This window comes from Choloepus didactylus, chromosome X (genome assembly GCF_015220235.1).
Source record: "Choloepus didactylus isolate mChoDid1 chromosome X, mChoDid1.pri, whole genome shotgun sequence".
In the NCBI taxonomy this organism is placed as follows: Eukaryota; Metazoa; Chordata; class Mammalia; order Pilosa; family Megalonychidae; genus Choloepus; species Choloepus didactylus.
Window position 1 is genome coordinate 63,686,910 of NC_051334.1, and position 288,358 is coordinate 63,975,267.

A 288,358-nucleotide genomic window follows, 5' to 3' on the forward strand; every position below is an offset into this window, starting at 1 on the left:
GATTACCTCACCTCTTCCTGCACCTGATTCTTGCTCTGGATAGGTGGCACAATTTTTAATATTGCCTTTATGTGCAATAGTTTCATATCTAGGAGGAAACTTCCTTTTGTCCATTTCTTTTCCTGGAATCCTAATCTGTTCTGTTTTTGTGCAGAATTTTCTCCCCATATCCTATGGCTTGTTTAACTTCTCTTCCTAATTCAGTGTCCCATTTTTATTACACTTTTCAGTTCTGGGACCAGTCCTGCCTTACAGGCCGGTCAGATTTCTCTTTTTTATCCTTGAGATTTTTCTGACTCCTGTTACTTCCCCAATAGGGCAACCCACCCCAGGAAGCCAAATGTACTCAATGCTCAAAAAGACCCAATTTATTGTTTACGTGGTCCAGCAATCAGAGACTCTGTGTACCTCTTGCCAGGAGTTCTGCCATGGTCTCTTTTATTTCCTGAGGGTCTTTCTGCATGTATGCACTACTCAGCCACTTGTGTTCTACCCTTAGTTCTGCAGACTTTGGTCCCTCTGCCTGGATATGTGTAGTTTTCTAACTCACTGCTGTGACTGGCTTTAAGGTCTGCATCTGTGAGAGGCAGTAACTGGGCTGTGCTGGCTCAGTTTCATTTTTAATCTGCATGGGACAGAGTAACAGAAGTTGTCCAGATGGGTAGATCTGGGTCATAGGTGCCTACCCTTTTCTTTTCATTTTCTCAGTGTTTTTCCAGTCCTCCAGTTTCTATCAACCTCCAGAGTTTCAAGGAAGAGAGATTTATACTTTATTAGTTGTTTCTGAGAAGAGGCATTTCCAGGTAATATCTTACATTGCCAAATTGCTTATGTCACTCTTCCCTTAGTTACCATTTATCTTGATTGTCCTAATGTCTTCCTCATTTTGAAAAGACTGGTTCACCAGAAATAAAATTCTTCCATGGCATTTTGGTTTCCTAGGCTGCTCAAGAAAATTTGAGTTAAACAATGGGAATTTACTTGCTCACCATTTTGATGCTGAAAGAAAGTTCAAATCAAAGCATCATCAAGGCAATTTTTTTCTTCCTAAAGACTGGCATTCTAGGGATGACCACTGGTGATCCTGCCTGAGATTTTTGTCACATGGCAATGAACATGGCAGCTGTTCCTGGCCTCTTCTTTCTCTTCTGGGTTATTTTGATGTTCAGTAATTGGCTGCTTTCTCTGTGGCTTTTTTCGCTCTGCCTAAATTTCATTCCAGTTTTAAAGGACTCAAGTAATAGGATTAAGACCCATCTTGATTGTGCTGGAACATAGCACAATCAAGGTAACATCTTCAGAAGGTCTTACTTAAAATAGTTTCACACACAAAAAGGAATGGATTAGAATTAAGAGCATTTTTTTTCTGGGGGGTACATAGAGCTTCACACAATCACAGGTGGCAGAGATTATCTTTAAGCACTTTAAATATATAATCCCACTGCCTTCTTGCCTTCACAGTCTCTTATGAGACTTGGAACTTAATCTTATTGAGGCTTCCTTGTAAATGATTCATTGGTAATCTCTTGTAACTTTTGGTATTTTCTCTGCCTTTGGCATTCAGGAATTGGATTATATTGTCTATTGGTGTGAAACTGTGTTGTGCTTTTGGAATGTGAATATTCATGAATTTTAGTAAATTTGGGAAAATTTCTGCCATTAGTTCTTTGAATATTCCTTCTTCCCCTTTCTCTCTTTCTTTTCCTTCTGGGACTGCAATAATGTGTTTATTGGTGTATTTGGTGGTATCCCAGAGGTATCAGTATCTCTTTACTTTTCATTCGTTTTTCTTTCTGCTCCTTATACTGAAAAAATTGCAAATATCTTATCTTTGAGTTCGGTTATTATTTCTTCTGTCAACTCCAATCTGCTGTTGATTCCCTATAAGGAATTTTTTATTTAAGTTACAGTGTTCTTCAACTCCAGTATTTGTTATACTCCTTTTTCTAATTCCTGTCTCCTTACTAAAATTCTCACTTTGTTCACATATCATTTTCCTGATATATTTATTTGCTTCTACATACTTTCCTTTAGCTTTTACAGGCATATTCAAGACCATTTTTTAAAATGTCTTTGTCAGGCTTATGCCATATTTGCTCTTCTCTGTTGATATTTCTGGTGGTTTCTCTTATTCTTTGTATGGGCTGTATTTCCTGTTTATTTGTATGCCCTATAGTTTTTTCCCACATTGTACTTTTATTTTTTTAAACAAATTTATTCACACACCATACAGTCCATCCTAAGCGTACAAAGGTTCTTGGTATAATCACATAGTTATGCATTGATCACCAAAGCAACATGAGAACATTCTCATTTCTTCTGAGGAAAAAAATCTCATACCTTTATATTTCCCTATTATTGATATTTAGCTTTGGTATATTACCTTTGTTACAATTACTGGAAGAACATTACAGTGTTACTGCTAATTATAGACCATAGTTTGTATTAATTCTATTTCCCCATATACCACCTATTATTAACACCTTGTAATAGTGACATGCATTATTCTGGTTCATGTAAGAACTTTCTTATATTTGTATAATTAACCATCATTATCATCCACTCTAGGTTTCTCTAAGTTATACATTCTGAGATTTTATGTCTAGCTTCCTTCTAGTGACATACAGGACCTTAGTCTTCCTGTTTCAGCCATACCCACATTCTGTTTTGTTAATACCACCTACAGTATTGTGCTACCATCACACAATATTGTGATATCCATTTATGAGCATTTTCAATCAACCTTTTAAACCTCATGTACTCCTTAAGCATCAAGTGTCCAATATCTACCCATTTTTTATCTTCTGATAACTTATTCTCTTGAATTTAACTACCAGATTTGGCTCATTATAATTAGTTCATATTAGTGAGACCATAAAATATGTTTTCTTTTGTTTTCTGGCTTATTTCACTGAACCTAATGTCCTTAAGGTTCATTCACATTTTTGCATGAATCATGAATTAATTCCTTTTTACAGCTGCATAATATTCTATTGCATATATATATATATATATATATATATATATATATATATATATTACAGTTTATCCATTCATCAGATGATGTACTTTTGGACAATTTCCATCTATTGGCAATCACAAATTATGCTGCTATAAACATTGGCAGGCAAATGTCTATTCATTTTCCTGCTTTTAGTTCTTCTTAGTATATACCTAGTTATGGGATTTCTAGATCATATGTCACTTCTATACTTAACTTCCTGAGGAACCACCAAACTGCCTTCCAGAGTAGCTGCACCACTCTACATTCCCAAAAACAGTAAAATAAATATACCTCTTTCTTCACTTCCCTCTCCAGCACTTGTAGTTTTCTGTTTTTTTGATAATGGACATTCTAGTAGATGTGAATTGTATCTCATTGTGATTTTGATTCACATTTCCTTAATAACTAGTGAAGCTGAGAGTCTTTTCATATGCTTTTTAGCCATTTTTGTTTCCTCTTTGGAAAAATGTCTATTCCTGCCTTTGCCCATTTTTTGATTGAGTTGTTTGCCATTTTGTTGAATTTTAAGATTTCTTTATATATTCTGGATTTTTAACTCTTATTGGCTATATGTTTCCAAATATTTTCTCCCATTGATTAGCCTGGTGTTTACATTCTTAAAAAGTCCTTTGACTTATTCAAAAAGTATTCAATTTCAAGGAGATCTCATTAATCTACTTCTTTTGTTGCTTGTGCTTTGGGTGTAAGGTCCAGGAAACCACCTTCTACCACAATATCTTTAAGATATTTCCCTATGGCTTTCATGAAAACAGCACTGAAAGTGAAGAAGGAAGCCCCTGCCCCTCCCAAAACCAAAGCCAAAGCAAAGGCTTGGAAAGCCAAGAAGGCAGTACTGAAAGGTGTCCACAGCCACAAGAAAAAGAAGATCTGCACTGCAACTACATTCTGGTGGCCCAAGATGCTGCATCTCAGAAGACAGCCCAAATACTCTTGGAAGAGAGCCCCCAGGAGAAACAAGTGTGACCACTATGCCATCATCAACTGAGTCAGCCATGATGAAAATTGAAGACACCAACACACTTGTGTTCATTGTGGATGTCAAGGTCAACAAGCACCAGATCAAACAGGCTGTGAAGAAGCTCTATGACATTGATGTGGCAAAGGTCAACACCCTGATCAGGCCTGATGGAGAGAAGAAGGCATATGCTCAACTGGCTCCTGACTATGATGCTTTGGATGTTGCCAGCAAAATTGGGATCATCTAAACTGAGTCCAGCTGGAAAATTCTAAATATAAGTTTTTTGACCATTAAAAAAGAGACTTCCCTACATTTTTGTCTGAGAATTTTACTGTCTTAGCACTAATGTTTATGTCTTTCATCCATTTTGAGTTAATTTTTGTATAAATTTTTTGTTATAGGGGACCTATATCATTCTTTTGGATGTGGATATCCAATTCCCCAAGTACCCTTTCTTGAAGAGGCTGTTCTCTTCCAGTTGAGTGGATTTGGCAGCCTTGCCAAAAGTCAATTGGATGTAGATGAAAGGGTATATTTGTGAACTCTCAATTCAATTCCATTGGATAGTATATCTATCCTTATGCCAGTATCATGCTGTTTTGACCACAGTAGCTCTGTAATAATCCGTAAAGTCAGGAATTTTGAGACCCCCACATTGCCCTTTCAAATAAATTTGATTGTTTTTATTATTTCTGCAAAGAAAGCTGTTGGGATTTGATTGGAATTGCATTGAATCTGTAAATAATTTGGGTAGAATTTGCATCCCAACTGTATTTAGTCTTCCAATCCATGAACATGATATATCCTTCTATCTATTTAGGTTTTCCTTGATTCCTTTTAGCAATACTTTTTAGTTTCCCTGCATATATCCTTTACATTCTCAGTTAAATTTTTTACTAGATATTTTATTCTTTGGTTGCTATTGTAAATGATTTTTCCTTGATTTCCTCCTCATATTTTCCTTAATAGTGTACAGAAACATTATTGATTTTTGCAAGTTGATCTTGTATCCTGCCTCTTTGATGAACTTGTTTATTAGTTCTAGCAGATTTGTTGTGAATTTTTCAGGACTTTCGATAGGATCATGTCATCTGCAAACAGTGAATGGTTTAATTCTTCCTTTCCAATTTGGATGACTTTCATTTCTTTTCCTTGCCTAGTTTCTCTAGCTAATACTTCCAGTATGATGTTAAATAACAATGGTGAGAGTGGGCATCCTTGTCTTGTTACAGATATTAGAGGGAAGGTTTTCAGTTTTCCACATTGATTATGATATCTGTGGGCTTTTCACATATGCCCTTTGTCTTGTTGAGGAAGTATCCTTCTATTCTCAGTGTTCTAAGGGTTTTTATCAAGAAAATATGTCAGATTTTATCAAATGCTTTTACTGAATCAACCAAGATGATAATGTGGTTTCCCCCTACAGTTTGTTAACATGTCATTTACATTAATTGATTTACTAGTGTTGAACCACCTTTGTATCCTTGGAGTAAAACTCAATTGATCATGGTGTATAAATATTTTAATGTGCTGCTGGATTCTATCTGAAAATATTTTGTTGAGGGTTTTTGCATCTGTATTTGGTAGATAGATTGATCTGTAATTTTGTTTTCTTGTAGCATCTTTGGCTTTGGTATTAGGGTGATGTTGGCTTAATAGACTGTTTAGGTAGAACTCCCTTCTCTATTTTTTGGAAGAGTTTGAGTAGATTTTGTACTAATTCTTCTTGGAATGTTTGTTAGAATTCATCTGTGAGACCATCTGGTCCTAGACTTTTTCTTATTAAGGAGGTTTCTGATGACTGATTCAATCTTCTATTTGTGATTGATTTCTTGAGATCTCCTATTTCTTCTACATAGTGTAGTCTTCATGCATTCCTAGGATGTTTGTCTCTTTCATCTAGTTTTTCTAATTTGGTGGCACGAGTTGCAAATATTATCCTCATATGATCTCTTTGTCTTGTGCTAGTAGTAATGTCCCCCCATCCCATTTCTGATTTTATTTATTTGCATCCTCTCTCTTTTCTTCTTTGTCAGTGTAGCAAGGGATCCATCAGTTTTAACTGATTTATCAAGAACCAACATCTGGTTTTGTTGATTTTCTGTAATGTTTTTTGTTCTCAATTTCATTATTTCTGCTCTAATCTTAGTTATTTCTTTCCTGCTGCTTGCTTTGGGGTTAGTTGGATGCTCTTTATAAAATGTCTGTTAAATTTATGTCTTTGACCTTAGCGCTTTCTCAGTTTTCAATATAAGCATTTAGAGCAATAAATTTCCCTCTCAGCACTGCCCTCACTTTATCCCATAAGTTTTGATATAATGTGTTCTCATTTACATTTGCCTCAAGATATTTACTGATTTCTCTCATAATTTCTACTTTGAGCCACTGGTTGCTTAAGAGTTTGTGGTTTAGCTTACATAAATTTGTGACTTTTGCCATCCTCCACCTGCTATTGATGTCCAGCTTCATTCCATTATGATCAGAGAAAGTGCTTTGCATAATTTCCGTTTATTTAAATGAAACTTGATTTTTGACTCAACATATGTTCTATCCTGGAGAATGACCCATGAGCACTTGAGAAGAATGTATGTCCTGCTGTTGTGTGGTGCAATGTTTTGTAAATGTCTGTTAAATATAATTCATTTATCACATAATTCAAGTTCTCTATCTCCTTATTGATCCTATGTCTAGATGTTCTATCCATTAATGAGAGTGGTTTATTGAAGTCTCCAACTATTATTTTAGAGATGTCTATTTCTCCCTTCAGTATTTCCAGTGTTTGCATCCTGTATTTTGGAGTACCCCTGGCTTGGGTTGTATAAATATTTATGATTATTTTTTCTTCTTGGTGAATTTCCACTTTTATTAATATACAGTGTCCTTCTTTGTATCTTGTAAACAGTTTTGCATTTAATGATTATTTTTTCACATATTATTATAGCTACCCTCCACTCCTTTCTGGTGCTGTCTTCCTGAAGTATCTTTTTCCAACTTTTCACTGTCAACCTACTTGTGTCCTTGAGTCTAAAGTGAATCTCTTGTAGACAGCATATAGATGGACTTTGTTATTTTATTTCATTCCAACCAATATATGTCCTTGGATTGAGGAGTTTAATCCATTAACATTAAAAGTTCTTACTGTAAATGCAAGTACTTTCTTCAACCATTTTATCCTTTAGAATTTATATGTCATATCTACTTTTTTCTCTTTTTACACTTTAAGTTAACCTTATGTGTATTCTGTATTTCTACACTCTTCTCCAAACCTCTCTCTCCTGCCTTTTCTAGCCTGTGGCACTCCCTTTAGCATTTCTTGTAAAGTAGGTCTTTTGTTATGAACACCATCAATTTCTGTTTATGTGTGAGTATTTTAAACTCTCCCTCACTATTGAAGTACATTTTGTTTGTACATAGAATTCTTGGTGAGAAAGTTTTCTCTTTTCAGTATTTTAAATATATTGTACCACTGCCTTCTCACCTCCATACTTTCTGATGAGAAATCCACTTAGTCTTATCAAGCTTCATTATATGTGTTTGGTTTTCTCTTTCTGCTTTCAGAATTCTCTCTTACTCTTTGAAATTCGACAACCTGATTTCTAAGTGTCCTGAAGTAGGTCTATTTAGATGTATTCTATATTTGGTTAATTGCACTTATGGACCTGTAATTTGATGTATTTCATAAGAATTGGGAAAATTTTAGCTATTATTTCCTCATTATTCTTTTCTGCCTATTTTTGCCTATCTTCTCCTTCTGGGACATCCATGACATGTATATTTGTGTACTTTGTGCTGTCATTCAATTCTCTGTGACTCTCCTCAAATTTTTTTTATTCTTTTCCCTATCTGTTCTTTAGAGGGTAAGATTGGATGTCCTATCCTCTAGTCCTTGATCCTTTATTTCTGCCTCATGAAATACACTGATTTATGTCTAGATTGTATTTTAATCTCTTCTATTGTGCCTTTAATTCCCATATATTATGAGACTTTTTTCATGCTTCCAAGTTCTTCTTTAGGCTTACCCATTGCCTTCTTTATATCCTTCATCTCTTTACCACATTTCCTTCATCTTATTGAACTGCTTTTGTGGATTTGTTTGAACATCCTTAATTAGTTGTTTCAACTCCTGTATCTCATCTGAAATTCCAGGTTTTCCTATTACTGGGCCATATATTTGCATTTCTCAGTGTGATGTGATTTTTTTGCTGATGTGTAGCACCATGTGGTTTCCTAGTCTTTATTAATGCAATTTTGAGATATGTTCACACACCAAATAATCCATCCAATGTATGTAATCAATAGCTCACCATATGATCATATTGTGCATACATCACAATGAATTTTGAACATCTTCATTACTCCCCCCAAAACAAAAAAAAATAAAAAAATAAAAATAAAATTAATAAAAAGAAAAAAGAACAGCCAAAAGATTCCATACCCCTTAACTGCCTTATTACTTACATATTTTTTGTATTATTTTAGTACACATATGCCCATACAGTGGATCCAGGGAATGTCAGTCACAAGGTTTTCACAATCACACAGTCAAACACAATAAAAGCTATATAGTTATAGAATCATCATCAAGAATCAAGGTTACTGGATTACAGCTCAACAGTTTCAGGTATTTCCTTCTAGCTATTCTAATAGACTAGACAATAAAAAGGAATATCTATATAATGCATAAGAATATCCTCCAGAAAGAACTCTTGATTTTATTTGAAACATCATAGCCATGGAAACTTTATTTTGTTACATTTCTCTTCCCCCTTTTGATCAAGAAGTTATTCTCAATCCCACAATGCCAGAGCCAGTCTCATGCCTTGGAGTCATATTCCATGTTGCCAGGGAGAATTACAACCATGGGATTTATGTCCCACATAGAGGGGAGAATAGTGAATTAATTTGCAGAGTTCGCTTAGACATACAGACCACATCTGAGAACAAAATAGGTTCTCTGGGGGTGACTCAGGCAGAGTTATAAGTAGGCTTATCTTCACTGCTTGGGAGATATGTTTCATAAGGGCAAGCCTCTAGATTGAGGGCTTGGCTTATTAAATTGGGAGCCCCTATTGCATAAGAAAATAGCAGGAATTCCCCAGGTGGTGAAGTTTAATAGTTCCACAATTTCCCCAAATCACTCAAGAGGACTTTGCAAATACATTTTTATTTTCTGCCCCAAATATTCTGGGAAGTATTGGGTTATTACATTAGACTGTACAGAATAATAAGAACTCATTCCTATTCTAGGTTCCATGTAATTATGATGTTTAAATAAATGGACCAGACAGGTTAAATTAGTGTGCTATGGAAAATATAAATTTTGTACCAAATAAACATCATTTTGTTTATTCTCAAAGAGAAGTTGCAGTTTTAAAATACACTCAAATTCAACCTTTAACCTGTATTCTAATTTATCTTAGTCCTAACCAAGTCCATTTCATTCATATCTCTAATTGTAGCCTGATTTCTTTTTTAGCTTCTATAACAGTTGCCATATGGGGTAATGCTGACTTTCAGAGCTGCCAAACTCTAACTCTGAATCTCAGGTGTCACACAGATACCTAAATTTCCAGGGAAATACCAGGATATACACAAGGAGCTCAGCATCCTCAAATTTAGAAATAACAGTTTTAACTGAGAAATAGATGTGACTGCTGTAAGAGTTTGCAATCTAGGAACCTTTGCAATAAGCTTTATTGAAGGTTCTGTACTCCTTAATCATTGATTGCCCTATCTCTGATCCCTTCCTATCCTGAGATAACCTATGCTCTCAAATTCAATTCTCAGGGTTTGCTCATTATAGTTATTTATATTGGTGAGGACTTACAATATTTGTCCCTCCATTTTTTGGCTAATTTCACTCAACATGATGTCCCCAAGATTCATTCACCTGGTTGTATGCCTCACAACTTCAGTCCTTCTTGCAACCACTCAGTATTCTGTTGTATGTATGCATACAAGTTTGCCCATCCATACAAACATCAATGTACCCTTAGGCCATGCCCATCCATTGCAAATTGTGAATAATGCCACCATAAACATCAGTATGCAAATGTCTATTTGTCTACTTGCTTTCAGTTTTTCCAAGTATACACCACATAATAATGTTGCACAATCATATGGCAGCCCTACACCAAACCTCCTGTGGAACCATCACAGTGATGCAACTTTCTACTTTCCTACAACCAGTGAATAGGTATATCTCTCCACATCTTGTCAAGCAATTGTATGTTTCTGTTCATTTTTTAACAGTTTTGTTCACACACCATACAATCCATGCTAAGTGAACTATCAATGGCACTCAGTATAGTCACATAGTTATGCATTCACCTCAAGAACCTATATGAGAACCTTATAATGCCTTCCACAAAGATAGAAGAGGAAAAAAATAAAAATACAGAATATAAAAAATAAAGGGAGAGACAAACAGAATAACAGCAAGGACCCATACCCCTTGTGCTGGTTTGGATGTAGTGTGTCTCCCAAAACACCATGTTCTTTAATGCAGCCTTGTGAGCCCAGAGGTATTGGTGTTGATTAGGTTGAACTACTTTGATTGAATGTTTCCATGGAGATGTGACTTGATCAACTGTGGATGAGATCTTTGATTGGATAATTTCCATGGAGGTGTTACTCTGCCCAATCAGAGTGGTCTTAATTGAATCACTGGAGTCCTATAAAAGTATTCACAGAGAGAAGGTGGTGCTGCAGCCAAGAGAGACACTTTGAAGAATGCACATGAGCTGAGAGTGGAGCTGGAACACAACATAGGATCAGGAGATGCCAGCCACATGCCTTCCCAGTTAACAGATATTTCTGGATACCATTGGCCTTCCTTCAGTGAAGGTACACTTGTGTTGATGCCTTCATTAGGACATTTTCATGGCCTTCAGACTGTAACTTTGAAACCAAATAAACACCCTTTATAAAAGCCAATCCATTTCTGATATTTTGCATAATGGCAACATTAGCAACCTGGGACAGATTTTGGTACCAGAGAATTGGGGTGCTGCTGAGTTTGCAAATACCAAACTTGTTGGAGTGGCTTTTTAAATGGATAAGGGGAAGATTCTGGAAGAATTGTGAGGAGCTTGGTAGAAAAGGCCTAGACAGATTTGAAGAGACTGTTGGCAGAAATATGGACTCTAAAGATACTTTTGATGAGGCCTTGAACAGAAATGTTGAATATGTCATTGCCAACTGGAAGAAAGGTGATCCTTGTTTTAAAGTGGCAGAGAATTTGGAAAAAATTGAGTCATGGTTTTGGATGGAAGGCAGAATTTGAAAGTGACAACCTAGAATACCTAGCTGAGGAGATCTCCAGACTACATGTGGAGGATATATCCTGGCTTCTCTTTGCAGCTTATAGTAAAATGCAACAGGACAGAGATAAGATGAGAAATGACCTCTTGGGCACAAAGAAACTAGAAATTGATGATTTGAAAGACGTCAAGCTTCCAGAAAATGAGACCCTAGAGAATAGTGCCCCATACAAGAATTTAAAGAAGACTGGAAACAGCCAGCCATTTCAGTACAAGCCAGGATTGGAGGGAGTTATCCAGAAAGGATTTATGGAAAAGTCCTATTGTCTGACAGTTTTGACCCTTGTATGCTTCATGCCAAGCCAATGAGATTTTTGTGAGATTTGTATAGATACAGTCACTGCTGGTCTGGACTGGAAGGGACAGAGAAGGGACAAATTGAAGAAAATTTCTTCAGAGTAAGAACCATGGAACTTGATGTCTGGAATCAATAATCTCAAGCAAGAAGAACAGAGCAACCCATTCACATGGAAATCATGAGTTTGCCACAGAGGCAGAGGGTGTGCTTTTCAACTCTATGCCCAGGAAGATTGCTGCCACCCCAGGACTCAGAGCATGGAGCACATTCCCTGGGGATTGGGGACAGCCTGGTCATCATTCCACTGTTCAGAGAGGGGAGAGCACTTGCAGCAGAGAAGCAGAGTCTGGGTGGCACCCTGGTATTTGAGGAGGGTGGGGCTGAGAAGAAGGTGGTCTCCCCCAATGTGAGGATATGTTGGAGCCCTCACCCCAACATTGGAGAGAAAAGGGCTGCCACAAAGGCTTTCAGAAGTGGTCGGACTCCTGCTCCAAAGATAAAACCTCATTCTATAAATGACTCTCCAACTTTGAAATGTAATGAAGTTTTCCTTGCAGGTTTTAGGAATTGTTTTCATCCTGTTAACCCTGTTTTCCTTTCAGTTTCTTCTTATTGCAATGGGAATGTTTATCCTATGACTGTCCCTCCTTTGTATGTTGGAAGTAGATAACTTGTTCTAAGTTTCATAGGTCCACAACCAGAGGGGAATTTTGCATTAGGACAAGACCACACTCATAACTGATTTGATAGGATCTTGTACTTACTTATTGTTACTGAAATGATTTAAGTTTTTGTGATATTGTGATGGGATGAATGTATTTTGTATATGGAAAGATCATGTCATTTTGGGGTCCAGGGGATGGAATGTGCTGGTTTGGATGTATTGTGCCCCCCAAAATGCCATGTTCTTTAATGCCATTTTGTGGGGCCAGAGGTATTAGTGTTGATTAGGTTGGAATACTTTCAGTCTTTCCATGGAGATGTGACTCGATCAACTGTGGGCAAGAATTTGATTGGGTAATTTCCATGGTGGTGTTATGCTGCCCATTCAGGGTGTGTCTTAATTGAATCATTGGAGTCCTATAAAAGTGTTCACAGACAGAAGGAGGTGCTGCAGCCAAGAGAGACACTTTGAAGAATGCACAGGAGCTGAGAGTGGAGCTGGAACACAACCTGGGATCAGCAGACGCCAGCCAAATGCCTTCCCAGTTAACAGAGGTTTTCCAAGTGCCATTGGCCTTCCTTTGGTGAAGATATACTTGTGTTGATGCCTTCACTTGGACATTTTCATGGCCTTCAGACTGTAACTTTCTAACAAAAAAAACCCCTTTATAAAAGCCAAACCACTTCTGCTAATTTGCATAAGGGCAGCATTAGCAAACTGGAACACCCCTCCAGTGTATCTCCTTCTTATTGACATCTAACTTTTCTATATTGCATTTGTTATAATTAATGGAAGAAAAGTACACTTTTACTGTTAATTATAGACCTCAGTTTACATTGATTCAATTTTTTTCCATATACTATGCCATTTTCAATACCTTGCAATGGTGACATTTATTTATTCTCCCTAATGTAAAAATATTCTTACATTTGTACACTTAATCAACATTTTCCACACTCAATTTGAGATATAGTCACATAACATACAATCCTCCAACATGTACAACATGTACAATCATTTGTTCAGAGTACCACCATATAGTTGTGCCATTTTCATTACTTCAAAAAGTAAAATAAAAATAAATATAAAAATGGACACTCAAAGCATTCCATTCCCTTCCTCCCCACATTGTTCATTTACTTGTTTGCTTTTTTAACACACAGCCATTTTTTAACTTTATCAAAAATTAAAAAACACACAATAAAAAACATTTCAAACAAAACCAAAACATAAGAATAAGAAAAAACAACCTAATATAACTACATCGCTTCAAACATGTTCCTACCATACCCCAAGAGAATTAACAAACTATAACCAAAAAAAGGAATAAGAAAAACAAATATCCTAAAATAACTACATTGCTTCCAACATGTTCCTAACTTACCCCAAGAAAATAAACTATAACCAAAGAAATAAGAAAAAACAAATAACCTAAAATAACTACATTGCTGCCAACTTGTTCCTATCATACACCCCCAAAATTAACAAATCATAGTCATTCCTGAGCTTTCCCATAACATTAAGTTTACCCTCCATAACTTATCTGTTCTTATTAGATTATCATTGCCCCTTCACTGTTTTCTATAGCTAGGTTCCCTACATTCTGCAGCATAAACAATTTATTTTACATTTTTCACAGAGTTCACGTTAGTGGTAACATACAATATCTCTCTTTTTGTACCTGGCTCATTTCACTCAGCATTATGTCTTCAAAGTTCATCCATGTTGTCATATGTTTCATGACCTTGTTTCTTCTTCCTGCCACATAGTATTCCATCATGTGTATATGACAAATTTTCTTTATCCACTCATCTGTTGAAGGACATTTGGATTGTTTCCATCTCTTCACAATTGTGAATAATACTGCTATGATCATCGGTGTGCAGATATCATTTCATGTCAGTTTTTTCAGATCTTCCAGGTATATACTGAGAAGTGAAATTGCTGGATCAAAGGGTAACCCTATATCTAGTTTTCTAAGGAACCACTAGATTGTCTTCCAAAGTGGCTGTACCACTGTTTTCAGATCTTCTGGGTATATATGGAGAAGTGAAATTGCTGGATCATAGGGTAACTCAATATCTTGGTTTCCGAGGAACCACCAAACTCTCCTCCAGATTTGCTATACCATTATATAGTCTCAACATCAAAGAATAAGGGTTCCAATTTCTCCACATCCTCTCCAGCATTTGTAGCTTCCTATTTTTTTAACAGCAGCCACTCTAATTGGTGTGAGATGATATCTTGTGCTGTTGATTTGCATCTCCCTAGCAAGTGAATATGAACATTTTTTCATGTGTTTTTGGCCATTTGTATTTACTATTCAGAGAACTGTCTTTTCATATCTATTGCCCATTTTATAATTGGGCTGCCTGAACTATTATCATTGAGTTGTAGGATTTCTTTATATCTGCAAGATAGCAGACTTTTGTCTGACACATGGCTCCAAATAGTTTTTCCCTTTGACTTAGCTGCCTCTTCACCTTTTGGACAAATTCCTTTGAAGTGCAAAAGCCTTTAAGTTTGAGGAGTTACTATTTATCTATTTTTTTCTTTTATTGCTTGTGCTTTGGTAGTAAGGTCTAATAAGTTATCTCCTAATAAAAGAACTTGAAGATGTGTCTCTGCATTATCTTCTAGGAGTTTTATGGTACTGTCTCTTATATTGAGGTCTTTAAACCATTTTGAGTTAATTTTTGTGTAGGGTGTGAGGTCTAGGTCCTCTTTCATTCTTTTGGGTATGGATATCCAGTTCTCCCAGCCCCATTTGTTGAACAGACAGTTATGTCCCAGTTCAGTGGTTTTTGGGGCCTTGTCAAAGATCAGTCAACCATAGTTCTGGAGGTCTATCTCTGAATTCTCAATTTGATTCCATTGATCAATATGTCTATCATTGTGCCAGTAGCATGCCATTTTGACTACTGTGGTTTTACAATAAACTTCAAAGTCAGGGAGTGTAAGTCCTCCCTCTTCATATTTCTTTTTTAGAATGTTTTTAGCAATTTGAGGCATCTTTCCCTTCCAAATACATATGATAACTAGCTTTTCCATGTCTGTGAAGCAGGTTATTGGAATTTTGATGGGAATTGCATTGAATCTGTAGACAAGTTTGGGTAGAATTGACATCTTAATGAAATTTAGCCTTCCTATACATGAACATGGAATATTTTTCCATCTTTTTAGATCCCCATCTATTTCTTTTAGTAAAGTTATGTAGTTTTCTATGTATAAGGCTTTTACATCCTTGGTTAAATTTAGTCCTAGGTACCTGATTTTTTTAGTTGCTATTGAGAATAGTGTCTTTTTCTTGAGTGTCTCTTCAGTTAGGTCATTTCTGGTGTATGGGAACATTACTGACTTATGTGCAATAATCTTGTATCCTGCTACTTTGCTAAATTTGCTTATTAGCTCAAGTAACTGTGTCATCAATTTCTCAGGGTTCTCCAAATCTAAGATCATATCATCTGCAAATAATGACCGTTTTCCTTCTTCCTTTCCAACTTGGATGCCTTTTCTTTCTTGTCTTGCTGGATTGCTCTGGCTAGCACAATGCTTGTCTTGCTTGTCTTGCTGGATTGCTTGTCTTGCTGGATTGCTGGATTGCTCTGGCTAGCACAATGTTGAATAACAGTGGTGACAGAGGGCATTCTTGTCTCAGTCCTGATCTTAGAGGGAAGGCTTTCAGTCTCTTGCCATTGAGTACTATGCCAGCTGTGGGTTTTTCATATATGCCCTTTATGATATTGAGGAAGTTTCCTTCAATTCCTACCTTTTGAAGGGTTTTTATCAAAAAAAAGGATGCTGGATTTTGTCAAATGCTTTTTCAGCATCTATTGAGATAATCATTTGATTTTTCCCTTTTGATTTGTTAATGTGTTGTGTAACATTGATTGATTTTCTTATTTTGAACCATCCTTGCATGCCTGGAATGAACTCCACTTGGTCATGGTGTATGATTTTTTTAATGTGTCTTTGGATTCAATTTGCAAGTATTTTGTTGAGAATTTTTGCATCTATATTCATAAGGTAGACTGGCCTGTAGTTTTCCTTTCTTCTAGCATCTTTACCTGGTTTTGGTATTAGAGTGATGTTAGCTTCATAAAATGAGTTAGGTAGTGTTACACTTTCTTCAATGTTTTGAAAGAATTTCAATAAGATTGGTGTCAGTTCCTTTTGGATATTTGGTAGAATTCCCCATGTGAAGCCATCTGGCCCTGGGCATTTATTTGTGGGAAACTTTTTTTACATCATTCATTCATTTTTTGGTATTCATGGGTTGATCCTTTACTACATGCTAGGTACTGGGCACAGGAATTTGAATATTTTATATAATTGAATACTCAAAGATAACTTCTAAAGGAGAAGTTATCAGAGCTTTGCCAGTAATTTAACAGAGGTATATAAATTTAAATAATCTGCTCAAAATCTCTAAGCAGTGACTGAATCACAATTTAAATTAATTCTTCCTGAACTCTATCCCCTTATCTTTGACTATCCATATTATATGATTTTTTAAATTAAATTCAGTTTTAATAACATATATTCACATACAATGGTGTACAATCAACTGTTCATAGTATCATCATATAGTTATGAATTCATCTCCCCAATCTATTTTGAACATTTACCTTACATCAGAAAGAATAAGAATAAGATTAAAAAATAAATGTAAGAAAGAGCACCCAAATCACCCCCCACTCCCAGCCTATTTTTCATTTAGTTTTTTCCCCATTTTTCTATTCACCCATCCACACTCTGGCTAAAGGGATTGTGGTCCACAAGGTTTTCACAATCACACTGTCACCCATTATAAGCTACATTGTTATACAATCATCTTCAAGAGTAAAGGTTGCTGGGTTGGAGTTTGATAGTTTCAGGTATTTACTTCTAGCTATTGCAATACATTAAAACCTAAAAAAGGGTTATCTATATAGTGTGTAAGAATGTCCACCAGAGTGACTTCATGACTCCATTTGAAATCTCTCAGCCAATGAAACTTTATTTTGTTTCATTTTTCATCCCCCTTCTGATCAAGAAGTTGTACTCAATTCCACATTGCCAGGTCCAGATTCATCCCCAGGAGTCATATCCTGAATTGCCAGGGAGATTTACATCCCTGGGAGTTAGGTCTGTAGGAAGCTTTTTGAAGACTGATTGGATCTCTTTGCTTGTGATTGGTTTGTTAAGGTCTTCTACTTCTCTGGTCAGTCTAGGTTATTCATTTGTTTCCAGGAAATTGTGCATTTCTTCTACATTATGTTTTTTGTTGCTGTACAGTTGTTCATAGTATCCTCATATAATTTTTTAATTTCTTTCGGATCTGCAGTAATGTCACCTCTCTCATTATTTTGTTTATTTGGGTCTTCTTTCTTTTTGATGTTGTCAGTCTAGCTAAGGGCTTTTTTTTTTTAATCCATTTGGCCAATCTGTGTCTTTTGCTTGGAGATTTTAGTCAATTAACATTTAATGTTATTACTGTGAAAGCAGTAATTTCTTCAACCATTTTGTCTTTTGAATTTCATATGTCATATTGTGTTTATTCTCTCTTTTTACACTATTTGTAACCCTCACTACTAATCTTCATTTTGACATCTTCTCCAAACTTCTCTCTACTGTCTTTCCCTATCTGACCATGGTGCTCCCTTTATTATTTCTTGTAGAGGAGGTTTCCTGTTCACAAACTCCCTTGGTGTCTATTTATCTGTAAATATTTTAAGTTCTCCCTCATTAATATATATATATATATATATATATATATATATATATATATATATATATTTACTGAGATTGTTCACATACCATATACAACTATCCAAAGATCCAAAGTGTACAATCAATTGTCATGGTACCAACATACAGCTGTGCATCCATCAGCACAACTATTTTTTCAATTTTTAGAACATTCTCATTACTCAAGAAAAGAAAGACAAAAAAAGGAACTCAGATCCTCCCATACCCCTAACCATGCTGCCCATCCATTATTGATTCATAGTTTTGGTATAGTACATTTGTTACTGTTGATGAAATAATGTTAAAATACTACTAACCATAATATATAGTTTGCAATAGGTACATATTTTGCCCTATATGCCTCTCCATTGTTAACTTCTAATTATAGTATCATACATTTGTTCTAGTTTGTGAGAGAGATTTCTAATATTTGTATAATTAATCACAGATATTGCCCACCGCAAGAGTCACTGTTTTATACATTCCCATCTTTAACCTCCAACTTTCCTTCTGGTAATGTATGTGACTCTTTCCACGACCTTCACACACATTTCAGCACTGTTAGTTATTCTCACAACATGCTACCATCACCCTTGTCCATTTCCAAACATTTAAGTTCACCCTAGTTGAACATTCTGCTCGTAATAAGCAACTGCTCCCCATTTCTTAGCCTCAATCTATATCCTGGTAACTTATATTTCATGTCTATGAGTTTACATGTTATAATTCATTCATATCAGTGAGAACCTACAATATTTGGCTTTATGTTTCTTTCTTATTTCACTCAATCTAGTGCCCTCAAGGTTTCTTCATCAACCCTTTTCTTTTAAGATGGTTTTGTTCACGCACCATACATTCTGTCCTAAGTAAACAATCATTGGTTCCATGTATAGTCATGTATTTATGTATTCAGCACCATCACCACTATCTATATAAGGACATCTCCATTTCTTCCACAAAGACAGAGGAAGAGGTAAAGAAGGCAGAGAAGCAAAAGAAAAAGAAAAGAGAAAGAGAGATAAAAACACAAACAAATATCCAAAAATTGATAGACAGAAAGTCACAAAAGGAAAGAAAGCATTAAACTAAAGTAGAATTAAGAGTCAGACAACACCACAATTACCAGAAGTCCCATACCATTCCCATATTCTACAACCCCCATATGTATTTATATTGCCTTTGATATAATAAAGGAAGCATAATAAAATATTTCTGTTAATTATTGTCTGTAGTTTGCATTGATTGTATTTTCCCCTCAATCCCACCCGATTTTTAACACCTTGCAATGTTGACATTCATTTGTTCTACCTCATGTAAAAACATATTTGTACCTTTTATTACAATCATTGAGCACCCTACATTTCCCTGAGTTGCACAGTCATAGTCTTTATCATTTGTCTTTTGTTCTGGTGTCCCACAAGTTCCCAGCCTTCCTCTTTCAACCATATTCACAGTCATCTTTGTTCAGTGTACTTACATTGCTGTGCTACTATCTCCCAAAATTGTTTTCCAAACCTCTCACTCCTGTCTTTTCCTTTCTGTCTGCAGTGCTTCCTTTAGTGTTTCCTCTAGAGCAGGTATCTTGTTCACAAACTCGGTCATTGTCTGTTTGTCAGAGAATATTTTAAGCTCTCCTTCACATTTGAAGTGTAATTTTTCTGGATATAGGATTCTTGGTGGTTTTTCTCTATCAGTATCTTAAATATATCACCCCACTTCCTTCTTGCCTCCATGGTTTCTATTGAGAAGTCCACACATAGTCCTATCAGGCTTCCTTTTTATGTGATGGACCACTTTTCTTTTGCTCCTTTCAGGATTCACTCTTTATCTTTGAAGTTTGATAATCTGATTATTAAGCATTTTGGCATAGGCCTATTCAGATCTATTCTGTTTGGAATATGCTGTGATTCTTGGATCTCTAATTTTATATCTTTCATAAGAGATAGGAAATTTTCATTATTTCCTCTATTATTCTTTCTGCCCCTTTTCCCTTTGCTTCTCCTTCTGGGACACCAATGACACATGCATTCTTGCTTTTCATTTTGTCCTTAAATTCCCAGAGATTTTGCTCATATTTTTCCCTTCTTTTCTGTATCTGTTCTTTTGTGTGTAGGCTTTCAGCTGCCTTGTTCTCCAGTTCCTGAGTGTTTTCTTCTGCCTCCTAAGATCTGCTGTTGTATGTTTCCATTGTGTCTTTCATCTCTTGTGTTGTGCCTTTCATTTCCATAGATTCTGCCAGTTGGTTTTTCGAACTTTCAATTAGTACCTTATGTAATCCAGTGTTTTCTTTATATGGTTCTGTTCTTTTGCCATTTCTTCCCTAAAATTTTAATTGACTATTAGTTGTTTCAATTCCTGTATCTCAGTTGAAGTGTAAGTTTGTTCCTTTGGGCCATAACTTCCTTTTTCTTAGTGTATGTTGTAGTTTTCTGTTGTCTAGGCATCTGATTTCCTTGGTTACCCCAATCAGGTTTTCCAAGACCAGAACAGGATCTGGTCTCAGAAGGAATAAATAATCATTATCTGGTTTCCCTGAGGGTGTGTCTTAGAAAATTGGTACACCCTATGATGCCTCAGGTCACTGTGCTTTTCTGCTCAGCAGGTGGCACCTGTCAGCCTGTAATTCCAGACTCATGTAAGGAGGTGTGTCCCATGGCTGTTTTACCCCAGGCTCTCGGGTCTGGTTCTGAATGGAAGGCAGGAAGTAGAGCTGGGCCCCACCCCTTTCCTCTTAGAGAAATAGACCTGCTAGTGAGACATCATTAGCACTTCAATGGTCTCTCTCTGCCTGTGCTATCTCCACCCTTGTCTGGATCAGAGCACTGGGAACTGAAAATGGCTGAGTCTTTCTCCACTGAGCTGAAACAAGGACAGAAATCCCCTTCAGGGCAACTCTGTGGCCACCCTCTGGCTCTCCAAGGTCAGTCATCACCCAAAGCCTCTGTCAGCTTGTTAGGGATTTGTAGCTCTTAGTGAGCAGTTCACACTCACTAATTAAAAACCCAGTTGGAGCACAGCTGAGATATATTTGCTTGCTGAGAGAGAGCTTCTCTCTAGCACCATGAGGCTTTGCAGCTTGGGCTGTGGGGGGAGGGGAATCCCTGCTTGGATCTGCAGTTTTTACCTACAGATTTGAAGCTGTGATCATGGGCATTCCTCCGAATTCAGGTTGGTGTATGATGAGTGGATGTTTGTCCCCCACCAGTTATTCCAGATTATTTACCAGTTCCTGTTCTTTTGTTAGTTGTTCCAGGGGCACTAACTAGCTTCCACTACTCTCTATGATGCCATCTTAGATACTCTCTCTCCCTCATTTGTGAAGGACAGTATTGCTGGATATAGAATTGTTGGTTTTCAGTTTTTCTCATTCAGTTTCTTATGTGTATCATGCCACTGCCTTCTTATCACCATGGTTTCTGCTGAGCAATCCAGTTAGTCTTATTAAGTTTCCCTTTTATGTGATGGATTGCTTTTCTCTTGCTTCTTTCATAATTCTCTCTTTGTCTTTAACATCATTTGATAATCTGATTATTAAGTGTCTTGGAGTATGTCTATTTGGATCTATTCTGTTTGTGGTATGTTGTGCTTCTTGGATCTGTAATTTTATGTCTTTCATAAGGGTGGGAAATGTTCAGTGATTATTTTCTCCTTTATTCTTTCTGACTCTTTCCCCTTCTCTTCTCCTTCTGGAATGCCCATAACATGTATACTCATGTACTTCATGTTGTCATACATTTCACTGAGACCCTGCTCATATTTTCAATTCTTTTTCCTATCTGTTCTTTTCTGTGTAGGATTTCAAATGCTCTGACTTTTAGTTCACTAATCATTTCCACTGACTCTTCAAATCTGATGATGTATATATCCATTGAGATTTCCATCTATTCTATTGTGATTTTCATTCCAAGAAGTTCTGCCATTTTTTTCATGCTTTCAATTTATTTTATGTGAACACTCTGTATTTTCTTTTCATGCTTCATCTCTTTTGCCACATTTTCCTTCAACTTATAGATTTTATTTAAAATATTTATTTGGTGGGGTGGGGCAAGATGGCAGAGTGGTGAGGTGTAGGTTTTAGTTACTCCTCCAGGGCAGTAGTAGAAAGCCAGGAACTGTGTGGATCAGACACTGGAAAGCAATCTGACTTTGGGCATACTTCATACAACACTCATGAATACATGGAACAGCTGAGATCAGCATAATCTGTAAGTTCTTCTGGCCAGGGGACCTGCACCCCTCCCTGCCAGGCTCAGTCCCATGTGAGGAGGGGCCATCAGTGATGGGAAAAAGGAAGGAGAACTGCAGTTGTGGCACTTATTGAAACCTCAGTCTGCTGATCAAAACTCCAAATATAGATAGACTGAGATCAGATAACAGAGAATCCAGGAGCAGTCAACCCAGTGGAGAGGAGATGATAGGGTTAGCAAAACAGCAACAAAAAAACCCAAAAATTAAAACAGAGATTTTTTTGGAGTTCTAGTGAACATAGAACAGAGAACAGCAGGGCTCAAATTGAGTCAGGCTCATATGCAATCCAGAAGGTGAGTTTCCTTGTTGGAAGAGATGAAGAGCTGGCTTCTCTGGTTTCTTGATTGTTCCTTAATTGCCCTAATCCCATTGTCTCTTAGCATTTAAATAGCCCATTAGATCTGGAAGAGGGTCCTTTCTTTTTTTTTTTTATCTTTTTCTCTTTTCTCTCTTTTTTTATCTTTACTATAGGAAGCCCATTACAGAAAGCCTCAAAGATTTGCAATTTGGGCCCAGACAAGAGCAGAGCCAAGAGAGCTCTGAGACACAAGGAAATAAGTCTAGTGGCTGAGAAAATTTGCTAAACACCACAACTTCCCAAGAAAAGGGGGCATCCCCTTACAACCATCTTCCCAGTGGGCTGGAAACACTCCTGCCCAGCACCAGCACCACAGCCTAGAGCTTCCCAATGTAATGGGAAGTATTTCCAACAACACACACACACAGCACAGTACTGGGCATGGACTATAGCCTTTCCCACACCCTCAGCTAATTATCCCATAGCTGGGAAGGTAGAGCTCTGTGAAAAGGGGGACATTAACATGCCCCATTCAGACATCATTTCAGCAGACTGGGAATGCCCATACACACCCCTGCAGCCCAGAACCTCCCTTGGGGGACAGAGTTCACCTGTGACATAGCACAGTTGTCCCTCAGCAGATGACCTGGGAGTGCAAGGCATGGAAGAGAGACCCACTTGCAAGTCTCAGGGGCCATACACCAATACCAAGGACTTCTGGGTCAGTGGCAGAGACAAACTGTGGCAAGACTGAACTGAAGGATCAGACTATTGCAACAGCTTTAAATCTCCAGGAACACCTGGGAGATTTGATTATCAAAGCTGTCCCTTCCCTAACCACTTAGACACATGCCCCGTATGCAGGGCTGGCAGCAACACTACAAATGCAAGCTTGGTGCACCAATTGAACCCCATGACACACACACCCACAAACTAAAAAGACAAAGTGGGGGATAACTGGCTGGAGGGGAACAGGTGGCTCATGCATACCACCTGCTGGTTAGTTAGAAAAAGTGTACTCCACGAATCTGTAGATCTGACAAATCAGAGATAAGGATTTGAATCAGTCTACATATCCTAACAAAAATCTATCAAGTTAAGCAAGTGCCAAGAAGCCAAAAATAACAGAAAATTTTAAAGCATATGAAAAAAACAGACAATATGGATAACTGAATCCAAAACACCCAAATCAAAAGATCAGAGAGACAATGTATTTGGAGCAATTAATCAAGGAACTAAAGATGAACAATGAAAGCATGGCACAGGATATAAAGGACATGAAGAAGAGCCTAGAAGAGCATAAAGAAGAAATTGGAAGAGTAAATAAAAAAATAGATGATCTTATGGAAATAAAAGAAACTATTGATCAAATTAGAAAGATTCTGTATATTCAGAGTACAAGACTAGAGAAAGCTGAACAGCAAATACTTGACCTGGAAGATGATAGAACAGAAAAGGAAAGAACAAAAGAAAGAATGGGGGAAAAATTGAAAAAATCAAAATGGACATCAGGGATAGGACAGATTATATAGAACAGCCAAATATAAGACTCATTGGTGTCCCAGAAGGGGAAGAGAAGGCTAAAGGTCTAGGAAGAGTATTCAAAGAAATTGTTGGGGAAAACTTCCCAAATCTTCTAAACAACATAAATACACAAATAATAAATGCTGAGAGAACTCAAAATACAATAAATCCAAATAAACCAACTCTGAGACATATTCTGATCACACTGTCAAATACAGAAGAGAAGGAGCAAGTTCTGAAAGCAGCAAGAGAAAAGCAATTCACCACATACGAAGGAAACAGCATAAGACTAAGTAGTGACTACACAGCAGCCACCATGGAGGTGAGAAGGCAGTGGCATGACATATTTAAAATTCTGAGAGAGAAAAATTTCCAACCAAGAATTCTTTATCCAGCAAAGCTCTCCCTCAAATTTGATGGAGAGCTTAAAATCATCACAGACAAACAAATTGTGAGAGAATTTGCTAGCAAGAGACCTGCCCTACTTGAGATACTAAAGAGCCCTACTGACAGAGAAACAAAGACAGGAGAGAGAGAGATGGAGAAAGGTTCAGTACTAAAGAGATTCAGTATGGGTGCATTAAAGGACATTAAGAGAGAGAGGGAAAAATATATCTGAAAAACATAAACCAAAGGATAAGATGTCTGATTCAAGAAATGTGTTCACAGTAATAACATTGAATGTAAATGGATTAAACTCCCCAATCAAAAGATATAGATTGGCAGAATGGATCTGAAAAAAATGAACCATCAACATGTTGCATACAAGAGACTCATCTTAGACACAGCAACACAAAGAAAGTGAAAGTGAAAGGATGGAAAAAATAGTTCATGAAAGCTACAGCCAAAAGAAATCAGGAATAGCAATACTGATCTCAGAAAAAATAGACTTTGAATGCAAGGATTTCATGGGAGTCAAAGAAGGCCACTACATACTAATAACAGGAACAATACAACAAGAAGAAATAACAATCATAAATGCTTATTCACCCAATCAAGGGGCCACAAAATACATGAGACAAACACTGACAAAACTAAAGGAAGCAATGGATGTTTCCACAATAATTGTGGGAGACTTCAACACATCACTCTCTCCTATAGATAGATCAACCAGACAGAAGACCAATAAGGAAATTGAAAACCTAAACAATCTGATAAACAAATTGGTTTTAAAAGACTTATATAGAACATGCCTCCCAAATCACCAGGATACACATTCTTCTCTAGTGCTCACGGAACTTTCTCCAGAATAGATCATATGCTGGGACAGAAAACAAGCCTCAATTAATTTAAAAAATTGAAATCATTCAAAGCACATTCTCTGACCACAATGGAATAAAATTAGAAGTCAATAACCATCAGAGACTTAGAAAATTCACAAATACCTGCAGGTTAAACAACACACTTCTAAACAATCAGTGGGTTAAAGAAGAACTAGCAAGAGAAATTGTTAAATATATAGAGATGAATGAAAAATGAGAACACAACATACCAAAACATATGGGATGCAGCAGAAGCAGTACTGAGGGGGAAATTTATGGCACTAAATGCATACATTAAAAAGGAAGAAAAAGCCAAAATCAAAGAACTAATGGATCAACTGAAGAAGCTATAAAATGAACAGCAAACCAATTCAAACCAAGTAGAAGAAAAGAAATAACAAGGATTAAAGCAGAAATAAATGACATAGAGAACAAAAAAACAATAGAGAGAATAAATAACACCAAAAGTTGGTTCTTTGAGAAGATCAACAAGATTGACAAGCCCCTAGCTAGACTGAGAAAACCAAAAAGTGAGAAGACGCATATAAACAAAATAATGAGTTATAAAGGTGACATTACCATGGATCCTGAAGAAATTAAAAAAAATATGAGTATATTATGAACAACTGTATGCCAACAAACTGGATAATGTAGCAGAAATGGACAATTTCCTGGAAACCTATGAACAACCTAGACAGACCAGAGAAGAAATAGAAGACTTCAACAAACCAATCACAAGCATAATATCCAACTGGTCATCAAAAAGCTTACCACAAATAAATGCCCATGGACAGATTGCTTCAAAGGGGAACTCTACCAAACTTTCCAAAAAGAACTGATACCAATCTTACTTAAACACTTTCAAAACATTGAAGAAAATGGAACACTCCGTAACTCATTTTATGAAGCTAACATCAATCTAATACCAAAACCAGGCAAAGATGCTACAAAAAAAGGAAAACTACAGGCATATCTTCCTAATGAATATAGATGCAAAAATTCACAACAAAATACTTGCAAATCAAATACAAACACACATTAAAAAAGTCACACACCATGACCAAGTGGGGTTCATTCCAGGCATGCAAAGATGGTTCAACATAAGAAAATCAATCAATGTATTACAACACAGTAACAAACCAAAAGAGAAAAATCAAATGATCATTTCAATAGACGCTGAAAAAGCATTTGACAAAATCCAACTTCCTTTTTTGATAAAAACACTTCAAAAGTTAGGAATTGAAGGAAACTTCCTCAATATGATAAAGAGCATATATGAAAAACCCACAGCCAGCATAGTACTCAATGGTGAGAGACTGAAAGCCTTCCCTCTAAGATCAGGAACAAGACAAGGATGCCCTCCATCACCACTGTTATTCAACATTGTGCTGGTAGTGCCAGCCAGGGCAATCTGGCAAGACAAAGATATAAAAGGCATCCAAATTGGAAGAGAAGTAAAACTGTCATTGTTTGCAAATGATGTGATCTTATATCTGGAAAACCCTGAGAAATTGATGATAAAGCTACTAGAGCTAATAAATTTAGCAAAATAGCAAGATACAAGATTAATGCACATAAGTCAGTAATGTTTCTATATGCTAGAAATGAACAAATTGAAGAGACACTCAAGAAAAAGATACCGTTTTTGATAGCAACTAAAAAAACCAAGTACCTAGGAATAAACTTAACCAAAGATGTAAAAGACCTATACAAAAAAACAAAATAACTCTACTAAAAGAAACAGAAGTGGGCCTTAAAAGATGGAAAAATATTCCATGTTCATGGATAGGAAGGCCAAATGTCATTAAGATGTCAATTCTACCCAAACTCATCTACAGATTCAGTGCAATCTCAATCAACATTCCAACAACCTAATTTGCAGACTTCCAAAAGCTAGTTATCAAATTTATTTGGAAAGGGAAGATGCCTCAAATTGCTAAAGATACCCTTGAAAAGAAAAAAGAAGTGGGAGGACTTACACTCCCTGACTTTGAAGCTTATTATAAAGCCACAGTTGTCAAAACAGCATGGTACTGGCACAAAAATAGACATATTGATTAACGGAATTGAACTGAGAATTCAGAGATAGACCGCCAGATCTATGGCTAACTGATCTTTGATAAGGTCCAAAAAAAACCATTGAACTGGGACATAACAGTATTTTCAACAAATGTGGCTGGGAAAGTTGGATATCAATATCCAAAAGAATGAAAGAGGACCCCTATCTCACACCCTACACAAAAATTAACTCAAAATGGATCAAAGATCTCAATATAAAAGACAGTACCATAAAACTCCTAGAAGATAATGTAGGGAAACATCTTCAAGACCTTGTATTAGGTGGCCACTTCCTAGACTTTACACCCAAAGCACAAGCAACAAAAGAAAAGATAGATAAATGGGAACTCCTCAAGCTTAGAAGTTTCTGTACCTCAAAGGAATTTGTCAAAAAGCTGAAGAGGCAGCCAACTCAATAGGAAAGATTTTTGGAAACCATGTGTCTAACAAAAGACTGATATCTTGCATATATAAAGAAATCCTACAACTCAATGACAATAGTACAGACAGCCCAATTTTAAAATGGGCAAAAGATATGAAAAGATAGTCCTCTGAAGAATAAATACAAATGGCCAAGAAACACATGAAAAAATGTTCCACTTCACTAGCTATTAGAGAGATGCAAATTAAGACCACAATCAGATACCGTCTCACACCAATAAGAATGGCTGCCATTAAACAAACAGGAAACTACAAATGCTGGAGAGGATGTGGATAAATTGGAACTCTTATTCATTGTTGGTTACTCTGGAAGTCAGTCTGGCACTTCCTTAGAAAACTAGATATAGAGTTACCCTTTGATCCAGTGATTGCACTTCTTGGTATCTACCTGGAGATCTCAAAGCAATGACATGAACAAATATCTGAACACCAATGTTCATAGCGGCATTATTCACAATTTCCAAGAGATGGAAACAACCCAAATGTCCTTCAACAGATGAGTGCATAAATAATGTGGTATATACACATGCTGAAATACTACGTGGCTGCAAGAAGATATGATGTCATGAAACGTGACAACATGGATGAACCTTGAAGACATAATGCTGAGCGAAATAAGCCAGGCACAAAAAAGAGAAATATTATATGCTATCACCAATGTGAACATTGAAAAACGTATAATAAGTGGTTTATAATGTAGAATGTAGGGGAGCTAGTGATAGAGAGCAATTAAGGAAGAGGGAATGATAACCCAATAAGTACAGATAAGCTATCACGGGTAAATTTAATGTTCTGGGAATGCCCAGGAATGACTATGGTCTGTTAATTTCTGGTGGGTGTTGTAGGAACAAGTTCACAGAAATGTTGCTATATTAGGTTATTTTCTTGGGGTAGAGTAGGAACATGTTGGAAGAAAAGTAGTTATTTTAGGTTAGTTGTCTGTTTCTTACTCCCTTGTTATGGTTTGTTTGAAATGTTTTTTATTGTATGTTTGTAAATTTTTTTGATATATTTGATTTAAACAAAAGACTTCATTTTAAAAAAACAATGAAAACATATGCAGGGCCCCCTTGAGGAGCTGATGCAGAATGCAGGGGTGTTGGGCTTCCCCACCTGGAAGGTTGCTGATGTGCTCACAGACATAGGGGACTGGTGGTTTGGTGGGATGAGCCCTCTACCACAGGACTTGCCCTTGGGAAGACTGTTGCTGCAAAGAAGAGGCTAGGCCTCCCTATAATTGTGCCAAAGTTTCTCCTCCAGAATACCTCTTTGTTGCTCAGATGTGGCCCTCTCTCTCTAGCTAAGCCAAATTGGCACGTGAAATCACTGCCCTCCCCCTACATGGGATCTGACACCTAGGGGAGTGAATCTCCTTGGCAATGTGGAATATGATTCCCAGGGGGGAAGCTAGACCCAGCATGGTGGAATGGAGAACATCTTCTTGACCAAAATGGGGATGTGAAAGGAAATGAAATAAGCTTCAATGGCAGCGAGATTCCAAAAGGAGCTGAGAGGTCACTCTGGTGGGCACTCTTATGCACAATATAGACAACCCTGCTTAGGTTGTAATGGATTGGAATAGCTAGCAGTAAATACCTGAAAGTATCAAACTACAATGCAAAACCCATGAATCTTGAAGACAATTGTATAAAACTGTAGCTTATGAGGGGTGACAATGTGGTTGGGAAAGCCATATAGACCACACTCTCCTTTGTCTAGTTTATGGATGGATGAGTAGAAAAATGGGGGAAGAAAATAAAAGGCACCCAGTGTTCTTTTTCACTTTAATTGTTCTTTTCCACTCTAATTTTTATTCTAATTATTTTTGTGTGTGTGGCAATGAAAATGTCAAAAATTAATTTTGGTGATGAATGCACAACTATATAGTGGTACTGTATACAATTAAATGTATGCTTTGTTTTGTATGACTTCATGGTATATGAATATATCTCAATAAAGTGAATTAAAAAAATGTTCCCAGGACTTAGACATGTCTGACACGAATTGTCAATAAATTGTGTTTTTGAACATTGAAAAAAAAGATTTGTTTGAACATCTTTAATTAGTTGTCTCAACTCCTGTGTCTCAATTGAGGTGTCTGGCTTTTCCTTTGTCTAGGCAGAATCTTTGTTGATCCTGGAATGAGTTGTGGTTTTTGCTGTTGTCTAGGCATCTGTTTTTCTTGATTAATTTACTGTGGATATCAGGTTTTCTCTTTTGCCTATGGTTTTCTTGTTGTTTGGCTTTGTTCTCTATCTGTTCTTTTTCTCTCTTGCTGGCCAGTTTTCAGTTTGGCTATGTCCCCAATCTACCCCAAACCCAGGCTCCCACAGCAGCCTTCCTATGTGTGGGTAAATAGTCTGCTGGCTCCCAGTGGTGCTGTGCTTTTTTTTTCCAATCAGCAAGACATGGGTTTCTTTTAGGGCATGGCTTTAATAGTTGAGTCATCCTTATTCACAAGCCAAAACAAGGGCATGTTCCCCTGCCAGTGATCTAGACTAGCTCCAGTGGGACTGAAATAGCTTCTGGTTAGTCTATGAAGAGCTCTTAAATTTCCTTGCATGTTCTTGTCTGCCCACCAGATGGTGGTGTTTGGTAACTTAATTGCCCTCAGAAGCAGTTTGCATTGGCTTCCAGGCTGCCTTTGACTTTGCAGGCTGAATTTGCAGGATTTCTGTTCCCTCAGATTGTTGGCTAAAATCTTGTCCCTTGTGGGGCTGTGTCCCCCATTTTATTCATGGCAGAGAACTTCCAGCTGTACCAGTTTTCAGCCATGACACAGGCAAAGATCTGGCCACCCACTGCTTTTCCCCCCAGCAGTGTGGGAAGGGCTTCCAGACCTAGCACTGGAAAATGTCTCTTTGAGACTCTTTTTCCCTCACTGATCTGGACCTTGAAATGTAATCCCTTGCTCCCTGGGTTTCCAAGGGGTAGGATCTGTGTCACTGCTGTCAGAGAATTTATATTATGTTTCCCCAGTGTGAGGGATCCCAGCTACCATGAGAGATTAAGTGAGGAGGAGGGGAGTGTACTGACCAATCTGGGATGGGATTTTCAGACCTGATATTTATCTCTGTCTTCAATTCAGCAATTGTAGGGACCTTCTCCAGTATATATCTTCCTCCAGAGTTCTGAGCAATTCAGAGTTGTCCTTTTTATTTTGTTGATTTTCTGGGGATAGATGTACAGTAGCTCTTCACATTGCTACACTGATGACATTACCTCATATTCTTTTACTGTGAAGGCATTTATTAAATCAGCCATCCTATCCTTTGGTTTATGTTTGTCAGATATATTTTTCCCTCTCTCTTTTAATGTCCTTTACTGTATCCATACTGAATCTCTTTAGTACTGAACCTTTCTCCATCTCTCCCTCTCTTTTCTTTGTTTCTCTGTTAGTAGGGCTCCTTTAGTATCTCAAGTAGGGCAGGTCTCTTGTTAGCAAATTCTCTCACAATTTGTTTGTCTGTGATGATTTTAAGCTCTCCATCAAATTTGAGGGAGAGCTTTGCTGGATAAAGAATTCTTGGTTGGAAATTTTTCTCTCTCAGAATTTTAAATATGTCATGCCACTGCCTTCTCACCTCCATGGTGGCTGCTGTGTAGTCACTACTTAGTCTTATGCTGTTTCCTTCGTATGTGGTGAATTGCTTTTCTCTTGCTGCTTTCAGAACATGCTCCTCTTCTGTATTTGACAGTGTGATCAGAAAATGTCTCAGAGTTGGTTTATTTGGATTTATTGTATTTTGAGTTCTCTGGGCATTTATGATTTGTGTATTTATGGTGTTTAGAAGATTTGGGAAGTTTCCCCAACAATTTCTTTGGATACTCTTCCTAGACCTTTATCCTTCTCTTCCCCTTCTGGAACACCAATGAGTCTTATATTTGGATGTTTTATATTATCTCTCATATCCCTGAGGTTCATTTTGATTTTTTCAATTTTTCCCCCATTCTTTCTTTTGTTCTTTCATTTTCTGTTCTGTCATCCTCCAGGTCACTGATTTACTGTACAGCTTCCTTTCACCTTGTACTCTGAGTATACAGAGTCTTTTTAATTTGGTCAGCAGTTTCTTTTATTTCCATAAGATCATCTATTTTTTTTATTTACTCTTGCAATTTCTTCTTTATGCTCTTCTAGGTTCTTCTTCATGTCCTTTATATCCTGTGCCATGCTTTCATTTTTCATCTTTAGTTCTTTGATTAATTGCTCCAAGTACTGTGTCTCCTGTGATCTTTCAATTTGGGTGTTTGGGTTTGGGTTATCCATATCATCTGGTTTTTTCATATGCTTTAAAATTTTCTGTTGTTTTTGGTCTCTTGGCATTTGCTTAACTTGATAGGGTTCTTTTAGGATATGCTGGCTGATTCAAACATTTATCTCCAATTTGTCAGATCTACAGGTTGGTGGAGTACACTTTAACTAATGAGCAGGTTGTGTCTGTGAGCCACCCATTCCCCTCAAGTCAATTCTCCCTAACTTTGTCTTTTTGGTGAGTGGGGGTGTGAGTCTTGTGGGGTCCTATTGGTGCACCAAGTTTGCATGTGTAGTTGGTGCTTCCTGCCCTGAATATGGGGTGTGTGTCTGAGTGGTTAGGGAGGGAGGGCAGCTTTAATAATCAAATGTCCCAGGTGTTCTTGGACATTTAAAGCTGTTGCAATAGTCTAATCATTCAGTTCAGTCTCCCCACAGTTTGTTTCTGCTGCTGACCCAGAAGTCCTTGGTGTTGGTGTATGGTCCCTGTGACTTGCAAGTGGGTCCCTCTTCCGAGTTGTGCCCTACTATATCTCCTGCTGAGGGAAGACTGTACTACATCACAGGTGAGCACCATCCCTCAAAGGAAGTTCTGGGCTGCAGGGCTGTGTAAGGGTGTTCCCAGTCTGCTGAAAGGATGGCTGAATGGTGCATGTTAATTTCCCCCTTTTCACACAGCTCTGCCTTCCAGGCTCTGGGACAATTAGCTGTGGGTGCATGAAAGGCTATTGTCCATTTCCTATGTTGTGGTGTGTGCCTGTGTTGTTGGAAACACTTCCCATAACACTGGGTTGTTTCAGAGCAGCTGGGGAGTTGTGGTGTTTAGCAAATTTTCTCATTCCTAGACTTATTTCTTTGTCTCTCAGAGCTATCTTAGCTCTGCTCTTGCCTGGACCCAAATTGCAAGTCTTTGAGTCTTTCTGTAATTGGCTTTTTAGAGTAATTGTTTTAGAAAAAGAGAAAAAAAATAAAAAAGGAAGGGCCCTCCTTGCAGATCTAATGGGCCATTGAAATGCTAAGAGACAAGGAGATTAGGGCCATTAAGGAACAATCAAGAAAGAAGAGAATCTGGATCTTTTGCTCTTCAGACCAGGGACCTTGCCCTCTAGATTTGCATATGAGACTGACTCTGCCTGAGCCCTGCCCTTCTCCATTTTATGTTAACCAGAACTCCAAAAAGTCTCTGTTTTTATTTTTATTATTTTTTTTTTTTTTGCTATTTTTGCTAGCCCTATCTCCTCCCCACTAGGTTGACTGCTCCTGGATTCTCTGGTGTCTGGTTTCATTCTATCTATGTTTGGAGTTTTGATCAGCAGCCTGAGTTTTCAATCAGAGCCACAACTGCAGTTGTTCCTCCTTATTCCCAGCACAGATGACCCCTCCTCCCATGGGACTGAGCTTGGCAGGGAGGGGTGAAGTTCCCCTGGCCACAAGAACTTACAGATTTCACTGATCTCAGCTGTTCCATGCATTCATGAGTGTTGTATGAAGGATGCCTAAAGTCAAATTGCTCTGTGGTGACCAGTCCACACAGTTCCTGGCTTTCTACCTACTTCCTTGGTGGAGTAACTAAAACCTACACCTCACCACTCCACCATCTTGCCCCACCTCCCACCTCATATTATTTTAATGTGACTTTTTTAATTTGCCCAGGAAGTGCAACACTTTAACTATTTTTGGAGCTCTAAGAAAAATGGTTTTTCCAGTAATGGTAGTTGTTCAACTGTGTTGTTGGAGAATATTGGAACATCTCAATTCCCCTTTATGGTGTATCAGTTGTCCATCTCATTCAATTTTTTATTAGAAATTGTGGGTTTACTGAATGCTTTCATCTGCTAAAAGTGGAAAAATTCAATACACCACAAATGGATTGGTTTTTACCAATGGAGATATATTAGCTGACAAATTTACATTCTGAGGCCATCAAAAAATCCCAATTAAGAATCAACACCATGATACCTTCTCTAAAGACTGGTTACCAGTGAGCCTAGTCACCTCCACCAGATAGCTAGGCACATGGTGATGTCTGCTTTCCCTTCTCTCCTGGGTTTCATGGTTTCCAGCATCTGGATAGAGGCATCCTCTCTCATTGTCTTTGGGAACATTACTGTGATTTTCTCTTAATTTCATCTCTTAGCTTCTGTCTCTCCTTCTGTCTTTTATACTCTTATAAAGAACTACAGTAAGAGGATTAAGACCCACATTGAATGATATGTATCACATATCAATTTAAATAACCTAATCGAAAGGTCCCACTGGAGTGAAGGAAGAAGATGGTGGCATAGAGAGGAGTGGAAGCTAGTTTGTCCCCCTGGAACAATTAATAAACAACCAGGAACAACTAGTAAATAATCTGGAATAACTGCAGGAAGACAAACGTGACTGGCCTTTCATCATACACCAACCAGAACTTGGAATGCCTGAGATTGCAGCACAAAATCTACAAGTAAAACTGTGGATCCAAGCCAGGATCCCCCTCCCCCATGGCCCAAACTGCAAAGCCTCACAGTGCTAGAGAGCAGCACTCTCTGAGCAAGTGAATATATATCAGCTGAGCTCCAGCTGGGGTTTTAATTAACAAATGTAGACTGCTAAATACAAGCTATGGATCTCCAACAAGCAGACAGAGGCTTTTGGTGACAACTGGCTTTGCAGAGCCTGAGGGTGGCTGTAGACTGGCCCTGAAGAGGGTTTTCTGTCCCTTTTTTGGCTCAGTGGAGAGAGCCACAATCATTTTCAGTTCCCAGTGCACTGATACAGACAAGGAAGGAGATAGCACAGGCAGAGAGATTATTCAAATATAAATGACCTCTCCCTAGGGGGTGTATTTTCCCTTAAAGGAAGAAGGTGGTGCCAAGCTCTGCTACCCACAGTCCATTCAGAACCAGACCCCAGAGCCTGGGGGAAAATAGCAATGGGTCACACCTCCTTACACTAGTCTGGAGCTACAGGCTGACAGCCACCACCTGCTGAGCAGAAAAGCATAGTGACTTGAGGCCTCACAGGGTGTACCAATTTTCTAAGACACACCATCAGAGAGATGTGATACTATTACTGCCTTCTGAGACCTGAGCCTGTTCTGGTCTCGGAAAACCTATTGGGGTAACCAAGGACATCAGGTGCCTAGGCAACAGAAAACTACAACCTACACTAAGAACAAGATAGTTATGGCCCAGTCAAAGGAACAAACTTACACTTCAACTGAGATACAGGAATTTAAACAAGTAATGCTAAATCAATTCAAAAAGTTTAGAGAAGTTATGGCAAAAGAGATGAAGTGTAAAATGAAAACACTGGGTGTACATAAGTTAGAAATAGAAAGCTTGAAAAACCAACTGGCAGAATCTATGGACATGAAAGGCACAACACAAGAGATGAAAGACACAATGGAAACATACAACAGCAGATCTCAAAAGACAGAAGAAAACACTCAGGAACTGGAGAACAAGGCACCTGAAAGCCTACAGACAAAAGAACATGTAGTGAAAAGAATGGAAAAATATGAGCAACATCTATGGGAACTTAAGGACAAAATGAAAAGCAAGAATGTACATGTCATTGGTGTCCCAGAAGGAGAAGAGAAGGGAAAAGGGGCAGAAGCAATAATAGAGGAAATAATCAACAAAAATTCCCCATCTCTTATGAAAGAAAAGTTATGGATCCAAGAAGCACAGCATACTCCAAAGAAAATAGTTCTGAATAGGCCTATGCCAGGACACTTAATAATCTGATTATCAAACTTCAAAGATAAAGAGAGAATCCTGAAAGCAGGAAGAGGAAAGTAATCCATCATCTACAAAGGAAGATTGATAAGCCTGCATGCAGATTTCTCAATAGAAACCAGGGAGGCAAGAAGGAAGTGGTGTGATATATTTAAGATACTAATAGAGGAAAACCACCAACAAAAATCCTATATCAAGCAAAACTACCCTTCAAAGATGAGGGAGGGGGGAGAACCTAAGATGGAAGCTAGGTGAAACAGGGCAAAAAACACCTCCAAGAAAAATACTAGATAAAAACCAGAAAGTGTCCCAGAACACCACTTCCAGAGTAGCACCAGCCAGATAAGGTCTGATAAGTCTACAGGGACTGTGCATTTGGTGAAACCAGGAGTCTGCATTCTGAAATGAGTGAGTGAGTCAGCTGAAAGTCCCTCAGCAATACTGTGGTGTGGGGAAATGGTGAGTTGGCATTTGGAGATGGACTAGTTCTTTAAAAAAAAAAGCCTGGGAGCAGCTGCAGATATGATGGGAGTGGGCTGGGCTAATGCCTCAGTGACTGGCATGGAGGATACCCCTTCCCACACCCACTGCTGATTGTCTTGGGCCCAGGAGAGCAAAGGGGAGCCAAAAGGAGAAAAAAATGCATGACTTGCAGCCATCTCCCTGGCAGGCAGTGACACCCATGCCCGGGGCCAAACCCACAGCACAGAGCCATGACAAGAAACCAGTGTGACAGGGAGTCTTTCCCACAGCACTGTGCACACACCACAATATCCACTGTGAACAGTGGCCTTTAATACACCCATGGCTGATTGTCCCGGAGCTGGGAGGGAGGAGCTGTGTGGAAAGGGGGAAGTTAACACATCCCATTCAACCATCTTTGAAGCAGACTGGGAATGCCCCTGCATGGCCTGGCATCCCAGGGCTTCCCTGGAGGCTGGCACACAATTGTGATGTGGCACGGCCCTCCCTCCCTCAGCAGAGGTCCTGGAAGAGCACAGCAGGGAAGGGGGAACCACTCAGAAATCCCAGGGAACCTATGCCAATACCAAGGACTTTTGGGTCAGTGGCACAGAACAGCCTTAAATCTCTGGCAACACCTGGGAGGTTTGATTATTAAAGCTGCTCTTCCTCCCTAACTGCTCAGACGCATGCCCCTCATTCAGGGCAGACAGCACCAACAACACACCCAAATTAAGTGCACCAATTGGACCCCACAAGAGTCAAATCCCCACACACCACAAAGACAAAGTTGGGGAGAACTGACTTTAGGGGAATAGATGACTCACGGATGCCATCTGCTGGTTAGTTAGAGAAAGTGTACACCACCAAGCTGCAATTCAGACAAATTAAAGATCAAGTAAAGCAAATGCCAAGAGGCCAAAAACAACAGAAAATCTTAAAGCATATGATAAAACCGAGATGATATTGTTCTAGTTTGCTAATGCTGCAGAATGTAAAACACCAGAGATGGATTGGCTTTTATAAAAAGGGGGTTTATTTGGCTACACAGTTACAGTCTTAAGGCCATAAAGTGTCCAAGGTAACACATCAGTAATCTGGTACCTTCACTGGAGGATGGCTAATGGTGTCCGGAAAACCTCTGTTAGCTGGGAAGGCACGTGGCTGGCATCTGCTCCAAAGTTCTGGTTTCAAAATGGCTTTCTCCCAGGACATTCCTCTCTAGCAAGCTTGCTCCTCTGGCTAAATGTCACTCACAGCTGCACTGAGTTCCTTCTCTTTGAGTCAGCTCATTTATATGGCTCCACTGATCAAGGCCCACCCTGACTGGGTGGGGCCATGCCTCCATGGAACTATCTCATCAGAGTTATCACCCACAGCTGCGTGGGGCACATTCCAAGCAAATCTAATCAGCACCAAAATGTCTGCTCTACAAGACTACATCAAAGATAATGGCGTTTGGGGGACACAATATATTCAAACTGGCACATTCCACCCCCTGGACCCCAAAATGACATTATCTTTACAAGTACGAAATACATTCATTCCATCACAATATCACAAAAACTTAAATCATTTCAGTAACAAAAGTTAAGTACAAGATCCTATCAAAATCAATTACAGGTGTGGTGGGTCCTAAGGCATAATTCTCCTTTAGCTTTGGGTCTGTGGACTTAGAACAAGTTATATGCTTCCAATATACAAAGGAGGGACATTCATAGGATAAACATTCCCATTGCCATAAGGAGAAAGAGTAAGGAAAACAGGGTTAACAGGGCCAAAACAGTTCCTAAAACCTGCAGGACAAACTCCATTAGATTTCAAAGTCTGAGAGTCATTTACAGAACAATGTTGCATCCTTGGGGCTTGAGAGAGTGGGAGTCCAACACTTCCTAAGGGCCTTTGTGGAAGCCCTTTCCTCTCCAAACACTTGGGTGAGTGTTCCAACATATCCACACATTGGGGAGACCACCTACTCAGCCCCATCCTCCTCAAACATCGGGGCAGCTCCCAGATTCCCTTCCATCTCCAGGGCACATGCTCAACCCCTTCAGAACAGTGTGGTGGCAGCCAGGGTCTCCCCAATTCCCTGGAAATGTGCTCCACAATCTTTAGGACCTGAGGTGGCAAAGCATTCCCTGAGCAATGAGGCAGAAGGCCCACCCTCGACCTCCAGGGCAAACTCACCCTTTCCATGCATGTGGGCTGCTCTGCTGTCCCAGCCCAAGACCTCTTGACTCCAGACCTCAACCTCCATGGCTCTGTCTTTGAAGAAATTTTTCCTTCAATTTTTTCCTTGTCTGTCTCCTCCGGTCCAGACCAGCAATGGCTCTCTCTATAAAGAACTCACAAAAATTCTGTTGGCTTTGCATGAAGCACACGGGTCAAAGACATCAGACAATAGGACTTTCCACAAATCCTTTCTGGATAACTCCATCTCCAGTCTTGGCTTGTACTGAAATGGTGGCTGGGTTCCAAATTTACTTAAATCCTCATGTTTGGCTATAGCTTCTGGGGATCCACCCCCTGGTGTTACGGTGCCCGCAAGTTAAAGTACGAGACAGCCAAACAGAATTTAAAGAGCCTTTATTAGCCAGCCAGCGACTGCTCACCATCACTCCATGCAGGGAGTTCGGTAAGCAGCCCCGGCCTGTGTGTGCTGGTGCCTTATATAGACAGAAACCACATCCTGGAAACGCAAGCAAGCTATTTTAACAGAAGCAGACTTGGCAGTTAGCTATTGGTTACAAAAGACAATTTAGCAAGGTTGGCATTTAGAAATCTTACAAAAAGTTTCACTTGGTTACAAAAAGTTTTACTTGGAAACGGTGTAATTGTTGATTGTTATAATGGTTATGCTTGGCTAATGCGTACAACCGCAAGTTTCACTCCCTAAAACGGTACAGTTTCACTTCCTTCTTCTCAGGGCTTAATGCTTACACAACATTTTTTACTTTGCAGTCATTGCCGGTTGAGGGGGAGGGGTCCCTCCTGTTACAGATTAAGGGGAGGGGGCCCACTTCACCTGGAAGCCTGGAATTTTCCAAACCATCAGTTTCTGGTTTCTTTGAAGCCAAGAGTTCAGTTCTAAATTTATCTCTCTCTGCTCGCATTTTACTATAAGCTGCAAGAAGAAGCCAGGTTACCTCCTCCATATGTAGTCTGGAGATCTCCTCAGCTAAGTATTCCAGGTTGTCACTTTCAAATTCTTCCTTCCATCTGACATAAGGACTCAATTTTGCCAAATTCTCTGCCACTTTAAAACAAGGATCGCCTTTCTTCCAGTTTGCAACAACACATTCATCATTTCTGCTCAAGTCCTCATAAACAGTCTCTTTAAAGCAGTTTTGGCCTTTTCTATCAAGCTCCTCACAAGTCTTCCAGAATCTTCCCCTTATCCATTTGAAAAGCCATTCCAACATGTTTGGTACTTGCAGACTCAGCAGCAACAGCACCCCACTTCTCTGGTACCAAAATCTGTTCCAGTTTGCTAATGCTGCAGATTGCAAAACACCAGAGAAGAATGGCTTTTATAAAAAGGGAGTTTATTTAGCTACACAGTTACAGTCTTAAGGCCATAAAGTGTCCAAGATAACATATCAGTAATCGGGTACCTTCACTGGAGAATGGCCAATGGCATCCGGAAAACCTCTGTTAGCTGGGAAGGCACGTGGCTGGTGTCTGCTCCAAAGTTCTGGTTTCAAAATGGCTTTCTCCCAGGACGTTCCTCTCTAGCAAGCTTGCTCCTCTGGCTAAACATCACTCACAGCTGCACTGAGTTCCTTCTCTTTGAGTCAGCTCATTTATATGGCTCCACTGATCAAGGCCCACCCTGACTGGGTGGAGCCATGCCTCCATGGGAATATCTCATCAGAGTTATCACCCACAGCTGGGTGGGACACATTCCAAGCAAATCTAATCAGCACCAAAATGTCTGCTCTACAAGACTACATCAAAGATAATGGTGTTTGGGGGACACAATATATTCAAACTGGCCCAGATATGGAGAACCCAAACCCAAACACCCAAATCAAAAGATCAGAGGACACACAGCACTTGATGTAATTAATCAAAGAACTACAGACAGGCAACAAGAACATGGCATAGGATATAAAGGACATGAAGAAGAGCATGGCATAGGATATAAAAGACATAAAGAAGACCCTAGAAGAGCACAAAGAAGGTACTGAAAGAGTAAATAAAAAATAGATCTTATGGAAATTAAGGAAACTGTAGGCCAAATTAAAAAGACTCTGCCTTGTATTGTAATCATAATACAAGAATAAAAGAAGTTGAACAACTCAGCCTACTTGAGGACCACAGAACAGAAAATGAAAGAACAAAAGAAAGAATGGGAAATAATCAAAAAAATCAAAATGATCTCAGGGATATGATAGATAAAATAAAACATCCAAATTTAAGACTCATTGGTTTCCCAGAAGGGGAAGAGAAGGGTAAAGGTCTAGAAAGAGTATTCAAAGAAATTTTTGGGGAAAATTTCCCAAACCTTCTAAACACCATAAATACACAAATCATAAATGCCCAGCAAAGTCCAAATAGAATAAATCCAAATAAACCCACTCCAGGACATATTCTGATCAGACAGTCAAATACTGAAGAGAAGGAGCAAGTTCTGAAAGCAGCAAGAGAAAAGCAATTCACCACATACAAAGGAAATAACATAAGACTAAGTAGTGACTACTCAGTGGCCACCATGGAGGTGAGAAGGCAGTGGCATGACATATTTAAAATTCTGAGAGAGAAAAATTTCCAGCCAAGAATACTTTATCCAGCAAAACTCTCCTTCAAATTTGAGGGTGAGCTTAAATTTTTCACAAACAAATGCTGAGAGATTTTGCTAATAAAAGACCTTTCTTACTTCAGATACTAAAGGGAGACCTACCAACAGAGAAACAAAGAAAGGAGAGATATAGAGAATTTTAACAGACATATATAGAATATTACATCCCAGGTAACCAGGACACACATTCTTCTCTAGTGATCACAGATCTTTCTCCTGAATGGACTGTATGCTGGGACATAAAAACAAACCTCAAGAAAATAAAAAAAATGAATTTGGTCAAAGCACATTCTCTGACCACAATGGAATACAAATAGAAGCCAATAACCATCAGAGACTTGGAGAATTCACAAACACCTGGAGAATAAAAATGAGGGGAGATGAAAACATTCATGGATAATCAAAAGCTGAGGGACTTCATCACCAGTAATTAGTCCTATAAGAAATGCTAAAGGGAGTTGAGCAGGCTGAAAGGAAGGGACACTAAACAAATGACTGAAACTACATGAAGAAATAAAGAGTTCCAGTAAAGATCACATGGCAAATATAAATAGCAATACTACTGTATTTTTTACTTATAACTCCACTATTTACTTCCTACAGGATCTAAAATACATAAACTGTAATGATAAATCAGTGGTTTTGGACTCAATGTGAAATATGTAATTTTTCACAAGAACTACATAAAGCTGAGGGAATGATGGAGTATAGGAACATAGTTTATGTGTCATATTGAAGTTAAGTTGGTATCAAAGAAAAACAAGATTGTTATAGATTTAAGATGTAAAATTTAAGCCCCACGGTAAACACAAAGAAAGTATCAGAGAATATGACCATAGAGATGAAAAGTAGAGTAGGGGTTCTGAGAAGTGGGGGAAAGGGCAATGGGGAGTTAAGAAATGAGAGTAGGGTTTCAGTTTGGGGTGAAGGGAAACTTCTAGAAATGGATGGTGGGAAGGCGATAGCATTGCAACATTCTAAATGTGATTAATCCCACTAATGGAATGCTATGGAGGGGGTGGAATAGGAAGATTTAGGCTGTATATATATGTTTCCACAATTGAACAAAAAAAAGACAGTCTAAATAGATGACAATTAAATGCCAAGGATGATCCTGGATGGGATCTGAGGATGGAGGAGAGGAGGCTCAAAGGGACACAGATGGAACACAAGAAAAAAAAAGGAAATATAGAATGTAAGCTTTATATCAGTGTTGAATTTCTTGAACTTCTTAGCTGCACTTAATGAGATTGTCCAAAAGAATGTTCTTGTCCATGGGAAAGGTATATGTGAATTATATTGTTTGTTCAAAGATATGTGCAGCTTGCTCTCATATGTTCAGAGGACAGCGCAATAGATGATGGATGATAGGGAGGGAGGGAGGGAGAGAGGAAGGGAAAGAAAGAAACGGTGGTGTGACAAGATGTTAAACTTGGTGGATCAGGGTATTGGGGAAGGGGATTCGGGGTATGATGGAGTTCTATATATGGGGTTTGTACTGTTTTTGCAACTGTTCCTGTAAGATTGAATTTATTTCAAAATAAAATTTATTAAATTAAAAAAAAATGAGGGACAGCCTAAAATATTCTCACAAACAGACAATGACAGAGTTTGTGAAAAAGATAACTGATTCACAGGAAACACTAAAGGAAGCACTCCAAACAGAAAGGAAAAGACAGGAGTAAGAAGTTTGGAAAACAATTTGGGAGATAGCACAGCAATGTATGTGCACTGAACAAAGATGACCGTGAGCATGGTTGAAAGAGGAAGGGTAGGAACATGTGGGACACAAGAATAAAAGAGGAAAGATAAAGACTGGGACTGTATAACTCAGTGAAGCCTAGGGTGCTCAATGATTGTAATAAAAGGTACAAATATGTTTTTACATGAGGTAGAACAAATGAATGTAAACATTGCAAGGTGTTAAAAATAGGGTGGAATTGGAGGGAAAATGCAATCAATGCAAACTAGAGACTATAATTAACAGAAATATTGTATTATGCTTCATTTAATGAAACGAAGGCAATATAACAAAGCTAAACGCATATGAGGGTAGACATAGGGGAAGGGTATGGGTGTCCTTGCATTGGTGATGTTGTCTGACACTATTCTACTTTAGTTTAATGCTATCTTTCCTTTTGTTGCTGTCATGTTTTTTCTCTCTCCTTTTTTCTTTTCCTTTTGTCTCTCTACCTTCCTTGACTCTTCCTCCTTCTTTGTGCAAAAAATGGAGATGCCCTTATAAAAATAGTGGTGATGGTTCTGAATACATAAATATGTGACCATATGGGGAAACAATGATTTTTCTTACGATGGTATGTATGGTGTGTGAACAAAACTGTCTTAAAAATTGGTTGATGAAGAAAACTTGAGGGCACTATATTGACTGAAATAAGACAGAGACATAAAGGCAAATATTCCAGGGTCTCACTGATATGAACTAATTATAATATGTAAACTCATAGACATGAAATATAAGTTACCAGGATATAGAATGATGCAAAAAATGGGGAGTGGTTGCTTATCATGAGCAGAATGTTCAACTAAGGTGAACTTAAATGTATGGAAGTGGACAGGGGTGAATGTAGCATGTTGTGAGAATAACTATCAGTGCTGAAATGTGTATGAAGGTGGTGGAAATGGTAAACTTAGAGTCACATATGTCACCAGAAGGAAAGTTGGAGGTTAAAAGATGAGAATGTATAAAACAGTGAATCTTGTGGTGGACAATGTCTGTGATTAACTGTACAGGTATTAGAAATCCCTCTCATGAACTAGAACAAATGCATGACACCATAATTAGAAGTTAATAATAGAGGGATGTATAGGAAAAAATTTGTACCTATTGCAAACTATATACTACAGTTCATAATATTTTAGCATTCTTTCATGAACACTAACAAATGTACCATACCAAATCTGTGAATCAGTAATGGATGGGGGGTGGTTAGGGGTATGGGAGGATTGGAGTTTTCTTTTTTTGTCTTTATTTCTTTTCTGGAGTAATGAAAATGTTCTAAGTATTGAAAAAAATTAATTATGGTGATGGATGCACAGCTGTGTGATGGTACACTTTGGATCTTTGGATAGTTGTATGGTATGTGAACAATTTCAATAAAAAGTAATATATAAAAGTGATTAAAAAAATTTCCACCTACAATAGTTCTGCACTCTCTGGAATGGATTATAAGAATATGGCATTTTCTGGGGTACATAACTGCTTCAAGCTACCACACAGAACAACCATGCATAAAAATAATTAATGTTTCATGAATTTTCATGTCATCTTTTCAGTGGCCATGTTTATCTTTTGTGTATCATTCCAATTTTAGTATAGTGCTGCTGAAGCAAACATTCTCCCTTTAATTTTTGAAGTGTTTTTAGAATATATAATTGTTTGACTTTCTTCTTCATTCAGCTCCTTAAACACATCATCCCTTTAGCCTCCTGGTTTCTGATGAGAAATATGTTGTTAATCTTATTGAAGATCACTTTTACTTATTAATCATTTCTCTGCTGCTGTCAAGGATCTCAGACTTTGTCCTTAAATTGTGTGATTATAATGTGTTTTGGTGTTGATCTCTTTTAGTTTACTGTACTTGAATTTTTTCAGCTTCTGGAATGTGTATAGTTATAACTTTCATCAAATTTGGGATTTTTTGGCCATTATATTTTCGAATTTTCTTTCTGTCCCTGTCACTCTCTCTCCTACTGGGAATCCCAAAATATGTACATTGGTATACTTAATGGTGTCCCACATTTTGCTTAAGTTCTTTGTATTTTACCTCATTGGTTTTTTTTCTGCTGAAGGTGAAAAATACATTTCACTGACCTAACTTTTTATTTAGTTGAATAAACATAGAATACCAAGCTTATAAAATGTCTATGGCAATTAGTGTACTACCTGTATTATATAAAACCTAAAACAGGAGAAAGCAAAAAAAATATTTTTTCAAGGTATGCAGTGTACTACAGGTTATTTAAACCAGTGGTCATTATCCTGTACTACAAGAATATAATATATTTATATGCTAAAGTATTTACATATGACATGAATTACTCTCACTGGCACTATAGTCTGTATGCATATACAAAGCTACAAAATATTTCAGACCTTTATGCTCATTGACCTCTAAAGCTGGAATTGCTCACTCTGCCATGAGAGATGGGAGGGAAAGGAGGATGAACAGATGGACAGAATTCTCTATTATTTGCTCTACTGGCAGCTGTTCAATGAGTGGTAGTACACCAATAAAGCACTCAGAAGACTTCTGCCTCCAACTTCTTTTAATAAAAATAAATGAGACTGAAGCAAGCACAAGCTTTTGGAGCTCTTTTGTAGAACATTTCAACAGTAGGCCAGCAAGTGTATGGGTTGATCTGAAATGGTGCTTTACATGTTGTAACAGCCCCATGATCATAGTGGCTCTTGTCTCCCATTCCCAGGTCCCTGCACTGCACTCTTTTTCTGGATATTTTTCATGAAAAATTATCTTGCTTAGACAACCTTAAGAGCTTCTTAGTCCCATTGTTCCATTTAAAGTAATGAAATTAGTGCTGTTCCATTTTACAAGTGGGGACTTTATGATTCTCTTATATTTGGGGAAATAAATGTTTATGAACTTCCTTTTACATTCCATGAGTTTGCAGCACATATCATTAATAGTATTTGTCATGCATCACCATTTCAAGGGTTTGATTTCAGGTCCCCACTCCTGTCCCAGGCAGAAACCAGGCACAGAGGGGAAGACAGAAATGACAATGATAACTTATTCATTGCACCAGGTGAGTAATTTTGGACAGGGGGTAAAAATTTTCTTCTTCATAGGAAATTTGAAATTGCCACCTCATGTAGTGCATTGGGGTCTTATTAAATTTTATCTGGAAAGACAGGGAATAAAACTGTGGTAAGAGGCATGTCTCCAAAATAAAATGATGTAAGTCTCTCTAGTAGAGTATTTGGGGTAATTTCTGCTTTAGAGATGCTGCTTTTAAATGTCCTATTTCCAAGGGATCATCCTTGGAGGTTAATGAAGAGTTTGCAATGATGGCTTAATGGTGATCCAAAGGTAGAAACTTTTGCTTTGAAAGAGGCCTAGTATTCAATATTGAAGAAGGAGGATTGTTGTCACATGGAGGAATAGGTTTTCACACCAACACTGACTGCAGTGGGAATCCAGATCCATAATTGTGTCTCAATTATAGTTTTATCATTACTAAAAAGGGATACAAATCAGAAAAAGCCAAAAGAGATGCAAAGGGTGAGGTCTGGGAGGGCCTCAAATGTAAAGCTTCCAGAGTCCTATCTATTGGAATCAGAATGCATCACTCTCCATGCACATTCATGTATATTATGGAAGCTCTCTGGCTTCAGCTTTCCTGAGTTTTTATGGGATTTCATAGGTAGGATTGATGAAATCAATGCCCCTGTGGTTGAATTCAATTTTCCACCCCATCTTCCTTCCCCTACAGGTCTTCTCCCCTCATTAAATTTTATTTCTTGCCATCTGACTAGATAATTTTAATTTCCCTATCTTTAAGTTCACTGATTCTTTCTTCTGCCTATTTAAATCTGCTGTTGAACCTCTCTAGAGAGATTTTTTTTTCATTTCAGATATTTTACTTTATAACTCTAATATTTCTATTTGGTTCCCTTTAATAATTTCTATCTCTTTATTGATATTCTCTATTTGTTCATACATAATATTCTTGGTTTCCTTTAGTTTTTTTGGTCCATGATTACTATTAGCATTTTATGTATATTTAAGAAAGTTTGTTTAGTTTTTGTCTTGTAAGTCCAATGTCTGTGTTTCCTCAGGGTTGGTTTCTGTAAATTTATATGTTTATTGCCCTTCATAGGTCATATTTCCCTGTTTCTTGTATGTCTTTTAACTTTTGTTGAAAACTGAGCATTTTGAATATTACAATGTGGAACTCTGGATATCAGATTCTCTGTCCCCCCCAGGAATTGCTGTTCATTGTTTTGGTCATCATCACTTTGTTGAGTACATTTTCCATAACATTTTAGCAAAGACTCTATTACTTGTCATGTGTTTTCCGTGTCAAACTGATTTTTGACAAATGCAGAGAACCATTCAGTGGATTTAAGATAGTGTTTTCAATAATGGTGTTGTAGCAATTACATATTGTCATATTTGAGATTTTTGCATGGTAGAGTCCCCGGGGCAATGTTTCCACTTGGTTCAGTATGCATCAAAGATGAGCCTTAGGCACCATCTGATGCTTAAGGAGGTTTATTCAAGCATCCCTCTTACAAGAGTGACAGTGGGAGTATGCCAGTGTTGTGGGTACCTTACAGTCAAGAGGTTGTGCAATTGACTCACTGGGAGGGTCTCCATCTGGAGACACTTTCAAAATTAGGGAAGTCAACTTATGTTTCAAGTCCTTTCTGTGATTTCTGTATGTGGGCTAGGTGTATGAATGTGCAAGATACCTTTGGATATGTGACTTCTAGACAGAAATGGCAGTTGGAATTCATGTTCCCTTATAGAGGATAAAGAAAACAGAGTACAGAGCTTGAGGACTCACTCCTCCTCCCCAAACAGCTAGCAGACAAGCAGAAACAGTTGGAAACAACTGTTCTGGGGCTCTGGGGCCCAGAAGAATCCAGGGAAGAGTGGGATAAAGAGACATAAACTGTGGTAAAAAAAAAATTGTGAGTAACACACCCATACTGCAGCAGCTTCCAACACTTACTCCTGAGGCAAGCTGCCTTGATTCTGGTCCAAGTTTAGCCATTACAGGTGGAGAAGGATGTGGAAGCCTGCTTCCCCAAGGGTTGGGGCACAGATGAGTACTGTTCATGGCTTTTGACTGGTGAATTTAGATTGCTGGGTCATGGCTCTGCACCAGTGTTTTAGTTCATCATGGATATTGACAGCTGCGTCAATAATTTAATTTCAACTCCCCCAACAGAGGAAAAGGCAGTGGATATTTAAAGACACAGGGTCTCCTGAGGCATGCAGAAAACAGTTTGCTGACAAGCACCATCAGCTTGGCAGGCCAGTAATGTGAAACTTAGGGGAGCCATCAAAATGGCTTTTTGGCATATTTCCTTAACCTCTTCCCTGGGCTCTTTGAAACTGGTCTGTGCCCCCTTCATGGGTCCCTGACCCTGTTCTGGCTTGGAAACATTGAGTTGTGGAAGTATTCTCCAGGGTAACCCTTCTTCCAAAATTTACCTTACAGGGAAAAGAAGCTAGAGGCAATGAAATGAAGATTTTGGAAAAACAGAACAGATCAATTTCTGGAGAAGAAGCAGAGGAAAAGAAGCTTTCTTCTGAGTGTGAAATAATTGTACAAATAGTGCTGTCTTAAAAAATTGTTCCATATACACTGGGTAAGAGTCATATAAAAAAGAGCTGAATAAATCTGATCAGTTAAACATGGGCAGTTGTAAAGGTCTAGAATAAGTTAAACCAAGTGTAAAGGAACCTTAACACAAAACCAGTCAACACAAAAGCTCTAGGAAACAGAGAGAGAAACTGACCTTCAGAGTAATCTCCAAGAAAGACATTAACAAACTACATTGACACTAAAATAAATAGAAGACCTCAACAGACCAATTGCAAGTAAAGAGATTGAATCAGTCATAAAAAAATGACCCAACAAAGAAAAATCGAGGACCAGATGGCTTCACAGGTGAATTCTACCAATCATTCCAAGAATTTAACACTAATCATGCTCAAACTGTTCCAAAATTTTGAAGAGGAGGGAGCACAACCCAACTCATTCTATGAGGCCAACATCACAATAATATGAAAGCCAGATAATGATACTACAAGAAAAGAAAATACTGTTCCAGTTTGCTAGAGCTGCCATTAAGCAAAATAACAGAAATGGATTGACTTTTATAAAAGGTGTTTATTAGTTTACAAATTTACAGTTCTGAGGCCATAAAAGTGTTCAAACTAAGGCATAAACATGAAGATACCTTCACTGAAGAATGGCTAATGGTGTCCAGAACACTTCTGTCAGCTGGGAAGGCACATGGCTGGCATATGCTCATCCTTTTTCCCTGGATTCTACTTTCAAAACAGCATTCTCCAAAATGTCTCTGGGCTTTTGTTTTAGCTCCTCTCTCACAGCTCCTGTGTGACATTGCTTCTTTCACCCGGGGTGTTTCTCTCTAAGTGTCTTGGGGTCTTCTCTTATCTTCTTCAGGGAAAGCTATGGGCTTCATTTATTACTTAGCATCTCCAAATGTCCTTCAGTCTGCATCTCCAAACATCTGCAAGCATCAGCAAGCATCTGGGTCTGTGTTGGCTCTTAGATTCTCTCTTAAAGACTCCAGTGAACTGATCAAGGCCCACCCTAAATGGGCAGGGCCATTCCTCCATGGAAATAGTCTAATCAAAAGCATCACCCACAGTTGGGTGAGTTGCATCAGCATGGAAACACTCAATCAAAAGGTTCCACATTAATCAAAAGACTAATAAATCTTTCCCCACAAGATTGCATTAAAGAACATGGCTTTTCTGGAGGACATTATATATTCAAACCAGCAGAAATACCATTATGAATATAGATGCAAAAACCATCAGCAACATACTTGAAAATTGTATCCCACAGCACATCAAAAGAATTATACACCATGATAAAATGGGTTTTATCACAGGTAAGTAAGGGTGGCTCAACACAAGAAAATCAATTAATATAATATACAACAGAAAAACCTTTACTTTTACTGTATTCACCATACATAACTCTACTCTTAATTTTCTATAAGAGATAGAATACAAATGAATAAGAAAATGTCATATTTTCTGATATGGACATTGTGCTGGTTTGTACATATTATGACCCCCAGAAAAAACCATATTCTTTAATGCATTCTTGTGGGGGCAGATGTATTAGTGTGGATTGGGTTGGAACCTATTGGTTCAGTGTCCATGGAGATGTGACCCACCCAACTGTAGGCAATAACTCTGGATAATTTCCATGGAGGCATGGCCCCACCCATTCAGCATGGGCCTTGTTTATTTACTGGAGCTACAGCCCAGAGGGACACTTTGAAGAATGCACAGGAGCTGAGAGAGGAGCTGAGACAGACATTTTGAAGATGGCTATTGGAAGCTAATGCAGACAGTTTGGAGACTGCCATTTTGGAATACAACCTGGGAGCAAGCATATGTCAGCAACATGCCTTCTCAGCTAACAGATGCTTTCCAGACACCATTGGCCATCCTCCAGTGAAGGTACCTGATTGTCAATGCATTACCCTGGACACTTTTATGACTTTAAGACTGTAACTGTGTAACCAAATAAACTTCCTTTTATAAAAGCCAATCCTTTTATGGTGTTTTGCATCCCAGCAGCATTAGCAAACCAGAACAGACACCAAATTATAGAGAGGTAATTTGGAAAAAAACAAGAGAGCAAACAGAGGGATATTGGAATAGAGAATGTATATGATAAAATAAGCTGGTATCTTTTCAAATTAGTTGGTCATAGAGTTAGGTTATATTATACAAACCCCATATTAACCACAAATAATTCATTTTGTGAATATACAGAAAATGAATTGAGAAAGGGTTCAGTTAGAGCCATTACAAAAGATCAACTATATAGAACAGTACGCTGTGATAAAGGAAAAGATTAACAAAAATGTATGACATAGAAAACAAAAGACAAAATTGTTGAAGTAAATACTGTGTTGAAAGTCATAACACTGAATGGTAATGGATTAATCTCCACCATCAAAAGACATTTTTTCAGAATAGAAATCAAAGCATGATCCACCTATATGTTGTTTACAAGAGACAACTTAGATCCAAAGACACAGTAAATGGAAAGTAAAAGGATGGGAAAATATAGTCCATGGAAATTGTTACCAAAAGAGAGCTGGGGTAGCTATCCCAATATTGGACAAAATAGAATTTAAGTCAAGAGCTATTAGAGACAAAGTAAGACACTATATATTAACAAGAGGTCCAATCCATCTAGAATAAATACCAATCACATATGTATGCACCTAATAATGTTGCCCCAAAATACATGAGTCAAATCTTGGCAAAGCTGAGTCTCCAATAAGAGTTAGAGATTTCAATATGCCACTTTCATCAATAGATAGAACTCCTAGACAGAAGTTCAATAAGGAGACAGAGAACTTGAATAGTATGACAAATGAACTAGACCTAGTTGACTTTTGGGCATCAAAAGATCTGATGATAATGAAAGTGAAAGTACAACCTACTCAATGGGAGAAAGTGTTTGGAAACCACATATCCAATATGTATTTAATATATGTAATATATTAAGAAATCCTTCAACATAATAGCAAAAAGAGGCAAAAATCCCAATTTAAAAATGGGCAAAAGACTTGAATAGACATATCTCCAAAGATATACAAATGGCCATAAATCAGATGAAAAGGTGCTTAACATTTTCAATTTGCAGGGAAATGCAAATTGAAACCAAAATTTGATACCATTTCATACCCATTAGAATGACTACAACTAAAAAAAATGGAAACTAAGAAGTGCTGGAGAGGAGCCAGGGAAATAAGACCTCATTCATTGCTTGTGGCAATGTAAAATGATGCAGCCTCTATAGAAGAGTTTGGCATGTCCTCAGAAAGCCAATTAGAGGACCAGCATATGGCCTGGAAAGCCTGCTTCTAGGTATATGGTCCAGTTTGCCAATGCTGCTATTAAGGAAAATACCAGAAATGGATTGGCTTTTATAAAGGGGGGTCATTTGGTTACAAAGTTACAGTCTTAAGACCATAAAGTGTCCAAGGTAAGGAATACCTTCACTGAAGGATGACTAATGGCATCCGGAAAACCTCTGTTAGCTGTGAAGGCACATGGCTGGTATCTGCTCCCAAGTTCTAGTTTCAAAATGGCTTTCTCCCAGGATGTTCCTCTCTAGGCTGCAAGTCTTCAAAAATGCCACTCTTAGTTTCTCTTGGGGCATTTGTCCTCTCTTAGCTTCTCTGTAGCAAAAGTCTGCTTTCAAAGACCATCTCCAAAATGTCTCTGTAAGCTGCAGCTTCTATCTCAGCCCCTGTGCTTTCTACAAAAAGTGTCCCTCTTGGCTGTAGCAAGCCTGCTCCTTCTGTCTGAGCTTATATAGTGTTCTAATAAACTAATCAAGGCCCATGCTGAATGGGCAGGGCCACATCTCCATGGAATTATCTAATCAGAGTTATCACCTACACTTGGGTGGGTTGCATCTCCATGGAAACACACAATCAAAGAATTACAATGTAATCAACACTAATACATCTGCCCACACAAGATTGCATCAAAGATAATGACATTTTGGGGGACATAATACATTCAAACTGGCACAGTATATAACCAAAAGAATTGAAAGCAGGGACTCAAACATATATTTGCCCACTGTTGTTCATAATGGCATTATTCATTATTCATTATTGCCAAAAGATGGAAGCAACATGTGTTCATCAACTGATAATGGATAAATAAATTGCAATATATACACACAATGGAGTATTGTCTAGCCATAAACAAGAATGAAATTCTTATACTTGTGAAAACATGGATGAATTTTTAACACATGATGTTTAGTGGAATAAGCCATACAGAAAAGAACAAATATTGTGTCATGTCACTGTTATGAAACAATTAGAATAAGAAAACTCATAGAATCAGGGTGTAGGTTACCAGGGGTCAGGTTGGAAATAGCAAATGTGAAGTTAATGCTATAACTGTACAGAGTTTCTATTTAGATTGATTATAAACTTTTGGTAATGGATGGTGGTGATTGTAGCATAAGATTGTGAATGTAATTACAGATCTGAATTATATATGTTAATCTGGTTGAAATGGGAAATTTTAGGTTGTATATATGTTACTAAAATGGAAATTAAAACAAGAAACATGAGACTGTACTACACAGGCAGTGAACCCTATTTTAAATGATGGATTATTGTTAATAGTACAGTTATAAAGATGTTCTTTCATGAAGTGTAATGGATGTGCCACACTGGTGCAAGGTTTTGATGATGGGGAGGGAATATGTTAACTTTGTATTGTTTGTATTTCATGCATGATTTTTCTATAAGCCTACAACTCTCCCCCAAAGTATAAAGCAATGGTGATTGGGCAATTTATAGATCTAAATGATTAATAAAAAGAAGAAATATCTCAAATCATTGACCTATCCTCACACTTGAAGGAAATATAAATGAAGAGCAAAGGAAACCAAAATTGAGCAGAAGGAAGGGAAAAAAGTATTAGAATGCAGATAAATATAATAGAGAATAGAAAAACAATAGAGATAATTAAGGAAAGCAATTAAGGAAACAAAAATGGGTTCTTTGAGAAGATCATGAAAATTGACAACTCTTTGGCTGGACTGACAAAGGAAAAAACAGAGGATGTAAATAATAAAAATCACAAATGAGTACAGGGACATCATTTCCAACCCCACAGTAATAAAAAAAAAAAGATTATAAGAGTGTTCTTTGAAAAATTGTATATCAAAACAAATGGATAATCTGGATATAATGGGAAAATTCCTAGAAACACACAACTTACCTGAAATGAATCAAGAAGATATAGAAGATATCAACAGAACAGTAACAACTGAAGAGATTAAATTCAAAATATAAAACCTCACAAAAAAGTAAACGCCAGGGACATATGGCTTCACTGTTGAATTTTACCAAACAGTCCCAGAAGAATTAACACTAATACTTCTCAAATACTTCCAAAACATTGAAGAGGAGGGAAGACTTCCTAACTCATTCAATGAGGGTAGAATCACCCTAATACCAAAGACAGATAAAGATATCACAAGAGAGGAAAATGTAAGACCAACAACTCTTATTAATAGTGATGCATAGAGGAGCTAAGATGGTGGCATAGAGAGGAGTGGAAGACTGTTAGTGTCCCCTGGAACAATTCATAAATGACCAAAAAACTAGTAAATAACCTGGAATAACTGTGGGGAGACAAACATGACTGTCCACTCATCATCCACCAACCTCAATTGGGAGGAATGTCAAAGATCACAGCATAAAATCTGTAAGTAAAAACTGCAGACCTGCGCTGAGAGCCAAGAGCTGAGAGCCCCTCCCTCACAGAAGCCTTGTGGTGCTAGAGAAGCACTCTCCAAACAAGCTAGTGTACCTCAGCCCAGATCCAACTGGGGTTTTAATGTCAACTGCTCAATACAGACAGTGAATCCCCAAAACTCAGACTGAGGCTTTTGGTGACAACTAACCTTGGAAGGGTTGGGGCACATATCTGTCTCAGGATGGGGAGCCCAGAGGATCAGGTGCTATCTCACTGACAGGTGAATCTGGGAGCTTTCTGTCCCTTTCTCTCTCTGTGGAGAAAGCCTCAGCAGTTTTCAGCCTGCAGCACATTGCAGTAAAGAAAGCCTCAGCCATTTTAAAATCAAAGCACTTTGACCAGCAGAGTCAGAGAAACAAAGAACTTATTGATATGCAGTTGACCTCTCTGGAGGGGGCACAGCTTCCCAAGATGAAAGGGAGGGGCCTGGCTCTACTGCCTGCCTTACCAGAACCAGACCCCAAAGCCTGGGGGAGGAGAGCCACAGGCCACACCCTCTTACACCAGCCAGTGACAGGCTGACAGGTGCACATGCCAGGCAGAAAAGCACAGGTGTGTCAATCTTCTAAGAAAAACCATCAGGGAAACCAGATACTGAATATTTCCTCCTTCTGTGATCTGAGCCTCTTCTCATCTGGGAAAACATGATTGGGGTGGCCTAGGAAGTCAGATGCCTAGACAACATAAAACTACAACCTACACCAAGAAAAACAAAGTTATGGCCCAGCCAAAGGAACAAATGTACACTTCAACTGAGATACAGGAATTTAAACAACTAATGCTAAATCAATTCAAAAAGTTTAGAGAAGTTTTGGCAAAAGAGACAGAGGCTGTAAAGCAAACACTGGACATACATAAGGTAGAAATGAAAAGTTCAAAAAAACAACCAGCAGAATCTATGGAAATGAAAGGCACAACACAAGAGACAAAATACACAATGGAAACATACAACAGCAGATCTCAAGAGGCAGAAGAAAATGCTCAGGAACTGGAGAACAAAACACCTGAAAGCCTACACGTAAAGGAGCAGATGGAGAAAAGAACAGAAAAACATGAGTAATGCTTCTGGGAACTTAAGGATGAAACAAAGTACAATAATGTACATATCATTGGTGTCCCAGAAGGAGAAGAGAAGTGAAAAGGGGCAGAAGCAATAACAGAGGAAATAATGAAAATTTCCCATCTCTTATGAAAGACATAAAATTGCAGATCAAAGAAATGCAGCATACTCCAAACAGAATAGATCTGAATAGGCCTATGCCAAGACACTTAATGATCAGATTATCAAATGTCAAAGACAAAAAGAGAATCCTGAAAGCAGCAAGAGAAAAGCAATCCATCATATACAAAGGAAGCTTAATAAGACTATGTGCAGACCTCTCAGCAAAAACCACGGAGGCAAGAAGGAAATGGTGTGATATATTTAAGATACTGAAAGAGAAAAACTGCCAACCAAGAATCCTATATCCAGCAAAGCTGTCCTTCAAATATGAGGGAGAGCTCAAAATATTTTCTGACAAACAGACAATGAGAGACTTTGTGAACAAGACACCCACCTTACGGGAAATACCAAAGAGAGCACTACAGAGTGATAGGAGAAGACAGGAGTACGTGGTTTGGAACACAATTTTGGGAGATGGTAGCACAGCAATGGAAGTACACTGAAAAAAGATAACTATGAATATGCTTGAGAGAGGAAGGTTGGGAGCATGTGTGACACCAGAAGAAAGGAGGAAAGATAAAGACTGGGACTGTGTAACTTGGTGAAATCTAGAGTGTTCAACAATTGTGAAAAATGTACAAATATGTTCTTTTATGAGGAAGAACAAGCAAATGTCAACTTTGCAAGGTGTTAAAAATGGGGAGACATTGGGGGAGGGATGCAATCAACATAAACTAGAGGCTGTAACTAACAGAATCATTGTATTATGCTTCCTTTAATGTAACAAAGGTGATATACCAAGGTAAATGCAGATAAGAGGAGGGGTAGGGGAGGCATGTTAGACACTTGACATTGGTGGTGTTGTCTGAAATGAACAGAGGTGTCAGTAGCAAGATGTGAGAATAACTAACAGTGCCAAATGGTGTGTGAATGAGGTGGAAAGGGGAAGCTCAGAGTCATATATGTCACCAGAAGGAAAGTTGGAGGTCAAAAGATGGGAATGTATAAAACTGAATCCTATGGTGGGCAATGTCCATGATTAACTGTACAAATATTAGAAATCTCTTCCATGAAACAGAATGTAATGTAATGACAATACAATTAGAAGTTAATAATAGATGGGCATATAGGGAAGAAATATATACCTATTGCAAACTATATACACAGTAGTGTTTCAATGTTCTTTCATAAAAGTAACAAATGTACTACATCAACACTATGAGTCAACAATTGAGTGGGGTTGGTTAGGGATATGGGAGGATTCGAGTTTCCTTTTCTTTCTTTTTTCTTTTTTCATCTTTCACTTTATTTCTTGTCTGGAGTAATGAAAAGTTTCTAAAAATTAATCAAAAATTAAGTGTGGTGATGGATGCACAGCTGTATGAGGGTACCAGGGGCAACTGATTGTACACTTTGGATCTTTGGTAATTGTATGGTATCTGAACAATCTCAATAAAAATTAGAAAAAATAGTGATGCATAAGTCTTTAACAAAATACTAGGAAACCAAATACAACAGCACATTAATAGTATTGCACACAATCAAGTGGGATTTATCCCAAGTATGCAAGGGTTGTTCAACATAAGAAAATCTATCATCAAATACATCACATTAGTAGATTGAAGGAAAAACTATGTAATCATCTCAAATGATGCATAGAAGTCATGGCAATTAACAAATTCCAGCAAATCTTCTTCATAAAAACCCTCAGATAATTGGGAATAGAGTGAAACTTTCTAAAGAAGATAAAAGGTATACATCATAAATGCATAACTAACATCATACTCCACATATAATGACTGTAAGTTTTACCTCTGAGATCAGGAATGGGAAATGAATGCTCAGTTTTATCACTATTATATAACATTATATTGGAAGCAATCAGACAGTTAAAAGAAATAAATGACATCCAAATAGAAAGGATGAAATAAACTTTCCCTTCTTGCATATGACATGATTGTGTATATAGAAAATCCCAAAAAGTTAACAACAAAGCTATTAGAGCCAACAAATGAATTCAGCAAAGTGGCAGCATAAAAGATTCAAACCCAGAAATCAGTGATGTTTCTATAAAATAGTAAGGAAAAATCTGAAAAGGAAATGAAGAAAAATTGCATTTACAATAGCAGCTAAAAATAATTAAATATCTAGGAATAAATTTAACCAAGGAAGTAAAGGACATGTACACAGAAAACTGAAAAACATTGCTGAAAAGACTAAAGAGGACCTTAATATGTCGAACAATATTCCACTTTCATGCACTGGAAGACTAATTACTGTTAAGATGTCAATTTACCCAAAGTGATTTACAAATTTAATGCAATCTCAATCAAAATCTCAACAGCCCTCTTTGCAGAAATGAAAAGAAAATCATGAAATTAATATAGAGGGGGAAGAGCCCCAAATAGCCAAAAACATTTAGTTAAATTTATATTATGTGAATTTCACGTCAGGAACAAAATATGGGTCTTGATATAAAAAACTTGGATGGTGGTGGTGGAGCAAGATGGTGGCATAGAGAGGTGTGGAATTTAGTTAGTCCTCTAGAGCAATGAGTAAATAACTAGGAACAACTAGTAAATAATCTGGAACAACTGTTGGAAGACATCTGTAAATGGACATACATCATACACTAACCTGGAATGGGTGGAACAGCTGAGATCACAGCACAGAATTGTAAGTAAAGCTGCCCAAACTCAGAGCTGGTGCCCCTCACCCACAGGAAGGGCAGGCAGAGCTGAAACACTTCTGCATGAAAAAAAAACAGGTTACAGGGAAAGTAACTCAACCAAGCTCCAACTGTGGTTTTAATTAACAAATTTGGACTGCTGAATACAAGCTACAAAGACAGATAATCCTGGACAAAGCAGAAAAGGATACTGAGTTTCCTCCCAGCAGAGAGGAGGCAGGGCTGATGGAAAACAATACATAAATAAATAAAAAACAGAGGCTTTTGGAGACAGCTGAGCCCAGAACACTGGAAAATGACTGTGTCTGAAGAAAAGGGGTGCAGAGAACTGGGTACCAACACAGGTTTACCAGTGAAATTGAGGAACTGGGGACTGGCTCTGAGAAGGTGCTTTCTCTCCTTTTCCCTTTTTATTCTCTCACTCTAAATGAGAATAACTTAGAGTTATTCTCTAAGAGAAAGCCCATTAGAGAACGCCTCAGGCATTTTCAATTGTCAGGACTGACCCAGGTAAGGGTGGAGGTAACAGAGTCAGAGAGACAAAAGAGGAATTCAAGTGGAGAAGTTAATCCCCTAAAGGTGTAACTTCCCAAAGAAAAGGGAGCAGGGCCCATGTCAAGAGGCTGCCTTCCCTTGGAGAAATCAGACCCTAGGGCCTGAGGGAGGGAAAAAACAGAAACAACTTAAGCTTAGCTCCAGACACCTTCAGCCCCTGTCCAGGACACTGTCTGCTGATAATTAAAGGGACCATTCCTCTTTACAAAAGTGGGGAGCTGTGGCCTGATAAGCACCATATGCTGGGCAGGATAGGAAAAGCACAGAGTCTAGAGGCCTCATGGTAAAGTCTCACAATCTGCTGAGTCTCACCCTCAGGGAAACCTGATACTGGATAAAACCTCATCCTGAGACCTGAGCCCTTCTGATCTGGGAAAATCTGATTGGTGTAATCAAGGAAATAAGATGCATAGACAACAAAATATTATGAGTCACATTAGGAAAAATGAACAAACTTACATTTTAACTGAGATACAAGGATTGAAACAACTAATTAAAGATCTTCAAACAAATATGCTAAACCAATTCAAAACTCAATTCAATGAGTTGAGGGAAGATATGGCAAAAGAGATGAAGGATATAAAGAAGAAGACATTGGGTAAACATAAGGAAGAACTCAAAAGTTTGAAGAAACATTTGGCAGGACACAATACAATAGATGAAAAACACAATAGAGACAACAGCAGATTTTGAAGAGGCAGAAGAAAAGATTCGTGAACTGGACAAAAGGAAATCTGAAATTCTATACACAAAACAACAGATAGGGAAAGAATGGAAAAATATGAGCAACCTCTCAGGGAATTGAATGACAACATGAAGCATATGAAGGCACATGTCACGGATGCTCCGGAAGGACAAGAGAAGTTGGAAAATGGGCAGAAGCAATAATGGAGGAAATAATCACTGAAAATTTCCCATCTCTTATGAAAGACATAAAATTACAGATCCAAGAAGTGCAGTGTACCCCAAACAGAATAGATCTTAATAGACCTATGCTAAGACACTTAATAATCAGATTATCAAATGTCAAAAACAAAGAGAATTCTGGAAACAAGAGAAAAGCAATCCATCACATACAAGGGAAGCTCAATAAGACTATATGCAGATTTCTCATTAGAAACCATAGAAGCAAGAGAGCAGTGGTATGATATATTTAAGATAATGAAAGAGAAAAACTGCCAATCAATAATTCTATATCTGGCAAAACTCTCCTTCAAATATGAGGAAAAGTTTAAAACATTCTCAAACAGCCAATGAGAGAGTTTGTGAACAAGACATCTGCTCTACAGTAAATACTAAAGGGGGCACTAGAAACAGGTAAGAAAAGACAGGGAGAGAGAGGTTTTTAGCAAAATTTTGGGTGTTGGTAGCACAATAATGTAAGTACTCTGAACAAAGATGACTGTGAATACAGTTGAAAGAGGAAGGTTAGGGCATGTAGCACACCAGAAGGAAAGATAGAAGATAAACACTGGGACTGTATAACTTAGTGAAACCTAGAGTATTCAATGATTGTGATAAAATGCACAAATATGTTTTTACATGAGGGAGAACAAATGAATTTCAACCTTGGAAGGTGTTAAAAATAGGATGGTATTGGGGAAAATTCAATCAATGCAAACTAGAGTCTATAGTAAACAGTAACACTGTAATGTGCTTCCTTTAATTGTAACAAAGACAATATACCAAGTTAAATGCCTATAAGATGGGGATATAAGGGAGGCATATGGGATCCTTGGCATTGGTTTTGTTGTCTGACTTTTTAATTGTAATTTATTTTAATTTCATCTTTTCTTCTGTTTTCTTAGTTGTCATTTTTCTTTCTTCTTTTTCTTTTTCTTTTGTCTTTTTACTTTTTTCACCTCTTCTTTCTTTGTGGAAGAAATGGAATTGTCCTTATATAGATAGTGGTGGTGAATGCATAACTATGTGATTATACTGGGAACTATTGATTTTTTACTTAGGATGGAATGTATGGTGCATGAGTAAAACCATCTAAAAAATAAACTGAGGGATATATGTGCTGGAGAAAATGTGGAGAAAGATATGTACCTAACCACCATCGGTGGGGAAGTATAATGGTGCAGCCCATCTGGAGGGTAGTGTGGTGGTTCCACAGGAAGCTAAGCATGGGGTTCCCATATAGTCCCGCAACCCGGTTATTGGGTATATACTTGGAAGAACTGAAAAGAGGGCATGAATGGACATTTACACAGTGGGGTTTATGGTGTCCATATTCATAATTTGCAGTGGATGGTCGTGGCCTAAGGGTACACCAACTGATGAACAGAATGGTGAACTGTTATGTATACATACAATGGAGTATTGAGCTGCTACAAGAAGGACTGTAGTTGTGAGGTGAGTGGAAATTGAGGGCAGCATCTTGGGTGAAATAAACCAGAAATGAAAGAAAAACATGATAATGCCTCACTAATATGGACTAACTATAATGTGCAAACTCTAAGCCCTGATCCTGAGAGCATAGTTTATCAGGGGAAGGCTTATTGTAAAGGTTCCTAGAGTGTAAGCTCTTAGAGAAGTTACATCTATTCCTGAGTTGTAATGGTTATTTCTAAATTCTGAGATGCTGAGCTCTTTGTGTATAAGCTGGCTGGTCCCTGAAACTTTGGGTATCTGTGTGGAACCTGAGACTAAGAGCCAGAATCTGACAGCTTGAATGTCAGCATTACCCCATACAGCAAATATTAGAGTCTGAACAAAGAGTTCAGACTTCATTTAAAGATATGAATGAAATGGACTTGGTTAGGACTGAGGTGTATCAGACTAAAGAGTAAAGGACAATATTGACAGTGTTTTTAAAACTTTGGCTTCCATGTGAGACCAAAGGAAGAGATGTTTACTAGGTGCAAAATCTATATTGCTTGTAACACACTGGATGATTCAACTTGCATGGTCAGTTTATTCAAACAACATAATTATATGGAGCATTGAATGGGGAGTGAAATGTAGTTGATTTGTACAGGCTAGTGTGAAGCCAAAATGCATCCCAGAGTAATTTGGGCAGAGAATAAAAATGTACTTGAAAAGCCCTCTTGAGGAACTGATGGAAAATGTAAAAATATTGAATTTCCCCACCTGGGGATTTGATGATATTGTCACAAGCATTGGGGACTGCCAACTTAGACAGCTGAGACCTTGATAATGGGGCTTGCCCTAATGAAGTTTGTTGCTGCAAGGGGGAAGCTAAGCCTACTTAAAATTTTGCCTAAGAGAACCTCTTTTGTTGCTCAGATGTGGCCTCTCTCTCTAAGCCAACTCTGCAGGTAAACTCACTGCACTACCCCCTGCATAGGACATGACTCCCAGGGGTGTGAATTTCCCTGGCAATGTGGGATATGATTCATGGGGATGGGCTTGGCCCTGGCATGGGTGGGATTGAGAAAGCCTTCTTGAACCAAAAGGGGGAAGAGAAATGAAATAAAGTTTTGGTGGCTGAGAGATCTCAAACAGAGTTGAAAAGTCATTCTTGAGGTTATTCTTATGCATTATATAGTTATCCCTTTTTAGTTTTTGGTGTATTGGAATAGCTGGAGGGAAATACCTGCAACTGTTGAACTGCAACCCAGTAGCTTTATTCTTGAAGTTGCCTGTATAACTATATCTTACACTGCATGACTGTGTGATTGTGAAAACTTTGTGACTCCCACTCCCTTTATACACTGCATGGACAGATGAATAGATAAATGAGGACATGAAGTAAATGAATAATAGGGAGGGATGGGGGTATGGGATGTTTTGGGTGTTACCTTTTACTTTAACTTTAATTCTTATTCTTTTTTGAGTGTGGTAATGAAAGTGTTAAAAAATTGATTGTGGTGATGAATGCACAACTATATAATGGTATTGTGAACAATTGATTATACACCATGGATGATTGCATGGGATGTGAAAATATCTCAAAATTGAATTAAAAAACAGTTGGATGTATATGTTTGGGCCTATTTCTGGGCTGTCTATTCTGTTCTGCTGACCCAAGGGTCTATCCCATCAATATCGCATTTTCTTGGATTCTTAGATATATAGTTTGCCTTAATATTGAATAAAGTGACTTCTCCACTTTATTCTTCTTGACATGATTGTTTTAATTATCCTATGGCCTGTGCCTTGCCATATAAATCTTAGAATCAACTTGTTTATGTCTGCAAGAAACTTTCCTGGGATTTTGATATGAAATGTCTTAAACCTATAGGTAAAATTGGGAGAATTGACATCTTTATCATGTTGATTCTTACAATTCTTGAACACCACCTGTGCATTTGTCTTCTTTACATAATCTGCATTTTGTCACTTTCCTCATACAGACTTAACAGTTCATGTTTTGTTAAGTTTATATATGTCTGTAATTTCCTCTGAAGCCATTGTAAATTGTATTGCATTTTCAATTTTGGTGTCCTCATGTTCATTTTTAAAGCTAGATTTTTTTTTTGCGTGGTGATCTTGTATTTTGTGACTTTATTTGTTCTAGGTGTATTTGTAGATGCAGTGGGATTTTCTAAGCAGAACTCATGTCATGCAAACAAGGAAAGTTTTACTTCTTCCTTTCCAATTGTATGCTTTTTAATTTTTTTATTGTCTTATGGTATTGGCTAGCACTAACAGTGCTATGTTTAGTAAAAGTGGTGTGATCAGAGTTCCTTGTCTTGATCCATATCTTAGGGGGAAACATTTAGTCTTTCATCATTATGTTTGATGTGAGCCAATCCATTTTTTTGTAGATGCTCTTTATCACACTATTCCTGGTCTGTTGAGTGTTTATCTTGAATGGGTATTAGATTTTGTCAAATTCTCTTTCTGAGACTATTGGTATGACAATAGATTTTTGTTCTTCAACTTGTTTATATGACGGATTTTTCTGACTTACTTTTGAATATTGAACCAGTCTTATATACTTGAAATAAATTCAACTTGGTCATGGTGTACAATTATTTTTATAAACTGCTGAATTTAATATGTTACTATTGTATTTTTATGATGTTTCCATCTAGTTCATGAAAGGTATTGATTTTTTAATGTCTTAGTATCAGGCTAATACTAGGATTGCAACATTTTACTTTCTTTTTTAATTTTCTGGAAGAGATTGCATAAAATTGATGTTAATTCTTCTTTAAACTTTTGATATAATTCTCCTGTGAAGTCATCTACGACTGGATGTTTTCTTGTGAGCTTTTAAATTACAAAGTCAATTTATTTAATGACTATAGAATTATTTGCTTTATCTAGATCATCATGGTTGAGTTTCAGTACCTTTGGTTTTTGAGGAAATTATCCATTTCTTCTAAGTTGTTATATATAAGCATAAAATCTTTCATAATATTCCATTATTAATATTTGAATTTTAATGGCTGCAAAATTTATAGCCATTTCCCTTTTTCAATTCTGATATTGGTGATTTGTTTCTTCTCTTCTTTTATATGTCTCAGACTTGCTAGAGATTTATCAATTTTATTTATTTAAGAAGAAACAGATTTTTATCCATTGATTTTCTCTGTTGTTTTCCTGATTGTAATTTCATGGGCTTCTACTATCTATAATTTTTCTTGCCTTCTTCTTCTTTGATTTTTTTTCTCTTCTTTTTCTAGTTAATACTGGTAGGAACTTAGATTACTGACTGACTTCACTCCTTTCCTCTTTTCTAATATGAGCATTTAATGCTATTAATATCCCTGTGAATACTATTTTATCTGATTCCACACAATTTAATATGCTCTGTTGTGATTTTCTGTAAGATCTATGTATTTTCTGTTTATTTTATTTCTTATTTTTCTTAAAACAGATTTATTCATACACCATACAATCCATCTAAAGTCTACAATGAATGGCTCTCAGTAGAGTTATAGAGTTGTGCATTCATCACCACAATCAATTTGAGAAACTTCTCATTGCTCAGAAAAAATACCATACCTCTTATACCCCCCTATTGTTGAAACTTAGCATGGGTATAGTAACTTCATTATAATTTTATGCAAGAATATTGCAATATTACTGTTAGCTATAGTCCATAGTTTGCATTAGTTGTATTTTCCTCATATACTACCCTATTATTAACACCTTGTAATAGTTACATACATTTGTTCTAGTTCATGTTAGAACATTCCTATATTTGTACAATTATATGACAGTCATCATCCACAAGAGTTCACTATGTTATAGAGTCCCATGTTTTATCCTCTAGCTTTTCTAGTGACATACACAACACAAAACTTCCCCTTTCAAATATAATCACACCCATATTTCAGTGCTGTTATTTACCATTACAGTAACGTCTGTCACCTCTAACCATTCTCAAATGTGTACAATCAACCTTACAAAAAATTCTCTTTAAATTAAGCTTTGGCTCCCCATTCTCTGCCTTCTTTCTATCTCCTGGTAACCTATACCCCAGATTTTAGCTTCAAGAGATTGTTAATTATAATTAGTTCATATTAGTGATGCCATACAATATTTCCCCTTTTGTGTTCTGGCTTATTTCACTCAGCATAGTGTATAAAATTTCATCCATGTTGTCACATGCATCAGGAACTCATTTCCTCTTACAACTGAATAATATTCCATTGTATGTATGTACCACATTTTGTTTATCCATTCATCAGTTGATGAACACTTCGGATATTTCCATCTTTTGGCAATTGTGAATAATACCACTGTGAACATAAGTATACAAATGTCTGTTCATGCCCCTGCTTTCAGTTCTTCTGAATATATACCTAGTTAGAGGGATTACCAAATCATATGGCAAATCTCCATTTAGCTTCCTGAGGAACCACCAAACTGTCCCACAATGGCTGCCCCAATTTTCATTTCCACCAGCAGTAAATAAGTGTTCCTATTTCTCCACACCCTCTCCAACACCTGTCAATTTCTGTGTTTTTTTAATAGTGGTCATTCTAGCAGGTGGGAAATATTGTGGTTTTGATTTGCATTTCCTGAACAGCTAGTGATTTTGAGTTTTTCTTGTGCTTTTTAGCTGTTTGCATTTCCTCTTTGGAAAAGTATCTATTCAAGTTTTTTGCCCATTTTTAATCATTGCTTGTATTTTTATTGTTGGGTTGTAGGATTTCTTTATATATTCTGGATATTAAATGATCATCAGATATATGATTTCCAAATATTTTCTCTCATAGACTAGGCTGCCTTTTCAATTTCTTGGCAAAGTCCTTTGAAGCCCAAAAGTATCTTATTTTTAGGAGACCCACTTATTTTGACAACTAATGTCTAAGGAACCACCTCCTACCACCATATCTTGAAGGTTCTTCCTTACATTTTCTTCTAGGAGTTTTATGGTCCTAGCTCATATACTCAGGTCTTTGATCCACTTTGAGCTAATTTTTGTATAAGGTGTGAGATATGATTCCTCTGTCACTCTTTTGATATTGCTATACAATTCCCCTAGCACCATTTTAGAAGAGACTCTTCTGCCCCAGTTGAGTGGCATTGGAAGCCTTGTCAAAATTCAGTTGACCACAGATGTTAGGGTCTATTTCTGAACTCTCAATTTTATTATATTTTCAACATATCTATCTTTATGCTAGAACCATGCTCTTTTGACCATTTTAGCTTTGTGGACTCCCACTTCATTTTTATTTCTCAAGATATGTATGGCTATTTGGAGCCTCTTGCCCTACCAAATATATTTGATGATTGACTTTTACATTTCTACAAATTAGACTTGGCATTTTGATTGGGATTTTATTGTGTGTGTAAATTGATTTGGGTAGAATTGACATCTTAATGATATTTAGTCTTCCAATCCATGAACAAGGATCATCCTTCCATTTATTTAGGTCTTCTTTGATTTCTTTTAGCCATGTTTTGTAATTTTCTGTGTATAAGTACCTTACATCCTCAGTTAAACGTATTCTTAGATATTTGATTCTTTTAGCTGTAAATGGAAATTTTTCCTACATTTCCTCCTCAGACTTTTTACTATTAGTGTGTAGAAACACTACTATTTTTGAGTGTTGATCTTGTATCTTGCAACTTTGATAAAATTGTGTACTAGCTCTAGTAGCTTTGTTGTAGATTTTTGGGACTTCTGAGATATAGGATCAGGTCATCTGCAAATAGTGAATGGGTTACTTCTTGTTTCCAATTTGGATGCTTTTTATTTCTTTTTGTTGCCTATTTCCTCTAGCTAGAACTTCTATCACAAGGTTGAATAACAGTAGCGAAAGTGCACATCCTTGTCATGTTCCAGATCTTAGAGGAAAATCTTTGTTTTTCCTCACTGAGTATGATGTTAGCTGTGGGTTTTTCATATATGCCCCTTTTTATGTTGAGGAAGTTTCCCTCTATTCCTTTCTTTCAAAGTGTTTTATAATCCAGAAAGGATATTGGATTATATCAAATGACTTTTCTGCATCAATCAAGATGATATGTGGTTTTTCCCCTTTGATCGTTAATGTAGTGTATTACATTAATTGATTTTCTTGTGTTGAGTCACTCTTGCATACCTGGTATAAAACAAATTTGATTATGGTGTATAATTCTTTTAATGTGCTGTGGGATTCAATTTGCTAGTATTGCATTGAGGATTTTTCTTCTATATTCATTAGAGGAAATGGTATGTGATTTTCTTTTCTTGTAGCATTTTTATCTGGCTTTGGTGTTAGGCTGATAGCTTAATAGAATGAGTTAGGTATTGTTCCCTCCTCTTCAATTTTTTGGAATAGTTTGAGCAGGACTGGCATTTATTGTCCTTGGAATGATTGGTGGTATTCACGTGTGAACCCATCAGGTCTTGGGATTTTATTTTTTGGGAGGTTTTTGATGACTGATTCAATCTATTTACTTCTAATTGGTCTTATTCAGGATTCTATTTCTTCTAGAATCAGTGTTGGTTTTTCAGGAATTATTAAGAATTGGTCCATTCCATCAAAAGCTGCAAACAGTGCTGGGCCTTGTCTCCCCCTTTCTTGGGGTGGAGCCACCCTTTGACAAACTGTTCCCTGCAGTCCCATGAAGACACCATGATTCTCAATCAGCTCTGATTCTGTCTTTGCCTGGGATATGATTGAAACAGACATTTCTGGGTGCTTTCTGTCTTAGGAGGTTTGAAAATCTATCTCTCCTTGGAGATGAAATACAGCAATCCAAATTTGCTAATCAAAACCCATAGTCAGTGTCCAGGCATGACCCACCCATTTCTTGTGGAATAGTCAACCTTCAGTCAATTGTTCCCCACCACCAAAAGAAGTTATTGCATCTCCAAATTGACCCCACTTCCTCCCCTTCCTGGGGCTGAGTTGAAACAGAAAGCGCTGGCTGCTTAATGTCCTGGGTGAATTGAAATATTAGCCGCCTTGGAGCTGGAACACAGCAATTTGTATTTGCTAATCAAAAGCTGCAATCATTTCCTGGCTGTACTTCACCAACCCTGTTCTTGTGAAAGAATACTTGTATATTCATCCAGGTAGTGGCTCCTGAAGTGGCCTGCTATGCCAGTGGGGAATGGAAACCAGCCTCCACAGCATGGAGAAATCTACTCACAGCCCTTCAACTCAGTCTATTCCTTCTGCTCTTCCCAGCATGGTGTATCATGTCCTGGTCTCCAGAGCCCCCAAAAGAGTAGTTTCAGATAGTTTCTCATTTTCTTGCTGCCCTGGAGGACAAACTGAATCCTAGTGTTCCCTATTCAGTCATCTTGGGAAAAAAAGAAAAAAAAAATTGTTTATTTTGAGACATAATCTGACCCATTGATTCTTTTTTTTTTAAATTCAGTTTTAATGAAATATATTCACATACCATACAATCATTCATGGTATACAATCAACTGTTCACAGTATGATCATATAATTATGCATTCATCACAATCTATTTCTGAACATTTTCCTTACATCAAAAAGAATCAGAATAAGAATAAAAAATAAAAGTAAAAAAAGAATACCCAAACCATCCCCCCATCCCACCCTATTTGTCATTTCGTTTTCATCCCCATTTTTCTACTCATCCATCCATACACTAGATAAAGGTTTTCATGATCACACTGTCACCCCTTGTAATCTAAATTATTATATAATCAACTTCAGGAGTCCAGACTACTGGGTTGGAGTTTGGTACTTTCAGGTATTTACTTCTAGCTATTCTAATACATTAAAACCTCAGAGGTGTTATCTATATAGTGCATAAGAATGTCCTCCAGAGTGACCTCTCGACTCCATTTGAAATCTCTCAGCCACTGAAACTATTTCATCTCATTTTGCATTGACCCATTGATTCTTTAAAAGTGTGTTGCTTAATTTCCAAGTGTTTGGTGATTTTCATGTTGTCTATTTGTTATTGTTATCTAGTCTGATACAATATGGTCAGAGAAAATATGTATAATTTCAATTATTTTAAATTTGTTGAGGCTTGCTTTAAGAAAAAAGGATATGGCCTCAAGGAATGTTCCATAGTCCCTTGAAAATAATTTATATTCTGCTGTTTTTGAATGGAGTTTGTTCCTAATTTCCCATGATATCTTCTTAGTTGATTATGTTATTTAGTTCTATATTCATTTTGATTTAATTTTTTGTAGATCTATTAATTGTTGGAAGTGGAGTGCTGAAGTCACCAACTGTAACTGTGGAATTTTCTGCTTCCTCTTTCAGCTATTTCAGCTTTTGATTCATGTATTTTGAGGCTTGGTTGCTTGGTGATTATACATTTAAAATTTTTATGTTTTCCTCGGGGATTGATCTTCTAATCATTACATAATGTCCTCCTTTGTCCTACTAAATTTCATTACTATAATATCTACTTTTTTGGACATTAATATAGCAACTTCAGTTTTTTTAATTATTTTTTGTTGGTATATGTTTTTACATCTATTTACTTAACATATGTTTTACATAACAGAAAATTACCCATTTAAAATGTACAATTCAGTGGCATTTAGTATATACAAAACATACAACCATCACCTCTACCCAGTTTCAAAACATTTTCATCATCCCCAAAGAAAACTCCATTCCCAAAAAGCAGACATCTCAATTTGCTTTACCCCAACCCCTGGCATTCAACAATTGGTTTTCTCTTTATGTATTTACCAATTCTGGATATTTGAAATAAGTGGATCATGCAATATGCTAACTTCTGTGTCTGGTGTCTTTCAGTTAGCATAATATTTTCAAGATTCATCCATGCTGCAGCATGTACAAGTACTTCCTTCCTTTTAATTTGTTTCTAATATTCCATTGTATGTGTATACCACATTTTGTTAATCCATTCATCACTGATGGACATTTGGGTTTTAAACTTTTGGAATTGTGTTTAGTGCTGCAATGAACATTTATGTACTATATACATAGGAGAGTAATTGTGCAGTCATATTGGTGATTCTATGTTTAACATTTGAGGAAAAACCTAAATGCTTTCAACAGTGACTGCATCATTTTACTTTCCCACCAGAACAGTACAAATATTCTAACTTACTCCTATCCTCATCAACACTTAGAATTTCTGTTTTATTTCACTGTAACCATCCATATGGGTGTGATGTGGTATCTATTTGTGGTATTATTTATATTTCTCTGATGGCTAGTGATGTGGAACATCTTTTCATGTGCTTGTTGGTCATTTGTATATCTTCTTTGGAGAAATGTATTCAAGTCATTTGCCCATTTTTAATTTGATTATTTGTATTTTTGTTAATGAGTTAAAACAGTTCTTCATATATTAACAATTGTAGACCATTATTACATATGTTATTTCCAAATAGTTTCTCATATTCTGTAGATTTTCTTTTCATGCTCTTGATAATATCCTTTGATGAACAAGAGTTATTTAATTTTGAGAACATCCAGTTTATTATTTCCTTTTTTGTTCATGCTGTGACATGGCTAAGAATCCACTGCCATTTCCATGGACATAAAGATTTTCCACCAGGTTATCTTTAAAGATTTTTATGCATTTAGATATATTTAGGTCATTTTCAAATTTAGAGTTAACTTTTGTATATAATATGAGATAGGGTCTAACATCATACTTTTGCATGTGGATATCCAATTTTCCCAGTGCCATTGGTTGAAAAGACTTTCCTACCATTACATGTACTCTGCACCCTTGTCAAACATCAATTGTGAGTCCTCTGGGGAAGATGGCTAATTAGAGAGCTTTAGGACTCAGTGTTCTCATCAAAAATACAATTAAGAGTGGGGCAAGATGGCAGAGTGGTGAGGTGTGGAATTTAGTCACTCCTCTAGGGCAGCTTGTAATTAGACAAGAACTGTATGAAACAGCATTTTGGGGGTCTCCAGTGACCAGCCATGCATTGTACACTAGCGTGGAATGGGTGGAACAGCTTAGGTCACAGCAAAACCTGTAAGTTTTTCCAGCCAAGGATCTGGAACCCCTCCATGCCCAGACCTGGTGGACTGTCTAACAGCTGGCTCCCTAAGGGAAAAACACACAATCTTCTGGGAGCAAGAAGGGGGGCTCAACCAAGCCTCAATTGTAGAATTAATTCACAAATCAATTATTTAACTTTTGGAGTTGGGGGTGTTCAGGGTGCTCAAGAAGGGCAGGGATCAGGAAAGGGGAGGCATATAGAAACAGGCACACATTTGGTGGCTCCACAAAGGCTTGGCTTTTTCCCTACATTTGTCCTCTTGCTTTTCTTGCTCTATGACTCCTTAGCATTTTTCACTTCAATAGCCCCATGTCAAGAGCAGAATTAAAGCTGTTGGAGAGTAACAATCAAGGTGAAAGACACAATAGCCTAAAATACATACATTTACATACCTTATACTGAGACTGACAAAACTTGGGGACTGTGTAAAGGCCTTTAAAAGGGATTTCTGTTTTTCATTTTCTGTTTAAAATATCTATTCCAAGTAGCTCTTTACAGAAAGTCTCAGATATTTGCAACTGGCCTCTGGACCCAGGCAATGGAGAGCTGAGATAGGTCTGACAAAGCAATGAACCCAGTGGGGGAAACAATTCCCTAAAGGCCATAAATTCCCCAAGAAAAGGGGGGCATGATCCAGCTCAAGTGCAAGACCTCCTCCAAGGAACTCAGACCCCAGGGGCTGGAAATCAGAAACCAGCTTCAGTCATCCATGCCACTGACAGGGACAGTGTCTGAAGAAAACTAAAAGCACCACACCTCTTTACACTGGAGGGGAGTTGCAAGCTGACAAGTACCACCTGCTGGATAGGACATGAAAAGCACAGATTCTAGAGGTCTTGCAGGAGGGTCTCATTCTCAGGGAAACTCCATGTCCTCCTCCTGAGACCTGGGCCTCTCTGGACTGGGAAAACCTGATGAAGGTTGACCATATCTGAGAAGACCCTCCCACAAAAAGCTACATAGAGGCAGGGCAAGAAACAGAAAAACAAGAGGTGAAAAATTCTGATCAACTAAATAGAAGCTAAGTTACAGGTCTAGAAAAAGTTGAACTGAACACCAAAGGGAAGAGAACAAAGCCAACCAACCAGAAAACCTTAGGTAAAAAGTGAAAATGAGCTCCAGAATAAAATAATCAAGAAAATCAGATGCTTAGACAGCTAAGAAAACATGAAAATATGGACCATCCAGAGGAACAACTAATAGTTCAACTGAGATACATGAGTTGAGACAACTAATTAAAGATATTCAAAAAAGTCCCCTAAATCAATTAAAAGATCAATTCAATGAAATGATGGGAGATATGGCAAAAGAGATGCATGATATAAAGAAGAGACTGGATGACCCTAAAGAATTCAGGAGGTAGAGCAAGAAGGTGACACAGAGAAGTGTGGAATTAAGTTTGTCCTCTACAGCAACTAGTAAATAACCAGGAACAACTAGTATATAATCTGGAATAACTGTTTGGAGACAGCCATGAATAGACACACATTGTACACCAGCCTGGAATGAGTGGAGCAGCTGAGATTGTAGCACAGAATCATAAGTAAATCTCCAGAAACCCAGAACCAGCACCCCTCCCCCCTCAGACAGGGCAGGTCAAGCGGAAACACTGCCATGTGGGATAAAAGAAACAGGTTACAGAGAAAGTAACTTAACCAAGCTCTAATTGTGGTTTTAATTAACAAATTTGGACTACTGAATACAAGCTACAAGCACAGATAATCATACAGAGCAGGAAGGGAAGCAGGCTCCTTCCAAACAGGGAGGAGGTAGGGCTGATGGGGAAAAATACATAAATAAATAAAAAACAGAGACTTTTGGAGATGGCTGGGCTCAGAATACAAGATGGCTGTGTCCCAAGAAAAGGGGCATGGATAATTGGGTACCAACTCCAGTAGACCCCCAAAATTGAGGGGCAAGGGACTGGCTCTGAAAAGGGGCTTTTGCTCTTTTTCCATTTTTTACTTCACATTCTAAGCATCCCATTAGAGAAAGCCACAGGCATTTTCAATTCCATGATGACCCAGGCAAGGGTGGAGATAACAGGGCCAGAAAGACAAAGGAGGAATTCAAGTGGAGAAGATAAATACCTAGGGGGTATATCTTTGCTAAGACAAGGGGGTTGGGACCTGCACAAATGTCTGCCCTCTCTCAGAGAATTCAGACCTGGGGGAAAAGAAACAAACCAGAAACAACTTAAGTTTGACTTCTGACACCCTTGTCCCTTGCCAGCTCAGGGCCCACTGTGAATTAAATGGACTGCACCTCTTTACACCAGTGGGGAGTTGCAGGCTGCCAAGTGCCACCTGCTGGGCTGGATAGGGAAATCACAGAGTCTAGAGACCTCATGGGAAAGTCTGTCAATCATCTAGGACTCACCCTCAGGGAAAAATAATACTGAATACAGAGTCTCCTCCTGAGACCTGAACCCATTCTGCTCTGGGAAAATCTGACTGGGGCAATCAAGGAAACCAGATGACTGAAAACAGTAAATGAAATATCACACTAGGAAAAACAAAGATATGACTCAGTCAAAGGAACAAGCTTACACTTCAACTGAGATATAGGAATTGAAACAACTAATTATTAATCAAACAAATATCATAAATAAGTTAAAAAAATCAATCCAAGAATCAATTCAATGAGTTGAGGGAAGATACGGCAAAAGAGATGGACATAAAGAAGAGATTGTGCAAACACAAAGAAGAAATCAAAAGCTTGAAAAAGCAATGGGTGGAAATTATGTGAATGAAAAGCAAAACACAAGAAATGGACACAATGTTGACATTCAGCAGCAGATTTGAAGAGAAGAAAAGATTCATGAACTGGAGAACAGGACGTCTGAATCCTTATACACAAAAGAACAGAAGGGGAAAAGAATGGAGAAATATGAGTGACATATCGGGGAACTGAGTGACAACATGAAGCACATGAATGTATGTGTCATGTGTTTCCTGGAAGGGAAGGAGAAGGGAAAAGGGACAGATGCAATAATGGAGGAAATAGTCACTGAAAATTTCCCATCTCCTATGAAAGACATAAAATTACAGATGCAAGAATTGCAATGAATTCCAAAAAGAATAGATCTAAATAGGCTTACATCAAGACACTTAATAATGAGATTATCAAATGTCAAAGACAAAGAGAATTCTGGAGGCAGCAAGAGAAAAGTGATCCATTACATACAAGGGAAGCTCCATAAGACTATGTGCAGATTTCTCAGTAGAAACCATGGGGGCAAGAAGGCAAAGGTATGATATGTTTAAGATACTGAAAGAAAAATCAACAATCAAGAACTTTATATCTGGCAAACTGTCCTTTAAAATGAGGGAGACTTTAAAATATTCTCAAACAGAGAATGAAAGAGTTTATGAACAAGGTACCTGCTCTACAGGAAATGAATGTCAACTTTTCAAGATGTTAAGATGTGGGTGGTATTGGGGGAAAATACAGTCAATGCAACCTAGACTCTATAGTTACCAGTAACATTGCAATAGGCTTTCTTTAATTGCAAAAAAGGAAATACACAAAAGCTAAATGCCTATAGGAGGGTGCATTGGGGAGGGCTATGGGATTCTGGGAATTAGTGGTGTTGTCTGACTTTTTAATGGTATTTTATTTTATTTTTACCTTTTCCTTTGTGTTTATTTAGTTGCCATTTCTTTCTTTCTTTTTCTATTTTCTTTTACTTTTTTTGCTTTTTCCTTTTCCTTTGTGGTGGTATTTTGCCTTATTTTTACTTTTCCTTTTTTATTATTTCATTTCAATTCTTTCTCAGATTAATAAACATATATAAGCACTAATTTTGGTGATTAATGCCCAACTATATGATGATACTGTAAATGATTGCAAACTGTAGATTATTTTATGGTATTTGAGTATATCCCTATAAAATTGCAGGGAAAAAATAAAGAGAGGGACACAAGTGCTGGAAAGAACTTGCAGAGAGATATGTATGTATTCACTGTTGGTGGGAAGCAGAATGGTGTAGCCTATCTGGAGGAGAATGTGGTGGTTCCACAAGAAGCTAGGCATGTGGGGGTCACAAGGTGCTGCAAACCCACAATTGGGTATATATTTGAAAGACCTGAGCACAAGGACATGAATGGACATTTACACACTGGTGTTTATGGTGCCAGTATTCACAATTTGCAATGCAAGGGCATCATCTAAGGGTACATTGACTGATGAACACAATGGTGAATTGTGGCATATGCATGCAATAGAATATTGAGCAGCTACAAGAAGAAATGAAGCTGGGAGGCATGCAACTAGGTGAATGGTTCTTGTGTACAGCATTTTGAATGAAGTGTGCCAGTAGCAAGAAAACAAACATTATAATGCCTCACTAATATGGACTAACTATAATGTGTAACTTTTAGAGCTGAATCTTAGGGCACAGCTTATCAGGGAAATGCTTCTTGTAGTGGTCCTTAGATTGTAAGCCCTTACAGCAGTCACCTCTATTCCTGATTTGTAATGGTTCTCTAAATCCTGAGATGCTGACCTGGTTGGTCTCTGGAACTTTGGGTATCTGTGTGACACATGAGACTCGGAGCTAGAAATTAGCAGCTATGAATGCCAGTATTACCCCATACAGCAACTGTTGAAAGAGCTGAAAAAGAATTTGGACTTTAATTAGAAATATGAAAAAAGAGAATCTCATTAGGACTAAGGCAAATCAGGCATAAGGGTAACGGACAATACTGACTGGGGTTTTTTTTTCTGAAATAAATTCAAAGTTACAGGAACAGTTGCAAGAACAATACTAACCCCATACACAGAATTCCATCATACCCTGACCCCACTCCCCCGACAGCTCAACCCACCAACTTTAACATGCTGTCACATCGCTATTTCTTTCCCTCACTCCCTCCCTCCCTCCCTATCATCCATCTTCTATTGCTCTGTCTTCTGAACATATGAGAGCTAGCTGCACATATCCTTGAACATACACTATAATTCACGTATACACTTCCCATGAACCAGAACATTCTTTTATGCAATACCATTAAGCACAGCTAAGAAGTACAAGAGATTCAACAATGATACAAAGCTTACATTCTATATTTCCTCTTCCTTATGTCTCAACTGTGTCCCTTTGAGCCACCTGTCCTCCATCCTCCAATCCCATCCAAGTTCATCCTTAGCATTCAATTGTCATCTATTTAGAATGCCTTTTTTTTCAGTTGTGGAAACATACATACAGACTAAATCTTCCCATTCCACCCGCTACCTAGCCTTCCATTAGTGGGATTAATCACATTTAGAATGTTGTAATGCTCTTTCCCACCATCCATTACTAGAAATTTCCCTTCTCCTCAAACTGCAACCGTACACTCATTTCTTAACTCCCCATTGCCCAATCCCCCATTTCTCTTAACCCATACTCTACTTTTCATCTCTATGGTTATATTCTCCAATAATTTCTTTGTGTTTACTGTGGGGCTTAAATTTAACCTCTTAAATCCATAACAATCTTGTTTTTCTTTGATACCACCTTCACTTCAATAGGGCACATAAACTATGTTCCTATACTCCTCCATTCCCCCACCTTTATACAGTTGTCTAAAATTACATATTTTACATTGAGTTCAAAACCACTGATTTGTCGTTAGAGTTTGTGTATTTTATATCATGTAGGAAGTAAATAGTGGAGTTACAGTCCAAAAATTATTGACTTCTATTTGTATTCCATTGTGGTTGGAGAATGTGTTTTGAGTATATTCAATTTTTTTTTTTAATTTCTTGAGGCTTGTTTTATGTCCCAGTTTATGGTCCCTTCTGGAGAAAAATCCATGATCACTAGAGAAAAATGAGTGTCCTGGTGATTTGGGATGTAAGGTACTATATATTTCTGTTAAAATTCTCTATATTTCTTTCTCCTTTCTTTGTTTCTCTTTTGGTAGGGCTCCCTTTAGAATATGAAGTAGGGCAAGTCTTTTATTGGCAAAGTCTCTCAGCATTTGTCTGTGAAAAATTTAAGCTCTCCCTCAAATTTGAAGGAGAATTTTGCTGGATAAAGTATTCTTGGTTGGAAATTTTTCTCTCTCAGAATTTGAAATATGTCATGCCACTGCCTTCTCACCTCCATGGTGGCCGCTGAGTAGTCACAACTTAGTCTTATGTTGTTTCCTTTGTATGTGGTGAATTGCTTTTCTCTTGCTGCTTTCAGAACTTGCTTCTTCTCTTCAGTATTTGACAGTCTGATCAGAATATGTCTTGGAGTGGGTTTATTTGGATTTATTCTATTTGGAGTTTGCTGGGCATTTATGCTTTGTGTATTTTTATTGTGTAGAAGGTTGGGGATGTTTTCCCCCAACAATTTCTTTGAATACTCTTTCTAGATCTTTACCCTTCTCTTCCCCTTCTGGGACACCAATGAGTCTTAAGTTTGGATGTTTTATTTTATCTATTGTTTCCCTGAGATCCATTTCAATTTTTTCAATTTTTTTATCCATTCTTTCTTTTGTTCTTTCATTTTCTGTTCTGTGGACTTCTAGGACATTGAGACATTGTTCAGCTTCCTCTAGTCTTGTATTGTGAATATCCAGAGTCTTTTTAATTTGGCCAACAGTTTCTTTTATTTCCATAAGATCTTCTAGTTTTTTATTTACTCTTGCAATGTCTTCTTTATGCTCTTCTAGGGTCTTTATGTCACTCATATCCTGGGCCATGGTCTTCTTGATGTCCTTTAAATCCTTTGTCATGTTTTTGTTCCTCAATTGTAGTTCTTTGATTAATTTTGCCAGGTACTGTGTCTCTTCAGATATCTTGATTTGTGTGTTTGGAGTTGGATTCTCCATATCATCTGGTTTTATCATATGTATTAATATTTTCTGTTGTTTTTGGCCTTGGGATTTGCTTTGCTTGATAGGGTTCTTTCAAGTTGTAAAAAAAAAATTACCAATCTAATTTTTCAGAAACACTGTTTGGTGGCATACACTTTCTCTAACTAACCAGCAGATGGCGTCTGTGAGTCACCTATAACCCTCAATTCAGTTCTCCACCTTGTCCCTGCAGTGTGTGGGGAAATGATTCTTGTGGGGTTCAGTTGGAGAACTCAGTTTGGGTGTGTACCTGGAGCTACCTGCCCTGAATGTGGGGCATGTGTATGGGTGGCCAAGGAGGAATGGCAGCTTTAATATTCAAATCCCCCAGGTTCCCAGAGATTCAAGGCCACCACAAGAGTCTAAGCCTTCATTTCATTTCAGCCCCAGGCCCTCTCTCTCACTGTCCCACAAACCACCAGACTTGGCATAGTGTCCCTGGGTTCTCTGAGTGGGTCCCCCCTCCCAGCCATGATCCTCCAGGGCCTCTGCTGAGAGAATGCCATGCTACATCACCAGTGTGTGCTGTCCCTCTAGGGAAGCCCCAGGCCACTGGACTGTGGAGGGGTGCTTTCAGCCTGATGCAAAGATGGCCAAATGGGGCATCTCAGCACCCCCCTCCTTGCACAGTTCCTCCTTCCCAGCTCCAGGACAACTGGTGGGGCTCTGGGCTGTGGGCATGGCCCTGGGCAGGAGTTTATCCAGCCCTCTGGGGAGCCAGCTGCTAGCCACGGGGTTTCTTCCTGCTTCTGGCTCTCCCCTCTGTTTCCCTGGCCCAAGGGTATCTGCAGCAGGCTATCTTCCAGGCCAGACACCGAAAGGCTGGCCCAGCCCCTCTTTCTGTGTTTTACTGGGTGGTTCCCACTATTGCAACTGTAGCTGCTCCTGGGTTTTTCCCTTTTTTTTTAAAAGAGCCTGTAGGTCTCCAAATGCCTAACCCTGGCTTCCCCAGACTGCCATGTGGCTATGGGTCTTCCAGCCAGCTTTCTCACTCGTTTCTGAATGCAGACTTCCGGTTTTACCAAGTCTATGGCTGCTCTGGAACTAGGAGACCTTGTCCAGATGGCGCATCGCTGTAACCAGTATTCTGGGTCACTTTCTGGTTTTTATCTAGTGTTTTTCAAGGAGGTGTTTTTTTGCCCTGTCTCACCTAGCTGCCATCTTAGTCCCCCCCCCCCGACTGGGTTTTAAAACTACAACTTATGTGTGAGACTATGGGAGGAGATGTTTATCTGCTGCAGGATCTATACTTTCTGTAACACATTAGATTATTTAACTTGCATGATCAGTTTGTTTGAACACCATAGGTACAGAGAGTGGTGAATGGGATGTGGAATTCGGTGAGTTTGTACAGGCTGGGGCAAAATCCTAACACATCCCAGACTGATATGGGCAGAGAGTATAAGTGTATTTGCAGGGTCCCCAAGGAGCTAAGGAGAAATGCAGAAGTGTTGGACATCCCCACCTGGGCTATTGCTGATTTTCCTGCAACATTGAGGACTGCCAATTTAGTGGGCCAAGCCCTTGATTTGGAGGCTTACCTCTGTGAAACTAGTTGTTGCCATGGAGAGGCTAAGCCCACTTATAATTTTGCCTAGGAGTCCCCCCAGAGAGCCTCTTTTTTGCTCAGATGTCACCCCCTCTCTCTCTAAACCCACTTGGCAGGTGAACTCAGTGCCCTCCCCCCTACATGGGACATTACTCCCGGGTGTATAAATGCCCCTGATGATGTGGAAAATGACTCCTGGAAATGAGACTGAACCAAGTACTGTGTGATTGAGAGGATCCTCTTGAACAAAAGGGGGAAGATAGATGAAGCAAAATAATGTTCCAATGCCTGAGAGATTTCAAATGGAGTTGAGAGATCACTCTGGAGGGTATTTTTATGCACTATATGGATATCACCTTTTGGTCTTTAGTGTGTTGAAATGGCTAGAGGGAAATCCCTGAAGCTGTCAAACTGCAACACAGTGATCTTGATTCTTGAAGATGAATATATCACTATGTATGTTACAAAATATGATTGTGTTACTGTGAAAACTTTGTCACTTCACTCCCTTTATCCAGTGTGAGTACAGAATAGTGGAAAAATTGTGACAAAAATTACATGAAGAATAGGGTGGGATGGAGGGGATGGAAAGATTTAAGCATCTTTTTGCATTTGTTTTTATTTTGGAGTAAGAATAAGGTTCAAAATTTGATTCTGGTGATGAATGCACAATTCTATGATGGTGCTGTGAATAACTGATTGTACACAGTGAAAGACTGTGGGGTGAGTGACTATATCTCAATTAAACTGTAATAAAAAATGAGCAATGGGGGGTGGAGGGGAATGGGATGCTTTGGAAGTTTTCTTATTTTAATTTTCATTTTATTTTTTGGAGTAATGAAATGTTCAAAGTTTGATTGTGGTGATGAAAGCACAAGCATATGATGATACTGTGAACAACTGATGGTACACTTTGAATGATTGTAACTATGTGATTATATCTCAATAAAATTGTATAAAAAAGAATTCATAAGCTTGAAAAAATGAATGACAGTACTTATGGGAATCAAGGGCACAATAGAAGAGATGAAAAACACAATGGAAGGATACAACAGTAGATTTGAACTGGCAGAAGAAAGGATCAGTGAACTGGAAGATGTCATTTGAATTCATAAGCACAAAAGAACAGATAGGAAAAGAATGGAAAAATAAGAGCAGGGTTTCAGAAGCTGAATGACAACATGAAGCATATGAATAGACATGTTATGGGTGTCCCAGAAGGAAAAGAGAAGAGAAAAGGGGAAGAAAGAATAGTAGAAGAAGTATTCACTGAAAATTTCCCAAATATTATGAAAGATGAAAAATTACAGATTCAAGAAGTATAGCATACCGCAAACAGAATAGATCCCAATAGACCTACTCAAAGACACTTACTGATCAGATTGTCCAATGTCAAAGAGAAAGAGAGAATACTGAAAGCAGCAAGAGAAAAGCAATCCATCACCTACAAGGGAAGCTTGATAAGATTATATGCAGGGTTTTCCACAGGAACTATTGATACAAGAAGGCTGTGGTATGATATATTTAACATTCTGAAAGAAAAAAACTGCCAACCAAGAATTCTGTATCTGGTAAAACTGACCTTCACAAAGGAGAGAGAGATTAAAATATTTTCAGAGAAACATACACTGAAAGAGTGTGTGAATAAGAGACCACTGCTACAGGAAATACTAAATGGAGTGGTACAGGATGACAGGAGAAGACAGGAGAGAGATGTTTGGAGAAGACTGTAGAGATGAAGACTATCAGGAAGGGTAAAAAGAGAGAGAGAAGAAACAATACTTGACATATAAAATCCAAAAGACAAAATGGTAGAAGAAAATAATGCCCTTAGAATAATAACACTAAATGTTAATGGATTAAATTCCCCACCCAAAAAAACAGGACCCATCTATATGTTCTCTACAAAAAACTCATGTTAGACACAAGGACAAAAATAGGCTGACAGGGAAAGTTTGGAAAAAGATTTCACACAAACATCAACCAGAAAAAAGCAGGAGTAGCTATATTAATATCAGACAAATTGCACTTCAAAAGTAAAACAATCAACAAAGACAAAGAAGGATGCTATATGTTAATAAATCAGTCAATTCATAAAGAAAACATAACAATCCTAAGTATTATTCACCAAGAAAGAGTACCCCAAAATACATGTGACAAACATTGACAAAACTGAAAGGAGACATAGATACCTCTACAATAATATTTGGAGGCTTCAATACACCATTCTCATCAATGGATAGAACATCTAGACAGAGAATCAGTAAGGAAACAGAGGTGTTGAATTGTACAATAAATGAACTAGACTTGACAGATATTTATAGAACACCCCCAAACATTAAGATACACATTTTTCTCCAGTGCTCATGGAACATTCTGTAGTATAGAACAGATTTTGGGTTAAAAAAACAAGTCTCAACAAATTTAAAATATTAATATTATACAAAACACTTTCTCAGAATAAAATGGAATGAAATCGGAAATAAATTACAGGCAGAACATCATAAAATTCACTAATATATGGAAGCTAAACAACACACTCTTAGAAAACCAATGGGTAAAGGAAGAAATTACAAGAGAAATTGGTAAATACCTCGAGGAAAATGACAATGAAAACACAACATATCAAAACTTATGGGATGCAGCAGAGTTGGTGCTGAGAGGGAAATTTATTGCCCTGAATGCCTATATTAAAAGAGAAAAGAGAGCAAAAATTGAGGAATTAACTGTTCACCTCAAGGAACTAGAGAAAGAACAGCAAACTAACCCCAAAGCAACACTGGAAAGTATGAGCAAAGATTAGAGCAGAAATAAATGAAATTGAGAACAGGATCAATGGTGAGAATCAACAAAACCAGAAGTTTGTTCTTTGAGAAAATCAACTAAATTGATGGACTTGTAACTGGGCTAAGAGAAGATCATTTAAAAAAGAAAGTGGATGCAAATAAATATAATCAGAAATGGGAAAGGAGACATAACTACTGACCCTGCAGAAATAAAAGAGATGAGAAGGTACTATGAGCAACTATATGCTGGTAACCTAGACAACTTAGACAAAATGGGCAAGTTCCTAGACAAGCATAAACAACCAACATTGACTCGAGAATAGACAACCTCAACAAACCAATCACAAGTAAAGAGATTGAGTCAGTCATCAAAAATCTCCAAAAAAGAAAAGCCCAGGGACAGATGGCTTCACATGTGAATTCTACCAAGCATTCAAGAAGGAATTAGTACCAATCCTTCTCAAACACTTCAAAATATTGAAGAGGAGAGAAAGCTACCCAACTCATTCTAGGAAGCCAACATCACCCTAATACCAAAGTCAGACAAAGACACTATGAACAAAATTATAGACCAATCTCTTTAATGAATGTAGATGCAAAAATCCTGAAGAAAATACTCACAAATCGAATCCAGCAGCACATTAAAAGAATTGTACAGCATGACCAGGTAGGATTTATTCCAGGTATAAAAGGCTGATTCACACAAGAAAATCAATTAATATAATACACCACAACAATAAATCAAAGCAGAAGAACCACATGATCATCTCCATCAATGCAGAAAAGGCATTTGATGACATTCATCACCTTTCTTGATGAAAACACTTCAAATGATAGGAATAGAAGGAAACTTTCTCAATATGATAAAGGCAGTATATGACAAACCCACAGCCAACAGCATGCTCAGTGGGGAGAGACTGAAAGCTTTACCTCTTAGATCAAGAAGAAGACTGGGATGCCCACTGGCACCATATTTGTTCAGCATTGTGCTGGAAGTTCCAGCTAGAGTAATTGCACCTGAAAAATAAATAAAACTCATCCAAATCAGAGAGGGAGAAATAACTCTCATGGTTTGCAGATGACATGTTTCTATATGTAGAAAATCCAGAAAAACCTACAACAAAGCTGCTAGAATTAATCAATGAATACTTCAAAGTGGCAAGCTATACGAACAACACCCCAAATCAGTAGTGTCCCTATACACAATTAATGTGCAACAAGAGGAGGAAATCAAGAAAAAAATTCCATTTACAAAAGCAACCAGAAGAATCAAGTATTTAGGAATAAACTTAACCAAGGCCACAAAAGACCAATACAAAGAAAACTACAAGAAACTGTTAAAAAAATTGAACACAACCAAAAAAATGGAAGAACATAGCATGTTCATGGATTGGAAGACTAAATATAGTAATGATGGCAATTCTACCTGAACTGGTTTATAGATTCAATGCAATTAAAATCCCATCAACATATGTTGCAGAAATAGAGAAACAAATAACCAAATTTATTTGGAAGGGCAAGGTGCCCCAAATAGCCAAAAATATGTTGAGAAAGAGGAACAAAGTGGGAGGTCTCATGCTACATGACTTTGAAATATATTACATAGCTACAGTGGTTAAAACAGCATGGTATTGGCATAAGGATAGATATACTGACTCTGCTGGTCTGGATGTATTATTTTTCCCAAAATTTGATGTTCTTTGATGCAGTCTTGTGGGGAAAGATATATTAGTGTTGATTAGGTTGAGATCTTTGGATTGGCTTGTTTCCATGGAGATCTGACCCACCCAACTGTGGGTAATATATTTGATTGGATTTCCATGGACTTGTGGACCCCCCATTGAGCATGGGTCTTGATTAATTTACCAGAGTCCTCTATGAGCTCAGAAATAAGGACCTCAGATGTTTGATGCAGATGAGACATTTTAAAGGTGGCCATTGAAAGCTGACATTTTGGAGAACATCATTTTGAAATGCAACCTAGGAGCAAGCAGAAGCTAGGCGTGTGTCTTTTCAGCTAAAAGAGGTTTTCTGGATACCAATGGCCTTTCTCCAGTGAAGGTACCCTATTGTTGATGCCTTACCTGGGACACTTTATGACCTTAAGACTCTAACTTTGCAACCAAATAAACCCACTTTTTATAAAAGCCATTTTATAAAAACACCATTTCTGGTGTTTGCATAATGGCAGCATTAGCAAACCAGAACAGATTTTGGTACCAGAGAAGTGGGGTGCTGCTTCTGCTGCTGAGTTTGCAAATACCAAACATGTTGGAATGGCTTTTTAAATGGATAAGGGAAAGATTCTCGAAGAATTGTGAAGAGCTTGATAGAAAAGTCATAAGTTGCTTTGAAGAGACTGTGGAAATATGGACTCTAAAGATACTTCTGATGAGGCCTTGAGAAGAAATGATGGATGTGTCATTTCAAACTGGAATAAAGATGATCCTTCTTTTAAAGTGGCAGAGAATATGACAAAATTGTGTCCTGGTGTCAGATGGAAGACAGAATTTGAAAGCAATGTGCTGGGATACTTAGCTGAGGAGATCTCCAGATGACATGTGGAGGAAGTAGCCTGGCCTCTCCTTGCAGCTTATAGTAAAATGTGACAGGAAACAGAGATAAGCTGAGAATTGAACTCTTGGGTACAAAGAAACCAGAAACTCATAGTTTGGAAAACTCTGGGCTTCCAGAAAGTGAGACCCCAGAAGCTACAGCCCCATATAAGGACTTAAGCAAATGTGGCACCTGACAGCCATTTCAGTCAAGCCAGGATTGGACATGGAGTTATCCAGAAAATATTGGTGGAAATTCATATTGTCTGATGGTTTTGACCACTGTAAACTGCATGCCAAGCCTAAAGAATTTTTGTAAAATCTGTACAAATGGAATCATTTCTGGTCTGGACTGAAGCAAATGAAGAAGAAAAAAATTGAAAGAACAATTTCTTCAGACAGAACCATGAAAGTTGAGGTCTGGAGTCAAGGGGTTTCAGGCTGGGAGAGCAGAGAAGCCCATGCATGTGGAAAGGGTGAGTTTGCCCCAGAGGCATAGGGTGGGCTTTCCACATCAATGTTCAGGAAGAGTGCTGCAATCCCATGCCTCAGAGAGAGTAGAGCAAATTCCCTGAGGATTGGGGAAAGCCTGGCTGCTACCTCAGTTTTCAGAGAGGGGAGAGACTTTGCCCCAGAGAGGCAGAGTCTGTGTGGAACCCTGATGTTTGAGGGGGGTGGGGTTGAGAAACAGTTAGTTACCTCAATGTGTGGATATGTTGAAGCACTTACCCCAGCATTTGGAGAGAAAAAAGTCTGCTGTATAAGTCTTTGGAAGGCATTGGACTCCTGCTAACTCAAGCACAAAGCATAAAATGTCATTTCATAAATGACTCAAAGACTTTGAAACCTAATGGAGTTTTCTCTGAGGGTTTTAGGAATTGTTTTGGTCCTGTGAAACCTGTTTCCCTTTCAATTTCTTCCTATAGCAATGGGAATATTTATCTTATGACTGTTCCTCCTTTGTATATTGGAAGAAGATAATTTCCAATGTCATTTTGGGGTATGGGGTGGAATGTGCTGGTTTGGATGTATTATATCCCCCAAAACATCATGTTCTTTGATGCAATCTTGTGGGGGCAGACATATTAGTGTTGATTAGGTTGGGATCTTTGGATTGGGTTGTTTCCATGGAGATCTGACCACAAAACTGTGGGTAAAATCTTTGGATTATTTTCATGGATTTGTGGCCCCTCCCATTCAGCATGGTTTTGATTAGTTTACTATAGCCCTATAAAAGCTCACACTGAAGGAGATAAGGTACATGGTGCAGTTGAGAGACATTTTGAAGATGGCCACTGAAAGCTGATATCTTAGAGAATGCCATTTTGAAACACAACTTGGGGGCAAGCAGATGCCAGCCACCTGCCATCCCAGCTAACAGAGGTTTTCTGGGTGCAAATGGCCTTTCTCCAGTGAAGGTACCCTATTGTAGATGCCTCACCTTGGACAATTTATGACCTTAAGATGGTAACTTTGTAACCAAATAAATCCCCGTATCCATTTCTGGTATTTTGCATAACAGCAGCATTAGCAAATAACACTGACCAATGGAATCAAATTGAGTTTTCAGAAATAAACTCTTCCATCTGCAGAAAATTGATCTTTGATAAGGCAGTCAAGCCAAAGGAACTGGAACAGAGCAGCCTCTTCAATAAATAGTTTTTGGAAAACTGGATATCCATTTCCAAAAGAATGAAAGACTCCTATCTCACACCTGATACAAAAATTAACTCAAATGGATCAAAGATTTAAACACTGGTGCTAAAGCATAAGACTCTTAGAAGAAAAGGTAGGGAGAGGCAGGGCAAGATGGCACAGTGGTGATGTGTGGGTTTTGGTTACTTCTCCAGGGCGGTAGGTAGAAAGCCAGGAACTGCATGGACCAGACACCACAGAAAAATTTGACTTTGGACATACTTCCTAAAACACTCATGTATGCATGGAACTGCTGAGATCAGTGAAATCTTAAGTTCTCATGGCCAGGGACATGTGCCCCTCCCTGCCAGGCTCAGTCCCATGGGAGGAGGGGCCATGGGTGCTGGGAATGAGGAGGAAGAACTGCAGTTGCAGCGCTGATTGAAAACTCAGACTCCTGATCAAAACTCCAAACATAGACTGAGACCAGACACCAGAGAATCCAGGAGCAGTCAGCCCAGCAGAGAGGAGATAGGGCTAGCAAAAACAGCAAAAAAACACCCCAAAATATAAAAGACTTTTTGGAGTTCCAGTGAACATAAAATGCAGAAGGGAAGGGCTCAAACAGAATGAGGCATGTATGCATATCCAGAGAGTGAGGACCCTTGTCTGAAGAGCCAGTTTCTCTGCTTTCTTGATTGTTCCTTAATTGCCCTAATCTCCTTGTATCTTAGAATTTCAATAGCCCATTAGATATGCAAGGAGGGCCCCTTTTTTCTTTTTCTTTTTTTAAATCTTTTTTCACTTTTTGTAAAACAATTACTCTAAAAAGCCCATTACAGAAAGCTCCAAAGACCTGCAATTTTGGCCCAGACAAGGGGAGAGCTAAGATAGCTCTGAGAGACAAAGCAATAAGTCTAGTGGTAGAGAAATTTCAGTAAACACCATAACTTCCCAAGTAAAGGGTAGTGTCACCTTACAGGCATCTTCCCGGCAGGCTGGAAATGATCCTGCCTGGCTGGTAACAGCGCCACAGCCCAAAGCTGCCCCAAACAACCCACTGTGATGGGAAGTGTTTCCAACAACACACACACATGCCCCAATATCTGGCATGGACAATAGCCTTTGGCCCACTCCCAACTAATTGTCCTGGAGCTGGGAAGTCGGAGCTGTGTGAAAAGGGGAATTAACCTGTCCATTCAGCCCTCTTTTCAGAAGGCTGAGAATGCTCATACACAGACCTGTGGCCCAGAACATCCCTTGGGGGCAGGCACTCACCTGTGACATAGCACAGTTTTCCATCATCAGAGGCCCTAGTAGGGCAAGACTTGCAAGAGGGACCCAAGGACGTGTGGGTCAGTGGCAGAGACTAACCGTGGTGACACTGAACTGAAAGATTACATTATTGCAACAGCTTTTAAGCCCCAGGAACACCTAGGAGATATTATTTTTAAAGCCACCCTCCTCCCTAAACACTCAGACACATGCCACACATTCAGGGTGAGCAGCAAAAACTACACAGGCAAATTTGGGGCAACAAGTGGACCAATGAAAGACTCACACCCCTACTCACCACAAAGACAAAGTTGGGGAGAACTGGCTTGAGGGGAATAGGTGGCTTGCTGATGCCACTTGCTGGTTAGTTTGAGAGAGTCAACTCCACAAAGCTGTAGATCTGACAAATTAGAGATAAATGTTTGAATCAGTCTACATATCCTAAAGGAACACTATCAAATTAAGCAAATGCCAAGAGGCTAAAAGCAATGGAAAATTTTATAGCATCTGAAAAAAATAGATGATATGGTAACACAAACCCAAACACCCAAATCAAAAGAAGAGAGGAGACACAATACTTGGAGCAATTAATAAAAGAACTAGACAAACAATGAGAGAATGACACAGGATATAAAGAACATGAGGAAGACCCTAGAATAGCATAAAGAAGAAATTGCAAGAGTAATTTAAAAAATACATGATCTTATGGAAATAAAATAAACTGTCAACCAAATTAAAAAGATTCTGGATACTCATAGTACAAAAATAGAGGAAGTTGAACAGCAAATCAGTGACCTCGAGGAAGACAGAATGGAAAAATGAAAGAACAAAAGAAACAATGGGGAAAAATAGAGAAAATCAAAATGAAACTAAAGGATTTGATAATATAAAACATCCAAATATAAGAGTCACTGGTGTTCCAAAAGGTGAAGAGAAGGGTAAAGGTCTAGGAAGAGTATTCAAAGAAATTGTTAGGGAAAACTTCCCAGATTTTCTAAACACCATAAATACACAATTCATAAAAGCCCAGTGAACTCCAAATAGAAAAATTCCAAATAAACCTACTCTGAGACATATTCTGATCAGATTGTCAAATACTAAAGAAAAGGAGCAAGCTCTGAAAGTATCAAGAGAAAATCAATTCACCACATACAAAGGAAATAGCATAAGAATAAGTAGAGACTATTCAGCGGCCACCATGGAGGTGAGAAGGCAGTGGCATGACACATTTAAAATTCTGAGAGAGAAAAATTGCCAACCAAGAATCCTTCATCCAGCAAAGCTCTCCTTCAAATTTGAGGGAGAGCTTAAATTTTTCACAAACAAATGCTGAGAGAATTTGCTAACAAGACACCTGCCCTATTTGAAATACTAAAGGGAGCCCCACCAACAGAGAAACAAATAAAGGAGAGAGAGATGAGAGAAATGTTTTGTACTAAAGAGATTCAGTATGGGTACATTAAAGGACATTAAGAGAGACAGGGGAAAATATATCTGACAAACATAAACCAAAGGATAGGATGGCTGATTCAAGAAATGCCTTCACAGTAATAACATTGAATGTAAATGGATTAAATTCTCAAATTAAAAGATATAGATTGGCAGAAAGGATCAAACAAATATGAAACATCAATATGCTGCATACAAAAGACTCATCTTAGACACAGGGACAAAAAGAAATTGAAAGTAAAAGCCTGGAAAAATATTTCATGCAACCTGCAGTCAAAATAAAGCAGGAGTAGCAATATTAATCTCAGATAAAATAGATGTTAAATGCAAGGATGTTATGAGAGACAAAGAAGGCCACTACATACTAATTAAAGGGGGAATTCAACAAGAAGAAATAACACTCATAAATGTTTAGGCACCCAATCAAGTTGCCACAAAATGCATGAGACAAACAGTCACAAAACTAAAGGGAGCAATTGATGATTCCACAAAAATTGTGGGAGATTCCAACGCATCACCCTCTCCTATAGATAGATCAACCAGAGAGAAGACCAATAAGGAAATTGAAAACTTAAACAATCTGATAAATGAATTTGATTTAATAGACATATATAGAAAATTACATCCCAAATCACCAGGACACACATTCTTCTCTAGAGCTCATGGAACTTTCTCCAGAATAGATCATTTGCTGGGATACAAAGCAAGCCTCAAAAAATTTTAAAAATTTGAAATTATTCAAAGAACATTCTCTGACCACAATGGAATAAAATTAGAAGTCAATAACCATCAGACACTTAGAAAATTCATGAATACGTGGAGGTTAAAGAACACACTTGGAAACAAACAGTGGGTTAAAGACGAAATAGCAAGAGAAATGGCTAAATATATAGAGATGAATGAAAATGAGAACACAACATATCAAAACCTATGCAATTCAGCAAAAGTGGTACTGAGGGGAAATTTATAGCACTAAACACACATATCAAAAAGGAAGAAACAGCTAAAATCAAAGAACAAATGGAGCAACTGAAGAAGCTAGAAAGCGAACAGCAAACCAGTCCTAAACCAAGTAGAAGAAAAGAAATAACAAGGATTAAAGCAGAAATAAATGACATAGAGAACAAAAAAACAATAGAATAAATAACACCAAAAGTTTGTTCCTTGAGAAGGAACCAGACTGACAAAATCAAAAAGAGAGAATACCCATATAAACAAAATAATGAATGAGAAAGGTGACATTACTGCAATCCCCCCAATTTTTTTTTAAAAATTATGAGGATACTATGAACAACTGTATGCCAACAAACCCGATAATACAGAGGAAATGGACAATTTCTTGGAAACATATGAACAACCTAGACTGACCAGAGAAGAAACAGAAGACCTCAACCAAGAATCTCAAGCAAAAAGATCCAATCAGTCATCAAAAAGCTTGCCACAAATAAATGCCTAGGGCCCGATGGCTTCACAGGGGAATTCTACCAAACTTTCCAAAGAGAACTGACACCATTCTTACTTAAACTCTTTCAAAACATCAAAGAAAATGGAATACTACCTAACACATTTTATGAAGCTAACATCAATCTAATATCAAAACCAGGCAAAGATGCTATAGAAAAAAGAAGACTATAGGCCAGTCTCCCTAATGAACATAGATGCAAAAATTCGCAACAAAATACTTGCAAATTGAATCCAAAGGCTCATAAAAAAATCATACACCATGACCAAATGGGGTTCATTCCAGGTATGCAGGGAAGTTTCAATATAAGAAAAACAGTCAATGTATTACAACACATTAAGAAATCAAAAGAGAAATATCAAATGATGGTCTCAATAGAAGCTGGAAAGGCATTCAACAAAATCCAACAACCCTCTTTGACAAAAACCCTTCAAAAGGTAGGAATTGAAAAAACTTCCTCAATATAATAAAGAGCATATATGAGAAACCCTCAGTCAGCATAGTACTCAATGGTGAGAGACTGAAAGCCTTCCCTCTAATATGAGGAATGAGACAAGGATGCCCACTGTCATCACTGTGATTCAATATTGTGCTAGAAGTGCTATCCTGGGCAATCCAGCAAGACAAAGAAATAAAAGGCATCCAAATTGGAAAGGAAGAAGTAAAACTGTCATTATTTGTAGATGATATTATCTTATATCTGGAAAACCCTGAGAAATCAATGATAGAGCTACTAGAGGTAATAAGCAAATTTAGCAATGTAGTGGGACACAAGATTAATGCACATAATCAGTAATGTTTCTATATGCTAGAAATGAACAAAGTGAAGAGACACTCATGAAAAAGTTACCACTTTCAATAGAAACTAAAAAAAAACAAGTACTTAGGAATAAACTTAACCAAGGATGTAAAAGACCCATGCAAAGAAAACTACATAACTCTACTAAAAGAAATAGAAATGGAGCTTAAAAGATGTAAAAATATTCCATGTTCATGGATAGAAAGGCTAAATGTCATTAAGATGTCAGTTCTACCCAAACTCATCTACAGATTCAATGCAATCCCAATCAAAATTCCAACAACCTACATTGCAGGCTTGGAAAAGCTAGATACCAAATTTATTTGGAAGGGGAATATGCCTCAAATTGCTAAAAACACTCTAAAAAAAGAAAAAAGAAGTGGGAGGACTTACACTTCCTGGCTTTGAACCTTATTATAAAGCCACAGTATTCAAAACAGCATGGTACTGGCACAAAGATACACATATTAATCAATGGAATCAAACTGAGAATTCAGAGATAGACCCCCAGATCGATAGCCGACTGATCTTTGATAAGGCCACCAAAGCCACTGAACTGGAACATAACAGTCTTTTCAACAAATAGGGCTGGGAAAGTTGGATATCCATATCCAACAGAATAAAAGAGGACCCCTACATCATACCCTACACAAAAATTAACTCAAAGTGGATCAAAGATCTCAATATAAAACACTGTGCCATAAAACTCCTACAAGATAATGTAGAGAAACATCTTCATGATCTTGTATTAGGCGGCCACTTCCTAGACCTTACACCCAAAGCACAAGCAACAAAAGAAAAAATAGATAAATGGGAACTCCTCAAGCTTAGAAGTTTCTTTACCTCAAAGGAATTTGTCAAAAAGGTGAAGAGGCAGCCAACTCTTCCAAAACGTTTTGGAAACCATGTATCTGATGAAAGACTGATATCTTGCATATATAAAGAAATCCTACAATGCAATGATAATAGTACAGACAACCCAATTATAAAATGAGCAAAAGATATGAAAAGACATTTCCTTGAACAGATGGCCAATAAACACATGAAAAAAATGTTTAGCTTCACTAGCTATTAGAGAGATGCAAATTAAGACCACAACGAGATATCATCTCACACCAATTAGAATGGCTGTCATTAAACAAGCAGGAAACTACAAATGCTGGAGAGGATGTGGATAAATTGGAACTCTTATTCATTGTTGGTGGGACTGTATAATGGTCCCACCACTCTGGAAGTCAGTCTGGCAGTTCCTTAGAAAACTACATACAGAGTTACCCTTTGATCCAGCTATTGCTCTTCTTGGTATATACCCGGAAGTTCTGAAAGCAGTGACATGAACAGATATCTGAACACCAATGTTCATAGATGCATAATTCAGATTTGCCAAGAGATAAAAACAACCCAGGTATCCTTCAACAGATGAGTGGATAAATATAACGTGGTATATATGCACAATGGAATACTATGCAGCAGTAAGAAGGAACGATGTCATGAAATATATGACAACATGGATGAACCTTGAAGATGTAATGCTGGGTGAAATAAGCCAGCCACAAGAAGAGAAATATTGTATGCTGCCACTAATGTGAACATTGAAAAATGTAAAATAAATGGTTTACAGTGTAGAATGTAGGGGAACTAGCGATAGAGAGCTATTAATGTAGGGGGAATGATAACCCAGTTAAGAACAGATAAGCTATCATAGGTAAATGTAATGTTCTGGGAACACCCAGGAATGACAATGGTTTGTTAATTTCTTGTTGGTATGGTGGGAACAAGTTCACAGAAATGTTGCTATATTAGGTTATTTTCTTGGGGTAGAGTAGGAACATGTTGGAAGTAAAGTAGTTATTTTAGGTTAGTTGTCTTTTTCTTACTCACTTGTTATGGTTTGTGGGAAATGATTTTTTATTGTATGTTTTTTTAATTTTTTTGATATAGTTAATTTCAAAAAAAAGAGTTAATTAAAAAAAAAACAAAAGCAATGAAAAAAATATGCAGAGCCCCCCTGAGGAGCTGGTGGAGAATGCAGGGGTTTTGGGCTTCCCCACCTCGATGGCTGCTGATGTGCTCACGGACATTGGGGACTGGTGGTTTGATGGGCTGAGCCCTCTACCATGGGACCTGCCCTTGGCAAGACTGTTGCTGCAAAGGAGAGGCTAGGCCTGACTATAACTGTGCCCAAGAGCCTCCTCCTGAATGCCTCTTTGTTGCTCAGATGTAGCCTTCTCTCTCTAGCTAAGCCAACTTGGCAGGTGAAATAACTGCCTCCCGCCTACATTGGATTTGACACCCAGGGGAGTAAATCTCCCTGGCAACGTGGATTATGACTCTCAGGGAGGAATCTAGACCTGGCATCATGGGATGGGGTGTGTCTTCTTGGCCAAAAGGGGGACATGAAAGGAAATGAAATAAGCTTCAGTGGCAGAGAGATTCCAAAAGGAGCCGAGAGGTCACTCTGGTGGGCACTCTTACTCAGAATATAGACAACCCTTTTTAGTTTCTAGTGACTTGTAATAGCTAGCAGTAAATACCTGAAACTATCAAACTACATTCCAGAACCCTTGAATCTTGAAGATAATTGTATAAAAATGCAGCTTATGAGGGGTGACAATGTGATTGGGAAAGCCATATGGACCACACTCCCCTTTGTCAAGTGTATGGATGGATGAGTCAAAAAATGGGGGCAAAAAAACCAAAAGGCACACAGTGTTCTTTTTTACTTTAATTGTTGCTTTTCACTTTAATTTTTATTCTTGTTATTTGTGTGTGTGTGGTAATGAAATTGTTCAAAAATTAATTTTGGTGCTGAACGCACAACTATATAATGGTACTGTGTACAACTGAATGTATACTTTGTGTGACTGCATGGTATGTGAATATATCTCAATATTATTGAATTTAAAAAAAGAAGAAAATGTAGGGCATATCTTAAAGATCTTGTGATATGAGGTGGTTTCCTAGACCTTACCTCCAAAGTGTGAGCAACCAAAGAAAATATAGAAAAATGGGATCTCCTCCAAATTAAACACTTGTACATCAAATAATTTTGTCAGAAAAGTGAAAAGTCAGCCTACACATTTGGAGACAATATTTTGAAACCATACCTCAGATAAGGGTTTAATATCCCAAATATGTAAAGGGTTCCTACAACTCAACAACAGAAAGACAAACAACCCAATTAAAATTGGGCAAAAGACATGGACAGACACTTTTCTGAAGAGGAAATACAAGTAGCTCAGAAACATATGAAAAATGTTCAACTCTACTGGATATTAGGGAAATGCAATTCGATATCGCAATAAGATATCTCACTCCTACCAGAATGGCCATTATCTGAAAAAAAAATTACAAGTGCTGGAGAGGATGTGGAGAAACAGTCACACTTATTCACTGTTGGAATGTAGAATTGTGGAAACACTCTGGAAGGCAGTGTGCTGGTTCCTCAGGTATCTAGGTATAGATTTGCCATATGACCCAGCTATTCCATTACAAATTATATACTCAGAGGAAGTGAAAGTTAAGACATGAATGGACATTTGTAAACCTGTATTTATAGTGGCATTATTCATAATTGCAAGAGATGGAAACAGCCCAAATGCACATCAATGGATGAGTGGATAAACAGTGGTATATACACATGATGGAATATTACACAGCTGCAAGACAGAAGAAAGTCACAGAACATATAAAAGTGTGGATGAACCTTGAGAACATTATGTTGAGCAAAGTTAGCCAGAAACAAAAGGATAACTGCTGTATATTCTCAATAATATGAACTAACATTAATGAGGAAACTTTGATAGTTAAAATCTGATAACACAGCCTAGGAGATGGAAAGAAGGTAGAAACAAGCCATTTGATGCTGAAGGACTACAGAATGTTCAGCTCAATTGAATGTATAGATCCAGTGATAGATAACATAATACAGTACTGTAGGATATTAGCACCATATTGTAAGTACACTGAGCAAAGATGTCTGTGAGTAAAGCTGAAAGAGGAGGGCTAGGGGCATCCATGACACCAGAGGTAAAGATAAATTATAAAGACTGGGACTGTATAACTTAGCAAAACTGAAGTCAATGATTGTTACCAAATGTGCAAATATAAAAATGATTTTACATGTGGGAGAATAAATGAATGTCAACCATGCAAAGTGTTAAAGTGACTGATATTGGAAAAAAGTATAGTCAAAGAAAACTGGAGTATATGGTCAACAGTAACATTGTAATATACTTCCATTAAATGTAACAAAGGCAATATACCAAAGCTAAATGTGTATGAGATGTGGATATAAGGGAGGGATATGGGAATCTTGGTAGTGGGTTGTTGTCTGACCTTACTATTATATTGTATTGTATGATATTTTATTTTTCTTTTTATTATCTTTTTTAGCATTCTTAAAACAATTTCTTCATAGTAATGAATATGTTCAAGTGCTGACTGTGGTGATAAATGCACAACTATATGATGACACCATGAACAATTGATTCTACACTGTGGATAATTGTATGGTATGTGAATATATCTCTATAAAATCATAAGAAAAAAATGTAAATAAGGATAAAAGTGTTGGAGAAAACATGCAGAGAGTGATGTACCTATTTACTCTTGGTTTGGAGACAGAATGGTGTAGCCTATCTGGAGTACAGTGTGGTGGTTCCACAAGAAGCTAAGCATGTGGGTGCCAGCAACTTCATTATGGGGTATATACATGGAGGATTTGAGAACAGGGACATGAATGGACATTTACACAAATGGACATTTACACAAAACATTGGTGTTTATGGAGGCAGTACTCATGATTTGCAATGGGTGGAGGCGTCCTAAGGGTACATTAACTGAGGAACAGAATGGTGAACTGTGGTATGTGTATACAATGGAATATTTAGGAACTGCGATTAGTGAAGCTTTGAGACAGTCAATGAAGTAAATGGATCCTGTAAACAGCATTTTGAGTGAAGTATGCCAGAAACAACATGAGAAACAAAGACAAACATACTGCCTCACCAATATTAACCAACTACAATGTGTAAACTCAGAATTGGATTATAGATCATAGCTTATCAGGGAATGTTTATTGTAATGGTTCCTAGATCATAAGCTATTATAGCAGTCACAACTATTCCTGAATAGCTATCTCCAAGTTCTGAGATACTGATCCCTTTGTATATAACCTGATCAGTCTGTGAAACTTTGGGTATCGGTGTAACACCTGAAACTCAGAGTTAGAACTCAGTAGTTATGAATGTCACTATTAGCACATACAACTGTTAATAAAGCTGAAAAACAGTCCAGACTTCAATTAGAGATATGAATGAAGCAGAGGTCATTAGGACTAGGGCAAATTGGGCCAAAGGGTAAAGAACAATACTGACTGTGTTTTAAAACTTCAACTTACATGTGAGACCAAGGAAAGTGATGTTTATTGGTACAGGATCTATATTTTCTTAACAATTTAACTGTACAGCCAGTTTGTTCAAACACCATAATTACATGGAACTTTGAATAGGAAGTGAGATTTTGTAGGTTTGTACAGGTTAGGGTCAAATAGTGACACATCCCAAAATAATTTGGGCAGAGAATAAAAATATATATGCAGGGCTCCCCTGAGGACCTTAGGCAAAATGCAGAGGTGTTGGATTTTTTCAATTAGGTTGTTGCTGAGGTACTCACAAACATTGTGGACTGACAGTTTGGTATGCCAAGTCCTCTATCTTGGGGCTTGCCTTTCTGAAGCTCATTACTGTTATGGGGAGGCTAAGCCTGTTTATAATTGTGCCTATGAGTTTCCCCTGAGTACCTCTTTGTTGCTCAAATGCTGCCCTCTCTCTCTAACTAAGCCATCTCAGTAGGTGAACTCACTGCTCTCCTCTCTAAGTTGGACCTGACTCCCAGGTGTACAAATCTTCCTGTTAACACAAGATATGAATCCTGGGAATGAATCTGGGCCCAGCATCATGGGAATGAGAGCATATTCTTGACCAAAGGGGAAAGTGAAATGAAACAAAATAAAGTTTCAGTGGCTGAGAGATTTCAGAGTCAACAGGTCACTCTGTTGGACATTCTAATTCACTATATAGATATCCATTTTTAGGTTTTAGTGTATTGGAATAGCTAGAAAGAAATACCTGAAACTACCAAACTCCAACCCAGTAGCCTTGACTCTTGAAGATGATTGTATAACTGTGTAGTTTACAAGGGGTGACAGTGTGATTGTGAAATCCTTGTGGATCATACTCCCTTTACCCAGTGTATGGATGGATGAGTAGAAAAATGAGGACAAAAACTAAAAGAAAAACAGGATAGGATTGGAGGGGATGATCTGGGTGTTCTTTTTTTACTTTTATTTTTATTCTTATTTTTATTCTTCTGGTGTAAGGAAAATGTTCAAAAATAGATTGGGGTGATGAATGCACAACTATATGATGTTACTGTAAACAGTTGATTGTACACCATGGATAATTGTATGGTATGTGAATGTATCTCAATAAAACTGATTTAAAAATTTTTAAAAAGCATGTTAAATGAGAAATATAAAATCTCAGTTGCAAGATACATAACTTCTCAACATTGACATTGAAGTTGAAATTCCAATGTGTTAAAAAATAAAAAAAAGACTTTTTACTTCATAGATATACCACACAAATGAGAGTATTAAACACATGTTATTCTTGCACAGGAGAAGACACTCTGGCATGATAGGAAATAAAGAGACTTGTCACTTTACAACTTCAAAAAAAAAAACATAATTAAGCAGGCAGGAGCTGTCTGTAACCATTATTTTGAAACACTAGAGAGGCCAGAATAATAAGCCAGAGAGGAGCAGGAGGAAGAGGCTGATAAATCATGGTAAAGAACAGTAAATTGCTGTCTCTTCCTTGTGGCTACCAACACCCATCCCCCATTCTTGCAGCAGGCCACTGGGGATTCTCATCCATGGCTACCTGCTGGTGACAGATAGGGACATAAACCCCTTTTTCCCAGGACCAGAGTTGGGTTCAATTGATCACTTATCACAGCTTTTGACAGGCAAGACATGATCACTGGTTCTGGCTCTAAGGGCAGTTATTGTTTCAACCAGGCCTTGACAAAGGCAGTGACAGAGATTTTTTCAACCATCCCAAGACAGGGGCAGAGGTGGTGGGGATTTAAAGATGCAGTACTTCCTCAGGGTTGCAGGGGACAGTTATCTGAAGGGCTGCATTTGCTGCACAGTCCAGGAAACTCAGCTTTGAGAAGACATCAGAGAAATGCTTAGTATCCTTGCTGACAAACTACAGGACAATTTGGATCTGGTCTTCACCCCCTTTGTGGGATGTTAGCCTTATCTCTACATAGATGAGAAATACTTACTTGGGAAAGCCCTCTCCAGGTGACCCTCTTCCAAGAATTTGGTCTACAGGCAAAATTGGTTTGGGAAAATGAATGGAGTGCAAAATATTATAGAGGCAGACAGTCTGGGACAAAGTCAGTGTAGTTTCAAGTACCTGGGAAAGGGAGGTCTTTCTACTGGGAAACAAAGGGGAAAAACAAATTTCTGTAAACAGGGGAACTACAAAACAATTAACAAGCAAAATTCCAGGACAAGGCACAGATGCACAAAGACAGAGGAAATCCTGCATGTGGCATTTGCTTTTGGCAGACCTTCCAGAAAGCAGGGCTGAAGCTCAGGAATATCTCTGTCTTAACATCAGCTGTTTACAAAACTGAGAAACAGAAATCCCAGGGAATACATCCCAGTGTTAACATTTTAAAATACTAAAATATACAGTGTGCAACAAAAGAGTACAAGAAAAACAAAGGAACAGGGAATGATGGCCTATGCAAAGGAAGAAGAGAAAAATACAGATAACACCAATGAGAAAGATGAGAATGTGGGTAAACTGAGCAAAGCCTTTAAAAATGATCATAAAACTACTTAAGGGGATGCAGAGAAGTATGCAAAAAAGAACTAAAGGATAACAGGAAAACAATGAATAAACAATATGAGAGTCTAAGTAAAGAGAGAGAAATTATAAAAAGGAATCAAAAGAAATACTGGGGTTGAAGATGACAATAACTGAAATGAAAAATTCCCAGGAGGGTGCTCACTTCAGCAGCACATATACTAAAATTGGAATGATACAGAGAAGATTAGCATGGCCCCTGCACAAGGATGACATACAAATTCATGAAGTGTTCCATATTTTTCTACAAGTGTTGGAAAGGATGTGGAGGAATAGGAATTCCTACTGCTGGTGGGAATGTAAAAATGATACAGCCACTGTGTAAGATAGTCTGGTGGTTTCTCAAGAAGCTATCTAAGGATAGAGTTGCCTTATAAACTGGAAATGTCACTACTCAGGATATACTCAGAAGATCTGGGAGCAGGGATATGAACAGACATCTGCACACCAATGTTCATCATGGCATTATTCACAATTGCCAAATGATGGAAACAACACAAGTGTGCATTAATGGATGAATGGATAAACACAATGTGGTACATACATATGATGGAATATTATTCAGCAGTAAGAAAGAATGAAGTCCTGAAGCATGCAACAACCTGGATGAACCTTGAGGATACTATGTTGGTGAAATAAGTCAGACACAAAAGTACAAATATTGTATGATCTCAATGATATGAAGTAATTATAATATGTAATCTCATAGACATAAAATATTGAATAAAGGTTACCAGGATTTAGAATTACGCTAAAGAATGGGGAGACTTTGCTTAATATGTGTATAATGTGTTTAACTAGGTTGAAATTAAAAGTTTGGAAATGGACAGAGGTGACAGTAGCATATTAGTGTGAGAATAATTAATGGTGCTGAATGTTGGGTGAATGTAGTGGAAAGCGGAAGTTTAGAGTAATGTACATCACCAGAAGGAAAGTTGGAGGTTAAAACATGGGAATGTATAAAAGAGGGAATCTTGTGGTGGACAATGTCTGTGGTTAACTGCACAAATATTAAAAATATTAAAAAGTTCTTTCATGAACCAGACAATATGCCCTCAAGGAGTTAATAATAGAGGAGTATAAGGAAAATGTACCTCTTGCAAACAATGGACTATAGTTAACAACATTTAATACTATTTCACTAACAGTAAAAAATAGAATACAACAATGTTATAGATCAATAATAGGCACAGAAGAGGGGTATGGGAGGATTTGAGTTTCCTTTTAAATTTTTATTTCTTTTCTGGACTAATGAAAATGTTCTAAAATTGAGCATGAGGTTGTATGCACAAGTATGTGATGATACTGTGAGCTAGTGATTGTACATTTCAGATGTTTTGTATGGTGTGTGAATATATCTCAATAAAACTTCATTAAAAATACAAAAGTATGGTTGTACTTGATAACTCTACAAATAGTGAACACTAATGTAAACTGTGTGCTATAGTTAATATAATTGTAGTAATATTGTTTCATCAACTGTAACAGAGGCTGCACACTAATGCAAAGTGTTAATAGGAAAAATTGGTTGTAAGGGGAGGGTATATGGAAACTGTATTTTCTACATGATTTTTATGTAATCTACAGCTTCTCCAAAAAAAAAAGATGCTGGGAAAATGCCCAGGAGGGGTTCAAGAGCAGATTGTAGCAGGCAGTATAAAAGAATCAGTGAATGTGAAAACAAGACACTTGAAAAGATTCAGACTGAAGAGTAGAAAGCAAAAGGAAATATTAAAAGGGAAAATAGCTTGACAGCTATGGGAAACTAATAAATGCTTTACAAAAGTCACAGAAGGAGGAGAAAGAAGAAAGGGGCATGTTCCAGTTTGCTAAAGCTGCCATTATGAAAAATACCAGAAATGGGTTGGCTTTTATAAAGGGGATTTACTACATTACAACTTTACTGTTCCAGGGCCATAAAAGTGTCCAAACTAAGGCATCAACAAGAGGATACCTTCACTGAAGAAAAGCTGATAGCATCCAGAACACTTCTGCCAGCTGGGAAGGCACATTGCTGGCAACTGCTGGCACTTTGCTCCCGGGATCTGGTTTCAAAATGGCTTTCTCCAAACTCTCTGGGCTTCTGTCTCTTTTAGATTCTGTCTCTCAGTTTCTGGGCATCATTGCTTTTTCTCCCAGGGCATTCCTTTCTAAGTATCTGGGGATCTTCTCTTAGCTTCTCCAAGGCAAATTCTGGGCTTCATCTCTTAGCTTAGTATCTCCAAAACATCTTTTGTTCTGCATCATCAAGCATCTCAGTCTGTGTCAGCTCTTAGCTTCTCACAGGGCATACTCGGGATTATGTATCTTAGCTTCTCTGCAAAATGTCTCTCTCAGCTTCTCTGAGTTCCTTCTCTCCATGAGTTGTCTTAAGGAACTCCAGTAAACTAATCAAGATCCACCCTGAATTGGTAGGGTCACTGTTCTAGTTTGCTAATGCTGCAGAATGCAAAACACCAGAGATGGATAGGCTTTTATAAAACGGGGGTTTATTTCGCTACACAGTTACAGTCTTAAGGCCACAAAGCGTCCAAGGCAACACATCAGCAACCGGGCACCTTCACCTGAGGATGGCCAATGGCATCCGGAAAACCTCTGCTAGCTGGGAAGGCAGCTGGCGTCTGCTCCAAAGCTCTGGCCTCAAAACGGCTTTCTCCCAGGACGCTCCTCTCTAGCAAGCTTGCTCCTCTTCAAAACATCACTCCCAGCTGCACTCCATGAGTTTCCTCTCTCTGAGTCAGCTCATTTATATAGCTCCACTGATCAAGGCCCACCCCGAATGGGCGGGGCCACGCCTCCATGGGAACATCTCATCAGAATCATATCCCACAGCTGGGTGGGGCACATTCCAAGCAAATCCAACCAGCACCAAAAACTTCTGCCCCACAAAACTACAAAGATAATGGCATTTGGGGGACACAATACATTCAAACCAGCACATTCCACCCCCTGGACCCCAAAATGACATTATCTTTCCAGATACAAAATACATTCATTCCACAATACCACAGAAACTTAAATCATTTCAGTAACAAAAATTAAGTACAAGATCCCATCAAAATCAATTTAGGCATGGTCAGTCCTAAGGCATAATTCCCCTCTAGCTGTGGATCTGTGAACTTAGAACAAGTTATATGCTTCCAATATACAAAGGAGAGACATTCACAGGATAAACATTTCCATTGCCATAAGGAGAAACAGTAAGGAAAACAGGGTTAACAGGAGCAAAACAGTTCCTAAAACCCGCAGGACAAACTCCATTAGATTTCAAAGTCTGAGAGTCATTAACAGAACAATGTTGCATCCTTGGGGCTTGAGAGAGCAGAGCGGGAGCCTAACCCTTCCCAAGGGCCTTTTTGGCAGCTGTTTCCTCTCCAAATGCTTGGGTGAGTGCTCCAACATTTCCACACATTGGGGAGACCACCTTCTCGGCCCCACCCTCCTCAAACATCGGGGCAGCTCCCGGATTCCCTTCCATCTCCGGGGCACACGCTCAACCCCTTCAGAACAGTGTGGTGGCAGCCAGGCTCTCCTCAATTCCCTGGAAATGTACTCCACCCTCTTTGGGACCTGAGGTGGCAAAACTCTTCCAGAGCATCGAGGCAGAAAGCCCGCCCTCGACCTCCAGGGCAAACTCACCCATTCCATGCATGTGGGCTACTCCGCTCTCCCAGCCCTCTTGACTCCAGACCTCAACCTCCATGGCTCTGTCTTTGAAGAGATTTTTCCTTTAATTTTTTCCTTGTCTGTCTCTTCCAGTCCAGACTGGCAATGGCTCTGTCTATAAAGATCTCGCAAAAATTCTGTTGGCTTTGCATGAAGCACACAGGGGTCAAAGCCATCAGACAATAGGACTTTCCACAAATCCTTTCTGGATAATTCCATCTCCAATTTTGGCTTGTACTGAAATGGCGGCTGGGTTCCATGTTTGGTTACATCCTCACGTTGGGCTGTAGCTTCTGGGATTCCACCCCCTGGAAGCTCGTAATTTTCCAAGCGATCAACTTCTGGTTTCTTTGAACCCAAGAGTTCAGTTCTAAGTTTATCTCTCTCTGCTCGCATTTTACTATAAGCTGCAAGGAGAAGCCAGGATACATCCTCCACATGTAGTCTGGAGATCTCCTCAGCTAAGTATTCCAGGTTGTTGCTTTTAAATTCCTCCTTCCATCTGACACCAGGACTCAATTTTGCCAAATTCTCTGCCACTTTAAAACAAGGATCACCTTTCTTCCTGTTTACAACAACACATTCATCATTTCTGCTCAAGTCCTCATCAGAAGTATCTTTAGAGTCCATATTTCCATGAACAGTCTCTTTAAAGCAGTTTTGGCCTTTTCTATCAAGCTCCTCACAATTCTTCCAGAATCTTCCCCTTATCCATTTGAAAAGCCATTCCAACATGTTTGGTATTTGCAAACTCAGCAGCAAAAGCACCCCACTTCTCTGGTACCAAAATCTGTTCTAGTTTGCTAATGCTGCAGAATGCAAAACACCAGAGATGGATAGGCTTTTATAAAACGGGGGTTTATTTCACTACACAGTTACAGTCTTAAGGCCACAAAGCATCCAAGGCAACACATCATCAACTGGGCACCTTCACCTGAGGATGGCCAATGGCATCCGGAAAACCTCTGCTAGCTGGGAAGGCAGCCGGCATCTGCTCCAAAGCTCTGGCCTCAAAACGGCTTTCTCCCAGGACGCTCCTCTCTAGCAAGCTTACTCCTCTTCAAAACATCACTCCCAGCTGCACTCCATGAGTTTCTTCTCTCTGAGTCAGCTCATTTATATAGCTCCACTGATCAAGGCCCACCCCGAATGGGCGGGGCCACACCTCCATGGGAACATCTCATCAGAATCATCTCCCACAGCTGGGTGGGGCACATTCCAAGCAAATCCAACCAGCACCAAAAACTTCTGCCCCACAAAACTACAAAGATAATGGCATTTGGGGGACACAATACATTCAAACCGGCACAGTCACACTTCCATGGAAATGGTCTAATCAACAGCTCTTACCCTCATTTGGGTGGGCCACACCTGCATGGAAACAACATAATCAAAATTCACACCCACAATGTATCTGTCACACAAGATTGGATTGAAAGAACATAGCCTTTCCTGGGGGTGCATAACATTATCAAACTGGCACAGGGAAGAAGGAATATTCAAAGAAATAATGAAAGGAAACTTCCTAAAGTTACCAAAGTTGTGAATATGAACATCCAAGCATCTCCGGGAACACCAAGGAAGATAAACATGAAGAATACACCCCATCATACACTGATCACACAATCAAATGCAAAGGACAAGAAAAGGGTTATGAAAGCTGCAAGAGGCAAGCGATGTGTTATACAAAAGGAAGTCCCAATAAGATTGAGTGTTGACAGTTTCATCAGAAATAATGGATGCAAAAAATGAAGGGTGATGAAGACATTCCCAGATAAACTAAAGTTGAGGGAGATCATGACCACTAGACATGCCATACAAGCAATGCTGAAGGAAGTTCTTTGGACTGAAAGGAAAGGACATTAGGCAGTGGATCAAAAAAACAAAGACCTGTAGTAAAGGTAACCATGTGGGTAATTATAAATAGCAGCATTATTGTATTGACTTGTTTGGTATTTAACTCCACTTCTTACTTCCTACAGGTGATAAAATGCAAATGCTTAAAAAGTAATAACAAATATATGGTTTCAGACATAATGTACAAAGAAATAAGTGGTAATGAGTAAAAAAAATGGTGGGGTGACAGTGGGTATAGGGAAAGTATGAGTTCATGTTATTGAAGTTAAGTTGGTATCAAACCAAACACGATTATTATATATTTTGGATGCAATATTTCAACTACATCATAACCTGAAACAAAATAGATGAAAAATATATCCAGATAGAAATGAGAAGTCACTGAATATGGTTGTTTTGTTTTGCTAATGCTGCCAGAATTCAAAACACCAGAAATGGATTGGCTTTTATAAAAGGGGGTTTATTTGGTTATACAGTTACAGTCTTAAGGTCATAAAGTGTCCAAGCTAACACATCAACAATTGGGTACCTTCACTGGAGGATGGCCAATAGTGTCTGGAAAACCTATATTAGCTGGGAAGGCACATGGCTGGCATCTTATTCCTTTGCTACTGAAGCTAAGATGGTATCTTTTCAAATAGTTGGATACAGATGTAGGTTGTGTTTTATAAACCACAGGGAAACTACAAGGAAAGTATTTGAAAAATATACACAGACAGAAATGAGAAAGGGATCAGTCAGTCTGTTACATCATAAAAGACCAACCATACAGAAAAGGGGATTGAAATAAAAGAAAAGAGAGACAAAAAAGATATATACAAAAACCAAAGTACAAAATGGCTGGAGTAAGGACTGCCTTTACAATAATAACAAATGTTAATGGATTAAACTATCAAATCAAAAGACAAAGATTAGAAGAATAGATAAAAACCTGATGCACCCATAATTTATTTACAAGAGACTCACCTTAGACCCAAAGACACAAATAGGTCAAAACGTTGGGAAAAGATACTCTGTACAAATAGTAACTCAAAAAAGAGTTGGGGTAGATATACTAACATTTAGCAAAATAGACTTTAAGTCAAAAGCTGTTACAATAGCCAAAGAAGGATAATATACATTAATGAAATGGGAAATCCACAAAGAAATAATAACAGTCATAAACATTTTTGAACCTAACACAGGTGCCCCAAAACACATGAGGCAAACACTGGAAAAACTGAAGGGAGAAATAGGCACATCAGCAATAATAGTTGGAGAATAGAAACACCACCCTAAACAATAGGTAGAACATCTAGATAGAAGATAATTAAAGAAACAGAGACCTTGAATATTATGATAAATGAACTAGAGCTAAGATACATAGAGAACATTGCATCCCAAAACAACAGTATATACATTCTTCTCCTGTGCACATGGATCATACTCCAGGATAGATCACATGTTGGGTCACAAAAGAAGTCTCAATAAAATTTAAAAGAGCAAAACTATAAAACTATCTTTTATGAACATAATGGGAATGAAGTTAGAAATCAATAATAGGCAGAGAATGGAAAAATCCACACATATATGGAAGTTAAATCATACACTCCTGAAAATAATCAATGCATCAAGAAGAAACCACAAGGGAAATCAGTAAATATCTTGAGATGAATGAAAATAAGAATTCAAGATATCAAAAGTTATGGCATGCAATGAAGGCAGTGCTGAGAGGGAAATTTATCATCCTAAATGCCCACATTAAAAAGGAAGTGCAAAAACCAAAGACCTAACTGAAGAACTGGAGAAACTAGATAAAAGACAGCAAACTATTCCCAAAACATGCCAAAGGAAATAAAAATGAATAGAGCAGAAATAAATGAAATGGGAAAAAAGAACTTTAGAGAGAATCAATAAAATTAAAAGTAAGTACTTTCAGAAAATTAATAAAATCAACAAAACTTTATACTGACAAAGACAAAAAGAGAGAGGATGCAAATAAACAAAATCAGAAATGAGAGGGGACTCATTACAATGTACCCAAAAGCAATAAAAAAATCATAAGGGGATACTATGAACAACTGTATGTCAACAAAATAGACAACTTAGATGAAATGGACATTTCCTAGAATCACACAAACAACCTACACTAACTCAAGAAGACATAGAAGACTTCAACAAACCAGTCACAAGTAAAGAAATTGAATCAGACATCAAAAATCTACCCACAAAGAAAAGCCATGCCCAGATTACTTCACAGATTTTTACCAAGCATTCCTAGAAGAATTAATACCAATCCTGTTCAAACTATTCTAAAAAACTGAAGAAGAGGGAAAACTACCTGACTCATTCTATGAAGCCAACACCACCCTAATACCAAAACCTGATAAAGATACTACAAGAAAAGAAATTGATGCACCAATCTCTACTGAATATAGATGCAAAAATCCTCAGCAAAATCCTTGCAAATTGAATCCAACATTTTAAAAGAATTATACATCATGATCAAGTGGGTTTTATTTCAGGTATTCAAGGGTGGTATAATGCAACAAGAACAATTCCTGTAATACACCACATCAACAAATCAAAAGGGAAGAACTTCACAATCATCTTGATTGATGCAGAAAAAAAGCATTTGACAAAATCCAGCCTCCTTTTTTTATAAAAACACTTTGAAAGGCAGGAATCAAAGGAAACTTCTTAAACATGGTAAAGGGCATATAAGAAAAACCCACAGCTAACATCATACTCAATGGAAAGAGATTGAAAGCTTTCCCTCTTAGATCAGGAACAAGACAAGTATACTCCCTGTCACCATTGTTATCCAACAGTGTCTTGGAAGTTATAGCCAGAGCAATTAGGCAAGAAAAAGAAATAAAAGTCATCCAAATCAGAAAGTAAGAAGCAAAACTTTTACTATTTGCAGGCAATATGATCCTATATTTAGAAAACACAGAAAAAAACTATAACAAAGTTACTTGAGCTAATAAAAAAGTTCAGCAAACTGGTGGGATACAAGAGCAACATGCCAAAATCAGTAGGGTTTCAATAGAATAGTAATGATTAAACTGAGGAGGGAAACAAGAAAAATTCCATTTACAATAACAACTAAAAAATTAAATATCTAGGAATAAACTTAACTAAGGATGTGAAGTTTCAGTACACTGAAAACTACAAAACATTGCTAAAAGAAATCAAAGAAGAGGTAAATAAGTGAAAAGACATCCAGTGTTCATGGATTGGAAGGCAAAATCATTAAAATGTCAACTATACCCAAATTGATCCACAAATTCAATTCAATACCAATCAAAATTCCAACAGCCTACCTTACAGCAATGAAAAACCTATTTGGAAGGATGAGGTTCCTCAAATAGCCAAAAACATTTTGAAAACAAAGAATGAAGTGGGAAAGCTCAAGCTTCCTGACTTTAAAGCATATTATAAAGCCACAGAGGTCAAAAGTGCAAGGAACTGGCATAGAGACATACTGCTCAATGGAATCAAATTGAGTGTTCCAAAATAGATCCTTATATCTATGATCAATTGATTTTTTTCTCATTTTCCCTTTTATTGAGATAGATTCACATACCATGCAATCACCCAAAGTGTACAATTCATCACAGTACTATAATACAGTTGTGCATTCATCACCACAATATTTGAACATTTTCATTACTCCCCCAAAATAAAAATAAGAATAAAAATTAAACACAATGCCAAAAAACAGCCATCCCCATCCTCTACATATTCATTAAATTTTTATCCCCATTTTTCTACTCATCTGTCCATATACTGGATAAACAGAGTGTGAGTCACAAGGTTTTCACCATAACATAGTCAAACCATATAAACTATATAGTTACACAATTGTCCTCAAGAATCAAAGCTACTGGGTTGCAGTTTGACAGTTTCAGGTATTTCCTTGTAGCTATTCCAATATATTAAAAATTAAAAAGGCATATCTATATAAGGCATATGAATAACCTCTAGAATGATTTACCTCTCAAATCCATTCAAAATCTCTCAGCCACTGAAACTTTATTTTGCTTCATTTCTCTTCCTCTTTTGGTCAAGAAGTCTTTCTAAATCCCATGATGCCAGGATCAGGCTCATCCCTGGGAGTCATGTACCACATTTCCAGGATGATTTACACCTCTGGGAATCATGTGCTACATAGAGGGGAGGGCAGCATGTTTACATGCTGTGCCAGTTTCAATGTATTGTGTCCCCCAATGCCATTATGTTTGATGTAATCTTGTGTGGGCAGACGTTACCAGTGTTGATTAGATTGTAATTCTTTGAGTGTTTTTGTGGAGATGCACCCCACCCAGCTGTGGGTGATGACTCAGATTGGATAATTTCCATGGAGGTGTTGCTCCACCCATTTGGAGTGGGCCTTGATCAGTGGAGCCATATAAATGGGCTGACAAACAGAAGGAACTCAGCGCAGCTGTAAGTAACAATTTGAAGAGGAGCTACAGCCAAAAGGGACACATTGAAGAAAGCACAGGGGCTTCAGACAAGAGAGTTTGAAGACAGCTGTTGAAAGCAGACTCTTGCTCTGGAGAAGCTAAGAGAGGACAAATAACCCAAGTGCAACTAAAAGTGACATTTTTGAGGAACTGCAGACAAGAGAGAAATGTCCTGGGAGAAAGCTATTTTGAAACCAGAACTTTGGAGCAGACGCCAGCCACGTGCCTTCCCAGCTAACAGAGGTTTTCCAGACACCATTGACCATCCTCCAGTGAAGGTTCCCAATTGCTGGTGTGTTACCTTGGACACCTTATGGCCTTAAGAGTGTAAATGTGTAACCAAATAAACCCCCTTTTATAAAAGCCAATCCATCTCTGGTGTTTTGCATTCCAGTAGCATTAACAAACTAGAACAGATTTTGGTACCAGGAGTGGGGTGCTTTTGCTACTGAGTTTGCAAATACCAAACATGTTGGAATGGCTTTTTAAGTGGATAAGGGGAAGATTCTGGAAGAATTGTGAGGATCTTGATAGAAAAGGCCTAAACTGCTTTGAAGAGACTGTGGAAATATGGACTCTAAAGATACTTCTGATGAGGACTTGAACAGAAATGATGAATGTGTTTTTGCAAACTGGAAGAGAGGTGATCCTTGTTTTAAAGTGGTGGAGAATTTGGAAAAAATGATTCCTCATGTCAGATGGAAGGAAGAATTTGAAAGTGACAACCTGGAATACTTAGCTGAGATCTCCAGACTACATGTAGGGGATGTGACCTGGCTTCTCCTTGCAGCTTATAGTAAAGCGAGCTGAGACAGATAAACTTAGAATTTAACTCCTGGCTTCAAAGAAACCAGAAGCTGATGGCTTGGAAAATTACCAGCTTCCAAGGAGTGAAATCCCAGAAGCTACAGCCCAAAGTGAGGATGTAACCAAACATGGAACCCAGCTGCCATTTCAGTACAAGCCAAGATTGGAGAAGGAGTTAAGCATAAAGGATTTGTGGAAAGTCCTATTGTCTGATGGCTTTGACACCTGTGTGCTTCATGTGAAGCCAACAAAAATTTTGTGAGCTCTTTACAGACAGAGCCACTGCTGGTCTGGACTGGAGGAGACAGACAAGGAACAAATTGAAGGAAAAATGCCTTCAAAGGCAGATGCATGGAGGTTGAGGTCTGGAATCAAGAGATCTCAGGCTGGGAGAGCAGAGCAGCCCACACCCATGGAAAGGGTGAGTTTGACCTGGAGGTTGAGGGTGGGCCTTCTGCCAAGATGCTCAGGAAATGTTCTGCCACTCCAAGCCCCAAAGAGGGTGGAGCACATTCCCAGGGAATTGTGGAGAGCCTGGCTGCCACCACACTGTTCTGAAGGGGTTGAGCATGTGCCCCAGTGATGGAAGGGAATCCAGGTGCTGTCCCAATGTTTGAGGAGGGTGGGGCTGAGAAGGTGGTCTCCCCAATGTGTGGATATGTTGGAGCATTCACCCAGGTGTTTGGAGAGGAAAGGACTACCACAAAGGCCCTTATGAAGGGTTAGACTCCCACTCTCTCAAGCCCCAAGGATGCAACGTTGTTCTGTAAATGACTCTCAGACTTTGAAATCTAATGGAGTCTGTCCTGCAGGTTTTAGGAACTGTTTTGGTCCTGTTAACCCTATTTTCCTTACTCTTTCTCCTTGTGGCAATGGGAATGTTTATCCTATGGATGTCCCTCCTTTGTGTATTGGAAACACATAACTTGTTCTAAGTTCACAGATCCACAGCTAAAGAAAATTACACCTTAGGACTGACCATGCCTATAATTGATTTTGATGGAATCTTGTACTTAACTATTGTTACTGAAATGATTTAAGTTTCTGTGATATTGTTGTGGGATGAATGCATTTTGTATATGGAAAGATAATGTCATTTTGTGGTCCAGGGGGTAGAATGTGCCAGTTTGAATGCATTGAGTCCCCCAATGCCATTACCTTTGCTGTAATCTTGTGTGGGCAGATGTTACCAGCGTGATTAGATTGTAATTCTTTGAGTGTTTCTGTGGAGATGCACCCCACCCAGCTGTGGGTGATGACTCTTATTGGATAATTTCCATGGAAGTGTTGCTCCACACATTCGGGGTTTGCCTTGATCAGTGAAGCCATATAAATGGGCTGACATAACAGAAGGAACTCATTGCAGCTGTGAGTAACATTTTGAAGAGGAGGCTACAGTCAAGAGGGACACTTTGAAGAAAGCACAGGAGCTGCAGATGAGAGACAGTTTGAAGACAGCCATTGAAAGCAGACACTTGTTCCGGAGAAGTTAAGAGAGGACAAATAACCCAAGTGCAATTAAGAGTGACATTTTTGAGGAACTGCAGCCTAGAGAGGAACATCCTGGGAGAAAGCCATTTTGAAACCAGAACTTTGGAGGAGTCACCAGCCATGTGCCTTCCCAGCTAACAGAGGTTTTCCGGACACCATTGGCCATCCTCCAGTGAAGGTACCCAATTGCTGTTGTGTTACCTTGGACACCTTATGGTCTTAAGACTGTTACTGTGTAACCAAATAAACCCCCTTTTATAAAAGCCAATCCATCTCTGATGTTTTGCATTCCAGCAGCATTAGCAAACTAGAACACATGCAGAGATGGCTTACAGAGAGAAGCCACATCTGAGCAACAAAAGAGGTTCTTTGGGGGTGAAACTTAGGCACAATTATAAGTAGCCTTAGGTGCTCCTTTTCAGTAACAAGCTTCATAAGTGCAAGCCTCAAGATCAAGGGCTCAGCCTTCTAAGTTGGTAGTCCCCAGTGCCTATGAGAATATCAGTAATTCCCTAGCTGTGAAAGTTTATTTCCACATTTTCCCTAGTCCATCAATGAGGCATTGCAAATATGTTTTTATTCTCTGCCCAAATTTCTCTGGGATGTATTGGGGCATAAGACTAACCTGTACACCAACAAGATCTCACTCCCTATTCAAGGTTCCATGTAATTATGGTGTTCAAATAAACTGACCATATAAATTAAATTAGTGTGCTACAGAAAATATAAATTTTGCGCTAAATAAACATCTCTTCCTTTGGTCTCACACAGAAGTTAAAGTTTTTTATTAACTTTTTTAATCAAAAATATTAAAAAAACATTTCAAACTAAAAAAAGCAAAGGCATAAGAAAATCAAATTTCCTAAAGTAACTTCACTGTTTTCAATATGTCCATACCATACCACAAGAAAATTAAGTTGAAGCTTTGAAACACCATCAGTATCACACTTTACACTTCAGTCTGGTTTGCCTTACTCCTAGCCAATTCCTTTTAAATCATATCTCTAATTGAAGTCTGATCTATTTTCAGCCTATTTAACATTTGGTGTATGGGGTGATGCTGTCATTAATTGCTGCTGAATTCTGGTTCTGAGTGTTAGGTGTCACAAATATACCCAAAGTTTAAGGAATTGACCAGTTTATACAAAACGAGCTCAGCTTCTCAAAATTTAGAAATAACCATTACAACTCAGGAATAGATGCAACTACTGTAAGAGTTTACAATCCATGAACATTTACAGTAAGCCTTCCCCTGATAATCTATGATCTCAGATTCAATTACCTGAGTTGCACGTTATAGTTAGTCCATATTAGTGAGGCATTATAATATTTGCTTTTTCATTTCTGGTTTATTTCATTTGAAAAACTGTCCCCAAAGTCCATTCACCTAGTTGTATAACCCGCAATTTCATTCCTTTGTTGCTGCTTAATATTCATTATATGGATGCACCACTGTTCACCATTCCCATCATCAGTGTACCGTAAGCCCTTCTCCATCCATTGTCAATTGTGAATACCACTACCATAAACACCAGTGTGCAAATGTCCATTCATTTCCCTGTTCTCAGTTCTTCCAAGTATATATCCAATAACGGGGGTGCAGGAAGTTATGACAACCCTTTACTTAGCTTCCTTTGGAACCACCACACCACCCTCCAGATGGGATGTACCATTCTATTTTGTCACCAACAGTGAATATGTACATCCCTTGCACCACATTTTCTCCAGCACTTGTATCCCTCTGTTTATGTTATAAACAGTTTTGCTCACAAATGATATATTCCTTCCTAAGTAATCAAGCAATGGTGTCTGATATAATCACATAGTTATGAATTCAACACCACAATATATATGAGGACATTACCATTTCTAACACAAAGAAAGAGGAATAGGAGGGAAAAAAATAAAAAAGGAAAATAAAATGAAAAATATTATGAGTGAAAAATTATACAATAAATAGTTCAGAAAACAACAACATTCAATTATCCTACATGCCTCCCTTATATCCCCCTCTTAGACATTTAAATTTGGTATATTGCCTTTGTCACATTTAATGGAAGCATATAACAATATTGCTCTTAAGTATAGACTCTAGTTTGTATTGATGTTATTTTTCCCCATTACCATCCCATTTTCAACACCCTGCAAAGCCAACATTCATTTGTGCTTTCTAATTTAAAAACATTCTATTTGTACATTTAAGCATCATCATTGACCATACTAGGTTTGACTAAGTCATACATTTCAAGTCTTTATCTTCTATCTTCCCTTATGGTGTCATACACACCCCTAACCTTCCTATTTCAACCATACTCACATTCATCTTTGTTCAGTCCCCATACAATATTGTGCTACCATCACCCAGTATTGTGCTATCCATTTCTGGATCTATACAATCAATCACATTGAACATTCTATATTCCTTCAGCATCAAATGCCTGATCTCTACCCTGCTTCTATCTCCTGATAACCTGTGTACCATTTTAGTTACCCTTACTGCTAATCTTCATGTCTACACTCTTCTCCAAACCTCTCTGCCCTGTCTTTCCCTATCTGTCTCTAGCACTCCCTTTAGTATTTTTGTAGAGGAGGTCCCTTTTCAAGAACTCTCTCAGGGTCTGTTTATCTGTAAATACTTTGAACTCTCCCTCATTTTTAAAGACAATTTTGCCAGATAAGGATTCTTGGTTGGCAGTTTTTCTCTTTCAGTATCTTGAATATATGATAACACTGTCTTCTCACTTCCATGGTTTCTGCAGAGAGATACCCACTTAGTCTTATCAAGCTTCCCTTGTATGTGATGTATCAATTTTCTCTTGCTGATTTCAGAACTCTCTCTTTGTCTTTGACATTTAACAATCTGATTAGTAAATGTCTTCTAAGAGTGGGTCTATTTGTATCAGTTCTGTTTGTTGTATGCTGTACTTTTTGGACCTGTAAGTTTATGTCTTTTGTAACAGTTGGGAAACTTTCATTGATTATTTCATCAAATATTCTTTCTGCCACTTTTCCCCACTCTTCTCCTTCTGGGACACCTATAAAAGGCATATTTGTGTGCTTCATGGTGTCATTCAGTTCCATGAGAGCCTATTCATATTTTTCCATTCTTTTCCCTATCCTTTCTTTTGTGTGTAGGATTTCAGATGTTCTGTCCTCTAGTTCACTAATCCTTTATTCTGCCTCTTCAAGTCTGTTGTTGTATGTATCTAATGTGTTTTTCACTTCTCCTATTATGCCTTTCATTCCTATAAGTTCTGCCATTTGTTTTTTAAAACTTTCAAGTTCTTCCTTATGTTTGCCCAATGTATTCTTTATATACTTCAAGTATTTTGCCATATCTTCTCTCAACTCACTGATTTCATTTTTGAATTGATTTAGCATGTTTTAATACCTTTAATTAGTTGTTTCAACTCCTGAATCTCAGTTGAGGTGTTAGTTTGTTCCTTTAACTGTGCCATATTTTCAAGTTTCCTTGTGTGAATCATGATTTGTTTTGCTGTCTAGGCATCTGATTCTCTTGATTGATTTATTCTGGAGGTCATTTTCTCCTTTTTTTGGATAGGGTCTTCTTGTTGGTTGTATTTGATCTTTATCTGTTCTTCATTTCTCTCACTGGCCAATTGTCAGATTGGCTCTGCCTCCAAGTCCTCCCCTCAATATCAGGTGCCCACAGTGGCTTGCAACAGAGATGGGAGGTAGGCACTTGGCATCCAAGCAATTTCACTGTGTGTGGTAAAAGAAATCTGCTGGTTCCAGTGGTGTCCTCTTTCTCACTGGCCAACAAGACTGGGGTTTGTTTCACAGCCTGTTTAACAGTTGGGTAGTCAATATTTTGCAGCTAAACATGGCATGTAGACCAGCTCCAGTGATCCTAAGAAAGGGTCTTGAGCATCTATTTAAAATGTTTCAATCCCCTTGCACCTTCCAGACTGTCCAGCAGATGGTGCTGCTCAGTAACTTAATCAACATCAGAAGCTGTTTTGCCTCTGAGCACAGGCTGCATCTACACAGGTGAACTGAAACTGTGGGATTCCAATGCCCTCACTTTGCCACCCAAAATCTGGCTTGATGTAGGGCTTTATCTGTTGCAGAGGGCTCCCTCAGCTGATCCAGTTTTCCAGACATCCCTCATGCAAGGAAATGACTGCTGCTGCTGCTTCCCTCAAGGGTGGGGAAAGGGCTTTCAGACCCAGAGCTGAAACACAGTCTCTGTCCACATTTTCTCAGCCTCTTTGCCCCTCACTGACCTGGGCCTTGATGTGACCTTCCCTGTCCACCTGGTCTTCAAACAGTTGGGGTATGTCTTATTGCTGCAAGAGATTTCATGGACTGTGTCCCTGGTGGAAGGGACCCCATCTGCTGAGTCTGTGCCTTTCTCACACTGAGACTGAGTTCAGGTGAGGGGAGAAGACTGACTGGACTGGGACAGAAAATTCCTACCTGATATTCCTTCTCTTTCTTCAATTCAGCATTGGCAGGGTCCTTCTCCAGTCTATGTCCACCTCCAGAATTTCAAACAAATCAGAATTGTCTTTTTCTTCATTGAAACCCTAGAGAGAAGCTTTAGTCACTGTTTACATCACTACATTGATGACTTCACTCCATCAACTTATTTCTGACAAGTCTCCCAAATCCACTCAACTGGGACAGAACAGTCTCTTCAATAAGTGGTGTTGGGAGAACTGTACATCCATATTCAAAGGAATGAACAAGGAACCTGTTCTAGTTTGCTAATGCTGCCAGAATGCAAAACAACAGAAATGGATTGGCTTTTATAAAGGGGGTTTATTTTGTTACACAGTTACAGTCTTAAGGCCATAAAGTGTCCAACGTAACACATCAGCAATTGGGTACCTTCACTGGAGGATGGCCAATGGTGTCCAGAAATCCTCTGTTAACTGGGAAGGCACATGGACAGCATCTGCTCCAAAGTTCTGGTTTCAAAATGCCTTTCTCCCAGGACATTCCTCTCTAGGCTGCAGTTCCTCAAAAATGTCACTCTTAGTTGCACTTGGGGTATCTGTCCTCTCTTAGATTCTCTGGAGCAAGAGTCTGCTTTCAATGGCTGTCTTCAAACTGTCTCTCATCTGCAGCTCCTGTGCTTTCTTCAAAGTGTCCCTCTTGGCTGTAGAAGCTTGCTCCTTCTGTCTGATCTTATATAGTGCTCCAGTAATTTAATTCAGACCCACCCTAAATGGGTGGGCCAACACTTTCATGGAAATTATCCAATCAGAGTCATCACCCACAGTTGGGTGGGGTGCATCTCCATGGAAACACTTGAAGAATTCCAATCTAATTAACACTGATAGGTCTGCCCACACAAGATTACATCAAAGATAATGGCATTTGGGGGGACATAATACATTCAGATGGCACAGACCCTTATCTAATACATTATACAAAAATTAATTCAAAATTGATAAAAATCCTGAGTATAACAGCCAGTGCCATAAAACCCCTGGAAGAAAATATAGGGAAACATTTACAAATATAATAACAGGAGATAAATTCCTAGACTTTCCATCAAAGCACAAGCAATGAAAGAAAATATAGATAAATAGAATCTCCTCAAAATCAAATGCTTCTGTGCTTCAAAGGATGTTGTAAAAAGGGTGAAAAAGCAGCCAACTCAGTGGGAGAAAATATTTGGAAATCACATATCTGATAAGGGTTTGATATCCAGAATACAAAAAGAAATCCTACAAATCAACAATAAGAAGAAGAAAATCCCAGTCAAAAAAAATGGGCAAAAGAAATTAGTGACATTTTTCCAAAGAGGAAATACAGATGGCTAAGAAGCACATGAAAGAATACTTAGCTTCTCTAGCTATTAGGGAAATGCAAACCAAAACCACAGTGAGATATCTTCTCTCATCTACTACAGTGGCCACTATTAAACAAACAAGAAACTAGAAGTTTTGGAAAGGATGTGGTGAAATAGGAACATTTATTCAGTACTGGTGGGAATGTAAAATTGTACAGTGGCTGTGGTGGTAAATTTGGCATTTCCTCAGGAAGCAAAGTATAGTGCTGCCTTACAATTTGGCAATCCCACTAATCAGTTTATACCCAGTTCTGAAGCAGGGATGTGAACAGACATTTGCATACCAATGTTCATAGAGTCAATATTCACAATTTCCAAGTGATGAAAACCAGTGTTCATCAACAGATGAATGAATAAAAACATACTTATGGAGTATTATTCAGCAGTAAGAAGGAATGAAGTCCTGAAGCATGTGACAACATTGATGAACCTTGAGGACATTATGTTAAGTGAAATAAGTCAGAAACATAGGACAAATATTTCATGATCTCCCTGATATGAACTAATTATAATATGTTAACTCATTGACATAAATTATAGAATAAAGGTTACCAGGATATAGAATGAGGCTAAAGAATGGGGCCACTTGCTTAATATGTGCAGAATGTTTAACTAGATTGAACTTAAAGATTTAGAAATGGATAGAGGGGATGGTACTATGTTATACTGAGAAAAATTAATTGTACCAAATGGTGTGTGAATGTGTGTAAAGGGGAAGTTTAGAGTCATTAATGTCAGCAGAAGGAAAGCTGGATGTTAAAATATGGGAATGTATGACAGAGTGAATCTTGTGGTAGACTATGACTGTGATTAACTGTACAAATATAAAAGTTATAACAAAAAGGTCTTTCTTGAATGACAACAAATGTATAATACTATTGCAGGAATTAATAATAGAGGGGTATATGGGGAAAATGCACATACTGCAACTATGGACTAGAGTTAACAGTAATATTTTAATATTTTTTCAACAGAGACAAATTTACCACACCAATGCTACAGGTCAGTAATGGGGGGAATTTTTTTTTCTGGGGTAATGAAAATGTTCTAAAATTGATCATGGTGATGCGTGCACAACTATGTGATGATACTGTGAGCCATTGATTCTACACTTTGGATGGGTTGTATGATGTGTGAATAAATCTCAATAAAAGTGCAAAAAAATGTTATGGGATGCACCAAATGCAGTACTTGGAGGGAAACACTTACATTTAAAAGAATAAAAATGTAAAATCAAAGACCTAGCTGAATGCCAGGAGGAACTAGAGAAAGAACAGCAAACTAATTCCAATGCAAGAAGAAAAGGAATAAAAAAGATGAGATGAGAAATAAAGAAATTGAGAATATGAAACAATAGATATTTAACAAAACCAAAATTTGTTTCATTGAGTAGATGAATAAAATTGACAAACCCTAAGGTATATCAATAAAGAAATAGAGATAAAAATAAGTAAAATAAGAAATGAGAGGTGGAATAGTACTACTGATCACACTGAAATAAAAGGGATCATAAGAGGATACTATGCACAACTGTATGCACACACATTAGACAACTTAGATTAAATGGATAATTTCCTAGAAATTCATGAACAACCAGTATTGACTCTAGAAAAAAATAGAATACTGCAATAGACCAATTACAAGTAAAGAGATTGAATAAAAAACCTCCCCACAAGAAAAACCCAGGTCCAGATGGATTTGCTGGTGAATTCTCCTAACCATTCCAAGAAGAAACAATAACATTTCTGCTCAAACACTTCCAAAAATTGAAGATGAGGGAACAACACCAAAGTCATTCTATGAAGCCAACATCACCATAAATCCAAAGCCAGATAATGATAGTACAAGAAAAGAAAATTATAGACCACTTTCTCTTATGAATATTGCTGAAAAATCCACAACAAAATACTTGCAAATCAAACCCAACAGTACTTTAAATGAATTATGCACCCATGAACAAGTGAGTTTTATCCTAGGTATCCAAGGGTGGTTCAAAATAAAATCAATTAATGTAATACACACATTAACAAAATGAAGGGAATAAAGCATATGATCATTTCCATTGAGGGAGAAAAGACATTTGAAAAAATCCAGCATACCTTCTTGGTTAAAAAATACTTCAAAAGATAGGAATAGAAAAAAATTTCCTCCACATGATAAAGGGCATATACAAAAAGCCTACAGCTGACATCCTACTTAAGGATGAAAACTGAAAGTTTTCCTTGTAAGATCAGGAGCAAGACAAGGATGCCCACTGTCACCACTGTTATTTAACAGTGTACTGGAAGTTCTTGCCAGAGAAAGTAGGCAAGAAAAATATACAAAGACATCCAAATTGGAAAGGAAGAAGTAAAACTTTCACTATTTGCAATTCACATGCTATTATATACAGAAAGTCCTGAAATACCACATAAAAGCTCCTAGAGCTAATAAATGAATTTGTCATAGTGATGGGGTACAAGATAAAAACCTAAAAATCAATAGTTTTTCTACACACAGGCAACAAACAATTGGATGGAAATTCAAGAAAAAAAATTCCATTCACAATAGCTACTAAAAGAATCAAATATCTAATATCAAGTTTAACCAAGGATGTAAAGGACTTGGACACAGAAAACTAGATAACATTGCTAAAAGAAATCAAATAAGACCTAAACAAATGGATGGATATTCTCTTTTCATGGATTGGACACTTAAATATTGTTAAAATGTCAATCCCACCCAAAGCAATTTATATATTCAATGCAAACCCAGTCAAAATTCCAACAACCTTCTTGGCAGAAATCGAAAAACCAATCATCAAATTTATATGGAGTGTTAAGGGCACTGAATAGCTAAAGTCATCTTGTAAAAGAAGAATGACCTTGGAGGACTCACACTTCCCAATATAAAAACTTATGACAAAGCCACAATAATCAAAACAGTGTTGTTCTGGCACAAGGACAGACATATAGCCCAATGCACTAGAATTGAGAGAAATCAACCATCACATTTATGGCCAACTGATTTTTGACAAGATGGCAAAGACAACTCAATGGGAAAGAATACTCTATTCAACAAATGGTACTGAGAAAACTGGATCTCCATTTGCAAAAAATAAAAAGGAGGACCCCAATCTCACACTATATATAAAATGCAACTCAAAGTGGACAAAAGATCATAATATAAGAGGTAAAACTATAAAACTCCTAGAAGAAAACTTAGGGAAGCATCTTCAGAAACTTATGTTAGGCAATGGTTCCTTAGACTCCACACCCAAAGCACACAGAACAAAAGAATAAAACATAAATGAGACCTCATTAAAATAAAAATTTTGCACCTCAAAGGACTTTACCATGAAACTAAAATGACAATCTGCAAAATGGGAGTAAATATTTGGAAACCACATATCTGATAAAGATTAATATCCAGAATATATAAAGAAATCCATCAACTTAATGACAAAAAGACTAAAAACATAATTTTAAAATGCCCAAAATACTTTGATATTTCTCCAAATGACCAGAAAGTACCTGAAAGGATGCTCAGCATCATTAGCCCTCAGAGAAATGCAAAGCAAAACCACAATAAGGAGAGTCAGGGCAAGATGGAAGAGTGGTGAGATGTGGGTTATAGTTAGTCCTCTGGGGCAGCTGGTAGATAGCCAGGAACTGTGTGGGACAGCCACCTCAGAGAAATCTATGATCAGTCATGCATCATACAACAGTCTGGAATGGGTGGAGCATCTGAGATCTCAGTGAAACTTGTAAGTTACCCCGGCCATGGGGCTAACACCCTTCCCCACCAGACACAGCAGACTGTCTTTGCAGATGGTTTCCCAAGGGAAGAGGAAACAGTCTGTGCTGAGAACCACCAGGAGGGAGGCTCAACCCAGCCCCAGGTGCATAATTGATTAACAAACTCAGACTGCTGAATAAAAACTCCAACCACAGATAAACTGAGAACAGACACTAGAGATTCTCCATGCAATCAGCCCAGCAGAGGAGACAGGGCTAGAAAAAACAGCAAAAACAACAACAACAAAAATGTCTGGGGGTGTTCAAAATATGGAGAAGGGCATATATACAAATCCAGGAAGCTGGTGCCTTGCTCTGAAAAGCCAGTTTTTCTGGTTTCTTGTTTCCTCTTCTCTTGCACTCTAATTCCTTATCATTTTGCATTTCAATAGCCCATCAAAGTTTCTGTGTCAACCTGGCCCCCCTGCAAAGGCAGAATTAAAGTTGTCCCAGAGGGCTTATCTTTAAATAGTCCATACTGGGACTGACAAAATTCAGGGGCTGGGAAAGGCCTTTGTTTTTATATTTTTTTCTTTCTTCATATTCTCCTTTTTTTCTTTTTTTTCTGTTTGGTTGTTTTTCTTTTTTGGAAATAACTATTCTAAGTAGCCCATTAGAGAAAGCTACAAAGATTTGCAATTGGCCACTGGTCCCAGGCAAGGGAGGACCTAAAATAGCTCTGAGAGACAAAGCAAGAGTCTAGTGGGGGAGACAATTCCCTAAAGGACATAACTTCCCCAAGAAAAGGGGAGGACTGGGCCCAACTCAGGTGGCCAGACCTCCTTCAGCCAACTCAGTGCCCAGGGGCTGGAAAACAGAAACCAACTTGTGTCAGTCATGCCCCCAACAGGGACAAGGTCTGTGGAGAATTAAAGCCACCTGTGACACCTCTTTACACTGGTTGGGAGCTGCAGGTTGAGGAGCACCACCTGCTGGACAGGATAGGAAAAGCATAGGGCCTAGAGGCTTCACAGAAGTTTCTGACAACCCACAGATTCTTATTCTCAGGGAAACTCCATACCTTTCTCCTGAGACTTGGGTCTGTCTGGACTGGGAAAATCTGATTGGGGACAATCATATTGGAAGAGACTCACTCACAAAAAGGTGACATAGAGGCAGAGTAAGAACCAGAAAAAAAGAGGTGAAAAACTCTGATCAACTAAACAGAATTTATGATAGAGGTTGAACTGAATGCCAAAGAACAGATAGAGAACAAAGTCAAACAACAAGAAAACCCTAGGTAAAAGAGTGAAAATGAGCTCCAGATTAAATTAATCAAGAAAACCAGATGCCTAGACTGCTTAAGATAACAAGCCACACCAGGAAACATGAAAATATGGACCAGCCAAAGAAACAAACTAACACTTCAACTGAGATAGAGGAATTGAAACAACTAATTAATAACCAAATAGATCTCCTAAATCAATTCAAAAATCAAGTCAAAAATCAATTCAATGAGCTGAAGGAAGATATGGCAAAAGAGACAAAAATATAAAGAAGACATTGGGAAAACATAAGGAGGAACTCAGAAGTGTGAAAAAACAAATGGCAGAACTTATGGGAATGAAATTCTCAATAGAAGAGATGACAAAAACAATGGAGACTTACAACACCAGATTTGAAGAGACAGAAGAAAGGATAAGTGAACTAGAAGACAAAACATCTGAAAGCCTACACATAAAGGAACAGATTGGCAAAAATAAAAGGAAAAATATGAGCAGGGTCTTAGGGAACAACATTGACTCAAGAAGAAATAGATGAACTCAAGAAAACCATTACAAGTAAAGAGATTGAATCAGTCATTAAAAAGCTCCCAAAGAACAAATGCACAGTACTAGATGGTTTCATAAGTGAATTCTACCAAACATTCAAGAAAGAATTAATACCAATCCTGCTCAAACTCTTCAAAAACTTGAAGAGGAGGGAAAGCTACCTAACTGATTCTATGAAGCAAACATCACCCTAATACCAAAGTCAGACAAAGATGCCACAAAAAAGAAAATTATAAACCACTTTAATGAATATAGAGCAAAAATCCTCAAGAAAATTCTCACAAATCAAATCCAGCAGCACATTAAAAGAATTACTCATCATAATAAACTGGAATTTATTCCATTTATGCAAGGATGGTTCAACATAAGAAAATCAATTAATGTAATACACCACATCAATAAATTGAAATGGAAGAACCATGTGTTCATCACAATCAATGCAGAAAAGGCATTTGACAAAATTCAACATCATTTCTTGATGAAAATACTTCAAAGTATAAGAATAGAAGGAAAGTTTCTGAATAAGATAAAGGCAATATATGAAAAAACCACAGCTAACATCATACTCAATGGGGAAAGACTGAGAGCTTTCCCTCTAAGATCTGGAACAAGACTGGGATGCCCACTGTCACCATTGCTATTCAACATTGTGCTGGAAATTCTAATCAGAGCAATTAGACAAGGAGAAGAAATAAAAGGCATCAAAATTGGAGAAGAAGTAAAACTTTCACTGTTTGCAGATGACATGAACATCTATGTAGAAAATCCAGAAAAATATACAGCAAAGATTCTAGAGCTTATCAATGAATACAGCAAAGTGGCAGGCAACAAGATCAACAGGCAAAAATCAGTGGCTTTCATATACACAAGCAATGAGCCACAGGAGGAGGAAATCAAGAAAAATATTCTATTTACAATAGCAACCAAAAGAATCAAGTATTTAGGAATAAACTCAAGCAGTCCACAAAGGACCTATACAGAGACAACTATAAGAAACTGATAAAAGAAATCAAACAGGACATTAAAAAATGGAAGAACATACCATGCTCATGGATTGGAATATGAAACATAGATAAGATGTCAATTCCACCTAAACTGATTTATAGATACAATGCAATGCAAAGTAAAATCTTATGAACTTACCTTGAAGAAATTGAAAAACCATTAACCAAATTCATTTGGAAGGGCAAGATGACCTGAATAGGCAAAAATATCTTGAGAAACAGGAAGTGGGAGATCTCTCACTACCTGACTTTGAAGCATACTACAAAGCAAGTGGTCAAAACAGCATGATACTGGCATAATGATAGGTATACTGACCAATGGAATTGAATTGAGTATTCTGAAATAGACCCTCTCATCTACAGACATTTGACCTTTCATAAGGCACTCACACCAAAACAACTTGGACAGAGCAGCCTCTTCAATAAATGGTGTCTGGAGAACTGGATATCTTTATTAAAAAGAATGAAAGGGGACTCCTCTCTGACACCTTATACAAAAATTAATTAAAAATGGATTAAGAATATAAACATTAGAGCTAAGATAATAAGAGTTTTAGAAGGGAAATATTTTAGGGATCTAGCAATAGGAGGTGGCATCCTAGACTTAAAAGCATGAGCAATCAAAGAAGAAATAGATAAGTTGGATCTCCTCAAAATTAAACACTTTTGTACATCGAAGGACTTTGTCAGAAGAGTGAAAATGCAGCCTATGCAATGGGACACAGTATTCAGAAACCACATATCAAATAAGGGTTTAATATCCAGATTATATAAAGAAATCTTACAATTCAACAAGAGAAAGGCAAAGAACCCAATTAAAAATTGGGCAAAAGACATAGATAGACACTTTTCTATAGAGGAAATACAAGTGGTTCAAAAATGTGAAATGATATTCAATTTCACTGGCTATCTGGGAAATGCAAATCAAAACCACAATGCAATATCATCTCACACCTACCAGAATGGCCATTATCCAAAAAACAGAAAATTACAAGTGCTGGAGAAGATGTGGGGACAGAGGCACACTTATTCACTGTTGATGGAAATGTAGATTGGTGCAGCCATTCTGGAAGACACTATGGCATCTCCTCAGGAAGCTAAGTATAGAATTGCCATATGATCCAGCAATTCCATTTCTAGGTATATACCCAGAGGAACTGAAAGCTAAGATACAAACATTTGAAAACCAATGTTTATGGTGGCATTATTAATGACATGCCAAGACATGGACTCAGCCCAGATGTCCATCAGTGGATGAGTGGATAAACAAACTGATATATACCTGCAGTGGAATATTTATTACACAGCTGTAAGATAGAAGAAAGTCATGGAACACATAATAACTTTAATGAACCTTCAGTACATTATGTTGAGTGAAGTTAGCAGAAACAAGAGGACAAATACTGTATGGCCTCACTAATATGAACTAACATTAATGAACAAATTTCAATAGTTAAAACTGAGAACACAGGTTATTAGGATAGAGAAAGTTGTCAGAGATCAGACACTTCATGCAGAAGAATTATAGAATGCTCAACAGGATTGACTATAGATCCAGAAATGGAATGTGCAGTGCTGTGTGATGGTAGCACACTATTTTAGGTGCACTGAACAAGGATGTCTGTGAGTGGGATTGAGGGAGGAGGGCTGGGGGCATGTGTGATACCAGAGGGAAGGATGGACAATAGAGAGCTTGGTGAAACCTAGAGTGGTCAATGATGGTGACTAAATACACAAATGTAAAAATATTTTACTCAGGGGAGAGCAGATGAATGGTAACCTTGCAGGATGCTGAAAAGGGAAGGTGTGCTGGTTTGGATGTATTATGTCCCCCAAAATGCCATTAACTTTGATGCAGTCTTGTGTGTGCAAGAAACATATTGGTGTTGATTGGGTTGGAGGCTTTTGATTGGATGTCTCTGTGGAGATGTGATCACTCAACTGTGGGTGAGATCTTTCGTTGGATAATTTCCATGGAGTTGTGGCCCCGCCCATTCAGCATGGGCCTTGATTAGTTTACTGGAGCACTATATAAGCTCAGACAGTAAGACTGAGCTTGCTACAGCCAAGAGGGACACTTTGAAGAATGCACAGAAGCTGAGAGAGGAGCTGATGCTTACAGAGACATTTTGGAGATGGCTTTTGAAAGCAGACTTTTGCTCCAGAGAAGCTAAGAGAGGATAAATGCCCCAATAGGAACTGAAAGTAACATTTCTGAGAGAAGCTGAAGCCTAGAGAGGAAATCCTGAGAGAAAGCCACTTTGAAACAAGAACTCTGAAACAGACACCAGTCACGTGCCGTCCCAGACAACGGAGGTTTTCTGGACACCATTGGCCATCCTCCAGTGAAGGTACCCAATCACTGATAACTTACCTTGGACACTTAATGACCTTAAGACTGTAACTGTGTAAACAAATAAACAACCTTTTATAAAAGCCAATCCTTTCTGGTGTTTTTCATTCTGGCAGCATTAGCAAACTAGAATAGATTTTGGTACTGTAGAAGTCGGGTGCTGGTGCTGCTGAGTTTACAAATACTAAATATGTTGGAATGGCTTTTAAATGGATAAGGGGAAGATTCTGGAAGAATTGTGAGGAGCTTGATAGAAAGGGCCTAAAGTGCTTTGAAGAGACTGTTTATGGATATATGGACTTTAAAGATATTTCTGATGAGACCTTGAGCAGAAATGATGAATGAGTTGCTGCAAACTGGAAGAAAGGTGATCCTTGTTTTAAAGTGGCAGAGAATTTGGCAAAATTGAATCCTGGTGTTGGATAGAAGACAGAATTTGAAAGTGATGAACTGGGATACTTGGCTGATGAGATTTTGAAATTAGAAGTTGTAGATATAGCATGTCTTCTCCTTGCAGCTTATAGTAAAATGCAAGCAGAGAGAAAAAAACTTAGAACTGAACACTTGGGTTAAAAGAAACCAGAATCTGATGGTTTGGAAAACTCCAGGCTTCAAAGGGGTGGAACCCCAGAAGCTACAGCCCAATGTGAGGATTTAACCAGTCATGGAATCTGACCACCATTCCATTACAAGCCAAAATTGGAGATGGGGTTATCCAGAAAGGATTTATGGAAAGTCCTATTATCTGATGGCTTTGACCCCTGTGAACTACATGTGAAGCCAACAAAATTTTTGTGAGCTCATAGATGGAGCCACTGCCAGTCTGGACTCAAGGAGACAGACAAGGAACATATTGAAGGAAAAATTTCTTCAAAGACATAGTCATGGGGGTTGAGATCTGGAGTCAAGAGGTCTTGGACTGGGAGAGCAGAGTGACCCACACATGTGGAAAGAGTGAGTTTGCCCTGGAGTTTGAGGGTGGCCCTTCCACCTCAATGTTCAGGAAAGGTGTTGCCACCTCAGGCCTCAAAAGAGTGGAGCACATTCCCAGGGAATTGGGGAGAGCCTGGCTGCACCCTACTCTTCTGAAGGGGTTGAACACGTGTCCTGGAGATGGAACAGAATACCCCTGGTGTTTGAGGTGGGTGGAGATAAGACAGTGGTCTCCTCAATGTGTGGATATTTTGGAGCACTTCAGCATTTGGAGAGAAAAGGCCTGCCACGTACACCCTTGGAAACTGGTAAAGCTGCTCTCTCAAGCCCCAAGGATAAAGTGTCATTCTGTTAATGATTCTCAGACTTTGAAATCAAATGGAGTTTGCCCTGTGGGTTTTAGGACCTGTTTTGGTCCTGTTAACCCTGTTTTCCTTTCAGTTTTTCTCCTCATGGCAATGGATTTAACCTATGACTGTCCCTCCTTTGTATGTTGGAAGTTCATAACTTGTTCTAAGTTTCACAGGTCCACAGCTAGAGGGGAATCATGCCTTAGGACAAACCATGCCTGTAACTAATTTAATGGGATCTTGTACTTAACTGTTGTTACTGAAATGATTTAAGTTTTTGTGATATTGTGTTGGGATGAATGTATTTTGTATATAGAAAGATCATGTCATTTTGGGATCTGGGGGTGGAATGTGCTGTTTTGGCTGTATTATGTCCCCCAAAACACCATTATCTTTGATGCAGTCTTGTGTGGGCAGGAAACATATTGATGTTGATGGGGTTGGAGACTTTTGATTGGATTTTTCTGTGGAGATGTGATCACTCATTTGTGGGTGAGATCTTTCATTGGATAATTTCCATGGAGTTGTGGACCCACCCGTTCAGCATGGGCCTTGATTAGTTTACTGGAGCACTATTTAGGCTCAGACAGAAGGAGTGAGCTTGCTACAGCCAAGTGGGACACTTTGAAGAATGCACAGAAGCTGAGAGATGAGCTGATGCTTACAGAGACATTTTGGAGATGGCCTTTGAAAGCAGACTTTTGCTCCAGAGAAGCTAAGAGAGGACAAATGCCCCCAAAGCAACTGAGAGTGACATTTTGGAGAGAAGCTGAAGCCTAGAGAGGAACATCCTGGGAGAAAGCCACTTTGAAACCAGAACTCTCAAGCAGATGCCAGCCATGTTCCTTCCCAGTTAACAGAGGTTTTCCAGACACCATTGGCCATCCTCCAGTGAAGGTACCCAACTGTTGATGACTTACCTTGGACACTTCATGGCCTTAGGACAGTAACTGTGTAACCAAATAAACACCCTTTTATAAAAGCCAATCCATGTATGATGTTTCGCATTCTGGCAGCATTAGCAAACTAGAACAGAAGGGTATTAGGGAAAGAATATAACCAATGCAACTGGAGCATCAGGTTAACAATAACATGGAATTATACTCCTATTAAATGTGACAGGGTCAATATACAAAATGTGAAGCTCTGGGGGGGAGGGGTGTGGGTGATGGGGGCAGGATTTTTGGAAGTGGTGTTGTTGACTGACCTTATTGCTGTATTTTATTTTATTTTTTTCTTTTTCTTTTATCCTTTTATTCTTTTGTTTCAATTCTTTTTTTCTGAGAGATGAACATGTGTAAGTGCTAATTGTGGAGATGAATGCACAGCCATATGATGATACTCTAAACAATTTATTTTACACTGTGGATGATTGTATGGTACTTGAATACATCCCTATAAAATTTCAGGGGAAAAATAAACAGAGGGAGACAAGTGTTTGGAGAGAACTTGGAGACAGAGATGTATGTATTCACTGTTGGTAGGGAAGTAGAATGGTGTAGCCTATCTTGAGGAGAGTATGGTAGTCTCACAAGAAGCTAGGTATGTGGGAGTTCCAAGGTCCCGCAACCTCAGTTTGGGGTATATACTTGGAACATCAGAGAGCAGGGACATGAATGGACATCTGTGCACCAGCATATATGGCAGCAGTATTCACTATTTGCAATAGACAGTGGTGGCCTAAGAGTACAATGACTGATGAACAGAATGGTGAACTGTGGTGTATGCATACAATAGAATATTGAGCAACTACAAGGAGAAATGAAGCTGTGAGACATGCAATTAGGTGAATGGATCTTGAGTACACAATTTTGAGTGAAGCACACCAGAAATCAGAGGACAAACATAATGCTTCACTAATATAGACTAACTATAATATGTAAACTCAGAAGTGAATCTTATATCACAGCTTATCAGGGAAATGCTTATTGCAATGGTGTCTAGATTGTAAGCTTTTACAGCAGTCACATCTATTCCTGAGTTATAATAGTTATATCTAAATCCTGAGATGCTGACCTCCTTGTGCATAACCTGGTAAGTCTCTGGAATTTTGGGTATCTGTGTGACACGTGAGACTCAGAGCTATAACTTGGCAGCTGTGAATGTCAGTATTACCATATACAGCAACTGTTGAAAGAGCTGACAAAGAATTCAGACTTTAATTAGAGATATGAACAAAGAGGATCTGGTTAGGACTAAGGCAAATTGAGCAAAAGGGTAAAGGACAATACTGACTGGGTTTGAAAACTACAACTTATTATATGTGAGATGAAGGGAGATGTTTATCTGGTGCAGGATCTATATTTTCTGTAGCTTACTAGATAATTTAGCTTGTATGATCAGTTTGTTTGAACACCATACATGCAGGGAGCAGTGAATGGGATGTGGGATTTGGTGAGTTTTTACAGGTTGGGGTGAAATCCTGACACATCCCAGAATGATATGTGCACAGAGTATAAGTGTATTTGCAGGGCCCCCTGAGGAGATGGGGAGAAGTGCAGAAGTGTTGTACTTCCCCACCTGGGCTATTGCTGATTTTCCTGTAAACATTGAGGATTGCCAATTAAATGGGCCAAGTCCTTGATCAGGGAGCTTTCCCCTGTGAAGCTACCTGCTGCAGGGAGAGGCTAAGGCCACTTATAATCTTGACTATGGTCCCCCTACCAAGAGCCTCTGTTTTGCTAAGATGTGGCACCCTCTCCCTAAGCCTACTCAGCAAGTGAACTCATTACCATCCCCACTATGTGGAACATGACACCCAGGGGTGTAAATCCCACTGGCAATGCAGGAAATGACTCCTGGAGATGAGTCTGGACCCAGCACTGTTGGATTGAGAGGACCTTCCTGACAAAAAGGGGGAAGAGAGATGAAGCAAAGTAGGGTTCCAGTGGCTGAGAGATTTCAAATGGAGTCATTAGTTCACTCAGGAGGGTATTCCTATGTACTATATAGATATCACCTTTTAGTATTTAGAGTGTTGGAATGGCTAGTGGGAAATACCTGAAGCTGTCAAACTGCAACCCAGTGAGCTTGATTCTTGAAGATGATTGTATAACTATGTAGATTGCATAGTGTGAATGTGTGAATGTGTGACTGTGAAAACCTTGTGCCTTGCACTCCCTTCATCCAGTATGTGGACAGATGAGTTGAAAAATGGGGACAAAAATCAGTTGGAGAACAGGATGGGTTGGAGGGGATGAAAAGATTTAGGTGTTCTTTTTGCTTTTATTTTTATTTTGGAGTAAGGAAAAGTTTCAAAATTTGATTCTGGTGATGAATGTACAACTCTGTGTTGGTGCTGTGAATAATTGGTTGTACACTGTGAATGACTAGTGTATGTGAATATATTTCAATTAAACTGTATTAAAAAGTAGATGAACAGTGAGGGGAGGAGGATAATTGCATGTTTTGGATATTCTTTTTAATTTTAATTTTAATTTTATTTTTTGGAGTAATGAAAATGTTCAAAGTTTGTGGTAATGAAAGCACAAATATATGATGATACTGTGAACAACTGATTGTACACTTTGAATGATTGTATGTTTGTGAATATATCTCAATAAAAGTGCATTAAGAAAACACCACAAAGAGGAGATGGGAGATCTAAGTGGGCTGCATAGAGTGGAGTGGAAACTAGTGAGTCCCCCTGTAAATAATCTGGAATAACTGTGGGGGTTTAAACGTGACTGTCCACTCATCATACACCAACCTGAATTGGGAGGAATGCCTGAGATTGCAGCATAAAATTTGTAAGTAACCTCCCCCTATGGCACAAGCTGCAAAGCCTTGTGGAGCTAGAGAGCAGCTCTCTCCAAGCAAGCAAATGCAGCTCAGCTGAGCTTCTATTGGGGTTTTAATTATCCAGTGTGGCCTGCTCCATATGAAGCCCTAAAAAGCAGACAGAGGCTTTCGGTGAAGACTGACCTTGAAGAGCCAGAGGGTGGCTGTGGACTGACCCTTAAGTGGGCTTTCTCTCCCTGTTTCAGCTCAGTGGAGAAAGCCTCAGCCATTTTCAGCTCCCAGTGCTCTGACCCAGACAAGGACAGAGATTGCACAGGCAGAGAGGGACCATTGAAATGCTAATCAACTCCCCTTAGGGCTTCTATCTTCCCTAAGAGGAAAGGGGTGGGGCCAGCTCTACTACCTGCCTTCCATTCAGAACAAAACCCAAGAACATGGGGGAAAACAGCCACAGGTCACACATCCTTACACCAATCTGGAGTTACAGGCTGACAGGCACCACCTGCTGGGCAGAAAAACACAGTGACCTGAGGCCTTACAGAGTGTACCAATTTTTAAAGACACATCCTCAGGGAAACCAGATACTGAATAGTTCTGCCTTCTGAGACCAGAGCCTGTTTTGGTCTGGGAAAACCTGATTGAGATAATCAAAGAAACCATGCCTAGACAACAGAAAAGTACAACCTACACTAAGAAAAACAAAGTTATGCCCAGTCAAAGGAACAAACTTACACTTCAACTGAGATACAGGAATTTAAACAACTAATACTAAGTCAATTCAAAAAGTTTAGGAAAGATATGGCAAAAGAGATGAACCATATAATGAAAACACTGGGCATGCATAAGGTAGAAATTGAAAGTTTGAAAAAACAACTGGCAGAATCTATGGAAATGAAAGGCACAACACAAGGGATAAAAGACGCAATGGAAACATACAACAGCAGATCTCAAGAGGCAGAAGAAAACACTCAGGAACAGGAAAATAAGGCAACTGAAAGCCTACACACAAAAGAACAGAGAGAGAAAGGAATGCAAAAATATGAGCAATGTCTCCAGCAACTTAAGGACAAAATGAAAATCAAGAATGTACATGTCATTGGTGTCACGGAGGGAGAAAAGAAGGGAAAAGGGGCAGAAGCAATAATAGAGGAAATAATGAAAATTTCCCATCTCTTATGAATGACATAAAATTATGGATCCAAGAAGCACAGAATACCCCAAACAGAATAAATCTGAATAGGTCTATCTCAAGACACTTAATAATCAGATTATCAAACATCAAAAATAAAGAGAGAATCCTTAAAGCAGCAAGAGTAAAGCCATCCATCACATACAAAGGAAGCTTGATAAGACTATGTGAGGATTTCTCAATAGAAACCATGGAGGCAAGAAGGAAGTGGGTGATATATTTAAGATACTGAAAGAGAAAAACCACCAACCAAGAATCCTATGTCCAGCAAAATTGTCCTTCAAAGGTGTTAAAAATAGGGTGGGATTGGGATTGGGGGGAAATACAATCAATGCCAACTAGAGACTATAATTAATGGAAACATTGTATTATGCTTCCTTCAATGTAACAACGGCAATATACCAAAGTTAAATGCATATGGGGGGAATAGGGGAAGGATATGGGACTCCTGGCATTGGTGATGTTGCCTGACTCTTCATTCTACTTTAAGACAATGCTATCTTTCCTTTTGTTGCTCTCTATCTCTGATGTTTTTTGTTGTTGTTATTGCTTTTTTCTCTCTTTCCCTTTTCTTTTTCTTTTGTCTCTCTGCCTTCTTTGACTCGTCCTCCTTCTTTGTGGAAGAAATGGAGATATTCCTATATAGATAGTGGTGATGGTGCTGAATACAGATATACTTGACTATACAGGGAACCAATGATTGTTTACTTAGGACAGAATGCATGGTGTGTGAACAAAACCATCTTAAAAGAATGGGGTTGATTAAGAATCCTTGAGGGCACTATATTCAGTGTAATAAGACAGACACATAAAGGCAAATATTGCAGGGTCTCACTGATATGAGCTAATTATAATATGTAAACTCACAGACATGAAATATAAGTTACTAGAATGAGGCTAAAGAATGGGGAGTGGTTGCTTATGAGCAGAATGTTTAACTATGGTGAACTTAAACTTTTGGAAATGGACAAGGGTGATGATAGCATGTTGTGGGAATAACTAACAGTGCTTAAAAGTGTGTGAAGGTGGTGGAAAGGGTAAGTTCAGAGTCACATATGTCACCAGAAGGAAAGTTGGAAGTTAAAAGATGGGAATTATAAAACAGTGAATCTTGTGGTGGACAATGTCCATGATTAACTGTACAAATATTAGAAATCTCTCTCATGAACTAGAACAAACGTCTGACACTATAGCTAGAAGTTAATAACATGGAGGCATATAGGAAAAATTATATACCTATTGCAAACTATGTACTACAGTTAGTGTTTTAACATTCTTTTATCAACAGTAACAAATGTACTATACAAAAACTATGAATCAATAATAGAGGGGGGTGTGGTTAGGGGTATGGGAGGATCTGAGTTTCCTCTTTTGGTCTTTATTTCTTTTCTGGAGTAATGGAAATGTTCTAAAAATTGAAAAAAAATTAATGGTGATGGATGCACAGCTGTATGATGGTATCATGGGCAATGTATCATACACTTTGGATCTTTGGATAGTTTGTATGGTATGTGAACAACTTCAATATATATATATATATATATATATATAATAAAAAACACCACAATGAGATAGCATTTCACACCCATTAAAATGGACTTCTATTTTAAAAACCTGAAAATATCAAGTGTTGGAGAAGATGCAGAGAAATAGGTGCACTCATTCATTACTGGTGGCAATGTAAATTGGTGCAGCTGCTGTGGAAGATAATTTTGCAGTTCTGAAAGCTTTAGTATAGATTTGGCATATGACCTGGCAATACCACTACTAGGATTAAATCCTGCAAAATTGAAAGCAGGAACTAAGAAAGATATTTGAACACAATTATTCTTAGCCACATTATTTACCATTACCACAAGATGGAAGAAACCAAAGTCTCCATCAATCAATGAATGGATAAATAAAATATTTTATGCACTTAAATGGAATGTTTTTCAGTTATACAAAGGGAATGAAGTCCTGATACATGCAACAACATGCATCAACCTTGAAAACTTCATGTTGATTAAAATAAGCCAGACAAGAAAGGACTTCTCACCTTTTTGAAATAATTAGTATAAGCCAACTCAGAGTCAGTGTCTAAAACATAGGATACCTGGGGACATGATGGGTATGAGAAATGGGAATTTAAGGCTTAAAATATACAGGATTCCTATTTGCAATGATGGAAATATTTTGGTAATGGATGATGGTATCATACTGTGTCATTGTGAATGCAATAAACAGCACTGTAATATATATCCGAATGTGATTGAAAGGGGGAAATGTTTGAGTGTGTATATGGTAACAGGATACAAAGTTTAAAAATTATGGAATTATGCTATTTATTGAACCCTATGTTAAGCCCTGGACTTTCATTAGTAGTGCAATTAAAAATTGGCTATCATCAATTATAACAAATATCCCACACCAATAAAAAGTGGTGGTGGTGGGGTGATATACAGGAAGCTTGTATCTTATGCATGATTGTTCTTAACCACACAACTTCTATGAAAAAGAAAAAAAGTCAATTGGCAGTAGTGAGGTGGGAAGATGGCAGAGTAAGAAGCTCCAAGACTCAGTCTTTCCACTAAAACAACTGTTAAACAGACAGGAACTGTCTAAAACAACTATTTTGAAACTCCAGATGTCAAAAGAGCACTGTACAGCGTCCGACACAAACAGGAGGAAGAGGCTGATAAATTAAAATAAAGAGTGGTAAATTGCTTTCTCTGTACAGAGGCTACTGAATCACACCCCCACTCTTGCTGCAGGCCACCATGAGATCCAGACATTGGATAGCTCACTGGTGACAGAAAAGGACATAAAATGCCTCTTCCCCAAAACCAGGTAGGGGGTGGGCCAGTCAGTGATCACACCTTTTGATTAGGGAATTTGGATCACTCTAGGTCCAGCTCTGAGGATACCCAGTGTTTCAACCTGCCCAGAAGGGTGTAGCCAATCTTTCATCCTTCCAAAGGTGGCAGTGGCCATTGCTTTAATCACCAAAGACAGGGGCAGGGTGGTAGACAATTAAAGATACTGAGCTCCATCAGTGTTACAGGGGACAGTTAATTGAAGGGCTGCATTTGCTGAACAGGCCAGGAAAGCTCAACTGGTGGGGAGCCATAAGAGAAGCTCTTGGTGCCCTTTCTGATACCCTCCCCAGGGCATGTTGGAGCCAGTTTGCACCCCTCTTTTGTCTGGGAATTACTGACTTGGGAAAGTTTTCTCTGATGTGCCCCACTTCTAGAATTTGCTCTCAAGGCAAAAGCAGCATAAGGCAATGAAAATAGTGCAAAACTATACAGGTGGATAGTGTGGGATAGAGGACTGTTGGCTTAAAACACCCTGGAGAGAGAGATCTGTCTCCTGGGAAACATAAGGGAAACCAAACTCCTATAAACTGGGAGCTCCAAAGCAACTATCAAGCAAAAGCCCAGGACAGGACATGGGCCCAGAAAGTCAGGGGAAACCCTGCACACTGCATTCATCTTGGGCAGACCTTCATGATAGGGGGGCTGAAGCTCAAGAAAATATATCATCACCATCAGATTACAAAACCAAGAAACAAACATCTCATGGAATAAATCCCAGAGCTAACATTTTAAATTATTAAAATATACAATGTATGTTATGGTTAGATTCATGTGTCAACTTGGACAGGTAATGGTGCCCAGTTGCCTGGTCAAGCAAGCACTGGCCTGTTACTTCAAAGGCATTTCATAGACTTAAATCATCTGTAAATTGATTGCATATATGGCTGATAGATCTACAATCAACTAAGGAGAGTGTCTTCAGCAATGGGAAACATTCAATCAAATAATTTGAAGTCTTTAAAAGGACAAGCAATGATTTCAGCAGTCAGAAGAGTGAATTTTCCTCTCTACTTCAGCCAGCCAGCTTCTTTTGGGGAATTCATTGAAAACCTTCATTAGAGTTTGACAGCTTTCAGCATGCCTTATGGAATTTAGACTTGTGCATCTCCACAGTTGTGTGAGACATTTTTATAAAATATCATAATATTTACAGACATCTCCTGTTGGTTCTGTTTTCTAGAGAACTGTGACTAATACAGTGTGCAACCAAAGAATAAAGACAAAGAAACAGGAAATGATGGTCCATCCAAAGGAAGAGGATAAAAATGCAGAAAACACAAAGGAAAATGACAAGAATGTGGACATACATAACAAATATTTTTAAAAATGATCCTAAACATGCTCAAGGAGATGAAGGAAAAATACAGAAAAACAACTAAAGGATATCAGGAAAACATCAAATGAGCAATATGAGAGTCTTGGTAAAGAGGTTGAAATTTTAAAAAGGAATCAATAAGAACTACTGGAGTTGAAGATCACAGTCACTGAAATGAAAGACTCCCAAAAGATGGAAGCAACCCAAGTTTTCATCAACGAATGAATGAATAAATAAAATGTGGCATATAAATTCAATGGAATATTATTCAGCCATAAAAAGGAATGAAGTCCTGATGCATTCAAATACATGGATGAACCTTGTCTAAGACATCATGCCAGCAATGTTATATTTTCATATATGATAAGAGAATAGAATTTTTAAAAATTGATGGAACTACACTGCCAAAACAGTAAACCCTAAATTAAGCCATGGATGTTAATTAATAGTATAATTACAAAAATGTGCTATCGTCAGTTGTAACAAATATTCCACAGCAATGCAGTGTTATTGGTTTGATAGTGAATGGGAAACCTGTATTTTTTGCAAGATTATTAAATAAACCCATATCTTCTCTACTAAAGAAAAATAATTTCCCATTGATATGTGGTCATAGTTCTGGACTCTCAATTCTACTCTGTTGGTCTATATGTCTATACTTATGCCAGTACTACACTGGATTGCTGCAGCTTTGTAGTAAGTTTTGAAATTAGCAACTGAGTCTTCAGTTTGTTCTCTTTCAATTTTTTTTTTTTTTGCTTTTTATTTGGTATCTAAGAATTATATATGAAATTGAGGTCAGTTATACCATTTCTGTAAGAAAAAATGCCAAAGAGATTTTTCATAGTGAATGCGTTGAATCTATAGATCACTTTCAGGAATGCTGCCATCTTAACCATATTAAGCATTCCACACCTTGACAACTGGATTTCTTTCCATTTACTAATGTCTTACTGATTTTTTGCAATCTTTTGTAGTTTTCAGTGTACAGGTCTTTCACCAACTTGTTTAAATTTATTCAGAGGTATTTTATTATTTGGAAAATATGCAAGTCAAATTATTAGCCTATGCTCTTTTCAGATTTTTCACTGCTGATGTATAGAAACAGAACTGAATTTGTGCATTGATATTGTAACCCACAGATTGACTGAATTTGTTTATTAGTTGTCATACTTTGGATTTTCTATACATAGGATCCTGTCATCTCTGAATAAGGACAATTTTACTTCTTTCTTTACAATGTGAATGCCTTTTATTTCTTTTCCTTGCATAATTTTTCTGTCTAGAATTTCTAATACAATGTGAATAGCAATATTGGATGAGGCCACCCTGATCTTTTTCCTGATCATGGTGCAAAAGTTTTTAGTAATTTCCCATTGAGCATGGTTAGCTGCATATTTTTCATAAATTCCTTTTATTATGTGGAAGTTCTCTTATGCTTCTAGTGTTCTGAGTATTTTCATCTAAAATTGTGTTAGATTTAGACATATAATTTTGTTTCAATTAAGATGAGTATGTGGTGCTTTTTTCTTCCATCATTTAATGTAGTGCATTACATTTATTGATTTCCTCATTTTGACCATCCTTGCATTCCTGGGATAAAGCTCCCTTTGTTATTAATAGAATCATATCAATATGCTGTTTCATTTATTTTGCTGATATTTTGTTGAAGATTTTCCATCTAGATACATAAGCAATACAGGTGTGTGGTTTACTTTCCTTGTGCTGTCTTTGTCTGCCATTGATATAAAGACACTGCTGGCCTCATAGAAGGAGATGGGAAATGTTGTCCCATCATATATTTTGGAAGAGCTTTAAAAGGATTGTTGCTGGATCTTCTTTTAGTGTTTGGTATGATTCACCAGTGATGCCATCTAATCCTGGACTTTTCATTGTTTGGAGATTTTTGATTAATGATTCCAACTTTTATGTATAATAGGTCAGATTTTCTATTTCCTCTATAGTCTGTTTTGGTACTTTGTGGGTTTCTAAGGTTTTCCCATTCCATCTAGATTATCTAATTCAGCATGCAATTGCTCATTATATTCTGTTACTATTCTTTTTGTGTCTGTGAAGTTGATAGTAATATTGAACTTCCATTCCTGATTTAATCATTTCAGTCTTCTCTATTTTTCTTGTTCAGTCAAGCTAAAAGTTTGTTAATTTTGTTAATCTTTACAAAAAATCAACATTTGCTTTCATTTATTCTCTATTTTAATTTCCTATTATGTTTATCCTGCTATAATATTTATTATTTCCTTACATTTTTAGCTTTGTGCTTAGTTTTCTATTCTTCTAGTACCTTAAGGTGTAAAATTAGATTACTTATTTGAGATATTTATTTTATAATGCAGACATTTACAGCTACAAAATTCCCTCTAAGCACTGTGCACACTGCATCCAATATGTTTTGAGTACCTTGTGTTTTCATTTTAATTCATCTATAAAACTTTCCTAATTTTCCCTGTGATTTTTCTTTGACCCATTGGCTGTATAAGTGTGCATTTTTTAATTTTGACACCTTTTTGTTTTCCTTTTCTTTTTTTATCAATTTCTAGGTTCATTCCATTGTGGTCAGAGAAGATACATTGTCTGACTTCTATCTTTTTAAATGTACTGAGGCTTATGACTTAAAATAATATCTATTCTTGAGAAGAATACTTGTTCTTCTTTTGATGGAGGGTGTGGTGATATGTTTGTGTCTGTTAGTTCTGGTTGATCTAGTTGGGTCAAGACATCTATTTACTTATTTATCTTCTTTCTATATGTTCTATCCATTATTGAAAATGGAGAATTTAAGTATTCAACTTTTATTATAGAACAATTTTTCCCTTCAATTTTGTCAATGCTTACTTCATATTTTAGGGGAATCTGCCATTTGTTGTGAATGCGTTTATCATTGCTATACCTTCTGGAGGAATTGACCATATTATTAGTTCATAATTAATATTTATTAACTAAATTAACAATTTATCAATTTAGATTGCTTCTAGTGTTTTGAGTATTTTCATCATAAAATTGTGAGATTTGGTCATATTTTTGTTTCAATTAAGATGAGCATGTGGTGCTTTTTCCTTCCATCATTTAATGTAGTGTATTACATTTATTGATTTTCTCATTTTGACCATCCTTGTATTCCTGGGATAAATCTCACTTTGTTATAAATAGAATATCAATATGCTGTTGCATTCATTTTGCTGATGTTTTGTTGAAGATTTTCCATCTAGATACATAAGGTATACAGGTGTGTAGTTTACTTTCCTTGTGCTGTCTTTGTCTGACATTGATATAAAGACACTGCTGGCCTCATAGAAGGAGAGCTATTTTTGTTAAATTTATAAATAAATAAAATTATTAAATTATTAAAATATAAAATCAATTATTAAATTTGTAAAATTTATCAAATTTATAAATTCATAAGTGTGTTATTTTGCCTCAGATAGCAGCAGATTGCAATTTGCCTTACAATGCTTTTGAGGAATGGTTACTGCTTTTCTACACTGAGTTCTGAGTTAAGTGAAGGAAAGCAAGTACCTTGCCTCAGTCTTTCAGGTATCCCCCAGACAGTTTAGAACAGACAAATACAATTCTTTTTTCGCTCTCTGGAAACAGGAACTGTGGTACCACAGAAGAACATGGGCTGTCATCTTCAAGATGACCATTAAGAGCAAGTGCAAGGTCAAGTAAAAATGCCACAAAACTTTCTTACCATTTTAAGTTGCATTTTTTCTTGATTCAGAATTCAAAAGGTAGGAATAAACCTTGAACTATTTCTCAGAATTTTAACACGTTTTATTCACACAGATTTGCTTGAATTTTTAATGTTTCTGTGAAGGAATAGTTCCTTGGCTCTCCCTAGCCCATGAATTTTTCTGATGTCTGAGTCATGTTATTGTAATCCATTCTACCAATTATCATTTTCTATAAAATTTACATTTAAGGTAATTGTTCAGATAGTAAGACTGACGTTCTCCCATTCTTTGTTTGTTATCTGTTTATTTCCTCTGTTTCTCACTCCTCAGGTTTTAATCTTTCTGTTATTTTTAACACATCTAAGGAACCCATCTTGCTTTATTTGTAGTGCTTTTCAATATATTATTTTTGGAGGTTTCTTAGTGGTTGTTATAGGAATTATAATATACACATCTAACTTATCTCACTCTACTGATATTGACATTTTACCACTTCAAGTGAAGTGTTGAAAGTCAATTCTATTTAGGTCTCTGTGCCAATTTGAAGCTGTTATGGACCCCAGAGAAGCCATGATCTTTAAACCCAATCTTGTCAGGTAGAAACCTTTGATTGACTGTTTCCATGGATATATGACTCACCCAACTATGGGTGAGACCTTTGATTGTGTTGTTTACATGGACATGTGGAGCCCTCCCATTCAGAGTGGATCTTAGATCATTAGAGTCCTTTAAGAGAGCTCATGGACAGAGCCAACAGAGATGCTTTGAGATGCTTGGTGATGCAGACAGAAGGATATCTGGAGATGCTAATCTAAGAGATGAAGTCCAGTGTTTGCAATGGAAAAGCTAAGAGAGGATCCCCAGACATTTAGAGATCAGTGTCCTCAGAGAAAGAAGCAATGATGCAGAGATACTGAGAAGAGCTAAGACGGATTCTCAGAAACATTTTGGAAAAAGCCATATTGAAACATAACCCAGTAGCAAAGGACCAGCAGATGTCAGCCACATGCCTTCCCAGCTGGCAGAGGTGTTCTAGACCAGACATCATTGGCCATTCTTCAGTGAAGGGATCCTTTTTTTTGATGCCTTAGTTTGGACACTTTTATGGCCTCAGAACCATAAATTTGTAACCTAGTATATACCTTTTATAAAAGCCAATCCAATTCTGGTATTTTACATAAAGACAGCAGTAGCAAACTGGAACAATCTCTTTATTCTCACCCTTTTTAAATGTGATTGTCATAAGAATTTCCTCTAGATACAATTTCTTCTGCATCATTTCATGTTATAAATTTAACTTCCACCATTAAATATGATTTAAGAAACTCAAGAAGAGAAGGATAACCTATTAAATTCATCCCTATTTTAAGCCATTCTTTTATTCTTTTCTTTCTGAAATTCCAAGTATTCTTTGGTTAAAATTTCCTTTTTTTATAGAACTTCCTTTAGCCATTCTTTAAGGGTGATTTTGCCAGTAACAAATTCTCTTGGTTTCCTTTGTCTGATAATGTCTTTATTTCTCATTCATTCCTAAGAATATTTGCATCAGATGAGGCAATCCCATGTGTCTTCCTTTTTGGTTGGTTATTGTATGTTTTAGTTCTAGAATTTTTATTTGCTTTTTAATAAATTGAATTCCTTTGTTGATATTTTATATTTTTGTTTCAAGAGAATTTGTAATTTCTGTTGAAGATTTATTGATTGTAACTTTAAAAACCTTATTGGATAATTCCAAAACCTGATTTATCTCAATTTTGGAACACATTGATCATCTTTTCTAATGCTTTCTAATTCATGTTCTGTTTTACCTCCTTCTTGGTGTGATTAATGATATTTTAATGTATCCTGGATATATTGTATATTATATGATGAGATATACACAAAGATAATAATATATTGTCTTATTTTACTCACACAGTTCACATATTAAGATTTAACTCAAGGGTTGTGTGGGTATGTGTGTTCACATTTCCACTGGGCCCAGTAGACATCAACCCAGCAAAAATGGAGAACCAATGTACACTGCCTCCTTACAGAGAGGTGAGGTAAATTTTCAACTTTTGTTTGGGTCCAGCTGACACCTGTTAGAGATTGAATCATGTCCTCCACAAAAGACTTGTTCAAATCAAAATCAATGTTCCTGTGCTTGTGAACCCATTTGTAAATAGGACCATTTAATATGTTATTATTAGTTAATGTGTGGACTCATTTGTGAATAGGATCTACAAATATCCTGTTTAGATGAGGACAAATTGAATGGAGGTGGGCTTTAGTACATATGGCTGAAGTCCTTAAAAAAGAGGAAATCTAGACAGAGACAAACAGATGGTTGAGCAGGAGAAGTAAAAGTCAAAATTAGGAGAAGTCAGAGAGAGGTCACCATGTGATCTCACAGCAGAGCAGATCTCTACCTATATCCAGACATAGAGACACAAGCCCAAAGAGACCCAAGGCAGGAACTAAAGCTGTGGGGGAGGGCAGAATACAAAATGGCAGTCTGGATTAATTTCCAAAATGGAAGAATAGAGGGTACTGACAAATCTTTCTTAAAAGCAGCAAGAAGCCAGGCAGAAAATACCAAAATCAACTGTTTGGGGGCCCAGGGGACAAGATAGGACATTTCAAGGCCCAGACCAGTGAGGGATGAAGAATCTAAGAAAATGTGGTCAGAGACTGTTTTCCAGACCTGGGTCCTGGTTTCCACCATGCACCTTTGAAGGAAACAGCAGTGGGTGGCTTGATCCTTGCCTGGGGGACAGCTGCAGACTGGGGCAGCTGGGGGAATCCTGCCCCACAAGTAAAGTGGGGGACACAGCCCAACATTGAGCCAGAATTTTGCTGGCAAAATTCAGTTTCAGCCCCTCCCCCCCATTCAGACACAGCTTGGGCTCTGGGTGCTATACAGCTTCTGAGGATGATTAAGTCACTGAACAGCACCATGTTCTGGGCAGGGCAGAAAGTGCAGGGGAATTTCACTGCTTTTCAGAGCCTAGACAGACCCTATTCTAGGCCCATTGGAGTTGATCTACACACACTGTATGGGACCCAGCCCTGTTTTGACTGAGAAATTCAGATGAATTTACTGTCAAGACAATGCCCTAAAACAAACCCAGGTCCTGCTGATCAGTGAAAAGCAGAGCACCCCTGTGATGGCTTCTGGCTGAGGAAGTTGTACCACTCAGTCCCAAAGCATGAAGTCTTACCATGCATGTCCTGGGAATCACCATTCACATTGTTCCCACAAGCAAGAACTCAACAAAGTGCACAATGCCCACCCCCCACCCCTGGAGTCATCAGCTGCCAGTGCACTTGGAAAACTGTGGATTTGACTGTATTGTTGCCTGGTTGTGACTCAGCCAGCTGGCTACCACATTCAGAGAGAGGTGGGGTTGTGGAAAAGAGGTGGCCCAAGAGCTCTGTCTGTTGGGAAGACAGACAAAGTGCAACCTGGCAAACTGCTTTTCTGCCCAGCCCTTAGTGGACTTTCAAAAAAGGTTGCACCACATATGTGAGTACCTGGACCTGGTTTAGCTGGGAATTACTGACAAACCAAGTACCAAAGGAGACATTCGATGCAAACCGAAGCAACTACAAAATTTTAGCTGAATGAGGGAAATCATCTTTCAAAATAACCTTGTCAAGATAATAAAATGCCAACAAACAAGTGACAAATAATCACAAACAATATGAAGAAATAAGATATGGATAAGCCAAATGATCAAAATAAAAAGCTGGAGGAGGAACAGAATTTGGAACAACTAATCAAAGATGTTCATACAAATCTCCTAAATAGCATCAATGAGTTGGCTAAAGAGATAAAGGTTATAAAGAAGACACCAGAAGAGCATAAAGAAGAATTTGAATGAATAAACAGAAAAATAGAAGATCTTATGGAAATGAAAGATACTGTAGATCAAATAAAAATATGCTGGACACACACAACAATAAATTTGAAGATGCAGAAGAAATAATAAGTGAACTAGAGAACAGAGCAACAATGCAAATATACAAAATAACAAGTGGAGAAAAAGATATAAAAACTTGAATTGCCTCTTAGGGAAATGATTGACAACATGAGGCACACAAATATAAGAATCATTAGTATCCCAGATGGAGAAGAGAAGAGTAAAGGGCTAGGAAAACTATTTGAGGAAATAATTGGAGAAAATTTCCCAACCCTTATGAAAGACATACACATTGAAATCAGAGAATCTAAATGAACTCCAAACAAAATTAATCCAAATAGATCCACTCTAAGGCACATACTGATTAGACTGTCAAATGCTGAAGAGAGAGACTTCTGAAGGCAGCAAGTGAAAAACAAATCACCACATACAAAGGAAGCCAGATAAGACTAAGTGCTGACTACACACTGGGCACCCTGGAGGCAAGAAGGCAGTGGCATGATATATTTAAGATTCTGAAAGAGAAAAATTGCCAACCAAGAATTCTTTATCCATCAAAGATGTCTTCAAAAGTGAGGGAGAGATTAAAATTTTCACAGTTAAACAAATGCTGAGAGAATTTGTTAACAACAGATCTGCCCTGCATGAAATAGTGAAGGGAGTGCTGTGAGCTGAAAAGACAGGGGTAGATGTTGGGAGAAGGGTACAGAATTGAAGAGTATTAGTAAGGGTAACTTGAAGGATAGAAAGAGAGAGAGAAAAAATACATCTGACAAATAATAACCAAATGATAAGCTGATTGAATTAAGAATTGCCATTAGAGTAATAACTGAATGTAAATGAATTAAATTCCCAATCAAAACACAGATTGGCATAATAGATTAGAAAATACGATGCATCTATTTGTTCTCTACAAGACACTTATCTTAGACCCAAAGACACAAACAGGTTGAAAGTTAAAGGATGGAAAAATATATTTTGTGCAAGTAGTTGCCAAAAGAAAGCTTGGGTAGCTATACAAATATCAGACAAATTAGACTTTAAAAGAAAGGATGTCATAAGAGACAAGGAAGAACACTATATATTAACAAAAGGAACAATTCACCAAGAAGAAATAACAATCATAAATGTTTATGCACCCAATCAAAAACTCCAAGGTAACTGAGGCAAACATTGGTAAAACTAAAGGGACCAATGCACATATCTTCAATAATAGTGGGAGTTTTCAATACACTGTTATCTTATATAGATAGAACAACTAGAATATCAAAAGGAAAATAGAGAACCTAATCAATATGATAATATAGTTGCACTATATATATAGTTGCACCCCAAAACACCAGGATATACATTCTTCTCAAGTGCTTATGGAACATTCTACAGGATAGGTCATATGCTAGGGTACAAAACAGGACTTAATAATTTTAAAAAGATTGAAATTATTCAAAGCACTTTCTCTGGTCATAATGGAATGAAGCTGGAATCAATGACCACCTGAGAACCAGAAATTTCACAAATATATGGAGGTTAAACAACAGACTCCTAAACAGTCAGTGGGTTAAATATCTGAAGATAAATGAAAATGAGAACATAACATATCAAAACCTATAAGACCCAGTGAAGGCAGTACTAAGAGGTAAGTTTATAGCTCTGAACACCTACATTAAAAAGGAAGAAAGAAATATCAACAGAGGGTGATATAAGGGAGAGGTATGGGATTCTTCTTATTGTTGTTTCTCTTTTTTAATTTAATTTAATTTTATTCTTTAGTCTTTTACCTTTTTTCTTTCATTCTTCCTCTTATTTTTTTGTGGAAGAAATGGAGATGTTCTCATATAGATTGTGGTTGTGAAACATAATAATGTGATTATACCTGGAGCTATTTGTTGCTCACTCAGTATGGATTGCATTGTGTGTGAATAAAACTGTTAAAAAAATAAACAGAAAGATACAAAGTGATGGAGAAGATGTGGAGAGAGATATATACATACTCATTGTTGGTGGGGAAGTAGAATGGTGCAGTCCCTCTGGAGAACAGTGGGGTGGTTCCACAGGAGGCTAGACAGAGGTTTGCCATATGATCCTGCAACCCCATTATTTGGGATATGCTTGGAAGAACTGAAAGCAGGGAAATGAATAGATATTTGCACAGTGATGTTTATGGCAACACTATTCAGGATTTGCAATAAATGGAGGTGGCCTAATGATACATTGCAAGGTGAACAGAAGGGCTAATTGTAGTGTATACATACAATGGAATATGGAATTGCTGCAAGATGGACTGAGTTCATGAGATATGCAACTATGTGAATAAATCTTGGGGACATTATGTTGAGTAAAATAAGCCAGAAATAAAAGAACAAATATTGTAGGGACCCACTAATATAAACTTACTATAATGAGCAACTGTTAAGAATTGAATTTGAGAGCTTAGGTACCAGGGGATAGAATGTGGACAGAGTTTGGGCAATTGATGATGTAGGAGTGTGGAGTGTTCAATGAGGCTCATTGTAAAGGTTGTAGATTGTAAGCTTTTAGAGCTGTCACATCTATTCCTGCATTTTAACTGTTATTTAAGAGATGCTTATTTGGTAGAAAATTTATATTCTCTGTAGCACACTTTCTAATATAACCTTTATGGTCAGTTTATTTAAACAACATGATTACATGGAATCCAGAATGGGGAATGAGATCTTGTTATTCTGTACAGGTAAATATGACATCCTGATGAATTCAGAGTACTTTGGGCAGAAAGTAAAAATGTATTTGGAAAGTGTCCTTGAGGAACTGAGGAAAAATGTGGAAATGTTAAATTTCCTTATCTGGGGAATTCCTGATATCCCCACAAGCACTAGGAAATCCCAATTTAATATGTCCAGCCTCAAACTTGGGTCTTGCCCTTATGAAATTTATTCCTGCAAAAGAGAAGCTAAGCCTACTAATAATTTTGCCTGTCTCACCCTCAGAGAACCTATTTTGTTACTCAGATGTGGACACTTTCTCTCAGCAAACTCTCAAATAAACACATCTTCCCAGGGGTGTAAATCTCCCTGGCAATGAGGATCAGGATTCCCAAGTATGAGCCTGGCCATGGCATCATGGAATGGGTAATGCCTTCTTGACCAAAATGGGGGAAAGAAATGAAATAAAAGTTTCAGGGGAAAAGAGATCACAAATAGAGTTGGGAGGTCAAACTGGAGATTTTTCTTATGCATTATATAGATATTCCTTTTTAGTTTCTAGTGTATTAGAATAGCTAGAAGGAAATACCCAAATCTGTTGAATGGTAATCCAGTAGACTTGATTCTTGATAACTGTTTAACTATAAAGCTTTTATCATGTAACCATGTGATAGTGAAACCTGGTGATTGACATACCCCTTAACCAGTGTATGGGAAGATGAGTAATAAAGTAATGTCAAAAATATATAAAGAATAAGGGGGATAAGGGGCATTGGATGGCTTTGTGTCCATTTTTATTTAGTTTTATTTTTTATATTTTTAGTTTTTATTTTGAAGTAATGAAAATGTTTTAAAACTGCTTGTGGCAATGAGTGAAGAACTATATGATGATACTGTGAGCCATTGTATACTTTAGATTGATTGCATGGTGTGTGAGTATATCTCAATAAAATTTCATTTAAAAAAAAGAGAAGAAAGAGCTAAAATGAAAGCGTTAACTGAACAACTGAAGAAACTAGAGAAAGAGCAACAAACTAACTGTCAACCAAGAGGAAGAAAATAAAATAACAAAGATTAAAGTGGAAATAAATGAATTGGAGAACATAAAAACAATAAAGCTTATCAATAAAACCAAAAGTTGTTTCTTTGAGATCAAGATTGACAAACCCTTAGCTAGACATACAAAGCCAAAAGGAGAGAAGATGCAAATAAAAAAACTCAGAAATGAGAAGGGTGTCATTATAATGGACCCCAAAGAAATTTCAAAAAATCATAAGAGGATAATATGAACAACTGTATGCCAACAAACTAAACAGCTTAGATGAAATGGATAATTTCATAGAAACACATGAACAACTTATAATGACTCAAGAAGAAATAGAAGACCTCAACAAACCAATCATGAGTAAAGAGATTCAATCAGTCATCAAAAACCTCCCTACAAAGAAAAGTCCAGGGCCAGATGGCTTCACAGGGGAATTTTACCAAACATTCCAAGAAGAATTAACAGGACTCCTGCTCAAACACTTCCAAAAAATTGAAGAAAAGGGAATACTACCTACCTTATTCTAAGAAGCAAGTATCACTCTAATACCAAAACCTGATAAAGATACTACAAGAAAGGAAAACTACAGACCAATCTCTCTAATGAATATAGATGCAAATATTCTCACAAAAATACTTGCAAATTGAATCCAATGGCACATTAAATAATAATACACCACCAAGTGGGATTTATTCCAGGAATGCAAGGGTGGTTCAACAAAAGAAAATCAATGCAATACAGCACATTAACAAACTGAAAGGGAAAAAATCACATGATCATCTCAATTGATGTGGAAAAGGCATTTGACAATATTCAGTATCCTTTCTTGAGAAAAACAGTCCAAAAGGTAGGAATTGAAGGAAACCTCTTCAATATGATGAGGGGATTATATGAAAAACCCACAACAAGCATTGTACTCAATGATGAGAGACTGAAAGACTTCCCCCTAAGACTAGGAATGAGACAAGGACGCCAACTGTCACTCCTGTTATTCAATATTTTGCTAAAAGTTGTAGCTGGGGAAATTAGGCATGAAAAAGAAATAAAAGGCACCTGAACCAGAAAGGAAAAAGTAAAACTCTCATTATTATCATGACATGACCCTATATTTGGAAATTCCTGAGAAATCTATGACAAATTTATTTGAGATGATAACCAAATTCTTCAAAGTCGTGGGATACAAGATTAATATGCAAAAATCAGTAGTGTTGAGGTGACACCATCAACATGGCAATGTAAATAGCTGCCAATATCTTCTCCCCAGATATTCAGCTGAAAAGGTGGTAACCCTGACTTGTTTGGAACTCTGGAGTAGGGTATGGATGGGAGAAGGACCCTTCAGATGCTGAATTGAAGAAGGAGAGAGTTTTAAGGTGGGAGAACTATGTTCCTCACAGGGGTTACTCTCCTCTCCCCTTCACTTGGTCTCCAGAAGCACAGAAGGAACCCCGAACCTGCAGTTAGGATTCCTCTCACCTCCCAGCAGGGACACAGGCTAAAAATTTGCCCACAGAAGTGAGATAGATCCCCATTATTTGGGGATCAGTGGGATAGGAGAAGACATTTCAAGACCCAAATCAGTGAGGGATGAAGAAACTGAGAAGACATGGGCAGAGACTGTCCAAGCCCTGGATCTGAAAACCCTTTCCCCACCCTTGAGGAACACAGAAGACAGTGGCTGAATACTTGCCTTTTGGATGACTAAAAACTGTGGCAGCTGGGGAGTCCTCTGCTACAGAGAGAGTGGGAGACACAGCCCCACATTGAGTCAAACATTACCCAGCAAAGTGAGGGTGCAGGAATCCCACAGATTCAATCTTGCCCATTCTGACTGGGGCACCTGGAGGCAATTCAGCCCTACACAACCAGACTCAGCTGGGCTCTAAGAAGTAATTTAGCCCCACCCAGCCAGACACAGTTGTGCTCTAAGAGGTAAATTCACCCCACCCAACCAGATTCAGCCAGGCTACAACAGGCTATTCAGTCCATCCCATCCAGACTCAGCTGGGCTGCAAGAGGTAATTCACACCACCTCACCAATCTCAGCTGTAATCCACAGGTAATTCAGCCTCATCTGGTCAGACACTGCCTCAGATCCAGAAGGTAAAATCCTTCTAAGGATATTTAAGTCAACAAATAGCACCATATGCTGCACAGACTGGAAAATGCAAGGGAATTTTAGGAATTCCTAGAAACTCACCAGACCTTATACCAGGCCCAGTGGTGCTGGTCTACACCATCAGACTTGGCAGGCTGCTGAATCTGTGGCATTCCTGCACCCTCACTTTTCTGTTTAAGTAGAGAAATATTGAATACCCAAAAGTTAACACAGTGCTCTAAAATAAACCAAGGGTTTCCTGGTTGATGAAAAACAGAACACCACTGGGTGCCAGCAAACTTGTTTTACCCACACACAGATAATTTGCTGTAGTGCCCATTGCCTACCCCCCAGAGGGAGGCTGCTGTGGGTGCCTGGTTATAGGGGGAAACTGGGATGGGGGTTCAGATTAGCAGATTAGGCAGAGAGACATATAAGCAAGGCAAAAAAAAAAAAACAGAATAACAAAAGTTGAAACCTTCTGAACAGTTAAATAGAAGCTATGTTAGAGGTATACAATAAGTTGAACTAAATGCCAAAGAACAGATAGAGACAAAGCCAAAGAGAAAACCAAAAATACATGAGGGAAATGACCTCTAGAATAAACTAATATAGGTAACCAGATGCCTAGACACAAACAAAAATTATGAATCACACTAGTAAAAATAGAGATATGGCCCATTAAAAGGAAAAAAAAAGGTAACACTTCAAATGAGACACAGGAGTTATAAAACATAATTAAAGATTTTCAAAAATATGCTAAATCATACACCAAAATAGATGAGTGATATAAAGAAGATATTAGATGAACATAAGGGAGAACATGAAAGATTGAATAAACAAATTACAGAATTTATGGGAAGGAAAGGCACAATTGAAGAGATGAAACACACAATGGAGACATAAAACACCAAATTCAAAAAGGCAGAAGAAAGGATTAGTGAACTAGAGGACAAATGTCTGAAATCCTATATGCAAAGAATAGATAGGGAAAAGAATGCAAAAACATCAACAGGGTCTCAGGGAACTGAATGACAATATGAAGTGCACAAATATACTTGTAATGGGTATCCTGGAAGGAGAAGAGAAGGGAAAAAGTGAAGAAAAGATAATGGAGGAAATAATCACTGAAAAATTTCCCATCTCTTATTAAAGACATAAAATTAAAGATACAAGCACAGCATACCCCAAACAGAATATCCAAAAAGACCTACTCCAAGACATTAAGTAGTCAGATTGTCAAAAGTCAAACAAAGAGAGAATTCTGAAAGCAGCAAGAGAAAAGAGATCCATCACATACAAAGCAAGCTCAATAAGACAATGTGCATTTCTTAGCAGAAAACATGGAGCAAGAAGGAAATTGTATGATATATTTAAGAGAAGGAAGGAAAAAAAAGTCCTTTAAAAATGAGGGAGAGAGGTGAAAATTGTGGGCTGTACTGCTATTGCAGCATCAGACTGGTGGCTGAATGGTATTTGAAAATGGTATTACAATGCTGCATAGTTCAATAAACTGGGGTTAATGAGAGATGACACAATAGCTGAGAAAGAAGATGTAAAAGAAGCCATAAGATGGCTTCCTTGGAACCTTTATAATGACAGGGTGTTTCCCATTAAGAGAACACTGGACCTGAGCATGAGGCAGCAGATCTTGCCTAAAGAGTAGTGGGCAAAATATGAGGAGGATAAATTCTATCTTGAACCATAATTGAAAGAAGAAATTTCGGAAAGAAAAGAGAGAGAAGAATGGGCAAAGAAATAATAATGTAATTGAAATGCAGATGCAGCTGCAACGAAAGTATTTTTATGAAGTTGGTAAAACTAAAATGTAAAATTTAAGAACAATTTGGGCTTCAAATATATTACTTTAAACAAATATCAATTGTAATCATTGTTGGAGTTTTTTAATTAATACTTTATAAAAATCTTAACTACTGATTTTACTTATCTGTTATAACTCTTTCCAAACATCTAAGTCTAACCATTCCTAAGGGCCTTTGTGGCAGCTCTTTCCTCTCCAAACTCTGGAGTGAGTGTTCCAACATATCCACACATTGGGGAGATCACCATCTTGGCCCCACACTCCTCAAACTTTGGGGAAGCACCCAGATTCTCTTCCACCTCTGGGGCACATGCTCAACCCCTTCAGAACAGTGGGGTGGTGGCCAGGCTCTCCCCAGTCCCCTGGAAATGTGCTCCACCCTCTTTGAGGTGTGAGGTGGCAACACCTTTCCTGAACAACAAGGTGGAAGGCCCACCCTCGACCTCCAGGGCAAGCTTACCCTTTCCATGCATGTGGGCTGCTCTGTTCTCCCAGCCTGAGATCCCTTGACTCCAAACCTCAACCTACATGGCTCTGTCTTTGAAGAAATTTTTCCTTCAATTTGTTCCTTGTCTGTCTCCTCCAGTCCAGACTGGCAGCATCTCTGTCTATAAAGATCTCACAAAAATTCTGTCGGCTTCACATGAAGCACACAGGGGTCAAAGCTGTCAGACAATAGGACTTTCCACAAATCCTTTCTGCTTAACTTCTTTTCCAATCTTGGCTTGTACTGAAATGGTGGCTGGGTTCCAAGTTTGGTTACATCCTCATGTTGGGCTGTAGCTTCTGGGATTCCACCCCCTGGAAGCCTGTAATTTTCCAATCCATCAGATTCTGGTTTCTTTGAACCCAAGAGTTCAGTTCTAAGCTTATCTCTCTCTGCTTGCATTTTACTATAAGCTGCAAGGAGAAGCCAGGGTACATCATTCACATGTAGTCTGGAGATCTCCTCAGATAAGTATTCCAGGTTGTCACTTTCAAATTCTTCCTTACATCTGACACCAGGACTCAATTTTGGGAAATTATCTGCCACTTTAAAACAAGGATCACCTTTCTCCCAGTTCGCAACAACACATTGATCATTTCTGTTCAAGACCTCATCAGAAGTATCTTTAGAGTCCATATTTCCACAAACAGCCTCTTCAAAGCAGTTTAGGCCTTTTCTATCAAACTCCTCACAATTCTGCCAGAATCTTCCCCTTATCCATTTAAAAAGCCATTCCAACATGTTTGGTGTTTGAAAACTCAGCAGCAAAAGCACCCCACTTCTCTTGTACCAAAATCTGTTCTAGTTTGCTAATGCTGCCAGAATGCAAAACACCAGAAATGGACTGGCTTTTATAAAAGGGGGTTTATTTGGTTACACAGTTACAGTCTTAAGGCCATAAAGTGTCCAAGGGAATGCATCAACTATCAGGTACCTTCACTGGAGGATGGCCAGTGGCATCCAGAAAACCTCTGTTAGCTGGGAAGGCACGTGGCTGGCATCTGCTCCAAAGTTCTCGTTTCAAAATGGCTTTCTCCCAGGATGTTCCTCTCTAGGCTGCAGTTCCTAAAAAATGTCTCTCTTAGTTGCATTTGGGATATTTGCCCTCTCTGAGCTTCTCTGGAGCAAGAGTCTGATTTCAACAGCCATCTTCAAACTGTCTCTCATCTGCAGCTCCTGTGCTTTCTTCAAAGTGCCCACTTGGTTGTTGCTCTGCTTCAAAACATCACTCATAGGTGCACTGAGTTCCTTCTGCTTGTCAGCTCATTTATATGGCTCCACTGATCAAGGCCCACCATGAATGGGTGGGTCCATGCCTCCATGGAAATTATCTTGTCATAGTTATCACCCACAGCTGGGTGGTGTGCGTCTCCAAAGAAACACTCAAAGAATTACAATCTAATCAACACTGATAACATCTGCCCACACAAGATTACATCAAAGTTAATGGCATTTGAGGGGACATAATACATTCAACCTGGCACAGGGTCTTTTAAAATTTTTGTGAAAGTATTAGAAAACCTCATTAAATTCCTTAAACACCTCTCTTTTAGGTGATATTCAAATTATTTTCTGAAACACCTCTCCTGAAATAATTCTTGAAGATTCTCTGTTATTTGTCAGATCCAAATCTGTCAGATCCTCATTTGTTAATGGTTTTGCTCTTGGTAAAAGCAGTGCTACTTTAGCACATAATATAAATAAGATTTGCAATTTCACTTGACAATCAACTTGCATTATATTTTTGGAACCATATCTGAAATCAGAGAATCTGATAAGGATGTTTATAGATGCTAGTGTTAAGGGATGTTTTGGTGAGGGTCTATTTGATTGAGGTTCAGTTGATTATTAAATATTTTTGTGTCATGAGTTGTCTGTACTGGATCTTATTGTAGGTCCTAAGATGATAAATTTGTGAGCAACCAAGGGCCCCCAATGTTTAAATGCTGGCTAGTCATGCTCCAATTCCATTTCTCTCTCACCCACTTCAAATGAATTTGAAACTCATAACTGTTGATGGGTGTAATATTCATACAACCTCTTTGGCAAACATTTTGGTAATATGTATTGAAACCTCAAAATTTTTCTAAATAATTCCAATACCAAAAAATGGGGGAGACTTTAAAACATTTTTAGACAGACACTGACAGAATTTGTGAAAAAGAGACTTCTCTACAATAAATACTCAAGGGATTGTTATGGCTGCTGGAAAATACAAGAAAGAAAGGTTTGGAGAAGAGTGTAGAAATGAAGATGATCAAGAAGCATAAAAGGAAGGAGGAGAAAAAATAAGATATGACAAAATCCAAAAGATAAAATGATAGAAGAAAATACTGCCCTTACAGTAATAATATTAAATTGTAATGGATTAAATGGCTCAATAAAAAGATATAGACTGGAAGAATGGATAAAAAGAAACAGAACCCATCTATATGCTGCCTACAAAAGACTCACCTTAAACACAAGACAAAAATAGGTTGAAAATGTGAGATTGGAAAAAGATATTACATGCAAACAACAACCAGAAAAGAGTGGAGGTGGCTATACTAATAATAGATGAATGAGACAAGCATAAGAAAATTAAAAGAGACAAAGGATACTATATATAAAATGAACAATTCATCAAGGAGACATAAACATAAATATATATGAACCAACCCAGAGTGCACAAAAATACATGAGGCACACACTGACAACACTGATGTGAGAAGTAGACACCTCTACAGTAACAGTTGGAGACCTCAATACACCTCACTTATCAACGGATAGAACATTTAGACAGGGTATATATAAGGAAATAGAGATATTGTATAGTATGATAAATGAATTAGACTAACAGATATTTATAGAACACTACATCACACAACAGCAGGATAAACAATTTTCTCAAGTGCACATGGAATATTCTTTAGGATAGACCACAGGTTGTGTCACAAAACAAATCTCAATATATTTAAAAATATTGATATTACACAAAACACTGTCTCTGTTAATAGCGCAATGATGCTGGAATTCAATAACAGGCAGAAGGCTGGGAAATTCACTATTATATGGAGACTGAACAACACTCTTAAAGAGTGGGAGAGGGAAGATATTACAAGAGAAATTAGTAAATATCTCAAGGCAAATGACAAGGAAAATACAACATGTCAAAATTTTTTAGATGCAGCAAAGCTGGTGCTGAGAGCAAAATATATTGCCTTAAATGCCTGTATTTAAAAAGAAGAAAGAACAAAAAATGAGGAATTAACTGTTCACCTGGAGGAACCAGAGAAAGAACAGAAAACTAAACCCAAAGCAAACAGAAGGAAAAACTAACAAAGATTAGAGCAAAAATAAATGAAACTGAGAACATGAAAACAATAGAGAAAATCAACAAAAGCAGAAGCTGATTCTTTGAGAAAATCAATAAAATTGATGGACCATTAGCTAGGCCAACAAAAAACAGGAGCGTGCAAATAAATATCAGAAATGGGAAACAGGACATAACAACTGACCCCACAGAAATAAAGTAGATACTGAAAGGATACTATGAACAACTATATGCTAATAAACTAGACAACTTAGATGAAATGGACAAATTCCTAGAAAAGCATGAAGAAATAAACAATTTCAACAACCCAACCACAGGTAAAGTTATTGAACCAGTCATCAAAAGCTCCCAAAAATGAAAAGTCCAGTACCAGGTGGCATCATGAGTGAATTCTACTAAGCATTCAAGAAAGAATTAGAACCAATCCTGCTCAAAATCCTCAAAAAAAATGAAGAGGATGGAAAGCTACCTATTCATTCTGTGAAGCCAAGAGAACCCTGAAACCAAAGTCAGGCAAAGAAAATACAAGAAAAGAAAATTATAGACCAATCTCTAATGAATATAGATGCAAAAAATGCTTAACAAAATACTTACCAATTGAATCCAGCAGCAAATTAAAATAATTATACACTATGACCAAGTAAGATTTATTCCAGGTATGCAAGGCTGGATCAACACAAGGAAATCAATTAATCTAATACACCACAATATATCCAAACAGAAAAAAAAGCAAATGTTCATCTGAATTGATGAAGAAACCTCATTTGAAAAAATTTAACATCCTTTTTTGATAAAAACACAGAAAAGAATGGGAATAAATGGTACCTTCCTCAATATGATAAAGGTAATATACTAAAAACCCACAGCTAGCAGCATACTCAATGGGGAAAAACTTAAAGCTTTCCCTGTAAGATCAAGAACAAGACAAGGATGCCCAGTGTCAACACTGTTATTCAAAATCTTGCTGGAAGTTCTAACAAGGGCACTTAGGCAAGAAAAAGAAAGAAAAGTGTGCCAGTTTGAATGTATTATATCTGCCAAATGCCATTATCTTTGATGTAATCATGTGTGGGCAGATGTATCAGTGTTGATTAGATTGTAATTCTTTGAGTGTTTCCATGGAGATGTGACCCACCCAACTGTGGGTGATGACCCTGATTGGATAGTTTCCATGGAGGTGTGGCCCTGCCCATTCAGCATGGGCCTTGATTAGTTTAATAGAGAACTATATAATCTCAGACAGAAGGATCAAGCTTGCTACAGCCAAGAGGGACACTTTGAAGAAAGCACAGGAGTTGTGAGAGAAGCTGCAGTTTACAGAGACATTTTGGAGATGGCCTTTGAAAGCAGACTTTTACTCAAGAGAAGCTAAGAGAGGACAAAGCACCCTAAGAGCAACTAAGAGTGATATATTTGAGGAACTGCAGCCTAGAGAGGAATGTCCTGGGAGAAAGCCATTTTGAAACCAGAACTACAGAGCAGATGCCAGCCATGTGCCTTCCCAGATAAACAGAGGTTTTCTGGATGCCATTGTCCATCCTGCAGTGAAGGTACCCTGGCGTTGTTGCATTACCTTGGACACTTTATGACCTTAAGACTGTAACTGTGTAACCAAATAAACCCCCTTTTATAAAAGCCAATCCATATTTCAGGTGTTTTGCATTCCAGCAGCATTAGCAAACCAGAATAGATATTTGTACCAGAAAATTGGGGTGAGGGGCTGCAGTGTTTGCAAATATCAGTGGCTTTTTAAATGGATAAGGGGAAGTTTCTGGAAGAATTGTGAGGAGCTTGATAGAAAAGTCCTAAACTGCTTTGAAGAGACTGTGGAAATATGGACTCAAAACATACTTCTAATGATGCCTTGAGCAGAAAAGATAAATGTGTTGTAGCAAAATGTAAGAAAGGCAATCCTTGCTTTAAAGTGGCAGATAATTTGGTAAAATTGAGTCCTGGTGTCAGATGGAAGGAAGAATTTGAATACAATGAACTGGGATATTTGGTGGATGAGATTTTGAAATTAAAAGATGTGGATATAGCATGGCTTCTCCTTGCAGCTTATAGTAATATGTGAGCAGAGATAAAGTTAGAACTGAACTCTTGGGTTCAAAGAAACCAGAAACTGGATGGATTAGAAAATTCCTGACTTCCAGGGGGTGAAGCCTCAGAAGCCATAGCCCAAAAAGGATTTAACCAAACATGGAACCCAGCTGCCATTTCAGTACAAGACAGGATTAGGGATGGAATTACCAGAAAAGATTTGTGGAAAGTCCTATTGTCTGACATCTTTGACCTCTGTGTGCTTTACACAAAGCCAACAGAATTTTTGTGAGATCTTTGTAGATGAAGCTGCTGCTGGTCTGGACTGGAGGAGACAGACAAGGAACAAACTGAAGGAAAAATTTCTTCAAAGACAGAGCCATGGAGTTTGAGGTCTGGAGTCAAGAGGTCTTGGGCTGGGAGAGCAAAGTGACCCTCATGCATGGAAAGGGTGAGTTTGCCCTGGAGGTCGAGGGTGGGCCTTCCACCTCGATGCTCCAGAAGAGTTTTGCCACCTCAGTCCCCAAAGAGGGTGGAGCATATTCCCAGGGAATTGGGGAGAGCCTGGCCACCACACCCCTGTTCAGGGAAGGTAGAGCCTTTGTCCCAGAAAGGAAGACTCTGGGTGGCATCCTGATGTATGAGGAGGGTGGGACTGAGAAGGTGGTCTCCCCAATGTGTGGATTTGTTGGAGTACTCACCTCAGCATTTGGAGCGAAAAATGCTGCCATGAAAGCCTTTGGAAAGTGTTGGACTCCCACTCTCTCAAGCCACAAGGATAAAACATCATTCTGTTAATGACTGTCAGACTTTGAAATCTAATGGAGTTTGCCCTGTGGGTTTTAGGAATTGTTTTCATCTCTTTAACCCTGTTTTCCTTTCAGTTTCTCCTTATGGCAATGGGAAAGTTTATCCTATGAATGTCCCTCCTTTGTATATTGGGACCAGATAACTTGTTCTAGGTTTCACAGATTCAGAACCAGAGGGGAAGATTGTATTGAGACAGACCATGCCTGTAACGGATTTTGATGGGATCTTGTACTTATCTATTGCTACTGAAATTACTTAAGTTTCTGTGATGTTGCGATGGAATGAGTGCATTTGTATATGGAAAGATCATGTCATTTTGTGGCCCAGGGGGTAGAATGTGCCAGTTTGAATGCATTATGTCCCCCAAAACACCATTATCTTTGATGTAATCTTGTGCGGGCAGATGTATCAGTGTTGATTAGATTGTAACTCTGAGTGTTTCCATGGAGATGTGACCCACCCACCTGTGAGTGATGACTCTGATTGGATAGTTTCCATGGAGATGTGGCCCTGCCCATTCAGCATGGGCCTTGATTAGTTTACTAGAGCACTATATAAGCTCAGACAGAAGGAGCAAGCTTGCTACAGCCAAGAGGGACACTTTGAAGAAAGCACAGGATCTGAGAGAGAAGCTGGAACTTACAGATACATTTTGGAGTTGGCCTTTGAAAGCAGACTTTTGCTCCAGGGAAGCTAAAAGAGGAAAAATGCCCCAAGAGCAACTAAGAGTGATATATTTGAGGAACTGCATCCTAGTGAGGAACATCCTGAGAGAAAGCTATTTTGAAACCAAAACTACAGAGCAGATGCCAGCCACATGCCTTCCCAGCTAAACAGAGGTTTTCCGGATGCCACTGGCCATCCTCCAGTGAAGGCACCCCATTGTTGATGTGTTACCTTGGACACCTTATGGCCTTAAGACTGTAACTGTGCAACAAAATAAACCCCCATTTATAAAAGCCAATCCATTTCTGGTGTTTTGTAATCTGGCAGCATTAGCAAACCAGAACAAAAAACATTCAAATTGGAGAGGAATAAGTAAAACTTTCAGTTTGCATATCACATGTTCCTATATGTACAATATCCTGAAGTGTCTACAGCAAGGCTACTAGGACTAACAAATGAATACAGAAAAGTGTCAGGGTACCCTAACAACATGCAAAAATCAGTAGTGTTTGTATACAATAATAAGGAGCAATCTGAGATGAAATCAAGAAAAAAATCCATTTACAATAGCAACCCCCAAAATGAAATATTTGGGAATAAATTTACCCAAGGGCACAAAAGACCTGCACACAGAAAACTATGAGAAATTGCTAAAAGAAGTCACAGAGGACCTAAATAAATGGAAGGACATACAGTGTTCATTTATTGGAATACAAAAAATAGAGATGATATCAAGTCTACCTAAATTGATTTGCAGATTCATCACAATACTGATTAAAATCCCAAGAACTTACTTTGCTGAAATAGAAAAATCAATAACCAAATTTATTTGGAAGATCATCTTGACCTGAATACCCAAAAACTCAAGAATGGCAGCAGGCTGATTGGAAAACGTGGGAGCAATAAGCAGTCCCTGGCAGAAGCATGGGAATGTAGCTCAACAAAGCTCCAAATGCAGTTTTAATTAACAAATTTCGATGACTGAATACAACCTATGAGCACTGATATACCCAGATAAACTGGGAAAGGATCCCCTAGGTTTCTCCTGGCAGAGAGGAGGTGAAGATGATGGAAAAATAATACAGAAGTAAATAAAATCAGGGTCTTTTGGAGTCAGCTGAGTTTAGTATACTGGAAAAGGGCTGTGTCCCAAGAAAAGGGGCACACAGAACCAAGTACCAACTCTGGTTCTTGCCTGGTGAACTGGAGTGCTTGGGACTGGCTCTGAAAAGAGGACTTCTTTATTTTTTCCTTTTCCTTCTCTGATTCTAAGTAGCTCATTAGAGAAAGCCTCAGGCATTTTCAATTTTCCATACTGATAATTGTCAGCACTGACCCATGCAAGGATGGAGTTAAGATAGTCAGAGAGTCAAAGGAAAATCTCAAGTGAAGGAGATAATGCCCTTAAGGGAATATTTTCCCTAAAAATGGGGGGGGGAGGCAGGGCCCAGCTCAAGTGGCAACTCATCCTCAGAGAACTCATAGCCAAGGGCCTGGGTAAAAAAACAGAAGCAGTTTAAGCTTGGTTTCTGACACCCTCAGCCCCTGTCCAGGACAGGATCCAGTGATAATTAAAGGCACCACTTTTCTTTATGCCAGTGGGGAGCTGCAGGCTGACAAGTGGGCAGGATAGGAAAACCACAGAGTCTAGAGGCCTCAGAGTAAAGTCTGACAACCTTCTGGGTCTCATCCTCAGGGAAACCTGATACATATTACACTGTCCTGAGACCTGGGCCTATCTGGTCTGGGAAAATCTGATGGGGGTAATCAAGGAAACAAGATGCCTAGACAAAAAATATGAATCACACTAGGAAAAATGAAGATATGGCCTAGTCAAATGAACAAACTTACACTTCAAATGAAATACAGGAGGTGAAATAAGTAATTAAAAATATTCAGATATGTAAATCAATTCAAACATCAAATCAATGAGGTGAGGAAAGATATGGCAAAAGGGATGACGGATATAAAGAAAACATTGGGCAAATATAAGGAAGAACTCAAAAGTTTGAAAAAACAATAGGCAGAAATGGGAATGAAAGGCACAATAGCAGAGATGAAAAACACAATGGAGACATACAAAAGCAGATATGAATATGCAGAAGAATGGCTTCATGAACCTGAGGACAGGATATCTAAGATCCTACACACAAAAGAACAGATAGGGAAAAGAATAAAAAATATGAGCAGTGTCTCAGGGAATTCAATAACAATATGAAGCACATGAATATATATCTCATGGGTGTCCCAGGAGAAGAGAAGGGGAAATGGACACAAAGAATAATGGTTGGAACCACCACTGAAAATTTCCCATCTCTTAGGAAAGATATAAAATTACAGATTCAAGAAATTCAGTGTACCCCAAAAAGAATAGATCTGAGTAGACTGACAACAAGGCATTTAAAAGTCAGATTATAAAATATCAAAGGCAAAGAGAAAATTCTGAAAGCAGCAAGAGAAAAGTGATTCATCACATAAAAAGAAACTTGATGAGACTATGTGAGGATTTCTCAGTAGAAACCATGGAGGTTAGAAGGCAGTGGTATGATATATGGAAGTTATTGAAAGAGAGAAACTGCAAACCAAGAATTTTATATCCAGCAAAACCGTCCTTCAAAAATGAGGGGGAGTTCAAAACATTTTCAGACAAACAGCCACTGAGAGTGTTTGTGAACATGATACTTGCTCTACAAAAAATTCTAAAGGGAACACTATAGACAGAGAGGAAAAGACAGGAGAGAGAGGTTTGGAGAAGTGTGTAGAATTGAAGAATATCAGTAGAGGTAAGAAGAGTGAGAGGAAAAAATTAAATTATGACACATAAAATCCAAAGGACAAAATGGTAAGCAGTAGACATTATGTTGAGTTAAATAAGCCAGAAACAAAAGGATGGATACTGTGTGGTCTCACTAATATGAACTAATATTGATGAGCAAAAATTGAGAGTTGAGATTATAGGTTATCAGGAGATAGAAAGAGGTTGGAGACTGGGCATTTTATGCTGGTTGAGAGAAGAAGGTTAAACAGGACCATATAGATCCAGAAATGGAATGGATAGCATAATAGTGTTTGATGGTAGCAAAATATTGTAAATACTCTGAACAAAGATGAGTGCGAATATGGTTGAAAGAGGAAGGCTAGGTGCATGTATGACACCAGAAGGAAAGATAGGAGATGAAGACTGGGACTGTATAACTTAGTGAAACCTAGAGTGGTCAATGATGGTGATTAAATGAACAAATATAAGAATGTTTTTAGATGATGGAGAACAAATGAATATCAACATTGCAAGGTGCTGAAATTTGGATGGTATAGGGGAAAATACATTCAATGCAAACTGAAGTCTATATTTAATGGTAACATTGTAAGATGCTTCCATTGATTGTAACAAAGGCAATATACCAAAGCTAAATGTCTATTAGAGGGGGAAATAAGGGGGTAGTATGGGATTCTTGGTGCTGTTGTTGTCGTCTGACCATTTCATTGTATACTATTTTAGTTTATTTCTCTTCTATCTTTTATATTTTCATTCTTCATTTTGTTTCTTCCTTTTCCTGTTTCTTTGCAGAAGAAATGGAAATGTCCTCATATAGATTGTGCTGGTGAATGCATAATTATGTGTTAATACCAGGAATCATTGATTGTTTACTTTGGATGGATTGTACTGTGTGTGAATAACACTTTTAAAAATAAACACAGGGATATGAATGCTGCATAAAATGTGGAAAGAGGGATGCACCTACTTCCTGTAGGTATGGAAATAGAATGGCACAGCCCAGCTTGTGTGCAGTGTGATTGTTACACATGAAGTTAACTATGGGGTTGCCATAATAGTCCTGAAACCCTGTTGTTGGGTATATACTCGGAAGAACTGAAAAAAGGGACATGAGTGGACATTGCACACTAGTGCTTATGGCAGCCATAATCATGTAAATTTCCTTGATTGTGAGCTCTTAAAGCAGTCACATCTATTCATGAGCTGTAATGGCTATCTCTAAATTACTCAGCAGGTAAACTCACTGCCCTGCCCCCTACATGGGACATGACTTGCAGGGGTTTAAATCTCCCTGGCAATGTGGGACGTGACTCCCAGAGTTGAGCCTGGACCCATGGGGCTCAAGGTGGTGGCCAGCTCAGCTCTCAAGCTCACAGGTACAATGGCACTGCTTGGGGGACTGTGGTAAGGATCCCTCCAGTTCCACAGCCCACCAATAGAAATAAAAGATTCTGTTGATCACATTAAAAATATTCTTGAGACTCATAAAACCAGATTTCAAGAGGTAGAGAAACAAATTAGTGAACTCAAGGACAGGGTGATAGATTACAAAAGTACAAAGGAATGAATGGTGAAAAAAATAAAAAAAATTTCAAACAGATCTGTGAAATGATGGACAACATGAAGCACACAAATATAAGAATCATTGGTTTTCTGGAAGGGGAAGAGAAGGGTAAAGGGCTAGGAAGAGTATTTGAAAACATTGTTGGGGAAAATAGCCCAACCCTTTTAAAGACATTAATATGCAAATCAAAGATGCCCAACAAACTCCAAATAGAATAAATCCAAATAAATCTACTCTGAGACATATTCTTATCAGATTGTCAGGTGCTGAAGAGAAGGAGAAAGTTCTGAAAGCAGCAAGGGAGAAGCAATTCACTACATACAAGGGAAACAACATAAGAGTAATCATGGACTACTCAGTGGGCACCATGGAGGTCAGAAGGCAGTGGTATGACATATATAAAATTCTGGAAGAGAAAAATTGCCAGCCAAGAATTCATTATTCAGCAAACCTCTCCTTCAAAATGGGGTAGAGCTTAAAATTTTCACAGGCAAACAGATGCTGAGAGAATTTAACAAGGGACCTGTCCTACAAGAAATAAAAAAGTGAGCTCTACCAGCTGAGAAAAAAAGAAAGACAGGAGAGAGACATCTGGAGATGGGCACAGAAATGAAGAGTATTAATAAGAGTAATTTAAAGGAAATAAAGAGAGGGAAAACATAGATCTGACAAAAAATTCAAAGGATAAGATGGCTGATTCAAGAAATGCCTGCACCTGTGAGACACACAATGAGGTGAATGGATCCTGTACACAGTATTTGAGTGACGTACACCAGAAATAAAGGCAAACACTATAATGCCTCACCAATATGGACTAACTACAATGTGTAAACTCAGAATTGAATCTTAAAACATAGCCTAACGTGGACATGATTATTGTAATAGTCCCTAGATCATAAGTTCCTACAGCAGTCAACTCTATTCCTGAATTGTAATGCCTATCTCTAAACTTTGAGATTCTGATCCCTTAGCATATAACCTGATTGGTCTCTGGAACAATGCATATCTCTGAGACACCTGAAACTCAGAGCTAGAGCTTGGCAGATATGAATGTCAGTATTAGTGCATACAGCAACTGTTAAAAAAAAAAAAGCTGAAAAAGAGCCCAGACTTCAATTAGTGATATGAATGAAGCAGATCTGGTTAAGACTAGGGCAAACTGGGCCAAAGGGTAAAGGTCAAAACTGACTGTGTTTTAAAACTTCAACTTCCATGTGAGACCAAGGGAAGAGATGTCTATTTGGTGCAGGATCTATATTTTCTAAACAGTATAACTCTACAGTCAGTTTGTTCAAACACCACAATTACATGGAACTTTGAATAGGAAGTGAGATATGCTTATGGAAGTGAGAATAGGAAGTGAGATATGGTTAGAGTGAAATAGTGATACATCCCAAAGTAATTTGGGCAGAGAATAAAAAAAATATTTACAGCCTCCCCCCCCACAATGAGGAGCTGGGGGAAGGTGCAGAAGTGTTGGACTTCCTCACCTGGACTGGTGTTGCTGTTGTCACAAACATTGGGGCTGGTGGTTTGATGTGCCAAGCACTCGATTGTGGGAATTGCCCTTATGAAACTCATTACTGCAAAGGAGAGGCTAAACTTGCATATAATTAATTGTGCCTAAGAGTCTCCCCCTGAGTACATCTTTGTTGCTCAGATGTGGCTCTCTCTCTCTCTCTCTCACTGAGCCACCTTGCCAGGTGAACTCACTGCCCTCCCCACTACATGGGACCCAACTCCCAGGGGTGTAAATCTCCCTGGCAATGCAGGATATGACTCCAAGTGATGAATCTGGACCTGACATCATGAGATTGAGAATATCTTCTTGACCAAAAGGGGGATGCAAAATGAGATGAAATAGTTTCAGTGGCTGAGAGATTTCAAATGGAGTCAAGAGGTCACTCTGGTGGACATTCTTATGCACTATATAGATAACACCTCTTAGGTTTTAATGTATTGGAATAGCTAGAAATAAATACCTGAAACTACCAAACTCCAACCCAGTAGTCTGGACTCCTGAAGATGATTATATAATAATGTAGATTACAAGGGATGACAGTGTGATTGTGAAAACCTTGTAGAGCACACCCCTTTATCTAGTGTATGGATGGATGAGTAGAAAAATGGGGATAAAAACTAAATGACAAATAGGGTGGGATGGGGGATGGTTTGGGTGTTCTTTTTTACTTTTATTTTTTTACTCTTACTCTGATTCTTTCTGATGTAAGGAAAATGTTTGGAAATAGATTGTGGTGATGAATACATAAGTATATGATTGTACTGTGAACAGTTGATTGTATATGATGGATGATTGTATGGTATGTGACTATATTTCAATAAAACTGAATTAAAAAAAAGAAATGCCTTCACAATAATAAATAATAACATTGAATGTGAATGTAGTCAACTCCCCAATTACCAAATATAGATTGGCAGAATGGATTAAAATATGAACCATCAATATGCTGTTTGCAAGAGACTGATCTTAGATCCAGTGACAAAAAGAGATTGAAAGTGAAAGGTTGGAAAAATTTTTCCACACAAGCTACAGCCAAAAGAAAGCAGTGGTAGAAATATAAATTTCAGATAAAATAGACTTTAAATGCAAGGATGTCATAAGAAACAAAGAAGGACACTATATACTAATAAAAGGGACAATTCACCAAGAAGAAATAACAACCGTAAATGTTTATACACCCAATCAAGGTGCTCCAAAGTACATGAGAAAAATATTGGCAAAATTGAAGGATGAAATAGATGTGTCCACAGTAATCATGGAAGACTTCAATACACCATGCTCTCCTATAGATAGATCCACTAGACAGAGGACCAATAAGGAAATTGAGAAACTAAACTATGTGATAAATGAATTAGAATTAACAGACATATATAGAATATTACATCCCAAATCACCAGGATATACATTCTTCTCTAGTGCTTATGGAACTTTCTCCAGAATACATAAAATGTGGGGTGTTCTGGTTTGCTAATGCTGCCATTATGCAAAATACCAGAAATGGATTGGCTTTTATAAAGGGGGATATATTAAGTTACAAATTTATGTTTCTACAGCCATAAATGCGTCCAAACCAAGGCATAAACATGAGTATACATTCACTGGAAAAAGGCAATTGGAATCTGGAAAACCTCTGTTAGCTTGGAAGGCATGTGGCTGGCATCTGCTTGCTCCCAGGTTGCATTTTATCCTCTCTTAGCTTCTCTGGAGCAAACTCTGGGCTAGTATCTCCAAAGCATCAGCAAAAGACTGCTTTCAAAGGCCATCTCCAAAATGTCTCTGTTAGCTGCAGCAGCATGGAAATCCTTCTATCTGAGATTTTATAGGGCTCTGGTAAACTAAACAAGACCCATGCTGAATTGGCAGCACCACACCTCCATGGAAATAATCTAATCAAATGTAATACCCAAAGTTGGGTGTGTCACATCTCCATGGAAACAACCTAATCCAAAGATTCCAAACTAATCAACACTAATATGTCTGCCCCCACAAGACTGCATTGAAGAACACGGTGTTTTGGGGGACATAATATATCCAAACCAGCACACTGGGGCATTAAAAAAGCCTCAATAAATTTTATATGCTTGAAATTTTTCAAAGCACATTATCTGACCACAATGGAATCAAGCTAGAAGTCAATCACCATCAAAGATCTAGAACATTCACAAATATCTAGAGTTTAAACAACAAACTCCTAAACTCAGTGGGTGAAAGAAGAAATTGCAAGAGAAATTGTTAAATATCTAGAGATGAATGAAAATGAGAACACAACATATCAAAACTTATGGGATGCAGTGAAGGCATTACTGAGGGGGAATTCATAGCTCTAAATGCATGCAATAAAAAGGAAGAGCTAAAATCAAAGAACTAATGGAACAACTGAAGAAGCTAGAAAATGATCAACAAACTATTCCTAAAGGAAGTAGAATAAAAGAAATAACAAGAATTAAAGCAGAAATAACTGATATCAAGAACAAAATAAAACAGAGAGAGAATAAATAAAACCAAATTTTTTTCTTTCAGAAGATCAATGAGATTGACAAACACTTAGCTAGAGACAAAGTAAAAAAGACAGAAGACCCAAATTAACAACATGATAAATGAGAGGGGGGACATTACTGTGGAACCCAAAAAATTTAAAAAATCATAAGTGGATACTATGAACAACTGTATGCAAACTAGACAATTTAGAGGAAATCGATGATTTACTGGAAACATACAAACAACCTAATCTGACCAGAGAAGACATAGAAGACCTCAACAAGCCAATCACAAGTAAAGAGATCCAATCAAAAAGCTTCCTACAAATAAAAGCCCAGGGCCAGATGGCTTCATAGGGGAATTTTATGAAACTTTCCAAAAAGAACTGACATCATTCCTCCTCAAACTCTTCCAAAAATTGAAGAAAATTGAACACTACCTAACTCATTTTATGAAGACAAAATCGCTCTAATACCAGATAAAGATGATACAAGAAAGGAAAACTACAGGCAAATCTCTCTAATGAATACAGATGCAAAACTTCTCAACAAAATACTTGTAAATTGATTCCAAAGACACTTTAAAAAATCATACACCATGACCAATTGGGGTTCATCCCAGGCGTGCAAGAATGGTTCAATGTAAGAAAATCAATCAATGTAATACAGCACATAAACAAATCAAAAGAGAAAATCAAATGATCATGTCAATAGTTGCTGAAAAAGCATTTGAAAAAATCAGCATCCTTTTTTGTGAACTTTAACATATATACATAGCAGTGATAACTTTCAAAGTATTATTTCACAAGTTGTTAGCAAATTTCAAAGAATATCATGCATCACAGTTCCACAACTTCATCCATTTCTATTATTGTAAAATATAACATACACACAGAAAGGTTTCAACTCTTGATTTACAGCTCAACAAGCAGTTGTATAGGTAATTTCAAAAACTGTCATGGGCTACAGTTCCACAGTCGCAGACCCTTCCTTATTATGGAATACAAGGTATATACAGAAAGGTGAAGACCTTTAATGCACAATTCAATGAGTAGCAATAGAGAAAATTTCAAAGGATGCAATAGGCTAGAGTTCCACCATGACATTTACATCCTTCAAGCCTATCCAACACTGAAGCATGCTGATCCATTTTTTGATTTAAAATTTTTTTTTCAAAAGGTAAGAATTTAAGGCAACTTCCTCAATATGATAAAGGGCATACATGAAAAACCCACAGTCGGCATACTATTCAATGTTGAGAGACTAAAAGCCTTCCCTCTAAGATCAGGAGAGACAAGCATGCCTGCTGTCATCACTATTATTCAGCATTGTTCTAGAAATTCTAGCCAGAGCAATACAGCAAGACAAATAAATAAAAGGCATACAAGTAGGAGAAGAAGAAGTATACTGTTATTATTTGCAGATGATATGATCTTATATTTGGAAAACCCTGAGAAATTGATGACACAGCTACTTGAGCTAATAAATAAATTCTGCAAGTAGGTAGGATACAAGATAAATGTGCAAAAGTCAATAATGTTCCTATACACTAGAAATGACCTAACTGAATAGAAACTCAAGAAAAATATTCCATTCTCAATAGCAACTAAAATTTCAAGTACCCAGGAATAAACTTAACCAAGATGTAAAAGACCACTACACAGAAAATTACATAACTTTAATAAAAGAAATACAAGGGGATCTGAAGAGATGGAAAGATACTCCGTGTTCATGGACAGGAAGGCTAAAGACAGTTAAAATGTCAAGCCTATTGAAGCTTATCTACATAATCAATGCAATCCAATAAAAATTCCAACAACCTACTTTGGAGACTTGAAAAAGTGAGTTCTCAAATTTATTTGGAAGGGAAACATGCCTCAAAATGCTAAACACAATCTAAAAAAGAAAAATGAAGTGGGAGGACTTACACTTCCTGACTTTGAAGGCTACTATGAAACCACAGTAGTCAAAGCAGCCTGGTATTGGCACAAAGATAGACACACTGATCAATGGAATCAAAATTGAAAATTCAGAAATAAACCCCCAGATCTATGGTTGACTGATCTTTGATAAGTCCCCCAAATCCACTGAACTGGGGCAGAATAGTCTCTTCAAAAAATGGGGCTGGGAGAACTGGATATCTTTATTCAAAAGAATGAAAGAGGACCCCTACCTCACACCTATTCAAAAATTAACTCAAAGTAGATTGAACACTTCAATATAAGAGAAAGTACCATAAAACTCCTAGAAGACAGTGTAGGGAAACATCTTCAAGACCTCATATTAGGAGATCACTTCCTAGACTTTACACCCAAAGCACAAGCAACAAATACATAACTATATGATTGTACTGTGAACAGTTGATTGTATACCATGGATGATTGTATGGTATGTGAATATACCATACAAATTTAATTTAAAAAAAAACTGAATTTAATTTAAACTGAATTTAATTTAAAAAAAAGAAAAAGAAGTCATTCTGGAGGTTATTCTTATGTGTTATATAGATATCCCTTTGCAGTTTTTAGTATATTGGAATAGCTAGAAGGAAATACCTGAAATTGTTGAACTACAACCCTGTAGACTTGATTCTTGAAGATGATTGTATAACTATATAGCTCACAAAGTGTGACTCTGGGATTGTGAAAACTTTGTGGCTAACATTCCCTTTATCCAGTGCATGGACAGATGAGTAGAAAAATGGGGACAAAAATTAAATGTATAATGGGGGAATGGGGGGATGGGATGTTTTGAGTGTTCTTTTACTTTTATTTTTATTCCTATTTTTATTTTTTGGAGTAATGAAAATGTTCAAAAATTGATTTTGGTGATGAATGGACAACTACATATGGTACTGTGAACAATTGATTGTACACTTTGAATGATTATATAGTATATGAATATATCTCAGTAAAATTGATTTTTAAAAAATGAGGGAGAGTGCAATACATTCAAAGATAAAGAAAAGTTATACAAAAAGGGAATTCATCACCTGACTTAAAAGCAATGCTCAAAGGAGTTCTTCAGACTGAAAAGAAAGGACCATAGACAGTGGTTCAAAGCAGCATAAAGAAATAAAGGCCTCTAGTAAATGTAACCATTTGGGTAAATATAAATGCAAGTATTATTGTAGCATATTATTTGGTATGTAACTCCACTTCTTATTTCCTATAGGTGCTAATGTGCAAATGAATAAAAGCAATGCTAAATCTATGGTTTTGGAAATACAATATACTAAGATATAAGTGGTAACAAGTACAAAATTAGGTGGGGGACAGAGTGGAATAAGCAAAGTATGCATACTATGGAGGTAAGTTTGGTATCAAACAAAATATGACTGTTATGTATTTAGCATGTTACATTTTAACACCATGATAGTCACAAGGAAAACAGATGAAAAATATACTAAGATATAAGGAAAAGGCACTCAATATGGTGCAACACAAAAAAATCAAATACATATAAAAGTAGATATTAAAAGAAGAATTGAGGAACAAAAAATATATGACTTACAAAGGTAAATGGCAGAAGAAAGTCTGCATTATCAGTACTGTCATTAAATGAAAAGAGATTAAACTCTCAAATCAAAAGATAGATATTGGAAGAATAGATTTAAAAAACAGGCCCCAACTTATGCTGTCTGCAAAGGAACTATCCTTAAATTCAGAGGTTCACATAGATTGAAAGTAAAAAGATTGAAAAAATACACCATGCAAGTGGTAACTAAAAGAGAACTGGGGTAGCTATATTAATACCAGATAAAATAGACTTTCAGTGGAAACAGTTACAAGGGGCAAAGATGGTAATTATATACTGATAAAAGGGAAAATTCAACAGAATGTACCTATTATAAATATGTAGGTATTTGACAGCAGAGATCCACTATATCTGAAGCAAATACTGACAGAATTGAAGGAAGAAACTGATGATTCTACATTAATAGTAGGAGACTTTAAGACACCACTTTCAATAATGGATACAACATCTAGTCAGATGATCAATAAAGAATTAAAAGACTTGAACAAAACTGTAAACAAATTAGACCTAACAGACATGAATAGTTCATCCAACAATAACAGAATATACATTCTTCTCAAGTTCACATGTATAATTCTCCAGGATAGATGATATCTTGGGTCATAAAACAAGTCTCAATAAATGAAAAATTATTGAAACCATAAATGCATATTCTCTGACCATAATGGAATGAAGCAAGAAATCAATAACAGAGGGAGAAATGGAAAATTTGCAAATATGTGGAAATTAAGCAACATAATTTAAAACAACTAATGGGTTAAATAGGAAATCACAAGCAAATTTAGGGACTTTCTTGAGGGGAATGAAAATGAAAATAAAACATACCAAAACTTATGCAGTGTAGCAAAGGCAGTGCTAAGAGGGAAATATATAGCTCTAAATGCTTACATTAAAAAAGAAGAAAGACTTCAAATCAGAGACCCAACCTCTGAAGTGGGGTCCCCTTTCCCCTTAATCCTATAACATCTGCAAAGCAAAAATGTTGTGTAAACGGCATTAGGCCATGAGGAGGGGGGAGTGAGACTGTACCAGTTAAAGGAAGCAAAACTTTACCGTTTAGGGGAGGCGAAACTGTGGTTGCACGCATCGGCCAAGCATAACCCTTTAACAATCAATAGCTGCACCAGTTCCAAGTGAAACCCTTTGTAACCCTTTAACAATCAATAACTGTACAAGTTCCAAGTGAAACTCTTTGGGAAATTGTTTTTTTTGTAATCAAGAGCTAACTGCCAACTCTGCTTCTGTTAGAATAGCTTGCTTGCGTTTCTAGGATACGGTTTCTGTCTATATAAGGCACCAGCGCACACAGGTGGGGGCTGCTCACTGAATTCCTTGTGCGGAGGGAGTCAAGCTGAGCAGTTGCCCGCCGACTAATAAAGGCTTTTTTAAATTCTAATTGGCTGTCTCGAACTTTAACTTGCGGGCACCGTAACATTTGGAGGCCCCAGCAAGATTTCTCCTCGGTGTTTGCTGAGGCTCATGGGTTGAGACAAAGGTCTGACTACCGGCCCTCCCCCAGGGGGCGTGCGCTGAGAGACGTTCCTCAGCCCCGGCGGAGAACCGAGTGGTCAAGCCTCAAAATTCAAAAATTCGCCTCTGGAGGCATCTGGACGTGGGCCCACAACGGTAAGAGATCTCTAATCTGGTCTGGTGGGGTACCCCTTTAGGGTTTTTAGGAGGGCTGGATGCAGCCATAACTCCGAGACCCGCCCTCGGACCACGACGGTGGCCGGTGGCCTCAGGTTCAGGTTCTGGTTCAGGTTCGAAATTGGTCTCTTAGTGCAGACCTAGCCTCTGTTTTGTGTTTTGTTGTTAGTGTCTTTGTTCTGTTCTGTTTCTGTTTTGTCACCCATCAGTCACGTTATGGGTCAGTCTCCGTCTTCTTCCGCTTGCTCTCTGCTACAATGTTTCTTAAAAAATTTCCAGGACTTTCGGCGACGAGCTGCAGGATCGGGAGCCATAGTCAACCCAGGAACTCTCCGGACCCTCTGCGAGCTAATTGGCCACCAGAGGGCACTCTAAACTTGCCGATTGCCTTTCAGGTTCAAAAAGTCATTTGTGGGAAACCAGGACATCCGGATCAGATTCCCTACATTGAAACCTGGATCGACGTCCTCACTGACCACCCCACGTGGCTTAAAAATTGCTCACCACCTAAACTGTCCAAAGAGCGAGATGTGCTCATTCTAAAGGGGCCACCCAAAAGGCCCCTGGTCCTCGACCCCCCACAGGATAGTCCCCCCTTAACACGGCCCCCACCTTATCCCGCAGGGCCCCTTGCCCTTCCCCCTAGCTCAGGGCCTTCTGCCCCCAGCCCAAGGCCCTCTCCTCCCAGTCCAGAACCCTCCGTTCTCAGCCCGGGACCCGTTGCTTCCAGCTCGGGACCCTCTACCTCAAAAACAGAGGGACCCCTTGTTCCCACTCCGGATTCCACTACACCCCCGACAACTCTCTCCAGCCCCCCCATATCCGTTCCAGAAGTTCGTACGGACCGCATGGTCAGGTCCTTGGCCCCGCCCAATTACCTCTGAGGCAAGTCATTCAGGGCCCCCCTGAAGACCCAAAGCCCTTTATGGTTTATGTTCCTTTTTCCACCAGCGACCTGTACAACTGGAAAAATCAAAACCCTTCTTTCTCTCAAAACCCCCAAGGACTAATTTCTCTGTTAGAGTCCATTTTCTTTACTCATCAGCCCACATGGGATGACTGTCAACAACTTCTGCAGACCCTTTTCACATCAGAGGAGAGAGAGAGAATCCATGCCCAGGGACGGAAACTAGTCATGGGTCCAGACGGTCTGCCAACCACGGAAGTAGACTGCCTTGAGGCTGTTTTTCCCTTCACCCGACCCCAGTGGGACCCTAACACTGATCAAGGTAAGGAGGCTCTCGAACGGTACCACCAGACTCTAATGGGGGCTCTCTGAGCAGCAGCGCGGAGGCCTACAAATATGTCTAAGGTAACTGAGGTGACTCAGGGGGCCACTGAGTCCCCCACCGCTTTTCTAGAGCACCACCAGGAGGCTTACCGGTTATATACCCCTATAGATCCAGAGGTGCCAGAAAACAGGCAGGCAATTAATATTGCCTTCGTTGCCCAGTCAGCCCCAGATATAAGGAAAAAGTTACAGAAGTTAGAAGGCTTTGAGGGAAAAGTACTGAGCGAGTTGGTGGAAGTTGCTCAACGAGTCTTCAATAATAGGGAAAGTTCAGAAGACTTAAACAAAAAAATGGCGAAAGTCCTACTTGCCATGAGTGAGGACCAGGCGCAGAATAAAAACTGAGGAGGGGGTCAGAAGTTTGGAGAAAAGTCAGGGGGAGGAAATAAACTGTCTGGCGGGAGAGGAGGGTGAAAAGGACCCTCTCTAGGCCAAAACCAATGTGCTTTCTGTAAGGAGCAGGGGCACTGGAAAAACGAGTGCCCGAAAAAATCCTGTTGAGGACCGTCAAAGGTCCTTCTAGAGAAGGAAGACTGATGAGGCCGGGGCTCCGCCCTTAGCCCCCAGGAGCCCAGGGTCACTCTTAAAGTAGGGGGCCAAGACATTGACTTTTTAGTGGACACTGGGGCAACTTTTTTTGTGCTCCAGGAAGCAAAAGGCCCTCTATCGCAAAAACGGACCCCAATTCAGGGGGCCACTGGAAGAATCAAGTCCTATCCATAGACACAGGCCCAGATAAGTAACTTAGGGGAAGGAACCGTTACTCACTCCTTCTTAGCTATGCCTGAGTGCCCTTACCCTCTAGTTGGCCGTGACTTGCTCCACAAGCTAAGAGCAACCATCTCCTTCCAAGATGAAAGGCCGGAAGTAAATTTTCCTAGACAGCCGAGTTCCATCTTAATTACCTGCCCCCTGTCCAAAGAGTACCTCCTCCTAACCGGGGAAGATACTCCTAAACAAGAGACTGAGCTCCTAATAAAATGGCAAAAAGAAATTCCAGAAGTATGGGCAGAAACCAATCCCCCAGGACTGGCTGGCCACCAGCCCCCAATAGTTGCCCAGCTTCTAAGCCATGCCACACCTGTCCGGATTCAGCAATATCCAATGAGTTACCAAGCTAAAAAAGGAATAGCTGTCCACATTAAGAGACTAAGGGAAGCGGGGATCCTTGTACCCTGCAAGTCCCCTTGGAACACCCCGCTCCTACCTGTCCAGAAACCAGGGACCGAGGACTTCAGGCCAGTACAAGACCTACGAGAGGTCAACAAGAGGGTCGAGATGATCCACCCAATGGTCCCTAACCCATATACCCTGCTTAGCTTGCTTCCTCCTGATCGGAAAGTGTACACTGTACTAGATTTAAAGGATGCCTTGTTTTCACTACCCCTGGCTCTGGTCAGCCAGCCTCTTTTTGCCTTTGAGTGGACAGACCCCGAAGTAGGGGATTCAGGACAATTAACCTGGACTAGACTGCCCCAAGGTTTTAAAAACTCTCCTACTCTCTTTGATGAAGCCCTTAGCCAGGACTTACTAGAATTCTGGGAAGGACACCCCGAGGTTACTGTCCTCCAATATGTAGATGACATCCTTCTTGCAGCAAAATCCCCCAAGGAGTGCCAGAAGGCTACAAAGGAATTATTAAAAGCTCTCAGGCAGCTAGGATACCGGGTATCAGCAAAGAAAGCACAGCTATGCGTTCCCCAATCCTCTTATCTTGGGTACAATATAACTGAAGGGAAGAGAGCACTGTCTAACAAATGCATCCAAGCCATCCTCCAAATTCTGACACCCCAAACGAAACTGCAAGTCCTGGAATTTTTAGGAGTGGTCAGATATTGCCGGCTGTGGATCCTTGGGTTTGCCGAAATAGCCTGTCCCCTTTATGCTAGCACCGGGGGAAAGGACATAGAGCTAACTTGGACTGACAAGGAGGAGGGAGCTTTCCGGGCTCTAAAAAAGGCACTTACCCAAGCCCCAGCCTTAGCACTCCCAGATCTCAGAAAACCATTCCAGCTGCATGTAGCTGAGGCACAAGGGGCAGCAAAGGGAGTGTTAACACAGCGCTTAGGGCCATGGAAACAGGTCGTGGCTTATCTTTCAAAGCGCCTCAATCCGGTTGTGGCAGGTTGGCCTAACTGCCTCTGGGCCATTGTGGCCACTGCCTTGCTAATTAAAGAAGCCTCTAAACTCACCTTTGGGCAAGAACTGCAAATCATCGCCCCCCACGCAGTTGAAACCCTCCTCAAAAGCCCCCCGGACAGGTGGCTCTCTAACACAAGAATTACTCAACACCAAGTTCTTCTCCTTGATCCATTCAGAATAAAGTTTCTTCAAACCTCAGCTTTAAACCCAGCTACTTTGCTGCCAGAAAATAATCCCAGCCAACCCATTCATAACTGTGTTGAAACCTTAGCAGCAACCACCAATCTGCGTGAAGATCTGACTGATCTGCCGCTCCAAAACCCAGACGAAACTCTCTATACTGACGGGAGCAGTTTCATTCAAGACAGGACTCGAGTCATGGGAGCAGCAGTAGTGACAGCCTCTAAGGTAATATGGGCCCAAGCCCTAAACCATGGGACATCTGCGCAAAAAGCTGAGCTAATAACCCTCACCCAAGCTCTCCGATGGGCCTAGGAAAAAGTGGTGAACATCTACACAGACAGCCAATACGCATTCACCACTGTACACGTGCATGGGGCCATCTATCAGGAACACGGCCTCCTAACCAGCAGGGGAAAGGACATTAAAAATGCCTCAGAAATACCAGAGCTTTTAATAGCCCTTTGGCTTCCCAGAGCAGTAGCCATAATCCATTGCAAAGGACATCAAACCTCAAATACACCCGAAGCAAAGGGGAATGCTTTTGCTGACCAGACGGCCAAAGAAGCGGCCCTAAAGCCAGTGGGGCCCCTTCAAGTCTTGCCCCTCCTACCACCCCGGGTACTAAAAACTGCCCCTACTTATTCAGACTCTGACATTCGTCTAAGTCAAGTGCTCCAAGATAGAGATGATTCAAAGGGGTGGAAAGTCCTCCCCGACTCTAGAATCCTCCTACCAGAGTCACTGGGAAGAGACTTAATTTTACAAACACATCAGAGTACACACCTGGGGGGGGGGGACGAAATTAGCTGAATTGCTAAGAATTGACTTTTACATACCTAAGCTTTTTCAGGAAGCAAAAGAGGTAAGCAGAAGATGCCACGTCTGCACCCAAGTCAACCCAAGTCATGTAAGTACCCCTGCTACTCCCGGTCACCGCCTAAGAGGTCAGCTCCCAGGAGAGCAATGGGAAATAGGCTTCACGGAACTGCCTCCCAGACCAGGGGGATATAAGTACTTACTTGTGCTGGTGGACACCTTCTCAGGATGGGTTGAGGCCTACCCAACTCAGTCAGAGTCAGCCCAGGTAGTAGCTAACAAATTATTAGCTGAAATTATCCCTTGGTTTGGCCTACCGGTAACAATGGGGTCTGACAATGGTCTGGCTTTTATAGCCCAAGTTACCCAGAATTTGGTAAAAGCATTAGGAATCGAATGGAAACTGCACTGCATCTATAGACCGCAAAGCTCAGGGAAGGTACAAAGGATGAATCGGACACTTAAGGAAACCCTCACCAAACTTAAATTGGAGACTGGCAGAAACTGGGTGAGCCTCCTTCCATTTGCCTTGCTCAAAGCTAGGTGCACCCCTTATGTAAAAGGTATTACTCCATATGAAGCCATGTTTGGCAGGCCACCCCCGCTCCTCCCCAAGTTAGGGGAGGAGCAGCTCGCTTCCCTGTCTAACTCTGAACTTCTCAAGTCCCTACAGGCCTTACACTACAACTCCAAAAACATCCACCACACCGTCCACGCCCACCGCTCGAAACCTGATGCCGTGAAAGAGGAAACCCCTACCGCTGAACCTGGGGACTTGGTGTGGATCAAGAAAAGAGACCCCTCCTCCCTCGAAGCACGCTGGGCTGGACCTTATCAGGTGATCCTAAGCACACCAACCACCGTGAAGGTCGCAGGTAAAAGATTTTGGATACATCACTCACAAATTAAGAGGGCGGACTCCGACCAGAACGCAGAATGGGTTGTACAGAAAACATCAGATCCCCTAAAACTTTGGCTGTGGTGACGTACGCCATTATGCTGACTCTAGTAACAGTACTAACTGCCGAGAACCCTCATCAAGCCACTAATTATACATGGCAGTTAACTCACACCATTGATGGAACAATAGTTAGCCAAATTAGCACTCCTGGCAGCCCTAAATTTGTTTTTGACCTATGTAAACTCTTTGGGGAGACCTGGAATTTGCCAGTGAGGGCAAAAGGTGGAAGAGCAGGGGTGAAAGCTTATGGCTGTGGTGCATTACCCCAGGAACAAGGGCTGTGGCATAGTCAACATTATATCTGTCTGCAGGAAAGTGCCTCAGCATGCGGGGGAGAGGACGATTACTTCTGTTACAGTTGGGGTTGTGAAACCATAGCCCCATGGAAAAATGTAGACCATCTGTTAAGGGTCATGAGGGATAAAAGGCCAGAAGCTCCTACTAAGAACTGTGTAATTGGAGATTGTGACCCTGTTACTTTTGAACCACAGCAGTTTTGGGAGGACTCCCAGTGGTTAGGAGGAAAAACGTGGGGATTGCGCCTATATGTATCAGGATATGATCCTGGAGTGCTATTTACTATTCAGAAAAAGGCAATCCCAAAGTCTCTAAATCCAATAGGCCCCCTGGTTCCCATTGCAATCGAAATACCCATAGCAACTCCTTCCCCACCTACCCATCTTTCTGATACCATGAGCCATCCCTTACCACCTAAGGCAACCCCCCTTCCTTCACCTCCAAGCTCCCACCAAAAGTCCATACTCCATACACTTAAATTTATGTTCAAGTTCCTAAATAAGACTTCCTCCAACTTAACTAAAGACTGCTGGTTATGCCTAAACCCCAAACCACCCTACTATGCAGGTCTAGGAGCTAACCGAAGTATAGGAACAGCTGAAGATGATATCCAAAATATTTCTCTGTCAGATGATCACCAAAACTCACACTATTGTCCCTGGGGCACTACTCCTAAGCTCACTTTAGGTGACTTTCAAGGACAAGGAACATGTTTTCTATCCCCCCAATTCCTTTTGTCAACCTCCCCTTACGCTAACTCTTGTACCTCCGAGACCACCTTTAGCAACAGCTCTGCGAAGCATCACGAATATTATTTAGTAGCACCCAAGGGAACATGGCTTGCCTGCACAACAGGGCTAACTCCATGCTTATACCCCCTGGCTCTCATGCAACCCGGAGCCCCAGGACTATGCATTCTCACCCATGTCTTCCCCCAGGTATATTACTATTCTGGCAAAGGGGGTAGGGAACACCTTGGATTAACTAACTTAAAATGGGTCAAGTGAGGAGTGCCCATATTAGTGTCCATGCTTCTTGGCATTGGTGTAGCCGGAGCAACCACAGTAGGAACCATGGCACTAGTCATAGGAGACCAAAACTTCAAAAGTCTTAGTGCCCAAATTGATCAAGATCTAAAAACCCTGGAGGAGAGCGTCACTAAATTTGAAGAGTCCCTAAGTTCTTTAGCTGAAGTAGTGCTCCAAAACTGACGGGGACTCGACCTTCTATTCCTGAAGCAGGGAAGGCTCTGTTTAGCCCTAAGTGAAGCATGTTGCTTCTATACTAACCACTCAGGTGTAATTAAAGGAAGTTTGAGCCAACTCTGAAAAAGACTACAAGATAGGGAAGAGCAAAGGAAAAAGGAGGCAAACTGGTTTGAAAATTTATTTTCTTGGTCCCCATGGTTAACTACCCTAGTGTCAGCAGTCGCTGGACCCTTGGTCCTTCTCATATTAGCCCTGATCATAGGTCCTTGTGTTCTAAGGTATTTAATTCAGTTCATCCAGTGATGCATTCAAAGCATAAAACTCATGGTTTTGCAGTCTCAATATCAACACCTATCCTCAGAAGAAACAATGATTTGATTCTCCCAAAAATCAGTGGGGAATGAAGTGGGGTCCCCTTTCCCCTTAATCCTATAACATCTGCAAAGCAAAAATGTTGTGTAAATGGCATTAGGCCATGAGGAGGGGGGAGTGAGACTGTACCAGTTAAAGGAAGCGAAACTTTACCATTTAGGGGAGGCGAAACTGTGGTTGCACGCATTGGCCAAGCATAACCCTTTAACAATCAATAGCTGCGCCAGTTCCAAGTGAAACTCTTTGTGAAATTGTTTTTTTGTAACCAAGAGCTAACTGCCAACTCTGCTTCTGTTAAAATAGCTTGCTTGCATTTCTAGGATACGGTTTCTGTCTATATAAGGCACCAGCGCACACAGGTGGGGGCTGCTCACTGAATTCCCTGTGCGGAGGGAGTCAAGCTGAGCAGTTGCCAGCCGACTAATAAAGGCTTTTTTAAATTCTAATTGGCTGTCTCAAACTTTAACTCGCAGGCACCATAACAACCTCAAAAGTGCAAGAACTAGAAAAGAAGAGCAAATTAAAACCAAAGTGAGCAGAAGGAAGAAATAATAAACATTGGAGTGGGGATAAATGAAAATATAAAGAAAAGCATCGACAAAACCAAAAGTTTTTTCTTTGAAAAGATGAGTAAAATTGTCAAACATTTAGCTAGACTGACAAAGAAAAAAAGGGAGAACATACAAATATGGTAAATCAGAAATGGAAATGGGGGCATTACTTCTGATCCCACTGAAATAAAAAGTACAATAAGAGGATACTATGAACAACTGTGTACCAGGTTGGATGCATTATGTCTCCTAAAACACAATGTTCTTTAATGCAATCTTGTGGGAGCAGATGTATTAGTGTTGATTTGGTTGGAATCCTTTGATTGAGTATTTCCATGGAGATGTGATTCAATCAACTGTGTGTGAAACTTTTGATTGAATTATTTCCATGGAGATGTGGACCTCTCCAATTCAGGGTGGGTCTTGATTTAATCACTGGATTCCTATAAAAGAGCTCACAAACAGAAGGACCAGAGAGCAGCTGAGAGAGACACTTTGGTGATGGCCACTGAAAGCAGAATTTTGCTGACACTTTGGAGATGCTAGCCCAGTGTTTGCTCCAGAGAAGTTAAGAGATGACAAAATGCCCCAAGAGCAAAATTTTGAAGAATGCAGAGCATATGGGAGAGGAGCTGGAACACAACCTGGGATCAGCAGATGGCAGCCATGTGACTTTCCAGCTAACAGAGGTTTTCTGGATGCCATTGGCCTTCCTTCAGTGAAGTTATACTCAAGTTGATGCCTTAATTTGTATATTTGCATGGCCTTCAGGCTGTAAATTTGAAACCAGATAAACCCCCTTTATAAAATTCAATCCAATTCTGGTATTTTGCATAACAGCAGCATTAGCAAAATGAAACAAACTGTATACCAATAAATTATATAACCTATATAAAATGGACAAATTCTTAGAAACACACAGAATGCCTACATTGACTCAAGAAGAAATAGAGGATCTCAACAAACCAATTAACAATTAAGAGTTTGAATCAGTAAACAAATACCTCCTAACAAAGGAAAGCTTAGGACAAAATATTCTACCAAACATTCCAAGAATAATTAACTCCATTTCTACTAAACTCTTCAAAAAAACTGAAGAGGAGAGTAGACTCCTTAATTCATTCTGTAAGGCCAACATCATCCTCATACCAAGCCCATATACTGATACTACAAGAAAAGAAAATTACAGACCAATAACTCCTATGAATATAGATGGAATAATATTGAACAAAATACTAGCCAACCAAATCCAAAAGCATATCAAAAGAATTAGACACCATGATCAAGTGGAATTTATCCCTGCTATGCAAGGATGGTTCAACATAAAAAATATTAATTAATGTTATACACCACATTAACAGAATGAAGGAAAATAACACAAGATCATCTCAATAAATCCTGAAAAGGCATTTGACAAAATCCAGAACCCCTTCTTGCTAAAAACACCTAGAACACAAGAAATAGAATGAAACTTCCTCAGCATGATAAAAGGCATATAGTAAACACTCACAAATAATATTCTTCTTAATGTTGAAAGACTGAAAAATTTTCCTCTAAGCTCAGGAACAAGACAAGGATGCCCACTGTCATCACTCTTATTCAACATTGTACTGGAAGCTCTAGTTAGAGCAATTTGGTAAGAAAAGGAAATAAAATGCAACCAAATTGGAAAAGATGTAAAACCTTCCCTATTTGAAGATGACATGACCCTATATATGAAAAATCCTGAAAAATCCACAACAAAACTCCTAGAGCTAATAAGTCAATTCAACAATATTGTGAAGTTCAAGATCAACATTGAAAAATCATTAGTGTTTCTATACAGAAACAATGAACATTTGAAGAATAAATCAAGAAAAGAATTCCATTTATAATGGCAACTAAAAGAATAATACACATAAGAATAAATCTAACCAAGGCTATAAAGGACTTGTACACAGACAACTATAAAACTATAACATTTTGCTAACATAAATCAAAGAATACCTAGTTAAATGGAAGGATAGTCCATGTTCATGGATTGGAAGTCTAAATATCATAAAGGTATAAACCTTCCCAAAGTGAATTACAGATTCAAGGCAATTTCAATCAATATTCCAATAATCTTCTTTGCAGAAATGTGAAATTCAATCATCAAATTTATATGGAAAGGAAAAGGGGCCCAGAATAGCCAAAGCCATCTTGAGAAAGAAGAATGAAGTTGGAGGACTCATACTTTCAGATCTTTAAAACTTATTACAAAGCCACAGTATTAAAAACAGCATGGATATTGGTACAAGGACAGAAATATGGATGAATGGAATAGAACTGAGAGCTCAGAAATCAACACCCACATTTATGGTCAACTGATTTTTGACAAGGTGGCAAATATCAGTCAATTAAGAAAAAACAGTCTCTTCAAAAATTGGTGCTGGGAGATCTCATTCTCCATTTACATAAAAATGAAGGAGGACCACAACCTCACACCATATACCAAAATAAACTGAAAATTGATCAAAGACCTAGAGTCAGAACAATTAAACCCTAGAAGAAAATCTAGGGAATCATCTTCCAGACCTTGTGTCAGGCAATGGTTTCTTAGATCTTACATCCAAAACACAAGCAACAAAAGAAAAAATAATAGATAAATGGGACCTCATACCAATTTAAAATTTTTGGACCTCAGTGGACTTTATCTTGAAAGTAAAATGACAGCCTACCCAAGGGGAGAAAATATTTGGAAACCAGATTTCTGGCTAAGATTTTATATGCAGAATATATAAACAAACAGTTCAACTTGAAGCAAAGCCCTGCCATTCTTTGCAGGTAACTACTCTCCTTTTGATAAATAGCTTTAACTTACGACTTGGGCCTTAGTAGAGACTGAATGCTTAACCAATGACCACAAATTTATGATGTGACCTGAGCTGTCTGTCATGAACTAGATGTTGTCTGGCCCATCAAGCCATAAAAAGGGCATGCACAACAGAAGTCCGTTATCAAAAGTAGTATATATGAGATCATACTCAAGAAGACCCTTAAGGCACAAGTAAGTTACATGAGGAATTGGCCCAAATTCCAATGCCCTCCCACTTCTGCTATGTTACTTTCTTTCTCCCAGGAAGCACCTATGATCTCATGGGTGGTCCCCTACAGTCAGTTGACTGAGGAGGACAAAACTCAGCCTCATTTACAAATTGTTTGGCACAATATTCAGGTGAAACATGAAGGTTGATAGCTGCAGCAATACAACCCATTTTTGGAACACCCCAGAAGGACATTGATGAAGGGAAATGCTCTCATTGGAAGAATGTCAAGAAATGCACCAGGTTTTTCATTTTTTTCGATGAAGAAGTGCTCAGAGGACAATATATGGACTGTGGCCCATGGATTGGTTGGATGGTCATGGATTGGAAAGGATCATGATATGAAAGTTGGTGGCAAGGAAGTCTCAGGATGCTGTATGTAAATAAACCTCCCTGAATAAACAGAAATGAAGATTTTTGAGTCCCATGTGAATGCTCTCATGAGTGACCATAGGAGATGATTTTAATAATCAATTGGATAGTATGACCTGTTCTGTGGACACCGGACAGCCTCTTTTGTCAACCACCCCTTTTATTACCCATTGGGCTCATGAACAATGTAGACATTGTTTCAGAAATGGAGTTTGTGACTGGGCTTAACAACATGAACTTCCACTCACCAAGGCTGATCTGGCTAAAGCCAGTTCTAAATGCCCAATCTGCCAGCAGCAGACTCCAATGAGTCTCAGATAGGGCCTCATTCCCCACACTGATCAGCCAGTTACCTTGTGGCAGGTTGATTACATTGAAACAGTTCCATCATGGAAGGTGCAGTGCTTCATTCTTACTGGAATAAAAACTTACTCTGGATATGGATTTCCCATAAAGGCAGTTACTGTACTGGCTGTGGTGATTGATCATGATTACCAAGGGGAAATTGGGCTGCTATTACACATGGACACACACACATATATACATGCACACACACACTTCCTGTTGGTTCTGTTTCTCTGCAAAACACTGAATGATATATCTAGGTGATTATTGATACAGATGGGATTAAAGCTATTATCTCCTCATTTCCCCCTTTTTCCTTTTTATTGATTTTCTGCATGCTTTTGGAGTGTGTGTTTTTATTATTCATTTTTTCTTTACTGTCATACTATTTATGACTCTTTTACTTTCATAGTGGTTGCTTTCTGGTTTACAGTAGAACACTTAAATTACCACAGTCAAACTTCATGTATAGTATTAGAAACTTACAAAGAGGTAGAGATGTTTATTTGGTGGAAATTCTTTATTTTCTGTAGGATGCTATATCATTTAATTTGTATGGTCAGTTTATTCAAACACCATAATTACTTGGAACCTTGAATAGGGAGTGAGATCTGGTTGGTTTGTACAGGATAGTGTGAAGCCCTAATGCATCCCAGAGTAATTTGGGCAGAGGATAAAATTGTATTTGGAAAGCCCCCTTGAGGGACTGGGGAAATGTGGAACTATCAAATGTACACACCTGGGGAACTCCTTACATTCTCACAAACACTGGGGACTACCAATTTAGTAGGCTGAGCCCTCGATTTTGGGGCCTGCCCTTATGAAGCCTGTTACTGAAAAAGAGGGGCTAAGCCTACTTATAGTTGTGCCTATAAGAACCACTTTTATTGCTCAGATATGGCCTCTCTAAGTCAACTTGGCAGGTGGATGCACTGCCGTTCTCCCTGCATGGGACATGACTCCCAGTGGTGTAAAACTCCCTGGCAATGAGGGACATGACTCCAAGGGATGAGTCTGGACCCATTATCATGGGATTGAGAAAGTCTTCTTGACCAAAAAGGGGAAGAGAAATGATGCAAAGTAAAGTTTCAGTGGCTGAGAGATTTCAAATGGTGGTGAGAAGCCATTCTGCAGGTTATTCTTATGCATTATATAGATACCCTTTTTAGTTTCAAGTGCATTAGAATAGCTAGAAGGAAATACCTGAAACTGTTGAACTGCAACCCAGTAGCCTTGATTCTTGAAGACAAGTATATAACTATATAGCTTACATGGTGTGACTATGTGATTGTGAAAAGCTTGTGATTCACACTCTCTTTATCCAGGGTATGGACAGATGAGCAGAAAAATGGGGACAAAATAATAAATTAATAATAGGGGAGATGGAGGATGGGATGCTTTGGGTGTTCTTTTTACTTTAATTTTTATTATTTTTATTACTTTTTGGAGTAATGAAAATATTCAAAAATTGTGATGAATGCACAACTGTATGACAATACTGTGAACAGCTGATTGTACACTTTGGATGACTGTATAGTATGTGACTATATCTGAATAAAATTGCAAGAAAAAAAATATGCTTCTATTTCTCCTCCTATTCCCACCCTTTTTACTATAGTTATCATACATTTTAATTCTATGTGTTATAAACACCATAATATATTGTTATTGCTTGTCTTTTAACTGCAAGTTATCTTTTAAAATGTTTGAAGTAAAGAGGAAGAAAAGACTTTTATATTTACTCAGATCATTATTATTTCAGTTCTCTTTATTCCTTTGTGTAGTCCAGATTTCCACCTGATGTCATTTTTCTTCTGATTGAAAAACTTTTTCTAACATTTCTTGTAGTGCACGTCTGCTGGTGATGAATTCTTTCAGCTTTTTAGTGTTTGAAAAGTTTTTTTAAAACATGTTCTTTAGAAAAATTTTAGATTTACATAGTGTTCAGAAGATGGAGCAGAGAGTTAACATATACCCTTCACTTTGCTTTCTCTAATGCTAACATTTGTCAACCCTAAGAAATAAACACTGGTACAATACTAATAACTGAACTACTTTAGGCAGTTTTACCAAATTTTCCACTATATTTTTTCTGTTCCAGGACCCAATAAGAAATACTAGATTGCATTTAGTCATTATGTCCACTTGGTCTTCTTCAACTCATGAAAGTTTCTCAGACTTTTCTTGTTTTTGATGAGCATGACACTTTTTTCCGTTTTATTGAGATATATTTACATACCACCCAAACCATCCAAAGTGTACAATCACTGGCTCACAGCATCATCACATAGTTGTGCGTACACCCCTGTGATCAATTTTAGAACATTTCCATTACTTCAGAACAGAAATAAGAATAAAAAATAAAACCCAAATACTCCAATACCACTCATACCCCCTATTGTTTACCCATAGTATTGGTGTAGTAAATTTGTTACTGTTAATGAAAGAATACTAAAATATTACTATTAGCTATAACCCATAGTTTGCAATAGCTATGTTTTTTTCATATGTCTATTATTTTTAGAATTGTGGTAGTTCATGCAAGAACTTATTTACATTTGTAGTTTTAATTGGTGATAAATTCAACTACAATATGGCATTATTATTTATAATCTCAATAATGAGCTACCATTACCCCTATCCAGTCACAAACATTTAAGTTCAACCTCATTAACAATTATTTACATATTAGGTAACCCCTCCCCCTTCTCTAGCCTCTGTCTATCTCTAAGTACCCTATATTCTACATTTTAGAGCTTTACATTTTTGAGGAATACTGGTCAGGTATTTTGGAGAAAGTCCTTCAATTTGGTATTGTATGATTCTTTCCATGGTTAGACTGAGGTTATGGATTTGGGGGAAGACTATCACAGAGATGATATTAGGGGATAGTAGTTTTAACATTGATTACTTGGTTAAGATAGTGTTTGCCATGTTTTTCAAATATAAAGTTACAATTTTTCCTTTCCTATATACTATTCTTTGGAAGTCAGTCCCTATATCCAGGCAACACTTAAGGGGAGGGGAATTAAGCTCCACCTTCTGGAGAGAGGAATAATACATTTATTGTTTGGAATTCTTCTGTAGGGAAGATTTACCACTTCTCCCACATTTACTTATTTATTCAATCTTTTTTCTATCAGTATGATCTCAAGGATATTTATTTTATTCATTGGATAATAATCCAATTCATTATTTATTTTCCCAGCTATGGCCAATGTGTGCTCTTTTGGTTTGACTCCCATGCCCTTTCAACATGCCCCACCCTTATGTGTGTGCATGTGAGTGTATGTGCGCCTGTGTGCATGTATGAGTATTAGCACTCTGTTACTTTTTGTTACTTTCTGGTGCTACAAAATGTTCCAGGCACATCTTGTGTTTTCTCCATCCCAGCTCTGGAAGCAAATCCTTTTCTAAGGAAAGCTGGTTTCTTTTGTTCAAGCATTTCTTCTTCATGTACGCACACATATCTGAATTTATTTCTGTATCTATTTGTGTGTATGTGCATATATATATGAGTTCATTTCCATATATATATATATATATACCCATGAGTTTATTAAAATGAACATGAGTTCACACTGATATCTCTAACTCTAACACAACACAACAGGGTTCATTCTGGCTTTCCTCCCTTACTTATTTGTAAATTCTTTCTCTGACAGTGAAAAAAGTAGCTTCCATTTTCTACAATTTACTTATTTGTTCCATTCTAATACACGTTAGAAAGTAATTTCAGAATTGCTAACCCACACTTCTGTGAGAAATGCATTTACCAACTAGAGTACAATGTTTGTGTACAGTTCTTTTTACCTTAAGCCTTACAGTACCAAAACACCATTCTCCAAAGTTATTTAGGTTGTCTTCTTTACTTCCCAATTCCTTCTGTGAGGTTTTATCATACATTTATAGCAAGTTCAATTCATTTGTCACAGTCTTCATTCTATCTTGGGATAACCTGACATGCTAGTTAATTTTTCTTTAAATTTATATATAGTAAAGTTCACCCTTGTACTTTACTTTATACAGTCCTATGGATGTCACAAATGCATAGTTACATATCTACTACCATAATAACACCTAGAACAGTTTTCTCACCCTAAAAATCCCCTTATGCCCCCATTATAGTTGACCCCTTCCCCTCAAACCCTGACAACTATTGACCTGACCTGTTTTCCATTCCTTATAATTCTGACTTTTTCTACCTCCCTTTATTTTTACTTATATAATGGCTGCATTAGGGTTTACAATATACACTTTTAAGTAACCTGAATCCACCTTCCAACAATATACTGCTTCCTTTAGAGTTTAAGGACCTTGTAAAAGCATATTATCAATTCTTCTGTCCCATGCCATGTGCTAGTTTTCCAGCAATGCTATTACAAATACAAAAAAAAATGGTTTGGCTTAAATGAGAATATGTTGTCTCACAGTTTAGAAGTTAGCAGCTCAAAATCAGTATTTCAGCAAGGCCATGCTTTTTCTCAGAGTGGGTAGCATTCTGGTGATGACAGTCCTCCCTCATATGGTGATCTCCCCTCTCTGGCTTTCTTTAAATTCTGGTTTCTGACTCCTGACTTCTTGTAACTGAGTGAATCCAAATTCCCTTTCTTTATAAGGTTTCCAATCATACAGATTAAGACACACCCTGATTTGATTTGGCCATACCTTAACTGATAATAAGATCTTCCAAAAGTTCTATTTCAAAATGGGTTCACAAGCACAGAAATGCAGATTAAGATTTGTACATTTCTTTTATGGGGTACATGATTCAATCCCCAACATCCATTGTTGTCACACATTTCATTTTTACATGTGCTAGAACACATTATTATTCTTATTTAAATTCAGTTATATTTCAGAATGATTTAAAATTTTAAAAAGATTTTGTTTTACCTTCCTTGATCTTATTTCCAATGTTCTCCATTTCTTTGTGTAGATCCATGTTTTGATATATATCCTATTCTGTTTGCCTCAAGAACTTTCTGAAGCATTTCTTGTAGAGCACATTTGTTGTAAATGAATTCCCTCATTTTTGGCTGAGAATATCTTTATTTCTCCTTCATTTTTGAAGGATATTTTGCACAGATGGGATTTTTGTCTTTTGATGCTTTAAAAATGTTATCCCATTATCTTGTTGTTTACATGGTTTCTTTTGTAATTCTGATCCATGGACTCTGAAAGTATTTTTTTCCTGACCACCTTTAAGATTTTCTCTTTGTTTTGGTTTTCTGATGTTTTCTTGGTGTTAACCATGTTCAGTGTTCTCTGTGCTTCTTGGATCTCTGATTTTGTGTTTGTCAATAATTTTGGAAATTTTCCAGTCATATTTTCTTCAAACACTTCTTCTTCCCCATTCTATTTCTTCTCTTTCTGAGATTCCAAATACACATTTCAGGTTGTTTATATCGTTACACAGATCTTGGATGTTCTGTTTTGTTTTTATGCCCACTGTTTACACTTTGTGTTTCAGTTTGTGTAATTTCTATTGACCTATCTTCAATTCACTGCTCCTTTTCTAGTTTAGTCTACAGATAGATTTCTAGTATTCTTTTTAATGCTTTGTTTTGTTCTGCTGAAATTACTTATCTGTCCTTTTTCCATTATAGTCTTTAGCATACTAATCATAGTTATTTTAATTTCTCCATATAATAGTTCCAACATCTAAGTCATATGTCATTTTAGTTAGTTTTCATGAGTTCTTTATCTCTTCAAACTGTGTTTTCTTACCTTTATATATGCTTCAGAATTTTTTATTGAAAACTAAATGTGTTTTATAGGACAATAGATACTTATGTAAATGTTTTTATTCTTGGAGATGAACATGCCTTTACTTCTGCTAGTTCTTTAATGCAGGAGTTTGTGTTAAACTATTTAGGTGTTGGGATGAGTTTGAAGGATTTTATTGCTATGGTTACCCTCAAAGCACCAGAGGCATCAAATTCCTATAGCAATACCTTTTGATTATCTCCTCTGTTTCTTTTGGGTTTTGTCCTTTTTGATGTTTCCCAGAGAGAGTCTGACTCATGCATCTTTCCTGACTGTAGTTCACTATTATTTTTTTTAATTTTTTATTTTTTTTTCATTTTTATTGAGATTGTTCAGATACCACACAATTATCCAGAGATCCAAAGTGTACAATCACTTGCCCCTGGGTACCCTCATACAGCTGTGCATCCTTCACCACACTTAATTTTTGTTCAATTTTTAGAAACTTTTCATTACTCCAGACAAGAAATAAAGTGAAAGATGAAAAAAGAAAAGGAAACTCTAATCCTCCCCTATCCCTAACCAACCCCACTCAATTGTTGACTTGTAGTATTGATATAGTACCTTTGTTACTGTTTATGAAAAAATGTTGAAATACTACTAACTGTAGTATATAGTTTGCAATAGGTATATATTTCTTGCCTATATGCCCCTCTATTATTAACTTCTAATTGTATTGTCATACATTTGTTCTGGTTCATGGAAGCGATTTCTAATATTTGTACAGTTGATCACGGACATTGCCCACCATAGGATTCAGTTTTATACATTCCCATCTTTTGACCTCCAACTTTCCTTCTGGTGACATATATGACTCTGAGCTTCCCCTTTCCACCTCATTCACACACCATTCGGCACTGTTAGTTATTCTCACATCTTGCTACTGACACCCCTGCTCATTTCCAAGCATTTAAGTTCATCCTAGTTGAACATTCTGCTCATACTAAGCAACCGCTCCCCATTCTTAAGCCTCATCCTATATCTTGGTACCTTATATTTCATGTCTATGAGTTTACATATTATAATTAGTTCCTATCAGTGAGACCCTGCAATAATTGTCCTTATGTGTCTGGCTTATTTCACTCAGTATATTGCCCTTGAGGTTTTGTCATCAACCCATTTTTTTTAATATGTTTTTTTTCACTCACCATACATTCCGTCCTAAGTAAATAATCGATGGTTCTCTGTATGGTCATATATTTATGTGTTCACCACCTTCACTACTATCTATATAAGGGCATCTACATCCACAAGGCAGGAGGGAGAGTCAAAGAAGGTAGAGAGGCAAAAGAAAGAGGAAAAAAATGACAGCTAGGAAGCAGCAAAAGGAAAAATAACCTTAAATCAAAGTAGAGTAAAGAATCAGACAATACCACCAATGTCAAGTGTCTAATATGCCTCCCCTATCCCCCCTCTTATCTGCATTTACCTTGTTATATCACCTTTGTTACATTAAAGAAAGCATAATACAATGATTCTATTAGTTACAGTCTCTAGTTTATGTTGATTGCATCCCTCCCCCAATGCCTCCCCATTTTTAACTCCTTGCAAGGTTGACATTTGCTTGTTCTCCCTTGTAAAAGAACATATTTGTACATTTTATCACAATTGTTGAACACTCTAGATTTCCCTAAGTTACACAGTCCCAGTGTTTATCTTTCCTGCTTTTTTCTGGTGTCTCACATGCTCCCCACCTTCCTCTCTCAACCGTATTCATAGTTATCTTTGTTCAGTGTACTTACATTGTTGTGCTACCATCTCCCAAAATTGTGTTCCAAACCACGCACTCCTGTCTTCTATCACTCTGTAGTGCTCCCTTTAGTATTTCCTGTAGGGCAGGTGTCTTGTTCACAAAGTCTCTCATTGTCTGTTTGTCAGAAAATATTTTGAGCTCTCCCTCATATTTGAAGGACAGCTTTGCTGGATATAGGATTCTTGGTTGGCGGTTTTTCTCTTTCAGTATCTTAAATATATCACACCACTTCCTTCTTGCCTCCATGGTTTCTGCTGAGAGATCTGCACATAGTCTTATTAAACTTCCTTTGTATGTAATGGATTGCTTTTCTCTTGCTGCTTTCAGGATTCTCTCTTTGTCTTTGACATTTGATAATCTGATTATTAAGTGTCTTGGCATAGGCCTATTCAGATCTCTTCTGTTTGGAATACGCTGCGCTTCTTGGATCTGTAATTTTATGTCTTTCATAAGAGATGGGAAATTTTCATTAATTATTTCCTCTATTATTGCTTCTTCCCCTTTTCCCTTCTCTTCTCCTTCTGGGACACCAATGATACGTACATTATTTTACTTTGTTTCATCCTTGAGTTCCCAGAGATGTTGCTCACATTTTTTCATTCTTTTCTCCATCTGCTCCTTTGCGTGTAGGCTTTCAGGTGTTTTGTTCTCCAGTTCCTGAGTGTTTTCTTCTGCCTCTTGAGATCTGCTGTTGTATGTTTCCACTGTGTCTTTCATCTCTTGTGTTGTGCCTTTCATTTCCATAGATTCTACTAGTTGTTTTTTTGAACTTTCGATTTCTGCCTTATATATGCCCAGTGTTTCCTTTACAGCCTCTATCTCTTTTGTGATATCTTCTCTAAACTTTTTGAATTGATTCAGCATTAGTTGTTTAAATTCCTGTATCTCAGTTGAAGTGTACATTTGTTCCTTTGACTGGGCCATAGCTTTGTTTTTCTTAATGTAGGTTCTAATCCTCTGTTGTCTAGGCATGGTTTCCTTGGTTATCCAAATCAGGTTTTCCCAGACCAGAACAGGCTCAGGTCCCAGAGGGAAGAAATATTCAGTATCTGGTTTCCCTGAGGGTGTGTCTTAGAAAATTGCTCCACCCTGTGATGCCTCAGATCACTGTGCTTTTCTGCCCAGCAGGTGATGCCTAGTAGCCTATAATTCTTGACCAGTGTGAGGAGGTATGGCCGTGTTCCCCCAGGCTCTGGGATCTGGTTCTGAATGGAAAAGGCCCCACCCCTTTCCTCTTAGAGAAGATAGACCCCTTAGGGAGAGGTCATTAGCATTTCAATGGTCTCTCTCTCTGCTTGTGCTGTCTCCACCCTTCTCTGAGTCACAGCCCTTGGAAACTGAAAATGACTGGGGCTTTCTCCACTGAGCCAAAAAAGAAACAGTCCCCTTCAGACCTAGTCCAAGGCGACCCTCCAGTTCTCCGAGGTCAGTCATCACCCAAAGCCTCTGTCTGTTTTTGGGGGATTTGTATCTGTAGTGAGCAGTTCACACTCGCTACTGAAAACCCCAGTTGGAGCTCAGCTGAGCTGTATTTGCTTGCTGGGAGAGAGCTTCTCTCTGGCACCATGAGGCTTTGCAGCTCAGGCTATGGGGGAGGGGATCTTGTGACTTGGATCCACAGGTTTTACTTACAGATTTTATGCTGTGTTCTCGGGCATTCCTCCCAATTCAGGTTGGTGTATGATGAGTGGATGGTCTCGTTTGTCCCCCCGCAGTTATTCTGGATTATTTACTAGTTGTTTCTGGTTTTTTGTAGTTGTTCCAGGGGGACTACTTGGCTTCCACTCCTCTCTATGCTGCCATCTTGCCCAGCTCCTCACTATTATTTTTTACTCAAACAATGTTAGCTTGGTGTTCAGGGGCAGAGGAACATTCACTGATGTTCTGATTAAACCTCAGTGTTTGTGGGCACTAGGAAACTGAGTCTCAGAAGTGCAGACTTCTCAAGTATTTCCATCCCTCCTCCAGATGTAATTCTGGGCCTAGCACTTTGATGTCACTTCTCTGGTGGTGAAGTCTCTTTTTTCCCCTCTTCTACTCCTCTAGCTGAAGTGGGTTTTCACTAATGCCTTTGGTTACTTCTTTGTGCCCTCTTATATAATAAGATTCTCAGTGATATTATGTCTAAGAGATATGAGAGAGGATGTGTTTAGGGTTTTGTGGTGGCTGCCATGTGCCTGCCTGAGCTGCAGATACATTTTCACAAGTGCTCTCAAGTTTGCTTCTCTTTCCCCTGAAAATTAAGGCTTCTATTTCATAGGGAAGGTAAGGGAAGTGGGTCTGAATGGAGTGGCTCCTATTTCCCTCCCCCATTCAATAAAACAGAAAAACTTTCTCAAGATTCTCCCTCCCTGTGAGTATGTGATGCGAATCATAGTGGAAAAGCCTCTAAGAGGGGTGACCCTCTCTATATCTGCAGGCCCCAAGAGCTACAAACTCTCATGCTAGCCCAGAAACAACAATTAGCAATTTGTTAAAATTTTCTAGCTTAATCTTCTTGCCAGTTTTTAAGTTATTCAACAACAATTATCACAGGTAAGCATATGTTCAAGATTCATTTTCACTGCAGGTAGGTGCGGGTCTCTCACCAAATTTCAGAACAACAATTTGCATTGTGGGCTTCATTCTACAAGGAGTTCAAGGAAAAAGTGATTAGTTCACCATTTTAATAAAGTGCTCTTTTGAACTCCTTACATATCAAAAAAGAAAACAAAATTCTTCATATTCTTTTTTTTGTTTCATTGCTTGATTCTTTTTTTTAATTAATTTTATTGAGATTGTTCACATAAAATTATCCAAAGATCCAAAGTGCTGTATCATCATACAGCTGAGTATCTATCACAATTACATTTTTTTTCAATTTTTAGAACATTTTCATTACTCCAGAAAAGAAATAAAGACAAAAAAAGGAAAACTCAAATCCTCCCATATCCCTAACCACCTCCCCTCTATTATTGACTATTGGTATAGTACATTAGTTACCGTTGATGAAAGAATGTTAAAATACTACTAACTCTAGTACACAGTTGGCAATAGGTATATTTTCTCCATATATACCACTTTATTATTAACTTCTAGTTATAGTATCATACACTTGTTCTAGTTCATGAAAGAGATTTCTAATATTTTTAGTTAATCACAGACATTGTCCACCACAAGATTCACTGTTTCATACATTCCCATTTTTTAACCTCCAACTTTCCTTCTGGTGGCATATATGACTCTAAGCTCCCCCTTTCCACCACAGACACACACCATTAAGCACTGTCAGTTATTCTCACAATAACCTGGTACCATCAACCCTGTCCATTTCCAAACACTTAAGTTCAACCTAGTTGAAAACTCTGTTCACAATAGGCAACTGCTCCCCATTCTTTAGCCTTGTTCTATATCCAGGTAACTTATATTTCATGTCTATGAGTTTACATATTATAATTAGTTCATATCAGTGAGACCATGCAGTACTTGTCCTTATGTGTCTGATTTATTTCACTCAATATAGTGCCTTCAAGTTTTCTTCATCACCTCTTTTTTAAAAGATGGTTTTGTTTATACACCATACTTTCCATCCTAAATAATTGATGGTACCCTGTATAGTCACATATTTATATATTCACCACCATCACCACTATCTATATAAGGACATCTCCAATTCTTCCACAAAGAAGGAGGAAGAGTCAAGGAAGGTAGAAAAAAAGAACAAGAAAAAGAAAGAAAAAAACATGACAGCTAAAAAGCAACAAAGGAAAGATCAAATTAAACTAAAGTAGAATAAAGAGTCAGACAACATCACCAACGCCAACAGTCCCATACCCCTCCCTTGTGTCTCCCTCTTATAGGCATTTTGCTTTGGTATATTGCCTTTGTTGCATTAAAAGAAGCATAATACAATGTTTCTGTTAACTATAGTCTCTAGTTTGCATTGATTGCATTTTTCCCCAATATTGCCCCATTTTTAACACTTTGCAAGTTTGACATTCATTTGTTCTCCCTCATGTAAAAACATATTTGGACATTTTATCACAATTGTTGAGCACTCTATGTTTCACTGAGTCATACAGTCCCAGTCTTTATCTTTTCTCTTTCCTTCTGGTGTCCCAAATGCTCCTAACCTTCCTCTTTTAACCACACTCACAGTCATCTTTGTTCAGTGTACTTATATTGCTGTGCTATCATCACCCAAAATTGTGTTCCAAACCACTCACTCCTGTCTTTTCCTATCTGTCTGTAGTGCTCCTTTTAGCATTTCCTGTAGCACAGGTATATTGTTCACAAACTCTTTCATTGTCTGTTCATCAGAGACTATTTTAAGCTTTCCCCTCTATTTGAAGGACAGTTTTGCCAATATCAGATTCTTAGTTGGCAATTTTTCTCTTTTAGTATCTTAAATATATCACATGACTTCCTTCTTGCCTCCATGGTTTCTGCTGAGAAATCTGCACATAGTCTTATCCAGCTTCCTTTGTATGTGATGGATCACTTTTCTCTTGCTGCTTTCAGGATTCTCTCTTTGTCTTTGATGTTTGATAATCTGATTATTAAGTGTCTTGGTGTAGGTCTATTCAGACCTGCACTGTTTGGGGTACACTGCACCTCTTGGGTCTGTCATTTTATGTCTTTCATAAGAGATGGGAAACTGTCATTGATTATTTCCTCTGTTATTGCTTCTGCCCCCTTTCCATTCTCTTCTCCTTCTGGGATAGCCATGACATATATTCATGTGCTTCATGTTGCCATTCAATTCCCTGAGACATTGCTCATATTTTTCCATTCTTTTTCCTATCTGTTCTTTTGTGTGTAGGATTTCAGGTGTATTGTTCTCCAGTTCCTGGGTGTTTTCTTCAGCCTCTTGAGGTCTGCTGTTGTATGTCTCCATTGTACTTTTCATCTTTTGTGTTGTGCTTTTCATTTCCATAGATTCTGCCAGTTGTTTTTTTCAAACTTTTGATTTCAACCTTATGATCACCCAGTGTTTTCTTTATAGCCTTCATCTCTTTTGCCATATCTGTCCTGAACTCATAGATTTGGAATTTGATTTTATTTAGCATATTTCTTTGAAAATCTTTAATAGATTGTTTCATTAAAGTGAGACAATATCTCAACTGTATCGATTAAGGTGTAAGTTTGTTCCTTTGACTGGGCCATATCTTCATTTTTCCTAGTGTAAATTGTAGTTTCCTATTGTCTAGGCATCTTGTTTCCTTGGTTACCCCAATCAGGTTTTCCCAGACCAGAATGTGTTCATATCTCAAAATGGGGTCATATTCAATTTCAAGTTTCCTTTGCAGGTGTGTCTTAGAGATTTACAGACTTTTCTGTGAGGTCTCCTGCCACTGTGATTTTCCTAACCTGGCTAGCAGGTGGTACCTCTCAGCCTGTTGCTTCTGACTGGTGTAAGGATGTGTGGTCCTGTTAGTTTCTGTTTTGGCTGTTTTCCTCCAGGCTCTGGGATCTGGTTCTGAAAGGAAGACCAGTAGTAGAGCTGGGCCCCACCTCCTTCCTCTTAGGGAAGGTACACCATCTAGGGAGTTATCACCTGCATTTGAATATCTTCTTTGTCTCTCTGGCTCTGTTATCTCCACCCCTGTCTGGGTCAGAGTGCTGCAAACTAAAAATAGCTGAGGCTCTCTCCACTGAGCCCCTCAGGTTGAGAGAGAGAAAAAGGGACAGAAAGCCCCCTTTCAGAGCCAGTCTACAGCCCCCAGTTTCACTCATCATCCAGAGGTAACACCTGGTCTTTTGGGCTCCCCCTTCTGGAACAGTGGAGTCTTCTGGTTCTTTATGGTCAGTCATCACTAAAAGCCTCTGTCTACTTGTTAGAGGTTTGTAGCTTATATTCAGAAGTCTGCATTTGTTAATTAAATCCCCAGTTGGAGTTGGACTCAGCTATATTCACTTGCTCAGAGAGTGCTGCTTTCTACCACAGCGAGGTTTTGCAGCACAGCCTACCATGGGGGGAGGGGGTTCCCAGTGCATTTCTGCAGTTTTACTTACAGATTTTATGCTTCAATCTCAGGCATTCCTCCCAATCCAGGTTGGTGTATGATGTGTGGACAGTCATGGTTTTCCCCCAGCAGTTGTTGCAAATTATTTACTAGCTGTTCCTGGTTGTTTATTAGTTTCTCCAGGGGACTTACTAAATTCCACTCCTCTCTATGCTGCCATCTTAGCTCCTCTCCTCATTGCTTCCATATTCTCTTTTGGAAGATAGTTTGCTGAGTGTAGAAATCTAGGTTGACAGTTTTATTTTCTTTTAGTACTTTAAATTTGTTATTCCACCATCTTCTTTCTTGTAATGTTTTGAATGGAAAGTCTGCTGTCATTTTTATCTTTCTTCCTCTGTGATGTATTTTTAATCTGGCTGCTTTTAAGATTTTCTCATTATCACTGGTTTTTATCAATTTTGTTATGATGTACCTTGGTATAGTTTTTTTCATATTTCTTGTACTTGGGGTTGAGATTTATGGATAGTTTATAGTTTTCATCTAATTTGGAAAAGTTTTAGCTACTATTTCTTCAAATATTCTTTCTGACTCTTCTCTTTTTGGGAATTCCAATTACATGCATTTTATAACCCTTGGAATTAACCCACAACCATATGATGGTCAGTGCATATTTTTCAGACTATTTTCTCTTTGTTTCATTTTTACAGTGTCCATTGCTATGTCTTCAGGTTCACCAGTCTTACTTTTCTGCAGTAATTATACTGCTGTTAATTTAATTGAGTGTATTTTTCATCTTAGGAATTCTAATTTTCATTTCTAGAAATGAAGTCTGGGTATTCTTTTATATCTTTCATATATCTACTTAACATGCTAGTTTCTCAAATACACAGAGTATGGTAAAACAGCTGTTTTCCTAAACTTTCTATGTGTTATATCATTTCTGGATCAGCTTAAATTGATTTTTCCCTTGCTTTACTGTAAAGTTATTTTTTCTTGGACTCAAAACATTGTGATTTCTGCCTTTTGGAATGTGTGATATTTTTGCATTCCTATGTTCAGCTACATTTTGGCATTCAGTTACTTACTTGCCTAAGAGTTTGATCTTTTTCTGTCTTGCTTTGAAGATGTGCTAGGCAGAAAAGGAGCAGCATTTAGTGTAAAGCTAATTTTGTCCCCCTTCCAAATTAAAACCCTTCAGAATGCCTAATTGTTGGTGAATTATGACATTTACCACCCTGACTGGTGGGAGTGTAAACTATTATCAACACTGTGTGGGCCATGGAGATTGTCCCTTCTAATACTATCAGGCACTGATTTCTCTGGACTCCAGTGTTTCCTTCACATATATGCAGATTTAAACTCAGTGGAAGAGTAAAGAAAGCCCCTATGAAGATCTCTGGAGGTGTCTTTCCATGTATCTCTCTCTACTCTGATATTTTGTTTGACAAACTTGGCCATCTTTACCTCCCCATTCTCACAGATCAATCACCTTATCTAAGGTAGACATACAGGCTCTGCCTTGGTTCCCCCTCTGTGAACCCTAGCATTTAAACTTTACCAGGCAGACATTGGGAGACATCGTTATTATTACTTCATTTATTTTCTCTCAGTGAACATTTTCCTTCATTGCCTGACATAAAATATCTTGAAAACTGTTGTTTTATATTTTTAATCCTGTTTTCTCATTGTTTTTTATAGAAGGGTAAATATAATCCATGTCAATCCACCCTGGTCAGAAGTGGAATACATCCCTTATTTTTTTTTAAAAAAAAGCAGTTTTATTCACACAACATACAACCCATCCAAAGTGTACAATCAATGGCTCACAGTATATTCACAGAGTTGTGCATTCCTCACTCCAATAAATTTTAAAACATTTTATTGCTCCAAAAGGAAACCCCCTTACCACTTAAACCCCTTATTATTGACACTTAGCCTTGGTTGTTATACCATTGTTACAATTGATGAAAAAATATTAAAATATCACCAACTATAGTCCATAGTTTGCATTAGGTATATTTTCTCATATACCACCCTATCCTTAACACCTTGTAATAGCAATGAATGTTTGTTGTAGTTCATGGAAGAATATTCTTATATTTGTACTATTAACAAATTTCATCATCCACAACAGGGTTCACTCTGTTATACAGTCACAGGTTTCATCCTGTAGCTTTCCTTCCAGTGACATACATGACCCTAAACTTCTCACCACAATTCAGTGTTGATAATTACACTCATGATAATGTGGTATCATTACCTCTATCCATTTCCAAACATTTCCAAATCACCTTTTCAAAAATTCTGTACAAATTAAGCATGAGTTCCACTTCTTTACCCTCATGCTATCTCCCAGTACTCTCTATTCTAGATATTAACTCCATGAGTTTACTTATAATTAGCTCATATTAGTGAGAGCAAACAGTATTTGCCCTTTTGAGCCTGCCTTATTTCCCTCAACATAATGTCCATGAAGCTCATCCAAGTTGTTGCATGCGTCAGGACTTCATTTCTTCTTGCAGCTGAATAAAATTACATCATATGCATATAGCACATTTTGTTTTGCCATTTTTCAGTTGATGGGCACTTGATTTGTTTCCATCTTTTGGTAATTCTGAATAATTTCACTGTGAATATTGTTGTGAAATTGCATCATTGCTTTCAGTTTTTCTGAGTGTATACCAAGTAACAGGATTGAAGGATTCCTGGATGATATGGCAATTCTATACTTAGCTCTCTGAGGCACTACCAAACTGTCTTCCACAGCAGCTGTGCCATTATACATTCCACCCACAGTAAATAATTTTTCCTATTTCTCCACATCCTCTCCAACACTCATAATATTCTTTTATGTCAATAATGACCATTTAGTAGGGGTGAAATGATATCACATGGTGGTTTTGATTTGCATTTCCCTAAAGTTAGTTATGTTGAGCATTTTTCATGTGTTTTATAGCCATTTGTATTTTCTCTTTGTAGAAATGTCTATTCAAGACTTTTGCCCATTTCTAAATTGGGATTCTTGTCTATTGTTGAGTTGTAGGATTTATTTACATATTTTGGATATTAAACCCTTATGGAATATGTGCTTTCTGAATATTTTCTCACATTGAGTAGGCTACCTTTTCACCTTCTTGACAACGTCCTTTAAAGCAAAATGTGCACAATCTTGAGGAGTTCCCATTTATCTATTTCTTTTGTTGCTTATGCATTGGTTGTAAAATCAAAGAAACAACTGCCTACCACAAGATCCTGAAGATGCTTCCATAATTTAGTCCTAGGAATTTTAGGATCCAGGCTCTTATATTTAGGTCTTTGGTTCATTTAGAATAAATTTTTGTATAAGGTGTGAGATAGAGATTCTCTTTCATTATTTTACATATGGAAATCCAGTTATCCCAGCACCATTTGTTGAAGAGACTATTCTGTTCCAAATGAGAGGTATTGGAAGCCTTGTCAAATATCAATTTGTCATAGATGTAACGGTTCATTTATAAATTCCCAATTTTTTTCATTGGTCAATAGATCTGTCTTTCAGCCATTACCATGCTATTTTGACCACTTTAGCTTTGTAATCTGCTTTAAAGTCAAGAAGTGTGAGTCTTCCAACTTCACTCTGCTTTTTCAAGGTATTTTTGGCTCCTCAGAGCCACTTATCCTTCCATATAAATTTGATAATTGGATTTTCCATTTCTGCAAAGCAGGCTTTTGGAATTTTGATTGGGATTGAATTGAATCTGTAATTCAATTTGGGTAGAATTAACATCTTAACTGTATTTAGTCTTCCAATCCATGAACACAGAATATCCTTCCATTTATTTAGGTCTTTTTTGATTCCTGTTTGCAAAGTTTTGTAGTTTTCTGGGTACAAGTCCTTTATATCCTTGGTTAAATTTATCCCTAACTAAAGGATTCTTTTAGTTTCTGTTGTAAATGGAATTTTTTTCCTTGATTTCCTCCTCAGATTGCTCATTACTAGTGTGTAGAAACACTACTGATTTTTCATGTTGATCTTGCATCCCACAACTTTGCTAAACTCATTTATTATATCTAGTAACTTTGTTGCAGACCTTTTGGGACTTTCTAAATATAGGATCATGCCATCTTCAAATAATGAAAGTTTTACTTCTACTTTTGTGATTTGGATGTACTTTATTCCTTTTTCCTGCCTAATTGCTCTAGTTAGAAAGTCTAGCATAATGTTGAATAATGTGGGGACTGTAAGTATCCTTGTATTGTAACTGATCTTAGAGGGAAATCTTTCAGCTTTTCAACATTTAGTATAATGTTTGCTGTGGGTTTTTCAAACACACCCTTTATAGCATTGAGGAAGTTTCCTTCTACTTGTATCTTTCAAAGTATTTTTATCAAGAAAGGATGCTGCATTTTGTCAAATGCCTTTTCTGCATCAATTTTGAGATTATCATATAGTTTTTCACCTTTGATTTAATGTGGTATAATTTGTTTTCTTGAGTTGAACCACAGTTGCACATTTGGGATAAAACCCACTTCATTATCATGTATAATATTTAAATTTGCTGTAGATTTGATTTTCAAATATGGTGTTGAGGATTTCTGCATCTATACTCATTAGAGAAAATCTTCTAATTTTATTTTCTTGTATCCTTATCTGGCATTAGTATTAGGGTGATGATTTCATAGAATGATGTATACAGTCTTCTATTCAATTTTTTGAAGAGTTTCAGTAGGATTGGTATTAATTCTTCTTGGAAATATTCTTAGAATTCCCCTGTAAAACCATCTGGTCCTGGATTTTCTATGTTGAGAGGTTTTTGATGACTGATTCAATCTCTTGTGATTGGCTTGTTGAGGTCTTCTATTTCTTTTCAGTTCAACACAGGTTGTTTGTGTTTCCCAGGAAATTTCATCTAAGTTTTCGAATATGTTGACATACAGTTCTTCTTGGTACACTCTTATGATCTTTATTTCTGTGGGGATTTAGTACTCTCCTCTCATTTCTGATTTTGTTTATTTGCATCTTCTCTCCTTTTTCTTTTTCAGTTCCTCTAGGGTTTGTCAATTTGATTGACTTTCTGAAGGAAACAACTTTTGGGTTTATTTCTTTCATTGTTCTCAATTTCATTTATTTCTGTTCTAGTCTTCATTATTTCTTTCCTACTGATTGCTTTTGTATTGGTTTGCTTTTTTGTAGTTCCTATAGATATGCAGTTAGGTCTTTGATTTTAGCTCTTCCTTTTTTTTTAAAGTAGGCATTTAGGGCTATAAATTTCCCACTCAGCACAGCCTTTGCTGCATCCCACACATTTTGATATGTTGTGGTCTTTTTCTCATTCATCTCAAGATATTTAATGATTTCTCTTGCAATTTCTTCTTTGACCCACTGATTAAGAGTGTGTTGTTTAACCTAGGTATATTTATGAATTCTCCATTTCTTTTCATTATTTATTTCCAGTTTTTTTTCAATTATGATCAGAGAAAGTGCTGTGTATAATTTCAATATTCTTTTAATTTATTGAAACTTTTTTAAGAATTTCAGTTTTTTTTAACTTAACAAAAAAGCCTTTCTGAAGGGCAGTAAAGTAAATGGAAGGTCAGTAGAAAGCAGGGTGTGGGCTTCTCACAAACTCTTGCTCCAAACCCCAAATTGACCAGAAAGAAGGGCCCCTAAGAGGGATTACTTTGATGGGTTGGGCAGAGCTGCCAGCCCACCTTTGGCAGCTGGGTGGGGCAAGAGGGCTCCAAGGTGATTTCCATGCACTATTCAGATAGGCATGATTAACACTATTATTCTCAGGAGAATTAAATTAAGGAATAACTCAGGGATCCAAGAGAGTGACTTATTCAGTTGGATTCTGAATCACAATCAGGAAATAGTCTTTATTTGGTGCAACGATAATTTCATTTCTCTTGGAGTGAATGCAAAGGAAGGTAAGGTCATTCTGGGTGTCAATTTCACACACAGCACCCCATGCCTTCAAGAAGTTGTGCATGAAGTTGTCATACTGTGTGGTGGTGAAATTATCCATGGTGCTCTTGATGGGAATGCCTTCTGTGTTCACCATGATGATTCCCTACACTCCCTTCTGGCTCTGAAGTCACTTTAGGGTCTCCTCCACATCTGCCATGTTGGACTGATCTGGTAGCTCCATGTTTTAACCCAGCCCAGTCACTATTGAGACTTTCTTGACCAAACATGTTGTCTATCTTGGAGAATGACCCATGACCTCTTGAGAAGAATGTGTATTCTGCTGTTTTAGTGGGCAATGTTCTGTATATGAATTTTAGGTCTAGTTTATTTAACATATTATCCAAGATCTCTACTTCCTTATTGATCCTCTGCCTAGATGTTCTATATATTGATGAGAGTGGTATATGGAAGTCTCCAGCTATCATTGCAGAGATGTCTATTTCTCCCTTTAGTTTTCTGTGTTTGCATCATGTATTTTTGGCAACCTGCTGGAGTGCATAAATATTTATGATTGCTATTTCTTCTTGGTGAATTACCCTTTTATTAATATATAATGTCTTTCATTGTCTCATAACAGTTTGCATTTAAAGTCTGTTTTGTCTGTTTAGCTACCAGCTCTTTTCTGGTTACTCTGAGTGGAATAGCTTTTTCCAGCCTTTCACTTTCAATCTATTTGAGTCATTTGGGTCCAAAGTGAGTCTCTTGTAGAGAGTATATAAAAAGATTATATGTTTTCTCCTTTCTGACAATATGTGCCTTTTGATTTGGGAATTTTATCCATTAGCATTCAATGTTATTATCATAAAGGCAGTGTGACAGTTTGAGTATATTGTGTCCCCCAAATGCCATTATTTTTGATGTAATCTTGTGTGGGCAGATGTTATCAATGTTGATTAGATTGTAATTCTTTGAGTGTTTCTTTGGAATGTGCCCCACCCAGCTGTGGGTGATGACTCTGGATAATTTCCATGAAGGTGTTGCTCCACCCATTCAGGGTGGGTCCAAGTTGAGTCACTGGAGCCATATAAATGAGCTGATGGACAGAAGGAACTCAGTGCAGCTGTGAGTGATGTTTTGAAGAGGAGCTACAGCCAAGAGGGACACTTTGAAGAAAGCACAGGAGCTGCAGATGAGAGACAGTTTGAAAATGGCTGTTGAAAGCAGACTCTTGCTCCAGAGAAGCTGAGAGAGGACAAATATCCCAAGTGCAACTAAGAGTGACATTTTTGAGGAACTGCAGCCTAGAGAGGAACGTCCTGGGAGAAAGCCATCTTGAAACCAGAACTTTGGAGCAGATGCCAGCTGCATGCCTTCCCAGCTAACAGAGGTTTTCCGGGCACCATTGGCCATCCTCCAGTGAAGGAACCCAATTGCTGATATGTTACCTTGGACACTTTATGGCCTTAAGACTGTAACTGTGTAACCAAATAACCCCCTTTTTATAAAAGCCAATCCATCTCTGGTGTTTTGCCTTCCAGCAGCATTAGCAAACTAGAATAGACAGTGATTACCTTATTCATTTTATCCTTTGGCTTTTATATGTCATATCTTTTTTTGTCTCTCTATACCCTGTTAGTTACCCTTTCTGATAATCTTCATTTCTACAGTCTACTCAAAACCTCCTTCTCTTGTCTAATCCTTTAAGCCTACAGAACTCCCCTTAGTATTTCCTGTAGGACAGGTCATTTGTTGAGGAATGCTCTCAGTATCTGTTGAACTGTCAGTATTTTAAACCCTACCTCTTTTTCAAAGGACAGTTTTGCCAGATAAAGAATTCCTGGCTGGCAGTTTTTCTCTTTCTTTATCTTGATATATATTTCTGCCATCTTGCATCCATGATTTCTGATGAGAAAACAGGTCTTATTCTTATTTGGCTTCCCTTGTATGTAGTTAATCACTTTTGTCTTCTTGCTTTAAGAATTCTCTCTTTACCTCTGGCATTCAACCATCTGATTAGTGTCTCAGAGAGGATCTATTTAGATTAATTCTCTTTAGAGTATGTTGTGCTTCTTGGAAAGGCATATTTATATCTTTTATAAGAGTTGGAAAATTTGGCCATTGTTTCTTCAAATACTCTTTCTGTTCATTTTCCTTTCTCTTTTCTTTCTGGGACACCCATGTTTGTTTGCTTCATGCTGTAATTCAATTCCCTGAGAACATGCTCAATTTTTTTCCATTCTTTCCTCTCTCTGTTCCTCTGTAAGATTTCAGATGACTTGTCTTCTAAGTCACTAATACTTTATTTTGCCTGTCCACATCTGCTGTTGTATACCCCTAGTGTATTTTTAATGTCATCTATTGTGCCTTTCATTCCCATAAGTTCAGTTGGTTTACTTTGCATGCTTCTTAATTGTTCTTGGTGCTTGTGAGAGTTAAGTTCATGTGTCAACTTGGCCAAATGAAGGAGTCCAGTTGTTTGGTCAAGCTGGCACTGGCCTAACCTTTACTGTGAGGACATTTCATGGACTTAAGTCATTAGTAAGTTGATTGCATCTATGACAGATTACATCTACAATCAACTAAGAAGATTGTGTTCAGCAATGAGATACACTTTATTCAATTTTATTGATATATTCACATACAATAATCAAAAGTATACAATCAAGGGCAGAGAAGATGGTGGCATAAAGAGGAGTGGAAGTTAGTTAGTCCCCCCAGAGCAACTAATAAAAACGTGAGGAACAACTAGTAAAAGATCTGGAATAATTGCTGGGAGACAAATGCTACTCACCACATGTCATGCAACACTCTAAAATGGGTGAAATGCCTGAGATCACAGTATAAAATCTATAAGTAAAAACTGTAGACCTGAGCCAAGAGCCCCTCCCTCATGGCAGCCTGAACTGCAAAGCCTCACGATGCTAGAGGGCAGCATTCTCTGAACAAGTGAATATACCTCAGCCCAGCTCCAACTGGTAATTTAATGTTAACCACTCAATACAACCTATGAATCCCCAACAAGCAGACAGAGGCTTTTGGTGACAACTGACCTTGGAGCCCAGGGAATGTATCTGTCTCAGGACAGAGAGCCCAAAGGATCAGGTGCTATCCCAGATTCACTCATCAGCCAGAGATGAGTGAATCTGGGGGCCATAGACTGAACCTGAAATGGGGCTTTCTGTCCCTTTCTCTCTCTCTCAACCTGGGTGGCTCAGTGGAGAAAGCCTCAACAATTTTCAGCCTGCAGTGCACTCAGACCCAGACAGGGGTGGAGACAGCAGAATTAGAGAAACAAAGAATCTATTTATATGCAAATGACTTCTTTATAGGGGGAATATCTTCCCAAGAGGAAAGAGGTGGTGCCCAGCTCTACTAGCCACCTTCCATTCAGAACCAGATCCCAGAGCCTGGGGGAAAACAGCCATGGGCCACATCTCCTTACAATAGTCTGGAGTGACAGGCTGACAGGTGCCACTTGCGGGGCAGAAAAGCACAGGGTGTGTCAATCCTCTAAAACACACCACCAGAGAAAATGGATACTGAATATTTCTTCCTTCTGGGACCTGAGCCTGTTCTGGTCTGGGAAAACACAACCAGAGTGGCCAAGGAGGTCAGATGCCTAGACAACAGAAAACTACAACATATATAAGAAAAATGAAGTTATGGCCCAGTCAAAGGAACAAACTTACACTTCAACTGAGATACAGGAATTTAAACAACAAATGCTATATCAATTCAAAAGTTTAGAGAAGATATGGCAAAAGAGATAAAGGGTATAAAGAAAACACTGGGCATACATAAGGCAGAAATTGAAAGTTTGAAAAAACAACTGGCATAATTTATAGGAATGAAAGGCACAACACAAGAGATGAAAGACACAATGGAAGCATACAACAGCAGATCTCAAGAGGCAGAAGAAAAAACTCAGGAACTGGAGAGCAAGGCACCTGAAAGACTACACACAAAAGAACAGATAGGGAAATGAATGGAAAAATATGAGCAATGTCTCCAGGAACTTAAGGACAAAATGAAATACAGGAATGTACATATCATTTTTGTCCCAGAAGGAAAAGAGAAGGGAAAATGACCAGAAGTAATAACAGGAAATATCAATGAAAATTTTTCATCTCTTATGAAAGACATAAAATTACAGATCCAAGAAGAGCAGTGTACTCCAAACAGAATAGATCTGAATAGGCCTATGCCAAGACACTTAATAATCAGATTATCAAACATCAAAGACAAAGAGAATCCCAAAAGCAGCAAGATAAAAGTGATCCATCACATAGAAAGGAAGCTTAATAAGACTATGTGCAGATTTCTCAGCAGAAACCATGGAGGCAACAAGGAAGTGGTGTGATATATTTAAGACATTGAAAGAGAAAAGCTGTCAACCAAGAATCCTAAACCAGCAAAACTGTCCTTCAAATATGAGGGAGAGTTCAAAATATTCTCTGATAAACAGACAGTGAAAGAGTTTGTGAACAAGATATCTGCTCTACAGGAAATACTAAAGGGAGCACTACAGACTGATAGGAAAAGACAGAAGTGAGAAGTTTGGAACACAATTTTGGGTGACAGTAGTACAGCAATGTAAGTACACTGAACAAAGATAACTATGAATATGGTTGAAATAGGGAGGTTAGGAGCATTTGGGACACCAGAAGAAAAAAGGAAAGATAAAGACTGGGACTGAATAACTCAGTGAAACCTAGAGTATTCAACAATTGTGATAAAATATACAAATATGTTTTTTCATGAGGGAGAACAAATGAACATCAACCTTGCAAGGTGTTAAAAATAAGGAGGTATTGGGGGAAAATAAAATCAACATAAACTAGACACTATAAATAACAGAACCATTGTATTATGTTTTCTTTAATGTAACAAAGGCAATATACCAAGGTAAATGCAGATAAGAGGGGGGCATATGGGAGGGGTGTGAGACTCGTGGCATTGGTGGTTTCTGACTCTTTATTCTACTTTGATCTAAGGTTATCTTTCCTTTTGCTGCTTCCTAGCTGTCATGTTGTTTGTTTGTTGTTGTTTTCCTTTCTCTTTCTTTTTTCGTTTTCTTTTGCCTCTCTACCTTCTTTGACTCTTCCTCCTGCTTTGTGGAAGAAATGTAGATGTCCTTATATAGATAGTGGTGAGGTTGGTGAACACATAAATATGTGACTATACAGGGGACCATTGATTGTTTACTTAAGATGGAATGTATAGGGTGTGAACAAAACCATTTTAAAAAAATGGGCTGATGATGAAACCTTGAGGGCAATATACAGAGTGAAATAAGCCAGACACATAAGGACAAATATTGCAGGACATATATTGCATGCTCTCACTGATAGGAACTAATTATAATATGTAAACTCATAGACATGAAATATAAGTTACCAAGATATACAATGAGGCTAAAGAATGGGGAGCAGTTGTTTAGTATGAGCAGAATGTTCAACTAGGTTGAACTTAAATGTTTGGAAATGAACAAAGGTGATGGTAGCATGTTGTGAGAATAACTAACAGTACTGAATGGTGTGTGAATGTGGTGGAAATGGGAATCTCAGAGTCATGTATGTCACCAGAAGGAAAGTTTGAGGTTAAAAGATAGGAATGTATAAAACAGCGAACCTTGTGGTGGGCAATGTCTGAGATTAACTGTACAAATATTAGAAATCTCTTCCATGAACCAGAACAAATGTATGACACTACAACTAGAAGTTAATTATAGAGGGGCATATAGGGAAAAATATATACCTATTGGAAACTATATACTACAGTTAGTAGTATTTCAATGTTCTTTCATAAACAGTAACAAATGTACTATACCAATACTATGAATCAACAATGGAGGGGGGTCGTTAGGGGTTTGGGAGGATTTGAGTTTCCTTCTGTTGTCTTTATTTCTTTTCTGGAGAAATGAAAATGTTCTAAAAATTGAACAAAGATTTATTGTGGTGATGGATGCACAGCTGTATGATGGTACTGGGGGCAATTTATTGTACACTTTGGATCTTTGGATAATTGTATGGTATGTGAACAATATCAATAAAATTTGTACAATCAATTGTTCACAGTACCTTCATATACTTGGGTATTCATCACCATAATCAATTTCTGAACATTTTCATTGCTCAAAAAATAAAAATAAGAATAAACATAAAAGTAAAAAACGATGCCCAAAACATCCCATCCCTCATCCCCCCTTATTATACATTTTGTTTTTCCCCATTTCTTTACTTATCTGTTCATACACTGGATAAAGGGAATGTGAGCCACAAGGTTTTCACAATCACATGGTTACACCATGTAAGTTACATAGTTATACAATCATCTTCCAGAATCAAGGCTACTGAGTTGCAGTTTAACAGTTTCAGGTATTTCCTTCTAACTATTTTAATACACTAAAAACTAAAATGAACTCTTTACTCCATTTGAAAACTTTCAACACTGAAATTTTAATGTTTCCTTTATCTTCCCTCTTTTGTTCAAGAAGGCTGTCTTAATCACATGAGGTCAGATACAGGCTCATTGCCAGGAGTCTTGCCCTACATTGTCAGGGAGATTTACACTACTGGGAGTCATGTATATATAGGGGGGAGGGCAGTGAGTTTACCTGCCAAGTTGGCTTAGAGATAGAGGTCACATCTGAGCAACAAAAGACCTTCTCTGGGGGTGACATTCAGGCATAATTATAAGTAGGCTTAGGCTCTCCTTTTCTGTAACAGGCTTCATAAGGACAATCCCCAAGATCAAGGGCACAAACCTTCTAAATTGGTAGTCCCCAATGCTTGTGAGAATATCAGTAATTCCCATGTGGTAAAGTCTATTTCCACATTTTCCCCAGTCCCTCAAGGGGGCTTTCCAAATATATTCTTATTCTCTGCCCAAATTACTCTAGGATATATCATGGTTTCACACTAACCTGTGCAAACCAACCAGATCTCACTCCCTTTTCAAAATTCCAGGTAATTATGGTGTTTGAATAAACTGACCATGCAAGTTAAATTATATGTCATTATGTAAGTTACATAGTGTTACAGAAAATGTAGATTTTGCACCAAATAAACTCCTCTTCTTTTGGTCTCACACAGAAGTTAAAGTTTTAAAACACCACCAATATCATATACAAAGCGCTCAGCATCTCAGAATTTAGAAATAACCATTACAACTGAGGAATAGATATAACTGCTTATAATCTAGGAACCTTTACAATAAGCCTTCCTCCCTGATAACCTATGCTCTAAGATTCAATTCTCAGAGTTTTCACATTACAGCTAGTCTATATTAGTGAGGCATTAATGTTTGTCTTTTCATTTCAGGTTTACTTCACTAAACATACTGCCTCAAGGTCCATTCACCTAGTTACATACCTCACAGCTTCATTCCTTCTTGTAGCCACTCAATAATCCATTTTATGTATACACCACATTTCTTCATTCTGTTCATCTGTTGAAATACCCTTAGGCCACCTTCATCCACTGTGAATTGTGAATACTGCCACCATAAACAGCAGTGGGCAAATGTCCATTCATGTTCCAGCTCAATGAGAGACTTTTAATCCAATCAGCTGAAAGTTTTAAAAGGAGAAGTGATGACATCAGCAGTCAGAAGAGAGAATTTTCTTCTCTACTTCAGTCAATCAGCTCCTCCTGGGGAATTCATCAATAACTCTCATCAGAGTTGCCAGCTTGCAGGCTTCCCTACAGTATTTGGACTCATGCATCCCTACAGTTGTGTGAGACACTATAAAATCTTATAGTGTTTACAAATACCTCCTGTTCATTATTGTTCCGTAGACACACCCAGTGTCTCCTCAGTATCCTTTATTTGGTTTTTCATATTTTCCTTCATCTCTTTGAATTTATTTAGGAGATTTGTTTCAGCAACTTTGATTAATGGTTTCAAATTCTGTGCATTCTCCATTTTTTAATTTTTTCATTTGACTAGCCATATTTTCCTGTTTCTTAGTATTGCTTGTAATTTTTTGCTGATGTCTAGGCATCTGATTACCTTGATTTGTTTACACTGGTGGTCAGTTTCTCTCTCTTGCCTCTTGCTTGGCTCTAAGACTCTTTTTTGACACTTGGTTCAATCTATTCTAGATCTTTAGAATTGCCCATTTTAAACTGATCAAAATATGGCCAGGGAGAGGCAGCATCTAGTGCTGGGGGCAGTTAGAGCTGTGGCAGATGGCAGGGGACAAGCACAGGAATTGTAAACCCTGAGCATCCACCTGCTTGCCAGCACCTGGTGGAGGAGTGGGAGAAGACAGATGATAATGCCTGGAGACCCTGCCTAGAGCATGTGGAAGCTAAAAAGAGCAAAGTGCTTCTTGATGACTCCCATGAGGAGGAGGATGGCCTGTGGGAGGGGAAGTCACCACCACTGCACATTGCTGTGCAGGTTCAGGGAACAAGTTTCTAAGGCTGGATGGCAGTGACTTCTCTGTTTAATAAGATGATGAACAACATCTACTTGAAAGATATAAATAGTCCAGGTCTAAAGGAATAAAATTACAATTAAAGGAAGAGTTGAAGATAGAGAAGAAATCTGAAATTTGGGACAATTTGATTTTAAAACAGAATATACAGTCTAAAGAAACAGATGAGATTGAAGGTTGGGAGCCTCCAAAAATTGCTCTCAAAGATGTAGCAGCTGATTCAAGTGACACATTGAGTGACCATATTTCCTGGCCAGCCTGGGAAGATGTTACTAAAGGCTCTACTAAATATAGTCTCCTAGCCAGTTGAAATAGCTCCAGGTGGGACATCAAGTCAGCTGGAAATTTTGTCAGTACTAGATGACAAAGCAAAGCTAATCTTACTGATAACTGGGAAGATTTATAATGATAGTGGAAGAGGAAATACTATACAAAAGAAAAAGTCCACAATTTCCATATATTTTCAAACAATATTGACCTAATATTGTACCTTTGAACTTCACTTTATTAAGAATCACAGAGTTTGGTGGAATAGTAGTATTTTTTTATTAGTATATCATTAAGCTGCTTAGTGTATTTCCCATGTTAAAGAGTAGAGAATCTTATTTTGTGTCTATGTTTCACATTTGGAATTTTATTTTCATATGTTGAATCTTGAAATTCCCAAACATAATGTGATTCCTTATTGAATATATAGAGGGATTGCCTTATTGTACTACTTATATCCATGTTTTGCTGAAACTGGGATGTAAATTTTTGATGCTGACCAATAATATACCAGGTATGAGTTGCAGTTTGTCACAAAATTATTTCCATGCCATTCTTAGTTGTAGTTTCTGTTCCAGAATTTGCATACTTTTTTATTTTATGCAAGATATATGTACAGTCTGTGAAATGCAAGAATGTAGTGGTTGTGAAGTTCTTTTCTTTTGCCAGAAAATTGCAATCCAGGTGGCAAAATGAATTTTCCAAAGGTTAAGTTAAATATGTAGCAAATTAAAATTTCTTATTAAATTTTAAAATGTAAGCACATTAAATCCTGGAACAGCAAAGTTATATTTGAATATATATTCAGTTTTAAATTGCATATTCCCTATTGCTTAGGGAAGCATAACTTCTAGGGTGCACATTACATGGGTAATGGTGATTCTTGTTTTGAGATTTTCCATTTTCTTCTCCTGAGCTTTAAAATATTGATCTTTATTTTCTTCTAAAATGTGTTCTCCTTTTTGTTTACAGATTAATTAAATAATTATATAAAGTGTGGATAAATTTTAGTACTTGATGCTCTTAGTTTTGTTTGGAAAGCATTAACTAACTCACTATAGGGTTCAAACTGTATATAAAATAGTGGAAGTGCCTCTTTTCTACTATACCCAGGATTTAGGTTTTTCAAAAGGAGATACTTACTGTGATTGATGTTACATCTGTAAGAAATTGTATATTTCCACCACAAGAATAATTTATGTTTAATTTGAGAACATGACTGTGGAATTATATCTCTCTCTGTCTCTCCATCTTTCTCTCTCATATGGATTAAAATTGTCTGTAGACATGCTAATTGTCTTTAATAATGGGATTGTCTATATGAGGTAAACAAGTAATGTGTCTCTGGCAATATGGTTCTTATCAAGCAGGCAGTGCACATATCTATCTTAGGTAAAAGTGGCTTGAAAGAACAGGTTTCTGTGTGTATGGTGCAGGCATGTGTATATATACATATATATATATATATATGTATATATACACATACACATGTATATATACATATATATACACACATATACATGTATATTTGTTTTTAAAAAAACAAAAAACCTCCAATTACATTGTGCTTTTCTCTCACATAAAAAAGACAAAAACAAAACACACTGTCCTCAATTTGTTCATTTTGCACTATTGCGTTGTTTCATATAAGTGACTGTTCCATTTAACATTCCTTTGGAATATCTGAACATACCTGGTGACAAAACACATTATAGTATAACATAGTACATAGATTAATAAATAGATATTTTTAATAGAACAAGTTTACTTTACAGAACCTTAAAAGAGGAGAATGTTTTAAAGTTGTGCTAAAATAAAAGTTCCAATTTTTGTTTGAACCTGGAAATTGTGGAGGGATTCTTTGTTTCATAATGTAGAGGAAAGCTTATTTTTAAGGTAATAGCTGAGCTGAAAAATCTGAAATTTCCTCAACTAAATAGTTTGGTATACAGATTTAACCTTAGTCTCCTTAAAGAAATAATTGCTATGATTGTACAGACATGTCACATTTCATGATTTATACAAATATTTTAAAGCAGGAGCTGGGTTTAGGATTGTCTTTGGCTAATACTGTCTTGAGTCATAGGAAAGTAAATGATATATTTGAGACTCTGGAAATTTTACTAATATATGGGGACATTGGGAATGCCATTTCCTTCATTCTTTTGGGAGTTCTGTAGCACTGTGAACAGCAAGTTTGTTATGCCTCATATATTACGTTAAGTGCCTGAAATTCACCTCAGTAATATATTTGTGATGGATACTTGACAAAACATTCCTTTATAATATTGTTTCTCATAATTTGAAGACAAATGCAAATTAGGCATGGAATATGAGCTGTAAATCAAATTTTTCCTATCTCCAGAGATCTATTAATGTAGAAATGATTTTTTCTTCTGTTGTATCTGACTAAATTAAAATGACATGTTTGTGATTGTTAATATAAATATTGGTGTGCTGTGAGAGCAAAATATCTTTTCTCAAGATAAGAACTTACCAAAGCTAATTTATTTATTATGTTCACGGGTTAATGATAGAATGAGGTTTTGATTTGTGAGTATTTGTTTGAATTCTGTAAACACACAAGGTGTGAAGAAAGATTTGTCTGTAATCCTTATACTGTTGTTTTATTTCTTTTAATAGGAAAGTGATCAGCTTCAAAGAAAATAGGATTCATTCTTAATGCTGAGGTTTTCTTTAAAAATAAAAATATTGTTAATATTGTTAAAAAAAAAAAAAAAAAAAAAACATGGCTAGGGACTCACAAAGGGGCCCAGAGCAGTTCCAAAGGGCCCTGGGGTCAGAATCAGGAAAGATGCCAAAAAGCCTTTCTTTTTTCCCCTCCCTAAAGCTGCACTTTCCTGTCCTGCCCAAAAGATGGCACTCTTCAACAAACCTGTCCTCAAACACCTAAAGGGGGAGTTTATTTGTTCAACCTCCACAGGGCAGTGTTGAAACAGTGACCTCAGGGATCCCTGTTCCTTGCAGACTACAACCGTGATTTAGAGCCAGAAACAAGCAGTCCAAATATGCCAATCAGAAACTGCACTCAGCACTTGACTTTGTCCCTCCCCTGTTCCTGGGGATAAGGACCTTCACTCTCCTTTCTGTCTGGGGCAGCCAGCTACAGAGTATATCTGAATCAAGACTTGAGGGTGGGGGATTGGTATCAGCCACTGCCACGGAAGTGATTCACTCACAATTTTTGCTGCAGCTTCTCAGTCTCCCCATTTGCTCTTTTCTGGATGCTGTACAGTGCTCCCCTGGTGTTAAGAGCCCCCAACCCATTGACTCAGACATTTTCTGCCTATTAGATGTTTTTGTAGGAGGAGTGTATCCTTTAGCTCTCTACTCCAACATCTTCCCCAGAAGCCCCCATCCCTTAATTTTTATATGAAGATTTTCTATAGTTACAGTCAAAATATTGTCTTATTTTAAATATGATTTCTTCTTTAGTCCATATGTTTTAGAAGTGTTTCTTAATTTTTCCATCTTTCACTCCTTCAATCTTTCCAACAGGTTTATGTTACCCTAATTCATTATATTAAATCCCATTTATATTAGAATAACTGGAGAGGTTTCTATTTTAATGACTCCTTACCGATACACTATTTAGCACAGGAAATGGCTCCAGAGTACATTTCAAAGATAGAATCTCAGATTTAATATCTTTCTAGATGAGTTTAAAGATCATGATAACCTAAGAAACAGTTAAAATGAGATATTGGTAGTACAGAGCATGCAGTAGAAGAACAGTTAACTACACTATAGTCTTTTGTGGGTAAGAATGAAGTGCCTATTTAACACAAAGCTTTGGAAGAATGAATATCAGTATTAATGCAATTTTATGATGGCAATGATGAGTCCAAGGATTCTGGAGCATACTAGCTGTTTCTGACTGTGCTACAGTGCTTACAGAAAGAAAAACAGAAAAAAATCATAGGTTTAAATTATTATCTCAAAGCAGCTGGCATGGTACTCAGAATTATTTAGCCAACAGTAATCTTTGCTTGTGTTCCCTGGGACTGAATAGATGGGAACCTACTAAAGACACATTGACTCTAAATAAATGAAAATCTCCAGGCCAGGTGAATAGAGACCTGACTTGCATCACCACAATGGAGAGATAAATCCTTTTATCTTAACACTCAGAAAAGTAGGAATAGAAGGGAACTTTCTGAACATGATAAAGGCCACAGCTAGTTTCATACCCAATGGTGAAAGACTTTAAGCTTTCCTGAAAAATCAGGAACAAGACAGTGTTGCCCATTTTCACTACTGCTATTCAGTATTGCACTAAAAGTTCTAGCCAGAGAAATTAGACAATATAAAGGAATAAAACAGATTCAAATTAGAAAGCAAGAAGTAAAACCATCTCTATTTAAAGATGACATGATTTTATATACAGAAAACCCAAAAGAGTCCACGAGAAAATTATTAGAGCTAATAAATGAGTTCAGCAAAGTGGCAGGGTACAAAATCAACACTCAAAAATCAGTTGTGTGCCATCATCAAGATAGCAAAGTAAGACATACTAGTGAATATTCCTCCCTTGTAACACCAAAGAAAAGGGCAGAACCAACTATCTCAAAACTCTTAAAAACAATCAAGACAAGAGAACAACTGAACAATGCTCAATAGAAGAAAACACCTAAAAGTAGGAGATGAATGGCACATGTTTACTGGCCCAGACCCCTCCCACATGCTCAGATCCACATGACAGTTTGGTGATGGCTCAGCAGCCCCTGCACATTGTAGTGTGGACACCCAGGATTCTGATTGACTGCTGCTGGCAGGTGGGTGGCCTATGCATATTTCCAGTTGGGTTCCTGAGGCTTGAACACTCATGGCATGACTTGGCAGCCTGCATGCACTCACGTGCTAGCCCCAGAAACCTAACCTATTCATGGTGGCAATTTGTGATCCAATGCATTCCCATTGAGGACCACTGGGGCCTGGTTCCTAGAGCACCCAAATGAAAATGTGTAAGGCCTGAATCCCTTAACCTGGAAGTTAATAGGGGCAGAAAAGTGGTGCAGAAAGGGGAAGGTGAGCCAGGAAATCAGAATGGATCAGTGCTGAAAGCTGGAGTGAAAAGGCAGGCCAAATAATGGGGAATGGAGCTCAGCTGATTGAAGCTACCAGGGAAGAAAAACTTACAAAAATCACAGTCATGGACCCCGGGAAGAGAATCTGGGAAGAGGAACTACTTTCTTGGAAGGGAAACTGTTCCACATACTCAGGAAATCTTGGACGTTACTGTGTACACCCAGGACAAGACATAGACTCAGAAACCTGACAAAAACAAAATTGTTAACCACAGGCTGTTCTACATGTCAGTATAAACTGGATGAAGGGTTGAAGAAGAGCCTTAATGTGCAGCCAAACTATACTAAAACATTAGGTGAAGGGGAGAAACAGACACCCAGAGTTACCACATCAAAATAATCAAATGTACAGACTTCAACAAAAGATAAGAACACATCAAAGAAACAGGAAGATATGGCCCATTCAAAGGAACAAAATAGAACAGGAATTGGAACAACTAGTCAAGAATGATCAGTCAACCATACTAAAAAAGTCCAATGAGCAAAGGGAAACATAGACATAGAACTAAAAGAATTCAAGATGATAAATGAACAAAACCAGGAATCATAAATTTTAAAAAGGAAACAAACAAAACTTGGGGAGATGAAAAACACAATAATGGAGATTAAAAATCACCAGTGGCAGTCAACAGAAGATTCGAACAGGCAGAAGAAAGAATCAGAAGACTACAAAGGAAAACCTTCAGACTGGAGAGTAGATAGAGAAAAGAATGAAAAGAAGTGAGAGGGCAACATGTGAAGCTTACCAGCATATGAATTTTGGGAGTCCCAGAAGGAGAAGAGAAAGAGAATGAGGCAGAAAGAATGTTGGAAGAAACAATGGCCCCAAACTATCCAAAATTGATGAAACACAAACAAATACATGCAAGAAGCCCAATGAACTCTGAACTCCAAAAAGGATAAAACCAAATAGATATGTCTTGGACAACATATCATAATCAAACTGTGGAATGCCAAAGGTAAAGAGAGAAATCTGAAAGCAGCAAGAAAGAAGAGACCCATTATGTAAAAGGGATCCTCAATAAGACTAAATGCCAAAGTCTCATCAGAAACCATGGAGATGAGATGATAGAGGGATGGCATATTTACAGTTCTGAAAGAGAAATATTGCCAGCCACAAATACTTTATCTGCCAAAACTGTGCTTTAAAAATGAGGGAGCATTTAAGACATCCCCATATAAACAAAAGCTGAGGGAGTTTGTCACAACAAAGCCCACCATACAAGAAATACTAAAGGGAATTCTTCAGGTTGAAAGGAAAGGACAGTATATAGTAGCTTGGAATTGTATGAATAAAAAACATCTACAGTAAAGGTAAACATGTGGGTAAATACATATGCTAGGAGCATTTTATTATTGGTATTATAACACAATTTTTTATTTATTTACAAAATTTATAAGACAATTGAATAAGAAATAATCATGCTTCTATGTTATGGGCACCCAAAATATATAAATGTAATTTGTGACAAAAATCACAAGGAGGGAATAAAGGGGAATAGGAGTAGAGACTTGCACATTGTTGAAGTTAAGATGTTATTATTTAAAACTAGAAATAATAGACTCAGGATGTTACCATATAAATAATATAGACAGGGTGTTAAATACAAACCTCATGGTAGCCATAAGGAAATCTAAGTAGAAATGGAAATGAAAGGGAGAGCAATTGTTTTCAGTACAATAGATAACCTACACACAAATATTATATGATGTATAAGAAATGAAGGACAGAATGGCTAAAATAAGTCTTGCCTTATTGGTAAGTCTGGCCTAATCAGTAATTGCTTTGATTAGCACATGGATTAATCCCTCCAGTTAAAAGACATAAACTGACAGAATGGATTTTTTGAAATTTTATTTTGAAATAAATTCAAAGTTACAGGAACAGTTGCAAAAACAATACAAACCCCATATACAGCATACCCTGACCCCCCTCCCCTGATACCCTGATCCAACAACTTTAACATGCTGTCACACCATCATTTTTTCTTTCCCTCCTTCCCTCCCTATCTATCATCCATCATCTATTGCTCTGTCTTCTGAACATATGAGAGCAAGCTGCACCCATCCTTGAACAAACACTATAATTCACATATACAATTCCCATGAACAAGAACATTCTTTTATTCAATCCCATTAAATGCAGCTAAGAAGTTCAAGAATTTCAACATTGATACAAAGCTTACACAGAATGGATTTTTAAAAAGCATATTATTAAGAGAGGGGGAAAGAAGGCAGCAGAGAGAGGAGTGGAATTTATTTAGTCCCCTGGAAAAACTAATGAACAACCAGGAACAGTTCGTAAATAATTTGTAGTAACTGCTGAGGGACAACCGTGACTGTCCACACATCATACACCAACCTGGATTGGGAGGAATGGTAGATTTTGTCTACCCTTGGGAAGACGGTTGCTGCAAAGGAGAGGCTAGGCCTCCCTATGGTTGTGCCTAAGAGCCTCCTCCCGAATGCCTCTTTGTTGCTCAGATGTGGCCCTGTCTCTCTAGCTAAGCCAACTTGAAAGGTGAAATCACTGCCCTCCCCCCTACGTGGGATCAGACACCCAGGGGAGTGAATCTCCCTGGCAACGTGGAATATGACTCCCGGGGAGGAATGTAGACCTGGCATCGTGGGATGGAGAACATCTTCTTGACCAAAAGGGGGATGTGAAAGGAAATGAAATAAGGTTCAGTGGCAGAGAGAATCCAAAAGGAGCCGAGAGGTCACTCTGGTGGGCACTCTTACGCACACTTTAGACAACCCTTTTTAGGTTCTAAAGAATTGGGGTAGCTGGTGGTGGATACCTGAAACTATCAAACTACAACCCAGAACCCATGAATCTCGAAGACAGTTGTATAAAAATGTAGCTTATGAGGGGTGACAAGGGGATTGGGAAAGCCATAAGGACCACACTCCACTTTGTCTAGTTTATGGATGGATGAGTAGAAAAATAGGGGAAGGAAACAAACAGACAAAGGTACCCAGTGTTCTTTTTTACTTCAATTGCTCTTTTTCACTCTAATTATTATTCTTGTTATTCTTGTGTGTGTGCTAAGTAAAAACTGCAGAACTGTTCTGGGAGCCCCCCGCCCCCAAGGCAGGCTTAACTGCAAACTTCACTGTGGTAGAAAGCAGCACTCTCCCAGCAAGAAAATATAGCTCAACTGAGCTCCAACAGGGGTTTTAATTAACAATTGAGGACTGCTGAATACAAGCTACAAACTCCCAACAAGCAGACAGAGGCTTTTAGTGATGACTGACCTTAAAAACCAGAAGACTCATCTGTCCTGGGAGGGGTAACCCAGAAGACCAGGTGTTACCTCTGGCCAATGAATGAAACTGGGGGGCTGTGTATTGGCTCCAAAGGGGGGCTTTCTGTCCCTTTTTCTCTCTCTCAACCTTAGGGGCTCAGAGGAGAGAGCCACAGCCATTTTCAGTTTGCAGTGCTCTGACCCAGACAGGGGTGGAGATAACAGAGTCAGAGAGATTATTCAAATGCAGATGATAACTGTCTAGGTGATGTACCTTACCTAAGACTAAGGAGGTAGGGCCCAGCTTTCTCTTCAGAACCAGACCCCAGAGCCTGGGGTAAACAGCCAAAACAGAAACTGAAGAAGCCACATCTCCTGATACCAGTTGGGAGTGACAGGCTGACAGGCACCAGCTGCTGGGAGGTTAGGAAAAGTACAGCAACTGGAAACCTCACAGGAAAGTCTGTCATTCTTCCAAGATACACTCTGAATATGACCCCATTATGAGACCTGAACCTGTTCTGGTTTGGGAAAATCTGACTGGGGTATCCAAGGGAACCAGATGCCTAGACAACAGAAAACTACAATCTATAGTAGGAAAAATGAAGATATGGCCCAGTCAAAGGAACAAACTTACACCTCAAACAAGACACAGTTGAGATATTGTTTCACTTTAATGAAACAATTAGAGATTTTCAAAGAAATATGCTAAATAAAAGCAAAAACCAAATCATTGAGGTCAGGGAAGATGCAACAAAAGAGATGAAGGCTATAAAGTAAACACTGGGAAAACAAAAGTTAGAAATCAAAAGTTTGAAGAAAACAACTGGTGGAATCTATGGAAATGAAAGGAACACCACAAGAGATGAAAAACACAATGGAGACACACAACAGCAGACCTCAAGAGGCAGAAGAAAACACTCAGGAACTGGAGAACAGGACACCTGAAATCCTACACAAAAGAACAGATAGGGAAAAGATTGGAAAAATTTGAGCAATGTCTCAGGGAATTGAATGACAACATGAAATGCATGAATGTATGTGTCATGGGTGTCCCAGAAGGAGAAAAGGGAAAAGGGGCAGAAGCAGTAATAGAAGAAATAATCACTGACAATTTCCCATCTCTTATGAAAGACATAAAATGATAGAACCAAGAATCTCAGCATACCCCAAAAAGAATAGATCTGAATATACCTACACCAAGGCAATTACTAATCAAATATTCAAACATCAAAGACAAAGAGAGAATCCTGAAAGCAGCAAGAGAAAAGCAATCCATAACATACAAAGGGAATTTGTTAAGACTATGTGCAGATTTCTCAGTAAAAACCATGGAGGCAAGAAGGAAGTGGTGTGATATATTTAAAAAACTGAAATACAAAACCTGCCAACCAAGAATTCTATACCCAGCAAAACTGTCCTTCAAATATGAGGGAGAGTTTAAAATATCCTCCACAAATGGACAATGAGAGAGTGTGTGAAACAGATACCTGTGCTACAGGAAATACTAAAGGGAGCCCTACAGACAGATAGGAAAAGACAAGAGTGAGAGGTTTGGAACACAGTTTTGGGTGATGTTAGCACAGCAATTTAAGTATATGAAACAAAGATGACTGTGAGTATGGTTGAAAGAGGAAGGTTAGGAGCATGTGGGACACCAGAATGAAAAAGGAAAGATAAAGCCTGGGACTGTATAACTCAGTGAAACATAGAGTGCTCAACAATGGTGACAAAATGTCCAAATATGTTTTTACATGAGGGAGAACAAATGAATTTCAACCTTGCAAGGTGCTAAAAATGGGGTGGTATTAGGGAAAAACATAATCAATGCAAACTAGAGACTATAGTTAACAGTAACATTGTATTATGCTTCCTTTAATGCAACAAAGGCAATATACCAAAGCTAAATGCCTATAGGAGGGGGACACAAGAGAGGGGTATTGGACTCTTGGCATTGGTGATGTTGTCTCTGTCTTTTATACTACTAACTCTATCTTTCCTTTTGTTATTTTTTAGCTGTCATGTTTTTTTCTTTCTTTTTCTTTTTCTTTTGTCTCTACTTTCTTTGACTCTTCCTTCTTCTTTGTGGAAGAAATGGAGATGTCCTCATATATATAGTGGTAGGGGTGGTGAATACATAAATATATGACTATACAGGGAACCATTGATTGTTTACTTAGGATGGAAAGTATGGTGTATGAACAAAACCATCTTTTAAAAAATGGAATGATGAAATCTTGAGGGCACTACATTGAGTGAAATAAATCAGACACATAAGGACATATATTGCATGCTCTCACTGATAGGAACTAATTATAATATGTATACTCATAGACATGAAATATAAGTTACCAGGATATAGAATGAGGCTAAAGATTGGGGAGCAGTTGCTTATTATGAGCAGAATGTTCAAGTAGGTTGAACTTATGTGTTTAGAAATGGACACAGGTGATGGTAGCATGTTATTGTGAGAATAACTAACAGTGCTGAATTATATGTGAATGTGGTGGAAAGGGGAAGCTTAGGGTCATGTATGTCACCTGAAGGGAAGTTGGAAGTTAAAAGATGGGAATGTATAAAACAGTGAATCTTGTGGTGGACAATGTCTGTGATTAACTGTACAAATATTAGAAACGTCTTTCATGAGCTAGAACAAATGTATGACATGATAACTAGAAGTTAACAATAGATGGGTATATAGGGAAAATATATCTATTGCAAACTATGTACTACAGTTAGTAGTATTTTAACATTCTTTCATCCATAGTAACAAATGTACTATACCAATAGTATGGGTCAATAATGGACGGGGGTTGGTTAGGGGTGTGGGAGCATTTGGGTTTTCTTTTTTTGTCTTTATTTCTTTTCTGGAGTTTTGAAAATGTTCTAAAAATTGAAAAAAATAATTGTGTTGATACATACACAGCTATATGATGCAATTGATTGTGCACTTTGGATATTTGGATAATTGTATGGTATGTGAACAATCTCAATAACATTAAATTTTTAAAAGTATGTTATTTACAAGATACTCATCTTAGACCCAGAAACACAAATAGGTTGGAAGTGACAGGATGGAAAAAGTATTTCATGCACTGTAACCACAAAAGAGCCCAGGTGGCTACACTAATGTAAAAAAATATGCTTAAGTCAAAAGTTGTTATGAGACAAAAATAGACATTATGTATGAATAAAAGTGTCAATCCACCAAGAAGATAAAATTATATATAACAATTTTTATAAAAATTATAAACATTTATGCACATAATCAGAGAGCCCCAAAATACATGAAGCAAACATTGAGAAACCTGAAGAGAAAAATAAACATTTCTACAATAATATTTCAAGACTTCACACCACTCTCAGTAATGGAAGAACAATGAGGAAATGGAGGACTTGAACAATACCGTAAGTTAACAAGTAGTGAATAAGGTAGATACAGAGCACTACACCCAAGAATAGTCAAAAGAACATTCTTGTCAAGTGCATGAGAATAGAATGCATGTTGGGTCACATTACAAGCATCTATAAATTTTACAAAATTGAAACAATACAAAGCATCTCTCCCACCACAATGTATGAATCTAGAGATCAATAATAAGTGGAGCCCTGGAAAATTCATAATATGTGGGAATTAAAAGTTCTTAATCAATGAATGTGTCAAAGAAGAAATCACAAGGGAAATTAAGACATATGTTGGGAGGAATGAAAATGAGAAAATAACCTAGGAAATTTATGGGATGCAGTAAAGCAAACTTAAGAAAGAAATTTATAGCAATGTATAAGAAAGAGTTGACTCTGGGGAAGATGTCAGGGTAGGGAGCTCCAGAAATGACTTCTCCCACCAAACAACTATTAAATAGGCAAGGACTGTCTGAAACAACTATTTAGAAACTCCAGATGCCAGAAGAACACCATATAGCATCCATGGAAATGTTGGAGGAAAATGATGATAAACTGTGGTAAATAACTACAAATTGCTCTCTCTATGAGTGGTGGCTACTGGCATACAATCCCCCATAGCCACTGCAGGGTCCAGTCCCTCACTAGCTGATGAGAACAGAAAGGGATGCAAAAATCTTCTTCCCCAAGAATGGGACATGGCTGATAACTGATCAAGGCTTTTGATTAGCAAATTCATATTGCTTGGTACCAGCCCTCAGGGAAGCTATAGTTTCAAACAGCCTGCATGAAAGTGGTGGCAGTCATTGTTTCAACCTTCCTATACAGGGGTGGAGGACATGGAGATTTAAAGATACAGCACTTCATCGGGGTTATGGGGGGCAGTTGATATAAAGGCTGCATTTGCTGGGCAGGCAAAAAAGTTTAGATTTGGTGAGCTGTCAGAGAAGATTTTGGCACCATTCCTGATCCCCTCTGCAAGGCACATTTGAGCTGGTCTGTGCCCAGTTCATGGGTCCATGGCCCTGTTTTGACTGAGAAAGGCTGACTTGTGAAAATCCTCCTTGGAGTGCCCCTCCTCCCAGAAATTGAAAGGAGCATAAAACTATACAGTGGGAGAGTCTGGAACAAAGGTCTCCCAGATTCAAATATCCATGAGAGGGAGATCTGTCTCCTGGGAAACAGAAGGGTCAACCAAACCTTTGTAAACAGGGGAACTCCAAAACAATTAACAAGCAAAAGCCCAGGACAAGACACAGAAAGACAGAGAAAACAATGCTCACTGAATTCACCATAGGAGACCTTCTTCATAGGAGGGCTGAAACTCAAGAAAATCTTTGACTTATCACAAACTGTATACAAAACCAAGAAAAAGACATCCTAGGGAGTAAATCCCAGAGCTAACATTTTATATATTAAAATGTAAATGGGCAAGAAAGGAGTACAAGGCAACAACAAAACAGGAAATAATGGCCAATCCAAAGGAAGAGGATAAAAGTACAGAAACACCAATGAAGAAGACAATGTGGAGGCACCAAACAAAACCTTTAAAAACTGATCTTACTGGGTGACATCAGAAAAAGATAATTATGAATTCTTCAGAATTCAGAAGAAGAGGTAGATTAGAGTATGTTCCTACAAATGCTGAACTGAAGACAGAGATCGATATCAGGTAGGAAGATCCTGTCCCAGAATGGCTGGTCCTCTCCCTTCCCCCTCACTTGGTCTCTCATAGCAGCTGGATTCACCTCAGGGACACAGAATATAAATTCTCTCACAGCAGTGAGACAAACCCCATCATTTGGAGACCCATGGGACAGGAGAAGACATTTCAAGGCCCAGATCAGTGAGAGACTAAGAGTCTGAGAAAATTGGACAGACTGTTTCTGTAGCCCTAGGTAATAAGGCCCTTCCCCCACCCCTGAGGGAAACAGCAGTGGGTGGACATTTCCTTGAATGTGGGATAGCTGAAAATGTGTAGAATTTGGAGAGTTCTCTGCCAAAAATAAGGGGGGGCACAGACCAATATTGTCCCAGAGTTTGGCCAGCACAGTGAGGGCACAGGAAACCAGGAGTTTCAGCCTTCCCTATGAAAGGCAGCCTGGAGTCAGAGACAAATGCTTCTGAGGAAGATTGAGTTACTAGGCAGTGTCATTGGTTGGGCAGTCCCACTATTTCATTCCCACTGGAGCTGGTCTATACCCACTGCTCTGGAACCAGCCCCTGTTTGGGCTTGGAAATACAAATGACCCAACTATTAAAGTAATGTCACAAAACAAACCTGGGTCTGCTGGCTGGTGAAAAACAGAGCACCACTGGGAGACAGCAGATGTTTTTAACCACACACAGAGATCTTTCTGGGGTGCCCAGGACCTAGACCCCATCCTTGAGGCAGGCTGCTGTGGGATCCTGGTTTTGGGGCACACAAGGGGGCAAAGCCAATCTGAAAACTGGCCTATTAGAGAGATGAAGAACAGATAGAAAACAAAGTCAACCAACAAGAAAACCCTAGGGGAAAGGGAGAAAATGACCACCAGAATAAACTAGGTAAGAAAATCAGATGCATAGAGACCAGAAAAAAAATCACAACATGTTGTCCAGCCAAAGGAACAAACTAACACTTCACTAGGAAATAGGAGTTGAAAAAACTAATTTAAGAAGTTCAAACAAATCTCCTAAGTCAAATCAATGATTGAAGGAAAGTGTGGCAAAAGAGATGAAGAATAGACACAGGGTGTCCACACAGAAGAACTTGAAAGCTTAAAAAAACAAATGACAGAATTTATGGGAATTAAATTCATAATAGAAGAGGGGAAAACACAATGGAGTCATTAAACAACAGATTTGAAGAAGCAGAAGAAGGTATTAACAAGCTAGAAGATAGGACTTCTGAAATCCTACACACAAAAGAACAGATAGGGAAAAAGTGGAAAAATATGAGCAGACCCTCATGGAATTTAATGACAACATGAAGTACAAGAATATACATGTCATGGATGTCCCAGAAGGAGAAAAACAGAGCAAAGAGGCTGTTCTAATTTACAATGCTGCTGGAATGCAAAAAAAAAACAGAAATGGATTGGCTTTTATAAAAGGAGATTTATTTGGTTACACAGTTACAGTCTTAAGGCCATAAAGTGTCCAAGGTAATGAATCAACAATTGGGTACCTTCACTGGAGGATGGTCAATGGCATCTGGAAAACCTCTGTTACCTGGGAAGGCAAGTGGCTGGCATCTGCTCCAAGTTCTGGTTTCAAAATGGCTTTCTCCCAAGATGTTCCTCTCTAGGCCACAGCTCCTCTTCAAAATGTCACTCTCAGTTGCTCTTGGGGTGTTTGTCCTCTCTTAGTTTCTCTGGAACAAGTCTGATTTCAACAGCTGTCTTCAAACTGTCTCTCATCTGCAACTACTCTCTCACATCCTGTGCATTCTCCAAAGTGTCCCTCTTGGCTGTAGCAAGTTTGGTCCTTCTCTCTGAGCTCATCAAGGCTCATGCTGAATGGGTGGGACCACACCTCCATGGAAACTATCCAATCAGAGTCATCACTTACAGTTGGGTGGGGGGCATCTCCATGGAAACACTCAAAGAATTACAATCTAATCAACACTAATATGTCTGCCCACACAAGATTACATCAAATAAAATGGTGTTTTGCATTTTGGGGGATATCATATATTCAAACTGGCACATTGCACAACTTGGAGCCCAAAATGACATGATCTTTCCATATACAAAATACATTCATCCCACAACAATATCACAGAAACTTAAATCATTTCAGTAACAATAGTTAAGTACAAGATCCCATCAAAATCATATACATGCATGGTCTGGTCAAAAGCATAATCCCCCTCTAGCTGTGGACCTGTGAAATTTAGAGCAAGTTATGTACTTCCAATATACAAAGGAGGGACAGTCATAGGGTAAACATTTCCATTGCCATAAGGAGAAACTGAAAGGAAAAGAGGGTTGACAGGCTAAAACAGTTCTTAAAACCCACAGGGCAAACTCTATTAGATTTCAAAGTCTGAGAGTCATTAACAGAATGATGTTGTATCCTTGGGGCTTGAGAGGGCAGGAGTCTAACCCTTCCTAAGGGCTTTTGCAGCAGCCCTTTTCTCTCCAAATGCTGGAGTGAGTGCTCTAACATATCTACACATTGGGGAGACCACCTTCTCAGCCCCACCCACCTCAAACATTGGGGCAGTACCTGGATACTCTTCCATCTCTGGGGAACATGCTCAACCCCTTCAGAACAGAGGGGTGGTAGCCAGGCTCTCCCCAGTCCCCTGGGAATGTGCTCCACCCTTTTTGAGGCCTGAAGTGGCAACACCTTTCCTGAACATTGAGGTGGAAGGCCTACCCTCCAAGTCTGGGCAAACTCACCCTTTCCACGTGTGTGGGCCACTCTACTCTCCCAGCCTGAGACCTCTTGACTCCAGACCTCAACCTCCATGGCTCTGTCTTTGAAGAAATTTTTCCTTCAATTTTTTCCCTGTCTGTCTTCTCCAGTCCAGACCAGCAGTAGCTCCATCTATAAAAATCTCACAAAAATTCTGTTGGCTTTGCATGAAGCACACGGGGGTCAAAGACAATAGGACTTTCCACAAATCCTTTCTGCTTAACACCTTCTCCAATCTTGACTTTTACTGAAATGGCAGCTGGGTTCCATGTTTGGTTAAATCCTCATGTGTGGCTATAGCTTCTGGGATCCCACAACCTTGAAGCCCAGAGTTTTTCAGGCCATCAATTTCTGGTTTCTTTGAAACCAAGAGTTCAATTCTCAGCTTATCTCTGTCCTCTCACATTTTACTATAAGCTGCAAGGTGAAGCCATGCTATATCCACAACTTTTAGTTTTGAAACCTCATCAGCCAAGTATTCCAGCTCATCACTTTCAAATTCTGTCTTCCGTCCAACACCAGGATTCAATTTTGCCAAATTCTCTGCCACTTTAAAACAAGGATCACCTTTCTTCCAGTTTGCAACAACACGTTCATCATTTCTGCTCAAGATCTCATCAGAAATACTTTAGAGTCCATATTTCCATAAAGAGTCACTTCAAAGCACTTTAGGCCCTTTCTATAAGCTCTGTTAGCTGGGAAGGAAAGTGGCTGGCGTCTGCTCCAAGTTCTGGTTTCAAAATGGCTTTCTCCCAGCATGTTCCTCTCTAGGCTACAGCTCTTCTTCAAAATGTCACTCTCAGTTGCTCTTGGAGTGTTTGCCCTCTCTTAGCTTCTCTGGAGCAAGAGTCTGCTTTCAACAGCTGTCTTCAAACTGTCTCTCATCTGCAGCTACTCTCTCAGTTCCTGTGCATTCTTCAAAGTGTCCCTCTTGGCTGTAACAAGTTCTCTCCTTCTGTCTGAGCTAATATAGTGCTCCAGTAAACTCCTCAAGGCCCATTCTGAATGGGCAGGGCCACACCTTCATGGAAACTGTCCAATCAGAGTCATCACCCACAGTTGGGTGTGGCACATCTCCATGGAAATACTCAAAGAATTACAATCCAGTCAACACTGAATCATCTGCCCACACAAGATTACATCAAAGATAATGGCATTTTGGGGGACTAATATATTCAAACCAGCACAGGGGTGAAAAGTATAATAGATGTAATAATCAATGAAAATTTACCAACTCCTAGGAAAGACAAAATTACAGGACAAAGAAGTGCAGCATACCCCAAACAGAATTGTTCTGAATAGACCTACTCCAAGACACTTATTAATCAGATGGTCAAATGTCAAGGACAAAGAGAGAATTCTGAAAGCAGCAAAAGAATATGGATTCATCACACACAAGGTGTGCCAGTTTGGAAATATTATGTCCCCCAGAAAAGCCATGGTCTTTAATGCAAACTTGTGGGGACAAACTTATTTATCTTTTTGATTAAGGTGTGACATTTTATTAGGTTGTTTCCATGGAGATGTGACTCACCCAACTGTAGGGGATACATTTTGATTACATCATTTCTCTGGAGTTGTGGCCCTGCTCATTCAAGGTAGGTCTTGATTAGTTCACTGGAATACTTAAGATAGCTCAAAATCTGACACAGATTCTGACACTTGGAGATGCTTGGAGATGCAGACAGAAGGACATTTTGCAATGCCAAGTTTTTTTTTTTGCTTTTTTATAATAAATTTTATTTTGAAATAAGTTCAATCTTACAGGAACAGTTGCAAAAACAGTACAAACCCCATACATAGAACTCCATCACACCCTGACCCCCCTCCCCTGATACCCTGATCCATCACCTTTAAGATCCTGTCACACCACTGTCTCTTTCTTTCCCTCCCTCCCTCCCTCCCTAACACCTATCATCTATTGCTCTGTGCTCTGAACATATGAGAGCAAGCTGCACATATCTTTGAACAAACAATATAATTCACATATACCTTTCCCATGGACAAGAACATAATTTTATGCAATCTCATTAAACGCAGCTAAGAAGTTCAAGAAATTCAACATTGATATAAAGCTTACATTCTATATTTCTTTTTTTTTTCTTGTGTCCCATCTGTGTCCCTTTGAGCCTCTTCTCCTCTGACCTCAGATCCCATCCAGGATCATCCTTGGCATTTAATTGTCATCTATTTAGACTGTCTTATTTTTTTTTCAATTGTGGAAAGATATATATTGTCTAAATCTTCCTATTCCACCCCTCCCTAGCATTCCATTAGTGGGATTAATCACATTTAGAATGTTGCAATGCTATCACCTTCTGACCACCCATTTCTAGAAGTTTCCCTTCACCCCAAACAATAACCCTACTCTCATTTCTTAACTCCCCATTGCCCCTTCCCCCACTTCTTGGAACCCCTACTCTACTTTTCCTCTCTTTGGTCATATTCTCTGATAATTTCTTTGTGTTTACCATGGGGCTTAAATTTAACATCTTAAATCTATAACAATCTTGTTTTTCTTTGATACCAAATTAACTTCCATAGGACACATAAACTGTGTTCCTATACTCCTCCATTCTGCCACCTTTATGTAGTTCTTGTCAAAAATTACATATTTTACATTGAGTCCAAAACCACTGATTTATCATTACAATTTATGTATTTTAGATCCTGTAGGAAGTAAATAGTGGAGTTATAAATCAACAATACAGTAGTATTGGTCTTTATATTTACCATGTGATCTTTACTGGAAATCTTTATTTCTTCATGTGGTTTCAGTCAACTGTTTAGTGTCCCTTCCTTTCAGCCTGCTTAGGACTGATCTACTGGTGATGAAGTCCCTCAGCTTTTGATTATCTGGGAATGTTTTCATCTCCCCCTCAATTTTATCCTTCAGGTGTTTGTGAATTCTCCAAGTCTCTGATGGTTATTGACTTCTATTTGTATTCCTTTGTGGTCAGAGAATGTGCTTTGAACAAATTCATTTTTTTATTTTTTATTTTATTGAGGCTTGTTTTTATGTCCCCACATACAGTCCATTCTGGAGAAAGATCTGTGATCACTAGTGAAGAATGTGTGTCCCAGTGACCTGGGATGTAATATTCTATATACATCTGTTAAAAGTCTCTATATCTCTCTCTCATTTCTTTGTTTCTCTGTCGGTAGGGCTTGCTTTAGTATCTGAAATAGGGCAGGTCTTTTATTAGCAAACTCTCTCAGCATTTGTTTGTCTGTGAAAAATTTAAGCTCTCCCTCAAATTTGAAGGAGAGTTTTGCTGGATAAAGTATTCTTGGTTGGAAATTTTTCTCTCTCAGAATTTTAAATATGTCATGCCACTGCCTTCTGGCCTTCATGGTGGCTGCTGAGTAGTCAGAACTTAGTCTTATGTTGTTTCCTTTGTATGTGGTGAATTGCTTTTCTCTTGCTGCTTTCAGAACTTGCTCCTTCTCTTCAGTATTTGACAGTCTGATCAGAATATGTCTTGGAGTGGCTTTCTTTGAATTTATTCTATTTGGAGTTCGCTGGGCATTTATGCTTTGTGTATTTATATTGTGTAGAAGGTTTGGGTAGTTTTCCCCAACAATTTCTTTGAATACTCTTTCTAGACGTTTACCCTTCTCTTCCCCTTCTGGGACACCAATGAGTCTTAAATTTAGATGTTTTATTTTATCTATCATATCCCTGAGATCCATTTCAATTTTTTCAATTTTTTCCCCATTCTTTCTTTTGTTCTTTCATTTTCTGTTCTGTGCTCCTCGAGGAGGCTCAGTTGTTGTTCAACTTCCTCTAATCTTGTATTATGAGTATCCAGTGTCTTTTTAATTTGGCTACAGTTTCTTTAATTTCGATAAGATCTATTTTTTTTTACTTACTCTTGCAATATCTTCTTTATGCTCTTCTAGGGTCTTCTTTATGTCTTTTATATTCTGTGCCATGCTCTTCTTCAAGTCTTTTATATCCCATGCCATGCTCTCATTGCCTGCCTGTAGTTCTTTGATTAATTCTGCCAGGAACTGTGTGTCTTCAGATCTTTTTATTTGAGTGTTTGGGTTCAGGCTCTCCATGTCATCTGGTTTTATCATATGCTTTAAGATTTTCTGTTGTTTTTGGCCTCTTGGCATTTGCTTTACTTGATCTTTAATTTGTTAGAATTGCAGCTTGGTGACATACACTTTAACTAACCAGCAGATGGCGTCCATGAGTCACTTATTCCTCTCAAGTCAGTTCTCCCCAACTTTGTGGTGTGTGGGGATCTGATTCTTTTGGGGTCCAATTGGTGCACTTAATTTGGGTGTGTTGTCAGTGCTGTCTACCCTCAATGAGGGGCGTTTGCCTGAGTGGTTAGGGAGGAGGGGCAGGTTTAATAATCAAACCTCCCAGGTGTTCCCAGAGATTTAAGGCTGTTCTCTGCCACTGACACAAAAGTCCTTGGTATTGGCGTAGGTTCCCTGGGATTTCTGAGTGGTTCCCCCCTCCCTGCTCTGCTTTTCCAGGACCTCTGCTGATGGGGGAGGGCCATGCCATGTCACAAGTGAGCTCTGGCATCCAGGGAAGCCCTGGGCTGCCGGGCTGTGTGGGGCATTCCCAGCCCGCTTCAAAGATGGTTGAATGTGATGCATTAACTTCCCCCTTTCTGTACAGCTCCACTCTCCCAGCTCTGGGACAATCAGCTGTGGGTGTATTCAAGACCACTGTCCACGGCCAATATTGTGTCATGTGAGTGGTGCTGTGGGAAAGACTCCCTGTCAGGCTGGGTTTCTTGGCTCAGCTCTGTGCTGTGTGTTCAGCCCCAGGCGGGAGTAGCCCTGCCCACTGGGGAGATGGCTGCCAGGCTGGGTTTCTTGGCTCGGCTCTGTGCTGTGTGTTTGGCCCCGGGCAGGAGTAGCCCTGCCCACTGGGGAGACAGCTGCAAGTCGTGCATCTCCCCTTTGCACCCCTGGACCTGAGACAATCAGCAGTGGGTGTGGGAAGAGGTATCCTCCACCCCAGACACCGAGGTGTTAATCCAGACCACTCCCGTCTATCTGCAGCTGTTCCTGGGCTTCTTTAAAAAAAAAAAAAAAAAAAAAAACACCAACCCACCGTTTCCCCACACTGCAGCATGGCTGAGGGACTCAGCCATCTCACTCACTCATTTCAGAATGCAGACTCCTGGTTTCACCAAACGCACATTCCCTGTGGCTTTAGCAGAACTTGTCCGGCTGGTGCTACTCTGGAAGTGGTATTCTGGGTCACTTTCTGGTTTATTATCTAGTGTTTTCCATGGAGGTGTTTTTTTCTCTCTCTCACCTAGCTGCCATCTTAGGTTCCTCCTCCACAATGCCAAGTTAAGAGATGGAGCCCAGAGTTTGCCCTGGAGAATCTAAGAGAAGAATTCCAGATGCTTACAGAGAAATGACCCAGGAGAAGCAAGCAGAGAGCTGAAAGAAGCTAAGAGAGACAGAAGGCCAGAGACATTTTGGAGAAAGCCATTTTGAAATGCAACTGAGGAGCAAAGAACCAGCACACACCAACCATTGCCTTCCCAGCTGACAGAGGTGTTCTGGATGCCATGGCTTTCCTTCAGTGAAGGTATCCTCTTGTTGATGCCTTAGTTTGGACATTTTTATGGACTTAGAACTGTAAATTTGCAACCTAATGTTCTAGTTTGCCAATGCTGCCAGAATGCAAAATACCAGAAATGGATAGGCTTTTATAAAAGGGGGTTTATTTGGTTACACAATCGTAGTCTTAAGGGTATAAAGTGTCCATCAACAAAGAGTACCTTCACTGTAGAAAGGTCATTGACATCTGGGAAACCTCTGTTTGCTGGGCAGGCCCATGGTTGGTGTCTGGTCCAAGTTCTGGTTTCAAAATGGTTTTCTCCCAAGACATTCCTCTCTAGACCACAGCTCCTTTTCAAAGTGTCACTCTTAGTTGCTCTTGGGGTGTTTGTCCTCTCTTAGCTTCTCCAGAGCAAGAGTCTGCTTTCAACAGCCAACTTCAAACTGTTTCTCATCTGCGGCTACTCTCTCACACCCTGTGCTTTCTTCAAAGTGTCCCTCTTGGCTGTAGCAAGCTTGCTCCTTCTGTCTGAGCTTATATCATGCTCTAGTAAACTAATCAAGGCCCATGCTGAATGGGTGGGGACACACCTCCATGGAAACTATCCAATCAGAGTCATCACCCACAATTGGGTGGGGTGCATCTCCATAGAAACACTCAAATAATTACAATCTAATCAACACTGATATGTCTGCCCACACAAGATTACATCAAAGATAATGGCATTTTGGGGGACAAAATATATTCAAACCAGCATGCCTAATAAATCCCCTTTATAAAAGCCAATCCATTTCTGGTATTTTGCATAACAGCAGCTCTAGCAAACTGGAACACAAGGGAAGCTTGAAAAGACTAAGTGCAGATCTCTCAGCAGAAATGATAGAGGCAAGAAGTCAGTGGTATGATATATTTCAGATACTGAAAGAGAAAATCTATCAACCAAGAATTCTGTGTCTGGTAAAACTGTTGTTCACAAATGAGGAAGAGTTTAAAATATTTACAGATGGACACTGAGAGATTTTATGAACAAGAGACCTGCTCTACAAGAAATATTAAAGAAAGCTCTATAGACAGATAGGAAAAGACAGGAGGGAGGGGTTTGGAGGAGAGTGTAGAATTGAAGAGTAGCAGTAATGGTAACTGAAGGTTAAAAAGAGAGAGAAAAAATAAGATATGACAGATAAAATTGAAAAGACAAAATAGTGGAAGAAATTGTTGCCTTTACATTAATAACATTAAATATTAATGGATTAAACTCTTCAATCAAAAGACATAGATTGGCAGGCTGAATAAAAACAGGATCCATCTATATGTCGTCTACAAGAGACTCACTTAAGACCCAAGGACAAAAACAGGTATGTATTAATACAGGTATGTATTAATAACAGACAATCCATCACAAAGACATAACAATCATAAATATCTGACTTCTGGGAAGATGGTATATTAGGAAAGGCACAGCAAAACTCTCTGCCGTTAAAAACACTATATAAATGACAGAAAGTTCTCTGGAACAGCATTTCCAGGGTGCCAAGGACAAGGCAGGGACTTCTACACCACATAGTGAGGACATAGCTGGAGATGCTGAGACTGCATTTAGGATGGGTGAGCGTTAGGCCCAGAAAGCCACCAGCGATGGGAGGTTGCAGCCAACTGATGAGAGAAGAAGGGAGTAGCCTCCACACCCCATGCACCCTTCTCAGCAGTTTGCTGGGGTGATAACCCTTCACAGCCCAATGGCCATGAGTTCCCATGGTGGGGACTGGCAATTGGAGCTGGCAGATGAATGCAAAGTGGAACAGTTTTCCATGCCCCATGCACCCATCTCAGTGGTTTGCTGGGAAGATAACCCTTCACAGTTCTGCTGCTGAGAGCTACCATGTTGGGGTCTGGCAGCTAGAACCATCTGCTGAGCACAGAGCACACAGCTTTCTAAGCCCTGTGCACCCATCTAAGCAGATGGCTGGGGATATAATACTTCAGAGCCCCACAGCTGAGAGCTCCTGTGAGAGAACTCAAGATTTGGTGGTCTTGTGACCACAACTACTCTTCCTTCATGGAAGCCCATGCTGTGCACAGCTGAGAGGCAAGGGTGCCACATGGCAGTGCCAGGAGTCCCTCCCCATCACCAGGGACTCATGGGTAAATGGCAGACAGGGATTGCAGTGCATTTGAGCTGGCAGTTGAAACATGAGCTCTGCAGCCCTGGGGTAGTTCACCCAAAGCCCTGGGAATTACCAGAACCACTGTGTCCTGAAGAAGACTCCCTACTGAAATGCACAGGACCCACTCCCCTCCCTCAGGGCAGGCAGTCCCCAGTGCACCCAGAAAATTGGTATATTGATTGGATTTCCATCCAGTTTGAACCCCACTTAGTGCATAGACAAAGTTGGGGGAGAACTGGCTTGAGAGTAAGAGGTGGCTTAAGAGTGCCAACTGCTGGTAGGACAGGGAAAGTGCACTCCACCAAGCTGTAGCTCTGCCAAATTTATAGATAAATATTCAAATAATCCTGCATATCCTAAAATAATTTTATTAAGATAATCAAATGCCACCTGGCCAACAAAAACTGAAATTTATAAAGCATATGAAGAAAGCAGAATATATGGACAACCCAAACAACCAAATTAAAAAGCCAGAGGAGACACAGAACTTGGAGCAATTAATCAAAGAAATACACACAAATCCACAAAACAATGTCAATGAGATGGCTAAGGACATAAAGGACACCAAGAAGGCCCTAGAAAAGCATAAAGAAGAATTTTAAAGAGTAAATTTAAAACTAGTAGATCTTATAGAAATAAAAGATACTGTTGATCAAATTAAAAATATACTTGAGGCAGGTGTGGATCTTGGGCAGTGGGTCAGCTGAGCCTGGGGGCAATGGAACTATTTTAGGCTGCTTGCTTCAGCCTGGGGAGTCACCATCTCCACTGCCAACATGACTTGTCAGTCTCAGGGCATCCAGCAACTACTGCAGACTGAGAAGTGCACCACAGAGAAGGTCTCCAAGGCTCACAAGTGAAAGAACCGGAAGCTGAAGCTGGCCAAAGAAGCAGCTCAGATTAAAATTCAACAGTACAGCCTGCAGAGAGAGAAAGAGTTCAAAGCCAAGGAAACTGTGACTCTAGGATCCCATGGCAGGTGCAGCACTGAAGTGGAGATGGAGACCCAGGAGAAGATAACCATCCACCAGACCTATTTCCAGCAGATCAGGGAGGAAGTCCTGGATAAATTCTTATCCTTTTTCTGCAACATCCAACCAAAAATTCATGAAAACTACCACATAAATTGATAGGGGAGAAGGAGCTCCTGTTCCATGGATTGGCATTTTAGATGTCCTCACATAATATGTGAAGCTTTAACAAAGCTAAAGTTAAATTCTTGTGGAAAGGTATTAATTTTTTTCTATATACTATATGGTAGGTCTTTTCATTTTTTGGATAGTAGCAAACCTAGCTTCTTTGTACAGACTTGGAGCTTATCCAAAGACTCCATCTTTTAAATCTTTTATTTCTTATAAATTTAACAGGTATATATTTAGCTCAAGATACGTATATAACAATATTGACTTTTTCTTTCTTAGATATAGTACCCAAGACACTTATTTGAAGAAAGAATGGGGTTAAATATTTTATTTCCCTAAGATTTTCTTAAAGGTCAGGGTCTTTACATGTGAAAAAGTAGCAAAAAGTCATTTTATTTCAACAAAGTGGATCACTGCTTTTATTTAATCTTTACTACTAATTTTGAATAAAAATGCAGAACACAATCTGTTAATATATACAAAAATAAAATTTTGGCAAAACAAAAACTATTGTTAAAGGAGCTTATATTGTACACTAGTATTTTCCTTAAGTACTTAGCAGTGAAATATGAGAACATGAAAACAATAGAGAATCAATAAAACCAGAAGTTGGTTCTTTGAGAAAGTCTATAAAATTGATGGACTCTTCAGTGGACAATGAAAAAGAGAGAAAGGAAGAAAATAAATAAAATCACAAATGGGAGGTGTGGCATAATTACTGACTCTACAGAAATAAAAGAGATAATGAGAGGATACTATGAAAAATTATATGCCAACAAATTAGGCAAATTAGATGAAATGGAAAACTTCCTAGAAAAGCATGAACAACCAAACGTCCCCAAAGAAAGGAAAGTCCAGGACCAGAGTACTTCACATGTGAATTCTACCAAGAATTCAAGAAAGAATAAGTACCAATCCTGTGCAAACTCTTCAAAAATATTGAAGAAGAGGGAAAGATACCTCACTCATTCTAGGAAGCAAACATCACCCTAATACCATAGCCAGGCAAGGACACTGAAAGAAAAGAAAATTACAGACCAATCTCTTTCATGAATGTGGATGCAAAAATCCTCAACAAAATACTTGCAAATCAAATCCAGCAGCACATTAAAAGAATGATGGACAATGACCAAGTGGGTTTTATTCCAGGAATGCAAGATGCAAGGGTGGTTCAACATAAGAAAATCACTTGATGTAACTGATTTAATCAATACATTAAAGAGGAAAAAAAACACAATAATCTCCAGTGACACAGAAAAGTCATTTGACAAAATTCAGCATCCTTTTTTTCTTTTTTAAATTCATTTTTATTGAGATATATTCACATACCATGCAGTCGCAGTCATATAAAGCATACATTCAATTGTTCACAGTACCATTATATAGTTGTGCATTCATCAAAATTAATTTTTGAACATTTTCATTACCACACACACAAAAATAATAAGAATAAAAATTAAACTGAAAAAGAACAATTAAACTAAAAATGAACACTGTGTACCTTTTTTTGCCCCCATTTTTCTACTCATCCATCCACACACTAGACAAAGGGGAGTGTGGTCCATATGGCTTTCCCAATCACATTGTCACCCCTCATAAGCTACATTGTTATACAATTTTCTTCAAGATTCAAGGGTTCTCAGTTGTAGTTTGATAGTTTCAGATATTTACTGCTAGCTATTCCAATTCATTAGAACCTAAAACGGGTTGTCTATATTCTGAGTAAAAGTATCCACCAGAGTGACCTCTCAGCTCCTTTTAGAATCTCTCTGCCACTGAAACTTGTTTCATTTCCTTTCACATCCCCCTTTTGGTCAAGAAGATGTTCTCCATCCCACGATGCTGGGTCTAGATTCTTCCCTGGGAATCATATTCCACATTGCCAGGGAGATTCACTCCCCAGGTGTCATATCCCATGTAGGGGGGAGGGCAGTGATTTCACCTGACAAGTTGGCTTAGCTAGAGAGAGAGGGCCACAGCTGAGCAACAAAGAGGCATATGGGAGGAGGGACTTAGGCAAAATTATAGGCAAGCCTAGCCTCTCCTTTGCAGCAACAGTCTTGCCAGGGGCAAGTCCTGTGGTAAAGGGCTCAGTCCATCAAACCACTTGTCCCCTATGTCTGTGAGCACATCACAAACAATCGAGGTGAGAAAGCCCAACACCCCTGCATTCTCTAACAGCTCCTCAAGGGGGATCTGCATATTTTTCCATTTTTTTAATTAACTCTTTTTTTAAAATAAGCTATTTAAAAAAAATTAAAAATGTCATACAATAAAAAATCATTTCAAACAAACCATAACAAGGGAGTAAGAAAAAGACAACTAATCTAAAATAACTACTTTACTTCCAACAGGCTTCTACTGTACCCCAAGAAAATAACCTAATATAGCAACATTTCTGTGAGATTGTTCCTACCATACCCACCAGAAATTAACAAACCATAGTCATTCCTGGCATTCCCAGAAAGTTAAATTTACCAATGATAGCTTATCTGTTCTTATGGGGTTATTGTTCCCCCTTCATTAATTGCTCTCTATCACTAGTTCCCCTACATTCTACATTGTAAACCATTTTTTTTTTACATTTTTCTATGTTCATGTTAGTGGTAGCATACATATAATATTTCTCTTTTTGTGCCTGGCTTATTTCGCTCAACATTATGTCTTCAAGGTTCATCCATGTTGTCCTATGTTTCATGATATTGTTCCTTCTTACTGCAGCATAGTATTCCATCATGTGTAAACACCACATTTTATTTATCCACTCATCTGTTGGAGGACATCTGGGTTGTTTCCATCTCTCAGCAATTGTGAATGATGCTGCTATGAACATTGGAATGCAGATATCTGTTCATGTCACTGCTTTCAGAACTTCCTGGAACATTCCAAGAAGTGCAATCACTGGATTGAAAGATAAATCTATATCTAGTTTTCTAAGGAACTGCCAGACTGACTTTCAGAGTGGCAGGACCATTATACAGTCCCACCAACAATGAATAAGAGTTCCAATTTCTCCACCCCCTCTCTAGCATTTGTAGCTTCCTGTTTGCTTAATGGCAGCCATTCTAAATGGTGTGAGATGGTATCTCATTGTGGTCTTAATTTGCATTTCCCTAATAGCTAGTGAAGCTGAATTTTTTTTCATGTGTTTCTTGGCCATTTGTATTTCCTCTTCAGAGAACTGTCTTTTCGTATCTTTTGCCCATTTTATAATTGGGCTGTCTGTACTATTGTCATTGAGTTGTAGGATTTCTTTATATATGCAAGATATCAGTCTTTTGTCAGATACATGGTTTCCAAAAGATTTTTCCTGTTGAATTGGCTGCCTCTTCAACTTTTTGACAAATTCCTTTGAGGTACAGAAACTTCTAAGCTTGAGGAGTTCCCATTTATCTATCTTTTCTTTTGTTGCTTCTGCTTTGGGTGTAAGGTCTAGGAAGTGTCTGCCTAACCCAAGGTCTTCAAGATGTTTCCCTACATTGTCTTCTAGGAGTTTTATGGTACTGCCATTTATATTGAGATCTTTGATCCACTTTGAGTTAATTTTTGTGTAGGGTGTTAGGTAGGGTCCTGTTTCATTCCTTTGGATATGGATATCCAACTCTCCCAGCCCCATTTGTTGAAAAGACTGTTATGTCCCAGTTCAGTGGCTTTGGGGGCCTTATCAAAGATCTGTCAGCCATAGATCTGGGTGTCTATCTCTGAATTCTCAATTCGATTCCATTGACCAACATGTCTATCTTTGTGCCAGTACCATGCATTTTTGACTACTGTGGCTTTTTAATAAGCTTCAAAGTCAAAAGCATAAGTCCTCCCACTTCGTTTTTCTTTCTTAGTGGGTTTTAACGACTCGAGGCATCTTCCCTTTGAAAATAAATTTGATAACTAGCTTTTCCAAGTTGCAAATTAGGTTGTTGGAATTCTGATTAGAATTGCATTGAATCTGTAGATGAGTTTGGGTAGAATTGACATCTTAATGACATTTAGCCTTCCTATCCATGAACATGGAATACTTCTTCCATCTTTTAAGGTCCCCTTCTATTTCTTTTAGTAGAGTTATGCAGTTTCTTTGTATAGGTTTTTTACAAGTTTGGTTAAGTTTATTCTTGGTTACTTGATTTTTTTAGTTGCTTTTGAAAATGGTGTCTTTTTCTTATGCGTCTCTTCACTTTGTTCATTTCTAGCCTATAGAAACATTACTGACTTATGTGCTTTAATCTTTTATCTTGCTAATTTGCTAAATTTGTTTATTAGCTCTATTAGCTGTATCATCGATTTCTCATGGTTTTCCATATATAAGATCATATCATCTGAAAATAATGACAGCTTTACTTCTTCCTTTCCAAATTGGATGCTTTTTATTTCTATGTCTTCCTGGATTGCCTTGGCTAGCACTTCTAGCACAATGTTGAATAACTGTGGTGACAGCGGGCATCCTTGTCTCATTCCTCATCTTATGGGGAAGGCTTTCAGTCTCTCACCACTGAGTACCATGCTGGCTGTGGGTTTTTCATATATGCTCTTTATCATATTGAGGAAGTTTCCTTCAATTCCTTAGTTCTTGAAGTGTTTTTATTAAAAAGGGATGTTGGATTTTGTTGAATGCTTTTTCAGCATCTATTGAGATGATCATTTGATTTTTCCCTTTTGATTTGTTAATGTGCTGTAATACATTGATTGACTCTCTTACATTGAACCATCCTTGCATGCCTGGAATGAACCCCACTTGGTCATGGTGTATGATTTTTTTTAATGTGACTCTGGATTTGATTTGCAAGTATTTTGTTGAGAGTTTTTGCATCTATTTTCATTAGGGAGATTGACCTGTAGATTTCCTTTTTTGTAGCACTTTGCCTGGTTTTGGTATTAGATGGATATTAGCTTCAGAATATGTGTTAGGTAGTGTTCCATTTTCTTCAATGTTTTGAAAGAGTTTAAGTAAGATTGGTGACAGTTCTTTTTGGAAAGTTTGGTAGAATTCCCCTGTGAAGCCATCTGGCCCTGGGCATTTATTTGTGGGAAGCTTTTTGATGACTGATTGCATCACTTTGCTTGTGATTGGTTGGTTGAGGTCTTTTGTTTATTCTCTGGTGAGTCTAAGTTGTTCATACACTTCCAAGAAATTGTCCTTTTCCTCTGTGTTATCCAGTTTCTTGGCATAGAGTTGTTCTTACTATCCTCTTATAATTTTTTTTTAATTTGTTTGGGATCCAGAATAATGTCACCTTTCTCTTTCATTATTTTGTTTTATGGGTCTTTTCTTTTTTTTATTTCATCAGCCTAGCAAGGGTCTTGTCAATCTTGTTGATCTTCTCAAAGAACCAACTTTTGGTGTTATTTATTCTCTCTATTGTTTTTTTGTTCTCTATGCCACTTATTTCTGCTTTAATCATTGTTATTTGCTTTCTTCTACTTGGTTTACAATTGGTTTGTTGTTCATTTTCTAGCTTCTTCAGTTGCTCCATTAGTTCCTTCATTTTGGCTCTTTCTTCCTTTTTAATGTACGCATTTAGTGCTATAAATTTCCCCCTCAGTACTGCTTTTGCTGCATCCCATATGTTTTGATGTGTTGTGTTCTCATTTTCATTCATCTCTATATATTTAGCAGTTTCTCTTGCTATTTTTCTTTAACACACTGGTTGTCTAGGAGCATGTTGTTTAACCTCCAGGCATCTGTGAGTTTTCTAAGTCTCTGATGGTTATTGACTTCTAATTGCATTCCATTGTGGTCAGAGAATGTGCTTTGAATAATTTCAAATTTTTTAAGTTCATTGAGGTTTGTTTTATGTCCCAGCATATGATCTATTCTGGAGAAAGTTCCATGAGCACTAGAGAAGAATGTTTACCCTATTGATTTGGGATGTAAGGTTATATATATGTCTGTTAAATCCAATTCATCTGTCAGATCATTTAGGTTTTCAGTTTCCTTATTGGTGTTCTGTCTGATTGATCTAGCTATAAGAGAGAGTGATGTGTTGAAGTCTCCCACAATTTTTGTGGAATTGTCAATTGCTTCCTGTAGTTTTGCCAGTGTTTGTCTCATGTATTTTGTGGCACCTTGATTGGGTTCATAAACATTTATGATTGTTATTCCCTCTTGTTGTATTTCCCCTTTTATTAGTATGTAGTGGCCTTCTTTATCGCTTATAGTATCCTTGCATTTAAAGTCTATTTTATCTGAGGTTTGTATTGCTAATCCTGCTTTCTTTTGGCTGTAGCTTCCATGAAATAGTTTTTCATCCTTTCACTTTCAATTTCTTTGTGTGCCTGTGTCTAAGATGAGTCTCTTGTGTGCAACATATCGATGGTTCATATTTTTTTATCTATTCTGCCAATCCATATCTTTTAATTGGGGAGTTTAATCCATTTACATTCAACATTATTACTGTGAAGACATTTCTTGAATCAGCCATACTTTCCTTTTGTTCATGTTTGTCAGATATATTTCCCCCCTCTCTTAATGTCCTTTAATGTACCCATACTGAATCTCTTTAGTACTGAACCTTCCTCCATATCTCTGTCTCTTTTCTTTGTTTCTCTGTCAGTAGGGCTCCCTTTAGTATCTCAAGTAGGGAAGGTCTCTTGTTAACAAATTCTCTCAGCATTTGTTTGTCTGTGAAAAATTTAAGCTCTCCCTCAGCTTTGAAGGAGAGCTTCATTGGATAAAGAATTCTTGGTTGGCACTTTTTCTCTCTCAGAATTTTAAATATGTCATGCCACTGCCTTCTTGTCTCCATGGTGTCTTCTGAATACTCACTATTTAGTCTTATGCTGTTTCCTTTGTAAGTGGTGAATTGCTTTTTTCTTGCTGCTTTCAGAACTTGCTCCTTCTCTTAATATTTGACAATCTGCTCAGAATATGACTTGGAGTGGGTTTATTTGGATTTATTCTATTTGGAGTTTGCTGGGCATTTATGATTTGTGTATTTATGGTGTTTAGAAGATTTGGGAAGTTTTACCCAACAATTTTTTTGAATACTCTTCCTAGACCTTTACCCTTCTCATCCCCTTCCAGAACACCAATGAGTCTTATATTAGGAAATTTTATATTATCTTTCATATCCCTGAAGTCCATTTCAATTTTTTATTTTTTCTCCATTCTTTCTTTTGTTCTTTCATTTTCCATTCTGTCATCCTTGAGGTCACTTATTCACTCTTCAGCTTCCTCTAGTCTTGTACTATAAGTATCAAGAATCTTTTTAATTTGGTCAACAGTTTCTTTTATTTCCATAAGATTGTCTCTTTTTTTATTTACTCTTGCAATTTCTTCTTTATGCTCTTCTAGGGTCTTCTTCATGTCCTTTATATCCTGTGCCATGGTCTTGTTGTTTCCCTTTAGTTCTTTGATTAATTGATACAAATACTATGTCTCTTTGATCTTTTGTTTTGGGTGTTTGTGTTTGGGTTAGCCATGTCATCTGGTTTTTTCATATGCTTTAAAATTTTCTGTTGTTTTTGACCTCTCGTCATTTGCTTAACTTGATAGGGTTCTTTTAGGGTATGTAGACTGATTCAAACACTTATTTCTAATTTGTGAGATCTACAGCTTGGAGGAGTACAGTTTAACCAGCAGGTCACATCCATGAACCACCTATTCCCCTCAAGCCAGTTCTTCTCAACTTTGTGTTTGTGGTGAGTGGCAGTGTGAGTCTTGTGGGATCCAATCAGTGCACCAAGTGTGGGTATGTTTGTGCTGCCTGCCCTGAATGTGTGGCAAGTGTCTGAGCAGTTAGGGAGGGATGGCATCTTTAATAATCAAATCTCTCAGGTGTTCCTGGAGATTTAAAGCTTTTGCAATAGTCTAATCCTTCAGTTAAGTCTCATCACAGTTTGTTTCTGCTGGTGACCCACAAGATCTTTGTATTGGCATATGGTCCCTTGGACTTGAAAGTCAGTCCCTCTTCCAAGCTGTGCCCTCCTAGGTCCTCTGCTGAGGGAAGACTGTGCTGTGCCACAGGTGAGTGCCATCCACCAAGGGAAGTTCTGGGCTTCAGGGCTGTGTAGGGGCATTCCCAGTCTCCTGTAAGGATGCCTGTATGGGGCATGTTAATTTCCCCCTTTTCACATAGCTCAGCCTTCCCAGCTCTGGGACAATTAGATGTGGGTGCATGAAAGGCTGTTTTCCACATCTGATATTGTTATGTATGTGCATGTTGTTGGAAACACTTCCCATCACACTGGGGTTTCTAGGGTATCTCTGGGCTATGTTGCTGTTGCCAGACAGGAGTGTTCCCAGCCATTCAGGAAGATGGCTGTAAGGGGACACCCCCCCTTTCTTGGGAAGTTGAGGTATTTAGTGAATTTTCTCAGCCACTATACTTATCACTTGGTCTCTCAGAGCTATCTTAGCTCTGTTCTTTCCTGGCTCCAAATTGCAAGTCTTTGAGGCATTCAGTAATGTGCTTCTTGGAGTAATTTTTTTAGAAAAAGAGAAAAAGATTAAAGAAAAGAAAAAAAAAGAAGGGCCCTCCTTGCAGATCTAATAGGCTATTGAAATGCTAAAGAGACAAGAGATTAGGGCCATTAAGGAGCAATCAAGAAGGCAGAGAAAAGGGCTCTTCAGGCAATGGACCTTGCCCTCTGGATTTGCATATGAGCCTGATTTTGTTTGAGCCCTGCCCTCTCCAGTTCACCAGAACTCCAAAAATTTTCTGTTTTTACTTTATTTTATTTTATTTTGTTGTTTTTGCCATCCCTATCTCCTCTCTGTTGTGCTGACTACTCCCAGATTCTCCAGCGTCTGATCTCAGTCTATCTATGTTTGGAGTTTTGATCAGCAGTCTGAGTTTTCAATCAGAGCCACAACTGCAGTTCTCCCTCCTCATTCCCAGCACTGAGGGCCCCTCCCACCCATGGGACTGAATCTGGCAGGGAGGGACACAGGTCCCCTGGCCATGAGAACTTACAGATCTCAGCTGTTCCATGCATTTGTGAATGCTGTATGAAGTATGCCCAAAGTCAAATTGCTCTGCAGTGTCTGGGCAACACAGTTCCTGGCTTTCTACCTGCTGCCCTGGTGGAGTAACTAAAATCTACACCTCACCACTCTACCATCTTGCCCCACCTCCTCAGCATACTTTCTTGATGAAAACACTTCAAAGGATAGAAATAGAAGGAAATTTCCTCAAAATAATAAAAGGAATATATGAAAAACCCACAGCTAATAACATACTCAATGAAAACTTTCCCTCAAGATCAGGAAAAAGAAAAGGATGCCCACTATCACCATTGTTTTTCAACATTGTGCTAGAAATTCTAGCTACAGCAATTAGGAAAGAAAAAGAAATAAAAAGCATAAAAATTTGAAAAGAAGAAATCAAACTTTCACTATTTGCAGACAATATGATTGTTTATGTAGAAAATCCCAAAAAAATCTACACTAAAGCTGTGAGAGCTAATAAAATTGTGCAACAGTGGCAGGATGCAAGATTAACATGCAAAAATCAGTAGTGATTCTTTACCCTTGTATTGAGCAATCTGAGAAGGAAATCAAGTAAAAAATTCCATTTACAATAGCAATTAAAAGGATTAAGTATTTAGGAATGAACTTAACCAAGGTTTAAAAGACCCATACACAGAAAATTACAAAACATTGCTAAAAGAAATCATGGAAGGCCTAAATGAATGGAAGAATATACCATATTCATGAATTGGAAGGCTAAATATGGTTATGTTAATTATACCAAAATTGATTTATAGATTCAATGAAATACCAATTAAAATTCCAACAATTTCAGAAATATGAACACCTATAATAAAATTTATTTGAAGGGTAGGATGTCATATATGGCTAAAAATACCTTGAGAAAGAAAAATGAAGTTGGAGTTCTCACACTACCTGAATTTAAAGCATATTACAAAGCTACTGTGGTCAAAACAGCATTTTACTGGCATAAAGATAGATATACTGTCCAACAGAATCTAATTGAGTGCTCAGAAATAGACCCTGTAACTATGGGCAATTCATCTTTTATAAGGTGGTCAAGGTGACTCAACTGGGACAGCGCACCCTCTTCAAAAAATGGCTCATGGAGAACTGGCTATCCATGTCCTAAAGAATGAATGTGGACCCATATCTCACAACTTATACAAAAAGTAACTTGAAATGGATCAAAGACATAAATATTAGAGCTAAGACCATAACATTTTTAAAGAAAATATAGGGAAATATCTTAAATACCTTTTGTAGGAGGTGACTTCCTAGACCTTACACCCAAGTACAATCAATGAAAGAAGAAATATACAAACAGGATCGCCTTAAAATTTGACACTTTTGTACATCAAAGTACTCTGTCAGGAAAGTGAAAAGGCATCCTATGCAATGGGAGACAATATTTGGATACTGTATATCAGGTAAGTGTTTAATATTCAGAAAATATAATGAGATCATGCAACTCAATAAGAAAAAGACAAAGGACACAATTTTAAAATGGGCAAAACATATTGTGCCAGTTTGGATATATTATGTCTCCCCAAAAGTCAGGATATTTAACCCAATCTTTAGGGATGGAACCTTTTGATTGAGTGCTTCCATGGAGTTGTGACTCACCCAACTGTGAGTGATACCTTTGATTATATCATTTCCATGGAGATATGGTCCCTGCTCATGCCAAGTGGGTCTTGATTAGTTCACTGGCATATTTAAGAGAGCTCAAGAGCTGACAGAGATGCTGATGCTTGGAGACACTTGGAGATGCAAAGAGAAGGACATTCAGAGATGCTAAGCTAAGAGATGAAGCCCAGAGTTTGCTCTGGAGAAGATAAGAGAGGACCCCTGGATGCATAGAGAGAAACACCTTTGGAGAAAGAACAAGGGTGCACAAGAAGTGAGAGAGAAGACTGAATACAGAAGCCCAGAGACATTTTGGAGAAAGCCATTTTGAAACACAACTTGTGAGCAAAGAACCAACAGATGTCAGCCAAGTGCCTTCCCAGCTGACAGAGATGTCCTAGATGACATCAGCTGTTCTTAAGTGAAGGTATCCTCTTGTTGGTGCCTTAGTTTGGACACTTTTATGGCCATAGAACTGTAAATTTGAAGCCTAATAAATCCCCTTTATGAAAGCCAATCCATTTCTGGTGTTTTTCATAAGGGAAGCCTTAGCAAACAGGAACACATATGGACAGACACTTTTCCTAAGAGAAAACACAAATGGCTTAAAAACATATGAAACAAATGCTCAACATCACTAGCTATTAGGTAAATGCAGATCAAAACCACACTGAGATTTCATCTCACACTACTATAATGACAATGAAATAAAACCAGAAACTGCAAGTGCTGGAGAGGATATAGACAAAGAGGTACACTTATTCACTGTTGGTTGGAAAGAAGAATGGTGCAGCCACTGTGGAAGGCAGTTTGGCCATTCCTCAGGAAGCTAAGTATAGAATTGCCACATGTTCCACCAATCCCATTACAAGGTATATACTCAGAGGAACTGAAGGCAGGGACACCAACAGACATTTGTACACTGATATTTATAGCGACATTATTAACTTTTGCCAATAGATGGAAACAGCCCAAATGTCCATCCATGGATGAGTGGATAAACAAACTGTTGTACATACATATGATGGAATATTACACAGCTGTAAGACAAAATAAAGTGATGATACCTATAACAAAGTGGATGAACCTTAAAGACATTATGCTGAGTGAAATTTGCAAGAAACAAAGGTACAAATACTATACGATTTCAGTAATATGAACTAACCATAATGAGTGAACTCTGAGAGTTAAAGTTATGAACACAACCCATCAGGAGATAGAATGAGGGTGGAGATTGGGCATTTGATACTGAAGGAGTAGAGAATGTTCAACAGGATTGATTGTAAAGACTCAGAAATTTATAACACAATATTATCTGATGGTAGCATATACTGTAAGTATAATTAACAAACTGGAGTGTGAATATAGTTGAAAGAGGAAGACTAGGCATGTCTGACACCAGAAGGATAGATAGAGGATAAAACTGGGACTGTATAACTTAGAGAAACCAAGAGTGGATAATGATGGTTATTAAGTGTACAAATATAAAGTTTTTATGTGAAGGAGTACAAATGAATATCACCATTGCCAGGTATGGAAAATGGGATGGTGTATGGAAAAAAATACAATCCATGCAAACTAGAGTCTATAGTTAATAGTAACAGTGTAATATTCTTCCATTAATTGTAATAAAGGCAATATACCAAAGCCAAATGTCAATAAGTGGGGGATATAATGGAGAGGTAAGGGATTCTTGATGTTGTCTCTCCTTTTTAAGTTATATAATTTTTATTTTGCATTTTTCCCTTTTCTTCTTTCCTTGCATAAGAAATGGAAATATTCTCATATAGATTTCATGGCAAATGCATAAATATGTTTTTACAAGAAACCATTGATAATTCACTTAGGATGGATTGTATGGTGTGTGAATAAAACTGTTTTAATAATAAGCAGAAATATACAAATGCTTGAGAAGATGTAAAGAGAGATATATAGCTATTCACTTTTGGTAGGGAAATAGAATGGCGCAGCCCCTCTGGAGGACAGTGTGTTGTGTCAACAAGAGGCTGGGTGTAGGACTGCCATATGATCCTGCAACCCTGTTATGGGTTGTATACCTGGAAGAACTGAAAGTAGGGACACAAATAGACATTTGTACACTGATGTTTATGGCAGCATTATTCACAATTTGCAAGAGATGGAGGTGGCCTAAGGATACATCAATGGATGAACAGAGGGGCAAACTGTGGTATATAAATACAACAAAATATTGAGTGGCTGTAAGAAGGACTGAAATCATGAGGCATGCAAATAGGTGAATGATTCTTGAGGATATTATGTTGAGTGAAAGAAGCCAAAAACAAAGCGGCCAAAATGGTAAGTCCTCACTAATATAAGCTAACTATAATGAGCAAATGTTGAGAATTGAATTACAGGGCATAGGTTATCTGGGAATAGAAAGGGGGCAGAGATTGGGTAATCAATGATTAAAGAGTACAGAATATTCCATCAGGCTTATTTTAAAGGTTCCCAGATTGTATGCTCTTTCAGCAGTCACATCTATTCCTGAGTTTTAACTGTTATTTCTAAATTCTGAGATGCTGTGCTCTTTATGTACAACCTAGTAGTTCCCTGGAAATTTTATCTGTGTGACACTTAAGACTCATAATTAGAGTTCTGCAGTTCTGTAAGTCAGCATTACTCCACACAGCAACTGTTTAAAAACTGAAATAGAGATCAGACTACATTTAGAGATATTGTAGGACTTGGTTAGGACTAAGGTAAGTTAAAATACAAGGTAAAGGATGATATTGACTGTATTTTAAAGCTCTGACTTCTGTGTGAGACCAAAGGAAAATAAGTTATTTTATACAAAATTAATATTTTCTCTAGAACAATATCTAACTTAACCTGCCTGCTCAGTTTATTTATACAATGTAATTACATGGAACCTAGAATAGGGAATGATTTCTAGTTATTCTATACAGGCATATGTAACACACCAATACATCCCAGAATATTTTGGGCAGAGAATAAACAAATATTTGCAAAGCACCCTTGAGGAATGGGAAAAATGTGGAATGTTAAACTTCTCTACCTGGGGAATTTCTGATATTCTTGCAAGCTATACTGTCTCCCAATTTAATAAACCATGCCCTCAGTCTAGAGGCTTGCCATTAAAACTTATCTTTCCAATGGTGAAGCTATGCCTACTTATAACTATGTCTGAGCCACCCCCAAGAATCTTCTTTGTTGCTCATATGTGGCATGTATCTCTAAGCCAACTCTGCAAATTAATTCACTACCCTCTCTGCCTAAGTGGGACATGCTCCCAGGGATTTATGTCTCCCTGACAACATGATACTTGACTCCCAGGGATGAGACTGCCCCTTGAATCAAGGCATTGAGAATGACTTCTTGACAAAAAGGGGGAAATAAATGTAACAAAATAAAGTTTATATGGCTAAGAGGTTTCAGATAGATTTGAGAGGTCATTATGGGACACCAGCAAGCACCCAAATATATGCATTATATAGATATTCCCTTTTAGTGTCTGGTGTATTAGAATAGCTAGAAGGAAATACCCAAAACTGTTGAGCTATAATGCAGTACTCTGGATTCTCAATGATGATTGTGTAACTATATAGCTTTTATTATGTGTCCATAGGATTATGAAGACTTTGAGACTGACACTCCCTGGATCCAGTGTATGGGCAGATGAATAATAAAATAAAGACAAAAATATAATAAAGAATGGGTGGGAATAAGGGGTATGAGATGATTTGTGTTTTCTTTTTTCTTTTTATTTTTTATTATATTTGGGGAAAACAATGAAAAAGTTCTAAAATAGATTGTGGTGATGAATACACAACTATATGATGGCACTGTGAGCCACTTGTATATTTTGGATGGATTATTTGTTGCATGAATATGTCTTAATAAAATTGCATTTAAAATGATCTTAAAATGCTTAAGGAGATGGAAAGTACAGAGAATTAACTAAGGAATATCAGAAAAACACTCAATGAGTAATATGAGAGACTAAATAAAGAGATAGAATCTTTAAATAGGATCCAAACAGAACTAGTGGAGTTGAAAACCACAATACTTAAATGAAAAATGTCCAGCAGTATTACAAGTGCTGATTGCAATTGGCAGAGGAAAGAATCAGTGAACTTGAAGACAGGACACTTTGAATGAGTCAGGCTGAAGAGAAGAAAGAGCAAAGAAGTTCTAAAAGCAAAAATAGCCTGTCAGTTATGGGACACCAACAAGCACACAAATATATGCATTATGGGGGTCCAGAAGGAGAAGAAAGAAAGTGACAGAAGGAATATTCAAAGAAATAATGACAAAAACTCCCAAGACTTAGCAAAACACTTGACTACACACATCCAAGAAGGTCAGAGATCATAGAACAGGATAATCATGAAGAAAAATATACCCAATTATATACTGATTGCCCTATTGAGTGCAGAGGACAAGGAGAGATTTCTGAAGGTTGCAAGGGAAAAGCACCATATTATGAACAAGAAGACAGTCAGTTGAAATATGTAAAGTGCTGAAGGAAATAACTGCCTGTGAAAACTTATATATCCACTGAGACTCACTTTCAAAAATAATGGAAACATTATTTAAGACATTCTCAGATGAACAAAAGCTGAATGAGTCTATCATAACTAGACCTGCCTTACAAACAATGTTAAAAGGAGTTCTTCAGAACAAAAGAAAAGGACAATAGACATTTGTACAAAGCAGCATAGAAAAATAAAGACCTGCAGTAAAGGTAACTATTTGGGTAATTACAAATGCTAGATTTATTGTATTGTATTATTTGGTATGTAACTCCTTTTCTTCTTACAAGTGCTAAAATGCAAATTCATAAAAAGCAATGATAAATCTATGTTTTTGGATATACAATATACAAAGATAGAAGTGGTAATAAAAAAGGTGGAGTTAACAGAGGGGTAGAGGTAAAATATATGTGTATGCTATTGAAGTTACATTGGTATCAAATGAAATAAGATTGTTATTGTTACATATTTATGATGTCAAATTTTAACCCCATGGTAATCACTAGAAAACAGATATCCATATAGAAATGAGAAGTCACTCAATATGGTGCAACACAAAAAAAGCAAATAAATATAAAATAATGTTTTAATGGACATGAGGGACAAAAAAGGTACAGGACTTACAAAGTCTACATAGCAAAATGGCTGAAGAAAGTCCTGAATTATCAGTAGTAATCTTAAGTGTAAACAAATGAATCACTCCAGTTAAAAGGCAGAGATTGGCAAAATGGATGAAAAAGCACAACCCAACTGTACATTGTCTGCAAGAGACCCACCTTAAAGTCAAATAGGTAGGATGAGGGTGAAAGGATGGAAGAAAATATGCCACGCAATTAGTAACAAAAATAGAGCTGGGATGGCTATACTAATATTGAATAAAATAGATTTTAAATAAAAAATTGTTATGAGGGATAAATACTATACATAAACAGAATGAAGGAAAAGAACCATGTGTTCACATCAATTGATGCAGAAAAGGCATTTGACAAAATCCAGCAACTTTTATTGATAAAAACACATAGAATAGTAGGAATAGAAGGAAACTTCCTCAATATAACAAAAGGTACATATGAAAAGCCCACTGTAACATCCTACTTAATGGTGAAAGACTGAAAATCTTCCCTGTAAGATCAGGAACAAGACAAGGATGCCCACTGTCACTGGGGTTATTCAACATTGTACTGGATGATCTCACTAGACCAATTAGGCAAGAAAGAAAAACAATAGGCATTGAAATTGGAACAGAAGAAATTCTCATACAGGGGACAATTCAACAGGAAAATAGAACAATTATAAATATATATGCACCTAACAGTAAAACCCAAAAATATATGAAGCAAATCCTGACAAATATAAAGGAAGAAGTTAAAGTTTACACATTAATAATAGGAGACGTCAACACACTACAAAAACAGAATACACAGTCTTCCCAAGTGCACATGGATTATTCTCAAGAATAGACCAAATGTGTGGTCACAAAACAAGTCTCAAAATATGCAAAAATATTGAAATCATGCAATGAATATTTTCCAATCACAACAGAATGAAGATAGAAATCAATAAGAGGGAGTAAAAGAAAATTCAAATATATGTGGAAATTAAACAACATACTCTTAAACCAATGGGTTAAAGAGGAAATCAGCAGTGAAATAAGGAAATATCTTGGGACAAATGAAAATGAAAATACAACATACCAAAACTTATGGGATGCAGTGAAGAAAGTGCTGGGAGGGAAATTTATAGCTCTAAATCCTTACATTAAAATAGAAGAAATACTTCAAATCAGAGAACCAACCTCAGAACATGAAGAACTATTTTACAAAGGGCAAACTAAATCCACAGTGAGCAGAAGGAAGGAAATAACAAATATGGACATAAATGAAATAGAATAAAAACAAGAGACAATCGTAAAAACCAAATGTTGGTTATATGAAAATATCAATAAAACCTTTAGCTAGACTGACAAAAAAGGAAAGAGAGAGGATACAAATAGCTAAAATCAGAAATGAAAAGAGAGACATTACTACTGATCCCACTAAAATTAAAAGACTATAAGTGGATACTATGAAAAACTGTGTGCCAAAAAAAGATAGATAAAATTGACAACTTCTTAGAAACACATAAACTAATTGACTCAAGGAGAAATAGAACATCTCAACAAATATATTACTTGTAAAGTGACTGAATCAGTAATAAAAAACCTCTCAACAAAGAAAAGTCCAGGACCAAATGGGTTCAAAGGGGAATTCTACCAAACATTCCAAGAAGACCTGACCAAAATTCTGCTCAAACTCCTTCAAAAACTTGAAGGGGAGGGAGCACTCCTTAACTCATTCTAGGGGCCAACATCACCCTCATACCAAAGCCATAAGAAAAGAAACCTTAGAAAACTAGAGACCAATACCTCTTATGAATTTATACACAAAAATCCTAAAAAACATACTCACAAAACAAATCCAGTAGCATGTTAAAAGAATTAGACAACAAGATCAAGAGGGATTTACACCTGGTATGGAAGGTTGGTTCAATGTAAGAAAAAAATTTTTGTAATACTGTACATAAACAGAATGAAGGAAAAGAACCATATGTTCACATCAGTTGATGCAGAAAAGGCATTTGACAGAATCCAGCAACTTTTATTGATAAAAACACATAGAATAGTAGGAATAGAAGGAAACTTCCTCAACATAACAAAAGGCACATATGAAAAGCCCACTGTAACATCCTACTTAATGGTGAAAGACTGAAAATCTTCCCTGTAAGATCAGGAACAAGACAAGGATGCCCACTGTCACTGGGGTTATTCAACATTTTACTGGATGGTCTCACTAGACCAATTAGGCAAGAAAGAAAAATAATAGGCATTGAAATTGGAACAGAAGAAATAAAACTCCCTAATTGCAGATGATATAATCCTGTATACATGAAAGCCTGAGAAATCCATGACCAAGCTCCTACAACTAATAAATGAATTTAGCAAAGTGGCAAGATAGAACATGAACACCCACAAATCATTAGTATTTCTATACACAAGCAATGAACAATCTGAAGAAGCAAACAAGAAAAGAATACAATTCACAATAGCAAATAAAATAATCAAATATCTATGAATAAATCTAACCAAGGATGCAAAGGACTTTACACAGAAAACTACAAGGCATTGCTAAAAGAAATTAAAGACCTAAATAAATGGAAGGATATTACATGTTCATGGATTAAAGACTAACTGTCACTAAGATGTCCATACTATCCAAAGCAATTTATAGATTCAATGCAGACTCAATCAAAATTCAAACAACCTGCTTGACATAGATAGAAAAGCCAATCATCAAATTTATATTGATGGATAAGGGGCTGTAAAGAGTTAAGCCATCTTGAAAAGGAGAATGAAATTGGAGGTTTCACACTTCATTATCTTAAAACTTATTACAAAGCCGCAATAATCAAACAGCATGATACTGGCACAAAGACAGACATAAACACCAATGAAATAGAATTGAGAACTGAAAAATCAACCCTCCCATTTACAACCAACTGATTTTGTACAAGGTGGCAAAGACCATTCAATTGTGAAAGTCTTTTCTACATGGTTCTGGGAAAACTGGATTCCCATTTGCAAAAAAATGAAGGAGGAACACTACCTCACACTATATACAAATATGAACTCAAAATGGATCAAAGGCCTTAATATAAGAGCTAGAACTATCAAACTTCCAGAAGAAAACATAGGGCAGCATCTTCAGGACCTTGTGTTAGGTGACGGTTTGTTAGATTTTTGCACCTAAAGCACAAGCAACAAAAGAAAAAATAGTTCAATGGAACCTCTTCCCAATTAAAAATTTTTGTTCCACAAATGACTTTATCATGAATATAAAATGACAACCTACACATTGGGAGAAAAATATTTGGAAACTGCATATCCAATGTAGTATTAATATCCAGAAAATATAAAGAAATCCTTCAACTTAACAAAAAAAGACAAAATAAAACCATTAAAAATGGTTGAACATTAAAAAATGGGAGAGAACAGGCCTCTCTCAAAAGAAGTTATACAAATGGCCAGAAAGCACATGAAAAGATATTCAACATCATTAACCATCAAGGAAATGCAAACCAAAACCACAATGAGATACAAACTCACACCCAGTAGAATGGCTGTGTTTTAAAAATGGAAAGTAAAAAGTTTTGGAGAGGATGCAGAGAAAGAGGAACACTCACTAATTGCTGTGGCAATGAAAAACTGTGCAGCCACTGTGGAACATAGTTTGGAGTTTCCTCAAAAAGCTAAGTATGGAACTAATATATGACCCAGCAGTCCCTCTACTAGGTATATGTTCTAGTTTACTAATGCCACTGTTGTGCAAAATACCAGAAATGGATTGGCTTTTATAAAGGGGGGTTCTTTGGTTACAAATTTACAGTCTGTAGGCCATAACAATGTCCAAATTAAGGCATCAACACATGTATACCCTCAGCGAAGGAAGGCCAATGGCATCTGAAAAACCTCTCTTATCTGGGAAGGTACATGGCTGGCATCTGCTTGCTCCAAGGTAGTATTCCAAAATGGCATTCTCCAAAATGACAGCATCAGCTTTCAAGGGCTGTCTTCAAAATGTGTCTCTCAGCTGAAGCTTCTTTGAAGTCCTGTTTCTGAATTTTTATGTGGCTCCAGTAATTAAATCAAGACCCAAGCTGAATGGGCAGGGCCACACCTCCATGGAAACAATCCCATCAACAGGTCACACCCTAATCAAAGGTGTTACTAGTCACATCTCCATGGAAGCAATCAAAAGGTTCAAACCTCTTCAACACCAATATGTCTGCCCCCACAAGATTTCATTAAAGAACATGGCATTTGAGGGGACATAATACATCCAAACTGGCACAGTATATACTCAAAAGAATTGAAAGCAGGGACCTGAATAGATGTTTACACACCAATGTAAATAGAAACATTATCTACAATTGCCAAAAGATGTAGGCAACTGTGCCAGTTTGGATATAATGTGTCCCCCAAATGCCATTATCTTTGATGTAATTTTGTGTAGGCAGACGTTATCAGTGTTGATTAGATTATAATTCTTTGAATGTTTCTGTGGAGATGTGCCCCACCCAACTGTGGGTGATGACTGGATTGGATAATTTCCATGGAGGTGTTGCTCCACCCATTCAGGGTGGGTCTAAGTTGATCAATGGAACCATATAAATGAGCTGACATAACAGAAGGAACTCAGTGCAGCTGTGAGTGATGTTTTGAAGAGGAGCTACAGACAAGAGGGACACTTTGAAGAAAGTACAGGAGCTGCAGATGAGAGAAAGTTTGAAGACGGCCATTGAAACCACTCTTGCTCTGGAGAAGCTGAGAGAGGACAAATACCCCAAGTGCAACTAAGAGTGACATTTTTGAGGAACTGCAGCCTAGAGAGGAACATCCTGGGAGAAAGCCATTTTGAAACCAGAACTTGGAGCAGACACCAGCCACGTGCCTTCCCAGGTAACAGAGGTTTCCCAGACACCATTGGCCATCCTCCAGTGAAGGTACCTGATTGTTGATGTGTTACCTTGGACACTTTATGGCCTTAAGACTGTAACTGTGTAATCAGATAAACCCTTTTTATAAAAGCCAATCCATCTGTGGTGTTTTGCATTCTGGCAGCGTTAGCAAACTAGAGTAGCAACCCACATATTCATCAACCAATGAATGGATAAATAAAATGTTATATAGATAGGATGGGATATTACTCAGCTGTTAAAAGTAATGAAGTCCTGATGCATGCAACCACATTGATGACTCTTGAGGAAATTATGCTGAGTGAAATAAGCCAGACACAAAAGTTTGAATATTGTATGATCTCACTGATTTGAAACAATTAGAATAATCTAGAAACAAGAATCTAGAATATAGGTTACCATAGGGTGGGGTGGTGATAGCATATATGAAGTTAAAGATCAAAATATACAGTATCCCAATTTGGAATGATGGAAATGTTTTGGTAATAGATGGTGGTGATGGCAGCACAATATTGTGAATACAATTAACAGTACTGAAACATATATCTAATTATGATTAAAATGGGAAATATTGGGTTGTATTTTTGGTTTCAGAATAAAAATTTTCAAAAAAATCCAAGAAACTACACTACACAAATAGTGAACCCTAAGTTAATCCATGGACTTAAGGTTAATAGTACAATTATAAAATGTGCTATCAATTGTTACAAATGTTCCACACCAATGCAAGGTGTTGACGGTTTGGTGGTGTATGGGAATCCATTTTATGAATGACTGTTCTGTAAACCTACTACTTCCTTAATAAATAAAATTTTTTTAATTAAATACAGTTTGTAGTTTTGTCACTAAAATGCCTTAGAAGAAATACCTTTCTAGGTTACTGGACTCATGTGGCACAATCTGATATGCATCCTTAGCCCTAAATGTTGGATTCTAACACTATTCTCCATAAAAGGGAACCAGGGCCTTTACAAAGAAGTGATCCCACATCTTTGTAATTGGAAAACTCAGTATTGGCTGATATCATTGTAATGCCCTTGGAAAAGGGCATTTTCCAAGATATATGATGTGGTATTAAGGTAACAAAAGATCCAGCTCAAAATTTCTCCTCTCCCTGGTCAAAGTGTAAATGGAGGCATCCAAATTAAAATAATAATTAAAAGTCATTAGGATAATTGGAATCACTATAAAGTCATGAGTCCAGAATGACATTCAAAAAGGGTAAAATTAATGTAACTTGTTTAGAAAGTACTTTGAGTGCAAAAGAAGGAGATTTTTAATTTTTGTGTATATTTATATACAGTATATCTAGATATATCTTCATATAAATATAATATTCCTTGTATTAGCTTCTGTTTGTGAAATACATGCATGTATTTTTTATTTCTGTAAGTAAAGAAGGCTGGATAAAGGAAACTTTGAACAACTCATATAGTTCTGGACAAGGTAGGCAGCACACCAAAAAGTCTGATCCATACATGTGCTCATAATAGACTGTTGTAAAATGATGGATAAGTCAAATATTCTAAAGAGGGCTTGTTGCTCAGACTAGCTCCCTTATTGTTATGGAAATAAAACCTCTTAAAGTCCCTATTAATTATAATGAGCTGTAAATAAAACAGGCATAAGTTTCCATATCATCTTAATTAAATGTGACAATACAGAAAATAGTAGAATAATAAGACAAGTAATGCTGATGATATTGTTTTAAAAACACATAAGGAATACTTCATTTCAGGGGAATGCTACAGGATACATGAAATAAAAATGAAAGTGCAATGTGTGATGACACAAAATCACAGTGACATAACAATAAAACCCTACCTACAAAAAGGGCAAGAGCTTTCTGGTGAACTCCAACTTGGGCATGAATGAATGAATTGAATCCACAGTTGTAGCATTTTTAAACAAGTAAACACAATTTTAACAAAAATATTATAAAAATTATAGCAATTGTTGCTTGTGTATTATAATGTGCTTGGGACACTTAAGAGAGATTGATATATTAGACTCACGATTTTATCAAAATGTTTAAGCAAATATATTAAGTTTGAAATAAATGTATTTAATATTTAAGAGATTTCATTCATAATATTATTTAGCTTCATTTGTGTAAATAGTGTCTAAATATCCAAGATAATTTAGCATGTTGAATTATAAACTGAAAAACTAACAATGTAAATAAGGCATATATAAATTTCCAAAATCTCTTACTAACCAAAGCAATACCTAAAAGAGTAGGACCTATTGTTTCCCATGCAAAAAAAAGTCAAACATTAAAAAATTCTACCAACATAGGCTATATTGCATACAAATACATCTAACAAAAAGGTTTAAAATTCAAAGCATTACTAAAATACATTTTTAAGAAGATCTCAATAAATGGATAAATATACTGCACAAGGGATGGGCAGTCTCAATATTTTTAAGATGTTGATTCTACATAAATTAATAAATTCATTTCAATCCCAAAGTCACACTGTGATTTTTAAATGATTTCCAAAAATGTATTCAAAACTTCATACAAAAGAGTATGTTGTACTCTTCATACAAAAGAGTATGGCTCAAAGGGACACAGTTGAGACATAAGGAAAAGGAAATATAGAATTTAAGCTTTGTATCATTGTTGAATCTCTTGTACTTCTTAGCTGTGCTTAATGGGATTGCATAAAAGAATGCTCTTGTTCATGGGAAGTGTATACATGAATTATAGTGTATGTTCAAGGATGTGTGCAGCTAGCTCTCATATGTTCAGAAGACAGAGCAATAGATGATGGATGATAGGGAGGGAGGGAGGGAGGGAAAGAAATAGCGATGTGACAGCATGTTAAAGTTGGTGGATTGAGCTATTGGGGGAGGGGGTCAGGGTATGATGGAATTCTGTGTATGGGGTTAGTATTGTTTTTGCAACTGTTTCTATAACTTTGAATTTATTTCAAAATAAAAAAAAGTCACACTGATTTTTAAATAATTTCCAAAAATGTATTCAAAACTTCACACAAAAGAATAAATGCAAAGCAGGCAAGATGTTCTAGATTGCTAAGTTGCTGAAAGCAGATACCATAAAATGAGTTGGCTTCTAGTAATGGGAAAGGAATCCAGTAAGGTGATTAAGACCCACCCTGAACAAGGTGGGTCACATCTTAAATTAACATCCTACACACCACCAGAAGGAAAAATAGATGATAAAGACTGGGACTGTATAACTTAGTGAAACACAGTGGTCAATGATGGTGACTAAATGTACAGATACAAAAATGTTTTTACATGTGGGAGAAAAATGAATGTCAAACTTGCAAGGTGTTGGAAAAGGGATGGTATTAGGGGAAAAATGTAATCAATGCAAACCCAAGTCTATGGTTAACAGTAACATTGTAATATGCCCCCATTAAATGTAACAAAGGCATATACCAAAGATAAATGACAATGACAGGGGAATATACAGGAAGGATATGTGATTTTGTGTGGTGGTGTTGTCTGACCTTATTATTGTACTGTATTTTATTGTGTTTTTATTTTTTATCACTTTTATTATTCTTTTTAGTTTTTAAATTTTTAAATTTTTTATATATTTTATATGTTTTGGGGGTAACGAATATGTTCAAGTGCTGATTGCTGTGATGAATGCACAATTCTATGATGATACTGTGAACAATTGCACACCATGGATGATTGCATGGCATGTGAATATATCTCTATAAAATTGCAGGGAAAAAATAAACAGAAGGATACAAGGGCTGGAGGAAACATGGAGAGAGGGATGTAACTCTTCACTGTTGGTGGGGATGTAGAATGGTGTAGCCTATCTAGAGGACAGTGTGATGAATCCACAAGAAGCTAAGTATATGGGTGTCATAAGATACTTCAACTTCATTATTGTGTGTATACTTGGAAGATCTGAGAGCAGGGATGTGAATGGACATTTGCACACTGGTGTTTATGGTGACAGTATTCACAATATGCAATGCATAGAGGTGGCCTAAGGGTACATCAACTGATGAACAGAATGGTGAAGTGTAGTGTATGCTTACAAGAGAATATTGAGCAGCTGAAAAAATGAATGAACTTGTGAGACATGCAACTAGGTGAATGGATCTTGAGGACAGCATTTTGAGTGAAGAATGCCAGAAACAAAAAGACAAACATTATGATACCCCACTAATATGGACTAACTATAATATGTAAACTATGAGAATTGACTCTTAGAGCACCAGTTAACAGGGGAAGGCTTACTGTAAATGTCCCTAGATTGAAAACTCTTACAGGACTCACATCTATTCCTGAATTGTAATGGTAAGCTCTAAATTCTGAGATGCTGAGAACCTGGTCAGTCTCAGGAACTTTGGGTATCTGTATGACACCTGAGACTCAGAGATAGAGTTCAGCAGCTATGAATGTCACTATTACCTCATACAACAACTGTTTAAAAAGCTGAAAAATTGTTCAGACTTCAATTAGAGATATGAATGAAGAAGATCTGGTCAGGACTAAGGCATATCAGGCCAAAGGGTAAAAGACAATATTGACTGTGTCATAAAATTTCAACTTCTGTATAAGACCAAAGGCAGAGATATTATTTGGTGCAAGATCTATATTTTCTGTAGCACACAAAATAATTTAACTTGTATGATCAGTTTACACAAACATGATAATAACATGGAAGTTTGAAGAGGAAGTGAGATCTGATAGGTTTGTACAGGTTAATGTGAAATCATGATACATCCCAAAGTAATTTGGGCAGAGAATAAAAAATTTATTTACAGGGTCCCCCTGAAGAACTGAGGTAAAATGCAGAAGTATTAAACTTCCCCACTTGGGTTATAACTGATGTTCTTGCAAGCATTGAGGTCTACAAATTTGGTAGGCTAAGACCTCAATCTTGGGGCTTGCCCTTATGAAGCTTGTTGCTGCAAAAGGGAGGCTGAACATACTTATAATTGTGCCTGAGTCTCCTCCAGGGAAGATTTCTGTTGCTCAGATGTGGCCTCTCTCTCTCTCTAAGCCCACTCAGCAGGTAAACCCACTGCCCTTCCCCATAAATGGGACATAACCCCCAGGAGTGTAAATCTCCCAGGCAATGCAGGATATGACTCCCAGTTTTGAGCTTAGACCTGGCATCATGGGATTGAGAAAACCTTCTCAACCAAAAGGGGGAAGCAAAATGAAACAAAATAAAGTTTCAGTGGCAGAGAGACCTCAAATGGAGTTGAGAAGTCACCCTGGAGGGTATTCTTATGTGCTATATAGATATCCCTTTTTAGTCTTTAGTGGATTGTAATAGCTAGAAGGAAATACCTGAAACTGTCAAAATGCAACCCAGTAACCTTAATTCTTGAAGATGATTGTATAACTATGTAATTCACACAGTGTGACTTGTGATTGCAGAAATGTTGTGGCTCACACTCTCTTTATCCAATTTATGGACAGATGAGTAGAAAACTGGGGACAAAAATTAAATGAAAAATACAGTGGAATGGAGGATGGAATGTTTTAGGTGTTCTTTTATACTTAAAGTAAAACTGAATTTAAGAGAGAGGAAGTTGGCGGAGCAGCGGCTGCATACTCTGCCTTCTCCGCACGCCTCGGGGACTTTGCCTCACCCCGGCTGGCCCGGCGCCCCACACCCCCCACTGCGGCCGGTGCTGACTACAGACGCACACCTGTGAGCCAGAAGTGACTTGGACCTCCCAACACTGACCGAACCATGGATCGTAAGGTCACCAACGGTGCCAGCCTCCAGGATGAGTACATCACAGACTTGCTGGTGTTTGGGTTCCTCCAAAACTGCCCCAACTGTAACTTCCACAAAGAGCTGGAGTTGTTGGGCCATGAACTTCCCACACAGGCTCACTTGTGGGAGTACCACGATGATGAGCTGCAGACAGATGGCAACCGATCCAGCTACTTCCACCTGGAAGGAAGAAGGGTGGCAGATTCTGGACATCAAGAGGAAATCATCCAGAACATCACCAGGCATCTTGCCGAAATAGGGGACAGGATGGACAGCAGCATCCACCCAGGACTGGTGAATGACCTGGCCCGGCAGTTCATGAACATGAACCCGTCAGAAGAGGACAGAAGGAATTACCTGGCTGCTGCCCTGGGTCAGATGATGCAGACTTACCCTTGGGACATGGAAGAGGAGAAGGCCATGCTGCTGTTGGCCATGCTATTGGTCAAGAAGGTGGCTGATCACACACCATCCTTACTCCGTGATGTCTTTCGCACTACTGTGAACTTTATCAACCAGAACCTGTTCACCTATGTGAGGAACCTAACCAGAAATGAGAGGGAATGAATGGATGACTGCAAACACCTGATTTTTGCTTAAAACTTGATGTGGTGATAGCCGGATAGCTGCCTTCAATGGAGATGAAGCCACGCTCACTTAAACAAAGTTCTTAGAGAATTCAGGCACTAGATAATATTTATTTATCAATAGTTTAAAAGATAATTTTTAAAGCTGGTAACCTATATAGAAATTTCTACATTAATATACTTGAAAGAAAATAACTTGCAAATATTTGAATAGGTTTCATACCATCTCCCAAATCTATCTATACATTGTGCCTTTATCTTAGGTCAGCTGTACAGGTTCCCACTTAAAAATTAAATTTAAAAACAGGTGGCAAGGCAGAAGACCAAAACATACTTAATGTTTTTGTTTGTTTTAAAAAAATCTTTACCATTTATTAAAGCACAGCCTTGAGGCATGGTCTTACAGCCAGCAATAACCTGTTTGAAGAGAGCAAGGACTGGAGAAGAAATGCACAGAGCCCTTACAAATGAAAACTTCAAAATAGAGGACACCTTAATACTAAGGAAGTGATCTTCCTGTTTAAGAACCAAATGGCACAAGAGGTTCTGGACTACGTTGCTGTTCTCACACAGCAGAAAAATCAGGCCTCAATACATATAGGCCTTTGATTTTTTCCACTTGATTCCCTTTTATCTGAGTTAGGAGGAACCACAGGCAACTGGAAGGGGTGAAGGTGATTTCAGGGCCCTTGTCAACCACTATTTCCAAAACCAGGTAACTAAATGTACTTTTTTCCTTTGTAAGAAGAAGCAGAAAACTCTAAGAATTTTAAGCTGTTGGGATACCAGAAGTTACTGCCTACAGTAGGGTGTCTATAAAATAGTCTTCTAATTTCAATTTCCAGTCATATCTCTCAGCTTATCCAGGTCTAAGAAGCTGCATGTGGAGAAAACAGGTTTCTGGGCAGACAAGATGAAAGGGCAGTTAGACTTGTTAGAATTCAGCAGTTTGAGGTGGTTGCCTTCTCTAGGGACACAGTCAGAATACAGGTAATGGCAAAAGCAAATCACTTAGGTAGCACCAAAATGTACAAACAGAAGCTCTAGGTTTAGCAACAATACAGCACTGGTTTGCTGCCTGGCTATCAGCTGTTTCCTAGGATGCAGTTTACAAGTATGACAATGGGCGCTGGATCCATCTCCCACATGCCCCTTTTTGCTCTATCTTGGCCACAGTTACAGCTCTTCTTATTGTGAAGAATATGCTTTGGGGAAAGCATAGGAACAAGGGTAATGACAGTACTAATAAATCATTTCCTGTTATCAAAATACATCTCTGTTCCTCAAGCATTAAATTCACCAGAGAGAAACTCTACATCATTCTGCAGTGAATGCATATCACACTAGGGCTGTGGCTCAATCGAATACATTCCTATGTAGTATGAGGGCCATTTGGAAATAAATCTTTCAGTAATGTTAAAAAAAAAAAAACTGAATTTAAAAGAAAGATCCTCCTCACCAGAAGTTCCTACTTACAGTGGGTCTGCATACACAAGAATGGATTAACTTTAAGAACCCCCTTTTCTGAGGTCTTATAGCTTCAAACCATCACATGCCACTCTCTGGACCAAAAAAGACATGCTCTTTCAAAATGCAAAATATATTAATTCCATCACAATATCCAAACAGCCTCAAATCATTTCAGTAACAATATTAAGTACAAAGTCTCATCAAAATCAATCATAGGTGTGGTTTACCTTGGGGCACACATCTCTACAGTCTGTTAACCTGTGAAACTTAGAGAATAATTTATCTACTTTCAGTATACAAAGGAGGGACTTTCATGGGGAAATATTCCCATTTACATAGGGAGAAATTGGAAGGAAACTCAATTCAATAATCTAATCTAGAATCTAGTTTACCAGGGGAAGAGGTGGGGCTAGAAAATAGAATGTTAAGGCTTAAGATGTACAGAGATTGTATTTGGGTTAATGGAAAATTTGGTAGTGTATGGTGGTGGTGGTAGCAAAACATTGTCAATGTAATTAACAACACAAATATATATCTGAATTTGGTTAAAAGGGGAAATATAGATAGTATATATGGTAATAGAATAAACATTTTTTAAAGCCCATAGAACTGCACAACACAACAGTGAACCCTAAGGTAAACTATGGGCTATAGTTAATTTTACCATTATAAAAATGTGCCTTCATAAATTATAAGAAGTATATCACACTTCTTATGTAAGGTGTTAATAATATGGTGGTATATGGGAATCCTGTATTTGATGCATGATTATTCTGTAAGCCCACAACTTCTCTAAAAAATAGCAATAAATAAATAAATAATAAACCATTAGCTTTGTAACTAGATTAGATGTGTGAACTGGAAGCCCAGCAGCTACAGGAGGGGACATAATGGACTAGGCGCTCTCCAAAAGCCACATCCCCAGAGTTGCCTGACAACTCCACAAAAAGTTCCGTTCTCAGAACTTGTCTATTTTACCTGACTTGGTGCTCACTCTGAACAGTCCTAACCCCAGCAACAAGAGGAAAACAATCAGCAGCAAGTGTTTAACATTACAGTTGTCTTATGCCAAAATACCATATGGGGCTAACATGAGATTAATCAGCATACCTAAATATAAGAACTGGAGAAATAGATGACCATGGGGGCTTCCAAAATCTCCACCTTATTCCTGAAATTCTTGAAGGCCAAACATATTTTTGGAGCTATGGGAATGCCCATGAGAAGCCTGAGAAGAGCCTAACCTCTCATCTGCTTCTCAGAAGGGCCTAACCTCTCATCTTTGCCTGAGTTTGAGGCTCAGCAAAAGCTGAAAATGGAGGCTAAGGCAGTATTGTAAATAATCCTGCTGGAGCATATGCCTCCCCACACATAAATTCCTTCAGTAATGGCTATGATAATTACTGGTCCAAGGCATATATGGAAATCTCTGTCCAATAATTAGGTGACCACTAAGCTAACCAAGAAAATACTTCAGTAGCTGCATATGACAAAGGATACAAACTTTACCAAATCAGTCCAAGAAAGTCACTAGCCACAAAAGCAACAATGAAAACAGAAACAAATCCTTGGGAGAGGGACTGATTTCAGAGATGTCTCATTATACTATTTAAAATGTCCAGTTCTCACTAAAAATATTAGACATGCAAAGGAAGAGGAAAGGACAGTCTATAATAAGAAAAAAACAGTTAATAAGGAAGCCCTTATATTGAACATAAATAATAGGCACTGAATGAGCTACACAAATATGTTCATAGAAGTACAGGAAATCATACCCAAAGAAGTAAAATAAAGTAGGAAAAACATTTCTCCCCAAATAGGGAATATCAATAAAGAGGAAATTTTAAAAACTAAAATAGATATTCTGGAACTTGTGTAAGATTGATAACCAAAATGAGAAATTCACTAGTGGGGCTCAACAACAGATTTGAACTGGAAGGAGAAAGAATCAATGAACTTGAAGACTGACCAATTGAGATTATCAAGTCTGAAGAATAGAAAGAAAAAAAGCTGAGTAAAAATGAATAGCACCTCAGAGAAATGTGGGACACTACCAATCTTACATGCAAAATTGGAATGCCAGAAGGAGAGGAAATGGAGGAGGGAGCAGAGAGAATAGTTGAAGAAAGAGTGGCCAAAAACATCTCAAGTTTCATGAAAGCATTAATTTACACATCCAAGAAATTCAACTAAATCCACCCTAGGAGAAACACAAAGAAATCTACATTTATACTCATCATATTCAAACTGACAAAAAAAGAAAGCATCAAGAGAAAAGTGACTTGTCTTATATATGGGTTCCTCAATAATATTAAGACCTGATATCCTATCAGAAGCCATGGAGGCTGGATGTATGTGGGCTGACATATTCAAAGTGCTGTAGGACAAAGACTGTCAACCAATAATTATTTCATAAAGATAAATATATTGAGCAATAAAATATGAGAGTAAAAAATAAGCTTACAAATATACTTAAATGATTCTCAACGAGGGTGGCAAAAACATTCAATAGGGCAATAACAATGTTCTAAAAACTGGTGTGGTACAACTAGATAGCCACCTTCAAAAGAATAGAGTTGGATGGCTACATCACACAATTTTAAAAAAAATAACAAAATGGATCAAAGCTCTAAATGGAAGAGTTAAATCTATAATTTTTTTTGAAGAAAACAAAAGAGTAACTCTTCATGACTTTGGATTACACAATAATTTCCTATATATGGCACCAAAAGCACCAACAACAAAAGAAAATTTGACAAATTGGACTTAACCAAAATTTAAAACTTTTTTGCTTTGAAGGACACCATCATAGAATGGAAGAAAATATTTTCAAGCCATATATTTGATAAGTGATTCATCTAGAATATATAAATTCTCCTTATAACTCAATCAGAAAAAAGGAAACTAACACAATTTTAAAAAGGCAAAGAGCCTGAATACATATTCTGCCATAAAAAGATAAGAATGGACACCAAGCATGTGAAAATTTGCTCAACTTCATTAGCCTTTAGGAAAAAAACAATTTGAAACCACAGTGAGATGCAACTGGATATCCACTAAGATGGATATGATTAAAATGACAGATCATGACTTTCAGTCAGCTAAGATGGCAATGTAAGATGTTCCAGGGTCCCATTCCCCCACAGAATTTTTGAACAACTAGCAAAAAACTGGCAGATACATATTATGGAGAACTCTGGAAAATGGTTAAAGTCTTGCAGGAAAAGGGTAAGGGCCAAATCAAGTAAACAGAACTTAGAAATTGAGGAAAAGTTTGGGCTGCCCTTGCTGGAGCTTCCTGAACCCCTTACCCAATAACATGGCTGTCAGCCTGGATTCTAATTGGGGGTCCTGGGTCTTGTATTGGAAGAAGTAGAGCAAACCATATGTGTATACTGAGGTCCTGTATGTAAGTGCCAATCTATTGGGTGGAAGCCTGAAGGACTGGATCAATACTTTGCTCTCTGACTCCCCCCCCCCCAGAACTTGCCTTACAGGCAAATGCAACATAAGAAACAATAATATCAAAGTGGCCTGGGACAAAGGAATATAGGAGTCAAGGCGTACAACAGAGCACCCAGGAAGTGGGAAAAGTCTATTTCATGGGGAGTAGAGGGGACATTTGGATTACTGTAATTGGGGGAATTTATAAGGCAATGAGAACTTAGTGAGGAAAAGAGGGAGGCTGAGAAAAGGCATAGAGGACCCTGTATATCTAACCTGGATGGACTTCCTAGGGTTAACTGTGAAGAAGAGCACCTGACAAAATGAAGGCAATCTGCCAAAGATGGTGAAAGTTGTTCTTTGGCATTTGTTTTTATTAGCTCCTGGAATCAAGGAAATCTCTGTCTTTATTACTAGCTGGATGCATACTTAAGGAAGAGAAAGATCAAGGACTAAATTCAAGAGTTAACAAATTAAAATATTACAATGTACAGTTTACAACAAAAGATTACAAGACAAACAAAGAAACAGGAAATGATGGCCCATCCAAAAGAATGATGTAAAATATCAGGAAAAATCAAGGAAGAAGACCAGAGTTTGGACACACCAGAAAAAGATTTTTTAAATGATATTCAATATGCTCACAGGCAAATGAAACACAGAGAAAGAACTAAACAATTTCATGAAAATAGATAAACAATACTAGAATATTAATAAACAGGGAGAAATATTTAAGAGGAACAAAACAGAAATAATGATATTGAAGACCACAATAATTGAATAAAACTTGTCAGGAGGGTTTCAACAGCAGATTAGAGCTGGCAGAAGAAACAAGTCAGTGAATTCAAAAATAAGGTAATTGAAGTGACTCAGATTGAGAAGGAGAAAGGAAAAAGAATGACAAAAAGTGAAGAGACTCTAAGATATTTGTGGGAAACCATCAAGTATACTAATATACACATTTTGGGAGTCACATGGAGAAGAAAGAGAGAATGGGGAAGAAAGAATATTTAAAGAATAATGGCATAAAATTTCCTCAATTTAATAATAGATATGAATATAAATATTTTAAAAACCAAAAAAAAACCCAAACAGGATAAACTTGAAGAGAACTGAGTCCAGCCATATTTTAGTCAAACTGCAAGAGCCAAGGTTAAGTAGAGAGTCCAGAAGCTGCAAGAGAAAAGGAATATGTTCCATTCAAGGGAGGCCCATTAAGATTAAGTGCCAATTTCTCTTCAGAAACCATGTAGAAGAGATGGCAGGGGAATGATATATTTAAACTACTGAAAGAAAATAATTGTCAAACAATAATTTTATATCCAGCAAGATGATTGTCCAAAAATGAGGGAGCAATAAGACACTTCCAGATAAACAAAAGCTGAGGGAGTTCATCACCACAAGATCTGCCCAATGCTAAAGGAAGTTCCTCATACTAAAGGGAAAGAACATTAGACAGTTGATTGAAGTGGCATAAAGAAAGAAATATCTCTAATAAAGGTAAATATACGATTAATTTTAAACTCCAGTATTATAGTATTATACATTTGGCATGCAACTCCATTTTTCAGATGTTAGAGGTACTAAAATGCAAATGATAAAAAGTAATATAAATTTATGGTTTTGGACATATAATGTAAAAAGATGTAATTTTTCACAAGTAAAATGAAAAGGTGGAAGGATGGATGGATATACTAACAGTGATAATGTATGCAATTGAAATTAAGTTGTTAAATTAAATGTGATTTTTATAGATATAGGATGATAATTGGCACACCATTGAAACAAAAAAGAAAATATATGATAATATATACAGAAGAAAATGAGAAGGGACTTAAAAATGTACACTGTGAAAAAAGTAAAAGAAATAAATATGAGAGCAGTCATCAGTGGAATAACTGAGACAAAAATGGTACATGATATAAGAGACCAAATAGGAAAATGGCCAAAGAAAGTCTTACATTATCAGTAGATACTTTAAATGTAAGTGGATTAAACATTCCAATCAAAAGGCCAAGATGGGAGTAATGGATAAAAAAAAGCCATGAACAAATGCCATGCGGTTTACAAGAGACTCACTTTAATTAGAAAGATACAAGTACATTGAAAGTGAAAGAATGGAAAAATATTACATACAAATAAAACCAAAAGAGACCTAGAGTAGCTAAACAAAATCGTACAAGACAGACCTTAAGTCAAAAACCTTACAAAGGAAGAAGAAAAACACTACATACTGAAAATGGGTCAATTCAACAAGAAGATGTAACAATTAAAATATATATGCATCTAACAGAAGAGCTCCAAAATATCTGAAGTAAATATTGGCAGATAAAAAGGGAGAAACAGATGTTTCCACATCAATAATAGGAGACTTTTATATGCAACTGTAAATACTTGATAGAACATCTATATATGTGGTGGTGTGGAACTGTATGTACCTCAGAAAATCATGTACTTAAAGATATTCTATTCCTGTGAGTGTAAACCTGTTGTAAGTATGACACTTTGATTAGGTTATGTCAGTTAAGGCATGAACAAGGGTGGGCCTTAATCCACTTACTGTAGTCCTTTATAAATGGAATGAAGAGAGAGAGAGAGAGAGAGAGAGAGAGAGAGAGAGAGAGAGAGAGAGAGAGAGAGAGAGAGAGAGAGGGAGAGAATGAAAGTTGTGGAAGTGAGAAGCTGAAAGCAACAAAACATGGAAGAGAAAGGAGAGACCAGCAGATGCTGCCATGTGCCTTACCATGCAACAGAGGAGCCCAGGATCACTGGCAGCCAGTCTTCATGAAGAAAGCATCCTCCTGATGATGTATTGATTTGGACATTTTCATGGCTTCAAAACTAAGTTTGTAAGCTAATAAATTCAACAGTTAAATCCAACACATTTCATGGTATCTGTATGAGCAGCTAAGCAAACTAAAACAACACAGATTGTTAAGGAAGTAGAAGACTCAAACAATACTACAAGACCACCAGAACCAACAGACATATACAGAACACTTCACAAACAACAGTACACATTGCTCTCCAGTGGATGTGGGTCATTTTCCAGGATGGAGAATTTGTTAGACAACAAATCAAGATTTGGCAACATTAAAAATCTGAAAATTAATGTATTTTTCAGTCTACTACAGGATGAAGCTAGAAATCAATATCAGAGGAAGAAATTGATATTTCACTAATATGTGGAAAGTAAATTCTCTCCATAGCAAACAACAGGTAAAACAGAATATGAAAATGTTAATTAAGAAATATGCTGAGGAAAATGAAAATGAAAACACAACATACAAAACTTAAGATATGCCCCAAAGGAAGTGCTGGGAAAGGAAATTTAAAGCTCTAAATACTTACATTAAAAAGAAGAAAATTGGAGTGACATCATCAATATGGCAATTTAAACAGCTGCCAAAAACTTCTCCCCAGATATTCAGCATTGTGACTTCTTCAGAACTCTGGAGGAGGGCATATGGGAGAAAGACCTTACAGATGCTGAACTGAAGAGGAGAGATATCAGGTAGGAGAATATGTTCCAGGCAGGTGAGTCCTCTCCCCTCCCCTTCACTTCGTCTCATGCAGCACAGAAGGAACATAGGATTCCTCTCATCTCCCATCAAGGTCACAGAATAAGAAACACAGCAGTGAAACAGATCCCCACTTGGAGATCGGGGGGAAAGTTGAGGTCATTTCAAGGCCCAGATCAGTGAGGGACAAGGAGTCTGAAAAGTGTGAGCAGAGGCTATTTCTAGTCCTGAGTCTGAAAGCCCTTCCCCTACCCCTGAGGAATAGAGAAGCTGGCAGTCCAATATTTACCTGGGGATGGCTGAAAACTCTTGCAGCTGGGGGAGTACTCTGCTGCAGAGGGAGTGGGGGACACAGCCCCACATTGAGTCAGACTAACCAGCAAAGTGAGTGTGCAGGAAATCTGCAGCTTCAGCCATTCCCAGTCAGATATGTGCACCAGGGGGCAATTAATCACCACCCAAGCAGACTCAGTGGGTTCCAAGTGACAAGTGAACCAACCCAGCCAGACTCAGCTGGAATATAAAATGTAATTTAGCCCCACCCAGCCAGATTCACCTGGGCTCTAATTGGTAATCAAGCCCTGCCCAGATGGACTCAGCTAGGCTACAACAGGTAATTCAGCCCCACCAAGCCAGGAGTAGCTGAGTTCCAAGAGGTAACAGCCTCACCTGGTCAGACACAGCCTCGGATCCTGAAGGTAAAGATCATCTGAAGACAACTAATTCACTGAACAGTGCCTGGGCAGAACAGAAAGTGCAAGAGAATTTTAGGACTTCTCAGAACATCTCTATATCTTACCCCAGGCCCACTGGAAGTAGTCTACAACCCTGGCCTGGGAAACTAGCCCTGGTTTACTTGAGAAATATGGATGAAACAATAGTTAAAGCAGTGCTTTAAAACAAACCCAGGACAGAGGCAGGGCAAGATGGCAGAGTGGTGAGGTGTGGGTTTTAGTTACTCCTACAGGGAAGATGGTAGATAGCCAGGAACTGTGTGGACTGGACACTGCTGAGCAATTTGACTTTGGGCATACTTCATACAACATTAACAAAAGTGGAACAGCTGAGATCAGTGAAATCTGTAAGTTCTTGTGGCCAGGGAACCTGTGCCCCTCCCTGCCAGGCACAGTCCCATGGGAGGAGGGACAATTGGTGCTGGGAAACAGGAGGGAGAACTACAGTTGCAGCTCTGATTGAAAACTAAGACTGATGATCAGAAACTCCAAACATAGATAGACTGAGACCAGACAACAGAGAATCTGGGAACAGTCAGCCCAGCAGAGAGGAAATAGGGCTAGCAAAAATAGCAAAAGAAAAACCCAAAAATAAAAACAGAGGATTTTTGGAGTTCCCATGAACATAACACAGAGAAGGGCAGAGTGCAAATAGAATCAGGCACATATGGAAATCCAGAAGGAGAGGACCCTTGTCTGAAGAGCCAGTTTCTCTGCTTTTTGATTGTTCCTTAATGTCCCTCAAGTCCTTGTCTCTTAGCATTTCAATAGCCCATCAGATCTGCTAGGACTGTAAATAGTTCATACTGGGCCCTTCTTTTCCTTTTTTTCTTTTTTTAAATCTTTTCCTCTTTTTCTGAAATAATTATTCTAAGAATCCCAATACAGAAAGCCACAAAGACTTGCAATTTGGGCCCAGGCAAGAGCAGAGCTAAGAGAGCACTGAGAGACAAAGCAATAAGTCTAGTGGTGGAGAAAATTCACTAAACACCATAACTTCCCAAGACAAGGGGGATGTGGCCAAGTTCCAGTGGCAGCACTCCTTCTGGGAACTCAGAACCCAGGGGCTGGAATTCAGAAACCAGCTAGAGTTAACCAGAACCCCTACAGGGTCAGGTTCACCAGGAGAACCAAAGGCTCCACACCTCCTTACATTGGTGGAGTAACTGCAGGCTGGCAAGCATCACCTGCTGGACAGCATACAAAAACATAGACTCTAAAGGCCACAAAGGAGGGTCTCATTCTCAAGGAAACTCCATACCCTCATCCTGAGACCTGGGCCTCTCTGGACTGAGAAAACCTGACTGGGGTTGACCATATCTCAGGAGACCATCACATAAGAAGGCTACAAAAAGGCAGGGCAGGAAACAGAAAAACAAAATGTGGAAAACTCTGATCAACTAAACAGAATCTAAGTTAAAAGTATAGAATAGGCTGAACTGAACACCCAGGGTTAGAGAACAAACCCACCAACAAGAAAACCCCAAGTAAAAGAGTGAAAAAATGCTCCAGAATAAACTAATCAAGAAAGTCAGATGCCTAGACAGCTTAAGATAATGAGCCATGCTTGGAAACATGAAAATATGGACCAGCCAAAGGAACAAACTAACAGTTCAATCATGACACAGGAGTTGAAGCAATTATTGCTAAATCAATTCAATGAACTGAAGGAAGAACTAATTGGAGATGTTCAAAGCTAAATCAATTCAAAAATCAAGTCAATGAACTGAGGGAAGACATAGCAAAAGAGATGAAGCATATAAAGAGGACACTGTATGAACATAAGGAAGAATTCATAAACTTAAAAAGCAAATGGCAGAACTTATGGGAATGAAGGGCATAATGGAGGAGATGAAAAAGACAATAGAGGGATACAGCAGTAGACCTGAACAAGCAGAAGAAAGGATAAGTGAATTGGAAGATCAGACATCTGAATTCACATGTGAAAGAACAGATGGTGAGAAGAAGGGAAAAATATGAGCAGGGTCATAGGGAGCTGAGTGACAACATGAAATGAACAAATATGTGTGTTATGAGTGTCCCAGAAGGAGAAGAGTGGGGAAAAGGGGCAGAAAGAATAATAGAAGAATTAATCACTGAAAATTTCCCAACTCTTATGAAAGACAGAAAATTAGAGATTCAAGAAGTACAGTGCACCCCAAACAGAATAGACCCCAATAGACCTACTCTAAGACACTTACTGATCAGATTGTCCAATGTCAAAGACAAAGAGAGAATTCTGAAAGCAGTAAGAGAAAATCAATCCATCATATACAAGGGAAGCTCAATAAGACTATGTACAGATTTCTCTGCAGAAACCATGGAGGCAAGTAGACAGTGGTATGATATATTTAAGATACTGAAAGAGAAGAACTGCCAAGAATTCTATATCTGGCAAAACTGTCCTTCAAAAATGAGGGAGAGATTAAAATATTTCCAGACAAACAGACACTGAGAGAGTTCATGAATAAGAGACTGGTGCTACAAGAAATACTATAGGGAGTGATACAGGCTGATAGGAAAAGCCAGGAGAAACAGGTTTGGAGAACAGTGTAGATATGAAGATTATCAAGAAGCATAAAGAGAGAGGAAAAAATAAGACATGACATATAAAATCCAAAAGACAGAATGACACAAGAAAGTACTGCTCTTACAGTAATAACACTAAATGTTAATGGAATAAACACCCCAATAGAAAAGAGACTGGTAGAATGGATTTAAAAACAGGATCCATCTATATGCTGTCTACAAGAAACTCACCTTAGACACAAGGACAAAAATAGGCAGAAAATGAAAGGTTGGAAAAAGATATTTCATGCAAACAGCAACTGGAAAAAAGTGGAAGTAGCTGTATTAAAATCAGACAAATTAGGCTTCAAAATTAAAACAACTAAAAGAGACTGAAAGGGTACTATATATTAATAAAAGGGTCAATTCATCAAGAAAACATAGCAGTCATAAATATTTATGCACCAACAAGATTGCCCCAAATTTCATGAGGCAAACACTAAGGACACTGAAAGGAGAAGTAGATAACTCCACAGTAATATTTGGAAACCTCAATACACTGCTCTCATCAATGGATAGAACATCTAGACAGAGAATCAACAAGGAAATGGAGATGCTGAATTGTATGATAAATGAATTAGACTTGACAAACATTTATAGAACACTACATCCCACAACAGAAGGATACACATTTTTCTCAAGTGCTCATGGAACATTCTCTAGGATAGACCACATACTGGGTCACAAAGCAAGTCTCAACAAATTTTAAAATATTGATATTATAAAAAACACTATCTCATCATAATGGAATGAAGTTGGCAATAAATAAAAGGCAGAAGATTGTAAATTTGCAAATATATGGAGACTAAACAACACATTTTTAAAAAACAAATTGGTAAAGGAAGAAATTACAAGAGAAATTATTAAATACCTCAAGGCAAATGACAATGAAAACACAATATACCAGAACTTATGGGATGCAGCAAAGGCAGTGCTGAGAGGGAAATTAATTGCCCTAAATGCCTATATTAAAAGAGAAGAGATAGCAAAAATTTAGGAATTAACTGTCCACCTGGAGGAACTAGAGAAAGAACAGCAAAAAAAAGCAAAGAGAAGGAAAGAAATAACAAAGATTAGAGCAGAAATAAATGAAATTGAGAACAGGAAAACAAGAGAATCAACAAAATCAGAAGCTGGTTCTTCAAGAAAATCAACAAAATTGATGGACCCCTAGCTAGGCTAATGAGAGAGGGAAAGAGAGACAGAGAGAGACAGAGAGAAAGAGAGAATGAAAATAAATGCAATCAGAAATGAGAAAGGAATGTAACTACTGACCCTGCAGAAATAAAGGAGATGAGAAGATACTGTGAGCAACTATATTCTAATACACTAGACAACTTACAAGAAATGGAAAACTTCCTAGAAAAGCATAAACAACTAACATTGACCCAAGAAGAAATAGACAACATCAACAAACTCATCACAAGAAGAGTGTTTGAGTCAGTCATCAAAAAACTCCTGAAAAAGAAAAGCCCAGGACCAGATGCTTCACATGTGAATTCTACCAAGCATTCAAGAAAGAATTAACATGAACCCTGCTCAAACTCTTCAAAAAAATTGAAGAGGAGAGAAAGCTACCTAACTAATTCTATGAAGCCTACATCATCCTAATACCAAAATCAGACAAAGATAAAGAAAATACAAAAAAAGAAAATTATACACCAACCTCTTTAATGAATATAGATGCAAAAATACTCAACAAAATACTCACAAATAGATTCCAGCAGCATATTAAAAGAATTATACAACACAACCAAGTAAAATCAATTAATGTAATACACCACATCAATCAATCAAAGCAAAAGAAACACATGATCATCTCAATTGATGCAGAAAAGGCATTTGACAAACTCCAACACCTTTCTTGATGAAAACACTTCAAAAGATAGGAATAGAAGGGAACTCTCTCAATATGATAAAGGCAATATATGAAAAACCCACAGATAACATTGTATTCAATGGGGAGTGATTGAAAGCTTTCCCTCTAAGACCAGGAACAAGAGAGGGATGCCCACTGTCACCATTGTTATTCAACATTTTGTGGAAAGTTCTAGCTAGAGCAATTAGGCAAGAAAAAGAAAAGGCATTCAAATTGGAGAGGAAGAAGCAAAATTTTCACTGTTTTCAGATGACATGATTCTATATGTAGAAAAACCAGAAAAATCTACAGCAAAGCTATTAGATCTAATCAATGAATACAGCAAAGTGGCAAGCTACAAGATCGACATGCAAATTCTGTAGTGCTCCTATACACAAGTAATGTGCAACAAGAGGAAGAAATTTTTTAAAAATTCCCTTTATAATAGCATTCAAAAGAGTCAAGTAAATGAACTTAACGAAGGCCACAAAAGACCTATACCAAGAGAACTACAGAAAACTACTAAAAGAAATTGAACAGCACCTAAAATAATGGAAGAATGTACAGTGTTCATTGATTGGAAGACTAAATATAATTTAGATGTCAACTCTACATAAACTGATTTATAGATTCAATGCCATACCAATTAAAATCCCAACAACTTTGCAGAAACAGAAAAGCCAATAACCAAATTTATTTAGAAGTGCAAGTTGCCCCAAATAGCCAAAAACATCATGAGAAAGAGGAATGAATTGGAAGGTCTCAGACTACCTGACTTTGAAGAATTTTGCAAAGCTACAGTTCTCAAAACAGCATGGTACTGCATAAAGACAGACAAACCGACCAATGGAAGCAAATTGAGTGTTCAGAAATAGACTCTGGCTTCTATGGACAATTGATCTTTGATAAGGCACTAAAGGCAAAGCAATGGGTCAGAGAAGCCTCTTTCACAAGTGGTGTTTGCAGAATTGGATATCCATTTCCAAAAGAATGAAAGAGGACCCCTACCTCACACCTTACACAAAAATTGAATCCAAATGGATCAAAGCCCTAAACATAAGTGCTAAGACCATAAGACTCTTAGAAGAAAATATATGGCAATATCTTAAAGATCTTGTGATAGGAGGTGGTTTGCTAGACCTTAAACCCAAAGCACAAGCAACCAAAGAACAAATAGAAAAATGGGATCTCCTCAAAATCAAACACTTGTACATCCATGGACTTTGTTAAAAAAGTAAAAAGGGAGCCTACACAACTGAAGACAATATTTGGAAACCACATATCGGATAAGGGTTTAATATCCTGAATATATAAAGCAATCCTACAGCTCAACAGAAATACAAACAACCCAATTTAAAAATGGGGAAAAGAAATCGACAGACACTTTTCTGAAGAGCAAATACAAATGGGTCAAAAACATATGAAAAAATGCTCGACTTCACTGGCTATTAGGGAAATGCAAATTAACACCACAATGAGATATCATCTCACACCTACCAGAATGGCCATTATCCAAAAATAGATAATTACAAGTGCTGAAGAGGATGTGGAGAAAGAGGCACACTTATTCATTGCTGGTGGGAATGTAGAATGGTGCAACCACTCTGGAAGACAGTGTGGAATTTCCTCAGGAAGCTAAGTATAGATCTGCAATATGACCCAGCTATTCCATCACTAGGTATATACTCAAAGGAACTGAAAGTTAAGACACAAATGGACAATTGCAAATTGATGTTTATTGTGACATTATTCATGATTGCCAAGAGATGGAAGCAGCCTAAATGTCCATCAATGGATGAGTAGATAAACATACTGTGGTATACACATGATGGAATATTATGCAGCTGTAAGACAGAACAAAGACATGGAACATATAATAACATGGATGAACCTTGAGGACTTTATGTTGAGTGAAGTTAGCCAGAAACAAATGGACAAATACTGTATGGTTTCTCTAATATGAAGTAATACTAGTGAGCAAACTTTGAGAGTTAAAAGGTGATAACATAGGCTACCAGGATATAGAAAGAAGGTAGAGATCAGGCATTTGATGCTGAAGGACAACAGAATGTTCGGCATGATTGACTGTATAGATCCAGAAATAGATAGCATAATACTGTGTGATGGTAGCACAATATTGTAAGTACACTGAACAAAGATGTCTTGGGTAAGGCTGAAAGAGGGGGGATAGGGGAATGTATGACAACAGAAGTAAAGATAGATGATGAAGCCTGGGACTGTATAACTTGGCAAAAACTGGAGTGGCCAATGACTGTTACTAAATGTACAAATATAAAAATGTTCTCACATGTGGAAGAACAAATGAATATCAACTATGCAAAGTGTAGAAAAAGGGATGATATTTGGGTAAAAACAGAATCAAAGCAAACTGGAGTCTATGGTCAACAGTAACATTGTAATATGCTTCCATTAAATGCAACAAAGGCAATATACCAAAGTTAAATGTGTATGAGAGGGGGATATAAGGGAGGGATATGGGTTCTTGGTAGTGGTGTTGTTTTCTGTCCTTATTAATATATTGTATTATCTGGCACTTTATTTTTCTTTTTATTATTATCTTTTATATTATTCACCAAAAAAAACACTTTTTCATAGTAATCAATATGTTCAAGTGCTCACTGGTGATAAATGTACAACTATGTGATGGTACTGTGAACAACTGATTGTACAATGTGGATAACTGTATGTTATGTGAATATATCTTTACAAAAGGTAGGAAAAAATATAAATAGGGGTAAAAGTGCTGGAGAAAACATGGAGAGAGGGATGTACTTATTTACTGTTGAGGAGGCAGAATGGTGTAGCCTTTATGGAGGTCACTGTGTTGGTTCCACAAGAAGATAAGTATGTGGGGGCCATAAAGTCCTGCAACCTCATTATGGGGTATGTACTTGGAAGATCTGAGAGCAGAGACATGAATGGACATTTGCACATTGGTGTTTATGGAGGCAGTATTCATGATTTGCAGTTGGTGGAGGTGGCCTAAGGGTACACTGACTGAGGAACAGAATGGTGAACTCTGGTGTATGCATGCAATGGAATATTGAGCAATTATGAGAAAGAGTGAAGTGTGAGACATGCAAAGAGGTGAATGGATCCTGTAGACAGCATTTTGAGTGAAGTATGCCAGAAACAAAGGCAAACACTATAATACCTCACCGACATGGACTAACTACAATGTGTAAACTCAGAATTGAATCTGAGTGCACAGCCTAATGGGGAAATGATTTTTGTAATGGTCCCTAGATTGCAAACTCTTACAGCAGTCAAATATATTCCTGAATTGTAATGGCTATCTCTAAACTCTGAGATGTTGATCCCTTGGTGTATAACTTGATTGGTCTCTGGAACACTGGATATCTGTGTGACATCTGAAACTCAGAGCTAGAGCTTAGCAGATATGAATGTCAGTATTAATGCATACAGGAACTGTTAAAAAAAAAAAGGTGAAAAAGAGCCCATACTTCAATTAGAGGCATGAATGAAGCAGTTCTGGTTAAGACTAGGGCAAATCAGGCCAAAGAGTAAAGGTTGAAACTGACTGTGTGTTGAAATGTCAACTTCTATGTGAAACAAAGGGAAGAAATGCTTATTTGGTGTAGGATCTATATTTTCTAAACAATATAACTTCTGCAGCCAGTTTCTTCAAGCACCACAATTACAAAGAATTTTGAATAGGTAGTGAGATATGGTAGGTCTGTGTAGGTTAGAGTGAAATATCAACACATCCCAAAGTAATTTGGGTGGAGAATAAAAATATATATTCAGGGCATCCCTGAGGAGCTGGGGGAGGGTGCAGAGTTGTTGGACTTCCTCACCTTTATTGTTGCTGATGTTCTCACAAACACTGAGGACTGATAACTTGACATGCCAAGCCCTCTGTCTTGGGGCTTGGCCCTATAAACCTTGTTACTGCAAAGGAGAGGCTAAACCTGCTTATAATTGTGCCTAAGAGTCTCCCCATGAGTGCCTCTTTGTTGCTCAGATGTGGCCCTCTCTCTCTAACAAAGCCACCTTGGCAGGTGATCTCACTGCCCTCTCCCCTACATGGGACCTGACTTCCAGGGGTGTAAATCTCCCTGGCAATTCAGGATATGACTCCCAGGGATGAAACTGGACCTGGCATCATGGGATTGAAAACATCTTCTTGACCATAAGGGGGATACAAAATGAAACAAAATAAAGCATCAGTGGCTGAGAGATTTCAAATGGAGTTGAGAGATCACTCTGGTGGACATTCTTATGTACTATATAGATAACAATTTTTAGGTTTTTATGTATTGGAATAGCTAGAAGTAAATACCTGGAACTACCAAACTCCAACCCAGTAGCCTTGACTCTTGAAGATGATTGTATAACAATGTAGCTTATGAGGGGTGACAGTGTGATTGTGAAAACCTTGTGGATTGTACTCCCCTTATCCGGTGTATGGATGGATGAGTAGATACGTTGGAACAAAAACTAACTGAAAAATAGGGTGGGATGGGGAAATGATTTGGGTGTTCTTTTATATTGTTATTTTTTCTTCTTATTCTGATTATTTCTGGTGTAAGTAGAATGTTCAGAAATAGATTGGGGTGAGGAATGCACAACTATATGATGGTACTGTGAATAGTTGATTGTACACCATGGATGATTCTATGGTATGTGAGTATATCTCAATAAAACTGAATTAAAAAACAAACAATCTCAGGACTTGTAGCTAGTGAAAAATGGAACACCACTGGGAGCCAGAAGACTTGTTTTACCCACACACAAAGAATTTGCTCTGGTGTCCAGTGCCTAACTCCCAGAGGCAGGCTGCAGTGGGCACTTGACCATAGGGGCATACTGGAAGACAGAGCTAATCTGATAACTGACCAGCAAGAGAGACATATATGCACAGCATGAATCAGAATAACAAGAGCTAAAATATTCTGATCAGTTAATTAGAAGCTATGTTAGAGTTCTAGAATAAGTTGAACTGAAAGCCAAAGAACAAATACAGAACAAAGACAACCAACAAGAAAACCCAAAGTAAAAGAGTTAAAATGAACTCTTGAATAAACTAATCAAGGAAACCAATGCCTAGAAACCAACAAAAATTGAGTCACACTAGGAAAAATGAAGATATGACCCAGTCAAAGAAAGAAACTAACACTTCAGATAAGATACATGAGTTGAAACAAATAATTAAAGCTGCAAGAAAAAACATGCTAAATCAATTCAAAAATCAAATCAATGAGCTGGGGGAAGATATGGAAAAAGAGATGAAGGATATAAAGAAGACATTGAGCAAAGATAAGGAAGAACCTGAAAGTTTAAAAAAGCAAATGGCAGAACTTATGTGGTGGAAAGGCAAAATAGAAGAGATGAAAAACACAATGGAGATTTACAACACCAGATTTGAAGAGACAGAGGGAAAGGTTAGTGAACTAGAAGACAGGACATCTGAAATATTACACACAAAGGAACAGATATGGAAAACAATGGAAAAATATGAGCAATTTCTCAGGAAATTGAATAATAGCATGAAGCACACAAATATTCATGTCATGGGTGTCCCAGAAGGAGAAGAGAAGGGAAAGGGGGCAGAAAGAGTAATGGAGAAAACAATCACTGAAAACTTCCCATTCTCTTATGAAAGACAAAAAATTACAGATCCAAGAAGCACAGCATACCCCAAACAGAATAGATTCACATAGACCTGCTCCAAGACACTTACTAATCAGATTATCAAATATAGAAGATAGAGAGAGAATTCTTAAAGTAGCAAGAGAAAAGTGATCCATCACATACAAGCAAGCTTGATAAGACTATGTGTAGATTTATCAGCAGAAACCATGGAGGTGAGAAGGTAATGGTATGATATAATAAAGACACAGAAATATAAAGAGGGGCAGGGCAGGATGGCAGAGTGGTAAGGAGTGGAACTTAGTTACTCCTCTAGAAAAGATGGTAAATAGCCAGGAACTGAATGGCCCAGCTGTTTTGGGGTCTTCTGTGACCAGTCATGCATTATACATCAGTCTGGAATGGGTGGAAATGCTGAGATCACAGAAAAGGCCTTTAGTTTCCCTAGCCAGGGGGTTAGTGTCCCCCCACCAGGCACTGCAGACTGTCTTAGAGCTGGATCCCAGAGGGAAAAATAAACAATATGTGCTGGGAACAAGGAGAGGTGCTCAACCCAGCCCCAATTGCAGAATTAATTAAAAAATTTGGACTGTTGAATAAAAGTTCCAAACACAGATAAACCAAGAGCAGGCATGAAAGGAAACTGGGGGATTCTGCACAGCAGAGAGGAGGTGGGGCTAAAAATAACAGCAAAAAAAGTGCCTGAGTCTTCTGGATTTGGAGTTGTTCAGAATACTGGAAAAGGGCTGGGATCCAAGAAAAGGGGGCAGATAGAAATGGGCACCAATTCAGGCTCAGGTTTGCAAACAAGGGAAGTTGGGGTCTGGCTCTGAAAAGTGTTTTTTTCTTTTCTTTTCTTCCTCTCCAACTCTTTATCTTTGTACTCTTCAATATCCTATCAGAGTTCCTGCTTCAGCACTGCCCCAGGCAAGGGAGGAATTAAAGCTGTCTGAGAGTAACTATTCAGTTGAAAGAGATAATAGCCTAAATGGCATACCTTTAAATAGCCTATACTGGGGCTGACAAAACTTGAAGGCTGAGGAAAGGTCTTGAAAAGTGATTTCTATTTTTTTATGAACTATTCTAAATACAGAAAACCTCAGATACTTCAGTTAGCCACAGAACTCAGGTAAGGGCAGAGCTAAGATGAGTCTGACAGAAAAACAATGAGTCTAGTGGGGGAGACAACTTTCAAAAGGGCAAAACTTCCTCAAGAAAAGGGGGGGAGGCTCAAGATACTTCCCTCCTTGAAAGAACACAGAACCCAGGGGCTGGAGAACAGAAACCAGCTCGAGTTAGCCATGCCCCTGGCAGAGACAGGGTCTGCAGAAAATTAAAGGCACCTGTGGCACTTCTGTCACTGGTGGGGAGCTGCAGGCTGACAATCACCACCTGCTGGACAGGATAGGAAAAGCACAGAGGTCTAGAGCCTTCACAGGAGGGGCTGACAACCTATAGGGTCTAATTTTCAGGGAAACTTCATAACCTCTTCCTAAGACCTGAGTCTGTCTGGACTGGGAAAATCTGATTGTAGTCTATCATAACTGGGAGACCCTCTCACAAAGAGGTTACATAGAGGCAGGGCAAGAACTAGAAAAACAAGTGGTGAAAAATTCTGATCAATTAAACGGAAGCTAGGTTAGAGGTCTACAATAAGTTAAACTGAATGCCAAAGAACAGATAGAGGACAAAGACAACCAACAGGGAAACCCTAGGGGAAATTGTGAAAATGAGCTACAGAATAAACTAAGAAAATCAGATGCCTAGACAACTAAAAATAACCAGCCATAATCAGAGAAATGAAAATATGGACCAGCCAAAGGAACAAAACAAATCTTCAACTGAGATACAGAAGTTGAAACAGCTAAAGAAGTTCAAACAAGTCTCCTAAATCAAATCAATGAGCTGGAGGAAAATGTGGCAAAAGAGATGAAGGACGTAAAGAAGACAATGGATGACCATAAAGAGTAACACATAAGCTTGAAAAAACAACTGGCAGAACTTATGGGAATGAAAATCATAATAGAATAAATGAAAAACACAATGGTTACATACAAGAGTAGTTATGAAAAGGCAGAAGAAAGGATCACTGAACTGGAAGACAAGACATTTGAAATCATACAAATAAAAGTGCATGTAGGGAAAAGCATGGGAAAATACAAGCAGGGTCTTAGGGAGCTGAATGGCATCATGAAGCACATGAACATACATGTTATGGGTGTCCCAGAAAGAGAAGAGAAAGGAAAAGGGGCAGAAAGTATAATAGAAGAAATAATGACTAAAAAATTTCCAACTATTATGAAAGACATAAAATTACATGTTCAAGAAGTACAGCATACCACACACAGAAGAAATCCCAATGGACCTACTACAAGACTCTTACTGATCAGATTGCCAAAGATCAAGGATAAAGAGAGAATTCTGAAAGCAGCAAGAGAAAAGTGATCTGTTACATACAAGGGAAGCTCAATAAGAATATGCACAGATTTCTCTACAGAAACCATGGAGGCAAAAAGGCAGTGGTATGATGTATTTAAGATACTGTAAGAGTCTTGCCAACCAAGAATTCTATATCTGGCAAAAGTACCCTTCAAAAATGAGGGAAAGTTTAAAATATTTTCAGACAAACAGACACTGACTTTGTGAATAGGAGACCTGTGCTACAAGAAATGCTAAAGGTAGTGCCACAATACTGATAGGAAAAGAGAAGAGACAGAGGTTTGGAGAACAGTGTAGAGATGAAAAATCAGGATACATGAAAGGAGGGAGAGAAAAAAGTAAGATATGACATAAAATCCAAAAGACAAAATGGTAGAAGAAAATGCTGGCCTTAGAGAAATAACACTAAATGTTAATGGTTTAAACTCCCTAATAAAAAGACATAGACTGGCAGAATGGATTAAATAATGGGACCAAACTATTGGCTGTCTACAAGAAACTAACTTTAGACACAAGGACAAAAGAAGGCTGAAAGTTAAAGGTTGGAAAAAGATATATCAAGCAAAAACAATCAGAGAAAAGCAAGAGTAGCTATATTAATATCAAACTAGACTTCAAATGTAAAACAATTAAGATATGAAGAAGGATACCATGTATTAACAAAAGAGTCAATACATCAAGAAAACATAACAAAAATAAATATTTATGCACCAAATCAGAGTGCTCCAAAATATACTGACAACAGTGAAGGAAGAAGTAGATACTTTCACAGTAACATTTGGTGATTTAAATACACTGCTCTCATCAATGGATAGAACATCTAGACAGAGGATCAATAAGGAAAGAGATGTTGAATTGTATGATAAATGAACTAGACTTCACAGGTATTTATAAAACAATAGACCCCACAGCAGCAGGATACATATTTTTCTCAAGTGGGCGTGGATCATTCTCCAGGAGAGACGACAATTAATTGAGGAATTAACTGTTAACCTGGAGGAACAAGATAAACAACAGCAAACTAACCCCAAAGCAAACAGAAAGAAAGAAATAACAAAGATTAGAGCAGAAATAAATGAAATTGAGAACAGGAAAACAATAGAGAGAATGAACAAAACCAGAAGTTGGTTCTTTGAGAAAATCATTAAATTTGATGGACCTTTAGCTAGGATAACAAAAAAAGCAGATGCAATAAATATAGTCAGAAATGGGAAAGAAGGCATAACTACTGACATCACAGAAATAAAGGAGATAATGAGAAGATACTATGAGTAACTCTATGCTAATAAACTAGAAAAGTTAGATGAAATGGTCAACTTCCTAGAAACATGAACAGCCAATGTTGACTTGAGAAGAAATAGATGACCTCAATAAAACAATCAAAATAAAGAGATTGATTCAGTCATAGAAAATCGCCCAAAAAATACAATTCCAGTACAAAATGGCTTCACGTGTGAATTCTACCAAGGATTCAAGAAAGAACTAATACCAATTCTCCTCAAACTCTTCAAAAAAATTGAAGATGAGGAAAAGAAACCTAACTCATTCCATGGAGCTAATATCACCCTAAACCCAAAGCAAGACAAGGATACTAAAAGAAAAGAAAATTGTAGACAAATCCCTTTAATGAAAATAGTTGCAAAAATCCTCAAAATACTCACAAATTGAATCCAGTAGCACATTTAAAGAATTATACACCATGACCAGGTGGGATTAATTCCACATAAGCAAACCTGGTTTAACAAAAGAAAATCGATTAATGTAATACATTGCATCAATAAATCAAAGCAAAAGAACCACAAGATCATCTCCATTGATGCACAAAAGGCATTTGACAAAATTCAAAATCCTTTCTTGGTAAAAACACCTCAAAGGAGAAGAATAGAAGGGAAATTTCTCAATATGATAAAAGCAATATATGGAAAACCCACAGCTAATAAATATCTTACTCAATGAAGAAAGACTGAAAGATTTCACTTTAAGATCAGGATCAAGACAGGGATGCCCACTGTCACCACTGTTATTCAGCATTGTGCTAGAAATTCTAGCTAGAGCCATTATGCAAGAAAAAGAAACAAAAGGAATCCAAATTGCAGCGGGAAAAGTAAAACTTTCACTGTTTGCAGATGATGTGATTCTATATGTAGAAAATCCAGAAAAATCTACAGCAAAACTACTAGAGCTAATCAATGAATACAGCAAAGTGACAGGGTAAAGGACAACAAACAAAAATCAGCAGTGTTCTTATACACAAGCAGTGAGAAACAGGAGGAGGAAATCAAGAAACAAATTCCATTTATAATAGCAACATAAAGAATCAAGTATTTAGATATAAACTTAACCAAGGCCACCAAAGACCTATTCAGAGAAAACTACAAGAAACTGTCAAATGAAATAAAAAAGAACCTAAAAAATGGAAGAACATACCATGTTCATGAATTGGAAGACTTAATATAGTTAAGATGTCTA

General features: G+C 38.0%; 3 protein-coding genes, 2 non-coding genes and 3 pseudogenes across 7 annotated transcripts; 6 read left to right on the forward strand and 2 right to left on the reverse strand.

Annotated features, from left to right (window-relative positions):
- Nucleotides 1-3,993: 3,993 nt before the first annotated feature.
- Nucleotides 3,994-151,743, forward strand: LOC119522179 (annotated as a pseudogene).
- On the reverse strand, nucleotides 44,317-44,419 carry LOC119523878. The gene has a single exon (XR_005214685.1). It is a non-coding gene; the product is annotated as a U6 spliceosomal RNA (small nuclear RNA).
- Nucleotides 99,311-99,417, forward strand: LOC119523916. The gene has a single exon (XR_005214717.1). It is a non-coding gene; the product is annotated as a U6 spliceosomal RNA (small nuclear RNA).
- A 20,589-nt stretch (nucleotides 151,744-172,332) lies between the features above and the next one.
- Nucleotides 172,333-180,337, forward strand: LOC119523258. Of its 3 annotated transcripts, none has more exons than XM_037822028.1 (3): nucleotides 172,333-172,621; nucleotides 173,688-176,483; nucleotides 177,100-180,337. In XM_037822028.1, exons 2-3 carry the CDS (start codon nucleotides 174,714-174,716, stop codon nucleotides 178,057-178,059), a joined length of 2,730 nt encoding a protein of 909 aa, XP_037677956.1. In that variant the 5' UTR covers nucleotides 172,333-172,621; nucleotides 173,688-174,713; the 3' UTR covers nucleotides 178,060-180,337. The 3 variants fall into 3 exon arrangements, with proteins under 3 accessions (XP_037677956.1, XP_037677958.1, XP_037677957.1); XM_037822030.1 differs by having other exon boundaries at nucleotides 173,721-176,483; XM_037822029.1 differs by lacking the exon at nucleotides 172,333-172,621 and having other exon boundaries at nucleotides 172,667-176,483.
- A 23,194-nt stretch (nucleotides 180,338-203,531) lies between these two features.
- LOC119523259 (dynein light chain roadblock-type 1-like) lies at nucleotides 203,532-203,819 on the reverse strand. Its single transcript, XM_037822031.1, is given in 1 exon segment — nucleotides 203,532-203,819. A coding segment is annotated over 1 exon segment (288 nt).
- Nucleotides 203,820-210,112: 6,293 nt separating this feature from the next.
- On the forward strand, nucleotides 210,113-212,451 carry LOC119522180 (annotated as a pseudogene).
- Nucleotides 212,452-236,960: 24,509 nt separating this feature from the next.
- LOC119523837 lies at nucleotides 236,961-237,314 on the forward strand (annotated as a pseudogene).
- Nucleotides 237,315-263,535: 26,221 nt separating this feature from the next.
- On the forward strand, nucleotides 263,536-264,446 carry LOC119523500 (BH3-interacting domain death agonist-like). Its single transcript, XM_037822300.1, has one exon. The coding sequence runs from the start codon at nucleotides 263,608-263,610 to the stop codon at nucleotides 264,199-264,201; it is 594 nt and encodes a 197-aa protein (XP_037678228.1). The 5' UTR covers nucleotides 263,536-263,607; the 3' UTR covers nucleotides 264,202-264,446.
- Nucleotides 264,447-288,358: the final 23,912 nt, after the last annotated feature.

What these genes read in the sequence shown, in the direction of transcription:
- LOC119523258 (XM_037822028.1), top strand. Translation starts at nt 174,714, where the DNA reads ATGCCTGAGTGCCCTTACCCTCTAGTTGGCCGTGACTTGCTCCACAAG. An exon ending in CAGTAGTGACAGCCTCTAAG is followed by an intron (nt 176,484 to 177,099) that starts GTAATATGGGCC and finishes TACATACCTAAG; the next exon opens with CTTTTTCAGGAAGCAAAAGA.
- LOC119523500 (XM_037822300.1), top strand. Translation starts at nt 263,608, where the DNA reads ATGGATCGTAAGGTCACCAACGGTGCCAGCCTCCAGGATGAGTACATC.